Source organism: Phocoena sinus, chromosome 3, assembly GCF_008692025.1.
Source record: "Phocoena sinus isolate mPhoSin1 chromosome 3, mPhoSin1.pri, whole genome shotgun sequence".
Classification (NCBI taxonomy): Eukaryota; Metazoa; Chordata; class Mammalia; order Artiodactyla; family Phocoenidae; genus Phocoena; species Phocoena sinus.
In genome coordinates this window covers 109,066,679-109,330,096 of record NC_045765.1, presented here as the reverse complement: position 1 = coordinate 109,330,096, position 263,418 = coordinate 109,066,679, and the positions used below count along the sequence as shown (strand labels likewise).

The window sequence follows — 263,418 nt, the reverse complement described above, 5'->3', positions numbered from 1 at the left end:
TAACAGTCAGGGCTTGAGGATGAGGACATATTGTGTCTACCTACTTCTGGTCTCATTTTAGTCCAGCAAACACACCTTGAAAGAAACAGGACAGATGTTATTATCTCTACTTTACCTATGAGACCAGCAGGGCTCCAAGAGGCCATCTGATTTACTCGAAGAGCCTCAGGAATGGAACCAAGAACAGAATGAGACTTGCAGCTCTTCCTGTTGTCCTTGGCGCTGCTCCACTCCCTACCGTGTGAGATTCACTGAGACGCAAGGTGACGGGAGCTGAGAGGCAGGACTGACCCAAGGTGTGCAAACCCAATTAAACACATCCTACTTTGTGGGTGATAAAGTGGGATGATCTGGAATATGAAACATGCTGTCCTCATGGTTTTATACCATTAACAATATGTTTTGGTGGGGTTTTAGGAACAAGTAAAAGTTGATGCATGTGTTTGATAAGCATCTTGATCTGAAATCCCTCCATCTACTTTCTGCCTTCCAGAAATAAGTTGAACACTTTGGTTTACTGATGGAACCCCTCCAGCTCTCTTAAAAATTGTGGTTATACTAGAATTCATTTACTATCTATTTAATTCTGATCTCAAGACAGAGAGGAGGGGCTTCGCTGGTGGCACAGTGGTTAAGAATCCACCTGCCAATGCAGGGGACACGGGTTCGAGCCCTGGTCCAAGAGGATCCCACACACCACGGAGCAACGAAGCCTGTGCACCACAACTAATGAGCCTGTGCTCTAGAGCCCGCGAGCCACAACTACTGAAGCCCACGCACCGCAACAAAGAGCAGCCCCGGCTCACTGCAACTAAAGAAAGCCCGTGCGCAGCAATGAAGACCCAACATGGCCAAACATAAATAAATGAATAAATAAATAAATTTATTTTAAAAAATACTTTAACTTGTCTAGGTAGCATCAGGGAAGGCTTCTCAAATGAGGTAACATTTCCAGTGAGACCTGAAGGACAAGTAGGTATATCAGTGAAGAGTAGAGGGGCTTTTACATGGAGAGAAACAAACTTCTCATCTATTTAAGCCATTGTCATTGGAGGATCTCTGTTACATTCATCCATATCTATTTCATGATGAATATATTCTTTGTACCAGAACAAAGGGTGGACCAGTGCAGGGAGGCAATTTGTGTGCCAGGATAAAGGACTCTGGGTTGCTAGCTGCTTCTCTTTAGGGAGGTTTTCTTTGGTTGTCCCCTGAATATCTTAAAAACATAACAAAAATCAAAGGCCTCTTACTCACTGATACCCCTGCAGTTCCTCAGACAAGTTCTCTGAGCTTACTGCATATTCTGGAAGACTGTCTCAGTCCTTAAGCTTGTTGACAAAACTCTCTTCTATTACATTGGCCTTGGGAGGGGTCCCACTTAACGGCAGCAATCCTGTGGGAACCTTCCTGCCTTCTGTTCTTAGGGTGGAAGAACTGTTTCTTAGGCTTAGAGGATTTGTTCTAGAAAGAGGCTGAGAAACTTAGCTCTAGTGTCTCTTCTGACATCTGTCACCTAAACTCCAGATACCTCAGAAATCCCAACTGATCTATAAAACCAGGACAGTGCAACGACGTAAGGAAACTAACATCAGCTCTGTGAAGAACTTTAGACCAGAACGAAATACCAAATAGTATTATTTTTACTTTAAAACTCAGTGACAACCTATGTTCAGAAGGAAGATGTGTTTTTTCTTCCGATGATTCGTTATTCATTCCAAATACTCATTTTGTCATGCAGATGACATGACATCTAAATATGAAAAGCCAGCTCAATAAATTAGTCAGCATACTGATGAATATGTTTTCATTTACTGCACCAACTACTGATTCATGTAAACCAATGAAGAGATGAAGTAATGCTGGAATAATTGATCTGATGTAAACCTCTCGATAACATGATAACCTCTTAGGTACGCCTTCAAGATGTGTTAAGTTTATAATCATAAGTGAGAAAACTGTGTCATTTTGCATTGTCCAGCATCCAAGCACCTTTTCTATTTTGGCAAATCCAAGATGAGTGGAGGCCAGGATCTGACTTCCCACTCTGGAACATGGACCCGAGCAGATAATTCCCCTTTGGACTCCTTAGACCTGTGTGTGGACATTTGAGCAAGTTTCAGCCAATCGGAGGCTCTTTACTGAGACTCTGAGTCTTCAGGGAGTGATAACAAGGCTAGAGACAGCTAGAGATCACTCAGAGTGGCTGGATGGACTTGAGACTTCAGTGGATGGTGACAAGCGTCCAGGGCAGAGATGCCAGGGCCAGAACCCTACACTTACGGAACCTCTGGTGGAATCTTGACTGTGCCATACACCCCTGAGCTGCTGTTTCCAAGGCTGATTCTCCAGTCTTCATGAAATTCTTTGAAATATCAGGTATCTTTCAAATAAATTTCTTTTCTGTATAAGTTAGCCTGTGTTGGTTTTATTATTTGGAGAAACACTGGCTGATATACACTCTATGTGAGAGTAAGATACAGGGTATTATCCTGTACCTGGTCCAATTCTAGATCAGGAAGAATTCATTTTAAAAACTACAGTTACTTTTAGGGTCCAACTGACAGGAAAGCATGTATTTTACAAAAGATGTTGCATTCTAACGTTTGTTCAGTGCATTTAATTGCTACTCACCCTTCTAACAGACAAACGACTAATCAGGGACAGGCCACAGTCTCCAAGAACCTGACAGAAAGGCAGTGGTATTTTAGAATTCAAAAGGATCTTTGAAACTCTCATCCAAACCCCTCATTTTGCAAATAAGAAAACTGAGATTCAGGCTGGCTAGATGATTTACCCAAATTGTATAGCCACTCCGTGAAAGAGCAGGGGTTATAATCAGATACCACTCCTGGAGAAAAGATGGGGCGGGTGGGGAAGGGAGAGGCAAAGACAGGTATCCAGTTTGCAGAACTGAGATCTAAAAGTGTGTGTTTGGTTACGAGGCCAGGGAAGTCACAGAATCAGGTCGCAAGGTCAGAGAATTGCCACACAGAAAAGTTGAGTAGGTGTTCAGTTGCTGCTGGAATGCAGGGTTGGCTAAAACAGGGTAGGCTCAGAGCCAGGGTAATACCTGAATTTTTCCTCTTGTCCCAAACATGTGTGGACAAGGAGCCTAAGTGTTTAAACACTTTTTTTTCAACCCTGTGGGAACTTGTCAACTTTCTAAAACTCTCATGAATCCAGCTGCACTTCTGGAACTTTTGTCCCTTCTTCTTTTGGTCATGATGTTGAAATGCCTAGTAGAATTTCATTGCAATTGGACTTGTCACCAGTCGGTGACAATATCTGGCCGTTAGAGAGAATTATTCCTTCAGTTTGAGGTATTTGCTTTACATGTTGGGCAGATACTAGTTATATGCTCCCCTCGCCAAAAAGAAAAAAAAAAAAAGAAATAATAGATCACTTCAAAGGACAGAATTTGTCTCATTCAGGCTTGAAAATTGGTAATGAGAATAAAACTGCTTTCTCGGGCATTACTACCATGCAGCATGCTATTTTTTTGTGTGTGCTTCACAAATATAATTTTTTATTTGCTATGTGGAATAAAGACAAGGGAAGGGAGACACAAAAGTTAGACACACCAGTTAAGAGGGTATAGTATTACAAGAGAACAAAATAATAGGAAAGGGCAATTACAGAGGTAATTAGGAGAGAAAGCCAGTTCAGGAAATTGTATTTCTTTCTAATTGATAGACTTTCAAGAATTGTTTTTTGTTTTTCTTTTAACATCTTTATTGGAGTATAATTGTTTTACAATGGTGTGTTAGTTTCTGCTGTATAACAAAGTGAATCAGCTATATGTATACCTATATCCCCATAACTCCTCCCTCTTGCACCTCCCTCCCACCCTCCCTATCCACCCCTCTAGGTGGTCACAAAGCACGGGGCTGATCTCCCTGTGCTATGCGGCTGCTTCCCACTAGCTATCTATTTTACATTTGGTAGTGTATATATGTCAATGCTACACTCTCACTTCGTCCCAGCTTACCCTTACCCCTCTCCATGTTTTCAAGTCCATTCTCTACGTCTGCATCTTTATTCCTGTCCTGTCCCTAGGTTCGTCAGAACCTTTTTTTTTTTTTTTTCAGATTTCATATATATGTGTTAGCCTACAGTATTTGTTTTTCTCTTTCTGATTTACCTCACTCTGTATGACAGACTCTAGGTCCATCCACCTCACTACAAATAGTTCAATTTCTTTTCATTTTATAGCTGAGTAATATTCCATTGTATATATGTGCCACATCTTCTTTATCCATTCATCTGTCAATGGACACTTAGGTTGCTTCCGTGTCCTGGCTATTGTAAACAGTGCTGCAGTGAACATTGTGGTACATGTCTCTTTTTGAATTTTGGTTTTCTCAGGGTATATGCCCAGGAGTGAGATTGCTGGGTCATATGGTACTTCTATTTTTAGATTTTTAAGAAACCTCTGTACTGTTCTCCACAGTGGCTGTATCAATTTACATTCCCACCAACTGTGCAATAGGGTTCCCTTTTCTCAACACCCTCTCCAGCATTTATTGTTTGTAGATTTTTTGATGATGGCCATTCTGACTGGCGTGAGGTGATACCTCACTGTAGTTTTGATTTGCATTTCTCTAATGATTAGTGATGTTGAGTAGTTTTGATTTGCATTTCTCTAATGATTAGTGATGTTGAGCATCCTTTCATGTGTTTGTTGGCAATCTGTATATCTTCTTTGGAGAAATGTCTCTTTCGGTCTTCTGCCCATTTTTGGATTGGGTTGTTTGTTTTTTTGATATTGAGCTGCATAGGCTGCTTGTATATTTTGGAGATTAATCCTTTGTCAGTTGCTTCGTTTGCAGATATTTTCTCTGATTCTGAGAGTTGTTTTTTCATTTTGTTTATGGTTTCCTTTGCTGTGCAAAAGATTTTAAGTTTCATTACATACCATTTTTTAATTTTTTGTTTTATTTCCATTTCTCTAGGAGGTGGGTCAAAAAGGATCTTGCTGTGATTTAAGTTATAGAGTGTTCTGCCTGTGTTTTCCTCTAAGAGTTTTATAGTGTCTGGCCTTACATTTAGGTCTTTAATCCATTTTGAGTTTATTTGTGTGTATGGTGTTAGGGAGTGTTCTAATTTCATTCTTTTACATGTCGTTGTCCAGTTTTCCCAGCACCACTTATTGAAGAGGCTGTCTTTTCTCCATTGTATATTCTTGCCTCTTTTATCAAAGATAAGGTGACCATATGTGCGTGGGTTTATCTCTGGGCTTTCTAACCTGTTCCATTGATCTATATTTCTGTTTTGAGCCAGTACCACACTGTCTTGATTACTGTAGCTTTGTAGTATAGTCTGAAGTCAGGGAGCCTGATTCCTCCAGTTCCATTTTTCTTTCTCAAGATTGCTTTGGCTATTTGGGGTCTTTTGTGTTGCCATACAAATTGTAAAAAAAAAATTTCTAGTTCTGTGAAAAATGCCGTTGGTAGTTTGATAGGGATTGCACTGAATCTGTAGATTGCTTTGGGTAGTATAGTCATTTTCACAATGTTGATTCTTCCAATCCAAGAACATGGTATATCTCTCCATCTGTTTGTATAGTCTTTAATTTCTTTCATCAGTGTCTTATAGTTTTTTCTGATACAGGTCATTTGTCTCCTTAGGTGGGTTTATTCCTAGGTATTTTATTCTTTTTGCTGCATGGTAAATGGAAGTGTTTCCGTAATTTCTCTTTCAGACTTTATGTCGTTAGTGTATAGGAATGCAAGAGATTTCTGTGCATTAATTTTGTAACCTGCTACTTTACCAAATTCGTTGATTAGCTCTAGCAGTTTCTGGTAGCATCTTTAGGATTCTCTATGTATAGTATCATGTCATCTGCAAACAGTGACAGTTTTACTTCTTCTTTTCTGATTTGGATTCCTTTTATTTCTTTTTCTTCTCTGATTGCTGTGGCTAAAAATTCCAAACTATGTTGAATAATAGTGGTGAGAGTGGGCAGCCTTGTCTTGTTCCTGATCTTAGAGGAAATGGTTTCAGTTTTTCACCATTGAGAATGATGTTGGCTGTGGGTTTGTCATATATAGCCTTTGTTATGTTGAGGTAGACTCCCTCTATGCCCAATTTCTGGAGAGTTTTTATCAAAAATGGGTTTTGAATTTTGTTGAAAGTTTTTCTGCATCTATTGAGATCATCATATGGTTTTTATCCTTCAACTTGTTAATATGGTTTATCACATTGATTGATTTGTGTATATTGAAGAATCCTTGCATTCTTCAATATACACATAAACCCACTTGATCAGGGTGTATAATCCTTTTAATGTGCTATTGGATTCTGTTTGCAAGTATTTTGTTGAGGATTTTTGCATCTATGTTTATCAGTGGTACTGGCCTGTAGTTTTCTTTTTTTGTGACATCTTTGTCGGTTTTGGTATCAGAGTGATGGTGGCCTCATAGAAAGAGTTTGGGAGTGTTCCTCCCTCTGCTATAATTTGGAAGAGTTTGAGAAGGATAGGTGTTAGCTCTTCTCTAAATGTTTGATAGAATTCACCTGTGAAGACATCTGGTCCTGGGCTTTTGTCTGTTGGAAGATTTTTAATCACAGTTTCAATTTCAGTGCTTGTGATTGGTCTGTTTATACTTTCTGTTCCTTCCTGGTTCAGTCTCAGAAGGTTGTGCTTTTCTAAGAATTTCTCCATTTCTTCCCGGTTGTCCATTTTATTGGCATATTGTTGCTTGTAGTAATCTCTCATGATCCTTTGTATTTCTGCAGTGTCAGTTGTTACTTCTCCTTTTTCATTTCTATTTCTGTTGATTTGAGTCTTCCTCCTTTTTTTCTTGATGAGTCTGGCTAATGGTTTAACAATTTTGTTTATCTTCTCAAAGATCTAGCTTTTAGTTTTATTGACCTTTGCTATTGTTTCCTTCATTTCTTTTTCATTTATTTCTGATCTGATCTTTATGATTTTTCTCCTTCTGCTAACTTTGGGGTTGTTTTTGTTCTTCTTTATCTAATTGCTTTAGGTGTAAGGTTAGGTTTTTTATCTGAGATTTTTCTTGTTTCTTTAGGTGGGATTGTATTGCTATAAACTTCCCTCTTAGGACTGCTTTTGCTGCGTCCCATAAGTTTTGGGTTGTTGTGTTTTGATTGTCACTTGTTCCTTGGTATTTTTTGACTTCCTCTTTGATTTCTTCAGTGATCTCTTGGTTATTTAGTAGTGTATCATTTAGCCTCCATGTGTTTGTATTTTTTACATTTGTTTTCCTGTAATTGATATCTAGTCTCATAGTGTTGTGGTCAGAAAAGATACTTGATATGATTTCAGTTTTCTTAAATTTACCAAGGCTTGATTTGTGACCCAAGATATGATCTATCTTGGAGAATGTTCCATGAGCACTTGGAAAGAAAGTGTATTCTGTTGTTTTTGGATGAAATGTCCTATAAATACCAATTAAGTCCATCTTGTTTAATGTGTCATTTAAAGCTTGTGTTTCCTTTTTTATTTTCATTTTGAATGATCTGACCATTGGTGAAAGTAGGTTGTTAAAGTCCCCTACTATGATTGTGTTACTGTTAATTTCCCCTTTTACGGCTGTTAGCATTTGCCTTAGGTATTGAAGTGTTCCTATGTTGGGTGCATAAATATTTACAATTGTTTTATCTTCTTCTTGGATTGACCCCTTGGTCATTATGTAGTGTCCTTCTTTGTCTCTTGTAATATTCTTTATTTTAAAGTCTATTTTGTCTGATATGAGAACTGCTACTCCAGTTTTTTTTTTTGACTGTCATTTGGATGGAATATCTTTTTCCATCCCCTCACTTTCAGTCTGTTTGTGTCCCTACGTCTGAAGTGGGTCTCTTGTAGACAGCATATGTATGGGTCTTGTTTTTGTATCCGTTCAGCTAGTCTATGTTTTTTGGTTGGAGCTTTTAATCCATTTACATGTGAGGTATATATTGATATGTATGTTCCTATTACTATTTTCTTAATTGTTTTGGGTTTCTTATTGTAGGTCGTTTCCTTCTCTTGTGTTTCCTGCCTAGAGAAGTTCCTTTAGCATTTGTTGTAAAGCTGGTTTGGTGGTGCTGAATTCTCTTTAACTTTTGCTTGTTTGTAAAGGTTTTAATTTTTCCCTCAAATCTGAGTGAGATCCTTGCTGGGTAGAGTAATCTTGGTTGTAGGTTTTCCTTTTCATCACTTTAAATATGTCCTGCCACTCCCTTCTGGTTTGCAGTTTCTGCTGAAAAATCAGCTGTTAACCTTATGGGGATTCCCTTGTATGTTATTTGTTGCTTTTCTCTTGCTGCTTTTAATATTCTTTCTTTGTATTTAACTTTTGATAGTTTGATTAATATGTGACTTGGTGTGTTTCTCCTTGGATTTATCCTGTATGGGACTCTCTGTGCTTCCTGGACTTGATTGACTATTTCTTTCCCATGTTAGAGAAGTTTTCGACTATAATCTCTTCAAATATTTTCTTAGACCCTTTCTTTTTCTCTTCTTCTTCTGGGACCCCTATAATTTGAATGTAGGTGTGTTTAATGTTGTCCCAGAAGTCTCTAAGACTGTCCTCATTTCTTTTCATTTTTTTCTTTATTCTGCTCTGCAGTAGTTATTTCCACTGTTTTATCTTCCAGGTCACTTATCTGTTCTGCTGCCTCAGTTATTCTGCTATTGATTCCTTCTAGAGAATTTTTAATTTCATTTATTGGGTTGTTCATCATTGTTTGTTTGCTCTTTAGTTCTTGTAAGTCCTTGTTAAACATTTCTTGTATTTTTTTCCATTCTATTTCCAAGATTTTGGATCATCTTTACTATCATTACTCTGAATTCTTTTTCAGATAGACTGCCTATTTACTCTTCATTTGTTTGGTTTGGTGGGTTTTTACCTTGCTCCTTCATCTGCTGTGTGTTTCCTTGTCTTCTCATTTTGTTTAACTTACTGTGTTTGGGGTGTGCTTTTCCCAGGCTGCATGTTCATAGTTCCCGTTGTTTTTGGTGTCTGCTCTCAGTAGGTGTGGTTGGTTCAGTGGGTTGTGTAGGCTTCCTGGTGGAGGGGACTGGTGCCTGTGTTCTGGTGGGTGGGGCTGGATTTCTCTTTCTGGTGGGCAAGTCTGTGTCCAGTGGTGTGTTTTGGGGTGTCTGTGAACCTACTATGATTTCAGGGAGCCTCTCTGCTAGTGGGTGGGGTTGTGTTCCTATCTTGCTAGTTGATTGGCATGAGGCGTCCAGCATTGGAGTTTGCTCATCGTTGCATGGAGCTGGGTCTTAGCATTGAGACAGAGATCTCTGGGAAAGCTTTCGCTGATTGATATTACGTGGGGCCAGGAGGTCTCTGGTTGTCCAATGTCCTGAACTCGGCTCTCCCACCTCAGAGGCTCAGGCCTGACACCAGGCCAGAGCACCAAGACCCCTTCAGCCACATGGAAGGTAGGAGACAGCTAAATATGCAAGTATCTCAATGGCTTCTTAAGTGATGGGGAAGATGTGATGCATGAAGGAATCCAACTCAAGTCTCACAGCTTAGTTCTGTGATCTTGGACCAGGTAGTTAACTTCTGTGTGCCTCAGATTTCCTTTCATGCAGCACCTCCTCGCCCCAGAGGCCCAGTGAGGTGCGAGGAAAGGGCTGTCACTCACAGGCTGTGCAGGGAGGAAACCCGGGAGGGTGGCGCAGGACCAAACTCCAGCATGCTTTAATGTTATGTTATTGACAGATGGGATGTGTCAAAATCACTGATGTGCTTCAGGATATCTCATCTCTTCTGCATGCTCTTGTCATTTAGAGTTTCTTTTTGTTTATCATTTGGTTTATGCCCAATATAGATCTTCTTACTATTTTTTAAAGTTACATTGCTGGATGAGCAAACGATCTGCAGTGGGAAAAAAAACCTCTTTCCAAACCAAGTTGGTGACTATGTAGGGGATGGTGGTATCCTCGTACAGAGAAGACTAGAGAATCCTGGCAAAACTAGGACAAACTTTAGTGGGGAAACTCCAGCAATATGTTACTCCGGGAAAAAGCAGTGTTCAAAGAAGAACCGTTCCTGCTGACGCTTTACCTCCTACTTAACAAATATGTAGAAGGAAGAAAGAAAACTAAGAAATGATCACCTGATTAAGATACAATATTTAAAAATATTTTTTAATGTTGAAAATATTTGGTGAGTGTTTTTATATCACAGTGTGATGAAAATAGCTGTTATATTCTGTATTCAAGTAATGTTTAGGTGATAATAATCATTGAGGAATATGATACTTCAATAGTTCATGGATTTAAGTCAAGGATGTGCTATTTCTTAAGCAATGGGGAGTTTAATAACTAGAATATTAAGAATTAATGTTGCTTTCAGTTTTGTTTCTAATTCAAGGAAATCATTTTAAGCATGAAATGTTAAAATGGATTATGAGGCCTTCGTACTAATGTAATATAGTCCATGTCTCTAAGTTCTGTGGAAAAATACACAGAACTTGTCAATGCTTCTTGGAAAAGAAAACCACCTTTTCTGTGATTTTCAGGTGGCTGAATTTTAAGTGTTCCTTGATCCCAGTTAAAACTGATTATGTTTAGGTTTAATATTGATTATGCTTAGGTAAGAGAGTTCACCCAGGATATTCTCTGCAGACAGTTTTCAGGATCTTATGCAAGGTAAGGCAATGACTGAACTGTAGTTTGAAAAGAACAGGAAGATGTTTCCAACATACTAATTGCTTCTGGTTTACCGTCATGAGCAGCAATCAGTAAGGAGTTAGTTAATGAGTATGGATGAGTCACCATCGCCACCAGTCAAGTCATTTCTTGGAAATGGACCGGACACATTCCTTCCTCTGGTCCTTTGCTTGCTCATTTTGTCCTTTCTGCCCCCTCTTTTCCTCTCTACTTTTCTAAATCTTACATCTCTTTGGAAACCTAGCTCACCTCCTCCATGGAGCCTTGGCCAGCCATCCCAACCACCATGGCGTACGTATCCCTTTTTAGAATTCCTATGATACTTACATGGTAAGAGTCATTTGGTCTTTAGTTTGTATGTAGATTATTCTTTATGTGCCTTACCTTCTTAGCAAAATTCTAAGCTCTTTAAGGTCCAGAGTCATATCTTAGGTCTCTGAATCACTGCTGGTGCCACCTCAATACAGGCAATGAGCACTGGATGACTGATCAACAACTCCATTCAGCATGATGGTTCATTTTAAACTCTGCAGAGAGAAGAAACCAGCATGCAGGGAAGAGAGCTGCCTTCATATTTCCAAATCCAGACTCAGCCTAAAAGTCATGTTGGAATTCCTGAGATATCCCCACATAATAACTACCCCCTTAGCTTAAGCTAATATGAGAATGTTTCTGCTATTTGCTTCAAAGACACATGGAACTGACAAAATTAAATTAGGTCCTGGAATGTAATTGTAAAAGGCAATGTACAACTTCTCAGATAATCTTTTTTTAATATATAAATTTATTTATTTATTTTTGGCTGTGTTGGGTCTTCGTTGCTGCGCACAGGCTTTCTCTAGTTGCATCACGTGGGGGCTGCTCTTCCTTCCGGTGCGCGGGCTTCTCACTGCGGTGGCTTCTCTTGCTGTGGAACATGGGCTCTAGGCCCACGGCCTTCAGTAGTTGTGGCTCGCGGGCTCTAGAGCACGGGCTCTAGAACGCAGGCTCAGTAGTTGTGGCGCACGGGCTTAGTTGCTCTGCGGCATGTGAGATCTTCCCGGACCAGGGTTCGAACCTGTGTCCTCTGCGTTGGCAGGCGGATTCTTAACCACTTCGCCAACAGGGAAGCCCCTCAGATAATCTTTGACAATATCACTGTTGGGAGCAGGAAGCTTTGGGGGGTCCTGGAATAGATTAAATGACTTGGAAAGCTTTTACTGAGAGTCTTTTGAGTGTGGGGCAAGATTTTAGGTATGAGTATAGCAGATGCTTTTGGTGCCGCATGTCACATCCCCTTGGATCACCTCTAATTTCAGCCAGGTCTCCATTACCTAATAGTGACCTTAGGAATATGCCCTTTAAATACTTTCTGTCCTTTCTTGCTTTATTCTCTCACTTCTTCTTCCTAGGATCGCATTCCACCTGTTTCCAGACCTTGTCGAGGGGAAATTTGAACTAAGACAAATAAATATATAGGATATGATATTTGCCCATAGACATCTTATAAGTTTAGATGGAGTATTTGGACACACATTGTTGGAAACAGTAAAATGAAAATAAAAGGTAGACTTCAATTCAATGACACACAAGTAGTACAGGGTCTAGTCCTTTATAGTTGATATAGATTTTATTAAATTTTAGTAGTAATTCTTACAGCTCTGATAACTCTAACCAGGAAGATTTGGTTCTTCCAGAACTATTATTTCTTTTGATATTTTATTAATCTCATATATCACTGAAGCACTCTGTTCTTAGCAAAGTATGAAGAGGTGGGATTGGGTACATTTTGTACTGTATCCTTAGTGATCTGTAATTATATCCTGCCATTCAAATGCTATTCTATTCAACTTTACAGAGCTTAAACATCTCTTAACATTTTGCTTTTCCTAATATTAAATGGAACACTTAGGTCTTCATAAAATTATCTTGGAACATGTCATGGGAGTAATCAAAATGAATTGAAGTTATTATTTTGTACTTGGGAGCAATTGTTTTAAAGGAAAAAGAAAAGGAATTTAATTTTTTGTTGCCAAACCAATATAACAATATTAAGAACAATTTGATGAATAAAAACATCATCAATAGAGAAAACATACTAAACTTGTTATTTTAATTTTATAGATTTTTGTGCTTGGCCATGATACAGATATATCTTTTACACAATTGTAGCATTCATAAAATTTTGTATTCAGTCCTTTATCGAGAGAATTTTGGAGCATTAAGAAGTCATCTTGAGGGCTTCCCTGGTGGCGCAGTGATTGGGAGTCCGCCTGCCGTGCAGGGGACGCGGGTTCGTGCCCCGGTCTGGGAGGATCCCACATGCCGCGGAGCGGCTGGGCCCGTGGGCCCGTGGGCCATGGCCGCTGAGCCTGCGCGTCCGGAGCCTGTCCTCCGCAACGCGAGAGGCCACAATAGCGGGAGGCCACAACAGTGAGAGGCCCGCGTACCGCAAAAAAAAAAAAAAAAGAAGTCATCTTGAGAGATTTGCTAGTCACATGTAGTTTCCTGGGATTATATACAGTCAGCAGTCCTTCATCATCAAGGCTATTTTCCTGATAACCTTTCTTGAATCACCTAATCTGTTTTATAGTCTCGTTTAGATCAGGTAATCTTGGTTTTCATATTTATGAAAGAGGTCACTATAGAATGCCTCAAAATAGCAAGCTTTCAAAATGTTTAAATTTTTTTTACCTTTGTTGAAGAGAAATACGTATTACGAAAGCAGGACATTGTTTGGATTTGCATTTCAGAGGCTGGGCAAGACCCTTCTTTACTGCTACACTTTGATTTTTACTTTCTTCCAAATCCTATGATGATAACATCATCAGAGACAATGATGTGCCTTGCTGTGGGTCTTTAAATTTTATTTTTGCTGTGCTTTCAGTGGTAGGATTTTTACTTTCTTCCAAATCCTTTGATGATAACTTATCATCAGAGACGATGATGTACCTTACTGTGGGTTTTTAAAATTTATTTTTGCTGTGCTTTCAGTGGTAGGACCTTTTACCATGAACACTCCCATCCTTCAATTCTAGGAATTTTCTTTCATTACTTTTTTAATAATTTATTTGTTTCCTCTTCTCTGTTCTATTTGTCTGGGTCTCCTATTTTTAGCATGTTAATATTGGATTAATCATATATATAATTTCTCTCCTATTATTCATCCTTTTGTCTTTTTCTACTTTTGGTAGGATTTACTCATATTTATCTCTCAACCTCATAAGTGAGTGTTTTCATTACTAATGTCATATTTTTATTAGTTTGTTTTTTTGTTTGTTTGTTTTGTTTTGTTTTTTCTTTTCTGCGGTACGTGGGCCTCTCACTGTTGTGGCCTCTCCCGTTGCAGAGCACAGGCTCCGGACACGCAGGCTCAGTGGCCATGGCTCACGGGCACAGCTGCTCCGCTGCATGTAGGATCTTCCCAGACCGGGGCATGAACCTGTGTCCCCTGCATCTGCAGGCGGACTCTCAACCACTGCGCTACCAGGGAAGCCCTCTTAGTTTGTTTTTAACAACTGAGGTTTACTGAAAATATCAAACGAAAGTACTTCATACACACAGTTGTCAGCGGAACCCAGGAAGCTCAGCAGTATAATAAAAGGTGGTTTATCCAGAAGTCTGTTGAAGGGGGATGCTGCTAAGGATGCTTGAGCATAGCCATAGTACATTTGTGTTGTGTGTTTGTGTGTGTGTGTGTGTGTGTATGTGAACTATCATCATATCTTTTAATTTCCAATAACTCTTTTTTGGCATCTGAATATTCTTGTTCTATAGCATCATCCTCTAGTTTCACAGATATATTATCTTATTTAATCTCTAAGGCTACCAATAAGATCATTTTGAAATTTTCTTCTCTTCTTTTTGTTATTTCCAAGTTCATATTTTCCACATCACGTTGTCACAATTTTGAATCTAATGGGAGAGAGTCTTCAAAAATGTAAGGAATATTCCCAGAGTTTAATCTCATTACCTCTGACTGGCTCAAGTCAGGTTATTTGCTTATTCTCGAACCAGTCACTGTGTAGGGCAATCACAGTTTTCCATTTGATTGGGAGTGGATCGATATTCTTTCCTAGAGCTAGACAGCGAGTTGGCTCTATCAGAACTGAGAGTAAGATAGAAGTGGGCCTTCAAAGAAAGCTAGGGGGCTGTTACTAGGAAAAGAACAAAGGGATATTGGATGGTCACAAAAATAGCAAATATGCTTAACACAGCACCTGGTACAGGGGTTTCCTCTGTAACAACCTGGCCTAGAGCTCAAAAGTTAGTGTCAGGGCTTTCCCTGGTGGTGCAGTGATTGAGAATCTGCCTGCCAACGCAGTGGGCATGGGATCGAGCCCTGGTCTGGGAAGATCCCACATGCTGCAGAGCAGCTGGGCCTGTGTGCCACAACTACTGGGCCTGTGCTCTGGAGCCCGCAAGCCACAACTGCTGAGCCTGCGTGTCACAACTGCTGAGGCCCGTGCACCTGGAGCCCACGCTCCGCAGCAGGAGAGGCCACCGCAGTGAGAAGCCTGTGCACCACAACGAAGAGTAGCCTCCGCTAGTTGCAACTACAGAAAGCCCCCATGCAACAACGAAGACCCAACACAGCCAAAAATAAATAAATAAAATAAAGTTATTAAAAAAAAAAAAAAAGCTAGTGTCAGAATTCCTGCAGTGACCAGCTACTCACAATTTCAAGGCAACCCAGTCTATTCCCAGATAATATTGCTTTTTTCAGAACTGAGGTATAGTTGATATACAATATTATATAGGTTTCAGGTGTACAACATAGTGATTCACAATTTTTAAAAGTTATATTCCATTTATAGTTATTATAAAATATTGGCTATATTCCCTGTGTTGTACACTATATCCTTGTAGCTTATTCATTTTATACATAGTTGTTAGTACCTCTTTATCCCCTACTCCTATCTTGCCCCTCGCCCCTCCCCCCTCCCTACTGGTAACCACTAGTTTGTTCTCTATATCTGTGAGTCTGTTTCTTTTTTGTTATATTCACTGGTTTGTTTTATTTTTTAGATTCCACATACAAGTGACATCGTACAATAATTGTCTTTCTCTGACTTTTTTCACTTGGCATAATACCCTCCCAAGTCCATTCATGTTGTTAAAAATGGCAAAAATTCATTCTTCTTTATGGCTGAATAGTATTCCATTGTGTGTGTGTGTGTGTGTGTGTGTGTGTGTGTGTGTTTATCTCCATTCCTTAGGTTGCTTAGATGGACACTTAGGTTGCTTCCATATATTGGTAACTGTGAATAATGTTGCTATGAACATTGGGGTGTATGTATCTTTTTGAATTAGTGTTTTCATTTTCTTTGAATATATGCCCAGGAGTGGAATTGCTGGGTCATATGGTAGTTCTATTTTTAGTTTTTTGAGAAACCTCCATACTGTTTTCCACAGTGACTGCACCAATTTATATCCCTACCAACAATGTATGAGGGTTCCCTTTTCTCCACATACTTGCTAACATTTGTTATTTCTGTTCTTTTTCATGATAGCCATTCTGACAGGTGAGAGGTGATATCTCATTGTGGTTTTAATTTTCATTTCTCTAATGATTAATGATGTTGAGCATCTTTTCATGTGCCTGTTGGCCATCTGTATGTCTTTTTTGGAAAAATGTCTATTCAGGTCTTCTGCTCATTTTTTAATCAGGTTGTTTGTTTTTTTGATATTGAGTTGTATGAGCTGTTTATATATTTTGGAGAGTAACCCCTTATTGATCACATCATTTGCAAATATTCTCTCCCATTTATAGGTTGTTTTTTCATTTTGTTGATGGTTTCTTTTGCTGTGCAAAAGCTTTTAAGTTTAATTAGGTGCCATTTGTTTATTTTTGCTTTTATTTCCTTTGCTTTAGGAGACAGATCCAAAAAAAAATTATTGCTATGATTTATGTCAAAGAATGTTCCACAGATACACTGCTTTTTAAGAAAGTCTTATATTACACCAAAATATAGCTTCCTTTAGCTGTCATCTGTGACTCTAGCTCTGCCCTTTGGTGTACCCTTGAATTATGTGAAGGCAGCTCTTGGGTTCCAGGTCTTTCTTTTTGGAATCAACATCACCTGTTGCTATAGCAATTCCTAATCTGACAGCATTTTGAATCCTTTCTCCATCTTAGACCCTTTCTTTCTTCCTCTAGGTTTGTGCATTTTGGTATAGCATGAGTGGCCTAGATTATGAGTATCCACCATTTAGTACAGTTGATTCAAATTAGTTGCTGCATGTAATCTAAGAATATGTAAGGAGTTTACATATATGGTGCTTCTATTACAATAATTCCTAAACCTTTGTTGCATAAAAGAAACTTAAAATTCCTGATACCAGACCAACATTGGACTTTCTGGGATGGGGGATGGAAATTCTTGCACCAGTGTTCTGTTTTTTTTAATAATAAGTTCCAGTTCTCTGCTGAGATTTTCTATCTATCTATCTATCTATCATCTACTTGTTTTGGCTGTGCTGGGTCTTAGTTGTGGCATGAGGGATCTTTGTTGCGGTGTGCAGACTTCTTAGCTGCGGCATGAGGACTCATGTTGGGGCATGCATATGGGATCTAGTTCCCCAACCAGGGATCGAACCCAGGCCCCCTGCATTGGGAGCACGGAGTGTTAGCCACTGGACCACCAGGGAAGGCCCATAGCACCAGTGTTTTGTTAAGATCCCCAGGTGATTCTAATGTGTAGCCCAAGCCAGAAACTGCTTTACTATGTGACGGACCTCCTTAAAAATATGCTCTCAATTGTTAGAGGTTTCTTTAAGGTGTGCTTTTAAGAAAATGAATTTGAGGCATATCTCCATTGTTTGCCTTCATCTAACCTTGTTCACTTTCTGTGAAGGATTATTCATCAAGTCACATCAGAGGAAGCAACCTGGGGCAAAGCAGTGATTTGGCCATATGTAATTATTGAGGTTTCTGGGAAAATTGTTTATATTAATCCTAGGTAAAACCATAATTTTTATGTAATTTTCTCAGTTTGTTTGATAACTCCTGGAGAACACTGCCTGAGTTTATTTAACTGACCTCATGCAGCATCAAAAGTAGCATTATGTTCTGGTGGGAACTTAAGAAGAGCTTTTGAAATTATTTTCAACCAAAAAAATGTAGCCTTGTCTTTTATGAGTGTGGATTAGAGGCCATCTGTGAAGCTGCTGAGTTTTACAGAAAAGCCTTCAGTTAGACTGACATTTATCTTCTAATGTGGCAGTAGAAAAAAATTCTGAAACATTTGCAGAACAAAGGCTAAGGCCAAACTTTCTCAGTATAATGTTTATAGAGGATAAATCTCCACAAAAAAGCATAGATTTATTATTTATGTTTAACTACAGTGGCTATTGTGTGTTTAAAAATCTCATATTATGTGGAATCTAAAATATGACACAAATGAACTTATCTACAAAATACAAACAGACTCACAGACATAGAGAACAGACTTGTGGCTGCTAAGCGGGGTAGGGTGGTAGAAGGATGGATTGGGAGTTTGGGATTAGCAGATACAAGCTATATGGAATGGATAAACAACAAGGTCCTATTGTATATCACAGGGAACTATACTCAGTATCCTGTGATAAACCATAATGTAAAAGAATATGAAAAAGAATGTATATATATGTATAACTGAATCATTTTGCTGCACAGTAGAAATTAACACAATATTGTAAATCAACTATACTTCAATAAAATAAATTTTAAAAAAAATCTCTTATTAAATAAAGTAGATTCACTGAGAAAAAAAGGAAAGGAGAGAGGTTGAGAATAAGAGGGAAAAAATCTAGTGAATCTTCATAGGAGCCTTCTCTGAACTATCTCCTGACACTTCCTGACTTCCAAGCATTTTCCCCCATTTTTATTTTGAGTATTTTCAAACATGTGGAAAAGTTGAAAGAATATTGCAGTGATATCTGTATATCCTTATGTATCCTGAAGTCCTGAAAATCAGGAGAGCTGATGGTGTAGTTCTTCTTCAAAGACCAGCAGCCTTGAGACCCAGGAAGAATGTATGTCTCAGTTTGAGTCTGAAAACAGGAAAAAAAAAAGGTAATGTCCCAGTTCAAAGACAGTCAGGCAGAAAGAATTCTCTTACTTGGGGAAAGGTCAGCTTTTCTGTTCTATTCAAGCCTTCAACTGATTGGATGAGGCCCACCCACATTAGGGAGAGCAATCTGCTTTACTAGGTATACCTATTTAAATGTTAATCTCACCCAAAAACACCCTCACAGAAATATCCAGAATAAAGTTTGACCAAATATCTGGGGACCCTATGGCCCAGTTAAGTTGGCATAATTAACCATCACACCTGTGTTAGTTTTCTATTACTACACAAAAATATCATCACAAATTTAACACCTTAAAACAACATATATCTGTTATCTCACAGTTTTTGTGATTCAGGATCTTAGCATGGCTTAGCTGGGTCCTGTTCTTAGCATTGCTCAAGGCTGCACAAGGTGGTGACCAGGGCTGTGGTCTCATCTGAGGCTCAACTGGGGAAGGATCTGCTTCTAAGCTCACTCAGGTTGTTGGCAGAATTCAGTTCTTTGAGGAGTTCAGTTTCTTTCTGGCTGTCAGCTGGAAGGCATCTTCAGATCCTAGAGGCTACCACAGTTCCTTGCCATGTGGGGCTCCCAACATGGCCAGTTGCTTCCTCAAAGCTAGCAAGGGAGAGAGAGACTCCACTAAGACAGAAACTGGAGTCTTATGTAACTTAATCACATAATCATGTACACATAAATATGTGCACCCTACATCTTTGCCATATTTTATTGTCTACAAGCAAGTCACAGGTCCTGCTCACAGTCAAGGACAAGGCATCACAAAAGAGCATAAACTCCAGGAAGTGGGGATCATGGGAGCCACTCCAACTGTGCACCACAGTTCTCTATTTAGATTCAAGAATTGTTAACATCTTGCCACATCTGCTTGCTCTCTGTCTCTCTCTATATACATACAAACTCATACACATGCATATATTTTTGTTGAACTGTTTAAAAGTACTTGTCATGATTAACATTACTCTCTAAATAAACATTTATCTCCTCAGAGTAGTACATTTTTACATAACTACAACACTATTATCAAGCTGTTTTCAAAAAATTAACAATAATTTCATTTAATCATTTAACGTTCAGATTTGCCAATTGTAAAACAGGTCTTTTGTAAATATTTTAAAACCAAGATTCAATAAGTTTTCATGCATTACATTTGGTTATGTCATTTTAGTCTCTGTTAGTCTAGCTCAGTTATGCCACTAAATTAAAAATTTTTTGAATTATACTGTACGTATAGAAAAGTACAAAAATCATTGGAAGTTGTAGCCTGCATTATAAGCTAGAAAAATAAATAAATAGGTGTAAAGTTTGGAAAGGAAGACAGAAAACTATCTTTACTTACAGATGATATGAATATATACAAAGAAAACCCCAAATAATCTATAAACTATTAGAATAAAGAAATTCATCAAGGTCTCTTGATATAAGGTCAGTATTCAAAAATAATTTCTAGGGACCTTCGTGGTGGTGCAGTGGCTAAGAATCCGCCTGCCAATGCAGGGGACACAGGTTTGATCCCTGGTCCAGGAAGATCCCACATGCTGCGGAGCAACTAAGCCGGTGCACCACAACTACTGAGCCTGCGCTCTAGAGCCCACGAGCCACAACTACTGAGCCCGAGCACCTAGAGCCCGTGCTCCTTAACAAGAGAAGCCACTGCAGTGAGAAGCCTGTGCATTGCAATGAAGAATAGCCCTTGCTCACCACAACTAGAGAAAGCCCGCATGCACAATGAAGACCCAATGCAGCCAAAAATAAATAAATAAAAAAAATTTATATTAAAAAATCATTTCTATATAGCAACAAAAAATGAAAATGAATGTAAAAAATTTAATTATAACACAATCAAAAAACACCAAATTCCCACAAGCAAACCTAACAAAAGATGTAAAAGACCTCTCCTCTACACTAAGAAGTATAAAATGTTGATGAGAGAATTAAAGACCTAAATAAATGGAAGATGTTAAATCTACATAGTTAATCTTTAGATTCATAATAATTCCAATTAAAATGGAAATTGACAAGGTGATTCTAAAATTTATGTGATACTGCAAAGCACCTAGAATAGTCAAGGCAATTTGAATAAGAAACAAATTTGGAGGATGTGTACTATAAGATTTCAAGACTTTCATTAAAGGAAGAATAATCAAGATAGTATGATATTAGCTCAAGGAAAGACAAATAGATCAATGGCATAGAACAGGGAGTCCAGAAATGTATGCAAACACATATTGTCCCTTGATATATGATAAAACACTACTGCAGTCATGTGGGGGAAAGTATTACCTTTTTAATAGATGGCCTTGGAGCAATGAGATATTTATATAGAAAATAAAATAAAATTGACCCCTACCTCACACGACATACAAAAAGTAATTTAAGGTGGATCATAGACCTAGATGTGTCAAGTGAAACAATAAAGTTTCTAAAAGAAAACAAAGAAAAAAGTCTTTCTGTCCTTAGGAAGATAAATATATCTAAAATATTAAACAAAAGCATTAACCTTAAAAGAAAAAGAAAACCTTATAAATTGGACCTTATTAAAATAAAGGCTGTTCATCAGAAGACACAATAAAGAAAGCAAAAAGAAAGCCACAGCTGAGAAGACAGCTTCAGTGCTTGTATTTGACAACTTTCTGAGTTTCAGAATATACAGAACAAGTACAAATAACTAAACAAAACAAAACCCAAGCTTTAGAAAAATGGACAAAAGCATTAACAAGTACCTTACAAAAAAGATATCCAAGTGACTAATAAACATATGTAAAGGTGTTAGACATCATTAGTCATAAGAGAAATGCAAATTAAAACCACAGTGAGATACGATTATCTACTCATCAAAATAGCTAAAATTAAAAAGATGACAAATCCAAGAGTTGAAGAGGTTATGGAAATATTAGAACATCTCAAATATGTCATATATTGCTGGTAAGAGTAAGGCTGGTACAACTACTTCTGAAATTGTTTGGCAGTATCTGCTAAAGCTAAACATAGGTCCACTCGATGACTCGGCAAGTCCACTCTTAGATTTATAACCAAAGAGAAATGAGTGCCTGTGTCCACCAAAGATATGTACAGGAATTATTCATAATTCAGCACTAGAAACAACTCAAATATCCACCAATAGGAGAATCAAGAAACATAATGCACTATATTCAGACAATGGACTATTATACAACTTAAAAAAAACTATTGACACATGCAGCAGTCAGGATGAATTTCACAGGTGTTATGCTGAGCAAAAATAGATCAGACACAGAAGTCGGATGAAGTTCAGCATATGAAAAACTAATCCAATATAATAGGAGACAGAATAGTGTGTGTGTGTGTGTGTGTGTGTGTGTGTGATTTTTAGATGGGAAATGGGCATCACGGAACTTTCTGGGGTGTTGAAAATGTTCTATATCTTGATGTGGGTGGTGGTTACAAGTTGCATATAACTGTAAAAAATCCATCTAAGAGTATGTATTAAGATTATTACTTTATGCCCTTCACTGTATGTGTACACCACAATTTTTTTTAAAAAGTTTTAAAAGAAAGAAAAATAGACAGAAGTTTATGACTGAATTTTCACAAACTGAACAGCCCTGATCTCTTCCCACCACTATCCCCCTCAGTGTAACCAGGATCCTGACTTAAAACACCATAGATTAGTTTTGCCTGTTTATGAACTTTATGTAAACTGAACTGTAGCGTAATGATTCTTCTGTTTCTGTTTCTTTTACTCATCATTATATTTGTGAAATTTATCTATTCTCTTGTGTGCGGTTGAAGTTCATTCATTCTTGCTGTATAGCATTACAATATAGGATTGTACCAAAATTTATCCATGCCACTGTTGATGGGTATTTGGGTCATTTCTAGTTTACGGCATTGACATTTTTCAGAGTCCAATCTAGTTTTCTTAAAAAATATTCAACACTCTGGTTTTATGATGGTGCGATTTGACTTGTTCCTTTATCCTCTGCATTCTAATAAATTAGACTTTGGGTCTGGAGGCTTGATTCAATTCAGATTAAGTTTTTTGGTGAAAGACTACATACGTAGTGCTGTGTACTTGACTCTGCCAAATTTCCCTCCATGGGAGTTGTACCAGAGTATGCTGTCAAGTTTTTCAGATTTATGGTGCAATTTTAATTGGCATTTTTCTTATTTTTGGTGATGTGAGCAGCTTTTCACATATGTAAGGTCCATTTGTTTTTTTCTGTGACCTTTCTGTTCTTACCTTTTGCCATTTTTCTATCAGCCCTTTGTTCCTTTTCTTCTTTATTCTTCAGTACTTTTTATATATTATGGAGACTGAAACTTTTTTAAAAAAAGGCACGTGATTGCCCAAAGCTCATTCAATCCATGTGTTTTCTTTTAGTATTCTCTATGATTTATTCTGGGTTTATTAAAGGAGAAATGATGACTTTCCCTGCATCCTTTTCTATGGAAAAACTGGAATATATGAGATGTCTACTTTCATCCCCAACTATACATGACCTTGACAGATGCTGCATACACTACTGCAAATATAGGCTGGCTTGTTCTTTATATATCTATGACCCCTCATCAGCTCCATGTCACATTGCTGCCTGTTCTGGAGCCCACATGGCATAAGCATGTGCTCTCTCTTCTCAGAGAGGCTTGCTTCATCTCTCCATATTCACAGGGATTTAAGCTCTGCATATGAATTATCTTCAATTACACATATGACTTCCTTTCCTTCACTTACCCTGCAAGCTGGGCCCCCCTCCTGACTCCTTCCTCCTTGCCACCTGCTCTTCAGGACCAGCCCCCTCACCTCTGCTCTGAAGCCCTCAGGGCCGTCCTCCCTCTCCATCACTTCCCTCTCTCACTTTTGTCTACCTTCATTCTAGGCTTCATTGACATCTTTCTTTTCAGCTAATCTATAAATACATGTTCCCCCCACCCCCATCTTAAGTCCTTCTCTAGAACATGTTTGCCAGGACAGTTTCTTGTGTTCACAATGGGGATAGCCAAGTATATTACTAGGTAGAACACTAGGAGTTCTGGACTGGGCTAGAGACTTAGGGAGCATAAGAAAAACAGCACATTACTGAGCCTTTCAGAGAACATCTACCCCGAATGCTACGTAAACACACACACACACACACACCCCTAAAACTTTGAAACTACAGCTTATCCTTATGTTGGTCCAGATCAAATTCTTAGTTAAGGCAAACACCTCTAATCTTTGTCAGAGAATAATGATTTGTTCTGTCTCTGTCCAGAGCATACTCCTGAGTGGCAGGATGGGAGTGAGCAGACAGTCTTAGGGACGGTGGGGTTTTCTTCCAATTAATGAGTCTCCCTCACCCCTGCAGACAGGTGTCTGCCCAAGGTCCCTACCATGGACCGTCCCTCTCACACTCTACCTTCTCTGGACCCATCGTCTCAGATGCTTTCACATTTTGATGTCTCCACATCTAGACGTCCATCACAGCCTCCTATGATGAGCAACAGGCTGGCACATCCAGCTGCAGAGCCCCTCAACATCTCTGCATGTTCCAGAGGCACCTCAAACTCCATCTGTCCCAATGGAGGTAGCGCCTCCCTGCTTTCTTCCTTTCTGAACTCCTTCTCTGGGGCTCAGCCCTCCTCTCCTCCCTAGAGCCTCAAGCTAGAACCCTGGGAGTCATCTTCTCACCTTTTCTCTTCCCTACTTTCAAAACGATCACCATGTTCTGCAAATTCTACCTTCTAAAACTCTCTGGAGATGCTTACGTCCTCTCCTACCCACTCTTCCCTCATCAGATCAGGTCCTCGTTGTCTCTCCTTGAGACTACTGTCTCTGTGTCTTTACCACATCTCTGTCTCTGTTCTTGCCCCTCTCCAGTCCAGTCTTGCTCTGTCCCCCAGCTTGCTCATTGTAAAAAGTAAATCTGAAATGACTCCGATTAATGACTGAGATTGATCTAAATTCTTTCATGACTCCCCAAAGGGCATGGGATAAAACTCAAACAACTTAGCAAGGCATCCAAAATTCTACATGACTATTTGGCCTTTGCTACTCTTCTAGCTTCATGTTGGGCCATATTTCTTAAATTTCAGGTTCCGGCAATCCTAGAGTGTTTCTGTTTTTGGAACTCCCCATAATCTCTACAACCACTGTGCTTTGCATGTTATTTTCTTTGCTTGGAATGTCCACAGTCCTTCCTCACCCTACCCCCCTCCACTGCTTGAACATCTGACAAATGTCTCCTCGTCCTTTATGTCTCAGCTCAGGTGTCACCTTCTCTGAGAAGATGACACCTTGTGCTTCGGCACCATCACTGTTTTCTTGCATGCTTGTTTCTCAAATAGACTGCGAGCTCCTTGAGATCAGAAACCATGTCTTATTTATCTTTGGATCCCTAGTGCTGCTATGACTTCCAGTACATGCTTATGAAAAAGACTGAAGGAAGGCATCTTTAACACTAAGTCTGCAGTGGGGCTGTAGGTGGGACGGTTGGGGCTGCTTTCACAGATACGATCTTGTTTGATCCTGGATGGTCAACTCCATGAGGGCAGATATACATCAGTTTTATTCCCTCTTGTAACCCCACTGCTAAGCACAATGCCTGGAAAGCACTCAATCAAAGTGCTTCATATAGAAGCTCAGTAAATGCTTTTTTTAAAAAATTTTATTGAAGTATGGTTGATTTACAATTTTGTGTTAATTTCTTCTGTACAGCAAAGTGATTCAGTTATACATATATGCAAATATATGTAAATATATACATTCTTTTTCATATTCCTTTCCATTATGATTTGTCACAGGATATATTTTTTTAAGTATTTATTTATTTATTTGGCTGTGCCGGGTCTTAGTTGCGGCACATGGGATCTTTGTCGTGGCATTCAGGATCTTTAGTTGCAACATGTGGGATCTTTAGTTGTAGCATGCGAACTCTTAGTGGTGGCGTGTGGGATCTAGTTCCCCCACTAGGGATTGAACCCAGGCCCCCTGCATTGGGAGCATGGAGTCTTAGCCACTGGACCACCAGGGAAGTTCCTGTCACAGGATATTGAATATAGTTCCCTGTGCTATACAGTAGGACCTTGTTGTTTATCCATCCTATATATGATAGTTTGCCTCTGCTAATCCCAAACTCCCATTCCTTCCCTCCCCTACCTCACCTCCCCCTTGGCAACCACAAGTCTGTTTGCTATATCTGTGAGTCTGTTTTTGTTTCATAGATATGTTGATTTGTATTGTATTTTAGAGTCCACATATAAGTGACATCATATGTTATTTGTCTTTCTCTTTCTGACTTACTTCGCTTAGCATGGTAATCTCTAGGTCCATCTCTAGGCCCATGGTCCATCCATGTTGCTGCAAATGGCGTTATTTCATTCTTTTTTATGGCTGAGTAATATTCCACTGTAATATGTATACCACATCTTCTTTATCCATTCATCTGTCTATGGACATTTAGGTATTTTCCATGTCTTGGCTATAAATAGTGCTGTTATGAACATATGGGTGCATGTATCTTTTCTAATTATAGCTTTGTCTGGATATATGCCCAAGAGTGGGATTGCTGGATCATATGGCAACTATATTTTTAGTTTTTTGAGGAACCTCCATACTGTTTTCCATAATAGCTGCACAAATCTACATTCCCACCGACAGTGTAGGAGGGTTCTGCACATCCTTTCCAGCATTTATTATTTGTAGACTTTAAAAAAAAATTAATTAATTAATTTTATTTATTTCTTTTTGGCTGCATTGGGTCTTCGTTGCTGCACACGGGCTTTCTCTAGTTGCCACGAGCGAGGGCTGCTCTTCGTTGCGGTGCGCTGGCTTCTCATTGCAGTGACTCCTCTTGTTGCGGAGCACGGACTCTAGGTGCTCAGGCTCAGTAGTTGTGGTACATGGGCTTAGTTGCTTCGCGGCATGTGGGATCCTCCCAGACCAGGGACCGAACCTGTGTTCCCTGCATTGTCAGGTGGACTCTTAACCACTGTGCCACCAGGGAAGCCCTGTAGACTTCTTAATGATGGCCATTCTGACTGGTGTGAGGTGATACCTCATTGTAGTTTTGTTTTTCATTAATACATGATTTTGAATGCACGAGTGATAACTGTTGGCTGCGCAGGTGCTAGCATCCTAATACAGTTGAGGAACGGTGGTCTGGGAGAGGTTAAATAACCTGCTTAAGTGTGTTGGACAAGCCAAGCCTCAGAATGCCTGGCCCGCCACATCTCTTTAGAGAAGGAAGGAAGTGGGCTGCTCAAGGCAGCCGATTGACCAGGGGAGGGCCCTTGTCCCAAAGCGGCCAATCCTTACTAGGCTATTGTGAGGCCTGACTTTAAAAGCTGGAATAATCCTATTATTGCTTGGGAATTTGAATTAAGAAATGTGGAAATTGAGGAGTTAGTTAGTAGTGGGATCCCAAAAAAGGCCTTTGGGGATGGTAGGCTGGAGTTACAAGGGGCACACAGAGGAAATCAGACAGCAGGAAAGAAACCACAACTGACAACCAGCACAGCTCCATCCCCCCACCCCCTTCCCTACCCTGCTTCTGCTTCCAGATGGCCTTCACCTTCCTGTTGTAGTTTATCTTATGACAGGGCCGAAAGTAAGCTCATCACACGAGATGAATTTTGCCGAAGCACAGCAGTAGAGGGCTGCCGCTCGCTCAGGCAAAACAGCACCGTCTGTCTTGCTGTGGTAACTTTTATTAAAGCATTATCTAGATTTACACTTTAAGACTTGTTTTCTTAACATTTCAGAAGTGCCAAAGCGGCAGCCTATGTTTTTATTAATTATACAAGCAATAACTGGCTTTCGTGAGCACCTGCCGTGCTTCGTCCTTGAGCGCAAGAACATTATTTTGATTATACTGACGTAGCACAAGGACATTTCCTTGCGTTCCCACCACTCTGATTATACTGAGGACATCTCATGGATCAGTGCCCAAAGCACTCAATGCTTCTTTTGCAGGCCCCCGGTTTGCCGGGGGCTGGGTGGGGGGGGGCGCTCGAAGCATACAGAACTGTTCACAACTCTGGCTTATTCGCATGCCCCCGGTTTGCGGTGGTGGGGGGGGCGGCTCAAAGCAATCAGGACTGTTTGCAGTTCTGGCTTATTCGCCAGCCCCCAGTTTGCTGGGGTGGGGGGGCTCATGGGTCACGTCTCCTTTCCATGTCCTCAGTTATCTCACTACACCTTCCCATGTCAATTTGTGTGTATCTTTACAGTCAATACCCTGTCCCACCCAATCACATGAGGTGATTCCAGTGAGGATCTGTTCCTTGTAACTAAGGTTTTTAATGAACATTCCAGATTGAAACCCAGGCCTTCTTTCCCTGAGTCCAGTGCTCTTTTCACAATTTCAGGGCTAGGGATGTTGGCTTTGTGCAGATTTTAGCAGAGGGCCATGCAGAAATGGTGCATATTAAATGTATTTAATGAAAATGAAAAGAGCTGTAACTGAGTATGAATGGGAGGAAACAGCCCGTGAGGAGCACCAAATCCCCTCTCAATTTAAGCTAGACCAGTAGGACTTCCCTGGTGGCGCAATGGTTAAGAATCCGCCTGCCAATGCAGGAGACACAGGTTCGAGCCCTGGTCCGGGAAGATACCACGTGCAGCAGAGTAACTAAGCCCATGTGCCACAACTATTGAGCCTGTGCTCTAGAGCCTGCGAGCCACAACTACTGAGACCGTGTGCCACAACTACTGAAGCCCACGTGCCTAGAGCCCGTGCTCTGCAACAAGAGAAGCTACCGCAATGAGAAGGCCATGCACCGCAACGAAGAGTAGCCCCACTCACGACAACTAGAGAAAGCCCGTGCACAGCAACAAAGACCCAACGCAGCCAAAAAAAAAAAAAAAATATATATATATATATATATAAGGTAGACCAGTAGGAGGGTCCCAAGAAACCAGAAACAGGCCTTTAACGGAGTGCTTATTTGTACAATGCATCCATCTTCTCTGCTCTCTTTGGACCTAAATCCCTGGGTTTCCAGCTGCCCCCTCCCACCACTTCCACCTGCTACCCGGCTTGCCAGGCAGGCCGGTGGGAGAGGTTGATAGGTGGCCACCAGGGCACGTGGGCTTCTGCCCTTGAAGTCTCAAGGCTGCAGAGTGCAAAGAAATACCAAGATTATGGTTTCTATCCACGTGTGGCCTTTTGACACACAAGCTAATGAATATATTCCAGGTACAGATCATTCTCTCCGATGAGCTATTTCTGCAGGTCTCCAACGAGACAATTACTGGTTCCACTTAACAGAGTGACTCAAGGCTGGATCTGACAGCTGGCTCGTATTGAAGCCTGGTTGTTTTCCTGCCCTCTTCCCCGGCTTTAGAATTTGTGTTGAAAAGTTACAGTACAAAACGCTGAAGCACCCCCACGCACCTGCCTATGGGGGAGCAGGCTCCACGGCTCCTGGCAGGCGCTCAGTGCCACTTTTCAAGGGCTGAATGGGCAGGTTCACGACTCTGGGCAGTGACAACACAGGCCCAGAGGGGTTTGCTCACCCCTGCATTTCTCTGAAAAGATGCTTCTACTTGACGATTACCTACCTGGGGATCATCTTTTGAAACCGACTGAAGAGAGCTTATTTCATAATCAACATTTCCCAGAAATCACTCACAAGCCACAGGCTATGAAAAGAAACAGATTTTGACAAAGTTCATTCAATGTACATTATTGTCAAAAGTTCGCAGAGCTGAAGGCCAGCCCTTTGAATGTTTTCAGATTTGATTTTCCAAAGGAATGTTTTTTGAAGCTACAGATACTTGGAGGCGCTGATAAAAAGCAAGAGTGAGATGTTGTGTTGGAGCTGGATTTTCAGGGGCAAGGGGAGACAATCTGAAAAGTTAGAGTTCACTTTTTATTTTTAATCTAAGCTTGAAGCATCACTGAACTATGGAGGACGTGACAATTAAGACCCAATCATAAATCAAAAACCTCCAATCTGGTTGATATTCCATTTAGACTGAACCACAAACTCTTTAAGAAAAATCATCCTGATAGACCAAGAAGTGTGACATTAGTGCTTAAGAGACTGTTGCCTTTATTTCAAAAAGCCTCCTGAAGTGAAAAGGAAATAACTGCAAGGAGGCATATGGCACAATCACATTTTTGATTACTTTGATGGTAAGTTTTCTGGGTTAACTTGGCCAGGCTGTAGTACTTGGTAAGTTAATCAAACATGAATCTAGGTATTGCCATAAAGGTGTTTTGTAGATATAGTTAACACCCACAATCAGTAGACCTTAAGTAACGGAGATGACCATTAACAACATGGGTGGGCCGGATCTAATCAGTCGGAGGCTTTAGAGCAAAAGCAGGTTTTTTTTCTGCCCTGATAATATTTTAAAATTGAAATATAGTTGATTTACAATGTTTTTTCAGGTGTAAAGCAAAGTGATTCAGATATATACATATTCTTTTTCAGATTCTTTTCCATCTTGGTTATTACAAGCTATTGAATACAGTTCCCTGTGCTGCACAGTAGGTCCTTGATGTTTATCTATTTTATATATAGTAGTGTGTCTGTTAATCCCAAACTCCTAATTTATCCTCCCCAGTCCTTTCCCCTTTGGTAACAATAAGTTTGTTACCAAAGTTTGTTACCATGCCTATGGGGGAGCAGGCAGGATGAACTTTCTTCTTTTTTTTCTATGTCTGTGAGTCTGTTTCTGTTATGTAAATAAGTTCATTTGTATCATTTTTTTTAAGATTCCACATATAAGTGATATATGATATTTGTCTTTCTCTGCCTGACTTACTTCACTTAATGTGATAATCTCTAGGTCCATCCATGTTGATGCAAATGGAATTATTTCATTCCTTTTTTTTTTTTTGCTTTTTTGTTTCTTTAATTTAATTTTTTATTTGTTTTTTTACTTTTGGCTATGTTGGGTCTTCATTGCTGCACGCGGGCTTTCTCTAGTTGCGGTGAGTGGGGGCTGCTCTTTGTTGCAGTACGCAGGCTTCTCATTGCAGTGGCTTCTCTTGTTGCAGAGCATGGGCTCTAGGCACGCAGTCTTCAGTAGTTGTGGCACGTGGGCTTCAGTAGTTGGGGCTCGCGGGCTCTAGAGCGCAGACTCAGTAGTTGTGGCACATAGGCTTAATTGCTCCACAGCATGTGGGATATTCCTGGACCAGGGATTGCACCCGTGTACCCTGCATTGGCAGGCAGATTCTTATCCAGTGCGCCACCAGGGAAGCTCATTTCATTCTTTTTTATGGCTGAGTAATATTGCATTGTATATATGTACCACATCTTCTTTATCCATTTATCTGTTGATGGACACTTAGGTTGCTTTGATGTCTTGGCTATTGTAAATAGTGTTGCTATGAACATTGGGGTGCATGTATCTTTTTGAATTACAGTTTTCATCAAAAGCAGGGTTTTTTGAGAAGAAATTTTGTCTCAAGATTGCAACGTCAACTCCTGGCTGGATTTCCAGCCTGCTGGCCTGCTCTGCAGACTTCAGGCTTGTCAGTGCTCACAATTACATGAGTCAATTACTTAAAATAAATCTCTCTCTCTCTCTCTATATATATATATACTTTTATATATATATACTTATATATATATATATATATATATATGCATGAATTGACATATATATTTCACATTCTATGGAAAACTCAGACCAATTCAATCACATTTGTGTACCTGAGTAATAGCTGTAGTTTTTAAGATGGAAATTCAGAACCATTCAATCTGGATGAACTTTCTTCTTGCCCCTCTGAGTTTGTACTAAATGAATTGACAACACTCTTAATTTCAATTCAGATGCTACAAAGTCCTATCTGAGGGAAGTGAGAAAGATGTTTGGATGTCAGGCTGCCTGGAGATACACACAAGAGAACTCTAGGGAGTGAGAGGACCAGCAGGGAGCATTCACTGAATGAGACCCACAGAGTTCAGACCCGATTTCCACTCACAACCTGAAATCTTACTCCTTCCAGGAGTAAGTTTTGAGGACAGAATATAGAGAAGTCTGTGCTACTAATGGCCTGTTGGGGAAGGACAGGCTTCCTAGTCTAGAGGGAAGAGCCAACAAGAATATATTCCACAACAGAAGAACACTTTTTACCAAATATAATGACACAGGCAATGAGAATATAGGTAATATGGAACTAAATTACAAGCCCAATCTGTAATGTTAAAAAAAGACTCTAAATGACAAAGTTATTTCCATGTGCAAAGACTGGTATTACTCTTTCCATTCTTTACAAGCGAGATCTAGTCTCTGCCTATGAATGAGTCACTTTCCTAAAATATGGAGTTCTTTCCTAAGAAGACCTGAACTCTGCTTATATTTCTCACAACCATTAAAGAACAATTAGCATTAACTCCTTCTAGCCTAATATTTTCAAAAACCTCAAGGACCCTTACTAGAAGCAAGAGGCATTTCCATACTATTTACCCACATCTCTTAACCCCAGAGCAAAGGTGCAAAAATAGAAAAATGGAGAAGCAGAGGTCAAGTTATAATCCTGGTATCTTTCTCTTTTCCTTTCTACCTAGCTGTTCACCAAATCTGTTTCCTTTATCTCCTGCTCCACAGCTAGACTACAGCCTCCCTGCAGTTGGGTGTGGTTATATGACAAAGTTTTGGTCAGTGGAATGTGAGGTAAAGTCCTGTGTGCCACTTTGCAGCCTGCCCTCCCCTTCAGACCTCCCACATGTGACCCTCCGTGCTCTTTCCTTTTTGGCAACAATCTTGGAAATCCCTAGTTGAAGATAGAAGCCACAGGATGGAATGACCCTTGATCCCTGAATCACCACCTGGAGAGCTGCCTGCTGATCAGAAACACCTGTGTTGGACTTCATCTGAGCAAGAAATAAACTTCCATTGTGTTAAAGCACTGTGATTAGGGGTTTATCTGCTAAGGCAGTGAATTCTTTTTTTTTTTGCGGTACGCGGGCCTCTCACTGCTGCAGCCCCTCCCGTTGCAGAGCACAGGCTCCGGACGCACAGGCTGAGAGGCCATGGCTCACGGGCCCAGCCGCTCCGCAGCATGTGGGATCTTCCCGGACTGGGGCACGAACCCGTGTCCCTTGCATCGGCAGGCGGACTCTCAACCACTGCGCCACCAGGGAAGCCCAAGGCAGTGGATTCTTAATCAACACAGTGAGTGAAGAGCATTGCTGTCACCTTTAATGTACTGCAGGGAAAGCCCACAAGTTTATTTTAATCTATTGATTGGGAATGTCATTTATGGCAATGTGGCTGATATAATGAAATGCCAAATCAGCCCCAAATGTGGATGCCACATAGAATTTATTTAAATGAGATTGAATGTATGATAGAAATTAAATATGACTCTTCAGTTCTAGATTGCAATTCCCTCCACCCTCCAAGCGCTGTGTTGGTGTGTTAAGCCTTCATGGCCTGGAAATTTTTTATCAGCTGTGGAGAGTGGAGGCACTGGTAACCAGGGAGGAAAGTAGATGCAAGGTAGCTAGGGGCTGGGGGCAGCCAATTCTTTCCTCTCTAGGTGTTTTGCCTTCCTAGGTTTTCACACACAGCCACCAGACACACAGTGAATAAGAGAGAAATTAGCATGTTTTTCTCTACTCTGTTCTTACAGAATAAAACCAACTAAAGAACACTTCATTAAAAGAGCTGTGTGTTGATTGTCTTGTTGTTGTTGCTATTATTATTATTGCAAATAACTCATTTGTAAATTGATTGTTTAAAACTTGAAGCCCATTTCCCTAAAGAATCAATGTTATATAGGCTATGAGGTTTCAAAGATGATATACAAAATTTTATTTAACCCACTTTGTTATCTATCTATCTGTCTGTTGGGAAAGGCAGTCTCATATGTGCCTTTCAACCCAAACTGCTGTAAGGCACATATTTTGACCCCTGCTTAGGTATATAAATATGGGCCTTGGGCCTAGAACGCTTCCTTACCAAGAGATAAAGAGCCACACAGCCTGTGCTGGGTTTACCACCTTGTGTAGGGTTATCTTTCCCTATTTCAGGCTCAATGTGGGCTCCTTTGTTCTGCTTAGCTATCTGCATCAATGACCTCAGGCACACTCCCAGCATTCAGTATTTCAGACTCCACGGAGTAGAGGTCGGGGTCCTTCTAGGACAGCACAAGATGGGTGCCAGTATGCCATTTGCCCTGCATTGGCTGCCAGGCGGACCTGCTTACCATGGGGAACCATGTACACTATTGGAGCTGCTTTTGCTCTCTTTCTTCTCTATGTGAGTAAAGTGTCGTTCCATCCAGTGCTTGACTGTATTGTGTTTTCCTTGGCAACTCCGATACTTAAGATGCTGTGGGCAGAAGCGTTTGGAGTTCTATTCCTGGTGGCTGGCATTGTGATGATCTGTGCTATCCTCCGTGCAGTTGAATTCCTCCCCAGGCACGGTCCTCCCCAGTGTATAGTCCTCCCCAGTGCATGGCATTCTGTTCATCCATCTGTCTATCGATTGATCGATCAGTCAATCAACCAATATTTTTGAGATGTCAAAAACCAATATTTTTGACATCTTGAGGGCAGACAGAGGTGAATAAGATGTAGTTTCTGCCTTGAAACAGCTGTCAGGCAGAGTTGATGTAGCAAAAACACTGTTAATTATAGTCTCACATCCATCTTCCTGTCTTACTTGACAAGAGACCTCTGATTTTGTTGGGGTGGGGGGCAATATACCAGCCCCAGGTGATAGATCAAGATTAGTTTTAAACCAGCGATCCTAAATTCTGATGTGCATGAATTAGAATTAGGCTCTAGTGCTAGGAGGATTTGGGACAAGTTTTGTTTTCCTGATGAAAGAAATGTGCCTGACATTGCTCCCTTTCTCTCTTCCTGCTGTGACCATGGACTTTGTTTCTGAAGCAGTATAAGCCATTCTGCAACCTTGAGCAAGAAACCAAATTGTTCTAAGTCAGCAAATCCCAATTTGCTTAAGCCAGTGCCAGTTGGGTTTTCTGGTACTTGCAGCTGAAAACATTCCCAGTTGATGAAGGAGAGATGAGAATAACATATAGCTGTGAGGCAAACCGCATTTAAGGGCTGTAACAGACAGGTAGTGTTGGGTGATTCAGAGAATGGTGAGATGGAAAGCTTCATGAAAGAGGTAACATTTTGGATTTGGGCAGGGCTCTGAGGATCAGGTACGGCTTAGACTGGAGGATACGGGGAGGGAGGAATTATAGGCAGAGAGAACTGCACAGGAAGGACATGTGTGTGGCAAAGCTTGGGTCTGTTGGGGGATTTGTGAGGAGCTGAGTGTGGTTTGTGTATAACATGTGGGGAGTGGAAATGGTAGATAAGTTTGGAGAGGTTGATCAATGCCTTATGCAGAGGACCCTAAAGGCCAAGGTGGTACTTGTTCTTAGCTGGGTGAGCTTTAATGAGGTGAGACAGCAACATAATCAGAGGTGCAGTTCAGAAAGCTGGTCTTGGTGGCCATGTTTATGAGAGATTGTTGGGGAAGGAGAGCAGATATGGAAAAACCACCAATTTAGGTTCCTCCAACTGTCTAAGTGAGAGAAAATAAAGACCTGAATTAGATATGGTTTTGAAAAAGAACAGATTGAGAGGCACAGTGAAGGTGGAGTAGGCACTTGGCACTTGGTGGAGGCAGGGCCTATAACACCTACCTTCCTTGGTAAGGCCTTGTCCCGGCTTCTGGAATCTGGTTTATGGTCAGGCCATTTGAGATGGTTGTTCTCTTGCTCTCTGTATATCCCCTGCTCAACCACTCCCCGCTTCACTCACATGACCATCCAGTCTTCTTAATTATAGGGCTTGATTAGTAACTGGGTAACTGATGGGGCCACCTGACGTCAATGCCCCCTATAAGTGGTAGCCTCCTTCTCCCCGGAGTACTGAAAGACTGCTGCCAGGTCCTGCCTGCCCTCTGCTGCACAGGGTGGGATGTCACTGTAGGACTTTGCTTCAGATATGTAAGATCCTCCTATCCAATAAACTGGTGATGTCTCTGTCTCTTTCTTCAGTCTTGAGGCTGGGTAACTACAAGGCTTGTGGGCCTGCAGGGTGCAGCCCAACATCTGGAGATGAGGTTTCTTCATGGCTTTCCCTCTGCCTGGAGCATACCTCTGCCTTCTGCCTGTCACTCATCACCTCTCTAGACCTTTCAATACCAGGCTCAAATCCCACCTTAAAAGAGCCCTCATGGGGACTTCCCTGGTGGCGCAGTGGTTAAGAATACACCCGCCAATGCAGGAGACACGCGTTTGATCCCTGGGCCAGGAAGATCCCACATGCCGTGGAGCAACTAAGCCCATGCACCACAATTACTGAGCCTGCATTCTAGAGCCCGTGTGCCACAACTACTGAAGCCTGCCCGCCTAGAGCCTGTGCTCCACAACAAGAGAAGCCACCACAATGAGAAGCCCATGCACTGCAATGAAGAGCAACCCCGCCCGCCACGACTGGAGAAAGCCCGCACACAGCAACGAAGACCCAACACAGCGCCCCCCCAAAAAAAAGCCCTCATGTCCATCAACAGGAGAATGAACAAACTGTGGTACAGCCATACAATGGAAGACTATTCAGTAATGAAAAGGAACAAACCAGTGATACACGCAACAACGTGGGTGAATCTCAAATAAATTTTGCTGAGTGAAATAAGCCAGACCAAAAGAGTACATACTATGAAGTTCAGGAACAGGAAGAACTAATCTATGAGAAAAAAAGCCCAGAATAGTGGTTGCCTCTGGTGGGTGGGGATTCACTAGGAAGGGATATGAGGGAATTTTCTGGGGTGATGGACAGAGGTTTGTGTCACACAGTCATGCTTTTGTTAAAACTTGTAGATTGCTCCACTTAAGATCTGCATTTTGCTATGTAAATTTTGCCAGAATAGAGTAACAAATATTGAAATATAGTTAGTTAATGATATACAAGCTGAAGAATCTATGAATGAAGCATACTGATACCTACAATTTACTTTTGAGATGCGTCAAAATATAAGATGTATAGATGGATGTTTGGCAAAAAATGTGATAAAGCAGAGACAGCAAAGTGTTAACAATGATAGAATCCAGGTGATGGGTAAATTCTCTCAACTTTTCTGTGTGCTTGAAAGAGTTCATAATAAAATGCTGTTGGTGGGGGTGGGAAATGCCAGGTTTAAGTTATGCTAAATCACCTCTCAGAGAGGACTGGCAGTGCAAAACCAACCTGTGGGCAAACTTCGGCCTTTTGAAGGGGGCTGTGACCAGAGGCTGAAAAAGGGGCAGTCTCATTCAGGGTCCCTTTCCCAAATGATTCTGGCTGGTAGATGGAGTAGAAAATCTCTGCTCTCTACAGTTTTTCCTGAGTCCAGTATCACCATGTCTCCTTGCAGATTAACCCTTTATTCCTTCAAGTGTTTGTGTTCTGTGTGTCCTATGGCCCTGGGGCAAGGAGGTAGAGGACACCTAAAATTTGTCTTCCAATAAACACATTTCACATTTATTTACTTTCACTATTGATTGCAGAGTTATTTGAAATAGCACACAACAACGTGATTTGCTCTTTTTTTGGTCCCTAGGATAAAGAGGTTTAACAGAAATGTCAATGTACAGCAGCACCCCCTTATCCAAGGTTTCTCTTTCTGCAGTTTTAGTTACCCAAGGTCAACCACAGTCCGAAATATTAAATGGAAAATTCCAGAAATAATTAAAGTTTTAAACCTCACACCGTTCTGAGTAGTGTGACGAACTCTCACACGGTGGCCCACTTTGTCCCTCCCAGGACATGAATCATCCCTTTGTCCTGCCTGTTAGGACTTAGTAGCCAACTCATTTATCAGATCAACTGTTCAGGTGTGCATCACCCCTGATTATTTGGCTGAGTATAGATTTATCAGTTGAAAATCTCTCAATTTTGAAGGCATTGTTCTATTATTATTATTTTTTTTATTCCCTCTCTTTCTTTCCTTCCTTCTTTCCTTAAAGGTATCTCAAATTCAGTGGGTCCAAAGCCAAAATCAAACTCCACCAGAAAATCCCGTTACCTCCAACTTTTAAAAAAATTTAATTTTACTTATTTTTGGCTGCATTTGGTCTTTGTTGCTGTGTGCAGGCTTTCTCTAGTTGTGACGAGCAGAGGATACTCTGTTGCAGTGCACGGGCTTCTCATTGTGGTGGCTTCTCTTGTGGCAGAGCATGGGCTCTAGGCACGTGGGCTTCAGTAGTTGCAAGACACGTGTTCAGTTGTGGCTCATGGACCCTGGAGTGCATGGGCTTTAGTAGTTGCTGTGCATGGGCTCAGTAGTTGTGGCACGCAGGATCTAGGGTGCGGACTCAGTAGTTGTGGCACATGGGCTTAGCTGCTCCGTAGCATGTGGGATCTTCCTGGACCAGGGATCGAACCCATGTCCCCTGCATTGGCAGGTGGATTCTTAACCACTGTGTCACCAGGGAAGTCCCTAATTCCAACTTTTAAATCTATCCTAAATCAAATATTTTTACTATGCCCAATCCTCTAGTCTGAATTACCATCATTCCTCTCCTGAACTTCTAATTGATTTTCCTGATTCTGTATATATTAAAATTGTAAAATATTTCAAGCAAACTATGTGTGGCTTTATACTTTTTACTATATTAAAAAGTATGAAAATCTTACATACACAATCTTAAACATATGGAATTGCTTTAAGTGTTTAGCATTGGCTGTTCCTACGCATGCCAGCAGCCTTTTATTGCAAACACCTGGGACTCTAGCAGCTGGAGTGTGTTCAGTACACAGGTCAGAGAGCTGACAAACCTGGGAGCAGCCCCAAATCAACGAGTTAGGGATAAATACTCCGGATTTCCTCCCCTCCATTTCCCAGATATTGCAGCACTATTGAGTTTGTTACCCAATGGGAATCTGCTCACTGACCTTGAACTGGCCTCCTTATCTTCCCGATTTTACTTTTCCACATACCAATTGGTGCTTTCTGGTGTCATCTATCAAATAAACTGCTTCATTCAAATTCTAGTCTCAGGATCTGCTCTGGGGGAGACCCAATATAAGACAGTAACGTACTCATTTTCTTGTCACTGGACTTGCAGGTTGTTTTGTTTTTCACTGTTACAAACAAGGCCGCAACATTCTTCTACATACTTCTCAAGATTTATGTAGGAGGTTTTCTCTTGGTATTGAGTGGAACTGCTGGGTCAAAGGTATGTGCATCTTCATCCTTAATAAATATTTGCCAACATTTTAACAGTCTGACAATGTTAAGTATTGGAGAGAATGTCACATCTGATGTGTATGGATGGTACCTTGCTGTAGTTTCATTTATTTTTTAAAAATTTATTTATTATATCTGTTTTTGGCTGCACTGGGTCTTCGTTGCTGCACATGGGCTTTCTCTAGTTGTGGTGAGCGGGAGCTACTCTTCGTTGCAGTGCATGGGCTTCTCATTGTGGAGCGTGGGCTCTAGGCATGCAGCCTTCAGTAGTTGTGGCACGTGGGCTCAGTAGTTGTGGCGCATGGGCTTAGTTGCTCTGCAGCATGTGGGATATTCCTGGACCAGGGCTTGAACCCATGTCCCCTGCATTGGCAAGCAGATTCTTTTTTTTTTTTTTTTTTTGTGGTACGCGGGCCTCTCACTGTTGTGGCCTCTCCCGTTGTGGAGCACAGGCTCCGGACACACAGGCTCAGCGGCCATGGCTCACAGGCCTATCTGCTCTGCGTCATGTGGGATCTTCCTGGACCAGGGCACAAACCTGTGTCCCCTGCATTGGCAGGTGGACTCTCAACCACTGCGCCACCAGGGGAGCCCCAAGCAGATTCTTAACCACTGCGCCACCAGGGAAGCTATAGTTTTGCTGTAGTTTTAATTTGCATTTCCCCAATTACTAGTGGGAAGGTACAACTTTTTATATGTTTTTGGCCCCTTGAGTTTCCTCTTCTCTAAATGGCTTGTTTCTTTTTCTTATCAGTATCTGATATCTATAAATTCTGGATACTAATAATTTTCTGGTTATGTTCCTTGCAGAGAGTACCACTGTCTTGTGGTTTGTAAGTCTTAGTCCGTATTGATTCCTATTCTTCTGTGTGATCTGTTTTTTTCCCTCTATGGAAGATTTTCGGACATTTCGTTTTATTCCTGATGTTCTGTAACCTAATTTTACTGCTAAGCATAAAGGGCTCAATTTATCATTTTAAGTAATTTTTCATGAAAATAAGTACATAATGCTACAAAAAATCTAATCACAACAGACATACCTAACGCAGAAAATAACATTCCCAACTTTGATACTGTCAACAGTTTGCAGCACGCTTTTTCCCACACATGAACACTTATTAAACATTTTGAGTATTATACACAATTTGCTTCTTTTATTTAGCAATTTTTGGCATTTTCCTGTCAGTACTTCATTCTTTTTAACTGCTGCAGATGTTACATTTTGTAGACATATTGGTTAGTTATTTCTTATTAATCAACATTTGGGCTGTTTCTAAGTTTGAAAAAAAAAGTTGCAACAAATACTCTTGGGTCCATACCTTTGTTCAGGATTAATTTCTAGAAGTGGAAGTTCTGGGTCCAAACCCAGAATATTTTGAATTTTAATTGATATTGCTAACTTACACTCTAAAATATTTGTACCAATTTATAAGGCAGAAAATGCTATTTTTTTTGGATACTTAATCTAAATCTTTGCTAACATGATGGGTAAAACATGTTTTAATTTTCATTTTTTAATTCTGTGAAGTTTAGTTTCTAACTTACTAATTTTGGTTTCTAGCAATATTCATTCTCAATTTATTACCTCTTTGAATTTTTAACTTTAGATATTATGTTTGATATTAGATTATTCTTTTTTGTAAAGAGCAGCCAATTCTTGTTCTATCATTGTAACATCCCATGCACTCTCACTGAAGATCAGGAACAAAGTTTTTTAAGGTCTCAAACCTTCTCCTTTAACCACTGAAAAGGTAGTCTCGTACTTGCCTCTTTACTATCCCTGTGGAATATCCTGGACTTTTCAACTTATTGACTCCTGGTCTGAGTGAAGGGAATTTTTTTCAGAAGTGTGATATAAAGTAATTCACAGTCCCTCTTTTGATCTAATTTAAATAACTGAATGCTAGCTCTTCTGTTTATAATCCATTTCTGACTTTTGGACCCATCTGCCTAGCTCCTAGCGCTATATATAGGCTCTGGTTTCAGCTCATGCTACGAGGGCACTCTCCTACTTTGCGCTGTCTTGGTAGATATTCTACCCTAGGCAGGTGCTGGTTACCTATTCTTGACTCTTGATGGGCATTCAGGAAGTTACAGCAAGATATGTTTCACAGATGGTATCTGATACAGTCTAGTTAAGATTAATGGGGAATAAAAGTACTTTGCTTAGAAATAATTATCCATAGATCTAAAGTCAACAAAAGTCTTTACAACAAAAAATACATAATTTTGCTGGGGGAGGAGGAGGCTTGAAATAGATCAGAAAACACTTTCACATTAATTGTTCTTTTCATATACTTCAAATTTGTACTTAATGCCTTTCTCCTCCTGGACATCAGAAGGAACACCTGGATATCTGTAAAAGAAAAAGATGTATAATTAAATATTATGCAAATACACTACACATGCAAATATTAAGAAAAATTTCAAACTACAGAAAGTTAGAAAATAAAAAGTATAATTCTTCCTTTCCTTCTAACTCCTAGTTTTTCTCCCCCAAACTAACCACTGTTAGCAGTTTCTCTTTTATGCTCCCACTCTTGTCACCCAGCTAATATGAAATTTCTTAAGAACTTTTTGCAAGTCTTACATTTGGTATCAAATCTCTTGTGTGAGCAAAGAAAAAATAAAACACAACCTTTAGCTGTTAGGGTGGAACTGAAGTTGTGTGTGGTGCATGGGGATTCTTGATTTGTTTAATCAGTGGACACCACATTGCTCTAATTCCCCACTGTGTGGCTTATTTCATATCCTTTACTAGAATCACTGTTTATCTGATCTTTTCTACTCCTAACACTCACTTAGGTGTGTGTTTCCTTCAGCTTCTAAGTCAAAACCCAGGCCCTCCTTTGGGTATATACTTAGAAGTGGGATTGCTGGATCACATGGTAGTTCTATTGTTAGTATTTTGAGGAAACATCATACTATTTTTCATAGTGGCTGCATCATTTTACATTCCTACCAACAATGTACAAGAGTGCCAATTTCTCCACATCCTCGCCAACACTTATCTTTTGTAGTGATATTTGCACTTCCATGTTTACTGCAGCGTTATCCACAATAGGCAAGATGTGGAAACTACAGTGACAGATGAATATATAAAGAAAATATGTATACATACAATGGAATATTATTCAGCCTTCAAAAAACAAGGAAGTCCTGCCATATGCAGCAACATGGATGAACCTGGAGGACATCATGCTAAGTGGAATAAGTCAGTCACAGAAGGACAAATACTGCATGATTCTACTTATATGAGAAATCTACAATGGTCAAATTCATAGAAACAGAGAGTAGAAGGGTAGTTCACAGGGGTTGAGGGAAGGAGGAAACAGGGAGTAGCTGTTCAAAGGGTATATAAAGTTTCAGCAAGATGAGCAAGTTCTGGAGATCTTCTGTGTAACGCTGGGCCTACAGTTTAAAATAGTGTATTGTACACTTAGGCATTTGTTGAGAGTAGATCTCATGCTGTGTTCTTATGACAACAAAAAAATTATTTTTCACTGAACACCACTGCCCCCCCCCAACAAAAAAAAACCCCAAACCCGGGTCTTCCACTGAAGGCTGTTCTGACCACTCTTGTCCACAACCCTAATCTTGGTACACTTCTGTAGGCTTGTGCTGGCTGTCTCCACTGTGCTGGAGGTGAGGGGTCAGGAAGACTTGCTTTAGTCAGGCTTGTGTTTGAACCTGGTTCTGCTGTGTGACACTTAGCTATCAATAAAAAGTCTTCATCCTTATAGAGAATTTAGCACTGTGCCTGATATATTAAGTGCTCTACAAATGTTACCCATTAATGATATTAGTTTGTTTTGTCCCAACTATTTTCTAACCTCATCGTAGGCAGAGATAACATAGAAAACAAATTTAAGTCTCTTACGATACCCAACAGAATGCTGAGTAATAATAGGAATTAACCTTTTATTGACCAATTAGAGATTATGCCATTTTGAAAAAATATATAATTAGAAACATGAAATAACAATAGCATAATAATATGTAAGAAAAAAAGGAGAATATATTTCAGAGGAAGAAGGTATGTTTGCATTTACTAACCATTTCTTAAGCTGTTTCTGTTCTACTGTTTTAGTAGCAATATAGTTTTTTCTTTGTTTAAAGAAATGATTTTACTAGGCCAACTTTAAACCACAATTTTACTTTCTTAGATGAGTCACCAAAAGCAACATTTACATTTGTGTGTGTGTTTAAAATTCTCAAGAGTATCAAGATTGTCAGCTAACAAGATAAAAGCAAAGTATCAAATCAAAGCTATTTCTAAAACCATGAATAATAATGATTTAGAAATAACTATGCTATGGGCTAGATATGGTCACTAGTCATGGTAATAATGTTTATTTTCTCTGTGAAATGAAAATTTAATTCTGCTTAAGATTAATTTTACTTTCTACAATATTCACATATTCAGTCTGTTTTAATAATGATAACTACCTCATAATCATAATTCCAAACTTTTCTGAAGAACAAACTGTCTAACAGCAACCTTTGAACTCCAAGTTTAAGTCTAACAGGATTTGGAAATACCACCTATTTATTATGAACCACCCAGATAGATGGTCTTTTCTAGAACCTTCAAGCATTAAAGAAGCAAATGAATCAAATAATCATAAGATCTGAACTGACAAAGGAGCATGAGAATAATGCAGAGATGATTTGATGGAAGGTCTAAAATAGAGGTAAACAGAGTTCCTGGAACAGGTATCTATAAGAACCAAATCATAACTAAAAATGACGACTCTACAGGAAGCACAGGCCCAGGAGGAGAGGAATCTACAAATAATATGGACAAATATGCCAGGATCCTGTTGGACAGTCAAGAAATAATGGGAACGGAAGAGGAAACGTCAAGCCACCTAAATCCTACTTCAAGTGTCTACTGGTGAGGGGCATCTGTCCCAGCTCTGGAGCCAATTACTGCCTCAAAGGCCTCTTCTGGTCTTTAATCCTATTTGACTACATGGTCACATGAAAGGTTATTAACTAGAAGGAGAAGTCTGTTTGGGGCTCATTAAGTGGGAAAACTGCTGCTATAAAATATTTTGCTCTGATGGTTTGGTTGGATCCTGGTGTGAAATAGTCTGAGATAGAAAGACTTCTTCCAGGCAAGATGAATAAGGGCAGAGCCTTAATGGACAGGCTGGCATGGTGCTGTCAAAAAAAACGATTGCATTGACAATGACCCACTGGGAAAAAAAGGGAGACACAAAGTAATACCATCTTACTTCGTTAATATTCTGCTTTTAGACTTCTACCACTTGTGGCTTCATCTACATTTTAATTTATTCTCTTCTTGCTTCACAGTAGTCCTCTTTCATTTTTATTTCATTATACGGGTGCTTTTATTACCAGGAAGTTTGGTGTTAATAAAAGATACTGTGTTTGAACTGAAGCCTATGTAACCACAAGAGGCCTAGGATAGGGATAATGGAAGTCTAAACAAAGTGGGTAGCTGTGGGGAAAGAATGAAGGGGAGTAAAGAGTGATCAGAACTCATTTCTGGACAGTAGGGAGCAATTCTAAGTTGCCCAATGTAGAGAGATTTGGAAAGAAAGCTCCAGAATTGAGCAGTGTTACAGACGTCCAGGGACAAAGCATATTCTCTTTGCTTCAGAGGTTTCCTTTTTCTCTATTTCATGAAAGATTTATACTACTTCATATCTCCCTTATCCCTTAGGGGATTCCCTCCATCCCATGTTAAAGAGGCTGTTACTACGTTGCTACAGGCTTGAAAGTACAGATGACTACGACGTGCTGCAGTGGAAGAAAGGACTTTTTATTTTCTTCCATAGCCTTGTTTAGAATGTCCATTTTGGAGCAATTTCTTTGAATTTTGGCTTTGGATAGCAATTTCCTATCTCAGTCTATTCACCATTAAAAATTTCTCAGACATTTAAAGAAGAATTAACACCAGTCCTTCACAAACTCTTCGAAAATGAAGAAGAGGAGAGAACACTTCCCAACTCATTCTGTGAGGCTAGCACTATCCTGATAGCAAAACTAGATGAAGACGTTACCAAAAAAAACCTACGGACCAATATACCAATATCCTTATGAATATAAATGTAAAAATCCTCAACAAAATATTAGCAAATGGAATTCAGCAACATATAAAAAGGATTATACATTACTACCAAGTAGGATTTATCTCAAAAATGCCAGATGGGTTTAACAGAAAAATCAACTGATGTAATATACCTTATTGATAGCATATTAAGTATTAATTATATATTTTGTCTTATTAATGACAAAAACCACATGATTATCTCAAGAGACTCAAAGAAAAGTATTTGACAAAACCCAATACTCCTTCATGATAAAAACACTCAATGAATTAGAAATAGAAGAGATCTTCCTCAGTGTGATAAAGGGCATGTATGAAAGACCCACAGCTAACATTGTATCTCTAAAATCAGGAACAAGACAAGGATGTCTGCTCTTGCCATTTCTATTGAACATCATACTGGAGGTTCTAGCCAGGACAATTAGGCAAGAAAAAGAAATAAACAACATCCAGATTAGAAAGGAAGAAGTAAAACTATCTCTATTTGCAAATGATATATTCGGTATCTAGAAAATCTGAAGGAATCCATTTACAATCAGAATAAATGAGTTCAGTGAGGTTGCAGGATACAAGCTCGTAAACAAAAATCAATTGTATTTCTATATATTAGCAATGAACAATCTGAAAATAAAATTAAGAAACAATTTGATTTACAATAGTATCAAAAAGAACAAAATATTTAAGAATAAATTTAACAACGAAGCGCAAGGTTTGTACACTGAAAGCTACAAAACATTGCTGAAAGAAATTAAGGAAGATCTAAATAAGTTGAAAAGACATCAAATGTTCATAATACTGATGTGATGGCAATACTCTCCAAAGTAATCTACAGATACAGGGCAATCTCTATCAAAATCCTAGCTTGCTTTTTGGCAGAAATTGACAAGCTGATCATAAAATTCATGTGGAAATGCAAGGAACATAGAGTAGTCAAAACAACAAAGAACAACAAAGTTGGAAGACTAGTACTTCCTGATCGCAAAAGTTATTACACGGCTGCAGTAATCAAGACAGTGTGGTTCTGGCATAAAGATACACATGTAGATCAGTGGAATAGAACCGAGTGTCCAGAAATAAACCCTCACATTTATGGTCAACAGATTTTCCACAGAGGTGCTAAGACAATTCAGTCGGGGAAAAGAACAGTCTTTTCAACAAACAGTGCTAGGACAACTGGTGTGCTACTTACCAAAGGATGAACTTGGACCTCTTCCTTATAGCATACATAAATTAACTCAAACAGATCATAGACTTAAATTAAGAGTTAAAACTATAAAACTCTTAGAAGAAAACACAGGAAAAAATCTCTGTGAGCCTGGATTAGCTAATGGTTTCTTAGGTATGAAACCAAAAGGACGATTGACAAAAGAAAAAAAATAGAAAAATTGGACTACATAAAAATTAAAAACCTTTGTGCTGCAAATGATTAGGAAAAGCGAAAGTCAATTAGGAAAGTGAAAAGACAATTCAGATAATAGGAGAAAATATTTTCAACTCATATATCTGATAAAGGACTTGTATCCAGAATATTCAAAGAACTCTTAAAACTCAGTAATAGAAAGATAAATAACCAAATTTTAAAAATGGGCAAAGGATGTGAATTGATATTTTCCCGAAGAAGATACAGTATATAAATCTCAAATAAGCACCTGAAAAGATGTTCAACATCATTAGTCATTAGGGAAATGCAAATCAAAACTACAATGAGATACCACCTCATCCCTACTGGGATAGCTATAACCACAAAGGCAGACAATAATAAGTGTTGGCAAGGATATAGAGAAACTGGAACCTTCGTATGTTGCTGGTGGGACTGTAAAATGGTACAGTCACATTATCAAAAGTTCAGCAGTTCCTCAAAATGTTATTCTTCTCCCAGATTATACCCAAGAGGAATGAAAATATACACCCCCACAAAAACTTGTACATGAATGTTCAAAACAGCATTACATTAACCAAAAAGTGGAAATAAATCAAATGTCTACTAATTGGTGACTGGATAAATAAAGTGTAGTAAATCTATACAATGGAATTCTTTTTGGCATGAAGTACTGATACATATTACAACATGGATGACCTTGAAAACAGTATGCTAAGTGAAAGAAGCCAATTCCATGAAAGAAGCCAATTCCAAGAAGGACTTCATATTATATGATTCTGTTAACATGAAATATCCAGAATAGGCATATCTATAGAGATAGAAAATAGATTTAGTGGTTCCTAGAGCCAGCAGGGGAAGGGAATGGAGAGCGACTGCTAATGTGTACAGAGGTTCTTTTTGGATGGTGAAAATGTTCTGAACTTAAGATTGTGGTGATGGCTGCACAACTCTGAATATACTAAAACCATTGAATTATATACTTCGAATGGGTGAATATTGAGATGTGTGAATCATTTCTCAAGAGATGTTAACATTTTCTTTTCTAAGAGTCAAAGAGCCAGAATTGTATTTGTTTTAAGTTATCAAGGATCTTGAAGGGTCATAGCTTTGGAAAGAGGTCTAATCGAGAGTGACAGGGTTTACAAAGGTATTTAATATGAAGCTGATTCACACGGTAATCTATTCTTTTTGTTAGTAGCAAAAAGAAAGGAAAGAAATGAGGGATAGCAGAGATCAATATCCACATAATGTGAGAATCAGCCATCTAAGCAGTACAAGAGAAAATAAGGTGGGACAAAGAAACACAGCTGATTTAAAAAATATATATATATATATGAAATCAATGTGATTTTTCTAAATAGTCACCTTTGGAGACTACAAGCAAAAGCTTGTACTTTAGCCGTTTAGAAACTTTTTAGAGTTCTTAGAATTTCCAGTTTTCCTTAGACCTAGTTAAGAGCCCAAGAAAATCAGTCACCAACTTCATTTGATTTGAGACCATTACCTATATTACTCTGTAAAGTAATATACTTTATTCTAAAGCTTGGCCATCCATTTATTCAGACTTGGCTCTGAATGCTGCTTTTAGGAGGTATTTCCAAAATCAAACTTGCACTCAAAGAATGACTGTTTTCAACTGAGAGTGTTTGAAAGAATGTGTTAAGTGCTAGTCTAAAAGTGTTGATATAATTAATCTTCTACTCTGCATAGCCAACAGTTGAAAAGTGCTTTTAAACTAAAATGTTTTCAAAAGCAGACAGTTTCATGCTAAAATCAAAGTAAATTACAGAGTAAAGCAAGTGTAACATCTTCTTCCACCTCCACCACTAAGTTAGTTCCTTCATCTTTCACCTGAACTACTGTAACTGGTCTCCCTGCTTCACTCTTGCCCCCTCCAGCCCACTGCCCATAAACAGAAGAGTATCACTCTCTATTCAGAACCCTCTAAACCTGCCCTGGGTCTGATCCCTCTTGGTCTCCTCCTCGCTCACAATGCCCACCATGGCTTTCAGGTTCAGGGAACACACCAGGCTTCTTTCTGCCCTCAGTTCTCTGCGCTAGCTACTTCTGGTTTCCGGAATGCTCTCTCCTGGAATGCCACTCCCGTCTGACTTGCAGTTTCAGCCCTTTGTGTGGCTGGCTTCTTGCCATTTAGATCTGGTGTAGACATCACTCTTCAGAGAGGACTTCTCAGACTACACAGTATCTACCACATCACAGTATTTCAATTTGCCACACAGCAACTCTTTGGATGTTTATCTATTATTTGCCACCCTCCTCCTCTACTATAAACCATGTAATCTCCTGGAGAATAGTGACATCATCTGTCTTGGTAAACACTGTATCCCCAATGCCTAAGACAAAGTCTGATGCTAAATAAGCACTGATCTTACAGAATGAACTAATGCCTATTCTCTAGATTTCAGTGAAGTCATTGAAACCTGAACATTCCCAAGTCTTCAACATTAAAACATATCCAAAAATTCCTATAGTTTTTGTCCAAAAAACACATTGCTACTTCGAATTCAATCTGAAGAGACATTCTCTTTTCTATAATTCTTAAGCAGGAAAGCCAAAGGTGCTTCAGACCAATGAATAACATTTTACTTACTCTGGGATAAGTTTATATTTTTCCAAATCAATTTCTGGAAAAAATGTGTCACTTTCAAATTCCTGCATGATCCTTGTCACAAATAGTCTAAGATGGCCTGGCTTGTTCATGGCTTCCTTTGAAATAAAACAAAAGGCATCAATTTCCTTATTTATCTGTGTCAAAAGTTATAGAAACTCTAATATTTTTGCTTTAATTACATACTGAAGTTTGTACTAGGTATTAGAGACATGCTACATATCTTGTTACCTCCAAAGCATGCTATTTAATTATCCTATTCTTTAGTTTGGGACCCTGCAAAGTATGACCTAGTTGGCAATGGCCCTAATCATTTATCAATAATTACAAGGGTGAGTTCAAACATACTCTGGGCTCTAGTTTGCTTACATGAACTCTTTTTTTTCATTTTAAGCATTCAATTTTGTCTTTTATCTTTGGTTGTTGTTTAAGAATTAAAAACCCCAAATTATCTAGTTACCCTCCACAGAAAAAATTTACATATGTATATATGGATAGGATAGTAATTTCATGAGACCTTGACTAATGAAAATCCCAAGGGCATGCTTAGTACATATACATAAAATTTAATGCCTCAGTTTCTCAGCAGATAGTTACAATGCTAGTAGGTAATTTATTCTGTCTCTTGTTGCTAATGACTGCATTTGGCATTATATTGTTAATGACTTTTCTATTACTGCCTATAGTACTATTGATAGTTTATACAGAAAAAAAACTGCCCTGGAACAAATATCTTAAAATTCGAATACAAAGTCAGGAGTCCCAACTGCAACTCTAAGAAAGCAATAACTCTTGATTTTGAAATAGCTTTTGAAACAAAACAAAAACACATATACATATAAATTCAACTGTGTGTAATCCTTAAAATTCCATACAAAGGGCATAGAACAAATTTTACTTTTTATTTTCAATCCTATGGCTTACATTAAATCATTTATTCTCTTGCCCCAATCAAATCAGTATTCTACCAATTCTTACTGTACCAAAAATTAGAAAAATTGAAGGGACTAATCACAGCAGCATTTGAAGATCTGTATCAAAGTTAATGATATATGGCCCAACTTTTCTTTTTCTTTTTTTAACATCTTTATAGGAGTATAATTGCTTTACAATGCTGTGTTAGTTTCTGCTGTATAACAAAGTGAATCAGCTATACATATATATATACCCCCATATCTCCTCCTTCTTGCATCTTCCTCTCACCCTCCCTATCCCACTGCTCTAGGTGGACACAATGCACGCAGCTGATCTCCCTGTGCTATTCGGCTGCTTCCCACTAGCTATCTATTTTACATTTGGTAGTGTATATATGTCCATGCCACTCTCTCACTTCGTCCCAGCTTACCCTTCCCCCTCCCCGTGTCCTCAAGTCCATTCTCTACATCTGTGTCTTTATTCCTGTCCTGCCCTATGGTTCTTAAGAACTGTTTTCTGTTTTTTCTTTTTTAGATTCCATATATATGTGTTAGCATATGTATTTCCTTATTTATTTTCATTTTGGATGATCTGTCCATTGGTGGAAGTGGGGTGTTAAAGTCCCCTACTGTTACTGTATTGTGTTGATTTCCCCTTTTATGCCTGTTAGCATTTGCCTTATGTATTGAGGTGTTCCTATGTTGGGTGCATAAATATTTACAATTGTTATAACTTCTTCATTGATTGATCCCTTGATCATTATGTAGTGTCCTTGTCTCTTTAATAGTCTTTATTTTAAAGTCTATTTTATCTGATATAAGAATTGCTACTCCAGTTTTCTTTTGATTTCCATTTGCATGGAATATCTTTTTCCATCCCCTCGCTATCATTCTCTATGTGTCCCTAGGTCTGAAGTGGGTCTCTTGTAGACAGCATATATACAGGTCTTGTTTTTGTTTCTATTCAGCCAGTCTGTCTTTTGGTTGGAGCATTTAATCCATTTACATTTAAGGTAGTTGTTGATATGTATATTCCTATTACCATTTACTTAACTGTTTCGGGTTTGTTTTCGTAGGTCTTTTCCTTCTCTCGTGTTTCCTGCCTAGAGAAGTTCCTTTAGCATTTGTTGTAAAGCTGGTTTGGTGGTGCTGAATTCTCTTAACTTTTGCTTGTCTGTAAAGGTTTTAATTTCTCCATTGAATCTGAATGAGATCGTTGCTGGGTAGAGTAATCTTGGTTGTAGGTTTTTCCCTTTCATCACTTTAAATATGTCCTGCCAGTCCCTTCTGGCTTGCAGCTTCTGCTGAAAGATCAGCTGTTAACTTTATGGGGATTCCCTTGTATGTTATTTGTTGCTTTTCCCTTGCTGCTTTTAATATTTTTTCTTTGTATTTAATTTTTTTTTTTTTTTTTTTTTTTTTGCTGCACGTGGGCCTCTCACTGTTGTGGCCTCTCCTGTTGTGGAGCACAGGCCCCGGACGCACAGGCTCAGAGGCCATGCCTCACGGGCCCAGCCACTCCGTGGCATGTTGGATCTTCCCGGACCAGGTCACGAACCCATGTCCCCTGCATCGGCAGGCGGACTCTCAACCACTGCGCCACCAGGGAAGCCCTTTTTATTTAATTTTTGATAGTTTGATTAATATGTGTCTTGGCGTGTTTCTCCTTGGATTTATCCTGTATGGGACTCTCTGCACTTCCTGGACTTGATTGACTATTTCCTTTCCCATGTTAGGGAAGTTTTCAGCTATAATCTCTTCAGATATTTTCTCAGATGCTTTCTTTTTCTCTTTTTCTTCTGGGACCCCTATAATTTGAATGTTGGTGCATTTAATTTTGTCCCAGAGGTCTGTGAGACTGTCAGTTCTTTTCATTCTTTTTTCTTTATTCTGCTCTGCAGTAGTTATTTCCACTATTTTATCTTCCAGGTCACTCATCTGTTCTTCTGCCTCAGTTATTCTGCTATTGATTCCTTCTAGAGAATTTTAAATTTCAATTATTGTGTTGTTCATCATTATTTGTTTGCTCTTTAATTCTTCTAGGTCCTTGTTAAATGTTTCTTGTATTTTTTCCATTCTATTTCCAAGATTTTGGATCATCTTTACTGTCATTACTCTGAATTCTTTTTCAGGTAGACTACCTATTTCCTCTTCGTTTGTTTGGTCTGGTGGGTTTTTACCTTGCTCCTTCATCTGCTGTGTGTTTCTCTGTCTTCTCATTTTGCTTAACTTACTGTGTTTGCAGTCTCCTTTTCGCAGGCTGCAGGCTTATAGTTCCCATTGTTTTTGGTGTCTGCCCCCAGTGGGTAAGTCTGGTTCAGTGGGTTGTGGAGGCTTCCTGGTGGATGGGACTGGTGCCTGTGTTCTGGTGGACGAGGCTGGATCTTGTCTTTCTAGTGGGCACGACCACGTCCAGTGGTGTGTTTTGCTGTGTCTGTGAACTTATTATGATTTTAGGCAGCCTCTCTGCTAATGGGTGGTGTCGTGTTCCTGTCTTGCTAGTTGTTTGGCATAGGGTGTCCTGCACTATAGCCTGTTGGTTGCTGAGTTGAGCTGAGTCTTAGTGTTGAGATGGAGATCTCTGGGAGAGCTATTGCCATTTGATATTACATGGGGCCGGGAGGTCTCTGGTAGACCAACATCAGTCTCGGCTCTCCCACCTCAGAGGCTCTGGCCTGACTCCCGGCCGGAGCACCAAGACTGTCAGCCACACGGCTACTACTGTTGGAATGCTCCTGCAGAGGCGGGGGGTGGCTGGGGCTCACCACGGGGACAAGGACACTGGCAGCAGAAGTTCTGGGAAGTACTCGTTGGTGTGAGCCCTCCAAGAGTCCACCATTAGGCCCACCAAAGGGCCTGTAGGCTCCATTGCTGGTTTGCCTCAGGCCAAATAATCCTGGTCCACCTTTTCTGTACAGGGTCAGATGGTAAACATTTTAGGCTTTGTGGGCCATATGGTTTCTTACCTTTGTAGGCAAAAGCAGCCATAAACAACACTAAACCAATGGGCATGGTTGTGTTCCATTGAAACCTTATTTACAAAAACAGGCTGGTAGTCCCGAATGTTCTGTAAGTCAATGTGGTGTGAGGCGGATAATGCAAAAACCTACAGATTCTACTTCTTTATTATTTATATAAGTACAGATACATCAAATTATATAAATGTATTTAAGTACTTATATTGTTTAAAGAATACATTTTCAAGTGACTATGGTATTGAATCATTCAAAATGTGATCGGCACTCAGCAAAATAAACAACTTATTTTCTTAGAAATTCATTCTTGGCTGAAAAGATCAAAGGAAAATGTCCATTTTCCCCCTATTACAAATGGAGAATGTTAAAGATTGTAGAAACAGGAACCCAAGAAACAGAGTTTTTATAATGCCACCTAGGATCCTGGTATACTTCTTTCTAAAATAATTTGTGTTCATATATTATGACAAGCCACAAAGGGTAGGGGCTGATTTTTCCTCTCCATAAATGTCATCTTTCCTCAGTGTTATAAAAGAGTTATAAAATTCTATTTATTATCCTCAAAAATTTTTAAAGCTGGAAGTCATCTGGTATCAAGAAAAAGGAATATTTTCTATTTAACACAGTGTCTTCTCTTATGATACGAAATCATGTAACACTTTCCCCCTACCCTCACTTTATATGAAAATTGTTGAGGGAAAGTCTTGTGCTTTGAACACGTTCACATACAGCTAGTCAGTGTATCTCAACGGAGAGCCACAGCCTTTCCTCAGTAAGGGACATAATATTTATCCTTGAGGAAAAGACGATAGCTTAGTGTACTTAGGCACATCCAAGGAGGAGAAGACAATGCAGTGCAAGTACAATTCTCAGGAAGGATTTAGAATGTTTTTAAAATTGGAAACATCAACTATTTTGAATTGAAAATAGACTGGTACAGACCTAAAAACTTACTTTAAAATTTTCATTTAGTTTGTATGATAGTATCAAAAAATGAATAGTGCAAATTGGCAATATGTCTAACTTCCAGGAGAAATAACGTGCTTCCTTTGCTCATGGCTTAATTTTTTAAAGTTGAGATGGCAGGGAAGCTGAAAGAAAGAGGGTAGACTATTTCCTTATAGTCACAGATAACGTTACTTACCTTATAAACAGAACTGCCTCCCACTATCCAGACCATGTCCACTGTATTTGTTAATTCTGGTTGCTCAATAAGTTTTAAGGCACCATCCAGACTTTTGGCAAGAAAATGAGCTCCCTGTGGAGGTTCCCTGAGATTACAAGAAAGAATTACACATAATTTCTATAAACCCCATTCATACTAGTCAAATAATCTGACTAGGAGGCAGTAATTATAAAATTAAAATCATCATAAATATGAAACCTTTCAATAAAAAGCATTTAACTTCAGTATGGCCCATGGCCAATAATGCAACCCACATTTGTGTATGTATGGTCTACAATGAATCAAAAACAGAACCACTTGTGATACTGCATGATATTTGTGGTGGGAAAAAAATCACAACAGTAGTTATTTCCGGAGGGATGGGGTAAAGATTCACTGGGAAGGGGCTTGAGGCAGCTTTCTGGGAGTGACAGTAATGTCCTATATCTTTGATATGGGGTTACATAGGTGCATATATTTGTTAAAATATAGCAAATGTACATGTAAGACTTGTACATTTCATTGTACATAATATTTATTTCAAAAGAAAAAAACAGTAAAGTAATATTAAACTAGTTAATGAGATATATAATGAATTATTTAGGGGAAAATATACTAATGTCTGCAGTTTACTTGGAAAAGCATAAAAATAACAAGACTGATGGATGGTTGGATGGATGATAAAACAAGCATAGTATAAAATAATCTATGTGGTAGAATCTATGTTGTGGGTATACAGGTGTTTACTGTAAGATTCTCAGGGGACAATCTTTTTGTGAAGACTGTGGAACAATGGCTTGAGAATGATTCAAGGGAATAAGGTAAAGACTACTTCTTTGCCCTTTTGCAGTGAGTCTAAAAAGGAAAACAAAGAACAGATTAAGGATTTGTTTCAGATTTTAGATAAAACAAAGACATTGAGTAAATGCTTTAGCACAGTATTGCTACTTAGTGGTATAGAAATGTTTCACAAGAAACACTTGACCCTAGATGGGCAGAAAATTAGCAAAAATTTGAGCCAATGGTTCATCAGCCTCTTCAGAGCACAAATCCTAGAAACTAACACAATAAATACCATATGGCAAGCACTCAATATTGTTACTTATTTCATTGCTAAATTTTCTTTCTATAATTATCTCAATCTGATCCAGATTGGATTCCCTCACAAAGGACAGTTGGTATGTGGTAGCACACACACTCTACATCAAGAAGTGTGTGGCCATGCTTGATATTTTGCTTGTTACCCAGAATCTTGAATTCCCTGAGGGTTGGCATGAAGATCAAGAGATAATGCACATAGCAGGCACTCCAGTGATACTTCCATCCCTTTCCTTAAAAGCCCTATTCAAGGGAGGCTGCTTTTTACCTGATGGATAGCTGTATTACAAAGAAAATATCTAACATTTATTGAGTGCCTACTTGTTCTGACAAGTAGTGGGTCAGGCAGTGCTTTATACTCATCATACCATTTAATGTTGCCAGCAGTCCAATGTAGGTACTATTATCCCTTTTTACAGATGAGGATGTTGAGGTTGAGGGATTAGGTTGCCAATAGTCACACAGCTAGGAAGTGGTGGTCCTAGGATTTGAGTTCCAGCAGCCTGGCTTTGGGGCCTGAGGGGCACTTCTTATTTAGACAATAGGCTTTCAACTGGTGGTCATGGGCTACAAAAGGTGTTAGATTCTGGTTCCCTCAGGCTCAGATGGTGTGGCCTAGTTTAGGCAGAGCCCTCAGACCAGTGTTTTCTGGCCTTGAGCTGCCTCATTTGATTACTCTGGGGTATTATATAAACATTATCCTTTCCATTGTGCCTGATGAAAGAGGATGGCAGATAGAATTCTGCCCCAATTTCCCTGAGGACTGTTGGGAAAACAGTTAAAAACAAAAACCCTAGGCTAGAATCACATCTTAACCAGAATTCAGAAGTATGTTCACTTTAAGACCTTTAATACTCAGTCTTTAAAAATGTGATTTCTAACTATTAAAAATTGATTCAAATATGCTTCATCCTCATAATTGAATACTATGCGGCCACTAAAAATATTTATAGAAATTAATCTTTTAACATATTGAGTGGGGAAAAGGCAGGTTACAAAGTGTTGTTATGTGGGATGATTCTATTTTTATAAACTGACTACAGACCATTTATTCCATGAAAATTCTGGAACCCCTACTTAGTTAGGAGATATGCCAGGTGCTTGAAATAGAGATTTAAAAAAAAAAAGCACTTCCTGTACCAAAAAGATTGTGATGGCAGGCAGAGAAAGAGCTCAGCAGTGCCCATAAAAGTGAAAAGGACATGCACTGGGGATGTATGGAGGATGCTAGATGGGCACAGAGGTTGTGCATCATCTGGCTGGGGTGACAGGAAGAATTCTCTTTGGAGTCTGATCCCTTAGCTGAGTCTTGAAGGAGGTAAAAGCATGAGCAAAACACAGAAGTGACAGGCCACTATAAATATTATTGAGGCTTACATTAAGGTTATTTAACACAAGAAAGCTCCAGGAAAACTGAGAGAAGAAAAGTAATCTGTGGTGAGGTTTAAAATACTAAAGGACAGTATAACAGAGCAAGGTCCTGAGGACAGAAACAAAATGGAGTCTAGAATAAAACAGTGGAGGCGGGGGAAGGAATTGATTTTAAAAGCAGGGGATTTTTCTGTCTCAAGATTGAGGGAAGGAAGAACAAAGTGATACGTTAAGGTGAAAATAAGATCATGAGCCTGTCCATTGTGATCTCATTAATATTAATATTTTCAATAAGCTACAAAATTATGTAATTTTGGTAAAATAGCAAGGACTGGGGGAGTAGGACCTGATATCTGTAGGGTACCTTCTGTGTGCCAGAAAGTTAACATATAAAATATTAATTAACCCTCAAAATCACCCTAAGAAGTTGTCATTAATCCCATTCAGTAGATAAGAAAGTTGAGGTTCAGCAAGGCTCAAAGTTAATAGGTGCCAGAACAGGTATTAGAAGCCAGGTTGCTAAGTCTTTGCTACACCAAGTATGTGAGTGGTGGGGAGAGAACTGAAGCTTTATGAAGAGAAGAAAGTTTTAATCACTGTGGAGAATATGATAGCACGACTGTAAAAAATTATTCTGCTATGAAATGTTAGACAACTTCACGGACTGAAGACAGTTTACAACATCTTATATCATGCAGGCAATTTTGGATTTTCTAAAGATGCTGCCAAAGCTGCAGCATTGCAGTAAAACTTCTTTATTTGATTTTTGGTTCCAAAGACTTTAAAGTTTATTCATGTTGTAGCATATATCAGTACTTCATTCCTTTTATTGTGGAATAATATTGCATTGCATGGATATAGCACATTTTGTTTATCCATTTATCAGCTGATGGACATTTGGGATCTATGAACATTTGTGTACAAGTTTTTATGTAATCATGTTTTCATTTCTCTTGGTTATATACCAAAGAGTGGAATTGCTGGGTCATATGATGATTCTATGTTTAACATTTTGAGAAAATGCCTGTTTTCCAAATGTGGCTGCATAATATTTCTTTTAAAGCCACAACTTGATTGTCTAGAAAGCTTTAGAAATGCATTTTTCCTATACCTTATTAAGGGAACAGTTATGCAAAATGACTAGTATCTGGCAGCAAATTTTTGGATTACTTTGAGGATTCAGTTTCTTTTTACATTGTGGGGTGGTGGTGAAAAATTGAATATCTCTAAAAGCTTGCATGAGCAAGAGATTTACATGTATATATCTCCCCCCTTTTATTTAGGACCTAGCAGTGCCTGGCACATAGCAGGTGCTCAGGATATGTGTGGAACTGACCAGCAAGTAGGGAAGCAGAAGGAAGGACAAAAAATAACTCTAAATTTTTTCTCTAACTGGTATCCCTATTTCCTTGGTGTGCTTGGTGATAAAGATTTTAAATTTTCTCTATGCCTTAAAAAAAAAAAAGTGAAATGCACCAACAAATGTTACATAAAGGTTTAAAATTTTGTCTCTGCCTTAAAAAAAAAGTGAAATGCACCAACAAATGTGACATATAAATACATAAGAAACAACTGACTCCAATTACGTACACCATAGGGGGGTCATAAAGAAGAAATAAGACTCATCATTTGAGGAGATATGCCGGCCCAACTGAACATCTACCCCACTGAGATTTCTTTATGTTTGTTTTAGCTCAAGCTGGCCATAAATAAACTTGAGTAGTATTCAAGAGTATGTTATTAAAGAGTCTCTGGGAATGGCAATACGGTCTGTGAATTTGGATTCTATGAAGTAAAGATATAATCAGAATATCCTAGCAACCAGGAGAAAGAGAACAGCATGAAGATCGGGGCAGATGGCAAGATGCACATCAACATATTCCCCACCACCCAAAGGCAATCAGTGAAATATTCTGGTATACTTTCTTCCAGGTTTTTAACCTATACCATTCTAGGAGGGATTTAGGAGAAAATCTATATAAGCCTGAGTCCCCTTAGGCTACAGCTGTGTAGTGTTTTTCCTTCCGTGGTTGGACAGTCTTCAGGTGTTCACTTGCCTAGGCTATAGTACTGTTATTTAGACACTAATCTAGGTGTTGCTGTGAAGGTATTTTGCAGATGTGATTAAAGTTGATAATTAAATGACTTTTATCTGGGTGGACCTAATTCAAGGGGTTGAAAGGCCTTAAGAACAGATCTGAGGCTTCCTTGAAGAAGAAATTTCACCAGCGGGCAGCAGCTTCAGCCCCTTCTGCAGAGTTCCTCCCTGCCCTTCCTGATGGCCTGCCCTACAGATATCTGGACTTGCCTACCCAGCCCCACAACTGTGGAATTCCTTGCAGTAAAATTCTTTTATCTATCTATCTATCTTCTACTGGTTCTGCTGCTCTGGGTGAACCCTAATAATACACATGGGAAAGGAATACTATGACCACCGTTATTAAGCAAGCAGTGCCCCAGGATGCTGCATTTTTTTGTGTGATTATATTATTAGTTTAAGAGAGAACAATTACCATGCCAGACCTAAACCTTCCCTTATGGTATAATTCAGGTTCCCCTTTCTCCGCCCCCCCCCCCCCCCCCCCCCCCCCGCACAGTAAACTCCTGCAAAACCCCTTGGGGTTCCAGAAGTTATTTTAGTGGGCTGGGACCAATGTAAAAAATAACAAAAAGAAACAAAATAGCAATCAGTTTGCACTACATGTAGAGTAAATGCCATGGAAGCCTTGGTGAAGGTAAAAAGCACTGGAGTTGACTTGATGAAGAGTCTTAATGCTTTTACCTAAACTGCTTCCCCCTCCTCACCCTGCCAAGTCCCCAGGGCATTTCCAGGCATCCAGAACTATGTTACCTAACGTTAAATTGGTAAACAGGAATATTCCTCCCCCAGGCCAACTAGAGACACTCCCTAGAATTCCTAGGAAATGCTTCCATTTCAAAACTTTGAATATTTTAACCTTCAGATGCTGGGTAAAGAACAAAAGCACAAAATATTATTTGGCTGTTGTGGTAAACTAGAAATAACAGGGCACAAGACTAGGACCAGCTTTTAGCCCATCCTAAAATTTACATCTTATTGCATTTAGGGCTAGGTACAGAGACGGGATAACCACTTAAGTTTGTCAGGTTCCATAATATATGTATTTTGATTTTACATGAAACTAGAAAAGTTTATTAAATTACATTATATAACTGATATTTAAGTCTACTGAATAATGGTTCAAGGAAACGTGCAAATCTATTATTACCATAGTTAGATTTAATGTAATTTGTCAAGGTGATGAAATCAGTCACTTGAGTAACAGAATAAGTTACTGTCATACGGCATAAATAACTGCTTATTTTCTGTAATCACCTTTATGATATTAAGTAGCTTCATCCATAGTTACATTCATACTATTTTATTTTGTCCTATACTGACCTCTACCATAAGAAACGGAACATGATTTTCTTGTGGTGAATTTATGGTACAGTACTTACTTGAGTTCTCTACTGAGAACTATATTAATTCTGTCCTTTAATGGTCGATTCTTCTCTGGAATGGAGAACCAGGTTTTCCTACCCATAATCACCAAATTCTGTTTACCTGTAAAATCACACGCAAAAGATAAATATATTTTGGGAGTATACATATATATTTTTATATATTCATACATATACACATAGATCGTCATAGGGACACCTAGTGGATCTGCTTTAAAAAATTAAAATTTAAAACAGCTTTATCAAAATTTACCATTTGTCATCCATTATCGAAGTCTAGTAACTGTTATTTCCTTTGGCTTTAGCCAACTTATAACCAATATATACTTTTCATCAACTGTAGTCATGTATATTATAGTAGTTAAGAGCAAAGATTCTGGGTTGAAGCGCTCAAATTGAATGTATTCTGTCATCTACTAGGCGAGTCATGTTTATCTCCTGTGTCTTATTTTCCTTATCTATAAAACGGAGATAATGGTAGTTCCTACTTGTAGAGTTGTTGTGGCGATTGAAGACTTACAATACTCAGCATCTAATATGTACTGTAATAACTGGTATAACAGTATTATTCATATCTGCATACTTTATACATTTAAATTAGTCATTTTTTTTAAAGACAGCTGCTTAATAGTCCATGCAATTAGCTTAAAACTTTATCAATTGTGCCTCTGTGCATCTAGTTCAAGTATAACGCTTCTATAAAAACTATACACATGTAAAGCTTCCATTTTTGTTTAATTACTTAGGAGAAAAAAACCCTTGGGAGTCAGGTATCTGGATCAAAGGAACATACTCATTTCTATGATTCTTGATATGTTCTGATAGACTATCAAAAGGAGTGCATGTATGTTTTCTTTTTTCAATGTAGTTTTGTTTTATTACTTTTTTAAAAAATTATTTATTTAATTTATTTATTTTTGGCTGCGTTGGGTATTCGTTGCTGTGCGTGGGCTTTCTCTAGTCGCAGTGAGTGGGGGCTACTCTTCGTTGCAGTGCACAGGCTTCTCATTGCGGTGGCTTCTCTTGTTGTGGAGCACGGGCTGCAGGAGCATGGGCTTCAGTAGTTGTGGCTTGTGGGATTCAGTAGTTGTGCTTCACAGGCTCTACAGCGCAGGCTCAGTAGTTGTGGCGCACGGGCTTAGTTGCTCCGTGGCATGTGGGATCTTCCCGGACCAGGGATCGAACCCCTGTCCCCTGCATTGGCAGGCGGATTCTTAACCACTGTGCCACCAGAGAAGTCCCTGTGTCTGTTTTCTTAAAGAAACATCGTTTGATTTTATTTAAACAAAAACACTAAATTTACAAACTGCAAGTTGTAAGACTAAGCATTTTTCAGGTTTTGCTTCACTACTCTTACCAAATATTACCTCCAAATGTTGGAAAAAAATTTTTTCCTCCAAGAACAAACAAAAAACCCCCTGTAATCCAGAGTACCCTTATACAATATGCACTATATTTTCAAAGAGTTTTACGTGTTCAATAAGGAGATATCAACTATTAAAGATAATGGAGCTAACAGGTGAGGAATTCTGATGAGGAATATGGCACAGACCTGACCTAACAACTAAGGTAGAGATGATAACTGAAGGACATAGGGAGGCGTTTAAAAAAAAAAAAAAGCCAAGACGTCCTTGGTACCCTTTCATTCATTTATCCAAGTAATACTACATTTACTGAAAACCAGCAAACAGGTCAGGCATGGGATGCTCTTCCAATTAGCAGGCCATACTTAGGATTCTTGAGAGTGGTTCATGTCAATTTTTTAGCTTCAAGCTTTTGCCATCATGTCTCCAACTAGTGACTCAAGGGCCAAACTGAAGTACCTTTTATCTGTCCTGTTATAGTTATGCTGCATCTGCTCCTTTCTGATTTAGTTTCCCTGTTTACTCTGCTATTCCTCCTCTAATGAATAAACACACATGTCTCTTAGGTTTTTTCTCCCTCATGCCCACATTCTTATCCTTGGTTATCCTCTTCTCTCCAGTGGCTCAATTCATCTAGTTCCCCGTGCTGAAATTGTCCCGGATATACAACAAGCACTTTAAAATCATCATCATTACAGCTGCACGCTATTCCCCACTCCTTTATTTTCCATGTCACCCAGACTCTCAAACTGAAAATCTGAGAGTTCATCTTTGATGCCTTCCTGCATCACCTTTAACTTTCTAATCTCCAAATTGAGTATCTTGTAACCGCTTTTTGGACTTTTGTCCTCTCCATTGCCATTCAGGCACTATCATCTCTTCCAGCAGCTATTTCAAAGGCCTGTTCTGGTTTCCTTTGCCAGTGCTAACCTCCACAGAAGCCTCTACCTAGCTTCCAATTTTGACCAATACCTGAGTTGTACGCGCGCTCACATAAAATTTCAAAGAAATTTTTTCCAAAAAAAAATGTTCAATGAATCTTGGGAACTGCATCCTCATTTATGTTAGGACAAAAGGTCCCAGACTAACATGAAAAACTTTTAATTTAAGTAAAATTCGCACTAGTAAGCTTCCTTAGGCAAGACCCTTCGCAAATTTGAATCACTTAAAAATCCCACATTACCTTCTACTGAAGAGGTTGTGGTCATTCTTTGGAAATACCTGTATTCATTCCTACAAGTTAGAGAAACACATGGAGTTACTCAGAATGGGATCCCGTGGGCTTCAGCTCTAACGCACCCGACAAACTGTGCGCTGGGGGACTGGGGTAGGACGCGGGGGGAAAAAGCCTAGCGGGGCAGCTGGAGCGGGACGGAAATAAGTAACTAGCCGCCAGGCTCCTGACGCGGAAGGAAGTCTAAGCCTACCTCCCGCCAACTCAGGTCACGAGTCCGACCCCTTCTTTTCGCAGCGTCGACCCGGCCCGGCCCAGGTGTCCCGATTAAGCTCCGATCCAACACAATCGACCCACCTCCGGCCCAGCAGGTACCTGAGCGGGGGCCAGGGCAGGTCCCCGTTCTTGCCGATGCCCATGTTCTGGGACACAGCGACAATGCAGTTTAGCGGACGAACCATGATAGCAGCAGAAAACACTTCCAAGCTAGCACGTCACACTGACCACTGGGATTACCCGCCAGTTTGGCGCGAAATTTCGGCCACCCCGCCCCCTCAGTCCTATTTGTGCAGGCGAGACCCCGCCCTCGTCCCGCCCCCCGCCCCGGCGCACTGCAGGGTTGCGACGTGCTCGCGCCCGCAGACGCCCTGGGAACGGCGGCCGCGGGCTCGCGCTCCCAGCTCGTCCTGCTCCCGGGCTGTGGCTGCGTGCTCCGCGATGTCGCGCCGGAAGCCGGTCTCTGGTGGCGCCGCTCCCGCCGGCCCAGGCCCTGCAAGGCAGTCGGTTTTGAGCAGATTCTTCCAGTCTACGGGAAGCCTGAAATCCACCTCCTCCCCAACGGGTGCAGCCGAGAAGGCGGATCCTGACTCTGACTCCGCAGCGCCCCTAGCGGCCACTCTCCCGCCTCAGTTGCCGCCACACGTGGTGGGTTCGGTCCAGGGCGGGGCGGGGCCATCGGGGAGTGGGCGCGACCATAGGGCGGGGGCGGTGCTTGTGGGTGGAGCGGGACGAGGCGGGGACTGTGCGCGAGAATATGCGAGATGACTGGGCCAGGAGGGAAAGGGGCGGGGCTCAGGAAGGAGAAAGAGGGAAGAGGCAGGGCAGCATCCGTCCTAGGTGCAGTTCAGACATTTTAGGGTAATGTTACACTTGGGGTAATAGATTTGAGGCTAAGGTCACACCGGCTCTTAATGGCAGACCTTAGCTCATTCTGATGAGGTTAGAGTCAAAGGATACATATTTTAATCTCCATCCTCTCCCCTACCCCCCCCCCCCCGTTTTTTTTTCTGGATTGAGGGTTGAAGAGGAGCATTATTTATTATTTGTATGTGTTTGGTTAGCTGACTAGACGAAAACTGCCGTTAAATCTCTAGTTTTTAAGGCTGCAACAGCCTTGCTTAGTATTTCAAGCGTTTACGGGTCAAAGTCATGTGCAGTTCCCTGGTGACTGTACCCCTTGTAGTTCAGGTTATAAAGTCTGATACACAATTTGGGTGGACAAAGTTTCTTAAGATGATACAGATATGATGACTAGTTGTATGCTTCCTGTTGCTTCAAAATCTTGTTCCCTTCATTTATGTTTCTTCCATAGATGATTGTTCCTCTCCTGTCTTTGTTTTTTGACCATAGCCTATATTTTCATGAATTCACCAAGATTTTATTTTATGCCTACCATTTAGAGGTTATTTGGTGAAGGACTTAAGTTTTTGACAGGTTTTCTGCCAGCATATAGTCCATAATCTTGTGGCATTTTCAGTGGTGAACATAAATCAAGTTTGAATGCGAAACAGTTAAATGACAATTAACATTTCAAAAATGATACTGTTTTAAATTATCTGTCTAAATTCAACTTTTCTGAATATTAGGTTTTTTTCTTAAAGGTATTCTATTTAACATAGGTAAGTAGGGTGATTCATAATCTGAGATAGGGGAAGACTGATCGAGTGAAGAAAAGTAGCAGCCTTGGTTCTAATTCTAGGAGGGCTTGAGGTGCTGAGGCTCATGACTTGCCAGTCTCCACCTTGTCTTTGAAGATGGTAAAACAGTTCACCCATAACTCTAAACAGATGATTCTATGAAGGGTGGATGGCAAGAACCTTGCTGTCATTCAGAAGTAAGGTTTAAGTTATTTTGCATACATCAAGTTTTGAGATTAGAGATAATATCATTTTCTAACATAGGTTGCAGAAATCGATAGGAGTAAAAAGAGACCACTGGAGAGTGATGGGCCTGTTAAAAAGAAAGCAAAGAAAGTCCAAGAAAAGGAAGAAGGAAGTGATTCAGTAATGCCTGGGAACGCTGGTGAGTTCTGGGGCAATTTTTCTTCATTCTTACAAGTAATGACTCTGATATTCTCACATTCTCCTGAGGGCAGAGGAGACGGTTGGACTATTGGGCCATTTTTTCCATTGTGGAGAAAGGTCTCCATTGTGCTTGAGTAGACTGGCCCCTTCATAAGGGGTGGTGTGGGTAAGAGGTTGGGGGAGTGGAGGTAAGAGATGGAGTTCTGCAATTTGGCTGTAGTTCTCCCAATTTTCTCTCTTATTCCCTCTAGCAAATTTTTGTCTTGATTATGAAAGTAAAACGTTCTTGTTATAAAAATTTCAAACAATACAGAAATGTAGAAGGTGGACAGTAAAAGACCTCATAATCTCTCCCTTTCAGTAAGGGCTACTGCTAATTTTTGGGGGTGCTGTACATTCTTCCAGGTTTTTCTGTTTATACACATCTATATGTACTCAAATAGACCCCAAAATAAGTTAACTAATAATAATATTTTATAAATTATATTATACTATATATACTAATTTGCAACTGTTTTTTTCCACTTAGCAGAACATTTTGAACAATTTTCAATGTCAGGACAGGTAGATCTACCCTGTCCTTTTTAATCATGGAGCTGCTTTTTCTGTATGCTAAAGGGTTTTGGGTAAAACCACTATTCCTGAGCTGTTGGACTTCTAGGGGAGGTATTGGATACAGATGGTTGAGCAGATTTTTCTCGAGTTTTTGGCCTCAGACAATTTGTGATAGGGGAGGACAGAAAATGCTTCTTTCTTCATTATCCCCAGGAATTTAGGCAAAGAAAACGAGACAAAACCAAAAAAAAAAAAAAAAGTTTCTATTTAGTGGATCAAGAGGTAAAGTTTGGATTTAGGGTTAACATGAAAGCCTTAGTATGAAATAACTATAGAAATGGAGACGTATGGTTAAAGAGAAGGATAAATCTGATGATACCCTTTTTCTCCTACCTGAAGGGGCCATGACGAGAGGCATGACTTGACAGAATCTGCATTTTCCAGGGTCATCTACCTTTCTTTGCTTCATTACTCTACATAGATCTGATCTATTCAGTTTTTCAGTAAATTCGTCAAGCTGTTAATGAACCCTCTGTTTGCCTGCCATTGTTGTACAGGTTTTTGTAGTTCTTTTATTCTTCCAAACAACCCTTGCTGTCCTCCGGTGATAGGTGAGGTTGAGGGTTACCACACTTAAGTAACTTTTTCAGGCACCCAGGAGAGCTGAGGTGGACAAGGGGCAACAGACTTGGAATGTTTTGAAATAAGACCTTTGCTACTTGGTAAAGATCACACTCAGGAAGAGGAAAGAGCTTTCCCCAGTCAAACGCTGGGTGATTGCTCCACCTCGGGTTTTTTTTTTTTTAAATAACAGATTATTAAGATATAATCACATGTTATACAATTCACCCATTTACCATGTACAATTCAATGACTTTCAGTATATTCACAGAATTGTGCAGCCCTCATTAAGTCAATTTTAGAGCATTTTCATCACCCTCAAAGGAAACTCAGTACCCAATAGCAGTCACTTCCCATTTTCCCCAAGCAGCGCCCCCCTCACCGACCTAAGCAACCACGAATCTATTTTCTGTCTATAGATTTGTCTATTCCGAACATGTCATATAAATAGAATCATACAGTATGTGGCCTTTTTGTCTGGTTTCTTTCACTTAGCCTAATGTTTCCAAGGTTCATCCATGTTGTAGCATGTATCAGTACCTCCTTCCTTTCAAAAGTTGTTTTGATTTGATTTCTTTTTATTGTGGTAAAATACATGGAACATAAAATTTTCGTCTTAACCATTTTTAAGTGTACAGTTCAATTAAGTGCATTCATAATTTTGTAAAACCATTACCTCCATCCACCTCTAGAATTCTTTTTGTCTTGCAGAATTGAAACAATAAAGCCATTAAATAATAGCTCCACATTCCCTCCTCCCCCAGTCCCTGGCCATCAACATTCTACTTTCCATGATTTTGAGTACTCTAAATTACATCATTCCTTTTTATTGTTGAATAATATGCCATTATATCCACTTCAGTTCTTAATTCTTCAATTTATAAGCTCATTTTTATGTCTAGGATCCACAGGGGAAGGAAGCTTTTATACTCACAAGGAAACTTGATACATTTGAAAAGTGATTTAAATATGTGTTTTGAAAACAAATTGAATAATAATAAAAAGGTAAAACATACATTTGAAAAGAAATTCAAATATATATCTCTAAAAGAAGAGAAGTCACAGGAAACTAGGTAAAGTATATATTAGAAAAGTCCTATATTTAAGAAGAAAAGGAGTCATAGTATTCCTTCAAAGGTTCTTAACCTTTAACATCTGTGACATCAAGGTTTTTGGTGTTTTTGAATTATGGTGTTGACTTCCCTAATATGTCTTTTTTCCTCTGGCTGCTTTTACGATTTTGTATTTATCACTGGTTTGCCCACATTTGATTTTTTTTCTTAACATCTTTATTGGGGTATAATTGCTTTACAATGGTGTGTTAGTTTCTGCTTTATAACAAAATGAATCAGTTATACATATACACATGTTCCCATATCTCTTCCCTCTTGCATCTTCCTTCCTCCCACCCTCCCAATCCCACCCCTCCAGGCGGTCACAAAGCACCGAGCTGATCTCCCTGTGCTATGCGGCTGCTTCCCACTAGCTATCTACCTTATGTTTGGTAGTGTATATATGTCCATGCCTCTCTCTCGCTTTGTCCCAGCATACCCTTCCCCCTCCCCATATCCTCAAGTCCATTCTCCAGTAGGTCTGTGTCTTTATTCCTGTCTTACCCCTAGGTTCTTCATGACATTTTTTTTTTCTTAAATTCCATATATATGTGTTAGTATACAGTATTTGTCTTTCTCTTTCTGACTTACTTCACTCTGTATGATAGACTCTAGGTCTATCCACCTCATTACAAATAGCTCAATTTCGTTTCTTTTTATGGCTGAGTAATATTCCATTGTATATATGTGCCACATCTTCTTTATCCATTCATCCGATGATGGGCACTTAGGTTGTTTTCATCTCCGGGATATTGTAAATAGAGCTGAAATGAACATTTTGGTACATAACTCTTTTTGAATTATGGTTTTCTCAGGGTATATGCCCAGTAGTGGAATTGCTGGGTCGTATGGTAGTTCTATTTGTAGTTTTTTAAGGAACCTCCATCCTGTTCTCCATAGTGGCTGAACCAATTCACATTCCCACCAGCAGTGCAAGAGTGTTCCCTTTTCTCCACACCCTCTCCAGCATTTATTGTTTCTAGATTTTTTGATGATGGCCATTCTGACTGGTGTGAGATGATATCTCATTGTAGTTTTGATTTGCATTTCCCTAATGATTAATGATGTTGAGCATTCTTTCATGTGTTTGTTGGCAGTCTGTATACCTTCTTTGGAGAAATGTCTAGGTCTTCTGCCCATTTTTGGATTGGGTTGTGTGTTTTTTTGTTATTGAGCTGCATGAGCTGCTTGTAAATTTTGGAAATTAATCCTTTGTCAGTTGCTTCATCTGCAAATATTTTCTCCCATTCTGAGGGTTGTCTTTTGGTCTTGTTTATGGTTTCCTTTGCTGTGCTAAAGCTTTGAAGTTTCATGAGGTCCCATTTGCCACATTTGATTTTGATGAGCCTTAGTCTAGTATTTAAAAAAATTCTTATTTCTTCATTAATCTTTATCCTGTTTGGAGTTCATTTAAAGCTTCTTGGGTTCCATCGGTTTATAGTTTTCATCAAATTTGGAAGAATTTTTTGGCCACTTTTTTCTCAAATTATTTTTCTGTCTCTTCCCTTTCTCTTCTTCTGAGAGTTTATTAATAGGGATGCTAGATTACTTAACATTATCCCTCAAATAAGGAAGCTCTTTTCATTTATTTTCCAGTATTATTTCCCCTTCTGCTTCATTTTGGATTGATTCTCCTGCTGTATTTTCAAGTTCAGTGATATTTTTTTCCAGTAGTATCTAATATGATATAAATTTAATTCAGTGAAATGTTCAGTTCAGATATTGTATATTTCATCTCTAGAAGTTCTGTATTGTTCTTTTTAAAAAATATCCCATTTTTCTATGTAAATTGTATTTCAGTAAAGCTGTTACCAAACAAAAACCTTCCATTCTGCTCCTCTTTATTTTTTCCTTTTCATTCTTGATTATATGGAACATGTTTATAATATGTGTTTTCATGTCCTTATATGCTAATTCTGTCATCTCTATCATTTCTGGTTTGGTACACCTTGACTGATTTTTCTACTTTTTGCATGTTTAGTAATTAATTATTTGGATTGTGTTTTGTATTTTTGTTTTTTAAATTTATTTATTTTTGGCTGCGTTGGGTCTTCATTGCTGCATGCGGGCTTTATCTAGTTGCAGTGTGCGGGGGCTACTCTTCCTTGCTGTATGTGTGCTTCTCATTGCGGTGGCTTCTCTTGTTGCAAAGCACGGGCTCTGGGCACGTGGGCTTCAGGAGTTGTGGTGTGTCGGCTCAGTAGTTGTGACTCATGGGCTCTAGAACGCAGTCTCAGTAGTTGTGGTGCACGAGCTTCGTTGCTTCACAGCATGTGGGATCTTCCTGGACCAGGGATGGAACCCCTGTGCCCTGCATCGGCAGGTGGACTCCCAACCACTGCGCCACCAGGGAAGTCCTGATAATAAGTATTTTGAACTTTGTGTTGTTGTGTGCTGGGATTTGTGTTTCTTTAAAGAATGTTGAATTTTGTTCTGGCAAGTAGTTAAATTCCTTGTGGATCAGTTTGATCTTTTTAGGGATTGTTTTTAAGCTTTGGAAGAGAAGGTCTAGAGTAGCCCCGTTCTTAAGCCTTGACTTTTCTAGAGTTGGGAAAGGATGGATAGTTGCAATAGCACACCATTATATAGTATTTACACCATACAGAGACAATACATGTTAATAATCTTTAGATTATAGACAATAGTAAAATGTAATAAAAGTTTTAGGAAGCAATGAGGTCTGAGTATTTATTACCTTTGTTTTTTTTTAAGCAGATAATTGGGGTAGGATTTTTTATTAATTAATTATTATTATTATTTATTTTTGCTGTGTTGGGTCTTCGTTTCTGTGCGAGGGCTTTCTCTAGTTGTGGTGCGCGGGCCTCTCACTATTGCGGCCTCTCTTGTTGCAGAACACAGGCTCCAGACGCGCAGGCTCAGTAGTTGTGGCTCACGGGCCTAGCTGCTCCGCAGCAGCATGTGGGATCCTCCCAGACCAGGGCTCGATCCTCCCAGACCAGGGCTTGAACCAGGGTCCCCAGCATTAGCAAGCAGATTCTCAACCACTGCACCACCAGGGAAGCCCCCTGTTACCTTTGTTTTTAATGTAATTCATTTAATTGTAAGTTTATATACTGTAACATAATAGCTGTGTTTTACAACTGGCTCACAAAGTTCTTGAAGATTTCACTTACCAGTATGAGCTGGCTCCATTGTCTCTCTGTGTGGGCTAATTTGAGCTTCCTCATAGCAGTGGTGGCTGGTTTCCAAGAATGAGTATCGTGAGAGAGAGCCAGACGGAAGCTGTATTGTCTTTCACAGTCTAGCTTTGGAAGTTATATAGTGTCACTTCTGCCATACTCTGTTGGTTGAATTAGTTACAAAGGCCTGTGTGGGTTCAAGAGGAAGGAACATGGATTCCACCTTTCAGTACAGGAGTGTCAGCATCACATAGGAAAAACATATGGGATGGAATATATATATGTCTGGCTACGTTTGGTAAATAAAATCTCCCCAGATTCAGACTTGACTTTTTGTTATTATTCTTATTTTAATTACAGATAAACAGTGTAGAACTCTGTCTCAAATGCATTTTGGTAAATACAAATATCCATTATCTTAATACTATATAAATGTGGACTTTCCAAAATCAATTAAAGATATTATAAAATATAGCCAGAGTATATAAAAATAAGATACAATTTTTTTTTTTTTTTTTTGCGGTACGTGGGCCTCTCACTGTTGTGGCCTCTTTCGTTGCGGAGCACAGGCTGCGGACGCTCAGGCTCAGCGGCCATGGCTCACGGGCCCAGCCGCTCCGCGGCATGCGGGATCTTCCCGGACCGGGGCACAAACCCACGTCCCCTGCATCGGCAGGCGGACTCTCAACCACTGCGCCACTAGGGAAGCCCAAGATACAATTTTTTAAAAAGACCCGGGAAATGTATCAGATATTATACCTTTAAACCATATCCAGGAAGTTCAAATTGAAATCTGACTTAAATTCATTTTTTCCAGTTTACCCTAGACCATTTTATAAAAGACATCGATTAATATTTATAATTATTACACACTGCAATTAATATCCTAACATAAAGCTACTTAGTTATTTAAAATAATTTTTTAATTGTAAAAGTATAGTTGATTTACAATGTTGTGTTAGATTCCGGTGTACAGCAAAGTGATTCAGTCAGACATATATATGTATTTTTTCGGATTTTTTTCCCTTATAGGTTATTACAAAATATTGAGTATAGTTCCCTTGCTATACAGTAGGTCCTCATTGTTTATCTGTTTTATATATAGTAGTTTGTATCTGCTAATCCCAAACTCCTAATTTATCCACACCGTGCCCCCCACCCCACCCCCAGCCTTTCCCCTTTGGTAACCATAAGTTTGTTTTCTAACTCTGTGAGTCTGTTTCTGTTTTTGTAAATAAGTTCATTTGTATCACATTTTAGATTCCACATATAAGTGATATCATATGATAAAAGATTTTGTCTGACTTACTTCACTTAGTATGATAATCTCTAGGTCCATCCATGTTGCTGCTAATGGCATTTTTTTTTTTTTTATGGCTGAGTATAAAGCTACTTAGTTTTAGTGAAAAAAATCAAAATTTTTCATGGAATCAAATATGCCATTCCCCAAATTCCCATTTTTGCATTGCATGACTGCCTATTATACAGGGTAAAAAATTTTATCCAGCAAACTTTCCATTTTCATTTTATGCTCTTAAAAAAAGAATCACCTTTTGACGTTTAAAACAACATGCCCCAATTTGGAATGAATATTTAAAAACAAGGGCACTAAGATTAAAAAATAAGTCTTTTAAAAGAAGAAGTTCTGCCCTTTACCTGGGTTTCTGTTGTTAGACAAGATTTGAAACTGCCTCTTAAATCTATTTATTTTTCTTTTTAAGACTCTCCTCCTTGACTTGTGTCTTATTTTTATCTGCCTAAGCTTAAATATCTTCTTTTGAACTTAAACCCTCAAAAACATTGGGTGTAATTTATTTTCCCAAACAGAGAATTCTTGAGACCCTGAGATCTATGAACATGGACTTGTTGATGTTTTTAATTCATTATAGATGTTTAACACATGTAGAGAATCATAAGCTTGATAAATTTCACAAACTGAAGTCACCTGTATAACCATCACTTAGATCAAGAAACTATATTACGAGGACCCCCGGAAACCTCTCTGTGCTCCCTCCCACTGGCAACCCCTTCCCCCCACCAAGGATAACCACTATCCTGACTTCAGTATAGATTGGTTTTGCCTGAACATTGTGTTTAATTTAACTGATTTAAAATATGTTTGTAATATTCCAGAGGTTTTTCTTTTTTTCCTTTTTTTAAGATGAATTATTTTATCTGTAAAACAGATTCTTAAACAGATTTTTAAAAAATCTGTTTATAGTGGCACATATTTATATTTCAGCATCTACTCTGTGCTTCCTTCTAGATTAAAATTCTTTATTTAAAATATGATAATTCTTCTACCTTCTTGATCCTTCATAACCTAGGCCTAGAGGAGGAAGCCTGAGTAGAGAAAGTAACTATTATGTATTTACATTTTATGGTACACAAAAAATTAAAGCTCAAACAGTGAAGGTGTTAATTCAGTGAAAGATTTTTACTGAAAAGATTTTGGCCTATTTAACATGTTGGGACAGCAACCGATGGCCTTATTTCTAGGGTATATCCTCTTAAGGGCTCAGAGACTTTAGTGATAATGCTGGCAAGTCTTAATCTCATATTGTGGCAATTTGATAGTTCATTTCATGGCATCTTCAGAAAAGGAAATAGTGTAAGTGAGGTTTTAAGTATAGGAGCAGAATATGGAGGTTGTTAAGGTTTGCTTGGGTACTGTTAAACTAAAACAGGAGAACAGCCAATTATTTTATCAGCAAAATGGATTTATCTGGGAGCAGGTAAGAACTGCAATTTAGGACATGCAACTATGGCAAACCACATGCAAATTCAGCAAGGCAAAGGAGAGGAAACTCTTTTATAGAGGAGAAGAGGAATTTGGGAGAGTCATTGGAGGAAACTGGGAGTTCAAAGTATAATGGCTTTTCTTTGGCTGAGTTGTGACAGTCTCTCATTGGTTGTACTGTTGCCAGGCAAGGAGAAAATCTTCCTCCTGGTGGTGGTAGTAAGCTAGTGTCATTTCTATAGGAGATGCAAGGTAAGTCTCTTCCTGTTGGGATCTGTATTGATGCTGGGTAGTATGTCCAAGAGAGCTCTCCCTGCTGGCCTCCCAACTCCATTTTAGGAGGTTTCCCTTTTAATTTTCATAGTACTCAGTTTTCCATGAGCCAGGTTTTTCACAGTAGTTACAGTCTTCCTCAAGGCCTAATTGAGGGACTGGTGCCTATATCTGTGTCCCTTCTCAGACATGAGGGTTTTGTAGCTCTTGGGGGCTTTGCACTTGAGAAGCCTTCCAATTTAGTTTTTTTCATTGAGGGCCTTATGAGGTGTTAGAATCTCTCTTAAGTATCTGTGAGGAAGGCAATGAAAGATTTTGGTTTTCCTGTGTAAGCTTCATTCTTCCCGCAGATAACATGTTCATATTTCCCCCTGGTTTTCTTTCAGATGGCTCAAGATTTGATGGTCCTAGGAGCATTAAGAAAAAAATGTAATTTTGGGTAATTGCTTGTGTACCAGTTCTTTCTCTTATTTTAGAGTTCAGGAATCATAATGGCTTGATATAAATGAACAAGTGTGGGACACTTTCTTTCCTAACTCTTGAGCTGTGGTGCACTCGTAGAAGGTCATTGTAGCCTAAGGATGAAAGATGGCTACACAGAAAAAGGAGAGAAAAAACTTTAAGAGATGTGGAAGGGTAGCAGAGAGGATGTACAGAAGCATGGGCTCAATCCAGGATCTTTCTGAACTGACAAAAACCTTTCTGTATTGAGCATAACTCAAGGATGGAGCTTCAAGGTGGAATCTTCCTTGGTAGTGGTGAGAGTAGGGTAGGGTGGAGAAGGATGGTAAGGAGGAGGGCAAGAAAGTGAGCCATCAAGGGCTCTTACCACATGCACGCTAAGTCCTTGCTGTACATCCAGCTGAGCAAACCCTGAAGTTTGTGGAAATAAGGCCATAGACATGGAATTTTTTGAAATATGAACTTTACTGTTTACTTAAAAAAATAAATAATGGGAAGAAAAGAGCAGAGCATTCACTAGCTAGAAGAGTCCCTGGCTACTTCACCTTAGTTTTTAACACTTCAGTTTTAGATATTCTTTTTTCACATGAGTGCAATTCTAAGACTTATGCCCCACTCCCATCCTGGGAAAGTTTTTTTGTATCGATAGGGGGAAGTCCTTATATAATATAAAAACTTACAGTATATGTTTGAAGAGTGATTCAAGTATACATCCTGAAAAGGGGAGAATAACAGTAAGTAAGATGAATATATACATTTGAAAAGAGATTTCAAATATACATTTTTCTAGCTACAAGGTTAACAGGAGACAGGATAAAGTATAGATCTAAAAAGAGGTTTGAATATTAATATGAAAATATTTAAACTTTTAGAAATGAACAAAACCCAACTCTTGCCCTCAGAGTGTTTTTGCTTTAATGGGAAAGTAAGAGATAATAAATGCAGTCCCAGTTTCTTTATATTAAATAATAATTACCTAATAGTATTGCTCTAAAGGGTGAAAAGATGTATTCTGGCATATAGTAGATACCCAGTACATGATAGTTTCCCTTATTTTATGGGTTGCTTGCTTATTAATAACTGCTAATTGGCAGAGTGTGATAAGTGCTGTAGAGAGATGCGATCTTGTTATAGGAACATAGAGAAAGAAAAGATGACTTTAAACTGGGAGAATTAGCAGAATTTCATGAAAAAGTAGTTTTGAGATGGGTCTGGATGAAGTGAGTACAATTTGCCATGTGGAAATTGGGGTCAAGGGCATTCTGGGGAGAAAGAATAGCATGAGCAAAGCTGTGGAGGCAGGAAGACACATGTCCTGGGGGTGGTTTCCTTGGTGAATTCCTGGTGTCAGTATCTTTAGGTCTTTCCCATGGAGCTGGTCAGTTTCCCCAGTCCAGAGTCTGGTGAGCTCCTGCCTGGAGGGAGAACTCTGGCTGCCTGTGTTCTGAGAGCTGGTGAGAAGAGGCTGGTTTCTCCACATACAGTAAGCCTGTATTCACATCATTCTTATGGCTCAGGCACAGTACTGCGTCTCACCTGTGCCGATTTTGCCTTTTCCAGAGAAATCTCCAGTCTTCTTCTGAGGTAGAAGGAGGACAGTTACCCTTGAGTTTGGAGTAGGGTAGGGGTCTAGGGATTAAATTGTTTTGAACCAGTTCTGTTTATTTTAGAACCTCCCTTTTTTCCATTTCCAGAGCTACTGGTGCCCTGATTCTTGAGCCATTTAATAAACATTTTGTGTTCTAAGTAAGATTGGTTCCTGGTTTTATATATTACTGATTTAGGATTTAGCTTTCAGGTATGCTAAATTGGTTATTGCTTATCCATTTATCCTTCTAGCTTCAGATATTTTATTTGCAGTTGTCACCTCTTCTTTTCTGTCTGCCCTGTTGTAGTTTTTAATGGGGTTTCAGGACCAAGTGAAATTAGATCTATGTTTCAATATGCCATCTTCACCCTGAACCCGAGGTTTCTTTATTTCCTTATCACATTATAGTTAGATTCATTGCTTAGTGAGAAGCTCCCTCTTTAAAAATCCTATGCTAATTATGAATTGACATAATGAGATAAAATACTATTGTTATATTTTCTTCTGACTTGCTAAGAGCCAAAGAAACATCTGAGGACCAGGATCGTTTTAAAGTCTCTGGAAAAATTGAAAGAATTCTGCTGCGATTCTGCCCTTCCTCAAAATAGAGTCCAGACAGAGTCTCTTCAGAAGAGATTTGCAGTTCTGCCAAAATGTACTGATTTTGATGATATCAATCTTCTACGTGCAAAGAATGCAGTTTCTTCTGAAGATTCCAAATCTCAAACTAGTCAAAAGGTATGTAACTCTTATATAGATGAATATCCAGTTACTTAGAACTGTAGGTTCTCAGGTGCCATTAGGTTTGTGGGTTCACTCAGGGCACTGGTTCCCAAACTTGGCTGATCATCCAAATGAGCTGAGGGAGCTTTTGCTTTTTAGGTTTTATTTTTTTTTTTTTAATTCTTGGAGATTGTGATTTACTATGTATGAAGGCAGGATGAATTAGTTTTATTAAAACAACAGAAAAACAAGAAAACCTCCCAGCAGATTCTGATATATACAGCCTGGATTAGGAGCCACTGACTTGGGGGGATTCTTTATTAACAATTAATACAAGTACAGTTTCTTATAGTCCTCCTTATAGTTTCCATGATTAGTCTGGAAAATCACAGTGAATAATTTATAGAGATGTTTTGAGGTTTTTAGTTGAAAGCTTGGCTGATATAATAAATTCAGAGTTTAACCAAACGTATATGGCTTCCTTACTTCTTCCACTGTTCGGTGATTATTAGTATTTTTCACCATTGCAAAATCAGGGAATTTAACTCTTGATCCATCATTGAAATCTATTATAATTCAGAATTAGTGGTTCTCAGCCCAGCTTTAAATTAGAATCACCTTACTGTCATCATTTTGTATGGTGACAGTTCATTACTGGACTTATGATCACTTCATAATGTATTTGATTATCAGGTCACTATGTTGTACACCTGAAATTAACATAATATTGTATGTCAACTATACGTCAATAAAAAAAATACCGATAGTAAGAACCCTTCTTCAGAATCATGTTTAGTTAGTTTTCATGAAAAACTGGGCATGGATATCGTTTAAAAGCTCTCATTTTAATTTGTAGCCATGATCGAAAACCATGGAGTTAGAGAACTAGTTCTTTACTTTTTTTTATGAGTCATTTAAATCTAATGAAAACTATGGGTTCATTACTCAGAAAAATACTCAGACCAACACAATTTTGTATCTAATTTTCAGAAGTTCACACCCTTCCCACAAAGTCCAGATTCATGAACTCCTTCTTCAGCCAGGCCGTAAGATCCATTGACTTATTTTACATCATCAGAAAAAAAGTTGCTTTGTTTTCATTTTTAATCTTTTTTTAGTACTTAGAAGCAGTTCACCTGAGTGTAGTGGTCATAAAGTATAGAGGTCAAAAAGTTTGTCTGTGTATGTTCACTTTATTAATTGGAGAATTTATCCTAGGGTCTCATGAGATTTACTGTTGGTTTATACATAAAATGACCAACTTGGCATTTCTGATTCACAGCACATTAGAAGTAACCAGTTAGAAGGGACACCTAGAAATAGGTCCTGAAATTCCCATTTTATTATTCTGATCATCCTCAATTGTCAAGACAAAGTTAAATTGAGTTCAGAATGCTGTCTCTGGGAATATGAAAAAGAGTATATCTGAGAAATATTTTCACCCAAATGGTGGGGAAAAAAAGTTGCTTAATACTCAAGTATTCAGATTGACTTGTTTATTCGTATCCCATATGCTTAAAACTATTTGCTGGATTCCTACTTTCATTCCCTATATGAATAAGGTATAAAGTAAGAACTTTCTTTTTCCAGGAAATATATTTTTTTAAGTATTCATTAAGTTTTGCAATATGTGGTTTTCTTGAATTTTAGATAACAGTCATGGAAACGAAGTAGAAAATCCATCATAATTAAAAGCAAATGCGTTCTCCAGCCTGGTATATTGACCCACTTTTCTCCTGCCATGCCTGTCCATACCTTACCAGATCTCATTGCTGATCTTTGGAGGTTTGCTTGGCTTCACTTTTCAGATAAACTGTGTCTCTACCTGCTATTCCAGCTAAGCTGAATTTTTTAAACCTTTAGCAACTGCAACTGTAAGGAACGTCTTTCTGGGCTTTCCTTGGACTGTGGTCCCCTCCCTGGGCCATATAAGACATTTCTCTTTCTCTCTTATCTGCCTCTGCTGGTCACTAGTCTTTTACGCCGTATTTTTAATTTCAGGGGGTAGCTGGTAAGTTTTTAGATGTTGGCAGTGACCCAGTGACAGTTAATTAGAAGCCGGATTTATCCTTTTGACAAAAATAATTAATCAATAGTCAATCTAAGAAAGAAGTGAAAAATTTTATTTGAGCCAACCTGAGGATTATAACCCGGGAGATAGTCTCTCAGAGAGCTCTGAGAACTGTTCCAAAGAAGTAAAGGTGGGGGAGGCCAGCATATGTGTGATTTTGGTAAAGGGGGTATGTGCACTCAAGCACACATCTCGGTAGAAGGTTGCTGCCAGTCACAAGGAACAGACATCTTAGTTAATGATTTTAGTGCTTTTCTAAGTATGGGACGATGCAAGAATCCAGGTTTATAAAAAAATTTCACCTGAAAATATCTAACTATCTGAGGGCAAGTTTCACAAAGAGCCTCATCCTGATCTCCCTGAATTCCTTTCAGGGCGTAATATAGGTCAGCAACCACAGTAGCTAATGACTTCATTCTTGTAGAATTGGTTGATGGGCAAGCAGTCTTTATTTTATAATCGGTTCCCTTTCGGTCTTAATTTCAACCAAGGTTTGGGAGGCATTTTGTGATCAGTTTGTCCTATGGCGCTAGGAATACTCATCTCAGGTCAGGCAAGGATTTTGTTGATAGGCCACTCACTGTGCTGTTACTGGACTAGGCCCTGTTAACAGTAGCCGAAAGCCTCTGAACCACCTGTCTTATAGTCTGCTATGGTCTAGAAAAGGATTCCCTCTTGTTGCTTCTTCCCATATCTAGAGTTACACTATTAAAATCACTGATCATATAGGACTGTATATTTTGTCAATTGTTTTAAGTTGCCTAATCATTATTAATTTTATTGGAGGCTCAGTCATACATTTGGTAACGCAAGAAACAATTATAAAATAGGCAGAATACAAGTAATATAGCTAGTAACATTAATACGGCCATAAGTAAGTATTTAAGCTAAGAAGACTTCCATTAGGTGCCCAGTGTCTCCCCAGGTCATCTGACCGGTATGTTATGTACCAATGGCTATCTTTAAGGGAAATGGTATGTTGGCATTGTATATAAAGTTCACCATAGATGTCTGTGTGTACGAGGTGAGTGGTGGGTCATCGTGACCCCTTAAAGGATTGAGAAAGAAATGTTAGCTTCCAAGGAGTTATAAGGCTGGCACCAGAAGGAGGAAAATTGATCTTAATGGTTGAGCAGGTATTTCTGCTAAACCTAAGCATAAGGCAGATAGATGCACAATGCACACTGAAGGGGAGGGAGGGGGCCAAAATGGGGAGAGAAAAATTTTTAGATTTTTCTTGCCTTGCCTTAAAATATGAATTTTTATGTCATCAATTGTACAGATTTGTTTCATTTTACCTTAATAAGTCTCAGAAGCAAGGAATTCGCTCTAAGCTGTGAACTGGATTTAATTATGGTTTTCATATAGACAGGTGGATATCAGGAATACTAATGTTGAAAATGTAACCTTGTGCTTTATGCTTTCCAAAAGCTGTTTCTCATCTCTCTTTACCAAACAAATTGTGATTCTTTCTTGGAATAAAGATTATGGAATATACTATCTTTTAGACTGTACTTAGAAATTTAAACATTAAGTGCAGCTTTAGCTGCTGGCATGCTTGTTGAAAGTGGTTTTGCCTTACCGCTGAGGGAGACAGATGGATGCCTGATGACCTTTTGTGCCTTATATATCTGGGAATAAAGAAAAGAAAATGGTTAATTATAATTGGTTTAATGAAATCCAATTTAAAGAGAAGTATAGAAAGCTTTTTTAGTTTAGGCTTTCAAAATTTGCTCAAATAATTATACAGTAGTTTAGTTTGGCTCACTATTTTAAGTCATTTACTTTGAAAAAATTCCAAACCTGCAAGAAAATATGCCTAATATATGATATACTCTTGTAAACTTTTCACTTGGATTCACCAATTATTAGCTTTGTGCCAAATTTACGTTCTGGAACTATTATTACAGTTAATACTTTTTAAACTATAAAAATCTTTCGGTTGCCAGGACAAGACACTCAGTCATTGTGGATCATCACATAGCAGTTGTGAAAACTTACAGAAAACTTCTGATTCTAAACCATCTAACAAACGGACCAAAAGCATCTACACCCCCTTAGAATTACAATACATAGAAATGAAGCAGCAGCAGAAAGATGCAATTTTGTGTGTGGAATGTGGATATAAGTATAGATTCTTTGGGGAAGATGCAGAGGTAAGTTGTTTTCTCAGACACTGTTTCCTGTTTTTTTGTCCAGCCTTAAATATTTTCCAGTATTTTTATTTCATTTTCTGACCTTATGGAGAAGCTAATGTGATCAATTACCTTCAAAAATACTTTCATTTAAAGTAAAAACTAAAAATAGACACAAGCAAACTTGGTGGATGCTAGATCTGTGGGGAAGGAAGTGAGGGGTCCCTATTGGAATGTTCGTGCTTATTCTCCATGGTGCTGGCCCAGTACCTTTCATCCATCGAAAGTCAATTGTGAATGAACCATAATCATGTGAGTATTCCTAATGAAGACTCAAGCAAGAAAAAGAAAATTGAGATGTACAGATATTCCTCTTTTTACCCTTAACTTATGAATTTTCATAGCCAGGAACATAGTTAGATCTCAGTGGAAGAGCACATTAACTCTGCCAGCCACCAACAAGTGTGTGAAGTCTTACAAGTCTCCGTATATCAGCTGTCTTGCTATCTTAGTCTAAGTTGGGTTTGTATTTAATTTGGGGTGTTTGATATAGGCCTAAGTTAAGAAGGTTAAAAGTAAATTTGAGCATTTAGGGGCAAGCTTAGGCTTGGTATTGCTGGTGGTGCTGTTGAAGTCACGAATGATTGTGATGATCCCTTAGTTTTAGGCCTGGTTGGATAGTACATCTTCAGAGAGTGATGAGGTGGCTCGTCTGCCACCTCATGAATGGGGAGTAGAGACCTGGCCAACTTTTGTTCTTCTAGTGTCCTAAGTCCTGTGGCAGGAAAGTGGTGTTCTCTAGTTCAGATGGCATGGTGCTCTCTTCTGTGTCATGAAATTAGACTTTGAAACGGCATCCGCGTGTTTCCTGAGGACAGGAACCACGTGGTTGGCCTCTTACAGATGAAGGGGTGAAAGGAAGTGCTGTTCTCTGCCTTTCTCTCTAGGTTGAGTGCTAAATTCAGCCTTGACCACAGTAAAGACTGATGTCTTCTTGCCCTGCAGTGATGAACTAATACAGTTCAGAGACGGGTGGTATAGGGGAGTGAGAGTGGAGGAATGACTCCAATTCCGTGGCTCCAGTGGGCAAAATCTAAGCCCTGGGACTTTGTAGAAAAACGTAGGGAATCAGGTGGTGCTGCCTGATTCTGCATTCCTATCATTCATGCATCTTTAAGTAGCTAACCAGACCAGGGGGTTCTCTTCTCATGTCCTCAAAGATGCCCTCTGTCCAAGGAGGTTCATCATGTACATATACTCCGTGGTATCTCCTAATTTTCAGTTATTTGCATGTGCTAAGTAGCAAATTCTTATTCTACTTCAGTCTCATGGTCTCTGTGTTGTGCAGGGAAAGCTCAGCACTTTTAAGGTTTTGATAGATCTAAGGACATAAAAGAAAACCTGTTATTTTTCTGAGTTGTTTATAAATATAGATGTTGGCTTTGAGGTTAGGCCATGGACACTGTTAAAAAAAAGATAAAACCATAGGCTTCTACACAGCGAATGTCTTTTAAATTTTTTATTGACATACCGCACAGAGAAGTGCACAAATCCTAAATGTATACCTTGATGGATTTTTAACAAAGTGAACAAGCACTCACAGGGAATCTAGAAGTAGAAATTTATTGATACTTTCTTCTTAAATTTTTTTAGATTGCAGCCCGGGAGCTCAATATCTATTGCCATTTAGATCACAACTTTATGACAGCAAGCATACCTACTCACCGGCTGTTTGTTCACGTACGCCGCCTTGTGGCCAAGGGATATAAGGTCAGCTTTGGCTTCAACTTGTGGGAAAAGGGGATTAGAGTCTCTTCCAGAGAGGGAAATGTTTTCTAAGATGGTAGGCTATAACTGGTTTTGGAATTTGGTATTTTGGAGAAATTAAAATTTGTCATAATTATTGGATCCATGAGTTTTTAACATACTAGATATTTAGGGTAAAAAGTTTTTTCAACTCTGTGATGGAGTGTTTCATAGTGATTTATCCACACTTGCAAGGTCCTTGTGGTACTTATTACTTAAGCCCTACCTCTGGACATTGTGGACTAATTTGTTTACTTTAAATGTTTCAGAATTAACCTTTCAAAGTCTAGAATTAATGTTTTGTTAACAAATTTTCCATCGTATTTGATATGCAGTATTTCTTACTTTTGTTGAAGGTGGGAGTTGTGAAACAAACTGAAACAGCTGCGTTAAAAGCCATTGGGGACAACAAAAGTTCACTCTTTTCCCGGAAATTGACTGCTCTTTATACAAAATCTACACTTATTGGAGAAGATATCCTTTTCAAATAGGAATTGTTCTTCTTAAATGTTACAAGGGCTTTGTTTTAAACAGCATTTTTTAAAACTGTTCTTTGATTGGGTACCTTTTTGATGAGATGAGGCAGTATGGTTACCTTGACCTGTGATTAGTAAGGTACTGAAGAGAGAAGAGTTGATATTGGCTGGAAAGAAGCATTTTTCAAATGCCACAGTAAAAGGAGAGTTCATTGTATTGTAAGAGCAAGAAAAAAGAGAGCCTGATAAAAGATGATAGCAAGTTAGCAACTGATACGAAATTGCATCTTTCCTAGGCCTTTGTGGGCAGTGGTTAGATGCTGAGGGCTTACAAGCTCCTATAGATCTTCCTAAGATGAGACCTAAAAAATAACTTACTTACTTCAAAATGTGAAAAGAAAGCTACCAAGTTAACACACAGTTAACTGCTTATAAAACATAATAGTAGGTCATCTTCATTAATTGTTAGCATCATAAGAATTTTATTACTTTTGAAAATGGTTTGTAAGCTTTCTCACTTGCAAGAACCCTCAGTATATATAATGATGGCCCCCCAGTTTATGGTCATTGAAAAATTCAATGAGTTACTCGAAGCAAAATGATTTTAACAGCAAAGTCATAAACTTCTATCAACTATTTAAAAACCAAATAATTATATATCAAATATGATAAGGAAGCATTTTGTTTACTGTGGAATGGGGTCAGGTCTCTCAGAATAAAAGAATGTAGGGATAAGGTCTTAAATGATACTGTGTGAAGGTATTGCTGTTATGGTTTATTACAGATGTGCTTATTTAGAGGCCTGCTTAGCTTCTACCCAAATTCTGAAGGCTGTTTTATTCCATTAATTTCCATTTTGCATAAAGCAAAAATGCCCAGGAAAATGAACCATTATTTTAAGGGAGAAAAGCTAATGGGAATGTAGCATTTGTTTTTCTTTAATGATTATTACATGTAAATCCTTTAGTCAAGCTGGATGATGCTGTTAATGTCGATGAGATAATGACTGATACTTCTACCAGCTATCTTCTGTGTATCTGTGAAAATAAGGAAAATGTTAAAGACAAAAAAAAGGGGAACGTTTTCATTGGACTTGTGGTAAGTACTTTGTAGGTGAAGAATGAATGATAGGGACTTCCCTGGTAGCGCAGTGGTTAAGAATCTGCCTGCCAGTGCAGGGGACACAGGTTCAAGCCCTGGTCTGCGAAGGTCCCACATGGTGCGGAGCAACTAAGCCCGTGAGCCACAACTGTTGAGCCTGCGCTCTAGAGCCCGCGAACCACAACTGCTGAGCCTGTGCACCTAGAGCCTGTGCTCTGCAACAAGAGAAGCCACCGCAATGAAAAGCCCGCGCACCGCAATGAAGAGTAGCCCCCGCTCGCCTCCCCTAGAGAAAGCCTGTGCACAGGAACGAAGATCCAACACAGCCAAAAATAAATAAATAAATAAATAAATTAAAAAAAAAAAGAACGAATGATAGATGTTCAAGGAATCTTTAAATATGAGTAATCATGTGTGGTTTATAATGAGGCTATCTGATAGGTTGTGTCCTCAAGTAATTATACTAGAAAAGCATTTTCCTCCTAATTTTATATGTTAAATTACTATTTATAATTTTCTCAGGTGGCTACTTGGCACTCTGTGCTGTGGAGGGATCCAGATAGTTTCTGTCCATGGGCTCTAGCAGTTTAGGGTTGAAGATAGACCCAGTGACAGGCATGCATGTGGACAGTGTACAGATAGCAGAATAAAAGTCAACACATGCATGGATAACAAAGGGTTTTACAAATTTCCTCTAGGGATTTGAAGTTAAACACAAATGATTATGGGATTGTCATATCTAGTCTAGAGGAAAGTTCAAGAGTTAAAGGGAAATGATAGCTGGCTAGTACAAAACTCTCTTTTTTTTTTTTTACATCTTTATTGGAGTATAATTGCTCTGCAATGGTGTGTTAGTTTCTGCTTTATAACAAAGCGAATCAGTTATACATATACATATGTTCCCATATCTCCTCCCTCTTGTGTCTCCCTTCCTCCCACCCTCCCTATCCCACCCCTCTAGGTGGTCACAAAGCACCGAGCTGATCTCCCTGTGCTATGCGGCTGCTTCCCACTAGCTATCTATTTTACGTTTGGTAGTGTATATATGTCTATGCCACTCTCTCACTTTGTCCCAGCATACCCTTCCCCCTCCCCATATCCTCAAGTCCATTCTCTAGTAGGTCTGTGTCTTTATTCCTGTCTTACCCCTAGATTCTTTTTGACATTTTTTTTTCTTAAATTCCATATATGTGTGTTAGCATACGGTATTTGTCTTTCTCTTTCTGACTTACTTCACTCTGTATGACAGACTCTAGGTCCATCCTCCTCATTACAAATAGCTCAATTTTGTTTCTTTTTATGGCTGAGTAATATTCCATTGTATATATGTGCCACATCGTTTTTAGCCATTCATCTGATGATGGACATTTAGGTTGTTTCCATCTCCGGGCTATTGTAAATAGAGCCTCAGAAGCAGTGGATTAAAGCAAAACTCTCTTTTTAATAAGGATTAGGAATACTTATAACCAGTCTTCCAGGTAAGTATAATTTGTGAATCATAGTTTTATTGATCTTGACTTCTGGCAATTTGTGAGCAGATTTGCCCATTTATAGACTTACTTGGACTCTGCTTAAAATCTTAGGTTTAAGGGCTTCCCTGGTGGCACAGTGGTTGAGAGTCCACCTGCCCATGCGGGGGACACAGGTTCGTGCTCCGGTCTGGGAAAAAAAAATCTTAGGTTTAAGGGCCCTTTGGAACTATTAGACTCCCTTGTTCTGTTAAGCACAAGTAGGACCCTTTGCCTAATAATAACTCATTCTCTTTGTTTTTTACAAACTTCTGCAACCAGCTACAATATTAACAAAAATTCTTACAACCCAAATGTCTCCAAAGTACCTTTTAATACCTCATTCTGACTGCATAACTTTGTGCTAACTTGACATTTGCTTAATCAGTAAGTCTTTCTCTCTGGAGTTTGCATTACTGTTGGATGGCTCTAAATGATTTTTTTACCCTTGAGAAGTACTTTTTATCTAGCTGCAGGCAATTGAACCTACCTACAAATAGTAAGGTTACTTGCTTTTAAGCTTTATCAGATGTAATGTGCTATTTTATATTTACCTGGAACTCAATCTAAGGAGCAGAGCTGATAGTATACAACTCCTACTTTGCGCGGTTAGAAATATGCTCTGGCCTACTGCCAAAGTTAACCGTAGTGTATGAACTGGCATGCAAAAAAAAAAAAAACACAAAGAAATGATAGTTTGCATCTCAGGCATTTTCTTGGGACCCATTCTTTACCTCACCAACCACTTTTGGGCTGATGACATCCAGAGGTCTGGTCCAGGCTGCACCTCTCTTGTGAGCTCCAGGCTCTTGCTTCCAACTCTTCATTGGCCAAGGCACTCAAATTCAGTGTGGCTGAAATGGATCTCATCTTCCTTTACCCTGTTCTTGCTGGGTTTTTCCCTGTTGTGGTGAGTGTCACATGTTCCCCAGTCACTACCTAGGAGTCATCCTTTGGATACTGGTAGTTAGTCTGAAATCAAAGGCTTTTGTGTTGTACTGCCACTGCCATCAGGCCCGCTACCGTCAGGCTGGGCAATGCACAGCTTTATACAGACTGACTATGGGTTTATCAATGTTACATATCACACAGAGTAGTACATGTTGCAGGTTTTATGACATAGACCATTTCTCTGATTTAAAAAAGCAGAGGGGAATTTATCTGGCTGATAAATTTATTACTTGAACTTCCGTTAATAGCTTTTGTAAAAATTTGGTTGTAGATTGGGAGATAAACTTATATGTGTATGCTAATGTACTTACAGTCCAGCTATCTGGCCACTAGAGAAGGCCTCTGGACTAGAATTAAGGAACTTCCTTGAGCCAAAAATGAGTGATTTTTTTAAAAAGTTATAAAATAATCGAGGAAAAAATGCATAAAACAGAAATTTACAGTGTAATATGGAGACAACCACCCAGGTTAGGAAATACAGCACTGCTCACAGAAGGGCCCCTTCCCTCTGGAGGTAACCATAATCCAGACTTTAAGATAATAATTCCCTTGCTTTTAGATACAGTTTTACGACCTTAAAAAGTATATAAATGTAAATATATTGTATGTATCCTTTTGGGTCTTGCTTCTTTGTTTACCATTTTGTACATGGGATTTATCAGGTATTACATGTGTTACCTTAGTAGTTTTTTTGTTGTCATTGCTACATTGTATTTCATTTTACAGTTTTTTCATTCTTGTGGATTCTTTCCAGTTTTTGCTTGTACAAAGGATACACTGTCAACCTTTTTGCACATGCCTTATACATGTGCCTGAGTTGCTCGAGTATATAGGTAGGGGAGGAATTGCTGAGTTATAGGATGTGGATGTTTTCAGCTTCCTTAGAAAATGCCAGGCAGTTTTCTGGAGAGGCTCTGTCAGTTGACTTTCCACCAGATGTCCATGAGTGTAGGGACTGGTTGTTTTTCCTCCTGTTAGCTCATGCAGTCTGTAACTAGCCCCATGCCTTTCATGATTGTCAGTAGTGAGTACGAGTGTGGCTTGTGGAGTCAGACTATGTGAATCTTGCCTCCACCACTTTATTGCCCCATGACCTTGAGTAAATTACTAAATCTTTTTCTTCTTTTCCAAACTATGATCTTTTCCAGGTTATCTTGGCTATTATTGGCTTGGGGTGATGGAGATGGCTCTTGGTTATCATAGTTGTTTCCCTGGACAGACTATGTACAAGGTGTTTATCAGAGTTTGTTATATTTGATTTTTTTTTGCAAAAATTATACTTTTTTTTCCTTCAACGTTTTTATTGGAGTATAATTGCTCTACATTGGTGCGTTAGCTTCTGCTGTATAACAAAGTGAATTAGCCATATGTATACATATATCCCCATATCCCCTCCCTCTTGCGTCTCCCTCCCACCCTCCCTATCCCACCCCTCTAGGTGGTCACAAAGCACTGAGCTGATCTTCCTGTGCTATGCGGCTGCTTTCCACTAGCTATCTGTTTTACATTTGGTAATGTATATATGTCCATGCCACTCTCTCACCTTGTCCCAGCCCACCCCTCCCTCTCCCCATGTCCTCAAGTATACTCTCCATGCCTACGTCATTATTCCAGTCCTGCCCTTAGGTTTTTCAGAATCTTTTTTTTTTTTGATTCCATATATATGTGTTAGCATACAGTGTTTATTTTTCTTTTTCTGACTTAGTTTACTCTGTATGACAGACTCTAGGTCCATCCACCTCACTACAAATAACTCAATTTTGTTTCTTTTTATGGCTGAGTAATATTCCATTGTATATATGTGCCACATCTTCTTTATCCATTCATCTATTGATGGACACTTAGGTTGCTTCCATGTCCTGGCTATTGTAAATAGTGCTACAATGAACATTGTGGTACATGACTTTTTGAATTATGGTTTTCTCAGGGTATATGCTCAGTAGTGGTATTGCTGGGTCATATGGTAGTTCTATTTTTAGCTTTTTAAGGAACCTCCATACTGTTCTCCCTAGTGGCTGTGTCAATTTACATTCCCACCAACAGTGCAAGAGGGCATTTTTCCACACCCTCTCCAGCATTTATTGTTTGTAGACTTTTTGATGATGGCCCTTCTGACCAGTGTGAGGTGATACCTCATTGTAGTTTTGATTTGCATTTCTCTAATGATTAATGATGTTGAGCATCCTTTCATGTGTATGTTGGCAACCTGTATATCTTTGGAGAAATGTCTATTTAGGTCTTCTGCCCATTTTTGGATTGGGTTGTTTGCTTTTTTGATATTGAGCTGCATAAGCTGCTTGTATATTTTGGAGATTAATCCTTTGTCAGTTGCTTCATTTGCAAATATTTTCTCCCATTCTGAGGGTTGTCTTTTTGTCTTGTTTATGGTTTCCTTTGCTGTGCAAAAGCTTTTAAGTTTCATTAGGTCCCATTTGTTTATTTTTGGTTTTGTTTCCATTTCTCTAGGGGGTGGGTCAAAAAGGATCTTTCTGTGATTTATGTCATAGAGTGTTCTACTTATGTTTTCCTCTAAGAGTTTTATAGTGTCTGGCCTTACATTTAGGTCTTTAATCCAGTTTGAGTTTATTTTTATGTATGGTGTTAGGGAGTGTTCTAATTTCATTCTTTACACGTAGCTGTCCAGTTTTCCCAGCACCACTTATTGAAAAGGCTGTCTTTTCTCCATTGTATATTCTTGCCTGCTTTATCAAAAATAAGGTGACCATATGTGTGTGGGTTTATCTTTGGGCTTTCTATCTTGTTCCATTGATCTATATTTCTGTTTTTATGCCAGTACCATACTGCCTTGATTACTGTAGCTTTGTAGTATAGTCTGAAGTCAAGGAGCCTGATTTCTCCATCTCCATTTTTCTTACTCAAGATTGCTTTGGCTGTTCGGGGTCATTTTTGTTCTGGTTCTGTGAAAAATGCCATTGGTAGTTTGATAGGGACTGCACTAAATCTGTACATTGCTTTGGGTAGTATAGTCATTTTCACAGTGTTGATTCTTCCAATCCAAGAGTAAATCTCCATCTGTTTGTATCATCTTTAATTTCTTTCATCAGTGTCTTATAGTTTTCTGCATACAGGTTTTTTGTCTCCTTAGATAGGTTTATTCCTAGGTATTTTATTTTTTTGTTGTTGCAATGGTAAATGGGAGTCTTTCCTTAATTTCTCTTTCAGATTTGTCATCATTAGTGTATAAGAATGCAAGAGATTTCTGTGCATTATTTTGTATCCTGCTACTTTACCAGATTAATTGATTAGCTCTAGTAGTTTTCTGGTAGCATCTTTGGGATTCTCTATGTATAGTATCATGTCATCTGAAAACAGTGACAGTTTTACTTCTTTTCCAGTTGGATTCCTTTTTTTGGTTTTCGTCTCTGATTGCTGTGGCTAAAACTTCCAAAACTGTGTTGAATAATAGTGGTGAGAGTGGGCAAACTTGTTTTGTTCCTGATCTTAGAGGAAATGGTTTCAGTTTTTCACCATTGAGAACAAGGTTGGCTGTGGGTTTGTCATATATGGCCTTTATTATGTTGGGGTAAGTTCCCTCTATGCCTACTTTCTGGAGGGTTTTTATCATACGTGGGTGTTGAATTTTGTCGAAAGCTTTTTCTGAATCTGTTGAGATGATCATATGGGTTTTCTCCTTCAGTATGATAATATGGTTTATCACATTGATTGATTTGTGTATATTGAAGAATCCTTGTATTCCTGGGATAAGCTCCACTTGATCAGGGTGTATGATCCTTTTAATGTGCTGTTGGATTCTGTTTGCTAGTATGTTGTTGAGGTTTTTTGCATCTATCTTCGTCAGTGATAGATGGCCTGTAGTTTTCTTTCTTTGTGACATCTTTGTCTGGCTTTGGTATCAAGGTGATGGTGGCCTCGTAGAATGAGTTTGGGAGTGTTCCTCCCTCTGCTTTATTTTGGAAGAGTTTCAGAAGGATAGGTGTTAACTCTTCTCTAAATGTTTGCTAGAATTCGCCTGTGAAGCCATCTGGTCCTGGGCTTTTGTTTGTTGGAAGATTTTTAATCACAGTTTCCAATTTCAGTGCTTGTGATTGGTCTGTTTATATTTTCTGTTTTTTCCTGGTTCAGTGTTGGAAGGTTGTGCTTTTCTAAGAATTTGTCCATTTCTTCCAGGTTGGCCATTTTATTGGCATAGAGTTGCTTGTAGTAATCTCTCATGATCCTTTGTATTTCTGCAGTGTCAGTTGTCACTTCTTTTTCATTTCTAATTCTGTTGATTTGAGTCTTCTCCCTTTTTTTCTTGATGAGTCTGGCTAATGGTTTATCAATTCTGTTTATCTTCTCAAAGAACCAGCTTTTAGTTTTATTGATCGTTGCTATTGTTTCCTTCATTTCTTTTTCATTTATTTCTGATCTGATCTTTATGATTTCTCTCCTTCTGCTAACTGTGGGGTTTTTTTGTTCTTCTTTCTCTAATTACTTTAGGTGTAAGTTTAGGTTGTTTATTCGAGATATTTCTTGTTTCTTGAGGTAGGATTGTATTGCTATAAACTTCCCTCTTAGAACTGCTTTTGCTGCATCCCATAGGTTTTGGGTCGTTGTGTTTTCATTGTCATTTGTTTCTAGGTATTCTTTGATTTCCTCTTTGATTTCTTGAGTGATCTCTTGGTTATTTAGTAGTGTATTGTTTAGTCTCCATGTGTTTGTATTTTTTACAGTCTTTTTCCTGTAATTGATATCTAGTTTTATAGCATTGTGTTTGGAAAAGATAATTGACACAATTTCAATTTTCTTAAATTTATCAAGGCTTGATTTGTGACCCAAGATATGATCTATCCTGGAGAATGTTCTATGAGCACTTGAGAATAAAGTGTATTCTGTTGTTTTTGGATGGAATGTGCTATAAATATCATTTAAATCCGTCTTGTTTAATGTGTCATTTAAAGCTTGTGTTTCCTTATTTATTTTCATTTTGGATGATCTGTCCATTGGTGAAAGTAGGGTGTTAAAGTCCCGTACTATGATTGTGTTACTGTTGATTTCCCCTTTTATGACTGTTAGCATATACAGCACCTTATATATTGAGGTGCTCCTATGTTGGGTGCATAAATATTTACAATTGTTATATCTTCTTGGATTGATCCCTTGATCATTATGTAGTGTCCTTCTTTGTCTCTTGTAATAGTCTTTATTTTTTTATTCATTTATTATTTTTGGTTGTGTTGGGTCTTCGTTTCTGTGCGAGGCCTTTCTCTAGTTGCGGCAAGCGGGGGGCCACTCTTCATCGCGGTGTGTGGGCCTCTCACTGTCGCGGCCTGTCTTGTTGCGGAGCACAAGCTCCAGATGCGCAGGCTCAGTAGTTGTGGCTCACGGGCCTAGTTGCTCCGTGGCATGTGGGATCTTCCCAGACCACGGCTCGAACCCATGTCCCCTGCATTGGCAGGCAGATTCTCAACCACTGCGCCACCAGGGAAACCCAGTAGTCTTTATTTTAAAGTCTATTATGTCTGATATGAGAATTGCTACTCCAGCTTTTTTTTGATTTCCATTTGCATGGAATATCTTTTTCCATCCCCTCACTTTCAGTCTGTATATGTCCCTAGGTCTGAAGTGGGTCTCTTGAAGACAGCATATGTACAGGTCTTGTTTTTGTATCCATTCTGCCTGTCTGTGTATTTTGGTTGGAGCATTTAGTCCATTTACATTTAAGGTAATTATTGATATGTATTTTCCTATTACCATTTTCTTAATTGTTTTGGGTTTGTTATTGTAGGTCTTTTCCTTCTCTTGTGTTTCCTGCCTAGAAAAGTTCCTTTAGCATTTGTTGTAAAGCGGATTTGGTAGTGCTGAATTTTCTTAGCTTTTGCTTGTCTGTAAAGGCTTTAATTTCTCTGTTGAACCTGAATGAGATCCCTGCTGGGTAGAGTAATCTTTTTCCTTTTCATCAGTTTAAATATGTCCTGCCACTCCCTTCTGGCTTGCAGAGTTTCTGATGAAAGATCAACTGTTAACCTTATGGGGATTCCCTTGTATGTTATTTGTTGCTTTTCCCTTGCTGCTTTTAATATTTTTTCTTTGTATTTAATTTTTGATAGTTTGATTAATATGTGTCTTGGAGTGTTTCTCTTTGGATTTCTCCTGTATGGGACTCTCTGCGCTTCCTGGGCTTTATTGACTATTTCCTTTCCCATATTAAGGAAATTTTCAACTATAATCTCTTCAAATATTTTCTTAGTCCCTTTCTTTTTCTCTTCTTCTTGTGGGACCCCTATAATTCAAATTATGGTGCATTTAATGTTGTCCCAGAGGTCTCTGAGACTGTCCTCAGTTCTTTTCATTCTTTTTTGTTCATTCTGCTTTGTGGTAGTTATTTCCACTATTTTGTCTTCCAGGTCACTTATCTGTTCTTCTGCCTGAGTTATTCTGCTATTGATTCCTTCTAGAGAATTTTAAATTTCATTTTTTGTGGTGTTCATCATTGTTTGTTTGCTCTTTAGTTCTTCTAGGTCCTTGTTAAACGTTTCTTGTGTTTTCCTCATTCCTCATTCCTGATCCATTTCCAAGAGTTTGTATTATCTTTTCTATCATTACTCTGAATTCTTTTTCAGGTAGACTCTGTATTTCCTCTTCATTTTTTTGCTCTGGTGGGTTTTTACCTTGCTCCTTCACCTGCTGGGTATTTCTCTGTCTTCTCCTTTTGTTTAACTTACTGTGTTTGGGGTGTCCTTTTCCTAGTCTGCAGGTTTGTAGTTCCCGTTGTTTTTGGTGTCTGCCCCCATTGGGTAAGTATGGTTGAGTGGGTTGTGTAGGCTTCCTGGTGGAGGGTACTGGTGCCTGTGTTCTGGTGGGCAGGACCACATCTGGTGGTGTGTTTTGGGGTGTCTGTGAACTTAGTATGAGTTTAGGCAGCCTCTCTGCTAGTGGGTGGGGTCGTGTTTCTGTCTTGCTAGTTGTTTGGCATGGGGTGCCCAGCATTGGAGCTTGCTGGTCATTGAGTGGAGCTGGGTCTTAGCGTTGAGATGGAGATATCTGGGAGAGCTCTCACAGATTGATTTACATGGCGCTGGGAGGTCTCTGATGGACCAATGTCCTGAATTCGGCTCTCCCATGTCAGAGGCTCAGGCCTGACAGCCTGCTGGAGCACCCTGACCCATCAGCCACACGGTTGGAGAAGATGAGCTGTGAGTTGGGTGTCAGCCACTGCCCTGTTGTAGTTCTGTCACAGCTGTCTCCAAAGGTCACCCAGATACATTGGGTTATTCCACCATTCCTCAGAACTTGCATATGCCAGTCTGGGATTTGTAGATGTCCTCCTGTTACTCTTCATTAAAATACCTTGCATTGGTAGTGAGAGATATGCTAATAGTGTTAGTTCTCTTCAGTTTAGAGACTGGGACAGTCTGAGCCTTCATGTGGCCAAGTCAGGAGCAGCTGGCCAGCGGTCCCAAAGTGATAACATGTCAGATTCCAAGAAGGCTTTTGCAACTAGAGAAAGCCCACGTGCCACAACGGAGACCCAATGCAGCCAAAAAAAAATCTTTTTAATTAAAAAATCCAAAAGAATGTGACTCCAATAAAGAAATTAACATGCCAGAAAGAAAAGCTGTGTAGTGGATGCTGTGGTGAGCCACCCAGACCTCACCTTCAGGACAGACATTCCCATCCCCCCTATATTTTTTTTTTTTTTTTTTTTTTTTTTGCGGTACGCGGGCCTCTCACTGCTGTGGCCTCTTCCGCTGCGGAGCACAGGCTCCGGACGCGCAGGCTCAGCGGCCATGGCTCACGGGGCCAGCCGCTCTGCAGCCTGTGGGATCTTCCCGGACCGGGACACGAACCCACGTCCCCTGCATCGGCAGGCGGACTCTCAACCACTGCGCCACCAGGGAAGCCCCCCCCCCTATATTTTTTATTTATTAATTTTATATATTGAAATAGTACCTTACTCCTACTCTGGTGGCCACGTTTCTAGAAACATGTCACTTCTTACTCTCAGTATTGGCAGCCACTATTTGTACAGTACTTTATAGCTTAGAAGGTGTTCATTTGTTTTCTGATTTGACCCTTACAATAACTCTGTGAGGGAAGTAGGCTGGTTTATCCCCAGTTACAGAGGATGACCTTGAGGCCCAGGAGGGTTTAATGACTTGTCACAGTCACTCAGTCCGGTGTGTTAGATCCAGGACTTAGTTGGACTCAGGGTGTCTCTCTAAAATCCCATGTAGCATAGTTTAGATTGGTGAGTCTGACTTCTTATTTAAGAGTCTTGGAAAGCAGACAGGTTTTCAAACATTTTAGAAATGCAGGTACTTACTTGTGAGTGTCGTCTTTACTATTTCCATGTTTATTGATGCTGTGTCATAGTTATAATGGGGAAAAATATATATTTTCTGTGCCATTATATTTTTGTTTTTAGGGGGTGCAGCCCGTCACAGGTGAGGTTGTGTTCGACAGTTTCCAGGACTCTGCTTCCCGTTCAGAGCTAGAAACTCGGATATTATGCCTGCAGCCAGTGGAGCTTCTGCTTCCATCAGACTTGTCAGAGCAAACAGAGATGCTCATCCACAGGACCACAGCTGTTAGGTGAGTTGGCACATTGCTGGAAAGTCATGTTGATTCTGAAACTTAGATCTGATTCCCAAACTGATAATAATAAAGTTGTTAAAAATGATTTTTCTTTATAAAAATATTTCATCAGTAGTAGTGGAAATTCCGAAAAAGAAAACCAAAATGACCCTTAATGTCACCTTAATGAAGGCTTTTAGAAGTTGCTCTTTTTAAAGGGGGCTATGATATTTAATGAAATTATTTGATATTAAAGGGTTTATGATATTAAATGATATTATTTGGTAATTAATCTTCAGTTTCTGCAGGTAATCATTTCTTAGAAAGTTTATATAATTTTGGAAATGCCTTATTTGTGCTGCAAGTTTCAATTTGTGGCTGAGTCCACTAGTTAAATTTATTAGATCTATGGTCACTCCTCTTATTTATGAGGCAGTGTGCTAGGCACGATGGCGTATGGAGGGAGAAGATGTGCTTTTGATATGTGTCTGGCAGAGTTTATAATCCAGCGGGAGAGGCAGATGTGTAGAGAACTAACTGGATTCCCAAAACATGATGTATTGCATGACAGGCATGAAGGTGCCTAGGTGAGAAGATTCTGTACTGTTACCCAAGGAGTTTGGTGGGAGAAGAGACTGAAAAGGAGGGCTGGGGCTCGGGTGAAGAGGACTTTATATATTGAGGAATTTGGACTTTAGACTAGGCCGGAGAGCCCACGAAGATTTATATTTAATAAAATCAGTTGGAAAATCAAATTAATTGATTCAGTGAAGTTCTGTATGTTTCTTTGTTCTTCGAGTTAAATGTTCCTTTTTCATCTGACTTGAAATTCTTTCAAAGTAGCTTTCAAAATATGTTTTTCTGATTGTAACCCTAATCCATATTCATTTAGGAAAAGTTGAGAGTTAAAAAAAACCCATAAAAATAATAAGGTATAACTCAGAGATAACTACTGTTAAACATCTTGGTGTATTATTTCTGTGTATAATCATTTTTTGTTTATAAACTTTGATTCATGTTACAAAATCAGTTTTGTATTGTTTTATTTTAAATTCCCCATGTATTTTTTTACTTTATTATGGAAAATTTCAAACGTATATGAAATTATACTGAATAGTTTAGTGAACCCCATGAATCCATCAACCAGCTTCAGTATTTCTCAACCAGCCAATCTCATTTCATCTATAACTCTATGCTCTCCCTCCCTGGATTATTCATGTGAAGCAAATTCTAGAGAACATCATTGCATCTGCCAATATTTCAGTCAGTATTTATGAAGACAAGATGACTACATAACATTTAGTCATATAAGTGGATCATACAGTAATTTATCTATTCCCCTTTTGTTAGATTGTTTTCATTTTTTTCAGTATTACAAATATTGCTATGATGAATATCCATGCATAGAAATATTTGTGTGCATTTCTGATTATTTCCTTAAGCTAAATTCCTAAAAGTGGAATTAATTGGTTAGAGAGTATAAACATTTAGAAAACTCTTGATTGCTTGCTAGAATTGGTAATATTAATTTACACTTCTACCACTATAGTATAGGCAGGTTGTTTGAGCCCTTGCTAGTATGGGAAGTGATCACTGAAATAATTTCTGCCAATTGGATAGACAAAAAATTCTGCATGAATTCCCCTTATTTTGTTCTTAATCCTTTTCTGACAGTGTTCAAACTTGGATAATTAAAAGTCAGACAAGTAGACTGATAAGGGATGCTGCCTTTGGAGGGCTAAAAAAGTTAATAAAATCTCTAAAGATTTTAAAGATAGTCTTCTAAAACTATATTTCCCATATTTTATATCTTTTTGTTAATTTTCCTTCATACCTGAGTGTATATTTGATTAAATTAGATGTAATTGAGATTAAAATTGATCAGTTGAATCAACACTCTCATTTTTCTGATTTCCACTTATTTTTTTTAGCTTTCATTTATTTATTGTCATAATTTATGATTTATTTTTAGTAGAATACTATGATTCAAACCAGTACTACTGAACAACAGCTAGAAATGAAGACCACGTTAAGATTTTGAAACAGCACATCATTTAGAAATCTTTCACACAAGATATAATGCCCAACAGACAAATGTATAAATTAATGTAGACAACTGGAAATTCTTCAGTTGGCATAGATTATCTATCCCATTTTGGTGGCAAACACTTTTTTAACTAGACAAAATATTTGAGACTATATTATCATATCTCATACTATGATTATTATTCATTCTCAGAAAATTGGATATATTCAATTCCAGCTACAGTATAATCACAGCATTCTAACTAGAAAGTCTTCTCTTTTTTTTAAACATCTTTATTGGAGTATAATTGCTTTACATTGTTGTGTTAGTTTCTGTTGTATAGCAAAGTGGATCAGCTATATATATATATATACATAGATCCCCATATCTCCTCCCTCTTGCATCTCCCTCCCACCCTCCCTATCCCACCCCTCTAGATGGTCACAAAGCACTTATTTTTATAAAACAATAAAGGCAAAATTCAATAAAACATTCCACAAAGACATTGCCAAAATGGAATTTTTTGGCTGGCAAGCCTGGGGATGTTCCTAAATGTTTACTCATCAAATGAGATTCAAAAGCCATTTGGCATACCAAAGATAGTTTGGGTGTCATATGTGGGTTTTACCAAATTTGATGACTGCCTTTGTCTTGTTTTATTTTGTATTTTTCTGGTTAGCATTGAGAGTATGTAATTTTTTCTGTGTTTACTAACCACATGTAATTTTTTATTTTATTCACATAATGGACTAAACAGTCAACAGTTAATCCACGTTTCTGTGTAGTCTAAAGCTGATCCATATCTAGGTATAGAATGGAGCAGTAGAGATTCAAAAGTCAAACGGTCAAGCAGTGTGGTTCTTGTGACATAGGGTTTGGGTTCGAAAATTGGCTTTCCTCGTAGTGACTTTGGTTGAATTACTCAATTGTGTTGTCCTTCAGCTTCCTTTTCTGTAAAATAGAGAAAGTAAGAGTGTTTACCTCATAGGATTGCTGTGAGGATTAAATAAGTTAAAATAAAGGCAAAGTGCTTGAAACAGCACCCAGCATAGAAAGCTCTCTATAGATGGAAGCTGTTCTTTCTGTTATTCCCATCAGCCATTATCTCTCTGAATACTGCCTCTCCCCTCTGCTCCACTAGACCTCCTACTAGAAGTATGTTGGATATTCTACTCTCTGTGCATGGCCCTTTATGGTGTCATCTCCCATCCACAGCTATGATTTTCATGTGGTTTTTGGCCCTTGGGGATTTCCTTTTTTTTTTTGAATCTCTTGAAAAAACATTTTTGATTATATATTAATTCACTATTTCTCTGTATTTTTAGTGTACTGCCTGGACCAATTAAACCTCCATACTTAATGGTAGCATTCCATTATTTTTATGCTTAGAAATATCTCTCCTTATTCTGAAAACACTTACACAATTACTTATATTTTATTTTAGTCGATTTATTATTTAAAAAAAAATTTTACATTCAACTTCTAATTCACTTTTATTTTGCTTTACTGTGTGAAGTGTGGTCCTACCTTAATTTCTCCCTAAATGCTAGTGGGTCCACTTTAACATCCATAAAATTTAGCCTTTATCAACCTGAGATACAGTTCCTAGCCTTGTTTAAAAAAGAAAAAAAAAGTTAGCAATGGGGATCGGGAATGCTTTTTTTTTTTTTTTTTTTTTGCAGTATGTGGGCCTCTCTGTTGTGGCCTCTCCCGTTGCGGAGCACAGGCTCCGGACGCGCACGCTCCGCGGCCATGGCTCACGGGTCCAGCGCTCCGCGGCATGTGGGATCTTCCCGAACTGGGGCACGAACCCATGTCCCCTGCATCGGCAGGCGGACTCTCAACCACTGTGCCACCAGGGAAGCCCGGGAATGCTTTTAATTAGGGTATGAAGAACAGAGCTTGCCAAAACTCTGTTCCATATTTACTACCAGTAAATAACATAGCATTGAATTTTCAAGGAGAAAAGTTTGTTTTGTGTGTCTGGTGGTATCTTCTTTGTTTTAAATAGTGATGGGTAGGTTCTTGAGTCTCAGATTTAGAATTCCTTTTTTTTTTTCTTACACTATAAACCTGAAGTTAAAGCCATCCATTTTTGTCACTTAGTGGTTGATATTTTATTAATACTGAAGACATAATAAAGCTTTGTGAGAAAAGGCAGAATGTTTTGGAATTACAGAATATCCATTTTAAGTACGTATTAGGTTTTTTGTTTTGTTTTGTATTTTTTAACTTTGACCACAAGAGGTCTCCAAAGCATTTCATATACCATGGATAACAATTGAAAGACTACGAAAAGCTTTACTTTTATTTTTATTTGTCTAGATACAGAATTAATTTGTATTGTATGATTTAGAGTAAATAACTATTAGTCAAAGATAGTACTAAGCTAAAGTTATTCTTTCTCAATAATGATAAACTATCAATTTTTCTTCAGTGAATTATCTTTTATAGATAATTTATGTAAAATTTTATAGATCATTTATGTAAAGTGTGTTTATAGATTTCAGTTTGGTTCTTAGGAAATTAGTCTTACTATATTAATTGTTATCTTTTCCATTTGTTGTAAGAATGTATACATTCTTACATTCTCTATAGAGAGAAACAAAGGGAAAGTAATGATTTTAAGCACTGTATTAACTGCAGTTAAGATCACTTTAGCTTAGAGATGTTATATGTTTATAAAACTGGTCAAGGGCTTCCCTGGTGGCACAGTGGTTGAGAGTCAGCCTGCCGGTGCAGGGGACACGGGCTCGTGCCCCGGTCCGGGAAGATCCCACATGCCGTAGAGCGGCTGGGCCCGTGAGCCATGGCCGCGGAGCGTGCGCGTCCGGAGCCTGTGCTCCGCAACGGGAGAGGCCACAACAGTGAGAGGCCCGCGTACCGCAAAAAAAAAAAACAAAAAACAAAAACTGGTCAAGAGGAAAGGTATAGAAAACAATAAACAAATATTAATGTTTACTAGTTCTCAAAGAAACTGATTTTTGAGGCAAGTCAGATGAACAGAGCAGATGATGGTCAACTTTGAGTACAGAGAGGGAGAGCTTTCTGGGCCCTGACATAACCAAGGAAGGCCTGTTGGAGGAGGTTGGCTGGCATAGGGGCATTTGCAGGACAGGGGGCTTTGAATTGGTAGTGGGGAGGGAGGACAGTATGTTGTGTGTGTGGAAACGACATGAACTCGGGGGCCCACAGGCTGGAAATATTAGAGGAAGCGTGAAAACAGTGGGGAGACTTTTCTGATTGGAGGAGAACTTTCATGTTGAGAGTTGGGGGAAGAGAGAGTCAAGGACCTTAAAATCCAGCCAAGGGGTGTGGACTCCTAATGGAAGGCAGTTGGGTCTCTGGGCAAAGAATGGCATGATAAAAGAGAAGAGGCCTAGTGCGAGTGTTGAGATAAAAGAAATAAATAAACAGTTCCCATAAAAGAAAAAAGTGTACAGAGAAAAGGATAAGATCAAAGAATTTGGAGAATGTCAGTAGTTGGGAGTCGGAGGAAGAAGGATAGAAAGAAACATAAAGGGAGGAGATAAAGAGCCAGGTAGAGAACCAGGACAAAGTAGGGATATGTAGTTGTAGTCCATCTGTTGCAAATGATATGGTCAGTGGTGTGTGTGAATGTTTTACAATATTAACTCTTAAAATTTTCTGAAGCTGCATGACATTTAGAAAATTATACTTGGCTAAAAACTAACCGTGACCAGTTGATACCATTTGTCCGTCTGGTGAGAAAGGATGTCTGGGTTACCCCTTGGCCTTTGCTAGCATGGGTGGAGTTGGACCACATTTTTTTTTACTGTGGTGTTTGGCTGGAGTAGAGTGGTTATTGTCTACGAGTTTTCTGTCTTGCTTGGCTGCACCTTCCTGGGTGTTTGGGGAGAGCAGGATTGTTGGACCTTTTTTGCCTGCTTCTGTTGGCCTTTCCCGATTGTCAGCTTCTTCACCTCCAAGGCTGGGATATATGTGGCAAAAGTAAACTCAGGGGACTCACCTCTAGGTCTCGAGTTCCCTGCTGGTCTGCTTTCTGTCTGCCTTTCAGAGTGTCTTCTGTTTGTTTTATGTATAATGTCCAGGGAATTGTACTCAGCAAGAGAAAGAGGGAAAAGTGTGTTTACTCTTCTTTCCCAGAGCAGAAGTGTTTCTAATCAAGATCTTATTTTAGAGATTGTTCTGAGTATGAATGAACTTTGCTTCCTTGATATTACTTTAATTTAATTAAAATAAAATTTAAAAAGCACTTGGATTATGTTGATAATCCAATGTGCAAATCTTTACTGTAGTTTTGTACGTGGGGTGAGTCTGACTCAGGGAAAAAGAAAACTCCGTTTTCAAATTTTTTATAATTTAACACTTTAAAATTTGTTTTGGTGTCACCTAAAGTTTAAGCATGTTAGAATATTTTTTTTTTTTTTTTTTTTTTGCGGTACACAGGCCTCTCACCGTTGTGGCCTCTCCCGCTGCGGAGCACAGGCTCCAGATGTGCAGGCTCACAGGCCATGGCTCACGGGCCCAGCCGCTCCGCGGCATGTGGGATCCTCCCGGACCGGGGCACGAACCCGTGTCCCCTGCATCAGCAGGCGGACTCTCAACCACTGCACCACCAGGGAAGCCCATGTTAGAATATTTTTAAAAGCACAACCAATGGGGAAAGTCCTTCTTCCATTCTTTGGTGAATTAACAATCTGAGCAGACAAAAAATAACCGTAGTGAAGTTTTACCAGTCCTCCATCAGAGTGCTGTCATGAGGATTAAGTCATATTAGCTTTTTATAAAGTTTCTCCTTTATTGCTTATTACCAAAAAAAAAAAATAAGTATTTAAGTTAAAATTCGAAAAGAATTGAAGGAAACTCAAAACCAAGTGAATTCAGAGAGCCTGGAGAAGGGCATAAATCAGGTGTAGAGTCTTAGATCAAAAGAGGAGTGGCCCTGGAACAGGGAAGGTTGGGAGTGGGTGACTCTGAGCACTGGCCACCACTGGTGGAGCCGAGTCACACTTGGTTTACTTACTTGATAGAATTCCAAGCAGTTCACAAATAAATATTTTTTACTTTCATAGTTAAATATTTAAGGTATATTAAAAATGTATAATTAGTGAATCAAACCTGTGATTTCATAAATTTTTACGGCATAGGAAGATTCTTAAGTTGGTATTTGTGTTGAAAAAGCAGTGGGTTGGTTTACCAACAACTACTGAGTTGTAGTAGTGATGTACTTGCAGATGTGGGAACATTCTTGAAGGTGGAGGGGGAATGCCTGAGGTAGGGGGAACATGCTGGAGCACACTTTAGGGGCAGCATATGTCATGTTTATCTGCTTCTTGTCATTTAGGTTCTGTATGAGTGTTAGAGCTAAATCCAGTATAAATGGGACCATTGCTTGAATGAAAAAAATCCAAACCAGAGTTTAAGAGAAATACAGGTGATGTATTTGAGGTCCAGAAAGGGCATTTAAGCTCCCTGGAGTTGGGCTCGTCTCCATTTTTTATAGTAGTTGACCTTTCTAATTGAGGTATTTTATTACACTTTCAAGTTTATTTTATTAATTTAGATAGCTGGCAGTAAATTCTGATTGATTATTCTTTTCTTATCCCTAAGAAATATTTGTATTGATAGATGTTTGCAGTGGATTCTCGCCTTTTGATCCATCCTCTGATTTGCACATTATCATCCATCCATTCATTCATTCATTCATTCTTAAAAATATTCATTGTGTGCCAAGCTTATTACTAGATGGTGAAGATACAAAAATGAGTAAGGTCGCTACCTTCCAGATTCTTACAGTCTACAGGGCTGGTAGTCCTGGAAACAAACAGTTACAACAAAAGTGCCAAATGTTATGGTCTTAGAGAGTCACTGGTAGCATAAGAACACGAAGCTTTGTCTATGCAGTTAAGCGAGGCTTCCCAGAAGAGTATGCCAGAGTTGAGACTCGAGAATGACAGCCAGGCTGATGGGGGTTTGAGAGAGCATGGCTTTCTCAGGGAAAAGAAACTAGTTTGGTTGGCTGCCCTGCCAGGGTGAGCAGCCTAAGGCAGGACAGATGTGGGGTTTGGAGAGAAAGATTGTATAAAGTGGAACTGAAAGAGAATCAAGGTTGGAACAGTGGAGAGAGAGCAATATTAAGGAGGGGTTGGATTAAGAGTCTCCTCAGAAAAAGACAAAGAAGGGATGGCTCATGGCAGAAACTGTGTCATAATAATCTTTTGTGTCCCCAGGACCTATTATAGTAGCTTGAATATAGTAGGTACTTGATAAATGCTTGATGAGTGAATGACTAAACAAGTAACTTTTGGAATAAGGAGAATAATGAATATTTCCTGTTTGTTTTTCTTAGGAAAAATGAATTGGGTTTTATAAACGTGAAGGGATTGTTGTAGTAGCTGGAAATTCGTACAGGATATATGATGGTAAATGTGTATTTAAATGGTATGAGGATAGCCAACTCATTTTGGGAAGACCATATTAATTTCTTATCACTTGACAGCAAGGTTCCAACCTCATCTCTGGCATTTGAAACTTTTTCTACTGTGATGCTCATAGGAAATCTTTTTTTTGTTTTTTTCTCTTTCTGTTCTGTTTTTCTTATTTTCTTTATTCCTTGTTTCTAGAGTAGAAGATAAAAGGTAAAGTTGGCTCCTTTTTCATTCTGTTTCATTATGTTTATTATGTAATAATTTCCACTTCACTATTTAGAAAATTCAAAATTAGAATATTGATTGTGGTAGTAGATATGGTAGTGGATTAAGTAGCAGAAATAAATCTAATACACAGTAGGAAAATGTGTCTCAAGGCAAACATTTAAAGAGGAAGTCTTAATATATTAAAAATCTGTTTTATATTGATTTCCTTTTAAAAAATTATATTAATTCCTTCTCTGGTAGAAATGCCATTGTATTTTCAGTAGTTTTCTTGGTGCAGATAGTTTTTACATCTCTAGCTAGGACTTTTAATGGGTAGCACTTTTTAAAAAAAATTATTTATATATTTATTTATTTTTGGCTGCGTTGGGTCTTTGTTGCTGCACGCGGGCTTTCTCTAGTTGCAGTGAGTGGAGACTACTCTTCATTGCGGTGCGTGGGCGTCTCACTGCGGTGGCTTCTCTTGTTGCTGAGCACGGGCTCTAGGCACGCGGGCTTCGGTAGTTGTGGCTCTCAGGCTCCAGAGCGCAGGCTCAGTAGTTGGGGCGCAAGGGCTTAGTCGCTCTGCGGCATGTGGGATCTTCCTGGACCAGGGCTCGAACCCGTGTCCCTGCATTGGCAGGTGGATTCTTAACCACTGTGCCACCAGGGAAGCCCTTAATGGGTAGCACTTTTTTTTTTTTTTTTTTTTTGCGGTATGCGGTCCTCTCACTGTTGTGGCCTCTCCCGTTGCGGAGCACAGGCTCCGGACGCACAGGCTCAGCGGCCATGGCTCACGGGCCCAGCCGCTCCACGGCATGTGGGATCTTCCTGGACCGGGGCACGAACCCGCGTCTCCTGCATCGGCAGGCGGACTCTCAACCACTGCGCCACCAGGGAAGCCCGGGTAGCACTTTTAACTCATATATATGAAAATCCAGATTTTAAAACACAATAAATTAATAGATATTCTACAAGAGTGTTTGCTGTGTGGTTTATCTAAATAGTGAGCGTCTTTGTGCATTTTCATTTCATAACTCCTCAGGAATATCTCTATTTTAGAAGAATAATGGGATGTACATGTTATAGGTTTATTGATAGTAGTTGAATAGGAAAAAACAGAATTTGAGGAGTCTGGAGGAATGATTACTACAGAGAATTCCCAAGGTGGGGCCAGTCTACTTGAACAGAAAAGTTGGCAAGCAATTGTGTGAGATGTGCAGAATTGTTCTACTTTTACTTGATTTTTGTAAATCACCTGTTTGTTTGGGGTTGGCGATTTAATTTCATAAAGTCTCCTAATTAACTAAAACATTTTATTCTGAAGTTACATGATCACCAAGGTAATTAGTGGCAAAGCCTACTAGATCTCCAGTCCTATTTGATGTTGATAAGTCCACCTCCTGCCATCATTAAGATATAACCTAACAGCAATATGAAGTACAAAAATCTCCATAATTGAACTCTTTAAAAAGGTAGCCATCTATCCTTAGGATCTCTTCAATTATTTTTCTTCCCTTTCCCTCTTCATAGTTCAAAGATTCATTTCACATTCTTCCCTTCTAACAAAGCTTCCTTTCATTGTCTACCTTAAATCAAAACCTTGGTTCAAAGCGCACCCCGCCTCCCCACCAGGCTTGCTTATGTCAGAGCCTTTGTGGTCGCAGACTTATCCATTAGTCTTTTCAATGACTCCTTCCTGTCAAACCATTCTGCTGAAAGGAGATTTCTTACTAATTTCCATTATTTTTGTTGATTACTCTGAAATTATTCCCTTATCTCTTATTTTCAGGCCAGGAAGTTCTTCTCCCTCCCATCCTCTTTTTGTGAATTCTTTTTAACCACTAACCCAAGTCTTCATCCCTAGAGCAATAAAAGTCTGTGAAGTCCTGGCTTGCCTTTTCCCTCTACCATTTTTCTTCTCTACCTCCCTTTCCCTCTTCCCTTCCTTACCCCTCCTCCCTTCACCTTTTTAAAGAAAATACCTGTCTAGTATTTGATTCAATATATAATTTGATATAATATACATAATGCTGAGGTTGATGGCGTTTCTCCAGGCTTGCTTGGGAGCCCCTTCACACAACAGCAGCTCAGGAAACTCTGACAAGTTCTTAGGACTCTTTCCCTCAGCACCATCATGAGCTCTTTCTGTTACTTTGTACCTTCAGCTCTGATCCATTGGCCATGCTGAGCTGGGCTCTCCATCTCAAGGGAGTGGACATGGGCCCTGAACACACTGTACTAGATTGTGTACTAAATTGCCCCCAGCCCTAACAGGAAGGCTGGTGGAGAAAAGAATTCATGATGAGTGGATCTCTGTGTCTTCCCTGATGGCCATGTTGGACCATGACCACACCACAGGGTTAGTCTTTACCTGGTGGGGCCATTGAGATCAGGAGAGTGCTGAGTATCACATGACATCTTTAAGATGGTTTGTGTCCAGCCAGGGAGGCCTGCACCTGACCCACCCATCAAGGCAGTGCTTTTTGAGCTGTGGTCACAAATCATTAGCGGGCTATGAAAACAATCTTATGGGTTGCAATTACCACTTAAAAAAAAAATACAATAGTGTAGAGTCAAAGATAGATGGGTGCGTTGTATGTAATAAGCTAAGTATTGTTGTATGAAACTTTGTTTTGCCATTTGCTATACATCCTAATCATGATTTAACCCAAGAAAAAGTTGCTTCAAAGACAGATTGACTTCTGGTCATTCCTGTTAACAAATCAGGTAAGGTATACAAAACACGTTAGCTAAATAATGTTTCCCTTTCCATTCAGCTTCATAAACAGTTATTGTACAGTTACCCTGGATCTTCTTGAGATTAGAAGATCCATGACCTTTGCCCATTAAAGGCTACCAGTCTACTTGGAAAGCCAGCACATATACAAACCGCTGCAGTACAAAGTAGATTATATAGTGTGTGTGATAGGAAAGCAAACTAAATACTGAGAGAGTACATGAGAGGGAGAGGATAATTCTGTGTAGAGCAACACTCCTCAGTAGAAATGTAATGTGAATCACATATGTAATTTAAAATTTTTGGTAGCCACATTAAAAAGTAAAAAGAAACAGGTGCAATTTTAATAATATACTTTATTTAATTCAGTATATCCAAAATATCATTTCAACATATAACTGTTACATCCCTTTTTATATATTAAATCTTTACATTCCTTTTGACAAAGTTTTCGAAATCCAATGTGTATTTTACATTTATAGCACACTTCAGTTCCAACCAGCACCACTTCAAGTGTGCAGTAGCTCCGTGTGATTAGTAGCTGCTGTATTAGACAAATGCAGTTTTATGCAATGTAAGGAAGCATCACGCAAGAGAAGGCCTAGAAGGCTAGGCAACACTTAACTAGACAGGTGTTGGGAAAATACATTGCACAACGAGAAAAAGGTTTAAACACAGATGAAATAAGAGTTGGTAGGGACTTCCCTGGGGGCTCAGTGGTTAAGAATCCGCCTGCCAATGCAGGGGACACGGGTTCGAAGATCTGGGAAGATCCCACATGCTGCGGGTCAACTAAGCCCGTGCACCACAACGACTGAGCCTGCTCTCTAGAGCCCGCGAGCCACAACTACTGAGCCCATGTGCTGCAACTACTGAAGTCCACACGCTCTAGGGCCTGTGTGCTGCAACAAGAGAAGCCACTGCAATGAGAAGCCCATGCACTGCAACGAAGAGTAGCCCCCGCTCGCTGCAACTAGAGAAAGCCCACATGCAGCAACGAAGACCCAGTGCAGCCAAAAAAAAAAGAAATTCTAAAGAGTTTGTAAAAAATAGTGAAGCTCTTACTATATACCAGGTATATTCCATGATGATTACTCATATTAACTCAGGTAATCTTCACAACAAACCTTTGAGGTAATTACTATTATTATATAGTAATTACTATGTAATTTATAAATTATAAATTTTTTATAGTGAGGAATCAGGCACAGGTGGTCTAGTAGCATGTATGCATATATGCATGTATCTGTCTTTCTGTCTCCAAAGATTACCTTGTCCCAAACCCAGGACCTGTGAATATATGAGGTTAAATGACAGAGGGGAAATAATGGAGCTACTCAGCTGATTTTAAGGTAGGGAGAGTACCCTGGATTATCCAGGTGGGCTCAATAATCACAAGTCCTTTAAATGTGGAAGGCGGGGGGGGGTGGGGTGGTCAGAAGAGTCAGAGTGATGTGCTGTGAGTGTGTGACTCACCCATTTTGGCTCAGAAGATGGAGGAAGAGGCCACAAGCCAAGAAACGTAGCCTGCCTCTAGAAACTGGAAAGGGCAAGGAACCAGATTCTCTTCCAGAGCCTTCAGAAAGGGAACACAGCCCTGTCAATACCCTGATTTCAGCCCAGTGAGACCAGTGTTAGAATTCTGACCTACAGAACTGTGAGATAATAAATGTGTGTTGTTCCAATAAGCCACTAAGTGACAGGTGTTTAATACTGTTGAGATATAATTTTTGCAAGTAAGAATGTAAAAACTAGTTTGCTTCTGACTAAAATATTGGGAGTTTGGAAGTATTTGATAAAGTGATTACTGCCCTTTTTAAGCAATTCCTGGTTGCCAAGTCAGGCAGTCATTTAGGTATCGGTAAGGATACTTTACGGTCTTTATGTAACTTTTAACTCTCAACCCCCGGATATCACAGAGTTTACTTGTGGGTGATTAAATTGAGCAAGACAAGAGATTGCCCACCCATGGAGAATAAAATCCTATTTCTTCTCCCTTCTGGAGAACAGTGGGAACAGCCTGGCCTGTAGGTTGATTGTCATATTCTACCTCCTTCCCACCTACTTATTGCTACAGAGAGACACAGAACTTAGCCTCTCAACACATTCTGTCATTTTTCTGGGGCTGCAGAAGAAAGGGCTTCCTTAGGTTAGTTCCAAGGCCCTGTGAGCATAAAAGTATTTGCCTGTAAAAGGAGAGAAGCCTCTCTCTCCCTCCTTGTTTGCCTGTTTCCTTTCACTTTATCTTTCCCTCTGTACTGACAATGCAAAGATGTTACTTAAAGGGTATGTGTTTTATTCAGTTTTGCCATTACCCTATATACTAAAATACTACCTTTGTCAAAATGCTGATGTTTTACAGTGCTCTGCAAATACATAGATAAAAAGCATTCTTTTTTTTTTTTTTTTAGAACAATTCCAGAGTTAAATACTGGCTAAATGTTGGAAACAATAGTGGAATTCATTCGTTCCCCCCCCACCCCCACCCCCGGGGCCTCAGTGATGTGAAGTGTTTATAGGTGTCTTTCCTCTAACCTCAGAAGTGGAAAACTTAAGGCTTTTCGTGTGTGGTGCTGTCTTTGCCCCAGGAGCTTAGTGAGTGCAGCCCCATCTTCCAGAATTCTCTTTGTGGCTTAGGGAATGTGTATGATTTTCCTGCATTCCTTGTCGGAGGCTCTAGGCCACGCTAATTGCTCCTGAATGATGACAGGTGCTTGTTGCCTGCTAAACAATCCTTGTGTCTAAATCGTATTTTCGCATATAAATAAAGAGGTGGTGATTTTGTTTTACAGATAGATTTTCACTTCCAGACTTTTCTATTTGATTGGACGTATTTAAACAACAAGTTATGCAAGAAGGTTAAATTGATTGATTTTACGAGTTTGAGTTGAAAACCCATTGCTTAAGTAAGGTAACATGAAACCAGGAATATGGCGCACTTTCTCCTGTCTAGTCCCTTGTCCCTTTCTCTGGGCTCTAGTTGCACTAGACTAATTGCTGTGGTCTAAACATGTCATGTACAATGAGAGATGGCACAGGACAGTGGTCTGAGTACAGAGTCTGGGGCCAGACAGCCTGTGTTTGAATCCTAGCTTCCTTGGTTTTTTGTTTTTGTTTTCGTTTTTTAGCTGTGGATCTTATTAACCTCTCTGTGGTTCTGTTTTCTTATGCAAAACCAGGTATATAATAATGGAACTTTTTCACAGAGTAGTAGTGAGGATTAAGATAGTTAATACATATAATGGGTTTAAAACAGTGCATAGAACATAGTAAGTGCTCAGTAGATATTAGCTCTTTTTTTCATTCTTCACTTGTTATTTTGCCATTCTTAAGCTATTCTTATGTGGTGTGGTGTGTTTTCTCCTCATCTGTCTTCTAAAATAGTCTGTATTTTAACAGTCTTATTGCTTTTATGAAGCTGTCCTGCAATTTTCAGTTGGGATTCTAGCCTTGGCTGTACATTGGCCTGTGTATTAAATACTGATGCCTGCGTTTTTGCTCTGTGCTGGATTTCGCTTGTAGTGGCTTGTGAGAATGGATGGTTATATTTCCATGGAATTTTCTTTCAGGTAAGCTTTGGTAGCTTAAAATCAGCCATGGTGAGAATATTTACACTCTTGAAATTGGCAGATACTACCACAGGCATTCTTTTCAATCTACTTGGTATTTTAGTGATTTGTTTATAAGCACCTCTAAATAGATACTGAGCCCTTTAGTAGGGTTGTGTTAGTTTGCTAGGACTGATGTAATGAAGTACCACAGGCTGGGTGGCTTAAAAAACAGAAATTTATTGTTTTACTCTTCCGGAGGCTAGAAATCCAAAATCAAGGTTCCAGCAGGGTTGGTTCCTTCTCAGGGCTGTGAGGGAAGGCTCTCCCAGGCCTCTCTCCTTGGCTCATAGATGGCCATCTTATTCCTATGTTTCTTTATGTAGTCTTCGTTTTGTGTGTCTGTGTCCAGATTTCCCCTTTTCTTAGGGACACCAGTCATATTGAACTAGAACCCACCCTAATGACCTCACTTCAACTTGATGACCTTTGTAAGCACTCTGTCTTCAAAAAAGGTCACATTCTGAGGTACTGGAGGTTAGGAGTTCCACATAGGGATTTTAGGAGGACATAATTCAGCCCATAACACACAGCAAGGAACTCCTTTTTTCCTTTTTTCCATTTATTCCTGTAGTGAAGATTTGTTGAATTGAAAAGGAAACATCAGTTAGTTATTCATGTACTATGAATTCCAGATCGTCAACTTGATTATTTTTTTTGAAGCAGCTGTTTCTTGGGATAATATCAGAGTTTGTTATTTGTAGAGAAAAATATCAGTTTAGGAAGATTGGTTCTTTTAAGTTGTCTGAGGCAGGCTCGAGCTTGTTAATGAACTCAAAGGCATATGATCCGAGTGAAATGGTCTTGATTTTGTGTCTGTCACTGAGAGAATGCTTTTAATCATGCATGAAAAAAATGTTTGAGATGAATTTCCACTAAGCTGAGAATGTTTTAATGCTGATCATTCTCTTCAGGATTATATAAGACTCTCAGAAAAGTAGGATTTCTTTTGCTTTTCCTCGAGGGCATATAATGTCAGGTAAAGATTTTGTGATTTTTGTGATTAACAAAAATGTCTTTGAACCACAGGAAGCGTAAATTATTTTGTAAAAATTTGCTTCTTGTTGGGATGATTGTGTGTATGTGAAATAGTGGATGACATTTAAACTATGATCATCTCAAAGCATATAAATATGGAATGTACTTTTTGAAGTTAAATGTTTTTATTCAAAATGAGATGCTTCTCTGCACCATTGCTTTTTGCTGAATAAATACTTGAATTAGAATCTTATTCCAAAAATATATTTGAAATACACACTGGCACAGGAATTTGTTGGTCTAAATGTTCAGATTTTTTTAGTTATCCATTTTATACACATCAGTGTACACACATCAATCCCAATCTCCCAATTAATCACACCACCACCACCACCCTGCTGCTTTCCCCCCTTGGTGTCCGTACGTTTGTTCTCTACATCTGTGTCTCAATTTCTGCCCTGCAAACCAGTTCAACTGTACCAAAATGTTCAGAATTTTTAATAGAAAATTTTCAGCTATAAATTATATATGGCAAATATATAAAGCTTTAATTTTTTTGGAATAAAGCTTTAATTTTTAATCAACCTTAAGTATAATTTACATGCAATACAATTTACACATTTTAAGTATATGAGTCAAATCAATTTTGATAAATAATGCATCAATATAACCACCACTCCAATTAAGATATAGAACATTTCCATCTTCCCAGAAAGTTCCCTGTGCCTCTTTGTAGTCATTTTTCTCCCCATGTCCACCTCCTACGCCAAACAAATACTGATCTGAGTCGACTGTTACAGAATTTCACATAGATGGAATCATTACAGTATGTACTCTTTCATGTCCAGCCCCTTTCAGCATAATGCCTGTGAAATCCACCCATGCTTTGAGTGTGTCCATAGTTTGTTCCTTTTTATTGTTCAGTAGAATTGCTACAAACTTGTTTATCCATTCACTTGCTGAACATTTGAGTTTTTGGTACTGTGACTGATTGAACGTGTCAAAAGTGGTTTGTGAAGTTTCGTGCTGGTGATTTCTCGATGGACGATGCTCCACCATTGGGTAGACCAGTTGAAGTTGATAGCGATCAAATTGAGACATTAATTGAGAACAATCAATGTTATACCACACAGCAGATAGCCGACATACTCAAAATATCCAAATCAAGCATTGAAAATCATGTACACCAGCTTGGTTATGTTAATAGCTTTGATGTTTGGATTCCACATAAGTTAAGCGAAAAAAACGTTCTTGACCGTATTTCTACATGCAATTCTCCACTTAAATGTAACGAAAACGTTCTGTTTTTAAAACAAATTGTGATGGGCAATGAAAAGTGGATACTGTACAATAATGTGGAAGAATGGAAGAGATTGTGGGGCAAGCGAAATGAACCACCAACAACCACACCAAAGGCCGGTCTTCATCCAAAGAAGGTGATGTATTTTGTATATCGTGGGATTGGAAGGGAATCCTCTATTATGAGCTCCTTCCGGAAAACCAAACTATTAATTCCAACAAGTACTGCTCCCAGTTAGACCAACTGAAAGCAGCACTCTATGAAAAGTGTCCCAAATTAGTCAACAGAAAACGCGTCATCTTCCATCAGGATTATGCAAGACCACATGTTTCTTTGATGACCAGGCAAAAACTGTTACATATTGGCTGGAGAGTTCTGATTCATCCACCTTATTCACCAGACATTGCACCTTCAGATTTCCGTTTATTTCTGTCTTTACAAAATTCTCTTAGTGGAAAACATTTTCAATTCCCTGGAAGACTATAAAAGGCATCCGGGACAGTTCTTTGCTCAAAAAGATAAAAAGTTTTGGGAAGATGGAATTATGAAGTTGCCTGAAAAACAGCAGAAGTTGGAACAAAACGGTGAATACGTTGTTCAATGAAGTTCTTGGTGAAAATGACTTTTAATTTTACTTAAAAACTGAAGGAACTTTTTGGCCAACCCATAGATTCTTTTCCCATATGGGTCATTACAGAGTATTGAGTAGTATTCCCTGTGCTATACAGTGGGTCCTTATTAGTTATCTATTTTATATATAGTAGTGTGTACATGTCTAGGTAATTGGCTTTAGGGTTTAGCAACTTTTGTTAATTTTTCTAAAGGTAAACTTTAAAATTAACCTGTATCTTTTGTTTTGTCATCTTTGAAGACTGCTATTTAAGTGACCTTTGAGTGGCTTCTTTTGTTTCTACCTGTGAAATGAAAATGCTTTGTGTCTATTTAAAGGCATTTCAAGCATCAGAAGTAGGTGAGGTGCTATTTTGGGGAGGGGTAGTGGTTTCTGAAATCCCACATTAGCTTTTCCTCATCTTCATCCTGTGCTCCCCTGGAGTGAAAAAAGTACCATTAGAGACATCTTGGTAGCTACTGAGAATATTTTTCATTGCTGATGTGTTCTTTCCTTTGTGCCTGTCCTGCCCAATTTCGTCTGTTCTAAAGCACTCTCCCCTTTTTTGCCTTTTCCTTTGAGCACATGACTATTCCTATCTTTCATTCCTAAGTAGCAGTAATAATGTTAATAATAACAACAATAACTAACACTATGTATTAGACACTATTCTAGGGGCTTTATAATATTTATTGACTGATTTAATCTTCACAAACCCACTGTGAGGGAGCTACTATTCTTTTAATACAGATTTCCAGGAAACTGAGGCAGAGAGCTGTTAAGTCTGGTGTTATCCAGCTACTAAGTGGCAGAACTGGAATTTGATCCAGACTTCCTGGCTCTGAAGCATAGGCTCTGAACCACTCCATTATACGGCTTCTCAGTAAAAACACACAAAGAAGCAACCATTCCCTTCTTTCACCTCTGCTTCTGGACTTCAAAATAAGTAATGTTTTATAGCACAGTTGACATTATTTTGGTTAATATTCCATGAACCTTTCATTCCTTTATAATGCATATTACAGTTTGTATTTCTATCTCTGGCAGTAAAGTTCCTGACAAAAAGCATGTGTGCTTCAGACAAAGTAGCTTTATTTCTGAAGGTATTACTTTACAAACTGCAGTCCCACATGTGCAGTAGAAAGCACAGGCCATCCTAGCATGTGGTTATTCTTCTGGGAAAACGTCTTAGAGGAGGTGAGTCTTGGCTGGCTTGTTAAATAAGAATATGTACACAGGGCTGGGGGTGTGGTATGTGGAGATGGGTGGCAAAAAGACCCAGGATTGGGATAGACTGAAAGATTAAGAAAGGATGGAGGTTTTAAAATATTGTTCCAAGGGAGTTCATCCTTAAGAGAAGATTTCCAGGGTCAGGGAAGAAGAGCTGGGAGGTTATGACTGTGGGCAGAAATGATGCCTTCTCTAGGCCCTTGGGCTTTCTGCCTCCATTCCCTCCCCCTTCGTTTTCTCTTCCCCCTGGTTCCTCAAGTTTGAGCACTCTAATCCTCTTAGTTTTCCTGACCTCATTGCAGATAGAAGTACTTCCCTGTCAGGTTAGCAATTTCCAGACAGAGGAGCAATTTTTTGTTGGAGTGTTACCTTTTTTTTTTTTTCTTAAAGTAACTACCATAAAAGAAAAAGTAAAATCAAAAGCTAGAAAAAATGTTAGAAAGACATGAGTTTACCTAGTGTAGACTTCTTACCTTAAGATAAGTTAAGATAAGACCTCCTGTCTTAGTCTTTTGAACAGCAGGCACAGCTGTCATTTGTGCAGGCCTTGGTTACTTCCTGGGCCTTAGGCCTCCTCTGTCTGAGGCCCCATGGAGTTTGCATAGTGAGTGAGGAGATTCTCAGTTCTTCTTCTGGCTCCCCAACAGGCCTGTCCTCTGGGGCTAGGTCCTAGTGTTTCCTTACTTCGGGTCTTTCTAACTCTGCGGGGGCGTGCCCTAAATCTGCTTTTAATTTCTATCCCCCGGTGGTAACTTGTCTAAGGTCCCTTTATCTCTGCTTGGTGGGAAAGTGTGTAGTGGTGGCCGGGGGCTTCCTGGTCTCTACAGTCTCTGACTTGTACCCTGTCTCCCTCTTGGTTTGGTCGGAAGCAGGCTCACCAGCCGAAATCAAACTGGGTCTTTCTCACCTCAGTTCACTATTGCACATCTGGCCAACAGTAGAGGTTGCCATCTTTCTAAGATGCTGTCTGTGTGATTGTGTCCACTTCCTTCTCTGGACAGCAAAGACTCTTTTGCTTTTTGAAAACTGTATACTTTATAGTGAGTTCTTATTGAATTTTTAAAAGTTAAAAATGAACATATTGGCTCATGTAAGTGAAAAGCTTGAAGGTAGGCTGGAATTGGGCATGGATTTATTTAGGGGCTCTTCTCCTTTGTCTCTCCCTCTGGCGTTTGCCCTCTTACGTTCCACAAGGTAGCAGGAAGGTTGCAGCCATTCCGTTTCCTGGACTCCTTAGCCTCCCAGGTTTAAGTCCAGGTAAGTGGACAAACATCTTCTCCTGGGAGCTCCTGTGTAAATCCTGTAATCCACTCTTTCCTTTTTCTTTCTTTTTTTTAATTCCTAAGAAATCTGTGCCTATACCAAGTTCATAGACATATTCCTCCATATTTTTCTGAAAGCTTTATAGTTTTAGCTTTTTGTTTATTTATTTATGGCTGTGTTGGGTCTTCGTTTTCTGTGCGTGGGCTTTTCTCTTGCAGCAAGCGGGGGCCACTCTTCATCACGGTGCGTGGGCCTCTCACTATCACGGCCTCTCTTGTTGCGGAGCACAGGCTGCAGACGCGCAGGCTCAGTAGTTGTGGCTCACGGGCCTAGTTGCTCCGCGGCATGTGGGATCTTCCCAGACCAGGGCTCGAACCCGTGTCCCCTGCATTGGCAGGCAGACTCTCAACCACTGCGCCACCAGGGAAGCCCTCTTTCTCTCTTCTAAAGAAACAATTTTATTTTTTGAATAAGTAGTATATAACAATGGTTCAAAAATCTAAAACTCTTTTAAGGATATGGGATGAAAAGCTTTTCTTCCATCTTGTCCTTTTTATCATTAAGTACCTCTCTTTGTCTTGTTACAATGCTTTTTGTCCTGAATTTTATCTTGCCTGATAAGAATATCTTGTCCCATGCTTTCTTTTTATTTGCACTAGCCTAATATATTGATCTGGGCAATTTTTTTCCAGCCAACCTTTTCTTTCTAAACTTTCTGAATTACTTTAAGTTTTGCTCCTATTGGTAGTGTAGAAAGTTTTTCTTCTTCTTTTTAAAATAAATGAGTTTATTTATGGCTGCGTTGGGTCTTCATTGCTGTGCGGGCTTTCTCTAGTTGCAAGAATGAGGGGCTACTCTTTTTTTTTTTTAAGGTGTAAGTCATATAATCAGTCTCCAAAATTAAATGTTAGCAAACAGAATCCATCAGTATACTAAAAAGGATAAATAGAAGATAGTGTGATGCCTTCGCTGAAGAATATAAAAACAGTTCAACATAAAGAAACCTAATAATATAACCCATCACATTAGTAAGGTAAAGGAGAAAAATGTATGATCATCTAGACAGATGTGAAAAGTATTTTGATAAAATTCAACATCCATTCATCCATTATTAATTACAAGACAACACCAAAAATGACAGCAATGCTTCAGGAAACTTCTATACTGTGTAAGATTATACAACTATAACAATAGCAAGCACTAGTAATAGACCCAAAAAAGTCAGAAGAATAACAAGAATAGTTACTATGACCACTAGTAATCAGCATTAGGGGCTACTCTTCATTGTGGTGCACAGGCTTCTCATTGTGGTGGCTTCTCTTGTTGCAGAGCATGGGCTTTGGGTGTGCGGGCTTCAGTAGTTGTGGCTCGTGGGCTCCAGAGTGCAGGTTCAGTATTTGTGGTGCACGGGCTTAGTTGCTTCGTGGTACGTGGGATCTTCCCGAACCAGGGCTTGAACCTGTGTCCCCTGCATTGGCAGGCAGATTCTTAACCACGGTGCCACCAGGGAAGTCCCAGTTTTTCTTCTTTTGTAATCCAATCCGAGGTTAATTTTCTTTAAATAAGTGAGTTTAGCCCATTTACATTTGTCATTATGGTAGATATATTTGATATTAGTTTGTCCATATTCAGTTTTCTATTTTTATATCTTAAAGAATCTTCCACTATATGGTCTGTTTTCTTTGCTGTTCTTCTGGGGTTATTCTGATATTTTCATTCTAGTGGTTGTCTTTATAATTTGACCTAATGCCCTCAGTCTTCTAAGAAAGTGATGGTTCCCTATTATAAGAAGTAATAAATTAATGAATTTCATCCTAATTCTGATATAGAGGCATTGTAACTATGTTACATAGTCTGTTTTATTCAGTCTCGATCTGTATTGCATTCTGTCCTCAGAGGAAAGAATTAATCACTCAGCAAGCTTGGAACTCAATCCGTATTATTATTATCAATAAGGACACTGTCAGAAGAGGCCTTGGGTTTTCCTAGAGTAGATTGTCAGCCTTTAGCAAGGCTCTTTTTATCTATAAAAATTATAGTTTCAAAAGTCAGCATAGATCATAAATTGGTAAGTTGACATTTGGTCACAATTAAACATTATCAAAATCTTTGTAGGTGGTTTGCTACTCAGCACCAGAGAATCACCAATTTTATGTCCAAGTTGACATTACTGGGTCTAAAGTTCCCCCCTTTTTTAGTGTAGGTTCCACACTTGTTGAGAGTTTTATTGCCACTTAACTTTTCAAAAACAATACATTTGGCAACACAGAGGCATGTAACATATGAAAAGGATTTTTTAAAATTAGAAATCTTGGGACTTCCCTGGTGGTCCAGTGCTAAAGAATCCACCTTACAATGCAGGGGACATGCATTCGATCCCTGGTCAGGGAACTAAGATCCCACTCGCTGCAGGACAGCTAAGCCCGTGTGCTGCAACTACTGAGCTTGTGTGCCTCAACTAGAGAGCCCACGCGCCACAAACTACAGAGGACACGTGCTCTGGAGCCTGCGCGCCACAACTAGAGAAGAGAAAACCCGCTGCCACAGCTAGAGAGAAACCCGCACGCTGCAACGAAAGATCCCACATGCCTCAACAAAGGTCCCACGTGCTGCAACTAAGACCCAATGCTGCCAAAAATAAATAAATAAATAATAAATCTTCAAAAAAATAAAATAAAATTAGAAATTTTAAGACAGTCCAGCTTTGCATACCCCATGTAGTGACTGAGACTCACATGCTGACATTAGTCCTCCCGTCCAGTGCAGAAGGGCAGTTGCCACCCTAGGCCCACGGAGGAGGAGCATAGCCTCTGTTCAGTCTCTTTTCTGTTCAGAAGGCTTCAGCCTCTGGTCACAAAGAGCCTCTGTAGAGGGTGGGAAGGTGTTTTTTAAATAATTTTTTAAGTCCTAGGTCAATTATGGGACCATCGTTGACTTAATTTTTTGGTGAAAAGATATTTACTGCTCACCTCTAATAGAGCAGCTAAAAACATAGACTGTCTTTGGAGACGATTTATATTTCCACTTTGTACTCTAGTCCTACAATGGCTGCCAGTGTTTTTCGTGTAGATGAGTGTTTTCAGTCTGCAGTTTGCCTGCGAGTCACCCCGAAAACCCTGTTGAAAATGAAAATACCCCCTCTCCTCCAGCTTCTTGCTGAATTCAGATGGAACACATTTGGGGTGTGGCATCTGTGCTTTTAATGTGTGTTGCAGGTGATTCTGATGCAGGTATTTCACAGGCTACAGTTTGAGGAAACCAAGATTGACAGTTCTCTGTTGAATATAGAAATTTTACTAAAATCTAGTTTGACAAAATTCTGGTCGGATATTACTCTCTGTGTATACAGTGTTTCAAGTAGACTTTTGTTTCAAAGATACAGTGATTTGATTTTACCATAAAGAAATCTAGGGAAACAGATAAGAGATTTCACATATAACTCCAATCAGTTTGTGGGAAAAAATGTTTGCATAAGGATATTTTATATACAGATCGCAGAATGTCGAATTTAACACTCTTGTGATGCTTCCATGAAAGCCTCAAGGGTAACTGACAAGTCCATTTTTATGAAAATTAATGTGTTTCTAAATTCTTATCTGCTTCTCAAACAAAATATTAGAACAGTAATTGAGTTACCAGCTGCCTCGCGTGTTCACTCTAGGGACTTGTACAAAAGCATTGTGGAACTCACCTAAGGTCATTCATTGCTTTTTGAGTTACTTAAATAGCTTTGCAGTAGGCGTCTAAAAATCCAGGTATTAAGGGTGTCTACAGGAAGATAAAAATTGATAAGAGATTTGCAATAGTTAGTCTGATACTCTCTCCATTGGATTAAGGTGGAAAAATCCTCTTCAGCACTACAGATGGGAGAAAATCCTCCCTCTTAGATTTCTTCCTGAAGCAGCTTATGCCTGTCTAGTCTTGCAGTAGAACAGAAAAAGCCTTTGGAGCTAGGTATGCTGGCACAGATTTTCTGGGGGAAAAGAAAAACACTAAGAAATCAAATTTATAACTATTTAAGCAACGCAGAACATCAGGACAAGTATAGTATATTCCAGGAATGCAAAGATCATTCAGCATCAGAAAATATGAATAATATCTTACCAGATTAAGTGAGAGGAAACAATATGATTATTTTAATACCTATAGAAAGAACATTAGCTAAGATTCAGTAATCCTTTATGACTAATTTTTTTTATTTTTGCAAAAACTGGGAAACTTACCAAACCTTGGGCTAATAAGTCATTTATTCCAAAACCCGTTAGTAAAAATCATATTTAAGAGTCAAAACTTTGGAAGCATTCCCATTAGTACCAGTAAGAAAACAAAGGATGGCTGTTAGCCTTACCTTTGTTCAACGCAGCCCTGAAGGTCTTAGCCAGTTGTGTAGTGAAATAGAAAAAAGAAATGAAAAATAGAAATTTTCTTCTTGAAGATTATATTAATTCATACATAGGCAATACAGGAAAAAAGTGTTTAGCATTGTTGCTACATATAAAAATTTAGATTCATGTACACCAGTGATAAGCTTTTAGTCAATGTAATAGAAGAAAAGATTCCCTTCACAGTAGTATTAATCTATAATATATCTAAGAGTGAGCACAACCAAAGATATATATAACATGGAGAAAATTACAGAACATTATTGTTAGATATGAAAGACATGAATAAAGAGACATTATGCCATCTTTAACAATAGGATATCTTGATTTGTTAAGATATCATTTCTCTCTAAATTAATTCATTGCAAATCCAGTCAAAAGCCCAATAAGGTTTTTGTGAAACTTGACAAAATGAATCTAAAATTTCTAAAAAAATTCAAAAACCCAAGAATAGCCAAGACAATCTTGAAAAGCAAGGTAGGGGCCTTGCCACAGATATTGATACCAAGCCATGGAAATTACAATACTGTGCTCCTGATACAGAGATAGACAAAAAGATCAGTGGAATAGGATAGAAGCCAGAAACAGGGTCACACGTATGTAGAAATGTGGAGGCAGCATTCTAAATTAGTAGGATGGAATGTTTTATAATGGTGCTTGATCCTTAATTGAGAATCATATGGAAAATAAAAGTGTATTTCTACCTTCACACCATCCCCCAAAATAAATTCAGGTGAATTAAATTTGAAAAGCAAATCTTAAAAATTTACTCAAAAATAAGAAATAATTGAAAATTTAAAAACAGATACAAAGAAACAAAATTGAGCTATTTGTAGTCAGGTGGATGGACCTAGACACTGTCATACAGAGTGAAGTAAGTCAGAAAGAGAAAAACAAATACCGTATGCTAACACATATATATGGAATCTAAAAAAAAAAAAAAGGTTCTGAAGAACCTATGGGCAGGACAGGAATAAAGATGCAAACATAGAGAATGGACTTGAGGACGTGGTGAGGGGGAAGGGTTAGCTGGGACGAAGTGAGAGAGTGGCATTGACATACATACACTACGAAATGTAAAATAGATAGCTAGTGGGAAGCAGCCACATAGCACAGGGAGATCAGCTTGGTGCTTTGTGACCACCTAGAAGGGTGGGATAGGGAAGGGTGGGAGGGAGATGCAAGAGGGAAGGGATATGGGGATATATGTATACATATAGCTGATTCACTTTGTTATATAGCAGACACTAACACACTGTTGAAAAGCAATTATACTCCAATAAAGATGTTAAAAAAAATGTCCATCTTCATGTATAAATCTTAGAAATATAATTCTGAGTGCAAAAGCAAGTTGTAGAAGGATAGGTGTAATAAAGTACTGCTTATATGAAATTTAAAACATGAAATGGTACAGTGTATTGTGTAAAGATGCTAAAATATATTGTAAAGTATAAAAACATACATGGTGCTAATATACACCAAATTGAAGGTAGTGTTTACTTCTGAAGATGGTAGATGAATATGACTGAAGAGGGACGTGTGCAGGATACACCTGTATCTATAATTTTTTTTAGATAAAAATATTCTAAAGCAACATGTGGCAAAATGTTAACATCAAGTGAATGTCCAATAGTAAAGAAATGGTGGAATAAATTATGGCTTTTACATACTATCAAATATTTTTCAGACATTAAAAAGAGTGAGTTGTAGCTAGGTCACTTTATATGGAGGGATTTCCAAGAGTTATTATTTAGTGAAGAAAAGAAGATGCAGGGAAGTTTGTATAAGGTCATCCCCATTCTATAAAACAATGCATGTATGAGTAGGTGTATATGACATACGTATGACCATATGAACATGAAAAAGATGAGGAAGGGTTCCTCCTAGGCTGTTAACGGGTTGGGAGTGAGGTGATTAGGAAAGGAGGGGAGGGGAGGGGAATGGGGAGTCAAGCAAACTAGAAAATGGAAGACAATGCACTCCTAGCATGGATGATGATTTGATGATTTTGTTTATGTACTTACGTAATCATTTATGTATATACACACACACACACACATATGCATATTTTTTAAAAGTGTAGAACCACTTATAGAAACAGTGAGAGTTGACTTAAGGGGAATTTACTATATTTGACTGGAGGCTGTGGTAGAAGAAATGGACTTATTAGCATAGTGCCAATCAAAGATGCCACTTCAAAGAAATTAATGATGTATTCTGTTTCTAGTGGATTTAAACAATTGATGCAATTAAATTGATGCTTTTCCATTTTTCTCCCTTTTGTGTTTATTAAAGTAACTGACCTTAATGAGTTCTTAATAACAATATATATAAAATACTCACAGTGCTAGGTGATATAAAATACTAGTAGTAAAAGTAATAATATTTTATGAAATGCAGCCTTTTGACCGGGAAACCTTAGCTCTTTGTCTCTTTTTTTTTCAACTTGGGAGAGAATAAGGAATGAGTCTTATTTATTTTGGTCAGGTCAAGGCCTAAATACAGATAGTGCAAGATTATGGATAATTAATTTTTTAATTTTGCATTATTTTCTTTCAGCGTGCGGGATGACAGAATTCGAGTAGAAAGGATGGATAACATGTGTTTTGAATACAGCCACGCTTTCCAAGAGGTTACAGAATTTTATGCAAAAGACATAGTTGACGGTAAATGTAAATATTTTATACATGTTAGCCATGTGTCCTCAAATTTAACTGAGTTGAGATTTGGATAAAGGTGCAATTTTGACTAAAACTCTAATGGAAACTAGATAGTTATTAATAACTGGAAGTAGAGGGAAGAGTTCACTGTTCTTGCACTCATCAGAAGCACAACTGCAGCTGCTTCTTTGTAATTATGACCATTTAGTAACTTGATGTTTTTGGCATATTCATTGGAGTGTAACAAGTTAGTTTCAGAAGAACCTTCCTTTTTGCTTCCTTTAAAAGATAGTCCATGATTTTCCTGCAATTTTATAAAATGTAAATCTCCTAATGAAGGCTAGCATTTCCAAAAATTGATGGCCAGAATTAAAATACCAGAACATTAGTGACAGGGTCTTAATACGTTGGATTACCATTGTTTACCTAATTCACATTTTCTCAGCCAAGTATCTGTTTGATTTGGTCTGTACCCCTCATTCCTGCCAGTCCAGCTTATGCTAAGATCCAATATTATCCCCTATCACAAGCTGCAGAGCTTTCACTGTTAGACCAGCCTCCCCCAGCTCCCTCTTAGGCATTAGGCATCAATGTCTTGTTGGCATTTCTTTCCCCATCCCTTTTAATCTCATGGTGTCTTGGCCAAATTGAATCAGGCGTCTGAGAGTGTAACCCACTTATAATGGCAGTCTGAGATATCACCAAGGGATCATCATCTTATGTTCAACTAAAGACAAGACTAAGTCAGGAAACTATCATAAGCCACTCTTGGCATCAGATTCGCTTAGAAGGATATAGGAGAGAAAATCCAGTTTGCCGACAGGACGCTGTTCCTCTTAGTGGGAGGCGTCCTCAGCAGTCTGCAGCAGTCCACAGAGTCATTGGGTGCTTAAAATCCCCTCCCTCCTCTAGTGACTGCTCAGTTGCAAAGAAAGCAGACTTTCATCAGGGGGATGCAGGATCTGCCCTGGCTTAGAAGCCCCATGACCTATAGGAAACCTTATCTCTTGCTGGAATTTCTCCAAAGGACATGCCAAGTTTAAAGAGTCAGTGTACTCAAGGAAGGCCAAAATTCTGGAGTCAGGTATTTATAATTTCCCCTAGTTCAGATGCTGCAGTTTACTGATTTCAGGTCATTTTTACCATACGCAATGCTACCTCATAACACAATGGCACTTCATCTTTTGTCAGGTTTCCTGGGGAACAGAGCTAGACAGTTAAAAGATGAAATTCTCAGTAGAAGGGAAGAGTTTTGTTAACTCATCATTTACACCTTGGTTTTATAAAAAACTATACTTGAAAGTAATATATTTTATATTACAGATTTGTAGAGGATATCTTGTAATTTTTTCTAAAGGTTATAAATACCTACTGCAAAAAAAGTTAAAACATAGTTGTGTGTAAGGAAGAAAGTACAAGTCCTTCCCCTCAAATCCTTAAGAATTTTTTGATGTACAGATCTACACATAAACATACATATTTCTATGTATTTGTTTAATATAACTTGTATTTATTCTTTCAACTAATTTTTATTGAATGCCTATTTGAGGTATTTTACATACTGTAAGGAATTAAACAGACAAAAATTCCTGCCCTTTTGGAGTTTACAGTCTAATAGGGGGAGGTGTACAATAAAATAGTGTTTAAAGGTGATGAGTACGATACAGAAAGTCAGGGAAGAGGTGAATTTTTAAGTAGAGTGGTGAGGGAAGCCCACACCGAGAATGTGGCAGTTGAACAAAGATTTGAACAAAGATTAAAGGAGTTAAGGGGGAAAACCACGTGGACCTGTGAAGGAACAGTTTCAGGCAGAGACAACAGTAAGTACAACATATCTTAAGTGCTTGGTGTGTTTAAAGAATATCAAGGAGCCTGGGTGCTGGGACAGAGTAACTAAGGGAGAGAATATTAGGAGGTGTGCTCAGAGATGAAAGGAGATGGAAGGCAGGTTGTGTAGGGACTTGTAGACCCTTTACGAACTTGTGCTGCTTCTCGCAGTGAGTTGGGAAATGTTGGAGGATTTGTAAGCACAGTAATCCAGTTATGTGACGTACATTTTAAAAAGGATTCCTTTGGCTGATCTGTTAAGAATACCCTATAGGGCACAGGGATAGAGGTGGGAGACCAGATGGAAAGCTAATGGGAAAGTCATTCCCATTAGTAGGTGCATAATAATCTGGATGTACTGAAATTTATTTAAGTAATACCTTATCGATGTTCAATTAGGTTGTGTCTGATTTTTTAAGAGGGAAGAGATATGGGGATATATGTATATGTATATCTGATTGACTTTGTTATAAAGCAGAAACTACTAGAAAAGATTTTTCAACTCACTTTCTGGTATACACATCTTTAACGAGCAGTTTGGAGTATTTCTGGGTCAAAGGGGATGAGCATTTTACACTTTGAAAATAGTTGCTCTGTTGCTCTCCAAAAAAGGGTCATCTACCATCAGAAAATGCCCTTTCTTTCGTACCCTAAGTATTTGTAAACTTCTGTATTTTTCCAAAGGGTAATTTTGGGAGATAACGGTCTAAACTATTATTTCAAAAATCATAAACTAAATTTTATTTAACTTAATATTTGTTTTTAATAATGAATAATAACTTTAATGAAGGTGTATATTCTGTTTTTTTAGGTTCTCAAAGTTTTTCTGGCATCATTAACTTGGAAAAGCCTGTGATTTGCTCTTTGGCTGCCATAATAAGATATCTGAAAGAGTTTAACTTGGAAAAGGTGCTTTCCAAACCCAAGTAAGTGATTTTGCAAAAATAAAAGGGTGGTGTTATATTAAAAAACATTTCTTAAATTGAATTTGGTAAGTACTATTGAATTTTTTTAAGTACTAGGCAAGAGGTTTACCTGCTCTGGATAGAATATTCTGGGACAAGAATGAGCTGTGTGGTATTGTTGCTGAAGAATATTAAAAATATTAATTGACATAAATTAAAAGAAAGCTTAAGAATTCTGTCAATTTGTATTCATGATAGCTATTGAATGTATTATAGTGTTGACTACAACACCATAATATAAAACTGTGCTTTATACTAATGCACAGTTAGTTGAGAAGTAGTATTAAGAAGTGGTATTGAAAAGCATTCATAAAACTTCATCACCTTTCTTATTCTTGGTTTCAATTCTTATTTCACAGACCATAAAGTTGAAGATAAAGAGGACAGCTACTAACATAGACAGCTTTTTAAAAAATTTTTTTAACTTTTTTTACTTTTGACTGCACTGGGTCTTTGTTGCTGCACTCGGGCTTTCTCTAGTTGTGGCGAGCGGGGGCTACTCTTTGTTGCAGTGCGCGGGCTTGTTGCGGAGCACGGACTCTAGGCGCACAGGCTTCAGTGGTTGTGGCGCATGGGCTCATTAGTTGTGGCTCGCGAGCTGTAGGCTCAGTAGTTGTGGCGCATGGGCTTAGTTGCTCTGCAGCATGTGGGATCTTCCCGGACCAGGGCTCGAACCCGTGTACCCTGCATTGGCAGGCGGATTCTTAACCACTGCGCCACCAGGGAAGCCCTTTATAGACAGCTTTTTAAAAGAGTGATTAACTTTATAGAGTTGAGAGATTTAAAAGCTGGCAATTGACATTCTAGGAAAATGCTAGTTTAAAAGCCAGTGGAATAAAAAAGGGGTAGCAGAATAATTTTCTTGCCTTTCCATATTCTACCTTCACTAGCCCCTTATCTTTGGCTCTGTGAAGAATTACCCTATATCATATAGATCCTGGATAAGTAAGCTACTTCCTCTTCTGCAGAGGTGGGGTGGACAGATAGGAGCTATCTCAGTAAAATGTCATTTAGTACCAAGATTGGGAAATCCTTGTCTATGTCTATTTTAATCCCACCCTGAAAGCAATACACTTCCAAGAGTTCTACCCAATGCCCTAAGTATTTTGAGGTATTTCTACTCTCTTTAGTCAGAGAGCAAACTATTCTAAGCCCTATGTGAACCCTTGTTCGTCCTACTGTTTCTTGCGGTTCTTTCCCTGATCTCATGTGAGGTCCTCCGCATATTTAAGGATCAGTGCTTAGCCAAAGACTTTGATGGGACCCTTCTGCATCTCTCTGTATGCAGCTCTGTCGTCTCTGACGTTCTCTCTCACAACTTCTACTTTCCTTGGTCTCTCCAAGGAGTTAGTCATAGTGTTTACCTCTTTTGTTTTTCTTCTCTCAGGGATCACAGTTCTATGCTGCCTGATGTCCAACTGCCCGAAAACAGTTTTAAATGTATATATATATGTGTGTGTGTATATATATATATATATATATATATATATATATACACACACACATATATATAGTGTGTATGTGTGTGTATATATATATTTGTATAATTTTCTAGTTGTGGTTAAAGGACAGTACTCGTGCATTTAATCTTTTACGAATGAAAGCAGAAGTGAGGTGCCATGATTGAACACCATAAAAAAAAACAGAAGAGGGAGATGTGTAAAGTAACATCAGCTATCCTAAAAAATGTCTGTGTTCTGAAACTTCTGGAAAACTAATTTTCACTTAAAAATTAGCAATGGGAAAAGAACCAAATTGGAATCCCATATAAAATTATAACAAAAAAGAATAAGGAGCAGGATAATGTCCTTACAGAAAGTGAACGCATACCAGAAAGACATGCCCACAAATTAAATAAAAACTATAACCTATTACTTCAAAATGAGCTAAAAGGAAATGATGCTAAATGTGAAAGGACAAATGAGAATACATGAGAAATAGGAAAGATTTGAAATGAGGTGATAGGATTTGAGAATGAACTATATATTAAAGAAAAAGATCAATTTAGGAATAAAGAGTAAACTAGAAGGAATACAAAAGTAAATAAATACAACAGAGATACTTTTAAGAGAAACAGAATTTGAAAAGAGAGAGATGCAAGAAAAGATTAACATGGCAAACCTGATGAGACAACTATCCTTAGGAAACCCTACATGCAAGCTTGACCCTTGATCGGCATCTGAGACCTTGCCTTTGGGGAGGGTTTCCAGCATTCTCTGGTAAGAATGGCTCACTGTGCCTAAACGGTTTCTGCAGACAGTATGGTTTATGCTGAACACCTACTTGTTTTCTGGGAGCTGGAATTTTGGTACACGGTGGGGAAGAGGTGCCTATGTGAATGCAGCCCCCAGTGAAAACCCTGGGTGCTGAGTCTCTAATGAGCTTCTCTGGTGGATATTTCACACATGTTGCCACAACTCACTGCTGGGGAAATTAAGTACATCTTGTGTGACTTTACCAGGAGAGGACTCTTGGAAGCTTGCCCTTGGTTTCCTCTGGACTTTGCCTTATGTACCTTTTCCCTTTTCTGATTTTGCTTTGTATCCTTTCACGGTAATAAATCATAGCTGTGAGTATGACTATATACTGAGTCCTATGTATTCTCCTAGTGAATTGTTGGGGATCTGTTATACACCCTTCTTCTTATTTTCTTCTTTAATATGCATACTGGCAGCATTTAGGAATGCAAAGATATTTGTTTTAATTGCAAATAAATTAGAAGTGAATCTACAATAAAACTGAATTTTTGTCGTATGATACAATTTATAATTCATAAATTAACCATCAAAAGGTTAGACAAATGGTGAATGTATGAACTCTGAAAACTACATAGAGAACTATTCTCCACTATAAATTTCATATGTAATGTGGTAGGGTGTCTTTTTTTTCTTTGTTTTCATTTTCAAATAATATTAATAGTATTTAAATAGAATCTTTGTAAGGGGTTGATCTTTCACATAAGGTCTACACCTTTGCTGCCTTTGTCTAAATCAGAAAGATTGGTTTTTGTTTTGTTTTTATTTAAGTAGTATAGGAATGATGTAGAATCTTAAATTTCTTTGGCAATTTTCAGCAAGAACATTTTTCTCCCATTATAAAACTTGAGGGGAAAAAAAAGCATCCTTTGTATTATTGTTGTTTGAAATATTAATGAAGTATATTCCCATGTTACTTGGAAGATTTCTATGGAAGTTCACACAGGATGAATGCTAGCCAGGCATTGTTTATAAGGTTTATTTCAAAGCACATAAAATTTGGTTTTTTCCAAAAGGATAAATAATTTAGAATTGCTTGATCAGTGATCACATACTGTCGAATTCCTAAGGATGCTGGCAGATATAACCCTGACTTCAAAAGTATATATATAGTTCCTAATGGAAATAGACACTGACAGAAGGAACTTTCTTTTGTATTTGTAAGGAAGAGTCAGAACTCCAGAGTACATTATCATCCAAACATATGGGAAACCTGAAGCACAGTTAGTTCTTATAGTTGCTTGGTAATTATCATTCCATAGGAATCAGTCTAACTTAATATTGCCCAGTGGTTGATCTCTTTTATTAAGATCAGTGCAGATGTCAATGCTGCTGAATTGTGGGTTCTTGATGCCAACTAAGCATCCTTCGAGAGTCTGTCTTATTAAGGTACTCAAGTGTTCATTAATCACCCCTAGGGTGTAGGTTAAACCTATCAAGAACAGGGGAAGTAAATGACTTTTCTTTAAACACATAGGAACTGGTTAAATAGCAACTCAGAGTCCAGGCTAGCAATACTTCCAACTTGTATCTTTGACCATGAAGGTGTGTGAACATCTGTCAGCTGTACAGCAAATCACTGCCTAATTGTTTCTTCCTAAAAATAATGTTTTACATTTTATTACTGTCTCTGGGTGTTTCACATCCATTTCTGGGCTTTATAACTCAAAGGAAACCAAACAAACCCAAACTGGCCTCCCCACAGAAAGATGGCAGACCTTTGCTGAGCATATACTTTCTGCTAGGCTCTGCAGGTGCTGCAAAATGTATAAGACACAAAGAACCCATGCCTCCAAGGAGCTTAGATCTATTAATGAGGATAGCAGAAGAAGATAAATTGCTATAATGCAAGGCAAATCAAGTTAACAGTTACAAGAAGGAGAGAATGGCCTACACACACCTACTATCAGTGTTGGAGTTGCTTCCCTCTAAAAATCATTAACAAGTCAACCTTTGGAAGCTAGGTCAAACCTGTTGCAGGTAAATTACACTGCCAGGGGACAGTGTTCAGTTACTAGGCAACATTCCTAATATGCAGTAAGTTATTTCTTTTTCAGGGCTCTGGAACCTTAGTTGTGGGAGTCATCTAGAAGTGGAGGTATCTCTCAATGAGGACTAGCTCCTTGGGCTCTGATTTTAGGCTCTAGATTCCTGGATGAAAGCTTGCTTCCATAACTGGCTTAGGAAACTGGATTTTATTTACATCTTATTACGGCCATGATGAGTGGGGTTAGTTTTATGATGCAAACACTCATGCTTTCCTTCCAAATAGTTTAGTGACTTGCCGTTATTTTTCTTGCTTTGAAAAATGAGCCATCAAATCTGTAAGTGCTGTGAACAGAAATGTCAAAGGACTGGCTTATAAAGGAAGTTAATTACTGGATTAGTAATGCATTGATTAATATACTTTTTAACGTGACAGGCTAATAAGGACAAAATTTGAATTGTGCATACATTTATTAATCACATTGAACTCAATAGTCAAGTTTATTTGAAATTTATTGAATTTTTAATCTAGTTTGGGATAGTTACAGGGACATATGGAGAATGTGAATTCTTTGAACTTAAGGAAGTAATTTCTACTTTTTCAGTTTTATACTCTACTAAAACATTAGCCACATTAATTTGTGGTCTTAATTATAGAGTAAATAACATTTGCACATACCGGAATGTTGATTAAAAGCTTTTAAAGTGTTTATCAGGATGATCTCATGCTAAAGAATAAGGAGGACGTTTTTAAGTACACTGACATATTTTTCTAGCAAATCGCATAGCTTTTCCTGAAGAGACCACCACTTGCTCTGCCAATGATAAAAGACTATGTTTGGTTCTATTACTGGAAATATAAAAAAATTTTAAAATTGTTGGTACCATTACTTTCCTTCCTTGTTCTTGGTTTTGGTGTGACAACAGCTGTCCTTTCACATCAGTTTACCTAACAGCGCCCAGTCGATAGAAGATACTCTCATAATGATGAATATTCTTTTTGGCTTTTTTTGGTTCGATTTCCTATCGCAGGAAATCATGTTACTGGAGTATTTCTAATGCCTAAATTAGTTTTTCTATTTCTTTATGCACTTGCATCATGGCTCATATTTCATTCTTTTACAGGAATTTTAAACAGTTGTCAGGTGAAATGGAATTTATGACAATTAATGGAACAACATTAAGGAACCTGGAAATCCTTCAGAATCAGGTCAGGTAAACATAAGGCCTATTAGATTCAAAATGGTTTTGAAAAAAAATGTGGGATAAGGTAGCAGTCTGTGCTTAGGTATGCAGGTGAAAACATTGTTGTCTTCAGCTGACAGCATTGCCTGACATCTACTGGTAACTGCAGTGCTCACTTTTTCTGAGGACCAAATACATGAAATACTTACTTGGGAGTACGTTGGGAGCTATAGAGCTGTGCTTTTTAATGATTGAAGCGACACGTCCATCCTGATAATTTCTTTATCAAATATTTCTTTGGAAAGGCATCATCTTTGGAAATTAATGTAAAGTGGATTTTTTTGGTCTGCTTGGTTATGTTTTTTCTACATACTTTTAACTGATTGTTGAAATGTCTGCAGTCTTACTTCATTATCCAGCATATAAAACAAGTTTCTCTGATACTCAGTTTGACTGTAAGATGCATAATATTTCACTTCGCAAACTTCCATTATTGTTTACTTGCCCTTTATTGATGAATGAGAAGGGTAATGAAGACATTAAAATTATTGCTTTCATGTATTAAACTATCACTTGGAAATGTGAGATATTATATTGTAAAACTAATGTTATTATAACATAAAGTCACAGAAAGAAAAAGCAGTTCCAAGTCATTTGAGTAAGTAGTGGAAAAGCTGAACCATCTGCTGTGAATCACTAGAACTGCTGTGAATTAAAGTAAATGCTGAATTTATTCTCCTGACTCCTGGATTTGTATATTGCTGTCTAGTTTCTCTCACTTGGTTTCTCCCTCTGCCAGGCTGTCCTTGTATACTGGAGTCAGCCTTCCTTTTATGCAATAACATTTTTATCATGTCATTCCGTCATCCGGAAGTTGAGTATATTTCCCGCAAGTCTTTCTCATCAACTCTGTAAACATCCCCGAGGTAGCAAACAAAAGGGCATTTCTGGGGTGAAGAAGAGCCCACAGTCAAAGCCTGCAGACACAGCCCCGGTAGTCCAAGATTTCTTTACTTCTGCCACATCCTCCCTGTTCACATCCTATTACAGTGGAGTCAATTCTGAAATCAAATTCCTAAGGCAAAAATCATCCGTCATCAGAATACCCTCTAAAATCCCTTTCTTTATCAGGACTTGGGCCCTTGTAGAAATAGAAGCTGAGAATTAGCATCTTCTGCTTGTCTTTGTGCTTCAGCTTTGTCCTCCTTTACTATAGAGCAATGGAAAGGGGTCATGAGGAGGGAGGTGGTTGCCAGGGAGAGCAAAGGTGTAACAGGACTCAGGTCTCCCCCAGCTCTCCCTCTCTTATCTGAGCCTGCTTCCCCAATGATGCCAGGTAATTAGAGAATGATTCCCCTCCACCGTACTCTTCCTGGGACCCTTTACTGTGGTCCAGGCAGTCGGGCTCTCGTCTCAGGAAGGGATGGTGCAGTCACTGATGTGGATTTTCCTCATAGGTCTGCTCTGCCTGCCCAGCTCCTCAGGGAGCCTTCCATGACACTGTAGTTTCCGTGTGTGCTCTGCTTTAAACTCCTAAGGCCTGGAGAGGCTATAGCACACTGTGTCCTCATTAGGAGTCTTTTCTCCCACACTTGGATGTAAGTGCCCTGAGGGAGGCACCATGTCCTAATATACCTTTGCCAGTTATTCTACTGAGCACACAGGAGGTATTCTGTAAGTACCTGCTCGTTGATTTGAAGGAAAGAGTAAAAAAAAAAAAAAAAAACAAAATCAGGTGAAAACAACTTTATGTTCCAAATAGAACTTAAACCTATTATTAGATATTTTGTACTACAGTGAAACCTTGGTAAAATTTAATACCATCTCTAGTTAATTGTAAAAATTTTTTAATGGCTTAACATTAAAGTGGCAAAGCATAGATAAATTTTTGCTAAGGATTTAATAAAAGAGACTAAAATCAAACCCTTCAGGGGTACAGTCCTAGAGTGCAGTACAGGTTCACTTCTCTCTGTAAACTTGTTCAGTGTTGTCATGAGAGTATCTGTCTTTAGAATGGCAACTCTTAGGTAGTGGGAGATACTGAACTGCCAAAGGAAAATGAAATTATCTTCACTGTGCTTTCCAAGGCAGGAAAGGATGCAGTTATATTTTTGAGATGTTTAAGACAAACATTTCAAAAGAGACTTCTCAATAATTTATTGTTAGTTAACTAAAAACTATACACAGACTATATCTTGTGTAAAATATAAGTACTTTGTGTGTGTATATAAGGATGTATGTATGTATACATTCATTCATCTGACATTAAATGAACACCTGTTTTGAGCTCTGTTTTATGCTAGGGCGTAACATTTAAAATTGGGGTCTATGGAATAATGAGGACGCATGAACAACTAGCAGTTTTGGTACAAATACAATCATCTAGTTAATAAACCTTGTTTTCTGGTCTTTTTTAGACTGATATGAAAACCAAAGGAAGTTTATTTTGGGTTTTAGACCATACTAAAACTTCATTTGGGAGACGGAAGTTAAAGAAGTGGGTGACCCAGCCACTCCTTAAACTAAGGTAAAAGGAATTGTCTTTTGTGTGTTTAATCTGAACACTGTTTTCAGTCGGGGAAGATTTTATTTTGTATCTGGCAATAATCGGGAAGATTTTTTTCCTTGTCCCTAAGAACGAGCCTACTTTCAGTTGGAAGACATGGGGTCTGCCCGGAGAAAGTGGGTTAACCAGTTCGTTTGGGTCATCAGTAACATAAACGTGTAGGGAGAGAGAGGCTGGGGCAATGGGGCACTGCCTTTTGTTGAGGGCTTTGAAGGCTGGGCTGAGGAGCTGGTAGCCAGAGGAGGTTAATCCAGTGATTCTGCACATGGGAGTGATAGGATCAGAGCTGACTTGTGTTTGGGAGCAGACAAAGTGGTCACGGGTGGGGAACAAGCTGGCAAGTTCACGGAGAGGTTCTGAGGACCTGAGCTAAAGAAGTAACAGTAGGAATCTGAAAGAGGGCTTAGATGTGAGATGTTTAAGAAGGTAGGATGAGTAAACTAGGTGTGCTTTCAGGGAAGGTAGGTGAGTCTGGTGCCTGAAACACAGTGGTTTCCAAGCTTGTCTGCACGTTGGAATCACCTGGGTAGCTTTGAAATACTTAATGCCTGTATCCAGCCCCCAGATATTGTGATTTCAGTGGCCTCCAGTGTGGCCTGGGAGTTGGAATTTTTAAAAGCTCCCAGATGATTCTGACATGCAGATAGATTTGGGAGCTGTGACCTATGCCTGTCACGTTGTAGGAGTCCAAATAATGTTGACTGACGGACTGAATGAATGAATGCTATTATTTATTGTGCTTTTACTATGTACCAGTATTTAATATTCAGAATCATCCTCTGAGGGTGGGTCCTTGAGATGAGTAAACAGATTCAGAGAGCTTCAATAACTTACTTGATGTTTCACAGCTGGTAGAGCCTAGATTTAAAATCAGCATTGAATCCATCTTGAGCAGCTTCCCATATGGACGGACCAGAGAGAGTGTAGTGCTGGTGCTGTTAGTGGGCTCTGTCAACTGAGTCAGTCCCACTAAGGCTGCAGCTCACCACCCCCTAGCCCCCACCGTGTTCTCACCTTTGCCGTGGTACAGTACCTCCTCACAGGGCTGCGGTAAGGAATAGAATGAGGCAGTAATCTTCACTGCCAGTTTTGAGCTCTTTGTCATATAGCAAGCGCTATGCTAGGGGCTTTACGTGCATCGTCTCTTAAACTGCATAGCAGCCTCACTAATGGCTGCATCTTATGCTGTGCTTAGTAAATAGCCATCTTTGGCAAAGGATAGCAGATGCTGTTACTGTTAGTCCTAAGCTTTAAGATACTGTTCTGATGATGATTGGTTACTAAATCACTTCAGCTTTTAGTGGGTCATTACGGTTTCTTTTCTTGACCATAAAGACCTACGGACAGGGGTAACTGACTAGGTAAAGAAGGAATTCTGAAAATGGAAGTTATCTACTTTGGTTCAGTATTCAAATGAGATAAAGATACCTCATGGAGCAAAAGCAGACAAGTTGGCTTTCTGTAGATAGTGTGTGGACAGCAATATAAGGGGTGTTGCCTTCTGGCTGATAGAAAGGCATCTAGAGCATCCACATTATTATTTTTATTTTATTTGGTTCGTTGAAATATTCAGCAGAAACAGACTTGCTAGCAGACTTTTACATGCAAATTAAATTTTTTATTTCTGTTGTTAAATTTGTTTTGTATAAACAGGATTAATTTGAGATAAATTCAGTAGACCGTGTTGTATGCTCTTTGGGGGTTAATCATGTACTCTTCGGGACCCTCCTTTCCCAGAAAGGCTGAGAGAAGGTACTCCATGCATTGAACTCCAGTGCTTTCAAGTATTGAACTTTAGACCAGCCTAAAACATATATAGCTGAAAACAGGCACACAAAACTTCTTCCTTTGCCATTTCTATTTTAAGTCATAGTTTTAAAACTTTAAGTTTCCTAATCCATTAAAATTGAATTCAGGGACTTCCCTGGTGGTCCAGTGGTTAAGAATCTGCCTTCCAGTGCAGGGGATGAGGGTTCGATCCCTGGTCAGGGAACTGAGATCCCACATGCCGTGGGGCTGAACTCGTGTGCCACAGTTAGAGACCCTGCACGCCACAACTACAGAGCCCCTGTGCCACAACTAAGACCTGACACAGCCAAAAATAAATAAATAACTATTAATAAATAAAAATGTGTTTATATGAAAAAAATTGACTTCAAAAGAATTCCAGTTATATCTTTTTTTTTTTTTTTTTCACATTTAAAAAATTTTTTTATTGGAGTATAGTTGAGCTACAATGTTGTGTTAGTTTCAGGTGTACAGCAAAGTGACTCAGTTATACATATATTCATTTTTTATATTATTTTTATATAGGTTATCTAAGAATATTGAGTAGAGTTCTCTATACAGTAGGTCCTTGTAATCTATCTTATATAGAGTAGTGTGTGTATGTTCATCCCAAGCTCCTGATTTATCCCCGCCCCCCCCACCATATTTCCTCTTTGGTAACCATAAGTTTTTTTTTTTTGGAATTTTATTTATTTTTTTAAATACAGCAGGTTCTTATTAGTTATCTATTTTATACATATTAGTGTATATATGTCAATCCCAATCTCCAAATTCACCTCACCACACCCCCGCCCTGCTTTCCCCGCCTTGGTGTCCATACGTTTGTTCTCTACATCTGTGTCTCTATTTCTGCCTTGCAAACTGGTTCATCTGTACCATTTCTCTAGATTCCACATATATGCATTAATATACAATATTTGTTTTTCTCTTTCTGACTTACTTCACTCTGTAAGACAGTCTCTAGGTCCATCCACGTCTCTACAAATGACCCAGTTTCATTATGGCTGAGTAGTATTCCATTGTATATATGTACCACATCTTCTTTATCCATTCATCTGTCCATGGGCCTTTAGGTTGCTTCCATGACCTGGCTATTGTAAATAGTGCTGCAATGAACATTGGGGTGCATATGTCTTTTTTTTTTTTTTTTTTTTTTTTAAACATCTTTATTGGGGTATAATTGCTTTACAATGGTGTGTTAGTTTCTGCTTTATAACAAAGTGAATCAGCTATACATATACATATGTTCCCATATGTCTTCCCTCTTGCGTCTCCCTCCCTCCCACTCTCCCCATCCCACCCTTCCAGGCTGTCACAAAGCACCGAGCTAATATCCCTGTGCCTTGCGGCTGCTTCCCCCCAGCTATCTACCTTACTACGTTTGTTAGTGTGTATATGTCCATGACTCTCTCTCGCCCTATCAAAACTCACCCCTCCCCCTCCCCATACCCTCAAGTCCGTTCTCCAGTAGGTCTGCGTCTTTATTCCTATCTTACCCCTAGGTTCTTCATGACATTTTTTTCCCTTAAATTCCATATATATGTGTTAGCATACGGTATTTGTCTTTTTCTTTCTGACTTACTTCACTCTGTATGACAGACTCTAGGTCTATCCATCTCATTACAAATAGCTCAATTTCATTTCTTTTTAAGGCTGAGTAATATTCCATTGTGTATATGTGCCACATCTTCTTTATCCATTCATCCGATGATGGGCGCTTAGGTTGTTTCCATGTCCTGGCTATTGTAAATAGAGCTGCAATGAACATTTTGGTACATGACTCTTTTTGAATTTTGGTTTTCTCAGGGTATATGCCAAGTAGTGGGATTGCTGGGTCATATGGTAATTCTATCTGTAGTTTTTTAAGGAACCTCCATACTGTTCTCCACAGTGGCTGAACCAATTCACATTCCCACCAGCAGTGCAAGAGTGTCCCCTTTTCTCCACACCCTCTCCAGCATTTATTGTTTCTAGATTTTTTGATGATGGCCATTCTGACTGGTGTGAGATGATATCTCATTGTAGTTTTGATTTGCATTTCTCTAATGATTAATGATGTTGAGCATTCTTTCATGTGTTTGTTGGCATTCTGTATATCTTCTTTGGAGAAATGTCTATTTAGGTCTTCTGCCCATTTTTGGATGGGGTTGTTTGTTTTTTTGTTATTGAGCTGCATGAGCTGCTTGTAAATTTTGGAGATTAATCCTTTGTCAGTTGCTTCATTTGCAAATGTTTTCTCCCATTCTGAGGGTTGTCTTTTGGTCTTGGTTATGGTTTCCTTTGCTGTGCAAAAGCTTTGAAGTTTCATTAGGTCCCATTTGTTTATTTTTGTTTTTATTTCCATTACTCTAGGAGGTGGGTCAGAAAGGATCTTGCTGTGATTTATGTCATAGAGTGTTCTTCCTATGTTTTCTTCTAAGAGTTTGATAGTTTCTGGCCTTACATTTAGGTCTTTAATCCATATTGAGCTTATTTTTGTGTATGGTGTTAGGGAGTGATCTAATCTCATACTTTTACATGTACCTGTCCAGTTTTCCCAGCACCATTTATTGAAGAGGCTGTCCTTTCTCCACTGTACATTCCTGCCTCCTTTATCAAAGATAAGGTGTCCATATGTGCGTGGGTTTATCTCTGGGCTTTCTATCCTGTTCCACTGATCTATCTTTCTGTTTTTGTGCCAGTACCATACTGTCTTGATTACTGTTGCTTTGTAATATAGTCTGAAGTCAGGGAGCCTTATTCCTCCAGCTCCTTTTTTCGTTCTCAAGATTGCTTTGGCTATTCGGGGTCTTTTGTGTTTCCATACAAATTGCGAAATTTTTTGTTCTAGTTCTGTGAAAAATGCCAGTGGTAGTTTGATAGGGATTGCATTGAATCTGTAGATTGCTTTGGGTAGTAGAGTCATTTTCACAATGTTGATTCTTCCCATCCAAGAACATGGTATATCTCTCCATCTATTTGTATCATCTTTAATTTCTTTCATCAGTGTCTTATAATTTTCTGCATACAGGTCTTTCGTATCCTTAGGTAGGTTTATTCCTAGATATTTTATTCTTTTTGTTGCAATGGTAAATGGGAGTGTTTTCTTGATTTCACTTTCAGATTTTTCATCATTAGTATATAGGAATGCCAGAGATTTCTGTGCATTAATTTTGTATCCTGCTACTTTACCAAATTCATTGATTAGCTCTAGTAGTTTTCTGGTAGCATCTTTAGGATTCTCTATGTATAGTATCATGTCATCTGCAAACAGTGACAGCTTTACTTCTTCTTTTCCGATTTGGATTCCTTTTATTTCCTTTTCTTCTCTGATTGCTGTGGCTAAAACTTCCAAAACTATGTTGAATAAGAGTGGTGAGAGTGGGCAACCTTGTCTTGTTCCTGATCTTAGTGGAAATGCTTTCAGTTTTTCACCATTGAGGATGATGTTTGCTGTGGGCTTGTCATATATGGCCTTTATTATGTTGAGGAAAGTTCCCTCTATGCCTACTTTCTGCAGAGTTTTTATCATACATGGGTGTTGAATTTTGTCGAAAGCTTTCTCTGCATCTATTGAGATGATCATATGGTTTTTCTCCTTCAATTTGTTAATATGGTTTATTATCACATTGATAGATTTGCGTATATTGAAGAATCCTTGCATTCTTGGAATAAACCCCACTTGATCATGGTGTATGATCCTTTTAATGTGCTGTTGGATTCTGTTTGCTAGTATTTTGTTGAGGATTTTTGCATGTATGTTCATCAGTGATATTGGCCTGTAGTTTTCTTTCTTTGTGACATCCTTGTCTGGTTTTGGTATCAAGGTGATGGTGGCTTCGTAGAAGGAATTTGGGAGTGTTCCTCCCTCTGCTATATTTTGGAAGAGTTTGAGAAGGATAGGTGTTAGCTCTTCTCTAAACGTTTGATAGAATTCACCTGTGAAGCCATCTGGTCCTGGGCTTTTGTTTGTTGGAAGGTTTTTAATCACAGTTTCAATTTCAGTGCTTGTGATTGGTCTGTTCATATTTTCTATTTCTTCCTGATTCAGTCTTGGCAGGTTGTGCATTTCTAAGAATTTGTCCATTTCTTCCAGATTGTCCATTTTATTGGCATAGAGTTGCTTGTAGTAATCTCTCATGATTTTTTTTATTTCTGCAGTGTCAGTTGTTACTTCTCCTTTTTCATTTCTAATTCTATTGATTTGAGTCTTCTCCCTTTTTTTCTTGATGAGTCTGGCTAGTGGTTTATCTATTTTGTTTATCTTCTCAAAGAACCAGCTTTTAGTTTTATTGATCTTTGCTATTGTTTCCTTCATTTCTTTTTCATTTATTTCTGATCTGATTTTTATGATTTCTTTCCTTCTGCTAGCTTTGGGGTTTTTTTGTTCTTCTTTCTCTTCTTGCTTGAGGTGCAAGGTTAGGTTGTTTATTCGAGATGTTTCCTGCTTCTTAAGGTGGGCTTGTATTGCTATAAACTTCCCCCTTAGAACTGCTTTTGCTGCATCCCATAGGTTTTGGGTCGTTGTGTCTCCATTGTCATTTGTTTCTAGGTATTTTTTTATTTCCTCTTTGATTTCTTCAGTGATCACTTCATTATTAAGTAGTGTATTGTTTAGCCTCCATGTGTTTGTATTTTTTAAAGATCTTTTCCTGTAATTGATATCTAGTCTCATGGCGTTGTGGTCGGAAAAGATACTTGATACAATTTCAGTTTTCTTAAATTTACCAAGGCTTGATTTGTGACCCAAGATATGATCTATCCTGGAGAATGTTCCATGAGCACTTGAGAAAAATGTGTATTCTGTTGTTTTTGGATGGAGTGTCCTATAAATATCAATTAAGTCCATCTTGTTTAATGTATCATTTAAAGCTTGTGTTTCCTTATTTTTTTCATTTTGGATGATCTGTCCATGGGTGAAAGTGGGGTGTTAAAGTCCCCTACTATGAATGTGTTACTGTTGATCTCCCCTTTTATGGTTGTTAGTATTTGCCTTATGTATTGAGGTGCTCCTATGTTGGGTGCATAAATATTTACAATTGTTATATCTTCTTCTTGGATCGATCCCTTGATCATTATGTAGTGTCCTTCTTTGTCCCTTTTAATAGTCCTTATTTTAAAGTCTATTTTGTCTGATATGAGAATTGCTACTCCAGCTTTCTTTTGGTTTCCATTTGCATGGAATATCTTTTTCCATCCCCTTACTTTCAGTCTGTATGTGTCTCTAGTTCTGAAGTGGGTCTCTTGTAGACAGCATATATAAGGGTCTTGTTTTTGTATCCATTCAGCCAATCTGTGTCTTTTGGTGGGAGCATTTAGTCCATTTACATTTAAGGTAATTATCGAAATGTATGTTCCTATTTCCATTTTATATATTGTTTTGGGTTCGCTACTATAGGTCATTTCCTTCTCTTGTGTTTCGTGTCTAGAGAAGTTCCTTTAGCATTTGTTGTAAAGCTGGTTTGGTGGTGCTGAACTCTCTCAGCTTTTGCTTGTCTGTAAAGGTTTTAATTTCTCCATCAAATGTGAATGAGATCCTTGCTGGGTAGAGTAGTCTTGGTTGCAGGCTATTCTCCTTCAGCACTTTCAGTATGTCCTGCCACTCCCTTCTGGCTTGTAGGGTTTCTGCTGAGAGATCAGCTGTTAACCTTATGGGGATTCCCTTGTGTGTTATTTGTTGTTTTTCCCTTGCTGCTTTTAATATGCTGTCTTTGTATTTAATTTTTGACAGTTTGATTAATATGTGTCTTGGCGTGTTTCTCCTTGTATTTATCCTGTATGGGACCCTCTGTGCTTCCTGGACTTGATTAACTATTTCCTTTCCCATATTAGGGAAGTTTTCAACTATAATCTCTTCAAATATTTTCTCAGTCCCTTTCTTTCTTTCTTCTTCTTCTGGAACCCCTATAATTCGAATGTTGGTGCGTTTCATGTTGTCCCAGAGGTCTCTGAGACTGTCCTCAGTTCTTTTCATTCTTTTTTCTTTATTCTGCTCTGCAGTAGTTATTTCCACTACTTTATCTTCCAGGTCACTTATCCGTTCTTCTGCCTCAGTTATTCTGCTATTGATCCTATCTAGAGTGATTTTAATTTCATTTATTGCATTGTTCATCGTTGCTTGTTTCATCTTTAGTTCTTGTAGGTCCTTGTTAACTGTTTCTTGCATTTTGTCCATTCTACTTCCAAGATTTCGGATCATCCTTACTATCATTATTCTGAATTCTTTTTCAGGTAGATTGCCTATTTCCTCTTCATTTGTTAGGTCTGGTGGGTTTTTATCTTGCTCCTTCATCTGCTGTGTGTTTTTCTGTCTTCTCATTTTGCTTATCTTACTGTGTTTGGGGTCTCCTTTTTGCAGGCTGCACTTTCGTAGTTCCCGTTGTTTTTGATGTCTGTCTCCAGTGGCTAAGGTTGTTTCAGTGGGTTGTGTAGGCTTCCTGGTGGAGGGGACTAGTGCCTGTGTTGTGCTGGATGAGGCTGGATCTTGTCTCTCTAGTGGGCAGGTTCACGTCTGGTGGTGTGTTTTGGGGTGTCTGTGGCCTTATTATGATTTTAGGCAGCCTCTCTGCTAATGGGTGGGGTTGTGTTCCTGTTTTGCTAGTTGTTTGGCATAGGTTGTCCAGCACTGTGGCTTGCTGGTCGTTGAGTGAAGCTGGGTGCTGGTGTTAAGATGGAGGTCTCTGGGATATTTCCACCGTTTAATATTATGTGGAGCTGGGAGGTCTCTTGTTGACCAGTGTCCTGAAGTTGGCTCTCCTACCTCAGAGGCAGAGCCCTGACTCCTGGCTGGAGCACCAAGAGCCTTTCATCCACACAGCTCAGAATAAAAGGGAGAAAAAGTAGGGAGAATTAGTAGAAGTATGAGTAAAGAAAGAAGGAAAGGAGGAAAGGAAGGAAGGAAGAAAGAAGCAAAGAAGGAAAGAAAGGAGGGAGGGAGGGAGGGAGGAAGGAAGGAGGGAAAGAAGGAAAAAAGACAGAAAGAAAGATGATACAGTAAAAATAAAATAAAGTATAATATAGTTATTGAATTAAAAAATATTTAGAGGGCTTCCCTGGTGGCGCAGTGGTTGAGAGTCCGCCTGCCGATGCAGGGGACGTGGGTTCGTGCCCCGGTCCGGGAAGATCCCACATGCTGCGGAGCGGCTGGGCCCGTGAGCCATGGCCGCTGGGCCTGCGCATCCGGAGCCTGTGCTCCGCAGTGGGAGAGGCCACAGAAGTGAGAGGCCCGCATAATGCAAAAAAAAAAAAAAAAAAATATTTAGAAAAAAAAAAAAAAAGGGACAGATAGAACCTTAGGACAAATGTTGGAAGCAAAGCTATACAGAGAAAATCTTACACAGAAGCATACACATACACCTTCACAAAAAGAGGTAAAGGGGGATAAATCATAAATCCTGCTCCCTGAGACCACCTCCTCAATTTGGGGTGATTCGTTGTCTAAAGGAGGGAAGGAAGGAAGGAAAGAAAGAAAGAACGAAGGTAAAGTATAATAAAGTTATTACAATTAAACTTAATTATTAAGAAAAAGAATTTTTAAAAAAAAGTCATGGACGGATAGAGCCCTAGGACAAATGGTGGAAGCAAGAGTATACAGACAGGATCTCACACAGAAGCATACACGTACACATTCACAAAAAGAGGAAACGGGAAAAAAATCATAGATCTCGCTCCTAAATTCCACCTCTTCAATTTGGGATCATTCCTTGTCTATTCAGGTATTCCACAGATGCAGGGTATATCAAGTTGATTGTGGAGCTTTAATCCGCTGCTTCTGTGGCTGCTGGGAGAGATTTCCCTTTCTCTTCTTTGTTCTCACAGCTCACAGGAGCTCAGCTTTGGATTTGGCCCTGCCTCTGCGTGTAGGTCGCTGGAGGGCGTCTGTTTTTTCGCTCAGACAGGACGGGGTTAAAGGAGCCGCTGATTCGGGGCCTCCGGCTCACTCAGGCCGGGGGTTGGGGGATGGGGGTAGGAGGGGCACTACGTGCGGGGCGGGCCTGCGGCTGCAGAGGCAGCGTGACGTTGCGGCAGAGGCCGGCGTGATGTTGCACCAGCCTGAGGCCCGCCGTGCGTACTCCCGGGGAAGTTGTCCCTGGATCCCGGGAACCTGGCAGTGGCGGGCTGCACAGGCTCCGCGGAAGAGGGGTGTGGAGAGTGACCTGTGCTCGCACACAGGCCCCTTGGTGGCGGCAGCAGCAGCCTTAGCGTCTCCCGCCCGTCTCTGGGGTTTGCGCTTTCAGCCGCGGCTCGCGCCCGTCTCGGGGGCTCGCGCCCTCAGCCGCGGCTCGCGCCCGTCTCTGGGGTTCGCGCTTTTAGCCGCGGTTCGCGCCCGTCTCTGGAGTTCCTTTAAGCAGCGCTCTTAAACCCCTCTCCTCGCGCACCAGGAAACAAAGAGGGAAGAAAAAGTCTCTTGCCTCTTCGGCCGGTGCAGGCTTTTCCCCGAACTCCCTCCCGGCTAGTCGTGGTGCACTAACCCCTTCAGGCTATGTTCAAGCCGCCAACCCCAGTCCTCTCCCTGAGCTCCGTCCAAAACCAAAACCCGAGCCTCAGCTCGCAGCCCCGCCCGCCCCGGCGGGTGAGCAGACAAGCCACTCGGGCTGGTGAGTGCCGGTCGGCACCGATCGTCTGTGCAGGAATCTACCCGCTTTGCCCTCCGCCCCCGTCGCTGTGCACTACTCCGCGGTCCCGAAACTCCCCCCTCTGCCTCCCGCAGTCTCCGCCCGCGGAGGGGCTTCCTAGTGTGTGGAAACTTTTCCTCCTTCACAGCTCCCTCCCACTGGTGCAGGTGCCGTCCTTATTCTTTTGTCTCTGTTTTTTCTTTTGCCCTACCCAGTTACGTGGGGAGTTTCTTGCCTTTTGGGAGCTCTGAGGTCTTCTGCCAGCCTTCAGTAGGAGTTCTGTAGGAGTTGTTCCACGTGTGGATGTATTTCTGGTGTATCCGTGGGGAGGAAGGCGATCTCCGCGTCTTACTCTTCCGCCATCTTCAAGGTCCCCCCCCCCAGTTATATCTTAATTGCACTTGCCATGTCTTCCAAATAAATACCTAGAGAAAATCTTCAGCTGATTAGTTAGTAGTTCAGCTATATATTTATTGTTGTTGTTGTTTTAGTACTAACATTAGGTGCCATGCATCCAGGCTAATATTCTGTCTCTGACATAGGCAGCCAAAGGTTAGTTTAGAGCCTAGTTTTCGTCTATAGTGAGATCATACAGCAAATAATTGGTGACAAGGGAACTTAGCAAGATATAAGGTGGATCTCCCAAAGTTCTTCAAGAGCCATTATTTGTCAGTCATCCATGAATTCTCTTAAATCCTTTAGGATCTTTTTTATATTTTCAACCTATTTTAGCTTCCAGGGCAATCACACAGTTCATAAATTCAGGACCAAGTGTCTCAAGTTTCAGAGGATTTTCCACTCCCACTACTTTTTATTCTGTAAAATGGCCTCTTTTTTTTTTTTTTTTTTTTGAGGTATGCGGGCCTCTCACTGTTGTAGCCTCTCCCGTTGCGGAGCACAGGCTCTGGACGCGCAGGCTCAGCAGCCATGGCTCACGGGCCCAGCCGCTCTGCGGCATGTGGGATCTTCCCGGACTGGGGCACGAACCCGCATCCCCTGCATCGGCAGGCGGACTCTCAACCACTGCGCCACCAGGGAAGCCCAAAATGGCCTCTTTGGTGCAAATTTTTCTAGTGACTTTCTAGAAAGTATAAATGGCTTTTACCCTATACTTACTGATTCAAAGAATTCACTTGGGTTATTGAGGTCAGATGTTACTCTACTGAAACCACATTGGCTTTTATAAATAGGTTATGCTTTCTTATGTGTTGTGCCCCATACGTTTTATCAGTTGTGTAATTTTAGGCAAGAAGATTCTTCAGTGTAGGTCTCTGGCTTCTTATAGCTGAATGCCATGTTGGCAAGCCATTAGTCCTAAGACCTTTTAAAATTAAATTATATTGAATTCATTTTTTTTCGAGATTCCATCTTTGAATTTCTTCTTCTTTTAGTTGATATGGTCTTGTCAATCTTTTATACATATACCATAGGTACTTTACTGGTTTTCTCCACAAGCCCCAAAATGCAAATTCTGCTTGTAAATAGTGACTGGTTGGGAGGGGGGAGGGGCAGAAAACTTTGAAAAGTGTGGGATGAGTATCTAAAACGGTATTTTAGGCAAAATATTAATTTACAAGGCAGGTTTGGTCATCTCAGAAGAGTATTCAAGATTCAGTAACTTACCCTATGTTTTGAAATATTAAGCAAAGGTAAGTTCTGAGTTTTCTTCGTGAGTACCTCTTCTTCTGACTGCACCTTAAGTGTTGATATTACCCGTGGTTCTTTCCTGGGGCATCTTCTTACTTTCAACACTACTTAGGATCTTATCTGTGGCCATGGCTTCTCCTGTAACTCATGTGCAGATGACTTTGTCTCCATTATCTCCCGCAGCTCCAGAACCACACATCCACTAGCATGTCTCTGCCTCAGGAAATGTTCGACATGAGTGTGCAGAACAGATTGGAAATAAGACATTTTCTTCAGTGAGATAGTGTTTTCTTGAAAATGCAGCTGTGTGTGTGTGTACATGCGTGTGCAGGTGTGCATACCACTTATAGAACAGCAGATTATTAACCACAAAGGGAACCTGAGAAATCAGTTCCTCCCCTTCTAGTGGATGAACTATTTTGATCAATGATGAAAACATTGTCTCTCTGCAAGAAGTAGTATTATATCATCTTGCCTTTTTGTAAAATCACTTTTTATGAAAGGCACTCAGGTGAAAGCCCTTTCATGAAAGACTTTTTATTAAGGAAACTAAGCATCTCCATGCCTCTGGTATTGCCCTTCTCTGTTTCTATCTGCATTACCCAAAGATGATTTTTTTTAAAATGTATATCTGATTATGTTTTGCTCCCTACCATTTACAGTTCTCACAGCACGCTAAGGTGTGATTTATTTCTGGACCTTTGTACAGTCTGTTCCCTTTTTCTAAAGTGGAAACTACTCATTTTTGTCTCCCTAACTTGCTGGCTGCTTCTTCAAAGTTTCCTTTGCTCACTGTTCATCTTCTCTGTATCTTTTAAATGTTGGAGTTCCTGAGGCCTGAACCTTAGGAGCTCAGCTTTCTTCCTTCCCTTATCCTTCCTTCCCCTTCTCTTCTCTCCAATGAACTTACCTATGCCCATGACCATAAATATCAAAATGTCAGTGATTCTCAAATTTGATTCTCAAATACTCTCCTCTATTCTCCAGGCTTATATATTCAACTCAGGCTCCTAAACACATAGGTGTATCACAGGCATCTCAAACTTAACGTATTCAACCCTATTCCTCCTCCTGGTTCCCTGTCCCCTCCACCTAATGCGTTGCTTGGGCCAGAAACCTGGGAGTTACTCTGGACATTTCCTTTTGACAACCACATCCAATCTAATACTAAGTCCTATTGCTTTTACCCCTAAAATATATCCAGAGACTGTGCATGTCTTGCCATCTTGACTGCAGTCAGTCCCACATGGACTGCTGCAGTATCCTCCTAACTGATCTCTTTTTTGAAAATAAAAGCTGAATCATGTTACTCCCCTGCCTCAAACTCTTCATTGGCTTTCCATTGTGCTTCAAATAAAATTAAAATTCTTAAACATGGCTGTTCTGTCTGACTCTCCTCTGCATTCATGCATTCATTGTCATCTGTTCACTCTGGCCTTCCTTTAGTTCCTGAGCATCCCAGAGCTTTTTCTCTTCTCATGGTCTCTGCATTTACTCGTCTCTCTACCTAGAATATTCTTTTCTTTCTCTTCAGTTTTTACACAGCTAACTGCTTTATTCTTTAGGTTTTACCTTAAAGTGTTAGTTCTTCAGAGAGCTTTTCTCTGACCTCCTGATCTAAATTATGTTCTTCGTATTTGGATAGTGTATAGGACTTACTATGATTGGTGTTTGTTTATCAGTGTTTGTTTAATATCTGCCTGTCTCACTCAACTGTGTGTTTCATTTATAACAAGCAATGGATAAGTATTTTTCCCCTGTGCTCATTTTTCTACATTTGCACTTTCTAAACAAAATATGTATTATTAGTGTCAAATACACATAATATAAAATGTATCTTAATCATTTTTATGTGTACATGTCATTAAATACATTTTAAGTGTATTAAATACATTAGTATTATGCAACCATCACCACAGTCCATTCAGAGCTCTTTTCATCTTGCAAAACTGAAACTCAGTACACATTCATGAATAACTTCTCATTACTCATTTTTCCTAAACTCTGGCAAGCACCATATTACTTTCTGTCTCTATGAAGTTGACTATTATAGGTACCTCATATAAGTGGAATAACACGAGGTTTGTATTTTTGTGACTATCTTACCACTTAGCATAATATCTTCAAGGTTCATTCATGTTGTAGCATATATCAGTATTCCTTTTTTAAGTTGAGGTATAGTTGTATAGTTGATTCACAACATTATCACTGTGTTGTATACCTGAAACATATAATATTGTAAAACATAGTGATTGAATATTTTTATAGATTATATTCAATTTAAAGTTATTACAAAATAATGGCTATAATTCCATTTGTACAATATATCCTTGTTTATTCTATACATAATAGTTTGTATCTCTTAATCTCATAGCCCTATCTTGCCCCTCCACCTTTCCCTCTCCCCCTTGGTAACCACTAGTTTGTTCTCAATGTCTGTGGAATCTATTTCTGTTTTGTTATATAAATTTGCTTGTTTTATTTTTTAATTTTCACATATAAGTTATAGAGTAGAATATTTGTCTTTCTCTTTCTGACTTATTTCACAAGCATAATACTCTCTAGGTCCATCCACATTCTTGCAAATGGCAGAATTTTATTCTTTTTTATGGCTGAAGAATATTCCATTGTATAAATATACTAGATCTTCTTTATCGATTCATCTATTGATGGACATTTAGGTTACTTCCATTTCTTGGCTATTGTAAATAATTCTGCAATGAACATTGGGGTGTATGTATCTTTGTGAATTAGTGTTTTTGTTTTCTTTAGATATATACCCAGCAGGAGAATCGCTGGATCATATGGTAGTTCTATTTTTAGTTTTTTGAGAAACCTCCATGCTCTTTTCCATAGTGGCTGCACCAATTTACAGTCTCGCCAACAGTGTATTAGGGTTCCCTTTTTCCATATCCTCTCCAGCATTTGTTATTTGTAGACCTTTTGATGATAACGATTTTGACAGGTGTGAGGTGATATCCCTTTGTACTTTTGATTTGCGTTTCTCTGGTGATGAGGGACGTTGTTCATCTTTTCATGCACCTGTTGGCCATCTGTATATCTTCTTTGGAAAAATGTCTGTTCAGGTCTTCTGCCCACTTTGGAATCCGGTTGTTTTTTATTTTTTTTTGATATTGAGCTGTATGAGCTGTTCTTATATTTTGGATATTAGCTCCTTATTGTTCATATCATTTGCAAATATTTTCTCCCGTTCAGTAGGTTGTCTTCTAATTTTGTTGATGGTTTCCTTTGCTGTGCGAAAGCTTTTAGGTTTAATTAGGCAACATTTGTTTATTTTTGCTTTTATTTCTTTTGCCTTAGGAGACAGATCCAAAACAATATTGCTACAATTTATGTCAAAGAGTGTTCTGCCTATGTCCTCTTTTAGGGGTTTTACAGTTTCAGGCCTTTCATTTAAGTCTTTAATCCATTTTGAGTTTATTTTTGCGTATGGTGTGAGGAATGCTGTCATTTCATTGATTTACATATAACTGTTCAGTTTTCCCAGTACCACTTACTGAAGAAACTGTCTTTTGTCCACTGTACATTCTTGCCTTCTTTGTCATAGATTAATTGACCATACGTACATTAATTGACCGTGGGCTCTCTATTCTGTTCCATGGATCTATGTGTCTACTTTCTGTGCCAATATCATACTGTTTTGATTACTGTGCCTTTGTAGTATAGTCTGGTAAGTATTTTATTGAATGGATAATGAAAAGAAAGTCCTTAAAGTCATTAAAGTCCTAACTCAGACTCCTCCTTTGAGAAGTCCTCCTTCTTCTCCTTCCTCCCGCTATAGAAAGTTATCTCCTCTCAATTATGTCCTGTTTCTTACTACTCTGCCCCAAACACACACATAGAATACACTGGCAGCTCATAGTACTTTGAATATAACAGATGATTAAGAAATTATGAACAAATGAATCCATTTGAAAATCTTAGGGTTCTCAGTAGGCTTTGAAAATAAAGACAAACCTATATAAGGGAAGTTTACTTTTCTGAGAAAATCTTCTTGATTTTAAAAGAACCTTAGAAGCAGTTTTCTTTCATGTGATTCCTTGTTTTAGTGCCACAGACTTGGTTCTGAGAAATCATTTCTTCTCATTTAGTGGAATAATTGCTTGTTCAGGTGTGAAAACATTGTACTTAACAGTGGAAGAAATGGTGTGGCGACATCTTGCATTCTTGTCAAACCCCTAGTGGAATTAAGATAGATAGAAGTTGATCAGAGAAAGTCATGTGACTTAGTAAGGAAGCCAGGCTGGGTGACAGGAAGGGGCTATCATCCACCTCAGGCATAGCTAGTTTTAAGTATCATGTAAAAAGGTCTAGCTCATAACTCTAAACCCATCTGAATCAGAATTTATTTGCTTAGAAATATTTGGGGTCAACGTGATTTTCATGTGGCTCTTAAAGACCATACCTGTAGAATCTGAATTACATAATTGGTGATTTAGACAGTGTATTAGTTTACTATGGCCGCCGAAACAAAAGTACCACAAACTGGGTGGTTTAAATGGCATAAATTTGTCTCACAGTTCTGGAGGCTAGAAGTCCAAGATCAAAATGTCAGTGGGCCTGTGAGGGAGAATCTATTCAGTGTCTCTCTCCTAGCTTCTGGTGGTTTGCTGGCATTCTTTGGTGTTACTTGGCTTGGAGATGTGTTGTCTTTTATCTCTGCCTTTATGTTCACATAGTATTCTCCCTGTGTGCATTTCTCTTCATGTGGCATTCTTTTAATAAGAATATAGTCAAATTGGATTAGGGGCCTACCCTATTCTAGTATGACCTCATCTTAACTACTTACATCTACAATAACCCTATTTCCAAGTAAGGTCACATTCTGAGGTACGGAGGTCTTCAACATATATTTTTTGGGGGACACAGTTCAATCCATAACAGATAGGCTCAGTTATTTCATATCTTTCCTCCTCTTGGCATGGGCAGATCAAATGTACACATCTCTGGAATGGAAACGAGTGTTTTGATGATTATTTAAATGTATCACACATTTATTCAATATCTGTAGTGAAGTTGTAAAGAACACTGAATTTTGTAAATTGCAAACATTATGCAATTTTGCTCCTATAGTACAGTATTCTGAAAAATCTTTAATCTCCCTTACCTTTGAAAAACATTCTGGATTGTATCTGTCCAGGTGAAGGTATTTATGCAAAATGTTAGATTGATTTTAGGGATGAAAAGGAAACATATTTTTTTAAAAAAAGAAAAGGAAATGTTTTGGTAGAAAGGAGCAGACGTCCAAATCTAAGAGTTAAGGAAAGAAGAGTAGCCAAGGTGCGAAGAGGGAAGTGCTTAGGCTTGAGAGGTGAGGTCTGTTCCTCTGTAAATTAGTCTCTGTGTGGGGGGAAGTAGAAGATGAAAACTCAAGAGGATCATATGAGTGGAAAGAAAATGGCAGAAAGGGAAACCAGTGTCTAACTGGTTTTTCATCTGGTTTTTCAGCTGCATTTTTCATCTGTGTTATCTCTGTTCTTTCAACTACCCTCAGAGATGGTTACTGCTTCTATTTTATAGATGAGAAAAACTGACACTCAGGTTCATTAATCGAGATCATCCAGCAAAGCACATAGGGCCACTCCAAAAGCACAGTTTTGGAGTCAATGAGACACTTGAGCTTGAGTTCTGATTCCCTCATTCAGTTGTGTCACTTGGGTCAAGTTATGAACTTTTGTACACCTCAGTTTCTTTACCTATAAAATGGGAATTGCATTACCTACCCCACAGTGGTGTTGTGAGGACCAAATAAGATGGTACATATAAAGGATTACTGTGGTTCCTGGCATCAGTTGTGCAGTCAAGAAGATAGCTGTGAGCTTTGTGATACCCCAAAATTGTAAGCAACCTAGTTATTAGTAGGGGAATGGAAAAATAGTTACCTGGTCATACATTAGAATATTACATGGCAGTTAAAATGAATGACTCAAGTCTACATGTTTCAATGTGGATAAATCTCATAAAAACAATGTTATAAAAGAATACATAGAGCACAATAACCATTTATCTGAACTTTGTAACACATTTGTGTTGTTTAGGGATTCAGACATAAGTGGTAGAAATATAAAAATAGGAAGTAGAAAGGATATTTACTAACATCAGGAAAATGGTCACTTCTGGGAAGGGAGGAAAGGGAAAGAAATACAGCTGGGGTAGTGATTTGTGTGTGTTTGCGATGTTTTATTCTTAAAAAGTAAATAATATAGAGAATATAATACACACACACACACACACACACACACACACACAAACATATATGAAATTTTTAAATGGTACTGCTACCACCCCTTCACCACCATCTTAATCAGGTGAAAGTGAGATTCAAACCCAAGCCCATCTCTCTGGAAAGCCCATGTTAGACTTGAGAGCATCTGTTTTCTACCACATCTTGTTTTAGAAAGATGGGCAGACAGTCATAAGATGACCTGGCTGGGGGGGCTTCCAGTCGTGACAGGAAGGAGGCTGTGTGCCCACGATGTCAGTTGTCCAGTATCTGTCCTGGTCAGTTCTCCTGAATCTGGTACTTCCCTGTATTTTATCTTTTGCCTGTAGCTATAGTCAGAATCGTGAGGAGAAATTTCAAAGACCACTGGTAAGGAGGTAGAGCCTTTGTGTGAGTCCCTTCTCAGAATGACGCAACCATTAGCATTTGAGGACTGTCATTGTATGTGGTTGGGCTTGGATCACAGCCTTTCTCTTTTATTTAATACTTTAACTTGTCTGAGTCCTGGGAATTTAGGAAGCTCAGCTTTCTGTTCTGATTGACCAAGTGCACATTAACACTTAGTAGTATAAGATAGTTATTTTAAACTTATTTATTTATTTTTGGCTGTGTTGGGTCATCGTTGCTGCTTGCGGGCTTTCTCTAGTTGCGGTGAGCGGGGGCTACTCTTTGTTGTGGTGTACGAGCTTCTCACTGCGTTGGCTTCTTTTGCTGCGGAGCACGGACTCTGGGCTCACGGGCTTCAGTAGTTGTGGCACGCAGGCTCAGTAGTTGTGGCTCGCAGGTTCTAGAGCGCAGGCTCAGTAGTTGTGGCGTATGGGCTTAGTTGCTCCGTGGCATGTGGGATCTTCCCGGACCAGGGATCGAACCCATGTCCCTTGCATTGGCAGGCCGATTCTTAGCCACTATGCCACCAGGGAAGTCCCAGATAGTTATTATTAATTTTGTGTTGTTTAGTGTCAATGACAGTGTTCCTACTCTCAAGGAGTTTCTAATCTAATTTGGTCAAGGTGTAATCTAGTGAGGAGGAGGAGATGCAAGTGACGGAAACTTCTATACCTAAAATAAAATGCTTGTGACTCACTGTATAACTCAATAACATAATTAGAACAAATGAAGAATACTTTTATAATTCAAGTTAGATTTTTATAAAACTGCTTGAGAGAATTAAGCATGCTAAGTTTATTCTTGGTATTTAAATCACACCAATATTTAAGAAAATTGAAAATTGTTGGTTTTAGGAAATAGGTCCTTGACTAGATTTTTGTGTAATTTTCTAAAGTACATTTTAGTGATAGTTAATTTTCTTGAATAATTAAATGACTTTTATTTTGGTAAACCCATATGTTTAGAGTATTAATATTTGTATGTCTAATTTATAGCCCTGGCCTAAATGACAAAGTAATAGAATATTATATATTTGCTCCACTTAACATTTAGTTTATATTAGCAAAACTAAATGCCATTTTAACTCTCTGGAACTTCCTGAAATTAACTACACGAGGCGGTCCTGTTTATTCTTTGTGGTTTCCCATGTTCCATGAGCCTGCCAACAAATGTTCACCTGTGGTGACTTTGCTCTTACTTAGCCCAGTGAGACACACTACTTCTCATAAATGGGAAGGAAGAGTGGTGGGTGAAGCATAACTGGGAGCTGTGACTGATTGGTGTTGACCCCATGCCTCTTTTCCTTTGCTGTGTGGATGCGAGTGAGAGCAGAGAAGGGGACTGCTGCCACCAAGAAAAAAGTGACCCTAAATGCCTGTTACCCAAACGTCTGCCCTGTTATTGCATATGGATTAACCAGCATCTTTTGGGATGCAGTCTATTCAGGAACATTTAGCTGGTCTCTGCTTTGTACTATAGTTGCCAAGTTTCCAAGAATTCTTAACCATAGGCCCACCTTCACTCAGGTTTGTTATTTTAATTTGTTTTATCTCTGTGGTCTGGCAGTTTCTAAGTTATGAAATTTATTTAAAATTGTCCCATTGTGCATTATGGTTCCTAGCGAAAGCAAATACAGGTCCTCCCTGAAGGGATACAGTCTCATCTAGGCCTCCTAGGAATTTCAAAGAGCAAGTTCTGCTGTAAGCTCATAAACTGTAATTACAAAAGATGTGGAGAAACAAGTAATCATGAGTTGAGTCAGCAGAAATTATAAACAGTAGACTCAGAATCCCAAGACCTTCAGATAAGGGGATTAGAAAGATAAATATTGAACCACCAAGTTAAAAAAAACACAAAAGAGAATAAAAACATGAGCACAGAACAAGAATACCATCAAAAGACATCAGGTTGATTTTTTAAGAAGAACTACATACAACTTTTAGAAATGGTGGGTGGGTTAGACCAGAATAGATGCAATATCTGAAATCCAAGATGATATCTGAAGAAATTACCTAGAGTGTAGCACAGAGAGACAGTGTGGTCAGAGATAGAAGAGATTGAAAGACAAATCAAGTCTAACGTAATCCTCATCAAATTTCCGGTAGAAGAAAATGAGAACAGGAAAAGAGAGACAATATTCAAAGAGATAGAAGATGAGAGTTTCTCATATTTCATGAAAGATGTGACTCCTTAGGTTTAGAAAGCACAATTGAATCAAAGTGCAATTGAAAACAAACAAGAAATCCACGTTTTGCTAAATCATGATGAAACTACACATGACACTGAATCCGAGATAAAAATCCTGTAGAGAGCAAGAGAGCAAAGAAAGATCACCTGTAAAGTAATGGAAATTATATAACTGATTTGATTTCTAATTTCTCTACCTGTTCTGTAATTCATCTGCTTTCTTTTGACAGTGTCTTTTGAATTTATTATTTTTTATCATTCAGCCCCACACCCCACAAAGCTCGGTAGTTTTTATGTCTCTTCCTGTTGTCTGTTGTTTCTATTGATTCTTACTCATCTCGTTTCTTTTTATGCTTGAATGCTGGTTATATTATTTAGAAATTTTATTTTTAAAAATAAAGTGAGAGAGCAGCACTATTTACAATAGACAAGACATGGAAACAACCCAAGTGCCCATCATCAGACAATTGGCTTAAGAAGATGTGGTGTATATATATGCAATGGAATATTACTCAGCCGTTAAAAATGAGTGAAATAATGCCATTTGCAGCAATATGATTGGACCTAGAGAATATTATACTTAGTGAAAGTCAGAGAAAGGCAAATACTATATGGTATCACTTATATGTGGAATCTAAAGATAATACAAATAAATCTATATATAAAACAGAAACAGACTCACAGACACAGAAAACAAACTTACGGTTAATGAAGGGGAAGGGGAGGGAGGGAGGGAGGGACAAATTAGGAGTATGAGATTAACAGACACAGACTCCTATACATAAAAATAGATAAACTGTATAGCAAAGGGAATTATATTCAGTATCTTATAATAACTTATAATGGAATATAATCTGAAAAAAATGAAACACTTTGCTCTACATCTGAAACTAACACAATATGGTAAATCGACTATACTCTAATAAAAATAAATAAATAAATAACATGAGAGCTAAGATGAAGATGTCTTTTCCCAAAGAAGATTTTCATTTGTTCCTACCAGATTCTCAGTGATACTTCCAGTCTGGGACATCTTAATCCAGGTTCAATGTTTGACATGTTTCAGTTCATCCAAATGATGCTCACCTACTCTACAAGTTTACCCTTACTATGAGGCCAGCTTATTTTTACAGCAGATCCTTCTGGCATATCTTTTTAGTGCAAAAGTGGTTTTTACTGCTGGATTATTTCTTTGGGTTCTTGCTTTCTTTTAGATTTTAGTATAGTTTTTCCTTACCATTTTGTTAGTCCTTTGATGCTTTCATGAACGTGTTTTATGTTTTGTTTGGCTTTTTGAATTGTCCGCAGTGGGAGGGGTGGTCTGAAAATACCCATTTCCATTATCATCAAAAACACAAATCATATTCATGCTCTTTTCAAAGACTCAGATTTGTGGCCTGAACCAATAATGGAAGGTAGCTGTCAGAAAATTGTTCTGTTTAATATTCTGAAAAGGGTGAATTGTCTCTTGGTAAAATGATGCCTCATTTGAACATGAGTAATAAAAATCCTTAAAAACTTGGGTGATATACAATTTGCAACAAAGTAAATATTGAGAATAGCTCTTTAGAATGTAATTTCATAAATAAAATAAACTCATGATCTATAAGATTTTGAGCGTGATATTTGCACTCTCCATCTTCTATTTTTGCAATTGGTGCTTTATAAGCACTCAGTAACTGTTCATTGAATGAATGAGTGTATAGTGTATGTGAAAGGCAAAGCTAGGTGGATTCAAATAATGATGGTTAGGTCCTAGGAGAAGGCCTGTGATTCATGTTTCTACCAGAAAGTTGTTTAGGTAGTTGGTTTAGCCATATTGCATGAGTAATGTGTTAATGTCTGAATTTAATTTACTCATTTTGTATCATCTGTCTTTAGAGCTAACCTTTCAGTAAAAAATCAGAACAAACAGCAACAACAAAAAACCTCTCCCCAGTAGTTTATTTCTTTCCTCCCCAAATAACCTGATGTTAGAATTATAGAGGCATCTCCACAAATAGCAACCAGCAGGTACAGACTGATCACATGTCCTTACTATGGCAGTAGCTATAGGTGATACACTGTGTTTCTGAGTGACAGCCACATACAACAGATATTAACGTCATCACTCAGTTCATTTTCAAATGTGAAGGACTCCAGCAACACTCACATTTACTCGTTGGATCTTTGGTGGTAAAGAAGAATATTTGTCATCCCCAGGACCTCAGATTCATTGTTTTTTTGTCATATGGAATGAAATGAATGACTCAGGTGTCCTCTTTTCATTTGTTTAGAATGTATCATGTGATAAGATCAGTTGTAGAATACCATAGGGCATCTTGGAATAATATCTTTATCCTCATTTAATTGACAGTGCTATTTCCTGTTTTGTTGATCTCTCTCATTGACTGCACCAAAATAATTGTTTTCTGTTCTGGTGGTCTGACCTATTACTTTATTATGGTTATTTAGAAAGTCTTATACCTGCTAATTAAAGAACAGTTCTAAGATATACCATTTTATTTAAAAAACTTGATTAGAAGTCATTTTTTATTGATTTGCATTCTGCTTATAGGAGATAAAAGTGGAAGTATAGCTGCCCCAGTGATGAGAAATTCGTGGTGGTAGACAGTGCCTCACACCCTCTCCCCATCTCCCCCTCTCCCTGCCCGTGTTAGACATCTGTAGTTGGTTATGGCATTCTTTCTCAATGTACCTACTAACCAATCTTAGTACAGTACTTCAGGCCACTACTACCAGTCAGATGTAGCACTTGAGATGCCAGAACTAGCTTTCCTTGTGTAATCCTTTCCTGTTCACTTTGCACAAAACACCTTTTTGCATATCTATGCCTAAAGGCTTGTTTTCACATAGTTATTTCCAAGCTTATGTTTTGGGTGCTGTTTCTCCCTCCCCTGAGCTGTTCTCTGTGTTGCCTACCAAACAAATTTCATAACCAAATAAAGATCTCTGTAATAATAATGGTGGTAACAGCTAACAGGTATTGAGTAGTTACTATGTACCAGGCACTGTGCTAAGTGCTTAATGTGTATTATTTCACTGAATTCTTGTAACAACTCTATGAGTTAGGGACCATTATTATTTCCATTTTATAGATGGAGAAAATAGGGCAAGTCTAAATTACTGGTAAATGGAAGAGCCTGGATTTGAACTGAGGTCATTTACGTTTTCAGCCCAAATTCTTAACCTCTGAGCTGTTACCTCCCTAACAAGTAAAGGCTGGGTTAATGTGAAAGTGATTCATAGTGAACAGGCTTTTGTCTGGGCTGTCACAAGGCTAAAAAAAGCTACTACCTTTCTATTTTCCAAGAAAGTATTTTTTTAAAAGTCTTTTGGAAGACTTCATAAATGTGATTTAGGTTTTTATTAACCTCTTTTGCTTTTATCTTTCCATATTTCAGACAACCTGTATAATTTTTGAGGGAGTAGCTATCTGGCTGTCTTTTATACATTCACAGATGGCATTATTTTATCTGTCCTCATACCATCTGCAGCATCAACTTAGTCTATTTCAATTGGTGTCATCTTTCATTTGTGCAGGAGTGAGTTATTAAAATAAAACTTTATATTTGTATAGCATTTGGGGTAAACGTTGTGATAAAATAAATCAATGTTTTACCCTAACAATCTTATGCAAAGAAAATTTAATTTTTTATTTTTTCACCTCATCTTGATTTATTTTATATGTAGTCTTTGAAATTCAATTGAATCAAGTTCAACAGCTACTTATTGAGCACGTATCGTGATCTCAGAACTATGGGACTGAAGAAATGATCTCCATTCTCACCAAGCTTACTGTCTAGCGGTAAAGATAGTAGAGAAGTAAATACAGTTGTAAGTTCCACTATGGAAAGAAAACAGAGGGTTGTATGGAAAAGGATGGCAAAGGATGAAATACAGTCTAATGAGTCTAGAAAGCCCTTTCAGAGGAAGGGTGAGAAGGAGTTTGCCAAAGTGGAAGCTGGTAGGCAGTAGGAAAGGGGAAAGGAGTCTTCAAGGCAGAGTGAGGAGCAGATGATAAAGCCCTGATGTCAGAGAACTTGGAGTGACCGAGATGTTGGGAGAAGTTCAGTCCAGCTGGAACTTAGAGTGAAAGGAAGAGAGTGACAGGTGATCTGAGACGAGACTTGCGAGGTAAGCAGGGATCAGTTGTCCTATAGGTCAGTTAAGGATTCTGGATTTGAATCTAAGATTAATGGCAGGTCATTGATGAGCTTAAGGCAGAGGTATGGCATGAACAGGTTTGGGTTCTAGGAAGACCACTCGGGCTACAGTGTGGAGAATGAATTGGAAAAAGGGACAGAAGTGTGCATGGGGTGGAAAGTTAGGAGGCTTATTTGGTAGAACATTTCTTTTTGTGAGAAATGACTTTTACTTAGACTAGGGTAGTGGCAATAGACATGGAAAGAACTGAATAGATTTAAGAGGCCATCCCATTGAGAATGGAAGAATCAGCCTGTGTGTCTACAAAGCTCTGGCCTGTTCTACTTTGTCATGCTAAACCAAATGCCTGTTCTACACAGCGGAGGATGAGCCAGAGAAAAAAATGGAACAAAAATGAGACTTGGGGACTTCCCTGGTGGTCCAGTGGTTAAGACTCTGGGCTCCCAATGCAGTGGGCCCGGGTTTGATCCCTAGTCAGGGAACTAAAGATCCCGCATGCCACAACTAAGACCCAGTGCAGCCAAATAAATAAATATTTTTTTAAAAAATGAGACCTGAAGTTAGTATCTGTTTTGTGAATTCACAGGATAGTTAAAAGGATAACAAAGATAAAAGCACTCAATTAATTGTGAAATACTCAATTTAATAGTTATCTAGGCAGGATTCTGATATAGGTTTGCCCTTCACATCAGTGTATATGATACCAACAGAACTTTGATAGATGTGTATTCAACAGCTGATGGCCCCATTTCCCCCCAAATGTCAGTTCATTCTTTCATTTGCTTGCTTGTTTGTTCATTCATTGATCCAAAAAGCATTTACTAAAGACCCGTTTTCTACTAGATATGTTTACTTATTTCAGTCTTTTCACATATGGCCATCATATCCAGTGTAGGCCTTTGATGTGTATAGGTGCTGGATGGGCCTTATCTCATTTAGGACACATTTAGTCAGGTTTCCACGTTGAGTTGACAGAGTCTCACCATTACTCCCCAAGTGGCCCATCACTTTGGGTGTAGCCATTCATAAAATCCTACAGCCCTGGCCTCCCACGTCTCCTGATGTTTTTCCTCTGCACTTTCCTTTTTGTTTTTTTGGCTGTGCTGTACGACATACGGGATCTTAGTTCCCTGACTAGGGATCGAAACCCATGCCCCCTGCAGTGGAAGCGTGGAGTCTTAACCACTGGACCGCCAGGGAAGTCCCATCCTCTGCACTTTCTATTGCTGCTCCCAGTCTTTGCCCAGGCTCAGTGTGCCTAGTCCCATTTCAGTCAAACACTTGATCAATTCAACCACCACCACCAAGTATTCTCTCAAAAAAGTTGGTTATCTGAAAGAATTGCTTTTTGATTGAGATGGTCCGTCCTTTCAGTCAGAGTAGAAAATTCATTTGCCCACTCTAGACCCATTTTATTAGCCAGGTAATACAAGCAATGGTAGCAAGTAAATTTTCAATCTCAGTGGTTTAAATACAATACAAGTTTAATTTTTGCTAATGAAACGTTCATTTGGTAGCAGATGTGGGAGTGGAGGGTTTTCTGCTCTACTCACACACCCATGCTGATGGAGTCAGCAGGTGAGGGGCTCACAGAATTGCCCTGGACTCAACATCCAGTTGGCAAAGGGGAAAGAGTGAATGTGGAAGATCACAGGAGGTTTTATGGGCCAAGGCTAAAAGTGGTGTAATCATTCCTACCCACATTTCACTGGCTAGAACTTGGGTACACGGCCATACCTCACTGCAGGGGAGGCTGGGAAGTGTAGTCTGTGTGTTTGCTCTGTAGGAAGGAAAATTAAGGAGCCAGTCTCTGCTGGCTAGTTAATGACTAGCCATCTAGTTAATGACTTTCCTTGTGTGGTACCTGCTCTTCGATTTCGATGATAAGGGGCAGAGAAGGGCCAGAGGTATGGAGGAAGAGTCTCCTTTTTTCTTTTCTAAGTGGCTACTCTCACAGTGCTGGGCATTAGAGTGGGAAATGTCTGCAGTCTGAGTTCCTAACATATCTGATAATTGCCATTACTCTGTTCTCACAGGGAGATAAATGCTCGACTTGATGCTGTATCTGAAGTTCTCCATTCAGAATCCAGTGTGTTTGGCCAGATAGAAAATCATCTACGTAAATTGCCTGACATCGAAAGAGGACTCTGTAGCATTTATCACAAAAAAGTAAGTGTGATAGAAATCGAATCTTTTAAAACTGATAATGTTCTTCAGCTTGAGGACACCAGGTGCTAATGGGAAACATCTCAGAGCTTTATTTTTATTTTATTTTGTAAAATCTTGCAGATAACATGAGAGAATCCTTAGAAATTTTAATTGCACAAACTGAGATTATTCCAATTTTTGCATTGTAAATAGTCAAGTTTGCCCACTTTTGTTAACTATAGCAATACATAGAGGCCCTTCTGTTATAATACAGGATGTTCTCCTGTTTCAACCTCAAAGTATGTACCATCATCAAAATAGGAAATTTACTTAGACCATCTACTTCTAGAAAGAGATGCCTTATTTCTTTTGACCTCAGAACAACTTCTTATTTGACTTAACTGAAGGAGAAATCTGCTAGTAAAATATTTGTGGTGGTATTAATATGCAGACAAGTTTGGATATTGAGTGTAAGTAAAAAGCATTCCTTTGATTTTCATCACTTAAGCTTTACAGTTTAAGTCATAACAGTAACAAGTGAGGTTTGTTAGAGAAATAATTTGCTTTATCTTCAAAATGTGCCTAAAATTTTAAAAAATTATCAGTTATATTTATAGTTGTTAATAAACTTTTTATAGTGTCTTACCTACTGCAGAAGTCACTCACATACATTAGACTCTTTGTTCCTTGTAAAAAAAAACTTGGTGAGGTTGAGAAGGTTTAGCACCTTCTTACTGGTGGGAAATTATGTATATTGCTGTCTTTATATAATGCTACAACAGCTTGCATTACCTTGACTAAATGATGATGCTAAGAAGAAGGTTAGTAACTTGTTACTAAGTGACAGAATTCATATTTAAATGAGGGTCCTTGATGGGGTTTTAGTGGCTTACATTTTTGGACATTACCATTTTTGATGTAGTAGCAGTTTTGAATACCATTGTATTTTTTTCCCTGGTTGTCCCTACATAAGCAAATTTTATTTTTTGCCCAAATGTAAACCCTTGCCAATTTAATACTTTTATTGTAGAACTTTTTTTATGTGCCCAAACTTTAGTTGTGACCAATTTTTCATGAGTCTTTACTTTTTTTAGGCCTTTTCCCCCACAAAGTTTTACTAGAATAATAACTACTGCTTCCAAGAATACTTGCAGTGCCCAAGAGGACTTACGTAACTGTTCCATATGCTTCGGCTACATTTGAAAAGAAAGAACAAGTTGAAATTGGGAAATACTAATCCCTAGGGAAGAAATGTGTGCATTGGTTAAGGGGTTTGCGGCATCTGTTGTACCATTGCTTGGTGCACTGTGTTGTTTTTTTGCTGCCAATACTTAGAGGCTGCCCTGGTAGTTGAAAGTCTTATGGTTGACTCTTTTGAGGTTACAGAATGGATGTCAAACCATTTGTTATTTTGTTTTCGACCTTGACCCAGTGGCTGACAATCAGTGCTTATAACCGTTCATCAAGCAACAGATCTCCAAACACATTACCTTCACTACTTGAAAGGATTCACTGACAGATGTTAGAGGTTTTTGTTTTTCTCAAAAGAAAATAGGAGCAAAGCTGAAAAAATTATCAATTGCTAATCAGAAGAGCTGAATCAAACTATCCATGGCATCAAAATGGATGCTGTGATTTCTATTATGCCTTCCTGCCTCTCTTTAAACTGTACTTTAATATTTGCATTTCATAAAGTTTGTGAACTTATAAAAGTTTTAAAACTCTGTAAATGTCAGAATCTAGTTCTTTTTTAAATTGAGGTATAATTGATAAACAACATTATTTTAGTTTCAGGTATCAATATATAACATAAGGATTCAATGTATATATACATATATATATATATATATATATATATATATATATATATATATATAGCAGAATGATCACAACAGTAAGTCTGGTTAACATCCTTTACCATTGCATACTTGCAAAGTTTTTTTTGTTTTCTCTTGATGAGAACTTTTAAGATCTACTCTTTTAGCAACTTACAAATACTTTTCGACCATCTCCACTCATTTTGCCCACACAACCACCCCCTGCAACCACTAATGTGTGCTCTATATCTATGAATTTGGGTTTTCTGTTTTTGTTTTTGTTTTTAGATTCCACATATGATGGAATATGATCCTTTTAAAGGTAACCAACAGGCAGAGTAGGAATGACTTTTTAGAGTTTCAAACTATACTAAAAGAACTTGTGACTCACTCAGAAGCTGTTCCTTGTTGCTGTTTCAGTGTTTACACAAGAATGTGCCTAAAGATTTGAAAAGCGAAGATTAGAAATGATTTGGTAACAGACCAACTTTAGGAAGTCTGAATGCTTTAAAGCAAATTTTTATAGATTAGTTGGCTGGCTCTTGGAACATACCATCAAACACATGTCTGTTCTTTATCATTAGATTACTCTAAATAAGCTTCTGCTGTATGCACCAAATGGTGAGTGATATCCTGGGTACAGATTGTGCCAGTTATGTGAAATTCAGAAAATGGTAAGGAACACGGTTTGGATGTTGTGGAAGTGGTAGGCCTAGGCCATCTGGCTGTGTGGAAAGTGTCGTGGAATAGGCACAAATAGGTATTTTTATGTTGATAATAATAGAGGATACCAAGTGGGCCGACTCTTAAATAAAATAAGCATTTCTTTTGATAGTAAGACTTCAAATTTAAATCTTAGAAAATAGTGGTAGTCATAGGAATTCATATTAACGGCTCAATAACTATTTTGTAAAAAAATGATACATAAGTGCTAAGGGTGGTGAATACATTTAAAGGATTATAGCACTTAGTAAATGTTGAAAGGAGAGTGTTTCCAGAATTTTGTAGGCGAGAATAGTTTCATAGCTAGACTGGTAGAAGCCCAAAGCCGTGTGTTCAGTATGGAGCTTAGGCTGGGGTTCTTCCAGTCCTGTGATGACCTGCCTCTGCACTTGGACATGTGTTCTCAAGCTCTTCCACAGAGAAGGTTGCTGCCAGAAATGGGGTTGAACATGAGAGACTCCAGGAGCAATTGTTTTACCCTTATCCTCAGCTTTCTTACAGCTCCATTGAGTCATTTTGCTTAAGAAGTTTGGGAGCAACCTGCCATGGGCACTCAGGACTTGATTGCAAGCACTTCTGGTTTTCACCTTGCTTCTGTTGCTGACTTAAACTTTATATCATACCTGAACGTGAACCATCAATCCCCTTTTTTGCTTATCAAATTACAATAATTACAAGACATTATTATTCAGAAATTCTATTGAAAATGTTAATTTTTGCTCTTTTATTAGAATGTACTATTAAATGACTCTAGGTCAATTCTAGGCTGTAAATTAATTCTAGGCTGCACATTTATACAAACAGTGCAGCTTCCTGTATGTATCTTTCCCAGCAAGCCATGGCCTTTCTGGAGAAAAGGTGCTTTATGATGCATTTTGAACTCAGCTTTTGTTCAGGTGGACCTAACTTCCTTCTTTTTCTTTTTGCGTAATTTACTTCATTCCTTGTAGTTAATTATTATCTTTCTAAATGTGTTCTTAGCATTCATCCATTTATACATATATGTGTATATATATGTGTGTGTGTGTATATATATATATATATTATTTATGTTGTGTACTTATCATTAACTCAAACTTATATTGTCCTCTCATCTCCAGATATTTATTTTCATCAAATATTCTGTTAATTTCATTTTTTGGAGCCTTCCTACCTGATCCAACCTGGACTGATTGCCCTGCTATACCTGTTGAATAGCTATCTTCTTAGATTCCCTTTATTTCCCTTGAACTGAATCTTTTGTTTTCTGTATTCCATAACTTCCTCTTGGTTTATTCCATCATTTTGGTAGAGTACGTTCTCTAGAAGCATCCTGAGAAAGGGCACTGGAAGTAAGTTTTGAAACATAGATGTCTGGAAATGTCTTTTTTCTTTTACTCTCACATTTGATTGGTAGTTTGGTTGGGTATAAAAATTCTAAGCTATAAATTATTTTCCTTCAGAATTTTGTGTTACTTCATTGTCTTCTTCAATAGCTTCTACTATTGTTGTTAAACAGTCTGAAGTCATACTGGTTCCTGATTCTTTGTGTGACTTTTTGTTGTTGTTGTTCTTTTTTTCTCTCCTTCTGGAAACGGAAGATTCTCTCTGTCTCCAGTGTTTTAAAATTTCATGATGATTTGCCATGATTTGGTTCTGTTTTAATTCATTGTATTGGGCCCTTTCAAGCTGGCAACCAAGTTCTGGGAAATTTTTCTGAATTATTATTATTATTTAAAGTTTGGAAGTACAATTATAAATACAAAATTTTTTTTTTATTGAAGTATAGTTGATTTACAATTTGTTAATTTCTGCTGTACAACAAGGTGATTCAGATATGTGTGTGTATGTATATATATATATGTATATATATACATATACACACATTCTTTTTTTAATGTATTCTTTTCCATTATGGTTTATCACAGGATATTGAATATAGTTCTCTGTGCTATACAGTAGGACCTTGTTGTTTATCCGTTCCATATATAATAGCTTACATGTGTTAACCCCAACCTCCCACTCCACCCCTCCCCCAACCCCCTCCCTCTTGGCAACCACAAGTCTATTCTCTATGTCCATGAGTCTGTTTCTATTTCATAGATAGGTTCATTTGTGTCATATTTTAGATTCCACATATAAGTGATAATCATATGGTATTTGTCTTTCTCTTTCTGACTTCCTTCACTTAGTATGATAATCTCTAAGTCCATCCATGTTGCTGCAAATGGCATTATTTCATTCTTTTTTTATGGCTGAGTAGTAGTCCACTGTATATATGTAACACATCTCTGAATTATTTTTTGATGATTTCTTTCTTTCTGCAGCTCTATTATTTGAGTTGATTGAATCTTCTGGACTGATTATCGAACTTTCTTCTGTATTTCCATCTCTTTACACTTTTGCTTTACCTTCTTGGAAATTTTATCACGTTGATCTTCTGCCTCTTTTGTTGCATTTTTCATTTCTACTCTGATAGTTCAAGTTCTAAAAATTTTTGGTTGTTTTCTTATTCTCTGAATGTTTCTTTTTTAAAAAAATAACATGCCATTCTTACTTCATGATTCTCTGTTTATTTCAGTACTCTTATTTCAATAGTCTCTGTTTAACTGAGGATATTGTTAACTTTTTTTTTAGAAGATTTCTTCTACCTGTATAGGCTCTATTTCTTCTAGTATTTGTTGGTCCATTAATTGATTGTTTTAATTTTTACATTTCATGTTAGAATTTTTAATCTGGCTGATCATTTTGAAAGAGTGGGGAACTAAAATGCTGATAGCAAGGTCTGTGTAGTTGAATGTGGCTTGCAAATTATGAGGTGAACTGTAGTGTGAACTCAATGGTCCACTTATTGGGGGAACTCCTGGTATATGCTATCTTTAGAATTTTCCTCTTGGGCTTGTGAGATTCCCCAGGGACTCTTTCAGTTTTCTGACTGCTAATGTTCTGGGAGCTCAATGGGGACAGCTGGGAATCTCAGCATTCAGTTTGTACTCATTCCTTTAATCCCTTGCTTTTGGTGGTACTCTCATCCTTCACTGTGCCTGAAGCTGGTACACACACCCTATGTTTTACCTTCTCCAGAGAAGAAAACTACAGTTGACCCTTGAACAGCATGGGTTTGAACTGTGTGTGTCCTCTTATAGCAGATTTGTTTCAATAAATATGTACTACAGTACTACATGATCCATGGTTGGTTGAATCCATGGATGTAGAAACACAAATATGCAGGGCTGACTGTAAAGTTATATTCAGATTTTTGACTGTGTGAAGGATTGGCACCCCTAACCTCCACATTGTTCAAGGGTCAACTGTAGTCTTCTGTAGGGTAGGAAAATGGTGGTAGTTTAGGAGCATATAGAGGAATAGGGGATTGAGGGATTTAATTGCTGCTTAATTCACTTTCAACCAGTTGTTTTCTCCCCTCCCAACTCCCCTACTCCCAGCTTCCACTTCCACTTTGTGCCACCAGTTCCTGAGTCTTAGGATTCTGGGTATAACTCAAGTGGGGTCCTACTTTTTCCTCATAGCTGCTTAAGATTCAAATACCTTGAGGCTTCTAAGTCAATTACTGTTAGTCCATATTCTTTGTAGCTTCTAAGGGATTGTTGCTGTTGTTTTTTCTCCTAATCTTGAGGTTTCATGACTTTTAAAACAATCTTGGTCTGTAGTTTCAAGACAGAGTGAAATTAGATGCACTTGTTTAGCACATACTCTTTATCCCAAGCTCCAAAAGCAAAAATTATTCACGTTCGAAGATGGAGTAGAAGGACGTGTGCTCACTCCCTCTTGCGAGAGCACCAGAATTACAACTAACTGCTGAACGGTCATCGACAAAAAGGCACTGGAACTCACCAAAAAAGATACCCTACGTTCCAAAGACAAAGGAGAAACCGCAGTGAGACAGTAGGAGGGGTGCAGTCACAGTAAAATCAAATCCCATAACTGCTGGGTGGACGATTCACAAACTGGAGAACAATTATACCACAGAAGTCCACCCACTGCAGTGAAGGTTCTGAGCCCCATGTCAGGCTTCCCAACCTGGGGTCTGGCAATGGGAGGAGGAATCCCCAGAGAATTGGACTTTGAAGGCCAGTGGGATTTGATTGCAGGACTTCGACAGGACTGGGGGGAAACAGAGACTCCATTCTTGGAGGGCACACACAAAGTAGTGTGCGCACCAGGACCCAGGGGGAAGGAGCAGTGACCCCATAGGAGACTGAACCAGACCTACCTGCTAGTGTTGGAGGGTCTTCTGCAGAGGCGGGGGGGTGGCTCACCGCCGGGAGAGGACACTGGTAGCAGAAGTTCTGGGAAGTACTCATTGGTGTGTACCCTCCTGGAGTCCGCCATTAGCCCCACCAAAGAGCCTGTAGCCTCCAGTGCTGGGTCCCCTCAGGCCAAACAATCAACAGGGAGGGAACACAGGCCCACCCATCAGCAGGCAGGCGGATTAAAGTTTTACTGAGCTCTGCACACCAGAGCAACACTTAGCTCTACCCACTAGTCACTCCCATCAGGAAGCTTGCACAGGCCTCTTAGATAGCCTCATCCACCAGAAGGAAGACAGCAGAAGCAAAAAGAGCTACAGTCCTGCAGCCCGCAGAACAAAAACTACAATCACAGAAAGATAGACAAGTGAAAAGGCAGAGGACTACGTACCAAATGAAAGAACAAGATAAAACCCCAGAAAAACAACTAAATGCAGTGGAGATAGGCAACTTTCCTGAAAAAGAATTCAGAATAATGATAGTGAAGATGATCCAGGACCTCAGAAAAAGAATGGAGGCAAAGATCGAGAAGACACAAGAAATGATTAACAAAGACCTAGAAGAATGAAAGAACAAACACCTAGAAGAATTAAAGAACAAACAGAGATGAACAATACAGTAACTGAAATGAAAAATACACTAGAAGGAATCAGTAGCAGAATAACTGAGGCAGCAGAACGGATAAGTGACCTGGAAGACAGAATGGTGGAATTCACTGCTGCAGAACAGAATAAAGCAAAAAGAATGAAAAGAAATGAAGACAGCCTAAGAGACCTCTGCGACAACATTAAATACACCAACATCTGCATCATAGGGGTCCCAGAAGGAGAAGAGAGAGAGAAAGGACCCAAGAAAATGTTTGAAGAGATTATAGTCGAAAACTTCCCTAACGTGGGAAAGGAAATAGCCACTCAAGTCCAGGAAGCACAGAGAGTCCCAGGTAGGATAAAACCAAGGAGAAACACGCCGAGACACATAGTTATCAAATTGACAAAAATTAAAGAAAAAGAGAAATTATTAAAAGCAACAAAGGAAAAATAACACACAAGGGAACTCCCATAAGGTTAACAGCTGATTTCTCAGCAGAAACTCTGCAAGCCAGAAAGGAGTGGTATGATATATTTAAAATGATGAAAGTGAAGAACCTACAACCAAGATTATTGTACCCAGCAAGGAGCTCATTCAGATTTGATGGAGAAATCAAAAGCTTTACAGACAAGCAAAAGCTAAGAGAATTCAGCACCAACCACCAAACCAGCTCTACAACAAATGCTAAAGGAACGTCTCTAAGCGGGAAACACAAGAGAAGAAAAGGACCTAAAAAACAAACCCAAAATAATTAAGAAAATGATAATAGGAACATACATGTCAATAATTACCTTAAATGTGAATGGATTAAATGCCCCAACCAAAAGACACAGATGGGCTAAATGGATTCAAAAACAAGACCCATATATATGCTGTCTACAAGAGACCCACTTCAGACCTAGGGACACATACAGACTGAAAGTGGGGATGGAAAAAGATATTCCATGCAAATGACAATCAAAGGAAACCTGAAGTAGGAGTACTCAGATAAAATAGACTTTAAAATCAACAGTGTTACAAGACAAGGAAGAACACTACGTAATGATCAAGGGATCAATCTAAGAAAACATAACAATTGTAAATATATATGCACCCAACAAAGGAGCACCTCAATACATAAGGCAAATGCTAACAGCTATAAAAGAGGAAATCGACAGTAACACAGTAATAGTGGGGGAATTTAACACCTCACTTACACCAATGGACAGATCATCCAGGCAGAAAATTAATAAGGAAATATAAGCTTTAAATGACACAAAAGAACAAATAGATTTAATTGATATTTATAGGATGTTCCATCCGAAAACAGCAGATTACACTTTCTTCTCAAGTGCACACAGAACATTCTCCAGGATAGATCACATCATGGGTCACAAATCAAGCCTCAGTGAATTTAAGAAAATTGAAATCATATCAAGCATCTTTTCTGACCACAACACAGTGAGATTACAGGTAAAAAACTGTGCAAAATGCAAACACATAGAGGCTAAACAATATGCTACTAAATAACCAAGATATCACTGAAGAAATCTAAGAGGAAATCAAAAAATACCTAGAGGCAAATGACAGTGAAAACATGACAATCCAAAACCTATGGGATGCAGCAAAAGCAGTTCTAATGGGGAAGTTTATAGCAATACAATCCTTCCTCAAGAAAAATTTCAAATAAAAAATCTAGGGCTTCCCTGGTGGCACAGTGGTGGAGTCCGCCTGCCGAGGCAGGGGACGTGGGTTCGTGCCCTGGTCCAGGAGGATCCCGCGGGCCGTGAGGCCGCTGGGCCTGCGCATCTGGAGCCTGTGCTCCGTGACGGGAGAGGCCACAGCGGTGAGAGGGCCACATACCACCAAAAAAAAAAAAAAAAAAATCTAACTTTACACCTAAAGGAACTGGAGAAAGAAGAACAAAAAAACCTCAAGTTAGTAGAAGGAAAGAAATCACAAAGATCAGAGCAGGAATAAATGAAATAGAGACAAAGAAAACAATAGCAAAGATCAATAAAACTAAAAGTTGGTTCTTTGAGAAGATAAACAAAATTGATAAACCATTAGCCATACTCATCAAGAAAAAGAGGGAGAGGACTAAATCAGTAAAATTAGAAATGAAAAAGAAGTCAAAACAGACACCGCAGAAATACAAAGCATCCTAAGAGACTACTACAAGAAACTCTATGCCAATAAAATGGACAACCTGGAAGAAATGGACAAATTCTTAGAAAAGTATAATCTTCCAAGAGTGAACCAGGAAGAAATAGAAAATATAAACAGACCAATCACAAGTAATGCAATTGAAATTGTGATTAAAAATCTTCCAGCAAACAGAAGTCCAGGACCAGATGGCTTCACAGGTGAATTCTATCAAAGATGTAGAGAAGAGCTAACACCCATCCTTCTCAAACTCTTGCAAAAAATTACAGAGGAAGGAACACTCCCAAACTCTTTCTATGAGGCCACCATCATCCTGACACCAAAATCAGACAAAGATATGACCAAAAAAAGAAAATTACACACCAATATCATTGATGAATATAGATGCAAAAATCCTCAATAAAATACTAGCAGACAGAATCCAACAACACTTTAAAAGGACCTACACCATGATCAAGTGGGATTTATCCCAGGAATGCAAGGCTTCTTCAATATATGCAAATTAATTAATGTCATACACCATATTAACAAATTGAAGAATAAAAACCATATGATCATCTCACTAGATGCAGAAAAAGCTTTTGACAAAATTCAACACCTATTTACGATAAAAACTCTCCAGAAAGTGGGCATAGAGTGAGCCTACCTCAACATAATAAAGGCCATATATGACAAACCCACAGCAAACATCATTCTCAATGGTGAAAAACTGAAAGCATTTCCTCTAGGATCAGGAACAATACAAGGATGTCCACTCTCGCCACTATTACTCACCATAGTTTTGGAAGTCCTACCCATGGCAATCAGAGAAGAAAAAGAAATAAAAGGAATACAAATTAGAAAAGAGGAAGTAAAACTGTCACTGTTTTCAGATGACATGATACTATACATAGAAAATCCTAAAGATCCCACTGGAAAACTACTAGAGCTAATCAATGAATTTGGTAAAGTTGCATGATATAAAATTAATGCACAGAAATCTCTTGCATTCCTATATATTAACAATGAAAAATTTAAAAGAGAATTTAAGAAAATCCCATTCACCATTACAACAAAAAGAATAAAATACCTAGGAATAAACCTATCTAAGGAGGTAAAAGGCCTGTATTCAGAAAACTGTAACACTGATGAAAGAAATGAAAGATGACACAAACAGATGGAGAGATACAGCATGTTCTTGGATTGGAAGAATCAATATTGTGAAAATTTGACTGTACTACTAAAAGCAATCCACAGATTCAGTGCAATCCCTGTCAAAATACCAATGGTATTTTTCACAGAAGTAGAACAAAAAATCTTACAATATGTATGGAAACACAAAAGACCCCGAATAGCCAAAGTGATCTTGAGAAAAAAACTGGAGCTGGAGGAATCAAACTCCCTGACTTCAGACTATACTACAAAGCTACAGTAATCAAGACAATATGGTACTGGCACAAAAACAGAAATATAGATCAATGGAACTGCATAGAAATCCCAGAGATAAACCCACGCACCTATGGTCAACTTATCTCTGACAAAGGAGGCAAGAATATACAATGGAGAAAAGGACAGTCTCTTCAATAAGTGGCACTGGGAAAACTGGACAGCTACATGTAAAACAATGAAATTAGAACACTCCACTAACACCATACACAAAAATAAACTCAAAATGGATTAAAACTTAAATGTAAGACCAGACACTATATAAAACTCTTAGAGGAAAACGTGGGAAGAACACTCTGACATAAATCACAGCAAGATCTTTTTTGACCCACCTCACAGAGTAATGGAAATAAAAACAAAAATAAACAAATGGGATATAATGAAACTTAAATTTTTTGCACTGCGAATGAAACTATAAACAAGACGAAAAGACAGCGCTCAGAATGGGAGAAAATATTTGCAAACAAATCAACAGACAAAGGATTAATCTCCAAAATATATAAACAGTTCATGCAGCTCAACATGAAAAAAATAAACAACCGAATCCAAAAATGGGTGGAAGACCTAAATAGACGTTTCTCCAAATAAGACATACAGATGGCCAAGAGGCAATGAAAAGCTGCTCAACATCACTAATTATTAGAGAAATGCAAATTAAAGCTACAATGAGGTAACGCCTCACACTAGTTAGAATGGACATCATCACAAAAATCTACAAACAGTAAATGCTGGAGAGGGTGTGGGGAAAAGGGAACCCTCTTGCACTGTTGGTGGGAATGTAAATTGATACAGCCACTATGGAGAACAGTGTGGAGGTTCCTTTAAAAACTAAAAATAGAATTACTATATGACCCAGCAATCCTACTACTGGGCATATACCCAGAGAAAACCATAATTCAAAAAGACACATGCACCCCAGTGTTCACTGCAGCACTATTTGTAATGGCCAGGTCATGGACGCACCTAAATGCCCATCGATAGACAAATGGATAAAGAAGATATGGTACGTATATACAATGGAATATTACTCAGCCATAAAAAGGAATGAAATTGGGTAATTTGTAGAGATGTGGATGGACCTGCACACTGTCATGCAGAGTGAAGTAAGTCAGAAAGAGAAAAGCAAATATTGTATATTAACGAATATATGTGGAATCTAGAAAAATGGTACAGATAAAGAGTTTGCAATGCAGAAATAGAGACACAGATATAGAGAACAAATGTATGGACACCAAACGGGGAAAGTGGTGGGGGCGGTGGTGGGGTGAATTGGAAGATTGAGTTTGACATACATACACTAATATGTATAAAATAGGTAACTAATAAGAGCCTGATATATAGCACAGGGAACTCCACTTCACTGTACAGTAGAAAGTAACACAACATTGTAAAACAGCTGTACGCCCCTGAAAAAATTATTCACGTTCATGTTACAAAATTACAGCAGTATACAGGAGTGTAAAATAAAGAGTAAAACGTCTCCCTTTACCACCCTCCTGCATATCCACTACCCAGAGGTAACTAGAGAAAGTTACATGTGTACTTTCCAGAAAATTTCAATTTATACTTTCATTTCTGTAGAATAATATATATAGTTCAGAGAATCACAAATGATATTTTATTGTGTAAATACATATATGGTATATAGTGTAAACATATACTATGTATATTTAATATATGTTGAAACTACAGAGTTCCATATCAACCTGCACATCAGTATTTACAGATGTCTAAGTTTTTTAACTGTTTTATAGTATCACATTGAATGAGTTTTTCCTAATATCTCAATTGCTGGATACTTGTTTCTTATTCATCTTTTTAATATAATTACCAACAGGGCTACTGTAAAGATTTTCACTACTTGTGAAAAATAATTTTAGTTAAATCCTTTAAAATGGAATTGTTTAGTCAAAGGGTATATACTCTTTTTATTATAAATATATGCCAAATTGCTCTTCAAGACAGTTATGCCTCTACTAGTAGTATATAAAAGTGTCATTTTTCACACTCTATGTGACTTAACTATTATCATACTTTAAAATCTTTGACATTCTGATGAGTGAAAAATGCTATCTTGTCATTTTAATTTGCTTATCCTAATTATATGTGACATTAATCATGTGCTTATTGGACATTTTTTTCTATGAGCTTCATAGTCAGTTCGTTTAGCCACTATTCTTTGGATTATTCATCTTTTCCATGTCAATTTGTAAAACCTCATTATACTTGAGAGAATTTTGCCCTTTATCTCTTAAATGTTTTGCAGATATTTTCTCAGAATTATTCTTTTTATATGCGACATTGTTTACTGTATTTTTGTTATATGGTCAACATATTTTAAAATGAAAAAATACTGAACAAGTATTGGCTTTCCTATCCTTGACTCAAATTATTTTCTTTATAGCTTGAAAATATTATAAAGTGCTTAAACTATTAACATTTAGGACATATCAACAAAAACTTTATTTCAATTAACTAATTTATACAGTAAATTAAAATTTTCTTTTATTCTGATTCTACCTTTAAAACGACCACTAACTATATTTCATTTTCACATGTTATGCTATTTAGGAAAAATATTTCTATTTTCAGTGTTCTACGCAAGAGTTCTTCCTGATTGTCAAAACCCTGTATCACCTGAAGTCAGAATTTCAAGCACTAATACCTGCTGTTAATTCCCATGTTCAGTCAGAGTTGCTCCAGACATTTATTTCAGAAATTCCTGAACTCCTCAGTCCAGTGGAGCATTACTTAAAGATTCTCAATGAACAAGCTGCCAAGTAAGTAGCAGACCCTTAGTTCTTCCTTTCTAGCAGTGAAAGTAATGTATTTGCCATTTGATGTGTGGATACTTAAGCTTCTATAGAAGTAATGATAGAAGTTGTGTGTAAAACTAGAAATGTGATCGGATACTAAAGGCTCTATATTACAGCTGGAAATAACACTTAGTGTTTAGGCAGTTCCGTCATATAGAACAAATGTGGTACTTCTCCAGGTATCAGGTGATGAAAAGGTAAAGTCCAGGCCGAGCAAGTAGTAGCAGTTTTATTAATCCAGAAATAGATGGCAGATGGCATCTTGTGCTTATTTGCTAGATATCCAGAGATCCTCTGCTTTATATTCAGAAACTGTGGAAGGAAAGTTATCCTCTAAGGAGTAGTCGTTTTACAATTTATCCCACAAAGAACTCTATGTATAAGAAAAAAGATTTGACAGTATTTACATTAGTGTTTATTTTCTGAATATACAACATGAAATGTTGAATTTCATCTCTTGGTTTCACCATGGCAATCATGAACTTGCAAAATGAAAATAATGTTAGGGTAATTTTGTCTGTCTTCAAAGAAATTAAGAAACTCACCCATAAGTATTTAGTGGAAGAGCTGGAATTAAAATCTTGTTCTCCTGACTTCCTACCCTTTGGTCTTTCATTATGTTTTGAAAAATAATTGTTAATTGGTATAAGTAATATGCTTTAATATATGTATTTGCATTTTCTCATTTTTTTAGGATTGGGGATAAAACCGAATTATTCAAAGACCTTTCTCACTTCCCTTTAATAAAAAAGAGTAAGGACGAAATTCAGGAAGTTACTGACAAGATCCAAACACATTTGCAAGAAATACGAAAAATACTAAAAAATCCTTCTGCACAATATGTGACAGTATCAGGACAGGAGGTAGTATCAAACATACTTTTCTTTTACATTAGTTTTCCTCAATTGGAAAGGATATTTTAAAATGTAAATAAAAATCTGGGGATAGATGAAAGTATTATTGTTTTCTTTTTTTTTCAGATTTTCTGTTTTGTTTCTTGGAAATATATTGTAATAGCTTGTTTTGATAAGAATTTTCTTTTAATAACAGTATTTGGTTTGCTTATTTACTTAGTCTCGGTAAAACCATGGAACTTAATGTTACATGTGTTTTAATATTATCTATTGAAATTGTAGAGAACCTTGACTGTTGTAAATAATAACTTTCAAGACTTCATTTGCCCTAAATCCAGGAGAGAGAAGTTAGTCTTTGACTCCCGGCCTGTAGATGATGAAATGATACAAACCACCTAATGTAGTGAATAACCTACACTAATTGGATGACAAAGTGATTAAATGGCAGAGGTTCCTTTTGAAGCAGTATAGCTGCTAAAAGAACTGAAAATAACTATAGCAAAAACCTACATTTAGTGGATCTTCCATAAGATTATGGTGCTGTCTAGAATGTGTTTTTTGGTATGTGTATTTCTGTTTAAAGTTTGATAGTATCTTAAAGAGAACCAGGAATAAGTACGCTTTTTAAAGTGTACTTATATCTGTCGGTCCTATTCTGAGTCTTGACGTGTTGCTACTTCTACATCTTATGTTTAATAAAATATAAAGATTCCAACTGAGGGAATCTGAAAAATTCTACTTTGTTAAAATAGCAAATTAGGGAATTTGTGAATAATTTCTATAGGATGAACATTTTATTCAGAATTTTTAAAAATAGATATTTTTCTAGTGGGGAAAAGTGTAATTTCAAATGTTTTTAAAATATTTGCACTGCTTTATCTATTTAGCCAAAAGTGTTGATTTGTTTGATTACTTGAAATAAGAAATTCTACAGTAAATTATAATCTTGATTAAAATGTTTATTAATGTAACAGACCAGTGATTGAGTCAGCCTGTCTTCTAGACAAAATTATTATACTAAGGCAGACATTTCATAATGCATTCCACATAGAGCTCTATATAACAGAAAAATGACTTCACCCTACGTATACTTACTTCTCACTCTTCCCCTGAACAGGCAAATACCAAATACTTAATTGTATCTCTTGGTTTCACTATATAATTATGACCTTGCGAACTAACAAGTGATCTCAGTGCCACTGTTCTGTTCTATTTGTTGAAAATGAGATGATCAAAATTGCTTGATACATTAATAAAAGATGTTTAGTAGAAAAGTGGTTACCTGGTATTACAGTGGGGAAAGCTGACATTTCTACCACTTACATGCTACATGACCATGGAGGAGTCACCTCTGTAGTGAGACTACTGTGAAGACCAATTGAGTTAAAATACATGAAAGTATTTTCTAATCGGAAAGCACTATGCACATATTATTCATATAATAATAATAATGATAGTAATATAGTTACCATTTGTCAAGCACTTGTTAATGTTTAGAGTGGTGCTAAGTGCTTTGCATATGTTATTAATCCTTGTAACAACACAAAAAGGGATTATTCCAGTTTTGCAGGAAAGAAAACTGAGACTTGGCATAGTATAGTGAGATAAGTTACCCAAGTTAGAAGCTCATTTCCAGCCCAGGTCTGCCTCCAATCTTTATACCATGTCATTATTTCACTCAACTCACAAATATTAATACAAGGGATTATCAACATCATAGATTTTATTTGATAAAATCCAGACATTTGAGAGCTCATACTATTCAGACTTAAATAAAGCTCAAGGCTTTGGAAGACAGCCATGGATTCACTTGGCAGTTTTAAAGTAAAAATGGGGAACACTGATTAGGAATTCATAAGGGATAGTAGATTAGTTATTTTGTATCAGTATAGCATTGACATTTAAGAAAAAGCACAGAGTGGAGATTAAGTAATTGGATTACAAAGGATTAACAAGGAAGGTAAATTATCTTATTATTTTTAACCTTTACTAAGTTAAGGTGATAAGTTTGAGACAAGAAATTTCTTAGTTTTTAACAATAGGATGGATTCTTGTTGTTGTTTTTTTTAAACCTGTAGAATCTTAATAATACATCAATACAGAATCACTTTTATAACATTTTTTGGGAATTAGTGATTCTGTTCATTCGAACACCAAATGATAGTCAGCATTGTTATAATCAAATTCTGTTTAAATATTTGTACTGAAGTTATAAGCAAATTTAGAGATACTCAAAGGAATAAGAACAGACTCCATCAAATATGATTACCTCTGAGAAGTGAAGGAGGAAAGAAGGAAAACCCTTGTTTTATATATATGTGCTTCTTATTTTATACCCTTCAGTTCTGTCTGAAATTTTATTTCCATACATATAACTTTGTAATATATTTTTAAAAACCTGTTATAGCAGCCCTATGTGGTACATGGATCTTGTTAATATTAGTAAAAATAGACTGTCAAGTCAGTGTTACTTTTGGCACCATTCATTTTTTTCACCTTTGTTCCCAGTTTTTACGCATTAGAATACTAAGCCTTATTGACTGTGGTGAATTACTATGTCTGACTCTGAGAGTATTGGTTTAGAAAATAGTGAAAGAAAGAAAATCCTGGAAAGAAAATAATGAAAGCAGAAATTTACATAGCTTTACATAGTTAGTTCATTGCTTCTGTGGCAGTCTCTTTCATGTTTTATGTGTGGAGAGAATTGTTTCTTAACCTTGAATCAGATATGGAATAGGCATGGGGTGATATTTAGACTTGAGGCAGTGTTGATTAGTAGTTTTCTTAAGGAAAAGGAAAGAAATATTAGTGGAAAATCTGTAGAAACAATTTTATTAATTCACAGCATGCAGCATATCCAAATATCTGCTTAGCATGTTTAAGATGTGGGAAGCAATCTGTTATATTTTACATCTAAATAAAAAATATTTGCAAATTCCTAAGACATAGTGGGAAAGAAAGTGGGGAGAATAGGAATGGGTGAAGTGTGGCCTTGGAGAAAACAAAGAGCAGTTTCTGGAGTGTGATAAGAGTTTCAGCAAACTTAACAATGATGCCAGTCCAGTGATTCCACGGGCTGTAGATTGAGTAACAATATCTGACATTTAACCAGGACAGAACTGGATCCCAGCAGAAGAATATGAGGGTTTGTTACCATGAATCTGGACAGATTTCTAGCATCCACAACTGAGAAACACAGTCACGAACTATAGAGTGAGGGAAGTTGCTATGAGAACTCTCTAAGATTTCTGAAATATATGTTAATTTCCGATTTTTGTTAGTTTCCTTTTCTTTAGCAATAAAGTCTCTAAACAAAAGGCCTGTCTTCTCATTCTTAGAATGTTCATGAAATAGAAAATTTCCTATTCCATAGCTAGTGTAGAACAGAAAAAAATTTGCTAGTTGAAGACAATTCTGAGGAGAAACACAGGCTGAAAAGATGACACACAGGACCAGCACCTGAGGAAGTGACCCCAGGGGTTTAACAAGCAGGAGGTCCACATAGCTTTCCTGATTCTTACTCTGTTTTCCATCCTGTATTGGCTCTATAAATGGCTTGCTTGAGGAGCTGTGGTCCTTAGAATAGACCCTGGATACTTACAGATTGAACAGTTATGGTCCAAACTATTCCCAAGGTGCTCCAAAGGGCTGTGACCAGTGGCAGTTGGTAATGAGTATAAGGCATGGACCTGAATCCAGAGCTGCCATGCTGCAGAGTTATGATGAATAACTTAAGTACACTATCCTAGCTGGCTGCCCAGAGACCTCACTGAGGCAGTTGTAACTTCTTTTCAAATTTCCACCATCCTTAGGCAGTAATTCCTATGGAGCTCTGTGTTACACATGTCCTTCCCAAATATTAGTGAACTAACGTGGTCCTGAATTTTGCTGTTTGCCTTTGACATAACTCCTCCCACAATTATTTTTTAAAAAGACCAATGTTTTCTCATAGAACATTTCAAAATAATATTTAAGCAGAATTTTTTAGCCTACTCTTAACGTGATTTCTCATCAGTGATATTTATTTTGTGAATTTTTTTCCTTAGTCACTTTTTTTTTTTAGCCAAGGGGACTTTTAAAGACTTTTCACTCTTAACTCTTTAACGGGATATATCAGATTTGAAATTGTATTAATTCCCTGTATAAAAGAGGACATCATTAGTTACAAAATCTTTGCTAAGGATGAAAATTCTTAAAATTAACCATTAATTCCTATTATAATTAATGTAAAAGCTACAATGTTTCTATTAATAGAAAAGTAAACTGAAAAGCCAGGCTGATACTTTTTTTTTTTTTGGCTGTGTCGGGTTTTAGTTGCAGTTGCAGCATGCGGGCTCTTTGTTGTGGTGCATGGGTTTCTCTCTAGTTTTAGAGCGTGGGTTTTCTCTCTCTAGTTGTGGCATGCGGACTCCAGAGTGCATGAGCTCTGTAGTTTGCAGTGCGTGGGCTCTAGTTGAAGCACACGAGCTCAGTAGTTGTCGCGCACGGGCTTAGTTGCCCTGTGGCATGTGGGATCTTAGTTCCCTGAGCAGGGATCGAACCTGCATCCCCTGCATTAGAAGGCAAACTCTCTACCACTGGACCACCAGGGAAGTCCCAGGCTGATACTATTAATAATATGCCTATTATAAATACCTGAAATGTTGTAAAACATGTGACAAAGTTCCTGTAGCCATCTCAAAATTAGTGGCCGCCACAGAGCTTCTGGGTCCCATCCCATACAAAATAAGTGTATTTTTTATTTGTTTATTTATTTAAATAAAACATTAAATTTCATTGCAATAATACGGGAAAGTGAACAGGAAGAAGAGATGATATATAACTAGTGCTAAAAATGGAAGGTGTGATTGAAGTAGTGGTTTCATTTACTTCCTGGATGATTTCAGAAAAGCTTGTAGAGTACAGTTGGATCTATAAAGATATGGTTCATATAAGTGAAAATTTAAAGAAGACACTCGTGAAGAAATCCCTTCCTCCCTTAATTGCTGAGGAAGTTAAGTGCTTTGTCTGAGTATACTTTTAGAGGACTTAGGTTTCTTGGATAAAAACTATTACGATGAATCCTCTTCTGTTCAGAATTAGGGACTGACCATATCTCAAACTGATATAACATCTAATAATCAAATATTTTAAAATTTTATGCACTTAGAAATTCAGTCTTATTACTGAGTAATAGAATTCTTAAGATAAGTGGGTAGTAATAAATGAAAAAGGTCATTAAAGAAAAATCACTATTCGTAGTATGAACACAACAGTGTTACAAACATTAAAGCGCCAAGTTATATCCTTTATCACAAACTTTTTGCTGAATACAAATTGTACTTTATCCCAAGTATTGAAACCCTAATTAATAATATTTGTTTGTACAGACATATATGAACTCTCCCAATAACAATACTGGATTTATTTTGAATGTTTAGATTAATATTTGCTAGACTATTATAGCACAGGTTTTTTTTTTTTGAATTACAATCATTACATTTATTTTCGGCTATTATAGAACAATTTTGAGGAAGATTTAAAAGATTTAAAAATATAATCGTTAATCATTTAAATATCTAACCTTTATTTGTATTTATTTTAGTTTATGATTGAGGTAAAGAATTCTGCTGTATCTTGTATACCAACTGATTGGGTTAAGGTTGGAAGGTAAGTTTAAAAATACATGTTTTTTCTTATTAACGTGAATTATGACATGTGTTTACCTGCCTGCTTCTGGTATGTTAATAACCACATCCTTGACATTAAAAGCAATTTTGGGGCTTCCCTGGTGGCGCGGTGGTTGGGAGTCCGCCTGCCAGTGCAGGGGTCACGGGTTCGTGCCCCGGTCCGGGAGGATCCCGCATGCCGCGGAGCGGCTGGGCCCGTGGGCCATGGCCGCTGGGCCTGCGCGTCCGGAGACTGTGCTCCGCGACGGGAGAGGCCGCGACAGTGAGAGGCCCACGTAACGCAAAAAAAAAAAAAAAAAGCAATTTTGGCCCTTCAGTTTCTTTATGGAACTTTAACTAGATAAATAATTATCTTAAACTCTTTTTATCTTGGATTTTAAAACATTTTTTCCAAAGGGTATCTTATTTGTGTACACTTTTCTTGTTTTGTGAACTACTGTTTTATTCTTATACCTCAGAGAACACTTTAAACGCATGGAAAAAGAAAGTTGCAGAACCTTCAGTTATAAGATTAATTTGGTTGCTTGGACTTCTTGATGAATGTATACCTGACATTTCTTTTAAGAAGCTGACATTTCATTTTGTGCCTCACTGAGCTTGCTTTCCATGGCACAGTTATAATAGTTCTTTACATGTTCTTTTTTTTTTTAAGTTATATCATGAATTGATGAAAATAATCAGAAACAAAATTAGAGAACCACGTTGAGACCCTGCCTTTTCTCCTTGGTTAGGCATTAATCCCCAAGAGGGGACTCTTTTAAAGAAGTGACTTTAGAGAAGTGTATTTCCTCTTGTGAGTAGCATTGTTTGTGAAATATTTATTACTGCTGTTAATATGTTTGCATGAACTTGAGATGAAAATACTACATTCGCCTAAGATAGTAGAAGAGGCACTAGTAGCTGGTGATGGTATGAAGGAACTCTATGTTAAGAATGGAAGGAAATTTTAACATTATTTTGACATGTGTGAATGATTATGAATTTTAATTATTATTTTAATTAAAAAAGAAAACTATTTATTATCCATGGCCACTATCAAATGATCCTGAAGGCATAGTCATGGGTTTCTTTACCCCTGATACCATCCTTTTTTTTTCCTATGTTACCAGAAGCTATAATTGAATTTTGGGTATTATTGATTTTAGGGAATGTTTCCTCATTTTGCAGGCATTCTTTATCTATTTTTGTCCTGTGCTACAGCTAATGAATGGCAATATGCTTTGTGAAGAGAAATTACTAGAAATCATGTTAGTGTATCTAGAACAATCACTAAAATGTCTCACTAAATGAGTTTTGTCAGAAGAGAACTATGATAAATATGTTTGCATAGAAATCTAGATGACATACTTTAAAAGCAATAAGCAAGGCATAAATCAGTGCCAGCGTCTTTTGAACATTTCAATGATGTAAATTGAATGAATAAATAAGACGGTATGGGGGAAGTTTCACTGTTATTTTTTATCTGTTGTTTAGCTATCAGAACCTTGACAGGAATAGGTTAGAATATCAAGTCAGATTTCTAATGTGAAAGGCTCACTTATAATCCAGTAGCTTGCCAAATTAAAGGTAATTGTGACAGCATGTTACAGGAGTGAGGGTGCAAACAAAGAACAGGATACACTCTGTCATCACCTGCCTATCACTCAATCTTGACCTTTTCTTCTTAAAGTTCCCATCATAGTAATAGCATCAATAGCAGTAATCCCCAGCACCATGGGACAACTCCTAACATTGAGTACTAACGACATAGGTACTCTGCCTAGCACTATCTGATCCTCTCAGCTGTACCTATAAGGTAGATATTATTATTATCCCTATTTGATAGATGAGGAAGGTTTTTAGTTTAGAGAAAGCCAGTTTTATTGGCCCAAAGTCACATAGCTAGCAAGTAAGTGGCAGAGTTGAAGCCTTGGTCTGGATTCTCTGACTGGGGACCCATAGCATCCCCCATTGTGTTCTGCAGCTTCTTGAGGAAGAAGCAGAGATTATATGCAAGCCCAAAAGAGGAGTACATGATATTTCTTCCCATCCAGGGTCACTGTGAATCTATAGTTAGATCATGAAGAACTCTTCTTTGACTGCTTCCTGAATTAATACATTGCTATTCTTTGTAATGCTTTTTTTTTTTTACTGAAATACTTTAATCATACAAAAAAGTATAAAATATAAAAAATAATACCACCCTCACCAATATGTCCAACTCCCCGCTTTGTTAGGACTTCCTTTGTTATATTTGCGTCTGATCTTTTTTTAAAAAAGCAAGCATTTTCATTTAGTATAATTTAAATAAAAAAGCTCTTTACTTATGAAACAGAAATTCTAAACTTTGACTTTGCCATATGGATATAACTTGAAATGAATTTTAAAAGCTTCCTGAGCAAAGTCCTGTGAACTTCAAGTATTTTATTTACAACAAAGATCTTTGGAGTCAGTAAAGTTCAGGATCATAATTGAAGAATGTTCTGTATTTACAGCTATTTACTTTCAACGCTCATCAGAGAATAATAACTACTTTAGTTTTCTGAAGTGATGGCATTACTGATTTCTTAGTAACCTTGATTTCCTATTTATGTTTTTTCTTCTCTTCCAGTACAAAAGCTGTGAGCCGCTTTCACTCTCCTTTTATTGTAGAAAATTACAGACATCTGAATCAGCTCCGGGAGCAGCTAGTCCTTGACTGCAGTGCTGAATGGCTTGATTTTCTAGAGTGAGTTTACAATGAAAAATATAATCTGACTTTTTGCTATGAGAAATAGACTGGAAAATCTTTCCATCAAAAAGGAAAGTAGAGATTACTGCTTGTGACCTGCCATAAAATAGTTGAGTACATGTGTTCTCTGATTTTATTTTTAATCCTTTGAAATGTAAGCTCAGTTTAGTCTTTAGTAAGAAACCAAATATACTTTATTGTTACTGTACTAACATTTTGTTGCTAAGAATGTTTAGTAGTGTCACTTTGAAATTCTACCTTGAACTTTGTTTACTTTTCTTATATAAAGGCTTAACATTTTCAGAGTTGGACAAGTATGGGTTAGTTATTTTGTTTTTATCATTGCCATTTAAATTTTTTCTTATATTTTTACATCCTTTACATTTTCCCCCTAACTTTGTAATTTGAAAAATTTTACATCTGTGGGAAAATTGAAATGAAGATCTATATACCCTTCACCTAGGTTTATCAAGTGTTAACATTTTGCTACATTTGTTTTACATCTCTCTCATACACTTTTTTTTCTGAAACGTTTTAAAGTAAGTTTTAGACAGTGTAATACTTCACACCTAAATACTTAAGCATACATCTTCTAAAAATAAGGACATTTTGCTTTGTAATCTTACATCATACCTAAGAAAAATTAATATTAATTTAAGAAATATTGAATTGCCTCAATTCCCCCTCCCCCCATATTTAATTTTTCTTATTGAAGTAGAGTTGATTTACAATGCTGTGCCAATCTCTGCTTTACAGCAAAGTGACTCAGTTATAGACATTTTTTTTTCATATTCTTTTCCATTGTGGTTTATCACAGGATATTGAATATAGGTCCCTGTGCTATACAGTAGAACGTTGTTGTTTATCCATGCTGTATATAATAGTTTACATCTGCTAATCCCACACTCCTAGTCCTTTCCTCCCCCACCTCCCTCCACCTTGGCAACAAGTCTGTTCTCTATGTCTGAGTCCTCCTCCCCCCATATTTAAAAAAACTTTCACATGTTGCATTTGGTTATTACGTTTCTTTAGTGTATTTGAATCTAGAATAGGCCCCTACCTTTTTGGATTTTTATGAGATTTTTTTTTTTTTTTGAAGAGTCCTGCCTTTGTCTTAAAGAATGTCTCATTCTGGATTTATTAATAGTCACGTGCTCATATTTAATTTAATTTGCTCGTGTGCTGGTAAATGGTTAACAGCCAACTCTCTGGAAGAGTAGTAGTGTGTGTTTGATTTCTGTTGTGTCACTACTCCCACCTGGACTGATTGCAATCTCCTGCTGGACTGGACTGGGAAGAGATGTGCACAGCTGAGTTTCAAGAGTCAATGGGAGCTGGCTCCAGACCACCACGCATCTAAGCACTTTATATATGTTAGCTCATTATTCCTCACAAGAACCGTATTAGTGAAATATTATTATCATCCCCAATTTACAAATGAATAAAGTGAGATGCAGAAATGAAAAATAAGTTGCTCACAACAAGGGTAAGGATTGGAGCCCAGATGCAACCCAGGGTATCTGGTGGTAGGATGTGTGCCCCTTACCATCAGGCTGTAGAGCCCGCCCATGGTGAATCAATCCATGGGCATCAGTCTAAACAGAAATCTTTCTCTTTAAAAACTTGAACAGTATTCAGTGAAATCTTCAGGGAGCTTTATTCCATTTAAATTAACCAATCTGACAAGTGGAAAAAAAGGAACAAAAAAGATAATATGTGAGTTTTTAAAAGGTAATAAATTGGTACCATCTCTTTTTGCCCAGCAAAGTTTTGAATTATAGCATCAGAAAGAGATTTTGTTACCGACCAGGGTTTTTGGCCTCCTTAATCAATAGAAATTGATCAGAGCCAGACAAGAAGTTCAGGCAAGGCTTTATTGGGGCCCCTGCTGCAGCAGGGGGGAATGAGAACAAGCAGCAGGTTCCCTTGCTCGCTCAGGGGGGCCAAGCTCGTTCCTTATACGGGGTGAGGGTAGGGGTGTGGCCAGGGGTCAGGCCGGAGGGGTGGCTTAGGTGGCTTGCCCACCCCTTAGGTGATGTTGTAAGCTGGGGGCATGTGCAGCGCCCTGCTTTTGCTCCTGACCCCGTGCTTTTGCTTGGGGCTTTTCAAAAGTGACAGTTGGGTTTTTTGTTCTCTTTGTATCTTTTGTCCAGAATTTGCCCTAACTGGGCATGTGAGCAGTTAGTTTTAGTCCCATATAGTTCCTTTGTATTTTGTTGCTCGGGGAGAGGTTTGTCCAGGTGTGTATCTTTGGAGAAGTGTGTGTGTGTGGGGGGGGGGGGGGGGGGGGTGTATCGTCTCAAATATTAAGTGATTAATTCTGGATGATGAGGTTACTGGAAATTTAATGTACTTTGCAGATACATGATATCAAAAGTTTCTATAATATACATATATTACTTTCAAAATGAGAAAAATAGTTAAATTTTTTATCTTAAAAAAGAGTATTGACTGAAATTTAGCTACAGCATTTGCAACTAGAGCCCCAACTTGAGAATAGCATTGATTGTTATGGCATACTGTTTACTGAGGTGCCAGATGGTGTGAATATAATGTCATTTCAGAAATGATTAACCTCATTGAACGTGACACCAGAGGATTGAATACCAGCTATACAAAGTGTTTTTGTCTCTTACTGAGATACTAACAGTTGTCCATTAGTCACATTACTTTTTATCAAAATATCGTAAGAAATCAAGGCTGTAAGAAAGTCTGTGAATAGAACCCTCTCTCAAAAAACTGTCTCTTCTTTTGTGTTCTAGAAGATGGGCTGTGGATATTGAATAATCTCAACTGCAAATTCTTTAAAAATTGAATTATAATACCTCTCACACAGTCATTTGATTATTTTAGAAATTCATTTGCAAATAAAAATAAAATATCCTCCTTTTTTATTAACTTCAGATATCATTGAGCAACATTTGATAGTAAACATATGATGGTAAACTGTCATAACAGCTTTAGAACACAAGTGTCTTAATCTTCTTCCCATGGACCCAGCAATATCTTTTGACCAGAAATTAAATCACAGTGTTTAGGTGAAGTTGTTTGGTGGCCTAGTGATAAGGTTGCACGTTGTTATGACATAAACACAGTCTATCAGATTGTTATCTGAACTGCCCATTTTTCAGCTTGTCATTTTTCTAAGTATGAATGATCTCTTTGAAATTTGGCGAAGTGTAGCAAATAGACAAAGACCGAGAAGTCAAACAAGGCTTCTTAAGAATTATGAAGTTATGATTGTGATGTTTAAGGTTTATGATAGTTTTAAAATTTTTTTCACATGCCTTATTTATATAATTGACGTGAAAAAGAACATTGTCATCCATATCAAAATAATTACCTTCTCTCTCCTGCCTTTTCTGTTGTTAAACTGAAATGGTACTGGCTGAGAGTTATGTTACTCATTTCAATCCCGGAAGTTAGAAGATCATCAGGGACAGTTACCCTCAACCTAAGGCTGTTGGGTAGTGGCAAATTAGGGTTTTAGTAGCCTGGACAGGACTTGAGAAGAATGGAGTGAGAGTAGGAAAAAATTGGCTGCTTTTTTTTTTTTTTTTTTAAGTGCCACAGGTACTTTGACACTCAGATCCAGAGAGGCAAGAGCAGAAACATCAAATGTGGCTGCTCTCTGGCAAAAGAGAGAGTGCCAGGATAGGAAGACCAGATGGGTCAGTAATTAGAATTAGGGACAGAATCAGCCACAGTCCGAGGGATAGATGAGTGGTCAGATCTAAAATTGAAGCCAGACCAGAAATGACAAGGCCTGATCACTGGGCAACCACTCAGGGGTGTTACATCTGTGCATCACGTGGCATCTTCAAAACTGAGGTTTTTTTGTTTGTTTTTTGCGGTACGCGGGCCTCTCACTGCTGTGGCCTCTCCCGTTGTGGAGCAGAGGCTCTGGACGTGCAGGCTCAGCGGCCATGACTTACGGGCCCAGCTGCTCTGCAGCATGTGGGATCTTCCCAGACCGGGGCACGAACCCATGTCCCCTGCTTTGGCAGGCGGACTCTCAACCACTGCGCCACCAGGGAAGCCCAAGAGTCATTTTTAAGGTGACAACTTGGTGCTCCTGTCTGATGGCAGGGGCCAGTCTCCTTTGTGTTCGGGATTTTGCACAGACTCTTAATACTGTTAGTGGGATTCATGTTGTTTGTTTTGATTAACTTTAATTCAGGGAGAAATAGATAAATTGTATTCATTGTGCTCCATCTACTCAAAGAAGTTTAAAATACACTGTAATGTAAAAATATATTTTTCAGTTCACAAATTTTTCAATTCACAAAGTTAATGCAGAAATAAAATGATATTTAACGTGTTGTTTCTAGTATCTGAAAAAGTCATTTACATAGAATAGATTAGTCTAATATTAATAAAAAATCAGAAACTACAGATTCTAAAAAATCAATACAGTATTATAGTAATAACTAATCACATAGTAGCTTAATCTGGATGTCATTTTCAAGCTAGGAAGCACTCTAAAAACCTTCGGATTTAAGAAGCAAACAGACTAAATCTCTAAGTTTCTGAAACCCACAGTACAATACAGAAATATTTTTTAGGAGAAGCATTCAGCATAACAGTCATCACTTTTGTGGGGATCTTCTTTAAAAGGGTATAAGGAACTCCTGTGACAAGAGATAATGGGATAATCTAAGCAAAAAAAAAAAAAAAGAGAAGGAAACCCCCTGGATACATTCCTATATTTTTTCTTGAATAAGTCTTTCAGTAAAGTCTTTTAAGCTTTTAGATCACCAGCTACTTAACTGGCCAAAGATTTGAGTCAGTGGCAGACCTATCGAAAAACAAGTCTAAGGTTTAATTTCTATATGAATTATTAATAAGACAACTGATGGTTACTGAAAAAAAGTACCTTTCTTCTTGCTTGCCTTCAATGAAATTTATTACAGTGTCAACTCTATGGGCTAGGTGTTAAATAAGTAAATCAGATGGATTTGGGCTCTACCATCGAGAAGTTTCCAGTCATTGTGAGAGAAAGATAATAAGACTGTTATTCCTAGCGTGGATGATGCTGTGAAGGAGAAGCACAAAGGGAGGCTGACCCATTTGGCTGGTTCATGACATTGTTTAAACTAAATGAAAATGATCACTACATTAGTGTTCATTAGGTCTGAGTTGAAGTGTCATGGTCAGATGAAATGTGCAATAAGGTATTCATAGTAGACATCTTTTGTATAGAAACTTTTAAATATATATATTTCTTTCCAAGTGAAAGAAAAAGAAGCCTCAGTCAAGTTATTAAACAGAAAAGTAGTTCACTGTAATCTCCACCTTTCTTAACTGCTAGGTATGCCAGGTTATTTTGTTTATGCTCATCTTAGCTAACGAAGTGCTTACTTATTGTGCAGCTTTTACAGGCCTAAGAAATCAATTTGCTCACCTTTTTGTTGTTGTTTCTGTAGGAACTTCAGTGAACATTATCACTCCTTGTGTAAAGCAGTACATCACCTAGCAACTGTTGACTGCATTTTCTCCCTGGCCAAGGTCGCTAAGCAAGGAGATTACTGCAGGTGATGTGTTTTTTCATTTCTCCCCTTTTCCAGTGCTTTAGAACAGATAGAATTATTCAATTAATTTCAGTGTTTTTATTGTAAGGTATTAAAATTACTCATATATGTTGAACTCTTGGTAAAGCTGAATGTCATACACATATAGCTTGATTTAAAATTAAGAAATTCCTTTCTTGCTGTACCATTGAGTGCAGTGAAAGCAGATATTCACTATAACTAGAGGGGAATGTTACATATTTCAATTTTTAGGTTTATGTGGGTGACATTTTCATAAAGGAGCAATCCTTTCATTTGTTAGCGTTCACTGGAACACTTTATGTTTAACTTTATAATTATAAAAGTCTCATTTAAATATCATCTAAATCAGATATGGGGGAGAGTTAAGGTATGATTCATTTTGAGGCAAATTGCACTCAGTTGCTCTTCCTGAAGTCCAAATCTTAAGCTTCAGCTAAATCTTTGACCCAGTGCTCTATCCTCTAGGCCCACTGGGGCACAAGGGTCCTGCTTTCCCGACCCACGGGGGTGGCAATCCTGTTCCTGTAGATTTGCTTGGCAAAGGTTGGGCCCCTAGGGCTCCAGGCCACCCAGCTCCCACAGTGGCTCTGTGCCTGGGCCCTACCCATGAGGTAGGTCTCTTTGGTGGCCCCACTTCTGCTGGTGCTCTGTGCCTGAGCTCACTCTGGCAGCTGCCCCAGACCGGAAATTTGCACTGGTGGCTCTCTGTGACTCCTGTGGGCATTGCCGTATTGGGGGCTCTCTGGGGTCTCTTTTATAAGAATACTAGCCCATTCTTGAGGGTTCTGCCCTTATGACCTAATCATCTCTTAGGGGCATAGTTTTGAATACCAGCCTGGTTTTTGACAACTGACTTTAAACAAGTTTCGTAACCTGTCTGATCCTCAGTTTCTGCATTGACAAAATAATACCTGCCTCTTAGAAATGTTGTGCAAATTAAATGTGATAAGGACATTATGAAACTTCTAAGCAGGACCAGGTAGATGATAAACACTTAATAAACTGCAATTGTTACTCACAGATGTTTATTCAAAAATCAGAAAGAATTAAGTATTGTAAAAGTTTTTTGTCTTTAATAAAAAATATCTGAGCCTAAGGGTTTTTAGTATGTTTCATACCTATAATAATTTATTTTTTAAAAATCATTTTTCGTTTTCTATCAATTCGCAATCTTGTCTGTCTCTTTGAACATGATAAGCATAGTTATCTTAAAGTCTGTGTCTGATGATTCGAATATCTGTAGTCCTTGTGGGCCTGTTTCTATTGTCTGTTGTTTCTGTTCATTTTCATTCATGTATCTCCTTGAATGCCTGGTTGTTTTGATTATCTTGTAGGCATTGTATTTGCAAAATCATTTGTAGAAATAATTTGATGTTGTATTTCTTCTGAAAGAGTCACATCTCAATACACTAACGTTCTGGCATCACTTAGTCCTTATCAGGGCTTGAGGTGATTCAGAGATTCAAAGGCTCAAATATTCAAAGGTTCAAAGATTCAGAATCTGCATTTCTCACTTCATATGCACTCTTATGCCTGGTGCGCAGCCTTTGGTATCTCAATCCAGATTAAAGCTGTCCATAGTGCTCAGTGTCAGCCGTTCCCTCAGTAATTGGCAAACAGTCTCCCTGACCCTCAGTTCTACCCCAGATCCTGCCCTGGTAATTCCTTGCTGTCCTGTTAGTTGTCAGGAGCCTTCAAGTAGCTGTTTTCTGTACTTTATCCAACCTCTTACTTGTCCTCAGTAGGATTGTTCCAAACCACCTCTTCTATCAGTAAGACAATTTCAGGAAATGTTGCACACTAAAATACTATTCTAATTGGATACTATATATTTTATATTAAGAAAAATCCACCTGAAAAATTTAAATGAAAAATCATGCCATAACCTTTAAGTAATATACTCAGTTTCTTTTTTAGCAGCCATAAAATTGAGTGTAAATAGCCATGAAATAGGAAACGTTTATCTAAAATACCTTTTAAACTAGTACTTAAGTATCTGAAGTTTATACTTTTTTTCCTTAGATTTCCAACTTGTTTAAAGATTTCAGTGCGTCTGAGTTATTGCAGTTAAAATTGATTATTTGGCTTCATAATTACAGTCTCTTCTTTCTAAATGCTATTAGGACACTTTATTCACTAGAGTCTAAATCTTTATGCAGAAGTTCTTATTCTAGGTCTTTCTATCCAATTGGTATTCTGGACATTATACTGTTTTATTAATATGGATTATGTCTTGTTTCTCTGGGGCATTTAAAGGAGAATGATGCAATTTTAAAAATATAAAATAAGTAAATTTGTTCAAGTTCAATGTTTCATTCTTTTCAGGCAGAATCCAGATTTTCTCAGTTCTTTCTCTTCAGTGCCACAAAATGCCCTCAACAGGATTTTCATATCTTTCTTGCTGTAACTGTCCTGTCCTAGTATATCATCTCAGCTCTCTGAATAATCATTTGCTTCTTACTATACCAGGAAGTGTTTTGTCATTATGTAATTTTGATAGTAACAGAATAAGTCAGTGTAGATTTTAGAGCAGAAAAAATCAAATTTTTATTTTAAAGTGAAAACCTTCCTGGGAAATCATATCAATGTCATGAATATATGTTGATTTCACTTGGCAGAGCACTTAGAATTTTATTTTAAAACTGGTATCGCTTACAGTTGGTTTTATCTTTTTTCTTTTACAGTAGATTCATAACCCATTTAGGTAAAAATTGTATTTTAAAATTATACCCTAAAATTCAAAAACTGTCCTTTTCTTGTAATTTTAAATGTCCTTTTCCAAAGGATGATTTCGAATTGTTTACTCAGAAGATACTTTAGTGACTTTCTTTGAGACATGTGAGTGTACATTCTTGGGGTTTTGTTAGCCAGATATATTTAAGAAGAATTTAAGTATTTATTTAGGAAAGTAGTATTTCTTGGTGTTTTGAGTAAGTTCAGAAATGTGCTTATATGTGAAAGTTCTGAGTCTAAGCACTTGAGGAGGTCGTTGATAGGATATTAAGATGAAAAAGACCAGCAAGTGGCCAAGAAATTGATGAAAAGACGTTCAACCTTAGGAATCAGTGATTGCAAATTAAAGCAATGAGGTCACACTGTTAAAAATTAGAAAGTTTGATAATACCAACTTTAGATAAGGGTATGAAAAGTCACCTTTCATATCCTGCTGGTAGGAGGGTAAATTGATACAGGTATCTCATCTGTTAACAAATATGCATACCCTATGATTTGGAAATTCTGCTTCAGGAATTTCCTCTGGCTTAGAGAAACACTTGGAAATATGCACATGCACACGTATATATGGGTGTTCATTGGAGCATTGTTTATAACAGTGAAAATCTAGGCAGTCTAAATGTTCAACAGTGGAGAACAGCTAACTTATTATTCAGCACCTTCCAAAGAATGCTGAAGTTCTGACAAGAAATGATCTGTAACCTTCTGTATTCCATGCCATCAGGGTTCACTGGACCTAATTTCAGCTTAGAGTTCTTTAAAGGTTTTCCAAAGAACAAAGAGACAATTTACCTTTTTTTTTTTTTTTAAAGGAGAATAAAATTTATTCTGTCTTGGATTTACCAGATGGGTCCATTGGACCCTTTTATAAATCAAAGATGCATTTTGGGATCTTTAATGATTTTTATCTTGCTTATGTCTGGAATGCTTTACTATTTCATCATCCTAGGAATGATTTCATCACTGTTTATCAGTTTTTCCCAGTATGTTGTAAAGGTCTAAAATAAGAAGGAAACTGGAGAATGATGATACAAAATTAAGATAGAAATCACTGTCACATCATTCTTCATTTTTCTCATTGTATTTTCCGAAGAGTTACATCATCTTTCAAGAAGGTATATAAGAAGACTGGAGATGCCACTCGTGTAGTTTGCTTCTAACTTTGAGTGAACACAGTTGAGAACTCAGAATTTTTCATTTCTCACCCATAATAGCAAAGAAAAAAAAACTGATGGGAGACATTTCATTGTTACTGGGTTATTCAAAAGATGAATGTGAAGAGAAAGATAGCAGTGCTCTAGATACTAATGATGGTGGTGAAATTTCTGGTGTAAACAAAATCTCAGATTATGAGTGTGTGGATAATAATATCCTAGGTGCACTCTCTCCAACTCAAGAATTAGTGTGTGAGTAATTTATTTGTGAGGGCAAAATGAAATGTAGTATTCTTATCCAGTTTGTTATTCCAAAGGAAACACACAGCATGCAATACTTAGTGACAAGAAAGAGGACCATCCTGTTTTGCTATAAGGACGTCTGGGAGTATTCTTTTATGATATTTGTGTGCTAAAATTTACTTGATGCTGTTTGCTGGTGGATAGGTGCTGAAGGCAGGAGATTGAAAGAAAATCGATGATATAAAATAAAAATACTCATTTGATTGATAATTCTAATTGTATTTATAAACGTAAGTGCAAAAATGTTTTGCAGTTATGGAACAAAGAAGATGGCTTGTCTTCTCTTTTACAAAATTAGGAGCTTTAAAAGATTTCAAAAAATTCTTCAAACATTGCATTTTTGTTGCAAGTGGTAAAAGAATCAGAAATAATGATAAGCTAAAACCTATTAGAAATGTATTGAAATCTAGAATTAGTATTTATAAATGAATATGGTCCAGGTGCATGCATGACAGCTTATGAACAGTTATTTACATTCACAGTGTGTTGCCCATTCCAGGTATATATGCCTTCAAAACCAGGAAAATATAGAATAAAAATTTGAGATTTGCTGTATTTGAATTTTTACTAAAATTTGTCATGATTTTTTTCACTATTCTTTTATTTGCAGTTCTACAAATTACTTGTAAAATGACTTACAAATATTTAAAAAAGAAATGAAAGAGTCCATTGGACCCATATGGTAAATGGTGAAATCTGCCTTTTATATGTATTGAGGAATATTAAGGGGGAAAAAAAGTAGTTGTGGAATGATATCTTACAGTATGATTCTTTTTTTTTTTTTAAGAAGAAATCACAAAGCAATACAATGAGTGTATATAAATTTAAATGCAGAGAAGAAGGTTGGAAAGAGTAGACTCCAAACTGCTCTCAGTGGTAACCTCTGGGGAGGAGACTGAGAGAAGGACAGTGCTCACAAGAGCTTGGATAGATAAAGCTATAGATAAAAAGAGAAAGATAAAACCTTAAAAAACAAAACCAGCAAAGCAAACAAACATTTTTTTATATCAAAAAAAGTGAAAGATACTAAAGACCATATAAAGATGTTTTAATTAAACAGAATATGAAAATTTTAGGTCCTTCTGTTCCCAAGTCCAACACACAATTTTTATTAATGTAATAATTAAATCTAGAAATAATTTTGCCTGATTTTCTTTATTTTGCTTATTACTAAAAATGATTTAAGTAGTAATAATCTGAACTGTAAATTTTATTAATGAAAATATTTTAGAGAATAGTAGAAAAATAAAAAGGATCTTATAAAGGTAGTTACGGAGCCATCATAAGACTCTGCTAAACTTTGTGCTTCAGAGCACTATAATTATAATAATTGTCTTTCCAATTCTGATTCTACAGTTGAAATTTAACTTTTATACTCAAAGACTTATTCTGAACATATGTTCTTAAAGTCCATGTTTAAGGTTTTGTTGTGTGTCTGACAGACTGGCCACAAAAATTTTCATGCTCTTAGAGATTTTTTTAAAGCCTGTTTCGTTGCCTTGTAAATTGAAACATGCTTCTTTTCGCAGACCAACTCTACAAGAAGAAAGGAAAATCATAATAAAAAATGGCCGGCACCCTGTGATTGACGTGCTGCTGGGAGAACAGGACCAGTATGTTCCCAATAGTACAAATTTGTTGGTAAGTACGACATCATGGCCAAAAATAAGTGAAAGATGGTAACACTAATCTCAAACTTTTAAATACCAAATAATGTTTTAAAAATTTACACAAGTTTTACCTTAGGCTTTAAATCAACTAATCCTTGGCTGTAGTTTTATATTCACCACCAACTATGGAATCAGTGCTATTTCCAATGAAAGACTATCTATAGAGGGAACAATTTAGCAACTAGAGGATTAGCCTTAATTAGTTATCCTTGGTAATCCAGGGAAAATATTTTATATGTATAAATGCTCGCAGATGCTAATGGGGTAGAATCATACCATGGTTTTGCAGATTCCTGTTGGTGTATAGTATAGGCTTTGTCTTGTGCTCTACTGTTTTCAAACATTCTGTTAAAGAATCACAGATGCTTCAGCTGATTTCAATAAGAATTTTTGTTATATGGGCTAGAGTTCTCTTATACTACATTAATGATTTAAAATACCTATTCATTTAACACATACTTACTGAGTTCCTATTTAGCCCCAGGTAGTGAAGCAGAGTATTAGGACAGAGAGTGGGAAGCAAGACAGAAATATCCCTGCCCTTAGAGAGCTGGTGGTCTAGCAGAGAAGATAGTTTATTACAATACAGCTTGGTCAGGCTAGGGTATGGAAGACCAGGTGTCATGGAGCACGTAGCAGGTTGACCTAACCCGATGTAGGGGGAGCATTTGCGAAGTTTCCCAGGGATGAAATATTGACTGAAGAGAGTGAGTCACTGCAGGCCAGGGAAATGGAGAGGAGTATTCCAGGTCAGAAACCAGCATGGTAGAGTCTGGGAGTGAGACAGGGTGGGTTCAGGGAACTGAAAGATGTTGAGGAAGGTTGGGACATAGAGTGTAAAGAAAAAAGTGTCAGAAATAAGGAAGAGGCCAATTTGTTTAAAGCCATGTTAAGGAATTTAGATTTTTTTTTTCCCTAAAGGATTGAGAATACTAGCAAGAGAATGATTAAAGCTGGGGAAAAAAGTGAACTCTGTGTGTGTGTGTGTGTGTGTGTGTGTGTTAGTGTGTTACATAGAATTACATTGTCAAAGATAAACAGAGCTGTATACTACCACACACTAATTAAAGTGGCAAGGGTGGTTTTATTCAGTAATATTATTGCATAGGGAAAAGAGTCCAGCTTGAACTGAATTCAACTTCAGTTTGTACAGAGGTGACTGGGTGTCTTAAAGGGAGAATGAGGGAGTAGGGAGGAGTGGTGGGCGTGGGCAGGTTCAAGGAAGTGGGAACAGAAAAATTGAGAAAGGGGTTTGGTTAGTGTGAGACCCTTCTGGGTTTATTAACTGGCAACTGTTGCTAATACCCTCCCACAGGGACTGAGAAGGACAGTGAGAGTTATCTCCATGAATGTTTGCATTTCAATGAATGGTTGCATTTCAATGTTTGCATTTCACACAGCTCTAGGTGGTAGAAGATTTACCTCTTAGAGGGGCAGAGAAAGGATTTATAATTGCAAGCTCTCTGAAGTAACTGCTCTAAGAGAAGGTTCGGGGTCTATCTGCCTATCACCACGTTTTGGCTGGAACAAGTATAAATTCTCTCTTGGCAGTGTTGTGCTTTTGTAGGCAGGCACTTTAAGGGGGACTGGGGTCATCCCAAGAATGCAGCCTTGAGCAGTTAGAAGCTCTGCTGGCTTTTGTTCTGGTCTCTTAGTGGGGAGGGTGAATGAAGTCATTTGTGCTGAGAGGGTTGCAGTTGTTATAGGCCAAGGTTGTGGCCTAGTCAAGAAGAGGGCTCAGAAGAGCCTGACTAGAGTTTAGTCAAGGAGGGAGTCTTTGTCAACACAGAGGAAAATTATCTGGTGATGAGATGAAAGAATTAATATGTAGGGAATAGTTAAGTGAGAGAGATTGTATCAGAGAATGAGATGCGTGACTTCAAGATTTCAGAGGTAGTGTTCTGGGTGAGGGCAAGATCCTAGGTATGGCCATGGAAGGTGAGTAGCGGAAGTGGAGAAGGTCTTCGGAGACGAGGAGATCAGGGAACAGCATTTGAGAAAAAGGCAACCATATGCACATTGAAATCATCTAAAACAAAAGGATTTGTAGTGGAAGGTGAAGGTGGTCCAGGTGTCAGAGATTGTGAGGGATGGAGACTGGTGACCTGGAGGTAGATGTAGATGCCTGTGGTGAAGACAAGTAGAGATGGTAAAGCCCTGAGGAAGCAGATATGGGAGAACGTTTGAACCCTGAGATACATGTGACAGGATGTGGCAAAAAACTCATCCTTAAAATGAGAGGACTGCAGGGGAATAACAGCCAGCTCTCAGTCTAAGTCAACATATGAAGGAAATGTTAAGCAAGGAAGTTAGAAACATAGAAGTATTGGGGAATTTTTCAGAGGATAGTGAGAAAATTGAAATGTAGGGGAGCAGTTGGAAATTAGGTCAGAGAAAGGAAGCCCAGGAGAGCAAGGGAGTTGGGAATATCACAGAGTGTTCCATCTTGGGCTGTGAGCAAGGGTGACAGAGATGTGAGCCTGGTGAATTTGGTTGACCACAAGGGTGGTGAGTGAAAGGAAATGCTTTGAATTACATCAAGTTTAACGATACATTCTGATATTGCCGACTAAAAAAATGCATGCACAGTGTGAGAGTTGTGAGTTGAGTTTTATGTGGGACAAAATGAGGGCTTTAGCCTGGGAGACAGCATTTCAGATAGCTGTGAGAAACTGCTCCAAAGAGGTGGGGGGGAAAGGTCAGTGTTACATATGACTTCAGTGAAGGGGGTGCGTGCAGTCAAGTGCACGTTTTGGCGGAGGCTTGCTGCTAGTCACGAGGAGCAGATGTCACTATTAATGATTTTAGTGCTTTTCTAGATATGAGGAGATGCAAGAATTGGGCTCAGAATGTCCTCCTGAAAACATCTAACTATGTGAAGGCCTGTTCTGCCAGTTTTTCCCAGAGCACAGAGTGCCTTATTCCTGATCTCCACCCTGAGATCCTTCCAGGGTGTGTTGAAGGTCAGTGGTTTGTGACTTAGTCCTTGTAGAGGCAGATGGCGAGTGGCAATTTTTCGTTGGCAGTATCATCCAAAGACTTGTAGGAGTACATAACCAGATCCCCAGTGTCTGTAAACATGTTTATTCTCATTAGGGAATTTGTAAGTTACTTAATTTATCAAACCAAGTTAATAAGTACCTGGAAGTACTTATTACAGGAAGTCTCTGTGAACATAAGAATTTCTTTTTCAGTTTCCATAATACCAGTAGGGTGTAACTTTTCTTGAGAAAGTAATAGAGTTGTACCATATAGTACCTTGGTTTACTTATAAATCACTTGAAGCATCATTTCCTATCCCCCAAAACACCAATCAAGTATGTTATTCTTGACATTGAATTTGTTTTTTCCTTTTTTATTCTTTTTTCCCCTATCTTTTAAGTAATGTATTACACTATTTAAAAAAGCAAGATTTGAGAAACTAAATTAGCCTAATCACAGGAATGTTTCAAAGAAACGTTGAACTCTTACTTTTAAAATTTTACAAAATAAGTGGAGTGATTTATTCCAGCAAGCACCTCAGAATATTCCAGAATATTCATTTATTTTACATATGCTTTTTCTAACTTGAGTAGGAGTTGATACAGAACTGTTGCTATGGTGAAGTGCATTCTTTTTTGCAGGGTATAAATTTCTATATAGGGATACTGTTGAAAAAGAACTTACTATGTAAAACTCAATTTTAAATATTTTATAGGTGTTAATTATAAAATACACTCTGAAAATAATTTCCTGAAAGTCAAGTGGCATCGTTGCTTTTGATAGTCATGTAATTTTAAGAAATGGTCTTTTGCACATGTAATTATACTTTTCTGGATTCTGTATTATATGAACTCATTGTAATGCTTCTAAACAAGCCAACTTACTGCCCGCTTTTCCTCAACCGGTTTTAAGAATACTCATTTTTTTTCACATCTCACAATCTTGCATTGATTTATGAATTTTTTACTAGCATTGTTTTATGAATATTTTATTCTTACAGATTTTGACACAGTTACTTTGTGTCAATATTATGCTTGATTTCAGGCTTACAAAGAAGAGACACAATACCTCTCTAATTTGGTGGGAGATAGATCCAATTAAATTAACACTGATGGAGTACTTATAAAGGCTATGAGGGAACTAACGGATTATCCAGTAGAAAAATTGGCAACAGATTTCAACAGGCATTTCACAGTAGAGGATATCCGAATGGTCAATAAACAAACTAACATTTTTTTTTTAACCTGCTACATTGGGTTTTCTGGCAGGAAGGTAACAAAGAATCAAATAGAAAGGAACTGTGACTTTGAGGTGCTTGTGGGACATTTGGTGGAGATCCCAATGTGAAGGTGGATATAAAAGCCAGGTGAGAGGGCTGAGCTGGATTTAGGGATTTAAGAATCATCACGATGCATGTACAGGGAGTTTAGATTCTGGGTCTGTCACTCAGAGAGATTGTATAAAAATGTAAAGAAGGCTGAAGAAAAAGCCCTCTCAGGCATGACATAGAAGAGTCATTTCACTGAAAGTGGGTTTAGCTGAAGAGAATTTTTCAAGTATCTTTTAAATATATCCCTACCTAATTTTTAGCATTCAGTTATTGTTTCATCTGAACATCAAAAAAAATAGAAATACAAAAAATTAAAAAAAACAAGGTGCTATTGTATATTCCTTTTTATCCTTTAAGACCTGGCTCTGCCTCCTCTTCTAGGAAACCTTGTTTGGCTTCTGCAAGCATAATTGAAAGGAATACGCTTTTAAACCCTCCCTTTTTGGTTCCCATCCCTGACTCATTACATAATCTGAGTATTTGTAGACTTAGCAGCCACTGAATCTGCCCACCTCCAGTTTATTCTCCACTCTGCAGCCACAGGGCTTTTCCTAACCTGTCATATCACTCCCTTATTTGAATTAATGCTTAAAATTCCAGTCGTATAGTTCCCAACGTACTGCGCCACTAAGGGACTTGGCAGATGGTCTTCCCTCTGCCTAGAATGTCATCTTCCCCTCTTCCCCCACACCGTCCGCACCCACCTCCCACACACCCACCTCCCACCCCACATGCCCTCCAGCTCCTGCTTTTCTTTAAGTCTGGTCCTGGTGTCACATCCCGCACTAAAGCTTCCCTACCAAAGCTGGGATGGGTACCCCTGTCACATACCCACAACACTCTGTATTTCTCCCCAGTTTAGTCTTTATGCCACTAAATTGTAATTGCCTTTTTTTGGTTTGTGTTTCCCAGTGGATTATAAGCTTGAAGAGAACGGGGACTTTGCTTCTCTGCTTTAATTATAATCCTACTGTCAATCACGGCTCTCTGGCACCTAGCAGGCATCTAATCAGATTTGTTAAATAAGGATTAACTTGAAGTCTTGAGCAGTCTCCAAGTCTTACTCCAAATCTGTGCTTTTTTCTTCTTCACAAAATGTTATTTTTCAGGATGTTATATGGGAAGTTCACAACTTACGCAGTAATTATACTGTAGAACTAGAAAGGGACATTAGGGATCATTTAGTGTAACCACCTCTTCATGCTTGTGAGTAAACCAAGGCCCAGAAAGGGGAGTTGACTGCCAGGGGTTAAGTTGAATAGTCTTGAACTATTTCCCAAAACATGAAAGTATGCTAAGGCAAGCCAGTGCTTTCCAACCTTTTTCCCTTCGCAGCACACCAACAAAATGATGCTAGTGCTGGTACACTGGCATAAAAGGAGAAGGAAAAGGTTACTCGGAGAAAAAGGAGGTTGTCCTGGGAGCTCTGACTGCCCCAGTTCCACCTGCCACTTTGAGGGTCAGCATCTTGGAACACCTGTAACCTGTGAAGCAGACCAAGGCAGTTTGCCAAGACATACTGTTACCAACCAGGGTTCTTAGCCTCCTTAATCAATAGAAATTGATAAGAGGCCAAACAAGAAATTCAGGCAAGGCTTTACTGGGGCCCCTGCCTCAGCAAGGAGGAGCGAGAACAAGCAACAGGTTCTCTGGCTCACTCAGGGAGGCCAAGCTGGTTCCTTATATGGGGTGAGGGTAGGGGTGTGTCCAAGGGATGGGCTGGAGAGTGGCTTAGGGGGTTTGCCCACCCCTTTGGTGGTGCTGTATGCAGGGGGCATGCTCAGTACCCTGCTTTTGCTCCCGGCTCTTCAGAAGTGGCAGTTCGGTTTTTGGTCTCTTTGTATGTTGTTATCCAAAATTTACCCCAACTGCTCATTCATGCAGTTGTTTTTAGTCTCATATAGTTTCTTTGTATTTTGTTTCTCGAGGAGACGTTTGTCCAGGCGCAAGCACTGCAGCAAAGGGTCCCAGGTCCCAGCCTGTCTCAGTACTGCTTGGGAAATGCCACCATAACCCACAGCAGTCTCAGGATTGCTTACTTTTTAAACCAAATGACTTCGTAATGGATGGATTTTTTTTTATAGCAATCCAAGGTGGAGTTTTTAGTTCGTTCGTGGTTTTTGTTTTTGTTTTTTTAAATATAAATAATATAAATTTGCCTTTTTGGGAGGGAGAAAGGGAAAAGTGTGGTTGGTGGCTTCTAAATTTGTAAGAGGGAGGAAAATGAGTCAAATACGCACAGCAGGAAGATTCCCAGGAAGTGCTCGAACCTTGTGGATCTCTGTAACCCAAGGGAAATGCACAGCCCAAGTATTCTAGAGTGGGGCATGATGGACACTAGAATCCTGGTCACAGTTTCTTACCCTGAGATCAAGAAGGTGCCTTAGAACCTACTACCATGTGGGCACATAGTAGGAGCTCACATATTTGTTACAAGAATGATACTTGAAACTAGTCAAGTTGAGGTAGTGTGGGAGGAGAGCAAAGACCACAAACTTTCCATTTCCTCTCTTCTCCCAGAACAAATACTCCCAGAAATGCTTGTTTTGCCTATATAAATGTTAAAAGTAAGAGTGATTACAATAATGTGCATACCCTGTTGACTTTGTACCTAATGACAAAGCAGAGCAACAATAATGCATACCATAAAATATGTTTGAGTTGTAAGCTTAATTTAATTCTATGGCCAGATTATTCTCATGATTCTGCTATAAATGTGTTTTCTTTTTAATTGAAGTATAGTTGACTTACAGTATTATATTAATTTCAGGTGTACAATATATTGATTCAATATTTTTATAGATTATTCTCCGTTTAAAGTTGTTACAAAATAATAGCTATATTTCCCTGTGCTATACAATATAGCCTTGTAGTTTATTTATTTTACACATAGTAATTTGTATCTCTTAATTCCCTACACCTATCTTGCCATTCCCCTGTTCCCTCTCCCCACTGGTAACCACTAGTTTGTTCTCTATATCTGTGAGTCAATTTCTATTCTATTATATTCCTTCGTTTGCTTTACTTTTTAGATTCCACATGTAAGTGGTAACATAAAATATTTGTCTTTCTCTGTCTGACTTATTTTACTAAGTGTAATACTCTCTAGGTCCATCCACATTGTTACAAATGGCAGAATTTCATTCTTTTTTATGGCTTAGTGTTATTCCATTTTATATATATATATATATATATATATATATATATATATATATATACCACATCTTCTTTATCCATTCGTCTGTTGATGGACACTTAGGTCTCTTCCATATCTTGGCTATTGTAAATAATGCTGCTGTGAACATTGTGGTGCATGAATCTTTTCAAACTAGTGTTTTTTTGTTTTCTTCAGATGCATACCCAGCAGTGGAATTGCTGGATCATATGGTAGTTTTATTTTTAGTTTTTTGAGGAACCTCCATACTATTTTCCATAGTGGCTACACCAATTTACACTCCCACCAACAGTGTAAATGGGTTGCCTTTTTCAGCATCCTCACCAATATTTTTTATTTGTAGACTTTTTGATGATAGCCATTCTGACAGCTGTGAGGTGATATCTCATTGTGGTTTTGATTTGCATTTCTCTAATGATTAGTGATGTTGAGCATCTTTTCATGTGCCTGTTGGCCATCTGTATATCTTCTTTGGAAAACTGTCTATTCAGGTCTTCTGCCCAATTTTTAATGCGGTTGTTTGTGTTTTTGATGCTGAGTTGTTTATATATTTTGTATATTAATTCCTTATTGGTCATATCATTTGTAAATATTTTCTCCCATTCAGTAGGTTGTCTTTTTGTTTTGTTGATGGTTTTCTGTGCTGTGCAAAAGCTTTTAGGTTTAATTAGGTCCCATTTGTTTCTTTTGGCTTCTGTTTCTTTTGCTTTAGGAAACTGATCCCCCAAAATACTGCTATGATTTATGGAGTTTTATGGTTTCAGATCTTTAATCCATTTTGACTTTATTTTTATATATGTTGTCATAAAGTGTTACAATTTCATTCTTTTAAATGTAGTTGTTCGGTTTTCCCAGCACCACCTATTGAAGAGATTGTCTTTTCTCCATTGTATATTCTTGTCTCCTTTGTTGTAAATTAATTGATCATTAGTGTGTGGGTTTATTTCAGTGCTCTCCACTCTGTTCCATTGATCTTTGTGTCTGTTTTTGTGCCAGTACCATGCTGTGTTGATTACTGTAGCTTTGTAGTATTGTCTGAAGTCTGGGAGGGTGATACCTCCAGCTTTGTTCTCTTTTGTCAAGATTGCTTTGGCAACTAGGGGTCTTTTATGGTTCCATATAAATTTTAACATTATTTGTTCTAGTTCTGTGAAAAATGTCATGGGTATTTTGATAGGAATTGCATTAAATCTGCAGATTGCTTTGGGTATTATGGACATTTTAACAATATTTTTTCCAGTCCATGAACACAGGATATCTTTCCATTTCTTTGTATCACCTTCATTTTCCTTCATTAATGTTTTATAGATTTCAGAGTATAGCTAGGTCTTTCAGTTCCTTGGTTAGGTTTATTCCTAGGTATTTTTTTCTTTTTGATGCGATGTTAAATGGATTGTTTTCTTGCATTTCTCTTTCTGATAGTTCACTATTGGTGTATAGAAAAGCAACTGATTTTTTATATTAGTCTTGTATCTTGCAACTTTACTGAATTCATTTATTAGTTTTAATAGTTTTTTGGTGGAGACTTTAGGGTTTCCTATATATAGTATTATGTCATCTGCAAATTGTGACAGTTTTACTTATTTTCTTCCAATTTGGATGCCTTTTATTTGTTTTTCTTGTGTGATTGCTGTGGCTTGGTCTTCCAATATTATGTTAAATAGAAGTGGTGAGAGTTGGCATCCTTGTCTTGTTCCTGATTTTAGAGGGAAAGCTTTTAGCTTTTCACTGTTGAGTATAATGTTAGCTGTGGGTTTATCATATATGGCCTTTATTATGTTGAGGTATGTTCCCTATATACCTACTTTGTTTTTATCATGAATGGATTTTGTCAAATGCTTTTTCTGTGTCTATTGAGATGATCATGTGATTTTTATCCTTCCTTTTGTTAATGTGGTATATCACATGGATTTTGTGAATATTGAGTCATCCTTAATCCCCTGAAATAAATCCAACTTGATCGTGGTATATGACCCTTTTTATATATTGTTGGATTTGGTTTGCTAATATTTTATTGAGGATTTTGGCATCTATATTCATCTTAGATATTGGCCTATAATTTTCTTTTCTTTTTTTGTAGTGTCTTTGATTTTGGTATCAGGGTAATGGTGGCCTCATAGAATGAATTTGGGAGTGTCTGTCATCTTCAGTTTTTTTTGGAATAGTTTGAGAAAGATAGGTATTTGCTCTTCAGTGTATGTTTGGTAGAATTCCCCTTTGAAGCCATCTGGTCTGGACTTTTGTTCACTGAGAGGTTTTTTAAATTACAAATTCAATTTCACTACCAGTAATTATATGTTCAATTTCACTCCTAGTGATCATTTGTTCAGATTTCTTCTTGATTCAGTTTGGAAGGTTGTCTCTTTCTAGAAATTTGTCCATTTCTTCTAGGTTGTCCATTTTGTTGGCATATAACTGTTCATAGTATTCTCCTATGATTTTTTGTATCTCTGTGATAGCAATTATTATTTCTCTTCTTATTTATTTGGGCCTTCTCTCTTTTTTTTCCTTAATGAGGTTTATCAATTTTCTTTATCTTTTCCAAAAATCAGCTCTTGGTTTCATTGATCTTTTCTATTTTGGGGAGGGTGGTTGTCTCTATTTTATTCATTTCCTCTCTGATCTGTATTATTTCCTTCCTTCTTCTGACTTTGACCTTTGTTCTTCTTTTTCTAATTCCTTTAGATGGTAGGTTAGCTTGTTTATGTAACATTTTTCTTGTTTCTTGAGGTAGGTGTGTATTGCCATAAACATACCTCTTGTAGCTGCTCTTGCTACATCCTATAGATTTTGGAGTGTTGCATTTCCATTTTCATTTGTCTCAAGGTATTTTCTGATTACCTCTGATTCCTTCATTGATCCATTGGTGTCTTAGTAGCATGTTGTTTAGTCTCTGTGTGTTTGTGCTTCTCCCATTTTTCTTCCTATAATTGATTTTTAGTTTCATATGGTTGTGATTGAGAAATGCTTGATATAATTTCTACCCTCTTAAGTTTGTTGAGGCTTATTTTATGGCCTAGCATGAGGACATTCCATGTGCAGTTGAAAAGAATGTGTATTCTACTGCTTTTGCATAGAATGTCCTGTAGATATTAAGCCCAGCTGGTCTAATGTGTCATTGGAGACCACTGTTTCCTAATTGATTTTCTGTCTGAATGATCTGTGCATCGATGTAAGTGGGTGTTAAAGTTCCCTACTATTATTATATTATTGTCAATTTCTCCTTTTATGTCTGTTAGTATTTGCTTTATATACTTAGGTGCTCCTCTATTAGGTTTATATATATGTTAGTGAGTATTACAGCCTCTTCTTGTATTGATTCCTTTATCACTATATAATGCCCTTTTTTTTGTGTTTTGTTATAGACATTGTTTTAGAGTCTATTTTGTCTGATATAAATATTGCTACCTCCACTTTCTTGTTGTTTTATTAGCATGAAATACCTTCTTCCCACCCTGACTTTCAGTCTGTGTTTCTTTAGCTCTGAAGTAAGTCTCCTGTATATAGATGGGTCCTTTTAAAAAAAATCTCAGTAGCCACACTATGTCTTTTGACTGGAGCATTTAGTTCATTGACATTTAAAGTGATTATTGATAGGTATGTACTTATTGGCATTGCCATTTTGTTACTTGTTTTCCGGTTGTTTTTGTAGTTCTTCTCTGTTCTTTTATTATTATTTTAGTTGCTTCCCTTTTGGCTTGATGATTTTTCTTTAGTGGTATGCTTGTGTTCTTTTCTCTCTAGTTTTTGTTTATTTATTGTAGGTTTTTGATTTGTGGTTACCTTGGGATTTATTTATGTTGACCTATAACTATATCTACTTGTTTTAAATTGGTAGTCGTTTAAGTTCAAACACATTCTAAAAGATGTGTTTGAACAATTTTTACTCCCCCGTTAGAGGACAGTGGGAATGAAAAGTCCCACCCAACTGAGAAGGCATCTTGAGACCAAACGATGAGGGAGGCAGCCCCATATAATCAATGGGTCAGTTTATTATAGGGTAACTTACTCACAGGGTGCAATTGGGATTGAGGAGACAGTGATACGGAGGCATTCGTAGGTGCAGTCTGCACTGCCGAGGGGCCATTGGGACAACTTTATAATTGACCTAGGGTGTGGGGGATAGGTGCTTGGAAACAGAATGTGCATTCCTAAATTAAATTTATGAATGGGTAACTAGTCTTGTGGGCACTAGGAATACATCAGTGAAGGTTTTCATCATTGTTTGGGGACTAACAGAGCATAGAGGCCACCTGATCCTAATTATTATTAAACAATATCTGTTAACTCAAAGCCCTTAATGACAGAGAAGTGATTTACTCCATAGTACAGTCCTGGCTAGTGTCAGTGGAAGGACAGGAGGGACTCTAAGGGCCCAAGATGGCATCAGTTAGCCTAACAGCTATATATCCCCTCTCCCACATTTTGTGTTTTTGATGTCATATTTTACATTTTCATGTTTATCCCTTTATGGTTGTTCATTGTAGTTATAGTTCCTTCTACAATTTTTTGTCTTTTAATCTCATACTAACTTATTTAAGTGGTTGATCCTCAGCTTTTACCATATATTTGCCTTTACTAGTGGGATTTTCCTTCTCTATAGATACTTACTTCATGTTATAGTCTCTTCCACTTAGAGAAGACCTTTTAACAGTTCTTTTAGGGTAGCTTTAGTATTGATAAACTCTTAGTTTTTGCTTGTCTGAGAAGTTCTTTATCTCTCCTTCAGTTCTAAATGATAATCTTGCTAGGTAGGTTATCCTAGTTGGCAGGTTTTTCTTTTTCAGCACTTTAAAAATATCATACCACTCCCTACTGGCCTGCAAACTTTCTGCAGAAAAATCAGCTGATAACGTTATGGGAGTTCCTGACTTTAGAATTCTCTCTTTAACTTTTGCCATTTTAATTATGGTATATCTTAGGGTGGGTCTATTTGGATTCATCTTTTTTGGGAGTCTCTGTGCTTCCTATACCTGATTATCTGTTTCATTCTTCAGGTTCAGGAAGTTTTCAGCCATAATTTGATCAAATATATTTTTGACCCCTTTTTCTCTCTCTTCTCCTTCTGGGACCCCTATAATGCAAATGTTGGTTCGCTTGATGATGTCTTAGAAGTCCCTTAAACAGTTCTCATTTTTTAAATTTGTTTTTCTTTTTGTTCTTCTGATTGGGTGATTTCCATTATTCTATCTTCCAAATCACTTGTGCATTCTTCTGTATCACCTAGTCTGCTATTAATTCCTTCTAGTATGTTTTTCATTTCAGTTATTCTTAAGTTCTGACTGGTTCTTTTTTATACTTTCTTGGTTCTTGTTACAATTCACACTGTGTTCCTCTATTCTTTTCCCTAATTCAGTTAGCATGCTTATTACTAATGCTTTAAACTCTTTATCTGGCAAATTACTTATTTCTGTTTCCTTAGTTGTTTTCTCAGAGGTTTTCTCTTGTTCTTTTGATTGAAACAAATTCCTTTGTCTTATTATTTTACTTAACTTTCTCTGTCTGTGTGAAATTAGGTGAAACAGTTACCTGTTGTGGTCTTGAAGGGGTATTCCTTGTGTGGGAGCGACTTATATAATCTGAATGTGCCCAGTGCCTTTGGTGGGAGAGCTAGATCTCACGTGAGCATGAGTCACATCTTTCCCCAGGGTGTGCTAGAAGCCATCACCTTGGTAGGCAATGGGATTGGAGGTGGAAGGCCCAGGGCCAGAGCCAGGTGAGAGCTGGAGCTTCTCCTCTGCTCTGTGGCCAACACCACCCTATTGGGGGCAGGGGCAGGTCCCAAGGTGCAGGAGCAGAAGCCCTGAGAGTTGGGTCCAAGCTGGCTCCATTCCCTCAAAGTGTGTGCTCTTGTTCTCCCTGCTCCCGGCACCAGTACCCTCGCCCCAGAAGGGAGCGGTGCTGGAGCAAGAGGATCTGGGTGTTGCCTCAGCCACTGTCGGATCCTGAGACTGCTTCTGATGTGCTGCCTCTGTAAGTGCCAGTAACGGCTGCCCCTGCCCTGTTCAGATGCTGTTCCCAGTCTGAGCCGCCTTTTTGCTTTACAACTGAGCACTCCCCTCGGCTGCTGCAGCTCTCACCCTAGTGTGGAACTGCGCCGTAGAGCAGGCGGGGCCACTGTGGGCACTTGGCCTAGATCTGGGCACGGGCTGCGGTGGTCCTGGCCACAGTCAAAGCCCAGGACCACTTCTGATGCGCTGTTTCTGTCAGCACCAGTAATGGCTGCTCTTACCCCATTCAGATGCCATTCTGGGTCTGGGCTGGCAGTCCCTTGCAAGTGAGCATTCTCCTCAGCTGCAGCAGCACTCACCCTCGCATGGAGCTGTGTCACAAAGCAGGTGGGGCCTGAGCGGGTGCTTGGTTCAGACTAGGGCATGTGCTGGAGTGGTCGCAGGAAACCTTCCAGAGTCCAGTGTAGTTTCAATTTGCTTTCTGCACCTTGTTTCAAGAGTAAGGAAGTTTGTGTGCACTCTTCGTGAACGTTGTCTAGGTTTCTTTCAGCCTTCCTGTTGGTCCCACTGGCTTTCTAACCAGCTAAGGGGACTCTTCTTCCCTGTGTTGGACCCCAGGCCTGGGGCGCCCAATATGTGGCCTGAACCGCTCACTCCCCAGGGAGGATCCCCCTTCTCTTCTATGTCCTTTCCCAGGGTCATATGTCCTGACCTGATTGCTTCTCTTCCCTTCCTACCTGATTCTTTGTGGATCTTTCTTTTTGTTTATTTATTTTTGTTTAAAAAAATATTTTTTATTGAAATGTAGTTGATTTACAGTGTTTCAGGTATACAGCAAAGTGATTCAGTTATATATATATACATATATGTATATATATTCTTTTTTGGATAATTTTTTGTAATAGGTTATTAGAAGATACTGAAAATAGTTCCCTGTGCTATACAGTAGGTCCCTGTTTTTTATGTATTTTATATATAGTAATGTGTATCTGTTAATCCCAAATTCCCAATTTATCCCCACCACCCCTTCCCCTTTGGAACCATAAGTTTGTTTTCTGCGTCTGTGAGTCTATTTCTGTTTTGTAAATAAGTTCATTTGTATCCTTTTTTTTGATTCTCTCTGTGGATCTTTCTTACACCTTTGGTTGTACAAGAGTCTTTCTGCCAGTTTCCAGTTTATCCTCAGTGAGAACCACTATAAATGTGTTTTTCACATAGCATGATCATCATATATTGTTAATGATTGGAGGAAATATTAATGGCATTTGAATGTTATTTTCTATCACTTCTGTCTTCTCGTGCTCCTTTCTTCCTGGATAAACTGCTTTTTTTTTTTTTTTCTTTTTCTAAATCAACAGTTTTTTTGAAAACTCTTTTTTTAATTAATTTTTTTTTATTGGTGTATAGTGGATTAACTAATGTTGTGTTAGTTTCTGCTGTACAGCAAAGTGAGTCAGTTATACATACACATATATCCACTCTTCTAGATTCTATTTCCATACAGGTCCTTTCAGAGAATTGAATAGAGTTCCCTTGCTAGGTTCTTCTTCTTATTATTATTATTATTTATCTGTTCTATATATAGTAGTGTGTATATGTAGGTTCTTTTTTTTTTAACATCTTTATTGGAGTATAATTGCTTTACAATGGTGTGTTAGTTTCTGCTTTATAACAAAGTGAATCAGTTATACATATACATATGTTCCCGTATCTCTTCCCTCTTGTGTGTAGGTTCTTATTATTTATCTATTCTATATATAGTAGTGTGTATATGTCAATCCCAGTCTCCCAATTTATCGCCCCCCTTCCCCCCCGCCGGGAACCACAAGTTTATTTTCTACATCTGTGACTCAACTTCTGTTTTGAAAATAGGTTCATTTATACCATTTCTTTAGATTCCACATATAAGTGATATCATGATATTTGTTTCTCTCTTTCTGACTTACTTCACTCTGACAGTCTCTAGGTCCATCCACATCTCTACAAATGACCCAATTTCTTTCCTTTTTATGGCTGAGTAATATTCCATTGTATGTATATACCACATCTTCTTTATCCATTCCTCCGTTGATGGACATTTAGGTTGCTTCCATGTCCTGCCTATTGTAAATAGAGCTGCAGTGAACACTGGGGTGCATGCATCCTTTTCAGTTATGTTTTCCTCTAGATGTATGCCCAGGAATGGGATTGCTGGATCATATGGTAGCTCTATTTTTAGTTTTTTAAGGAACCTCCATACTGTTCTCCATAGTGGCTGTATCAATTTACATTCCCACCAACAGTGCAAGAGGGTTCCCTTTTCTCCACACCCTCTCCAGCATTTATTGTTTCTAGATTTTTTGATGATGGTCATTCTGACCAGTGTGAAGTGATACCTCATTGTATCACTGTACAGAAAATTAGGTGATACTCAAGTCTTGGAAATTAACATTGAACATTAACATTGAACAATTTTAGCTTTTTTTTTTTTTTTTTTTTCTGCTATGCATCTCCTGACTTCAGGGATATTCTGACTGATCATCGCTGTAGTTTACCCAGTGAGAAATCCAATGAGGTATGAGGTATACCTCATTGTAGTTTTGATTTGCATTTCTCTAATAATTAGTGATGTTGAGCATCTTTTCATGTGCCTCTTGGCCATCTGTATGTCTTCTTTGGAGAAATGTCTGTTTAGATCTTCCACCCACTTTTTGATTGGGTTGTGTTTTTTTTGATATTGAGCTGCATGAGCTCTTTGTATATTTTGGAGATAAATCCCTTGTCAGTCGCTTCATCTGCAAATATTTTCTCCCATTCTCTTTCGTTCACTCAGAGGTGGATCAAAAAAGATCTTGCTGCAATTTATGTCAGAGAGTGTTCTGCCTATGTTTTCCTCTAAGAGTTTTATAGTATCCTGTCTTACATTTAGGTCTTTAATCCATTTTGAGTTTATTTTGTGTATGGTGTTAGAGAATGTTCTAATTTCTTTTTTTTCTTTTAACACGTAGCTGTTCAGTTTTCTCAGTGCCATTTATTGAAGAGACTGTCTTTTCTCCATTGTATATTCTTGCTTCCTTCACCATAGATTAAAAATATGGAACACTTCATGAATTTTCTTGTCAAGGATAACTGCTTTTTAAAGTGTTCTGACCTGTGCAGAATGTTCCTCTTCTCTTTTCCTATCTCTTACTCATCTCCAGTGATTGAACTACTCAGCCTTCAAGACCCAAAATATGCTACTGCCTCCTTAGAGCCTTCCCCATCACTGTGGCCAGAAATAATGTCTTTCTATTCTAGCACTTTCTCTATTCCTTTTTTAAAAAATTCTTATCGTGTACTACTTTTTGGTACATGAGTGTAGTGGGAAAGTGCCTGACTGATGGGAGATGTAAATTCAAATCCTGCTCTGCTGTTAGTTTACTGTCATCTCAGATAGGCCACCATACTCGCTGGGTCTTGATTTCTTCATCTATAAAATGAAAGGGTTGGGCAGAGTAATAACTAGCTCTCAGTGGAACGTAAATTGGAAAGCATGTAGATGTTGGAAGGATTTGGACTTTTATCTTGGTATCTCACCGTACAGCCTGTACTTCTCTCCAGCCTCATTCTCCCCCTTTCTGTTTGGAGTTTGCCTTGGGTTAAAAGTGCAGGGATTTGGCTGAGAGCTTGTCTGGACGAAGCTTTCACTGAGGAGTCTCTTACTGTAACGTGCCACTGATTGACGTTTTCAGGGAATAAAACACTTTGATACCATTGAACTTTTTCAGCAGTCTGCAGCTATTATAAAAGTAGTTCTACCATGATTCCTTTTTTTTTTTTTTTTCTCGGTACGCGGGCCTCTCACTGCCGCGGCCTCTCCCACTGCGGAGCACAGGCTCCGGACGCGCAGGCCCAGCGGCCATGGCTCACAGGCCCAGCCGCTCTGCGGCATGTGCGATCTTCCTGGACCGGGGCACGAACCCGTGTCCCCTGCATCGGCAGGCGGACTCTCAATCACTGCGCCACCAGGGAAGCCCTACCATGATTCTTTTAAAAGGATAGATGTCAACATCTGTACTTGTCAAGGAAGAAAGCAGTTTTTGCAGAAAATTAGGTGATACTCAAGTCTTGGAAATTAACATTGAACAATTTTAGCTTTTTTTTTTTTTTTTTTTCTGCTATGCATCTCCTGACTTCAGGGATATTCTGACTGATCATCGCTGTAGTTTACCCAGTGAGAAATCCAAGGATGCTGGCTCTGAGCTAGAGCAGCACTCTCATTTAGTGGTGACTGTGATTTCTTGTCATTGAGTAGGGATTTCCTTGAGACATCTGTCAGGGTGGTCTTCACTTAGCATCCCAGTTCTACTACTTAGTAGTTCTGCATTACTGGGCAAGGTAATAGTTAGCTTCTCCAAGCCTTTCTTTCCTCACCTGTAACATGAAAATACAGTGATACTAGTATTATCCCATGAGACTGTTCTGAGAACTGGATGAGATGACGAATATAAAATCTTGAGCACAGTGCCTATGATTTTCTTATGATACCTTGAAGTTTACCTTTTATTTTTTTTTTTATCTTTACCTCTTTTTTCTCCCAAAGAATATGGCATTAAATGTGGAACTTGATTAGCTATCTTAAAACGTACTGATTTAAATTCAGTGTTTTGACTCTTAGTACACAATACTAAGATCTTATGACATGCTATCCAGACATTGCCAATACTAAGGTAAAAACTTTAAAGAATGAAATTCTAGCCTCTCCAAAGGTTCATCAGAGTAATAGATGCTATCCAGAAACAGTCCCCTTGGTGCAGTACTTCAGCTTTTGTTCCCTGTCATTCATCCATCCATCCACCCATCCATGTGTGGTTTCTTGAGAACTTGCTCTGTGCATGGCATCTTGCTTGATGCTACCACAGGTTTGGGCACTGTCTAAGCCAGTCCTGTTGGGTGCATTACTAGTGACTTTAGTAGGCTCCAGAGTGGGTAGTGGTTTTTTGCCAACTTTTGGCTTCTGGCTATTCTGTTAGAATGCTTACTCATCCAGACTGGTCTTCCAGATAGATTTAATGTATCTTTCATATCTGACACCCTTTGATCTGTGGTGCCTCAAATACATATTATCCTCACTAAAAGATAGATAAACACATTAGATAGGTGAAATTCCTTGATCATGTATGTACTTGCTATGTCATCTTGGGAACTAGAGAGGAAAGGTAGTCACATATCCCTGACTAGTTTTACAGAGAGTACAAATGACTTTTTGAAATGTGAGTTCTATATACTTTATAAACTTGGGTTATATATTAATCTTTTTGACCAATCTTTATGAAGTATTCACCTATAATTTCTTTTTTTTTTTTTGCGGTACGCGGGCCTCTCACTGTTATGGCCTCTCCCGTTGCGGAGCACAGGCTCCAGACGCGCTGGCTCAGTGGCCATGGCTTACGGGCCCAGCCGCTCCGTGGCATGTGGGATCCTCCCGGACCGGGGCACGAACCCGCGTCTCCTGCATCGGCAGGCCGACTCTCAACCACTGTGCCACCAGGGAAGCCCACACCTATAATTTCTTAAGTTTTACTTTTCAGGTTTAGGTCCTTAATGAATCAACCTAAAATCTATTTTTATATCTTGTGTGAGGTGGGATTCCAATCTCATATCTTTCTATATAATCAGTTGTCCTACATCAATTTTCAAATAATCCATTCTTTCCCATCAATCTGCAGAATTATTTCTGTCATATATTAACTTTTCATATTTTCATGGAACTGTTTTGGACTCTTATTATTTTCCACTGGTCAGTTTTATTTTTTTTTGGTGGTTGTTGTTTTGTTTTTGGTTCCTAAGCCAAAATCACAGTTTTATTTACTATAGCATTTAAATGATGTTTTACATCTCCCCAGCTATTCTTCTAATAGAACATCTTGAGTTTTCCTTAGCATTTGCTTCTCCATTTCATTTTAGAGTCAACTTAATTAGTTCTCTGTGGGGGAAAAATTGAGATTTTTATTGGAATTGCATTGACCCTAGGGATCACTTTGGGAGAAAGTTGGCATTTTTATGATATAGATGTGGCATATAAATTTGTTCCTCTATGAATGTAGTATATACTTATTTTGGTTTTCTTTAAGTCCTCTCAAGAAAAGTAAAAAATGATTTTCATAAAGGTTTTTTTACATCTTTATCATATTTATTACTAAGTATTCCTTTGTTGCTATATATAGATCATAACTTTTTTTTGAATTTTTTTTTATACAGCAGGTTCTTATTAGTTATCCATTTTATACATACTAGTGTATATACATCAATCCCAATCTCCCAATTCATCACACCACTTTTTTACAATTATTTCCTAATTATTTGTTGCTCTTACAGAAAAATGAAGTTTATTTTGCATTTTGATCTTAAATCTAGCCACCTTGTTAGACTCTCTCATTAGTTATAATAATTCGTCTAGCCATTCTTCTTGGTTATCTTTGTAAACCATCATGCGTCTGTGAATGACAATTTTGTTTTGTTCTTTTTAGTCCATAATTATACCTTTTATTTTTTTCAGTGTCATGTTATGCTACCTGGGGCCCCCAGCATAAGGATGAATAAAAGCAGTAATAGTGGACATCTTGTCTTGATTGATCTAAAGGAAATGCTTTTAATATTTGATCATTAAGTCTGATGTTTGTGATAAGGCTTTGGTGGATACCCTCTTCCTGGTTAAAGAAGATCTCTAAGGGTCATTTTGCTTTATCAGTCATTCATCACTTACTGGTGTATAGTGTCAGGGAAAGAGACTTGTTTTCCAGCTAAATAAACATTATTTAAATATTAGAACTCTGAAGTCTAAGTTTTTATGTGATATTTTTCTCTATATATACAAAGAATTGATTTTTGTGTATCAATTGGCTCTGAAATCAAATAAATTGAAAACTTTGTTTTCCTGTATTGAATGCTGGAGAGATGAAGTATTCAAGGAACATGTATGTGATCATGTGGTTCTAAACACCAGCAGTTTCTGTGTAGTTCACTGTAAAAGGAAAATGTCATTCCTTTTGAAAATAATGGGAAGTACCAGATTTGCTTATTAATTTTTCGCTAACTTATATGCAATTTAAATCCAAAAGAGAGTAACATTTTTATTTGTGTAAATGCCATTCACATACTTATTTTACTAATCAAACTCTTCCAATAAGTTTCACATTTGACTTTTACATTAAGCCTAACAAACTTACTTTCATTTCCCTTTATCCATTTCCTTTAATTCATTTTTTCTGTTTCAATTAGAGTGTGTTGTGACTTTTTCTTCATGTGGCTTAGTTTTAAGAAACATGATTTACAAAAACTGTTACAGCATTTATAATTTTGAAGGAGTTTCATATTTTGTTTTCTTATTTACTTTAAATTTCACAAAATTCATGTAAGGCCAAGATTTCTGTTATTCATTCTTACAGATGAGGAAATGAGATGTACCTACCTAGTTAATGGCAAAGCCAGAAACTGATATCATCTTCTAACTACACATACTATTATATATTGCTTTATCACTGTAGATCTTATTTACTAAAATATTTAGTTATTAAATTAAGATTTTTTTAAGATACCCTGTCAAATTTATTGATTTTCACTGGATGAAAAAATGGAATCGAACAATAATTACTTTTATTTTTCAAGGCATTGGGAGGAGTAAGGTTGTCTACAAGATAAAGGGTGTATGTTTTTCTTACAGCTTTCCTTAATTACTGATTTAAAAAAAATTTCTGCTCCTGCATTCCCATTGGCCACCCTCACGTGCTCATTGAATTTGGTAGTTCCGCTTCAGGCAGCTCCATAAACAATGCCTTCTCAGTTCAGGGGGTCTTAGCATGGCACGTGTAACCCTTCTGTGGGTTATCTCCTTTGTGTTATATTCTTTCACTTTCCATTATGTGCTTTTCTATAGTACTTTGTTTTTGTATAATATGCCGGAAATCCAAGTAACAAAATGTCGTTTGGAACTTATGTGAATTTTTCTGAAATTATATGTGTTTTTGCAAAGAGTTACTTGATTGTTCGTGATTATCCATGAAATAATTAAATCTTAAAGTAATTCACTTAAATAACTTTCAACTACCTGATATTTCAAACAAGTGGAAAGGTACAGAAAACAGTATAACATTCATTTACCCCTCAGATATCATAGAGACTGATATTTTGTAATAATTTAGGGTTTTTTTAAGTGAATAAAATAGTATACATAGAGCTAAGGTCATATGTAATTAACTGCCATCCCTTTTCCTCCCTCTTTACCTCCTGCCGTCATTGGCAACCATTATCCTGATGTTATTTATTATCCTTATGTATGGCTTTTATTCTTTGATATAGATGTATCTTAATACTATGTAAATATTTTCGTATATACTTAAAGTTTACATAAATATGTGCCACTGAACCTATCTTATTGTATTCTACCTTGTAAATAATTGTTTTAATAATTGTACAAAGTAGATCTTTTCATTTTCCTAGTGATAGACAGTTTCTATGTTTTGTCTATGACGAATACAAACAGTATTAGAGTGAACAGCTTTATAAATGTCTTTTTGAGCGCTTGTGTATTTTCCTAGATTTCTAAAAGAGGAATTGCTGTGTCATATGTACCAGTATATGGACTCTTTAACATCAGTAAACATTTCCAAATTGCTGTCCACATTCTTGCCAACATGCTATGTAAACAGACTTTTAAACTTTTTGATGGTATGATGAAAGTAAAAAGTTATTTCTTAAAATTATTCCTTCAAAAGTTTTCACTATGGATATTTCTTTATTTTTTCATATGAATGTAAGGAATAGGTCCCTTGAAAATACTGCTGATTTCATTTTCCTTTCCCTGATTAACATGTTTTTGGCCTTTCATGTTTCTTTTTTTTATAAATATCATATTCATGTCCTTTGCCCATTTTTCCATTGTTTTGGTATTATTAATAAGTAGGAGTACTACTTCTTTGTTATATGCCTTTTCATTTTGTGTTTGATGACTGCTTTTAACAGTGGTTTTAAAAATTTAATCAAATGTTTTAGTCTTTTCCTGTATGATTTATATTTTTGTGTTGCTTTTCCTATCTTGTTCAGTAAATCATTCTCTACCTTCATGTCATTAAGTCGTTCTCCCATGTTTTCTTCTAAAAGTTTAAGATTTGCTTTTCACATTTCTTTCTTTCATCCATCTAGATTCGATTTAGGGACTCTGTGAGATTCAAGCCTAACTCAATTATCATATGGATACCCAATTGTCCCACCATTGTTTATTGAACCATGGTATCTTTTTTGCTTATGTATAAAATAAGCAAAATACCAAGTGCCATGTATACGTTTGTGTCCGGGCTTTCTGTTACTGCTATGTTTACCTGTGCCTAAAGCAATATTGCACTTTTAATTACTATAGCTTTATTACAAAGTCTCCTCTCACAATTGTGGTTCTTCAAAATTGTATTGACTTTCCTTTGTTTTTTGTTTGTTTGTTTTTAATCTATCAAAGAAATTTCAAAATTAACTTCTAGAATTGTATTGCTTGGTATATTAATTTGTGAGAATATATTCATTTCCTTTTTAAAATAACCTTTATTGAAATATACAGAATTATGCACAAATCATAAGTGTACAGCTTAGTGAATTTTCACAAAGTGTACCCATTTGAGTATCCCAAAACCAGGTTGAGAAGTAGAACAATAGAATGGAAATGAACACATTCGAAAAGCTCCACTTGTAGAGTATGAGAAGGCCTCCCAGTAGCTACTTCCCCCCCTGAAAGTTAATCACTGTCCTAATATCTTTTACCAAAGAATAATAATTTTGGTTATTTTTGCTTGTTTTTGAGCCTTATATTAATAGAGACATACAATATATACTCTTTGTGTCTGGCTTCTTTGATTCAACATTGGTTTTATACAGTTCATCCGTATTTTTTGCATATTATTTATTTCCATTGTCATAGAGAATTTCATTGTATAAATACATAACTTTTCTGTTCTATTGATAAACATTTGAGTTACTTCCAGTTTAGTACTATTATGAAAAGTATTACTGTGAACATTCTTTTACATTTTTTTTAATATACATCGTATACATTTCTGTTAGACATGTACCTAAGAGCAGAATTGTTCAGATATGTTTACTTTCAGCTTTAATAGATTCTGCCAAACAGTTTCCCAAAATAGTGTACAATTTACTTCCCCAGTAGCAGTATATAAAAATTCCAGTTGTTTTGCATCTTTGCCAAAGCTTAATACTGGCAGTTTTTGGTTTTAACTTTAGCCATTTAGTGAAGTGATGTGGTCTCTCTGATTTGGTTTACATTTTCTTAATGATTTCAATGATGTCATCTTACTGGCCATTTGTGTTTTTTCTCTTGTCATTCATTCATTCATTCATTTAGGCTGCATTGGGTCTTTAGTTGTGGCACTGCGAGGTCTTTGTTGTGGCCTGTGGGATCTTGCACTGCAGCACATGGGCTTCTGTCTAGTTGTGGCTTGCAGGTTTTCTCTCTGTAGTTGTGGCACATGGGCTCCAGAGCATGTGGGCTCTGTAGTTTGTGGCATGCAGGGCTCTCTAGTTGAGGCGCTCAACAAGCTCAGCAGTTGTGGCACATGAGCTTAGTTGCCCCATGGCATGTGGGACCTTAGTTCTCCAACCAGGGATCGAACCCACGTCCCCTGCATTGCAGGATGGATTCTTTACCACTGGACCACCAGGGAAGTCCCTCTCTTGTCATTTAAAAATTTTTTTTTCAGCCATATTTCTTGACGTTGTCTTTCTTTTGATTTGTGGGAGTTCATTTTGTATACTGTATTCGGGTCTTTGGGAAATACTTAGTACATATATCTTCTATTCCATAATTTTTCATTCTCTTAATTACATCTTTTAATGAATAAAAGTTCTTAATTTTAATGTACTCTAATTTTCAGCGTTTTTCTTTACAATTAATTGTGATTCATGATCAGCTTATGAAATCTTCATCTACCCCAAGGTCATATGTTATTGTCTAATAACCTTATAGTTTTTCCCTGTCTTTCAAATCTGTAATCCACCTGGAATTGATTTTTATGATGTAACTTAAGAAATCAAGATTTAAAATTTTTCTATATGGATATCTTTTTGACTCAGCACTAGTTATTAAAAGGAACATCCTTTGTCCACTGTGCTACAGTGTCACTTTTATTGTAAGTCAGGAAACTGTATACATGTCAGTCTGTTCTGGACTGTATTCTGTTCCACTGGTCTATTTGTGTCTGTGCCGGAATCACACCAGTTTAATTATTGTAGCATTACAATATTGAGCCTTCTAGTCTATGAACATGGTGCTTCCTTTAATTTACTTAGGCCTTCTTTAATTTCTTTCAATAATGTTTTGTAGTTTTCTCTTTAGAAGTCTTGGTCATTTTGTTAGGTTTGTTCCTAGGTATTTGATTTCTTTTGATACTATGGTAAATTATATCATTAAATTTTTAAAATTTGTAATTGTTGCTAAAATGTAGAAATAAAGTTGGCATTTGCATACTGAACTTACGCCCAGAGCTCTTGCTCAATTCATTTGTCAATTCTAATAATTTTCATAGATTACTTTAGATTTTTCTGGAAACACAGTTTTTCCTGTATGTCATTATTCCTTTATGTAGGAATAATGACAGTTTCGTAATTTCATCATTTTCTTTCCAATTCTTATACCTTTTATTTCCTTTTCTTGCAATTTTTTAAATGAATGGATATTGAATTTTATCAGATGCTTTCTTTGTGTCATTGGAGAGCATCATGATTTCTGTATTCTGTTAATGTGGTGAATTACGTTGATTGGCTTTTGAATATTAAACCAACCTTACATTCCTCAAAAATTCTAAATGGTTTGTATATCCTTGGATTGTCTTATTAATATTTTATTAAGGAGTCTTGCATATATTATATATTTATGGATGAAACTGACCTGTATTTTTTTTCTTATAATGCTCTTGTCAGGTTTTGATGTCAAGATTATGTTGGCTTTCGGAAGTGATTTGGGAAGAGTTCCCTCTTGTTCTCTTCTCTAGAAGAGTTTTTGTAAGATTGGTGCTATTTGTTTCTTATATGTTTACAAGAATTCAGTGGGGAAGTTATCTGGGTTTGGGGTTTTTCTTTTGGAAGGGCTTTTAATTACAGATTTAATTCTTCAATAGGTATAGGATTATTCAGATTTTCTATTTCTTATGTAATTTCTGACAATTTTAAAAAAGAAATCTGTTCATTTAATTTGAATTTTCAAAACATTTCATATGCCAAATGTTCATCTGTTTATAATAGGCTTATTATTTTTTAACATCTGTAGGAGAATTTTAATCATAAGTTTTATCATTCTACTTGTACCAAGTTTGTTTCCTTTGCTCTTACTGTGCTAGGCTCTTTCTGTTCCAAGAAACACAGATTCACTCAAGTTCCTTCAAGTAATGGAGATTCATGAGGCTCATTATAAAGCCATATGTAATCCTAAGAGAAAGGAATCACACAGGAAGAGCAAGATCTCTAGTATACCTTGGCTTTAGGGAGACTGGAAATGTATGGTTAATAAGGATATGGGATATCTTTAGAGATGGGAACAGGTTTACTTTTTAATACCTTTAATAGTAAGACTTTCTAATGCTTTACTCTAATGCCCCCATTATTTGCATGAAGTTTCTTAATTCCTCTTGCCTCTTCTGTATTTTTTCTTTCCCTGCCCTACCTTTTGGTTACTCATAACTTCTTACTCATGGTCCCCAGTGCCTCGTAGCCTCATTTTGTGTTTCTTTTCAACCTCTCCCCCAGTTTGACTGAACCTCTCCATGGTTCTCGATTTCAGCTCCCAAGAGATTAGTTGAGTAGTTTCAGAAGACCGGTATGTGAAGCCACCTCTTAGGCTGTTGGTCAGTTACCGGTTGGTTACTCTTGACCAGGCAGGTATTGCCAAGAGTGGTGGGTCCACATAGCCTAGCACATGGATGCCTTAGGCTAACTCCTCTGTTGGGGGCTGCAGCTGGACAGTTTCTCTTAGGATGAGTCTATACATGGCAAGTACTAGAATTAGCTAATACAGGTAAGTTCTAGAAATTAAATCATAGCAAGTGTTGCAGCTTTTCTCCCATTTTCACTTATTCTGGTGAAATACCAGTAAGTAATTAAATCCTGATAAAACCAATATCTAGAATTTGGTATTATCCATCCCTTTAGCAGTTATCCCTCTTTAACTGAAAATATTCATGTGCTACCAACCCAGATTAGGGCTTTCTGCAATTAGATGTGTAATACCTATAATTTTAGTATGGACAAATGGAAATTGATAGATTTTAAATGTAAGTAATATAAAAAACAGACATAGGCAGATTAATGATTATTTAAAGAGAAAGCCATAGTATTTATCTCGTTTGGGTTGCTTCTTGTTATTTCCTTTTTTAAGTCCAGAAAGAACCATGTGTGCTGCTAAGACTTCACTGTTCTGTAATAGCACAGGTCAAGTTGAAAACAAAGAGGTCCTCTTTCCTTTTGTGATACTTAATGGGTGACATATTTAAACACGACACCTTAATCTTTTGCCTAATGCATTCTCATTTATGGAATAAATTGTAGCTATTACATAGAAGCCCCTCTAGTACAATAAGTGAAATTGCTTTTTAATTTTCTAGGGGGACTCAGAGAGAGTAATGATAATTACTGGACCAAACATGGGTGGAAAGAGCTCCTACATAAAGCAAGTTGCATTGATTACTATCATGGCTCAGATTGGCTCCTATGTTCCGGCAGAGGAAGCAACAATTGGAATTGTGGATGGCATTTTCACAAGGTAAAAACATTAGTTCTGTTTGAATATATTTCTGACAATAAGTCAAGCCCACGTCGTCACATGAATTTTCTTCTTACGTACATAGTTAGGTGAACAGATTTGCTATATAGGATTTTGCTATTTAAAATTTCGGAACTTAAAGAAATCATTTCATCATGAAATTAATATCAGAAGAGACCTAGGAGATCATTTTTTCTGGTCATTTTCAACTTGTTGTTAGTAACCGAGTTCTTTCTTAAAGGAAATTATTTGTAGAAGTTGAAAATTAAACAGATAAAAGCAGATCTGCTCTGCCTTAATCAGAGGTAGAAGGCTTGAACCTAAATGTCCATCGACAGATGAATGGATAAAGAAGGTGTGGTACATATATACAATGGAATATTACTCAGCCATAAAACAGAATGAAGTAATGCCATTTGCAGCAACATGGATGGACCTAGAAATTATATTAAGTGAAGTAAGTCAGACAAAGACAAATATCATATATCACTTATATGTGGAATCTAAACAATGATACAAATGAACTTATTTACAAAACAGAAACAGACTCACAGACTTAGAAAACAAACTTATGGTTACTAAAGGGGAAAGGTGGAGGGAGGGATAAATTAGGAGGTTAGAATTAACATATACACATTACTATATATAAAATAGATAAACAACAAGGACCTACTGTACAGCACAGGGAACTCTACTCAATACTCTGTAATAACCTATATGGGAAAAGAATCTGAAAAAGAATAGATATATGTATATGTATAACTAAATCACTTTGCTATACACCTACAACTAACACAACATTGTAAATCAACTATACTGCAATATAAAATAAAATTTTTCTTAATTTAAAAAAAAAGAGGTAGAAGGCTTGGAGACTTGGCTTCTAGGCTCTATAAAGCAGTCTGCAACCTAGTCTACCCTCCTTATTTTATAGGTCGGGAACTGACAACAGACTGGAAAAGGCACTGGCCCAAGATAATTTAATTCATATTCTTTTTTGCTCTAAGGACATAACATGCAACTGGCTAAGATTTACCCTCAACCTATAAACCTAAATTGCATGCCATATTAGGAATATAGGTGAAATATCGTGGTCTCACCAATTAGGATTCATAGTTTAATCTATTTACTCAGATTTATCAGTTCTTAAAATATTATTTATACTTCTTATACTTACATTTTTAGAAAAAGGTAAATATAGTCTATAGTGTATAGTCAAAGTATATGTGTAGAGTGTCTGATTTATTTTCCTGCTTATTTAATATTTGACCCTTGAACACATCAGAATATATCACATGCTAAGGTTCATGCAGTTGAGTAGACATTAAAACACTTTAAGGCTTGGGTTTTAATCAGAGAATGAACAAAGCAAAACAACCTAAATTCTGTTGGGTTGGCTAAAAGGTTTGTTCCTTTTTTACCGTAAGATGGCTCTAGTAGTTCTTAGCTGTCTTTAACTTCATTTGAAACAATTTTGTTAGATTGTATTGTGACAGCTGTCACATCAGCGTGCATTTAAAAAAAACATCAAAATTGGTGAATTTTTATGTGGCCATTTTAATATTGAAGATGGAAGAAGAAAGCAACATTTTCAGTGTTTTATGCTTTATTATTTCAAGGAAGGTAAAAAGGCAACTGAAACGCAAAAAAAGATTTTGCATGTATGGAGAGGGTGCTGTGACTGATCAAATGTGTCAAAAGTGGTTTGTGAAGTTTTGTTGTGGAGATTTCTTGCTGGACGATGCTCCACGGTCAGGTAGACCAGTAGAAGTTGATAGCGATCAAATCGAGACATTCAATGAGAACAATCAATGTTATACCACGTTGAGATACCCAGGAGATACCAGGAGATACCGACATACTCAAAATATCCAAATCAAGCATTGAAAATCATTTGCACCAGCTTGGTTATGTTAATCGCTTTGATGTTTGGGTTCCTCGTAAGTTAAGTGAAAAAAACCTTCTTGACTGTATTTCCACGTCCGATTCTCTACTGAAACGTAATGAAAATGTTCTGTTTTTAAAACAAGTTGTGACGGGCAATGAAAAGTGGATATTGTACAATCATGTGGAATGCAAGAGATCGTGGGGCAGGCGAAATGAACCGCTACCAACCACACCAAAGGCTGGTCTTCATCCAAAGAAGGTGATGTATTGTGTGTATCGTGGGATTGGAAGGGAGTCCTCTGTTACGAGCTCCTTCCGGAAAACCAAACGATTAATTCCAACAAGTACGGCTCCCATTTAGACCAACTGAAAGCAGCACTCTATGAAAAGTGTCCATAATTAGTCAACAGAAAATGCATTGTCTTCCATCAGGATAACACAAGACCACATGTTTCTTTGATGACCAGGCAAAAACTGTCACAGCTTGGCCAGGAAGTTCTAATTCATCCACCGTATTCATGAGACATTGCACCTTCAGATTTACATTTATTTCGGTCTTTACAAAATTCTCTTAAAGGAAAAAATTTCAATTCCCTGGAAGACTGTAAACAGTTCTTTGCTCAAAAAGATAAAAATTTTTGGGAAGATGGAATTATGAAGTTGCCTGAAAAATGGCAGAAGGTAGTGGAACAAAACAGTAAATATGTTGTTCAATAAAGTTCTTGGTGAGGGCTTCCCTGGTGGCGCAGTGGTTGGGAGTCCGCCTGCCAGTGCAGGGGACACGGGTTCAGGCCCTGGTCCAGGAGGATCCCACATGCTGCAGAGCGGCTGGGCCCGTGCACCACAGCTGCTGGGCCTGCGCTCTAGAGCCCGTGCTCCGCAACAAAAGAAGCCACCGCAGTGAGAGGGCCGCGCACTGCAATGAAGAGTAGCTTGCACCCACGTACAGCAATGGAGACCCAGTGCAGCCAAAAATAAGTAAAAAAAAAAAAAAAAAAAAAAAGTTCTTGGTGAAAATGAAAAATGTGTCTTTTCTTTTTTTTTTTTTTTCTTTTTTTTTTTTTTTTGTGCTGTACGCGGGCCTCTCACTGCCGTGGCCTCTCCTATTGCGGAGCACAGGCTCCGGACGTGCAGGCCCAGCGGCCATGGCCCACGGGCCCAGCCGCTCCGCGGCATGTGGGATCCTCCCGGACCGGGGCACAAACCTGCGTGCCCTGCATCGGCAGGCGAACTCTCAACCCCTGCGCCACCAGGGAAGCCCTGATTATTATTTTTTTTTTTTTTTTGCGGTACGCGGGCCTCTTACTGTTGTAGCCTCCCCCGTTGCGGAGCACAGGCTCTGGACACGCAGGATGTGCAGGCTCAGCAGCCATGGTTCATGGGCCCAGCTGCTCTGCGACATGTGGGATCTTCCCGGGCCCGGGTATGAACTCGTGTCCCCTGCATTGGCAGGCAGACACTCAACCACTGCGCCACCAGGGAAGCCCTGTCTTTTCTTTTGACTTAAAAACCGAAGACACTTTTTGGCCAACCCAATATTTGATGCCGTATCACCAAACAGATGTTATTTTGATCTCCATATATTTGTAAATGAACTCAATATAATAAATTTTAAAAATATTTCTTTAGTTTTTAACATTATAATTAATTTTCTATTTCCTAAGAAAAACTACTAGGTATTTTATTTTGGTTACATTATTAGGAGGAGTGACAAGAGAAATTTCATCAATAGAAAAAAGATAAAAGGAAGAGAAAAATAAAAAGAAAGAGAAAAAATATCTTGGGCAATGTAAGGTAATTTGTCTGGAAGAGAATCTTGTTAGCAGAATATCAGGAATGTTTTTAGATACAAGTAATAGAAAAGAAAATAAGGCTTAACTTTTCTCATTTAACAAGGAAGCTTGAAGTAGGTGACCACTTCTGATGTTTCAGTGGCTCTGCAGTTTTGTTGTCTTCTCCTCATAGTTGCAAGATAGTTGCTGTGACTCCAGACATCACATTGATATTCATATGAGGAAAAAGGGAAAAGGAATGCAAAAGCTTCTCCTTTTTTTCAGGAAATCAGTACCTTTTCAGAAGCCTCCCAGAAAACTTTCACTTACATTTCGCTAACCAGCGCTGTGTCTCATGGCCATAATTACAAGCAAAACAAAGTATGAATTTGATTTTATCCAGCTTTTGTAACGGAGTTAGGCAAGGGACAGGTGTTTAGGAATGGATTTAGAGGTAACCAGAAAATAGTTTCTGCCACAAGGAATGAATTCAATGATAATAACAATAACTAACCTTTGTGATTATAACATATTTATAATATTAGTATAATAAAATTCTTACTAATGTATAGAACCTGTTCTATATATGTAAAATATTTATATAAAGTATATTCGATGAGAGCAAATATAAACCTTCTGGAAAAGGACGAAGTGCATTAATTCAACAAATTTGGATCTTTATCCATTCATTTTCATTTGTTCATTCATCCAACATATACTAACTTGGCATCTAACATATGACAAGCACTCAGAATACAAAGCAATCATAGTTTCTGTTCCCATGAAGTTTACCTGATGGAGAAGATCAGCATAAGCCAAAAACTTGTATAAAGAAATGTAAAATTGCAGCTGTGACAAGTCTACAAAGGCTAGGTATATGAGGCTGTGGCAGCCTGTGGTGCTGGGACCTGATCTGGTCAGGAGCGTCAGGAGGAGGCTTCCTTTAGCAAGTGATGTGTAATCTGAAGGAGGCGTTAACTAACCAAAGGAAAGAAGAGCATTTCAGACCAAGAAAGCAGCATGTGCAAATGTTCTTTCACATTAAAAAAAACTATAGTGAGACAGCAGCTGAAGGGTGGCCCTCTAGGGGAGCAAGATTCTCCATGAAGCTGAAGACAATAGGTAAGGGCAAGTTACACAAAGTGTAGGCCGTGTTAGGAGTCTGTGTAAGAGCCATGGGAAACCATTGAAGGGTTTTAAGCAGGGCTTGGTATGATCACATCTACATTGGCTGAAATGCAGAGAATGTTTGGAGGAAGGACACAGTTGATCAGTGCAGTCTTATCAGTAGGCCCTTGCGGTGGCCTTGGTGAGAGGTATCAGTAGTTTGGACTGGGTTGTAGTGTTAGTTTAAATGGAAAGGAGTCGTATTTGAAAGGTAATAAATAACAGGAAATAAATCAACAGGATTTGGTGATAGATGGGATGTGAGGCTGAGATAAATGGAGTTTTCAGCGACGACAGTGGTTTGTGCATCTGGGTGGAGAATGCCGGCATTTACTGGAAGAGAGTGATTTTTTTTCCTTGGATCCTGACTTTATTTTTGGTTTTTTGATTTACAATGTTGTGTTAGTTTCAGGCATACAGCAAAGTGATTCAGTTATACATATATTCATTCTTTTTCAGATTCTTTACCCATGTAGGTTATTACAGAATATTCAATAGGACCTATACAGTAGGTCCTTGTTGGTTATCTATTTTATATACAGTAGTGTGTATATGTTAATCACAAGCTCCTAATTTATCCCTCCCCCACTCATTTCCCCTTTGGTAACCATAAATTTGTTTTGGAAATCTGTGAGTCTGTTTCTGTTTTGTAAATAAGTTATTTGTATCATTTTTAAAAATTAGATTCCACATATGAGTGATATCATATACTTGTCTTTGACTTATTTTACTTAGTATGCTAATCTCTAGGTCCATCTGTGTTGCTGCAAATGGCATTATTTTGTTCTTTTTTATGGCTGAGTATTGACTTGGTTTTTGTATGCAGTAGGTAGCAATACTCTGAGACCATAGGGAAGCTGTCATGTAGTCAGTTGGATATAAAGTTTGAGTTCAGAGAGAGAGATGAAAGGTAACAATATAGATTTGTTGTGAGACATCTTTGTATAAGTGGGAAGTGAGATCCTGGGTGTGGATGAGATCATGTTGGCAGAGAGTAAATATAGTGAAGAAGATAATGTTCCAAGGCTGAGCCTTAGAACTGCCAACATGTCATTGCTGAGTAAGAAGATAAGCTTGAAAAACCAACAAAGAAGGAGTACCCAGAGAGGTAGGGGAAAACCAGGACATCCCAGTGTCATGGGGGCACGGGGAAAAGTGCCTCAAGGAGGAAGGAAGTGGTCCACAGCACTGAAAGACTGAAAGAGATGAAGCCTGAAAAGTCCACCTTGGTTTTAGCAAAATGGATATGACTAGTGACCTTTGCAAGAGCTGTTATGGTGGAGTGGTGGGGCCTCACTCCAGTTAAAGAGGGTTAGAGAGTAAGTGAGAGGTTAGGATATAGAGTTTGTAGGTGACCCTGGAGCAGATTGGCTGGGAAGACAGGGTGAGAGATCCAATAAGGGACTTGTTTTATTTTTGAGTGGTAGACTTGAACATGTTTAAGAGGGGTATCCAGTGGAATATGTTATGTCCATGAATTTATGATTCTAAAAAAATGCATCAGTCACCTTAGAGGATATTAGAATGAATTCATGATACTTAAAACAAAAAATCATTAGTCACTTTGGAGAATAAAAATTGAAAAATAAAGGGGAAGAATCATGCAGCTACCATGCCTTTCCAAAAATATTATGAGAAGAATTTTCTCTTTATGGAAGTGTTCCAGCTAACAGAGAAGGAATAGTAGTATTAGACTATCACCCCCTCTCTTTTTTTGCAATCCCTAATGTAGTTATAGATCTAGGCAATAATTAGAAATGGCTGCTAATGTCATGAAAAGAGAGACGACCAGACATTTGGCCAAAGTTTGTAACACAAGCTATGAAGTCTGGGCAAACAAATCAAACCTTAATCTATTTGAATATCTAGATCTATCTGAAACACAGGGAGATATTGACCTTTTATACTTCAGGATTTTTTTGTGGGGGAAGGGCTGCACTGGGTCTTAGCTGCGGCACACGGGATCTTTGTTGCGGCATGCAGGATCTTTTTAGTTGCGGCATGCGGACTTCTTAGTTGTGGCATGCATGCGGGATCTAGTTCCCTGACCAGGGATCGAACCTGGGCCCCCTGCATTGGGAGCGCAGTCTTACCCACTGGACCACCAGGGAAGTCCCTATACTGCAAGATTGGTCACAACCTTAAAACATTAATTAGCAAAGAATCATTTCAGTCAGTTAAAGGATATAAAGATATAAACACTGAAATATGGGACACTCTCTTATGCTTTACCATTTAAGTAGCTGTTGTTTCATGGACCTTAAGGTCATGTTTATAAAAGCAGTCTGCCATAGGCCCTGAGTGTCCCTGCATGTCCCTACTGAGTACACCAAGAAAGCCCCTGATTGCTCCCTACCTGGGCATTTGTCAGGGTTGGGCTTGCAGCAAGCAGTCTTGAGGGAAGAGGTAATAACATCTCCCCACAAAGAGGAAGCTTGCTTCTTTTTGTTGTACACGTAGTGAATCCTCAAGTTCAGTTTTCTGCCTTGTAATACAACCCACTGCATGCACAGCATCCACGGTGAGCCCTTTGCCTTGCCCTTACGGAACTTGACAGCTGATGCAAACCAATATGGGTAAAAGTCCGTTGTTTCTGATTCAGGATTTTCATGTCTTTTGCTAGCATCTGTGAAACCATATTGGCTTAACTTGATATAAATAGGGTAAAATCCCAGACTTTGCCCAGTTCTGGATGGGTCAGTAGGATTCTCTTATCCCTTGCTAATAATAAGTGCTCCTAAAATGTGAGTAGATAGGTTATGTGTGGGAAAGGATGAAAGCTTTAGAGCCAGAAAGCTCAGGTCTCAATACAAGTTCACCAATTCCCTGACTGTGTGCTAGTTACTTCATTCATCTAGAGCCTTGAAAGAAGTATGGTATCATGGAATTTAAAAAAAAAAAAAAAAAAAGTGTTATAGTTGGGTACAAAGCCCACTTTTGCTACTTAACAACTATCTGACCTTTGGCGAATTACTTGACTTCTCAATGTCTCAGTTTTTTCATCTATAAAATGGAGATAATACTGCTTAATCACAGATTATTGTGGGAATTAAGTACCTGAAGTGCCTGGTATGTAATAGGTACTCAATAAATTTGAGTTTTGTTCTTTCTTCTAGAGTCTGTGTCATTAGTATTTTGGATTTAAAAGTCTGTCTTCACATATATGTTAGTATAGTACTCCTTTTCTAAACTTAGCCTCAGGTCTCACATCTATAAAACAAAAAGTTTGATAATACCAGGTTTTGAGAATAATTTTTAAAGGGTGTGAAATCACTACGAATTGCTGGTCTTAGCTGTCATCCTTGAAAGAAGTTAACCAAATATTCCGCACTCTAAACCTTGCCAACACCAAATTCATTGTTTCAGTATAGTAGCATTCATTCTGAGTTAACTCCTGCAAACACATTAGTTTATTCATCTACTTGGGGATACATTTTACAGTTACCTAGTCCTGATGGGCCAATCCAGAAGTAGTATCACATGAAAGAATATTCTTATTACAATACATGAAAAAGAGCTGGTTATGAAGCTTGGCATTCAGTGTGATTCCACTTTTGTATGACAAATTGTATATGTAAATATATGCAGAGAAAACCATCTAGATAGAAGGCTGCATTCCAAAATATTGTAAAAGATATAGGATTATGGTGACTTTTCTTTAGTTTGGCTTATGAATATTTTCAAAATTCTGAAATAAACAGGTAACAAAAGTACTCCCCTGCCCAAAAAATGTTAAGGGTTATATCAGTCAAAATGAGATGTTTCATAGGCGTCTAATGAAATGCATATATGGTCATTGTCTGGGAATACTTTTTTCCTGGACAGACTTCTCTTCCCTACTCAATAGCATGAAATTTGGGGTTCTAAGCTTTAAACCTTCCCAAGAGCATATCAGACTTTATTTTTCCGAAGTTGTAACCCAGCCTGTAAGTAGCCCTAGTTCTTCCTCCTTTAGGAATTGATGGCTTTCTGTCAGATCAGTATGCAAGACTGGTGTCTTTAATTTTCATAACAGAAACATTGCCCTTTGCACATTTAATATCTTTGATTTTTTTAACCCTTAATGTACATTGGATTTTTTTTTAATGGAGCTTTTAAAGTATATTGAAACCTGGACCCTGCCCTCAGAGGTTCTAAGTTGGCCTGGGGCAGGGTTTGGGAATTTGAATTTTACATGTGTCCAGGTGGTTTTGAAATGTGGGCAAGGCTGAGAAGCATTTCCCCAAGCCCTTGCTGGAGAGCTCAGTTATTTAATTCTAAAAGTAAGAGAAGCTTATTATGAAAACTGTTTACAGTGTAGTAGGGTATTAAGTGAAATGTTTACTTCTCTACAGGTCAGCATCTATTTATGGTTTTTCATGTAACTTTCCACAAGTTTAGAGGTATACATAAGTCTTCTCTCTTAAGTGGTCTTATACTAAGCATTATTATTATGTAGCTTGCTTTTATTTCCTAACCTGGGGGAAACTGAATTTCCCTGTCAGTTCTTACAGATTAGTCTCACACTTTTATTGGCTGTGGTGTGTCTGCTATGCAGAGGTTCCCTGAACTCTTTAACCTCTGAGACCTCCATCTGGGATGCACTGCTCTAGTAGAAGAACCCTGTTCCTTGTCCATTCCCCCGTCCTTGCCTTCTCTTCCTATTACCATTGGAAAGGAGTCTATATGGACCACATTCAGTTATATCCCTAGGATTTTAAATTTTTACTAGGATATGGTTTAATATTATAACCTCATATTTTTCATTTATTATGAAATTATTCAGACATATTACAGTCCCCTTGTAGCTTCCAACCTACTAAAGAAATAAAGCATTGCAAATCCAACTGAACCCATAACCCTCCCTGGTCCTGTTCCCCTCCACCCCATCCAGAGTAACCCTTTTTGACTCTGGTTTTTATCTCATGAGTTTCTCTATATTTTTACTACATAGGTATGTTTTGAAATAATATATGGAATTATTTGGTATGCTTTTAAACTTTATGTTTTGTATGCTTTTAAGCGTCATTCTTCTGCAAGTGGCTTTTTCCCCCTCAATGCTATATTTATGAACTTCATCCATATGGATGCATATAATTCTAGTTCACTCATTTTTCTCTAATTATGATAGTCCATTGTATGCATGTACCATAGTTTATCCATTTTTCTTGATTAATATCTAATATGATTCAAATTTGTTGCAAATATCAACAGTGCTGATACCTGTCTTACACACATCTAGTACACGTGTGAGTTTTCTGATTCTGGGCTTTACCTAGGAGTGGGACTGTAGAGTGTAAGGAATGTGCATCTTTCTTGTTCTTCAAGGAACATGGACCAGTTTAGAATCCTACCAGCAGTGTGTAAAAGTTTGTCCCTACGATTTAAATTAATTAGAACAAGAAATACCCATTTGATATGTTTCTATATAGTCTCAAAAATTGGTCATAAGGGCATTTTCATTTCTATTAATATGTTTTACATGAAGTACCATCTGATAAATGACATTTTATTAATGCTAAGGAATTTTTTTCTCTCCATGTGCGTGCTGTGCCTGTTTATAAAGAGATTTGAAGCACTTTATTGGCCTTCCCTGACAAACTGCCAGGCCTCATGTTTTCAGCCAATGGCTGCTCCCCCTTTAATTCCTTTTTGTCTTGACTGCCAAGAGGTTAAGAGCTAAATTTAAGGCGCAAGTGTAGAAACAAATTTGGTTTAGTTTTCCCCATCTCTTCTTATATGGGAGTATTTCTCCATGAGTATTTCTCTAGCATGATTCTTAGACCAGCTGCATCAGAATCAGAGATGCTTGTTAAAAATGCTGCTTTCTAAGGCCTGTCACAGACCTATTATATTGGAATCTTCAGCGTGAGACCCTAAAATTAGCATTTTAAAAGCTCATGCTAAACTTGCTGTCTCAAATTTGAGCATCTACTATATGGCTTGTAATCTTACTTTCATATTCATTGTAACTCTTCTGTTATAAATATTTTGTTATTCTAAATCACTTCAGATCCTTTTTTGCGCTCAATGGAAAAAATATTAAAATCTAGCAGATGTGTGCATAAAATTTGGCTCCAAACTTTGTCTTTTTTTTTTTTGTTCATGCCGTGTGGCATGCGCGATCTTAGTTCCCCAGCCAGGGATCGAATCCGTGCCCCGTGCAGTGGAAGCATGGAGTCCTAACCACTGGACTGCCAGGGAATTCCCAAACTTTATCTTTAAATTGGTTATTTTTGCATTATTAATTGGACATTTACAACACTAGGTTTAAATTCATGTTTTCCATAAATATTCATTGAGTGCCTACTATGTGGTGTGTGCTGTGCCGTAAGAAGAATAAATAAATGCGTGAAAAGCTATAAACAGGAGGCTTTGGGAGTCTTTTCCTGGATGTTGTAACCTCATGAACCTTTCTCTGAATAAGAAGGATTTTTTAAAAGTAGAATTTTGGCAAACATATACATTTGGCCCTAATTGGTGATATATGTACTCATTGGTGAAATATTATATTTCTAGACACATATTTCCAAGGATTATTAACATCTTTGAGTGCATCACTCAATTAAGATCTGTTTCTTATTATCCTGATAAGTGCAAACTTAAACCTCATTCAACTTTTTGGACTCAGTATTTAAGTTTTAGAAAAGCGATGAATTATTAAGTCTGGTTGAAAAAAAACAAAACAACTGGCTTCTCTCAGCATAATTTATTTCTATTTATGTCAATTAAATGTTGGTAGAAAGGAGTATTTACATTAAGTGGCCTCTGGTTAATAATTTTCATGCCACCCTCCCCACGTAAACTCTTTCTTATGGTCCCCAGCTTCAGGAATGCTTTGTACTCAGAATCGCACCATTGTGTTTACTTTGAGAGAGAATTGGAAGGTAATAGGTCTTCAAATGCTTAAATTAAATTATCTTAAATGTTTGCTTTTGGCTGTGTGGATGATAACTGGTTTGTTTGCTGAATTTAGTTTAATTCAGCACATATTGATTGAGTACCTACTGTGGAGTATTTTTACTCTGTTAAAATATATGTATACTTCTTGGACAGAAGGAAAATATCTTGACTGAGTACATGTCTTCTAGTTGGTAGTAAATACCAGCACTAAAAACCACATTATATTTTACGAAATGAGTGGGCTGTTGAGAATTTTATTGGCAACAGAAATGTTGCCTTGTGAGTGCCTCTCTGGTTTATTTAGCTCCTGTAGCTGTGTCTGCCAAACAGGAGATATCTCACTTCATCTTTTTGATGGGAAGTGGTCGTATGAATTTAATGCTTCAAAGTCACCTGAGGGTTCGGTTTCGTTTAGTTTTAAGTGCAGATTCCAGGCATGTCCCTGGAATGTAGATTCCCTGGAGGTACAGTTGTTATCGGTATGATGAAGGAGACTCCTGGACTTTGTAATTAAGAACTCGTGCTTAGGTCTTCCCATTTTTGATTGGGCTGTTTGCTGTTTTTATATTTTGGAAATTAATCCCTTTTCAGTTGCATCATTTGCAAATATTTTCTCCCATTCTGTAGGTTGTCTTTTCATTTTGTTTACAGTTTCCTTTGGTGTGCAAAATCTTTTAAGTTTAATTAGGTCTCATTTGTTTATTTTTGTTTTTATTACTCTAGGAGACAGATACAAAAAAATTACTCTAGGAGACAGATACAAAAAAATATTGCTATAATATACATCAAAGAGCTTTTTGCCTATATTTTCCTCTAGGAGTTTTATAGTATCTGGTCCTACATTTAGGTCTTTAATCCAGTTTGAGTTTGTTTTTGTTTATGGTGTTAGAGAATGTTCTAATTTCATTCTTTTAAATGTAACTGTCCAGTTTTTGGAGCACCACTTATTGAAGAGACTGTCTTTTCTCCATTGTATATTCTTACCTCCTTTGTTGTAGATTAATTGACCATAGGTACATGGGTTTACTTCTGGGCTTTCTATCCTGTTCCACTGATTTGTGTGTCTGTTTTCGTGCCAGTACCATACTGTTTTGATTACTATAGCTTTGCAGTATAGTCTGAGGTCAGGGAGCCTGATTCTTTCAGCTGCATTTTTCTTTCTCAAGATTGTTTTGGCTGTTCAGGGTCTTTTGTGTTTCCATACAAATTTTTAAATTTTTGTTCTAGTTTTGTGGAAAATGCCCTTGGTAATTTGATAGGGATTGCATTGAATCTGTAGACATTTCTCCAAGGAAGACATCCAGATGGCCAACAAGCACATGCAAAAATGCTCAACATTGCTAATTATTAGAGAAATGGATATCAAAACTACAGTGAGGTATCATCTCACTCCAGTCAGAAGGGCCATCATCAAAAAGTCTACAAATAATAAATGCTAGAAAGGGTGTGGAGAAAAAGAAACCCTCCTACACTGTTGGTGGGAATGTAAATTGGTACAGCTACTATGGAGAACAGTTTGGATGTTCTTTAAAAAACTAAAAATAGGGTTGCCATATGATCCAGCAGTCCCACTCCTGGGCATATATCTGGAGAAAACTATAATTCAAAAAGATACATGCACCCCAGTGTTCATTGCAGCACTGTTTACAGTATCCAAGACATGGAAGCAACCTAAATGTCCTTTGACAGATGACTGAATAAAGAGGATGTGGTGTGTGTGTGTGTGTGTGTGTGTGTGTATGTATGTGTATACATACACAATGGAATATTACTCAGCCATAGAAAAGAATGATATAATGCCATTTGCAGCAACATGGATGGACCTAGAGATTATCATGATAAGTGAAGTAAGTCAGACAGAGAAAGACAAATATCATATGATATCCTTTATATGTGGAATCTTAAAAAAAAAAAAAGGTTCAATTGAACTTACTTACAAAGCAGAAATAGCCCCACAGACATAGAAAGCAAACTTATGGCTATCAAAGGGGAAGGGGGGGGGGTGATAAATTAGGAGGTTGGGATTAATATATACACAGTACTGTTTATAAAATAGATAACCAACAGGTACCTACCGTATAGTACAGGGAATTGCATGCAATATTTTGTAATAACCTATAAGTGAAAAGAATCTGAAAAAGAATATATACACACACACACATATATTTACATATATATAACTGAATCACTGTGCTGTACACCTGAAACTAATATGACATTGAAAATCAACTATACTTCAACTGAAAAAAATATTTTTAAAAAAAGAACCTCTGCAAGTGACTCAGAAACATATCCAGGTTTAGGAGCTATTATTTAGTTTCAACACTTGACATTTTACAGAAGGAAAAGCAGAAACAGAGATTGTGATTTGCTCAAGCTCATAGTGTGAGTTCAGTTATAAGAATGCCTCCTCTGGTTGTGTCGCGTTTCCCTGTATTGAACTTATTAATTAATCTAGTTAGTCTTTTCCCTCATGACTGATTTATCCTTGCTTTGATGGCCTTAATTATTTGTGTTGTTTCACAGAAAATAGTTAAGAAATTCTTAACTATTTTCCTTTGAATTTCTTGGGACTATCCCACTGAATAGACAAGTAGATGTGTTGGGGAGTAATTTGCCCAGTCAGCACACTGTGGGTTTCCTTTGATAGGAAAACACCTATGTCCTTATGTGGCCTGCATGTGCTTTGTAGGTGGTTCTAGTGAACATGGTGTCATGTGAGCCAATACAAGTTTGGCATTTTCCTGGATTGCTGCCTTGATTTTCAGCTATGTTTCCATTGACACTGAAAGACTGTTGTAGTGTTTTTTTGCTTGGTTATATTTGCAGTTCACTGTAATAGCTGTTATAAATTGACTTTAAATACCATAGTGTGATCTGATTGCAGCTGTTAGTAGAAACAATTACCCTAGATAAAGAAACCTTTTTCATTATCTATTATAATAATTTCATTGCTGCTAATGAGGTGTTTTTGATATTGGTAGAAGAAAGCTGGTTATTTATCTTGCTAATTGCAGTCATTTTGCCTTGTCTTAACACAATGGTACAGTCGAGTATAAAGTGTTTTAAATGTATCAGTAGAGTATAAAGTGTTTTAAATGTACTGTGATTTTTAAAATAACATTTGTTTTTCTAATGATACTGTAAAGCTTATTCATTGTGCAAAATTTAAAACTATAGAAAAGCTCAAAAAGGAAAAAAATTTAAATCACCTGTAATTCCACTACCTGGAAATCGTCCTTTAGGTGTATGGCCTTCCAGCCTTTTAAAAAATGCACATGTGTAGTGGTAAATTATTTGTGATTTCATTCCATTGCTGGGTTAATGTTTATGTGTAAATGTGATACAGATCTACTACTTCACATTTTTTTATACCTTTTAAATACCATGCTGTATCCACACATCTTTCAATATTTGGTATTCTTTTGAAGCCTTTTTTCTCTTCTTAGACTTTAACTTTTTTTTTCTTCCTTACACCATCCTTCTTAAGTTAGAGTACTTTGCTATTCAGGAGATTATTTCCTTTTGTAAAAATTACATAATATGCAAAAAAAAACCAAGCTAAAACACCCATACTGTACAGAATTCTGCAAAGTTTTTAGCGAAATGAAGTGAGTAGAACATCTTCAATTCCAAAAAGAAGGCAAAATTAGCTAATATAAAAGCCCTCCTATACAAAACACTTAGAGGACAAATAGAGTATGATTTCACTTATCTGAGGAACTAGAAGAGGCAGATTCATAGAGGCAGAGGCTGAGGGGAGAGAAGAACAGGGAGTTATTTTTTGATGGGTTATTTTGAGATGATGAAAAAGTTCTGCTAATGGAAAGTAGTGATGACTGCACAACGTTGTGGATGTGCTTCATACCACTGAATTATACACCTAAACAGTGTTAAAATGGTCAATTTTACGTGTGCCACAACTACTGAGCCTGCGTGCCACAACTACTGAAGCCTGCGTGCCTCGAGCCCGTGCTCCACAACAAGAGAAGCCACCACGAGGAGAAGCCCGCACACTGCAACGAAGAGTAGCCCCAGCTCGCCACAACTAGAGAAAGCACAGCAGCGAAGACCCAACACAGCCAAAAACAAATAAATAAATAATTTTTTAAAATGGTAAATTTTAGTTATATATATGTAAAATATATGTATTTATATATTATTTTAAAAGCACTTAAAGTATGTCCAAAAAAATCCTGATGCAGTACAATAATCATTTCCTCTAGTTAACAGTTTTCATAGTTAAGCTGCAGTGACTTATCATTCAATATAAAGAATCCTTTTTTCCACCTGTTAATTTCAGAATTTCTCCCTCGTGCTAGCATTTTCCTTTAATAAGGCCCAAAGATTGTGGTTTGAAGGGACAGAGCCCCACCTTATTTGCTATAATTTAGAAACATCTAGAATGTTATCTCAAAATATCAAGACCTCATAAAAACAAACTTGTTCAAATTTTCATGAAAGTGTTCTTGATTTTAGAAACTGATTCAAAAAAGTAGTAATTTCTTTTCTCCATTAATGCTTTATTAAGCTTTGTTGACCTATATAAGGGTTAGACGAGGAGGGAGTAGGGGATTAGAAAGATTAGTCAGCCGCCACTCCTAAAAATATCAGAGTGATTTTTTTTTTCTTAATCACATATCTGTAACCTGTCAGAGCAAACTTACTCTGAGATGAAACCTAAAGAATGCATTTTCCATTTTTCCCTGCATTTGAATACAAATACAGGCAGAATGATAATAATGACATATGTTCTGAATTCCTTAAATCTCTAACATATTTTAACATTTGAAAAATTTCAGAATCATTGTCCAGTAGGATGTGTTGTAAATGCTTGTTGGATTAATAGAAAATTACAGACCTTTTGTTAATGGTGTTATACCCTGCCTTATTTCCAAAACTTATTTTAGACAGTTTACTGGGATATATACAATAGAGCAGGACAACAAGAAAGTAAAATGGTATTCAAATATCAAGGACAAGTAAGGATAGAAACCTAAGATAAAGTCAGTGTTGCTATTTGTCATTATAAGGTGCTATCCAGTTGTTTCCTAGTAACCAAGACCAAAAGGAAAATGGATTTATTGATAAAATTCTGTGTCCATCAGAATCATATAAAATCTTTATATTGCTGAAATTTATTGGAAAAATAAATTTAAGAAGAGGAATTCCTTAAAGGAAATTTCTTAAGAGAAGTTAACAGAAAAAAAAAAAAAAATATATATATATATATATATATATATATATATATATTTTTTTTTTTTTTTTTTTTTTTTTTTTTTTGGCGGTATGTGGGCCTCTCACTGCTGTGGCCTCTCCCGTTGCAGAGCACAGGCTCCGGACGCGCAGGCTCAGCGGCCATGGCTCACGGGCCCAGTCGCTCCGCAGCACGTGGGATCCTCCCAGACCGGGGCACGAACCCGTGTCCCCTGCATCGGCAGGCGGACTCTCAACCACTGCGCCACCAGGGGAGCCCCAGAAAATATTTTTATCAATAAACAGTTCCCACAGTTACAACACATACTTCCCCAGTGGCCTCAGTGACTGGTTAAGGCGCCACCATTTCTTTAGTGTCTGCTGGGCAGCATTGCTACTTTATCATCAGGTGCTATGGAAAAATAGAATTGTGAAAAAATGTTTTGGCTCCTATAATGGAGTGGCTTTCAAACTGTTCTACAGGGTGTTAGGAATCCCACAGCGCCCCCTCTAGAAGGGAAGCGAGGCCTCAGTGCTGGGTTCTTGACCAAATCAGTGTTCCTTTGATATCATTGGCAGAGTGAGTTTCTTTGTAAAATTTCATGTGAACAAAGGATTTAACAGGTAAAAGGTATTTAAAAACTACTGGTCTAATAGTAGAGTTGGGACCATTGTTTAATAAAAATACACCCAAGTCCCCTGAAATCTAGCCTGACCTCCTTAAGGACAGAAACCCTGTAATACCGTAGGACACATTGGTACCGTGGCGTTTTGCTACACACATGTTTTGATGCCATGTATATAAAGCCATCCACCCACCTGTCTAGAGATTAAATTTCATCTAGACTGCTTGGTATGTGTATGGTTTCTATTTTTACATTCAACTTTTAAATTCATATACATTGATTTTGGAATATGGTGTAAGTAGGGACACATCTTTGTTTGTTGTCGTTTTTTTTTTTTTCCTGAAAGAACCAATTAGCTCCCATCTTTTTTTATTGATTGATCATTCAGCCTTCCCTCCTGTTTTGAAATCTCACCTTAGAATGTCTTTTCCCAAAGCATTCTACAATTCCTGCAGTTCCCAGTGAGACCACTCTGTTACCGTAGTATTTCTAGAAAGCACTTAAGTATACATAAACTGTTTCATTAAAATCTTAGCCAGTGCTTGCTTGGTTTTCTAACTCTTGAATCAAAGATACCCCCCCCCCCCAGATATTTGCCTTCTCAGAGCTATTTTATTATCAGCGAAAGATACGTTCTTTTTGTCAGTTCACAACCTGTCAGGAATAAAATCAAACATTGTTAAGTGAGAATCAAACATTATGGTTCTGAAGAATTCAGAGTGGTTGCAGGGATAGGAAAGTTTAATATTCTTGCTTTGTGGTAGGGAACATATTAGTAAAGTAAACATTGAAAATGGAGGTAAATAACAGGATTTAAACTTTGAAAAAGTAACCAGAATGCTCCTGAGTTAGCAGCATTTCAGAAATTATGTTTTGTAGTTATCGATTTTAAAGGAGACAGAATCGACAGCACTATCACCTCCATCATAGATGTAGTTAATTACAGTTTCTAAATGCCACTGATCAGTGGAGCAGTTCTCCTAAGGTGCCACCAGTCTTTGGAAGTGAGGAGGTGGGGATTATACTCCATTGCTCCTGCCCAGTACGTGGCTCCAGCCACAGGATAGTTAAGGCTCGGTTCTACCATGAGTTTTTCCAGAAGTAAGAGACATATTATGCTACTGTAGGTCACACGTGAACTGTTGTAGAAAAACTAAATTGATGAAGGTATTTTGCTGAGAAAATAGTCACCAGCGTCCACAAAGCTGGCTAGTGGGTCAGAGTCTGAATTCTAGGTTTTGCTGCAAACTCCATGACCTGGAGTTCAAATACCTAATTTTTCCCCCCAGATTTTTTTTTACATTCTCCCAAAATGTGTTCTGTAAACCATTATTGTCAGAAGGTGCTCCAGAAGTTTCAAGGGTCCATGGTTAAATGAGTTAGAAATGCTGTGTACTAGATCAGGTATAAGAAATGCACAATATGTAGTAGAATATTAAAGGCTCTAAGAAGTCTTACAGGAAAGAGCCCTTACAACTTTTGAACCTGTTTCTTGACATCTCTAAGAACATTGTTCCATGAAGTCCACTTTAGGAACCTGTATTAGGTGTCTGAGGTTATTTAAACCTCCATAATTCTAGTTCTAGTAAAAAAAAAAAGAAAAGTTTTATTTCAACATGGTACTTTAATTTGTAATATCGGTGTGGAATCTTCTTCAGGAAACACTGGAAAAAGCCTTTGATTGTACAGCATCCTAGTACTCAAGGATTTTGCACACAGTGATACAGAGAAGCGTTGTTTTCCCCTGTGAGTACTAAAATCTTGATTTGAAATGATTGGTCAGAAAGAGGCTGAGTCAGAGGTTTCCCTGCTTTTCAAGAGCTCTGTCCAGTACCTCAGGTTCTACCCGGAATGTTTCTATAAGGTGCCATTTGATGTTAGACACTCTTTATGTCCAACATATTTTCTTTTGTTTAATACAATTTCAGCTGTTATTGGCTCAAAGTACATAGACCCCTGTAGGGATCTTTTATAGTTATTGCTCAGAAAATAATGTCTGGCTTCCTAATAATGAAGTTCAGAGGAAAATCAGGATTTTGTCATCTTGTTTGTAGGATGGGGGCTGCAGATAACATATATAAAGGACAGAGTACATTTATGGAAGAACTGGCTGACACAGCAGAAATAATAAGAAAAGCAACATCACAGTCTTTGGTTATCTTGGATGAATTGGGAAGAGGGACAAGCACCCATGATGGAATCGCCATTGCTTATGCTACACTTGAGCATTTTATTAGAGATGTAAGTATCTTGCATACCTTTTTGTACAGGAATGGTGCATACTATACAGATTGTTTTCCTGACCTCAGTTTCAAAATATTCAATATTATCCTGCAGTTGATCCTGTTCCTGCAATTGATCATTCAAATGCTATATATGGAACTCAGATAGATTGGCCCTAAGTAACGTTTGTAGTTCTTTGATGTGTCTTGCTTTCTTTTGCTGAGGCAGAATAAACCTGGTCAGTAGGAGAAAGGCCTCCTTGGCAATATTTCCACCTAGAACTGTATCTTACTCTCCTTAGCAAACTAAATCAAGAGCAGGGCCCATCACCTGCAACCCAATCCTTGAGAAAAGAACCAAATAAGAGATAGTGCCATTTTTGCCTTTTTTCAACAATATCCTAGAAGATCTCCTTATAAGACCTTTGATCTGATCTTTCGGTGTCTCTATCTTAGTAACACCTTCAGTGCATGTGTCTTTTTTTTTTTTTAGAGTTCATTTCTTTTTTTTTTGGCTGCATTGGGTCTTTGTTGCTGTGCGTGGGCTTTCTCTAGTTGTGGCGAGCGGGGTCTACTCTCTTCCAGCGCATGGGCTTCTCATTGCGGTGGCTTCTCTTGTTGCGGAGCACAGGCTTTAGGCGCGCGGGCTTCAGTAGTTGTGGCTCGCGGACTCTGGAGCGCAGGCTCAGTAGTTGAGGTGCACGGGCTTGGTTGCTCCACAGCACGTGGGATCTTCCCAACCAGGGATCGAACCCATGTCCCCTGCATTGGCAGGTGGATTCTTAACCACTGCGCCACCAGGGAAATCCCAGAGTTCGTTTCTAAGCATCTGAATGTGAACTTTTGTTTGTGTCAAACTTTGCACCCCCGTCATCTCCATCAAACTGTCCCCGTTATTAACTGTCTCTGGTTTTGTTCATTTTGATCTCTCCTTTTTTTCTCTCACCTTAGCACCTGCCCCTGAACCTTGTCTCTTCTTTGGTTTTTCTTTTTCTATTTTGTTCTCTACTTTTTAACTTTTCTTTGTCTCTGTCTTCCTTCCATTTTCATTTCTTTCTTTCTTCCTTAAATAGCCAATAAAAGCACATTTTTGCTCGTATTTCTTTGCAAAAATAAAATCCCCTTTTCTTTAAAGTTTTGTGGCCCTCAGTTTTTTGTTTAAACATTTAGTTAGATTACATAGTTAATGATGACATATTTTCTGTTTTAAAATAAATACTTTTTACTTTTAAAGAAATTCTGTATTTTCAAAAAGATATAGCTTAGGAACTTTTCTTTAATCATTGTAGAAACTACAGATTCAGTATAGTTCTATATCTGCCTCCAAAACACACTTTTTAAACATTCATTTAAGAATACTACTCATGCAAGTGGGAGGAGATATGGGAATATATGTATATGTATAGCTGATTCACTTTGTTATAAAGCAGAAACTAACACACCATTGTAAAGCAATTATACTCCAATAAAGATGTTAAAAAAAAAAAGATACTACTCAGCTGTAAAAAAAAAATGGAATTTTGCCATTTGCAGCAACACGGATGGGCATTATGCTAAGTGAAATAGGTCAGACAGAGAAAGACAAATACTGTATGATATCACTTATGTGGAATCAAAAAATACAACAAAGTAGTGAATATAACAAAAAAAGAAGCAGACTCACATATACAGAGAGCAAACTAGTGGGGAGAAGGAAGCAGGGAGGGGCTTTTTATGGGTAAGGGGAGAAAGGGTTATTATGGGGATATATGAAATCATGTGCGTGACACTTCGGAAAATTGTAAAGCACTACAGAATTTAAAGAATCTTTCATTTAATAAAAACTAGATTAATTAAGACATTCCTTTGTTTTGAGCCTTCAGGAACAAATTATGACAGAGCTGAATTTGTCAACTTCGAGTTTCCTTTAATTGTATCTACTCTATAGCAGTGTATCAGTTACTATGACTGCATAACAAAATACCCTGAAACTCGGTGGCTTAAAACAACAATAATCATTTATTGTCTCTCAGAGTATCTGGAGGTGAGAAATTTGGGAGCAGCCTGCCTGGGTGGTTTTGGCCCAGGGCCTCTTCTGAGGTTGCAGTCAAGTTGTCACCCAGGGCTACAGGATCCTCTTCCAACGTGGCTCACGCACGTGGCTGGCAAGTTGGTGCTGGCGATTGGCCAGGGCCCTCACTTTCTTTCGCTGTGGGCCTCTCCACGGGCTGCTTGAGAATCCTTACAGAGTGGCATCTGGCTTCCCCCAGAGGAGGCATTCCAAGAGGCCAAGGTAGAAGCAGCAGTGCATTTTATTTTGCCATCATGTTGTTGAGTACACAGGGCCAGCCCTGATCTGCGTGGAAGAGGCCACTGAAGAGCATGAGCATTGGGAAGCGAAGATCTCTGGGGCCACGTTGGAGGCTGGCTGCCAAAAGCAGTTTGTCACAATTTCAGAGTCATTTAAGAACCTTCAGGAACAAATTAGGACAGAATTGAATTTGTCACTTATGTTTTCATTGCTTCTGTAGCAGTTTTTGGATATTTTAAATGTTGATGAAGAAAGTGTTAGTTTTAGATAAAGTTTACCTTGGAGTTAAGTCATTGAAGAGGATTCTTCAGGAACAAGAGTCCCTAACTTTTTTATGGATGAAAATCTTTATTCTTCATGATGTCTTTTGATTGCTGGGATGGGGAAGAGAGGAAAAGGAGAAGTCAGGGAGGCTACGTGTTGCTGCTGCAGGGTGAAAATGGCCTTGAGGGGGGCAGGGGTGTAACCCAAACCCTTAGGTCTTCCAGCTAGAAATGCCCGTCAGCTCAGGGAAGGGACACTGGGGAGACAGCTGGTCCTAAGATATTTCAGGGCAGATTTTAAGAGCAACTTGTCAAAGAAATTCTGCCTTAATAGGTTTATTGGTAATTGTTTTTAGAGAAAAGGCATATGTTCTGACTTTTAATAAGGTGAATAGCAGATGAATCAAAACTGGAGTTCTTCAATTTGATTACCCTCTTCTGCTAATGTTTAGACCAAGATTTGGTGTTAACTTCCCTTAAGATAGGGATTTCTAGAACACATATAACTGTGCTTTAAAACATTGCTAATTAAGTAATCCACCAGTTTGTACTGATACTAACAACACAAAAATAAATTTTAAAATGGTGAGGGTAGGGAGGAAGAAGGGAAAGCTCTACTTTACAAAATTCCAGCTAATAGAGAAAGCTTTGTTTTGTTTTGTTTTGTTTTGTTTTGTTTTGTTTAACATCTTTATTGAGGTATAATTGCTTTACAATGGTGTGTTAGTTTCTGCTTTATAACAAAGTGAATCAGTTATACATATACATATGTTCCCATATCTCTTCCCTCTTGCGTCTCCCTCCCTCCCACCCTCCCTATCCCACCCCTCCAGGCGGTCACAAAGCACGGGGCTGATGTCCCTGTGCCATGCGGCTGCTTCCCACTAGCTATCTACCTTATGTTTGTTAATGTGTATATGTCCATGACTCTCTCTCGCCCTGTCACAGCTCACCCTTCCCCCTCCCCATATCCTCAAGTCCGTTCTCCAGTAGGTCTGTGTCTTTATATCTGTCTTACCCCTAGGTTCTTCATGACATTTTTTTCTCTTCTTAAATTCCATATATATGTGTTAGCATACGGTATTTGTCTTTTTCTTTCTGACTTACTTCACTCTGTATGACAGACTCTAGGTCTATCCACCTCATTACAAATAGCTCAATTTCGTTTCTTTTTATGGCTGAGTAATATTCCATTGTATATATGTGCCACATCTTCTTTATCCATTCATCCGATGATGGGCACTTAGGTTGTTTCCATCTCCGGGCTATTGTAAATAGAGCTGCAATGAACATTTTGGTACATGACTCTTTTTGAATTTTGGTTTTCTCAGGGTATATGCCCAGTAATCGGCATTTATTAACTACCAGAATAATAACTGATTCAGGCAATGATGATCAACAGATAGTAAAACCTTTGGATGAAAGATTGTTGGAGAAAATGATATTCACACAGTTTCAAAGTATCACCCCCCAAGTTATTTATTAATTACAAAGGAGAGAGGTGTCAGTACAGTGAAGGAATCTTCAGGGCACACACTTAAACCAAATAATCAGCTTTAGCATCTCCAATAATAGATCAGACTGACATCATGTACCTCCTGATGTGATATGCTGAAAAGGGTATGTCACCTACGTATATATGTAATATTGCTGGTAATAAGTTTTAATCTGAATTGAATGAGGCAAATCCAAGTTGAGGGAGATTATGCAAAACAGCCCTCCTGGATGCTTCAAAAATTTTAAAGACATAGAAGTGAAAAAAGAGAAGTCTGGGAACTGTTCTAGATTAATGGGAACTAAAGAGGCATGACTAAGTGCACCACATGAGTCTTGATTTTTTTTTTTAATATAAAGAAATTTCTGAAGAACATTATTGGGACAGTAAGGGAAATTCATGGACTATATATTAGTAAATAGTGCTATATCACTGTTAAACTTCTTGAGTGGAATAATTTTATTCTGGTTATATAGGAGAATGTTTTTGTTCTCAGAAGATAGAATCTTAAGTATTTAGGGACCAAGTGTCATGATGTCTACAATTCTCAAATGGTTCAGGAAAAAAGGTGTGTGTGTATGTGTGTGTGTGTGTAGAGGGGGAGAGAGGAAGAAAGGGGAAATATGGCAAAATACTAACAAATGGTTGTTTAGATAAAGAATACATGAGTGTTCATTGTACTTGTCTTGAAGCTTTTATGAAGGTTTGAAATTTTTCAAAATAAAGTTGGAGAAAAGTTTAAATTAAAATTTAAAAATAAAATAACTTTCATTGTGTCTCACTGCTTTAGGTGAAATCCTTAACCCTCTTTGTTACCCATTATCCACCAGTCTGTGAATTAGAAAAAAGTTACTCACAACAGGTGGGGAATTATCACATGGGATTCTTGGTCAACGAGGATGAAAGCAAACAGCACCCAGGTATGAATTGTTCCTGCAGTAAGTACAACTAGAATTCTGTTGGTTTTCATAATTTATAACTTGAAGTTCATAGGAGCATGAACTTATTGCTTATTAATCATGAAAGCTGTGAATGTTGATTGTAATTGACATTTGTCCAAATTCATTTTCTCTAAGCTTAGGGTCAGATAGAATTTGCATTTATCCTCACCATGTCTGAATCCTTCTCTGGCCCTCCTTATCTCATTTTTCTGCAAGAAGAAGGTGGGGTGAGGGGGTCATTTAGGTTTTATTCTTAGATCCATCTCAGAAAAGATGCCCTAACAGTCAAGTGTATTAGTTATCTTTAAAAATACTCAGTACATTTCCCAAAATATCATTTAGCATTAATAACTTACTAAGAGCAATACTCTATACTGGCCATACATGTTATCTTAATTTGACAAGGAAAGTGAATCTCAGGTAAAGTGGGTTCCCCATGTCAGCCACCTGGGTGGGGGTTGAACTGAGCCTAGAATCCATGTCCTCTGCCTGCAGGTTCTCTTCTGCTCTGCTAGAAATGGTATATGGGAGCTACAGTATTTTTCCTAGCCTTCTGCTTACTACTCATGTCACAGAAATGAAACATTTCATGAAAAAGAACATCATTAGCCAATAGAAAAAATTCAAGTGCTGTAAGTAATATAGTAGATTTTAGCTTTTATTTTCCCCCTGTTCAATAATTTTTTTTTTTTTTTTTTTTTTTTTTTTTGCGGTACACGGGCCTCTCACTGTTGTGGCCTCTCCCGTTGCGGAGCACAGGCTCCGGACGTGCAGGCTCAGCGGCCATGGCTCACAGGCCCAGCCGCTCTGCGGCATGTGCGATCTTCCTGGACCGGGGCACGAACCCGTGTCCCCTGCATTGGCAGGCGGACTCTCAACCACTGTGCCACCAGGGAAGCCCAATAATATTTTTTTTTAAGCTGTGGGCCAGTGATGGCTTATGCAGTTGGTGCACTACAATGGAAAATCCATTATCAAAGATACTCCAGAGTCCAAATTTTATTTTGGAAAAGTAATAAGTAAGGATGGACCTGAAAAAGATATCAGGCAACTGGCCCAAATAAAACAAAGCACTGGACCAAAGATAAATGTAATGTTAGGCAGTCCTGGCCTTTCACCACCATGCGGTCTTGAAAAACACATCATAAATTCTCTCATGGAAGCAGTTTTGTATCTATTCATCTGCATCCAAAGTGACAGGAGGAGCTTATAAGCTAAAATCCAATGGGATAAACAAAACAGAGTTCACTAGCAGGGAAGGGTCAGTGGTAAGTGTTTGATGTGAACTGACTACTAACCCAGACCCTTACATCTTAAGTGTTTTGGCATTTTATTTTATTGATTTAGATTTTTATTCGTGAACATAATTTTTAAAAACTAGATAAAGCTAAAGACTCATGCTAACAGGCAGTGGTCCCCTGCTTCCATCCTTTTATTACTCCACGGCCCCTCCCCATTCCAGTCCCAAGGCAACTGCTTTTGACTCTTTCATCCATTTCTTCCATAGTTCTAAATACTGTGCTTATTTTCCTATCTCCTGGTTCATCAACCTGACACAATATTTACTGACTTCTGTTAAATGAGAGTCTTCCGCCCTCCCTTGCCCTTCCTCCTGGTATAATAGTTTCACATTTTTTCCGTTTCATTCACATTCATTGTTTTCACTATTACTGCCAGTAGGTATTGCTTACTCATGAGCCAAGTATGTTTTCTTTCTTGTACAACATTTTTCTTGAAGGTAATAATTGTTTTCATTCTTTCATTGTTTTATTTGAGTCTATTGTTGAAAATTCCTGTATCCTCCAATAGCTTTGCAAAACACCTCTCTAGACAGTTTTCCACATGACTGAACCTGTTGGTTCCAGTTTTCCCCACTGGTGTCATTCTTCCTGGAGCCCTTTGTCCTCCTGCTTGTCTGAACTGGTTGTTTCCTAGGCCTGCTGCCCAGATGTTGCTGTCATCCTAGGAAGTCTCTTAACCTCTCCTCTGTGCATTGGATTGCACGTAACAGAACACTTGGGCCCACACCAGCTCAGACGATGAGGATACATATAATCTCGTATTACAGGAACCTCAGGAAGGGTGGGCTTCAGCTCGTCTTCTATGCAGTTCTCCAGGCTTTGTCTTCCTGCCCTGCTGGTTTCATCATCAGACTAGCAGCAAGATGGCTGCAGCTCTTTTGGGCATCGCATCCAGAATTGATGATGTCGGAAGGAAGAAAAGGGACCAGCTTTTCCTGTGACTCTTTCTTAGGAGCAAGGGAACTTTTCTTAGATACCCACTAGCTTCTCCTCAGTGTCCTATCTTATTTTCAGGATTGAATCACATGATCATTCTTAAACCAATTCCTAGAAGTAAGAACGGAAGGGATAACTTTGATCAGCCTAGACTAATTGGGGTCAACATTTGGAGCTGGATATGAGGACACTGCTCCCTGAGATAAATGGTCAGGGAGTTAATTCCTTTATAAATCAGGGTTTTCTTAGAGGTGGAATAGATTTTGGATAGGCTACTAATAATATCAACTAAAGAAGGTAAAATTTTTAAGATTTTGCGTGAATGAAAATGTCTCCATACCTTCACACTTGATTTATAATTTAGCTAGGGCTAGAATTTTAGGTTGAAAATAATTTTCACTCAGAAACTTGAAGCATTCCTCCATTGCCTGCTTACTTCCAATATTATCCCTGACTGTATCTATGCTTCATCCTTTACCTCTGACCTAATTCCTCTTCTGTCTAGATTAGAGGCCATTGGTCATCAGTAAAATGCCCCAGTGACCTTCTGGGTGACTTCCAAGATACTATGCTTATCTATTTCCTTTGGTGTGGTAGATAAAGCAATGGACCAGCAGTAAGAAACCTGCGTTTTAGTCTCTTCCAGTCCATAAGATGTTGGAAAAGTCTCCTAACCTCATCCATCTCTAAATTTTTATGAATCTATCCTAAAAGTGACTTCAGAAACTGATCAGCACACATCTCTTTAATATCTGTCTAGAGGAGTTTTGCTTTAAAACAGTTTTGCTAAGTTTCCCTGTAACAAACAGAAACTTGAATGATTACTTTCAATGATTACTTTCAGCAGTGTCAGGTAAGCTTTTCAGTAATACCTGTTTAAGAAATTGGTCATAGCTTACAAGTAGGGTCCTCACTAAGAACTTTTATTTGAAGCTGTAAAGAAATGAGTCATTTTACCAACTGCTCTGCGACCTGGCTCTCTCCACCTCCATGTTTCCTTTGTACATGCACACACGCCTCCCTCTCTCTATCTCTCTCTCTTCTCCCTCTTCTTCCCTCTCTCTCCCATGGAAGAGTGGTGAAAGATAGTCTTGAAGTAGAACGTAACTATAAAAATATTTCCTTCAGGTGATTATGGAAGAGTGGTTACATTATTTACCTTGATGCTGTAAGAACTACCATAATTAGTACTAAAGTAGAGACCAGCATATGATGACAAATTCAGCAGTTGTTTGTACTGAGTTATGTTAATGAGTTTTTGGGAGCAATATCATATTTTATATAATTTAACTATATTTTATAGCTATATTTAAGAAACATTTTTTAGCTAGCTATATTATATATACTACATCTTATATGTATATAAAGCAAAAAAAAGGAAAAAGCCGTCAGCAAAGCAGTGTTTAAATGAGGGGGTTTTGTGGCATTTAGTAGGCTTTCAGAAAAGGATGGATGGATGGATGGATGGATGGATGGATGGATGGATGGGTGGATGGATGGGTAGATGGATGGGTGGATAATGAATGGATAGATGGACTGATGAATTAATCTCTTTTTTAGAAAGGTCAGTGTGGAGGCTAGATTATAGAAGAGAGGCTGGAGGTGGAGAAATCAGTTAGGACTAACCCAGTTGAAGTGATAAAGGCAATACTTGTCTTTGAGATGAAAAGAATTGGCTTTTTTGATACCCCACTGCTGTTCACTTCAGTTTGGGTCTTGTGAGCATTGAAGGGTAACAAAAAACTATCCAGGTTAGCCGGTACTGGTTTCTACATGCTTCTTTCCTAGTCTTTTCCCACCCACTTTGTCACCTGTTCTTTGTGTTCCTTAAGTTTTATTTGGAGGCAAAAGGTATTCTTAGTGCTTTGTAATGTGAGTTTTAGTCTATGTATTCCTGAGAGTGTCAGCATTCTTTTCACCTCCCACCTCTAGCACCCACTCTTAGAAAGGTATTATTTGTCTGTTGCTGAATTCTTAGAGGAGATTAAAGAAAATTCCATTATCCTTTTTCTCTGTTGTGTTCAGTCTTGGCTTTTTAGCTTTTAGCTGGATAAAAGAATAAAGCATACACATTTATCCAATGAAATAATATATGAGAAAAGCTCCTGATAAACTTATAATAAGTATACTAGGGTCTCAGAAGTCATTGTGAATCTGGTTCATCTTGGACATTTTTGCAATACCGTGCAATTATATTGAATTTTGTAATAAAAGCTGCGTAATCCCGAGCTGCTTTAGGTTTATCAAAGATTAAACTGTATGCAGCCGTTGGGGAAGAATTTGTTCTCTACCCTTCTTGGTTCTTTGGCTGGTCTAATAATCAAATTAACATAAGACAGATTAACAGGAGAAAACCAAATTTAATTATGTATCTACGGGGGCCTCATAAGAATATGGGGGCAAGTCAGCAGTTGAGGCTTCTGTGCCATCGTGAGCTAAGGAATGGGATAGGAGACTGGGCATCAAAGGGGAGGACGGTGATTCACAGGGAAATAAGAAAAACAGATATTTGGCAATTAGATGTTTGTCTTGCCCTATACATAGGTCATTCAGATAAACGTTATCTGTGGTAACAGTCTGTCTTTGAGCCAGGGCCCCCCCTACCTCCATCTAAATTCTTTCAGGCCGTTGAAGGGGGAGCTAAAAAGCCTTTCCTGAGCTTGCGGGGCCTCCCCTGTCTTCAGCCTCAGACACTCTGCATGCCAGAGTGACACATCTTGGGGAGGCTTGTTCTGAATCCCTTCACAGTCTTGTCTTTGTATTATTGTACTTCATTATATCCCAATTCTTTAGAAGTTTTAACTTCATGTATATGTACTGTGTGGTAGACTGGTTCCCCAGGAAGCAGATTCTGAGGTTTACATGCCAGAGTTTATTGGGGAGTGCTCTCACGATCAACGCTGGGTTACAGTTATAAGGCTTCAGCCCACCCTGCAGAGAGCTCTGACGAGGGTTGGTCCTTCAGAGTTACCTCAACTTCGGGTGAGAGAGCCAGGCCTTATACCTTTTATTAGTTATCTACTGTTGCATAATAAATTACCCCCCAAAACATAGCAGCTTAGCACAGCAAATATTTATTATCTCATAATTTCTGTGGAGCAGGAATCCAGGGGCAGCTCAGCTGAACACCTCTGCCTCACAGTCTCTCACAGGCTACATCATGGTATCGGCCAGGGCAGCAGTCGCTTCAGGATTTGACTGGGGCAATCCACTTCCCAGCCCACTCACATGCTGTTGGCAGACCTCAGAATAGCCACTTCCAAGTTCACTCACGTGGCTGTTGGTAGGCTTCCAGGCCCTCACTGACTTGTTGGCCAGAGACATCAGTTTCTTTCCATGGGACCTCCATAGGGCAGCCCACAATATGACCACTGGCTTCCCTCAGCGCAAACAAGCCAGAAAGAAAGTGAGAGTGCCCAAGACAGGCCACAGTCTTTCATGATGTAATCTCAAAAGTGACATGCCATAATTTTTGTCATATTCTATTCATTAGAAGCAAGTCCTTTGAACCGGCCCACACTCAAGGAGAGGGAGTGACACAAGGGCTTGAACACTAGGAGGCAGGGAACTTTGGTGGCCATCTTAGAGGCTGCCTACAAACCCCCATAGCAACCAGTCACTGGACGCAGGTTTCCCAAGATGGGACGCGACCTTGGGTGAAGCAGTTCTCTTCAGCTGAGGACGTTCCCAAAGAGAGCACACAGCTGAGCGTTGCAGGCTTAACAGCCTTCCTGACAGTTGGGGCAGTAAACCCTTCAGTCCTGAGTGGGATTTGGGTGGTACCAGACAGCATCCACTTCAATATGTATAGCTCTTAGTTAACTAGGATGTTTAATAAGCCAGAATTTCTCGGTCTTGTTATTTAAACTGTACAACATGTAATATTTCCTTATCTGTTTTTGTGGTTTTGTTTCTAGCACTCTTAGAAACATCTTTTATATATGTTACTTTACAGAGTGTATTACAAGACTGGTGCATATATTCTTCCACTGGAAAACACTTTTTTTTTTAAATCTATTTTTAAAGGAGAAATTGTATTGTACCATGTATCAGAATCACTCTTTTTTTGATATAGAAGGTCAGTGGAAATTTTTCAGCAAACAGCCTAAAACTAAATACTTCTTAGCTTACAATGAGTAATTGTTAAAAACCATTTTAACTGAGCTAAAAGATAGATTCTAAATGCAAAAGCATTTTCAAAGCAGTATTTACCCTTTTCTAGATATGTAGTATTGATAAAAGGAGCTAACAAGGGATTAGGAACAGTGGATTTCTTTTTCAGATTATAAATTTTAATTGAATAAAGTTATAAGAATTTGTATGTTGTCTTTAATCCTCTAATTTCTTTCAACTTTCAAGCATGGTTTTCTTTCTCTCTCTCTCTTTTTTAACTCTATTTTTTAGGTGAAGAAGACCAGGTTCCTGATTTTGTCACTTTTCTTTATCAAATAACCAGAGGAGTTGCAGCAAGGAGTTATGGACTCAATGTGGCTAAACTAGCAGATGTTCCTGGAGAAATTTTAAAGAAAGCAGCTAGCAAATCAAAAGAGCTGGAAGGATTAGTAAATATGAAAAGGTCAGAATGATTGTGCTGCATTTTTTGATTTATAATGAAATCTTCCAGGTTGTCCCAGGAAGAGGATTGTCCTGTAAATGAACATCAGAACTTCCTTCAAGTGTCTCTTCAAGTATTGTGAAACATTTAATTACGATAAAATGAAAACAGCTCTTACCAAAGCTCACGTGAATTCACTCATGCCTCTCTAGTCAGGTCTTTATTAAGTTGATAAATTGGTTCTTTTAATCATTTTTCTAAAGAATTAACTCCTTAATATGTACCAACACATTCGTTGCCTAAAATATTCGTTTATGCAAAAAATTACTAATGGAAACCTCAATGTATAAAATGTTTAGAGTACTTCTTTTATTCATATATTGCATTCAGATATGCAGTAGTTGCCTTCAGAGATGAAGAATTCTGTCAGGACAGGAATGAAAATAATAATATCACATAACTAGGTGATTAGAGTCAGTATCCACACGTCACTTACTTTGTGGATTTGTTTGTGACAAAGTTTTCATTCTAACCGACTTCTCCATCATCTAGGAACGCTTTTGTGAATGCACTCACTTTTTACCCTGGATAGCCAGCAAGTATATAGTCAGTATATATACTAATCTTCATATAAACTTGAGACATACTTTGGAAGGAAGATATTCCTAGGAAAATATCATACTAATAAATAATAAATTATAGCCTTTTTTCCCCAAATATAAGATTATATTATAAAACAACGTAAGCTCCTCACCTACCTCCTACCCCACTCCTCTGCTTGGAGAGTCTGATCGGCCTGGGGCAGGACATGATTGCCCTGGTCCATAACCATATGGCCAGGAGTGAACAGGCTGTTGGTCCAATAGAACATCTTGGCTGACCACTATACCGTAAGAATATGTTTTAGTTCTGGAAATCATCCCCTATTTAAATATTGAGATATTAACACCTAATGTTAGTTAAGCACTTGCCAACTTGTATACTGACGTACAGTCGTGCAACCAGCTTCTCTTTCTCCTCTTCCTGCCTCTGTGGTTCTGCCTTGCACTCCACACTTTGCAGTGGTAAATGGTGGTGAACCAGGTCCAAAGTGCTGGAATACTATAAAAGACATGTCGTTTCCTCTGTTGACTTTCTCTTCTGCATCCTTTCCTCAATGCCAAGTTAGAAACAAATGTTGTAATCAGTGACCGCTTATTTCTAGTTATTTGTAACATAATAGATTAACATAAAATTTTTCTAGAGAGAAAAGTAATCATTTGTGAGAGTTTTAAAATAAGCTTAGCCCGTAGTTCTTTGGGCTGATTTAAATCCTCTCTTGTTGTCTTCTTATTTTTCTTTTTCCCTAAAGAAACTAGAATAAAACTTTACTACAAAAGATACATAAGCACGATGGTGATAAAATATGAGAGTTTATACATGTTGCTGCTATATAGCCTATAAAGCAAGAGCAGTGAAATTCACAGGTTATTTATAAATATTTTAACCCTTCCGACTAGTATCTGACATTTTGAAATCTAGAAAGTTATCTTAAAAAGACAGAATTATAGAAAGAGGTTGCATTGGGATGGAATCTGATGATTTATCAGGATACACTGCATTTATTGTTTTTCCTTTTCACTAAAAGTGCCTGTCACATCGATTCCATTGGTGAGATCAAAGAAAGCAAACTGAATCCAGTGCATTCATGTGGGTTTGGTAATAGCTAATATTTATTGAATGCTTGCTGTGTGCACCAGCAAGTCTGGGCAGTCAGTCCTTTGCAGCAGCCTAGACACTGTGCCAGTTACTGTTCTTATTGCTTACGACAGCCTTGTGAGATAGGTACTGCTGTCATCCCCATGTTATAGTCGGGGAAAATGAGGCCAGGTGGGGGTAGGAAGCTGACCAGGAAACCAGGGTCACGCAGCTAGTTGGTGCTGGAGCAGTGATTGGAACTCATATACTCCCTCTTCAGACCCTAAGTAGGTCTCTGTTATGTTGGCATTTTACTCTTTCCATAGCCTGCATTATATTATTAAATCAATTTTACTTTTCATCCTGTGAGCACACATAGCCTCTGGCTGAGTTAGAAGAGGGAGGAAGCTGGGCTCTCCCCTCCCCGGAGTCAGAGAGCTGATCAACAACTTTGGTCTCTTGATTATAATAGCAGCACTGAAAAACTTGTTTCTCAGGAAGGCTGATGCTTCCTGACATAGCTTCCCAACCACAGCTTCCCAGTCACCTTGCCTGTGAGTCTAATGTTACAGGCTTTTCATAGCTTTCCATGAGATGTACTGGCCTCTAACAATTTCATTTATAAAAGAAATAGTATTTTATTTTCTCTCCAGGAAAAGGCTGAAGTGTTTTGCGAAGTTATGGACGATAAATGATGCAAATGATTTGCAAAAGTGGATGGATGAGTTCAAACTGGAAGAAATAACAGACTTCTCTTCCTGATGAAAATGAAGACTACGTTTTGGAACCAAAAAATAGAGAATTAAAAATACCAACTGTATAAAACAACTCTCTAGTAACAGCCCATCTTTGTGTGACCTGAGCATAAAACCTGACCGTGGTATATTCCTGTTAGAAACAGGGAGGCCTTTTGTGTAGAAAGTCTGTTTCAGGTTCCTGCCATCCTTTTAAAAGTATAAACACTTTTGAATATTAAGATTTCTATCATGTCATTAGAAAATCTCATGGACGGTAAGATTCAAATAAAATCAGAAACTTCTAAGTAAAACCTGGAGTGGTAGAATATATAGTTCATGAACTTTTAGAGTGATATAAAAATTTAATGCATAATTTTATTTGTTTCAGTTCAGATAATTTGCAACTGGTTGAAATGTCTTGCAGGAATATACATTTTCATTCGAACTAAAATAATTTTATAATGCCGCCAGTTTATTCACTGTAGGCATAAGAATTTTGGAAGAGAAATAGAAGGAGTTATCAGGCTTTTAGAAACTAGAGCACAGAAAGAGTAAGGTCATATGAAATTTGAAAAGCTAAATATTGTCATAGTTTTAAGTAATTTGAAGATTGTTGGATTAAATTATTTGTCATTCATTCAAGTAATAAACATTTGATGAATACTTGCTATAATATATGATTTTTTTCATGTTGAATTTGGGGGTTCTCAACTATTTGGGACATTTGTTACTTTTTAGGTTTAATTGTGGAACCAAGGTTGCCGCTCCTTCCAAGTACACAGAACTGAGCTTTCCCATTTTTGACCTTTCTACTAATTGATATAGCAAATGTATGGTCTTCCCGGTATTGAACCTTATAGCTGTGTTGATTCATAACAATGCTCCCTCCCTGCATGTTTAGGGTGACAGCGCTCAGCTTTGTCCCTGAGCTTTTTATAGCACTTACAACCTGGCTTCTCATATCTATTCTTTTTGTTTCTAAATATATGATCTTGCACAAAGGCTTTCCATCCTGTTTCTCACTCGGTTTTCATTCCTACTCAGTGAAATGCCTTCACTTGATGGCCACATTTCTAATTTCTTCTTTAGATTCTTTCATTTTTTTTTTTTTAGCTGCACTGTGCAGCTTGCGGGATCTTAGTTCCCCGACCAGGGATGGAACCTGCGCCCCTTGCAGTGGAAGTGTGGAGTCTTAACCACTGGACCGCCAGGGAAGGTCCCTTTAGATCATTTCTTACAATGGCCCTAACAGTGAGCCCTGGACACAGTCAATTAAGTCTCCCCAAGTTGATGACGAGCGGTTGGTTGCTATACTTTTGGGTCACTCACGCTGTAGCCCTGTGATTCCCCACCTTTATGGAGTTAGAATATGATGTAGTCTGATTCCTCCATCCTTCCAGAAATATTAACATACAGTGAAATTCTCAAACGTATCTCCAAATAGAATTAGTTGGGATTTACTCTTTAAATTTTAAAAATAACACTTTTTAAGCAATGTTTCAATACTCCATAAGACCATAAATGTTTTATATTAACAGAGGTAGTGCTGTAACCTTACTGGCAGGCCAGCAGAAAAAGGAGATGAATCCGGGAATGTCACGCTCATGCCTGAGGGAGCTGCAGGGACCAGCAATCACAGGTCATATCCAAGTGGATAGTTGGGGCTATCTCTGGCTTGCCCAGGCCAGTGTCAACCTTCAAGCAGGTAAGAGTTTCAGGAGCAGTGTGTCCAGGCAGTGACGGTCCACAGTGTCTGGCAAGTGACAATGTGGAATATTGCAAGGTAGATTCTCTAACATAAAGCAGATATCAGCCAACCAGCCAATTTGCAGGAGGTCAGGCCTGCTCCAAGTTTGGAAGAAGATCAGCATTGCCAAACTGCAATTCTAAGTGAGGCTCCTTCCCAGCCAGGGTGCTGAGGTGTTGAAGGGAAAGTTGTGTCAGAGTCCTAGACATGAAGATTGCACACGTGCCATGGAGATTGGCAGGAAAGATGCCATTGATTGGGTATGTACTCGAGGTATCACACTTAAGGAGTGCTGCAATTCTAACATTGGATATAATGTCTTTGAGATCCTGATTTGATTTCTTTTAGTTATATACCTGGAAGTGGGATTGCTGGATGATATGGTAGTTCTATTTTTTATTTCTTGAGCAACCTCCATACTGTTTTCCATAATGGCTGTACCAATTTACAGTCTCACCAACAGGGTACAAGGGTTTCCTTTTCTCCACACATTCACCAACACTTGTTACTGCTTGTCTTTTTGATAATAGCCATCCAAAGGGGTGTGAGCTGATATCTCATTGTGGTTTTATTTGCATTTCTCTGATGATTGTAGTCAGTTTTATAACGTTTTTATCACCCTAAAATCTGTTCTTATTAGCAGTTACTCTCCATTCCTCCCCCAAATCCCCAGTCCTAGACAGTCACTAACCTGCTTTCTGTCTCTATTAGATTTGGTATTTTGGACATTTCATATGAATGGAATTATACAATATGTGGTCTTTGGTGTCTGGCTTCTTTCATTTAGCTTACTGTTTTCAAGGTTCATCCGTGTTGTAGCAGGTAGCAGTACTTCATTCTTTTTCATTACTGAAAACTATTCCGTTATATGTATATACCACATTTTGTTTATCTGTTCATCAGCTGATACACATTTGGTCTCTTTCCATTTTTTGGCTATTATGAATAGTTCTGTGAACATTTATGTACAGATTTTTATGTGGCAAGCCACAAGATTTTTTGTTTTAATTTTATTTATTTATTTATGGCTGTGTTGGGTCTTCATTTCTGTGCGAGGGCTTTCTCTAGTTGCGGCAAGTGGGGACCACTCTTCATCGCGGTGCACGGGGCCTCTCACTATTGCGGCCTCTCTTGTTGCGGAGGAGCACAGACTCCAGACGCGCAGGCTCAGTAATTGTGGCTCACGGGCCTAGTTGCTCAGCGGCATGTGGGATCTTCCCAGACCAAGGCTCGAACCAGTGTCCCCTGCATTGGCAGGCAGATTCTCAACCACTGCGCCACCAGGGAAGCCCCCACAAGATTTTTTTTAGAGCTCCCCCCCAATAATTCTAAAGTGCAGACTGGTTTGTGAACCACTAGTCTCATAGATTACAAGTGACTAAACAATATTTTTCATTGGATTGACAGTCATTTGGTCTCTCTCCTCTGCTTAATCTATCATTTAGACAAAGCATGGCATACTGTAGAACCCCAATAAATATTTGTTGAAATAGAAAAGAAAAACCAAACCCTTTCATATTAGAAATCCAACGAAATGACTCTTCGTTTCATAATCAAGATACTATTTCACTAGGGATTCAAGATCCATATAGAAGTATACTATATCTTAAAACAAAAAAATTAAAATTTCTTCTGCCAATTTGTCCAGGTTAGAGCCTGTTGTCTTGGTGGTAGTGGTAAGGTAGCTGGTGAAATAGAGCTCACTGCATGAATTCCAGAGTAAAGACTAGATTGAATCCAATGTGGTCTACAAATTATTGTAGAGCTTTACTAAGTTCCAAGATCAGTATTAATTACTGCTGTGCCAAGTAATTATAAAAGTGTCATTTGATGGTTCACACTAAGAACATGGGTGGAGAGAAAAAGGAACTTGGATTAATACCATCTGCGGTTTCTAACTTTGTAATTACCATCAGTTCCTCTTTGGAGCATTGTGGTTAGTATAGATGATTATCGTTAGGTTTATTAATGTTCAAAGAGGTATTACCATTAGGGAGATATCCATTCTGGTTTGCCTGGGATGAATCTGGGACGTTCTGGTCTACACCTGTTTTCCTGGTGTACTTGTTAAGAGCCTCTTTCACTCAAAAGTGTCCTGTTCTGAATAATAAATTACGTGGTTACCCTAGTTTTAGGTGCTAATTCATGGACACACCGACTTGACGGATTTTGAATGTCGTCTTTAAAAATTGATTTTCTTAACCCACTGTATGAACTGATTTTTATCTGAACGATCTGCCAGTTGTTTTTTGCTTGTTTATAATAAATGCTTTACATTGTGGCATTAAGAAACTACCACTCTGGGAATTGGCATGTTAGGGCTTTACTACCTAATCTGTTTTTGAGACTAAATCCCCAGAGATAACTTTGTCATCGGCCTCGTCTCCATGAAGATGGTGAAGAGTGTGCGCCTATATGATCACGAGACACATAGCAGGGCTGTCGTCTGGCAGAAATAATTATTGATCTCAGGACGAAGAACCCTTTTCTCTAGCTGTTTTGTCCTTTGCTCAAATCATCTTTTCATTGCCTTTGACTGTATCCTTTTTCTTTTTAACATTCAGAACAGTCATTTTATTTTCTACATCAGAAATATTATGTGCCATTTTAACCTCCTTTTCAGCCCCACGCTCCTTTTTTCTAAAACCTTACTTCCATGAAGCTCCTTCATTGGATGTAGGGATGTCCCGCCCTCTATCAGAATCACCTAAGGAGGTTTTATTCTATTTTATTTTTTAAAATTTTATTGAAGTATAGTTGATTTACAATGTTATGTTAATTTCTGCTGTACAGCAAAACGATTCAGTTATACATATTTATATTCTTTTTCATATTCTTTTCCATTATGGTTTATCACAGGATATTGAATATAGTTCCCTGTGCTACACAGTAGGACCTTGTTGTTTACCCATCCTACATATAATAGTTTGCATCTGCTAATCCCAAACTCCCATCCTTCCCTCCCCTATCCCTCCCTCCCCCTTGGCAACCTCAAGTCTTTTCTCTTTATCTGTGAGTCTATTTCTGTTTCATAGATATGTTCATTTGTATTGTATTTTAGTTTCCACATATAAGTGATATCATATGGTATTTGTCTGTCTCTTTCTGACTTAACTTCGCTTGGTATGATAATCTCTAGGTCCATCCATGTTGCTGCAAATGGCATTGTTTCATTCTTTTTTAAGGCTGAGTAATATTCCATTGTGTATATATACAAATATATATATATACAGACACATATATATACACAATTATACACACACACACACACACACACACACACACACCACATCTTCTTTGTCCATTCGTCGATGGACATTCAGGTTGTTTCCATGTCTTGGCTATTTTAAATAGTACTGTTGTGAACATAGGGGTGTATGTATCTTTTTAAATTATAGTTTTGTCTGGATATATGCCCAGGAGTGGGATTGCTGGATCATATGGCAACTCTATTTTTAGTTTTTTGAGGAACCTCGATACTGTTTTCCAATAGTGCCTGTACCAGTTTACACTCCCACCAACAGTGTAGGAGGGCTCCCATTTCTCCACACTTCCTCCAGCATTTATTATTTGTAGACATTTTGATGATGGCCATTCTGACTGATGTGAGGTGGTACCTCATTGTAGTTTCAGAATCACCTAAGAAGGTTTTAAATACAGATTTCTAGGCCTCACTTGAGCTCTGCTGAATCTGAATCTTTGAGGTTGGTACACAAGAATATCAGTCAATGTTACTTTTGGTCCTCATCTCTTCTTTCCCATTTTCTCTCTCCTTTCCTTTTCTCACTTCTCCCTACATGATTAGTGGTCTTATCTCCAAAGAGATTTGCTAAAACTCATATTCCTCAGATCATAACACTTCTCCAGGATTCTGTCTGATTCAGTAACTCTGGTATGGAACCCAGGGAACTTTTTTTTTTTTGGATAGACTTTATTTTTTAGAGCAGTTTTAGGTTCGCAGCAGAATTGAGGAGAAACTACAGAGACTTCCCGTGTACCCTCTGCCCACACAAGCACAGCCTCCACCACTGTCAGCATCGCCCACTAGAGCAGTACATTTGTCACAATCGATGACCCTTCATTGTCACATCATTATCGCTCAAAGCCCATGGTATATATACTAGGGTTCATTCTTGGCATTGTACATTATATGGATTTGGACAAGTGTTTAGTGGCATGTATCCACCATTATAGTATCATATAAAATAGTTTCACTGCCCTAAAAATCCTCTATACTCTGCTTATTCATCCCTTTTTCTTCTCTAACCCCTGGTAACCACTGCTCTTTTTACAACCTTTGTTTTACAGTTTTGTCTTTTCCATTGCCTCTGTCATTTAGTTGGGATCATGCAGTATGTAGCCTTTTCAGATTGGCTCCTTTCACTTAGTAATATGTGTTTGTTTCCTCCGTGTCTTTTCATGGCTTGATAGCTCATATTTTTAGCACTGAATAATATTTCATTGTCTGTTTTTATTACAGTTTATCCATTCAACTTACAAAGGACCTTGTAATTGCTTCCAAGTTTTGGTAATTACGAATAAAGCTGCTATAAATATCTGTGTGCAAGTTTTTGTGCGGACACAGTTTTGGGTAAATACCAAGGAGTGTGATTGCTGGGTTGTATGGTAAGAGTAAGTTTAGTTTTATAAAAAGTTGCCAAACTCTCTTCCAAAATGACCGTGCCGTTTTGCATTCCCACCAGCAATGAATGAGAGTTCCTGGTGCTCCACATCCTTGCCAGCATTTGGTGTTCTCGGTATTTTGGATTTGGGCCATTCTAATAGGTGTGTAGGTTTATTGTGGTTTTAATTTGCAATTCCCTAGTGACATACGATGCTAAGCATCTTTTCATATGCTTATTTGCCATATGTATCAATATATCTTTGGTAAGCTGTCTGTATAGACCTTCTCCCTGTTTTTTTAATTGCAAGGTTCATTTTCTTATTGTTGCATTTTAAGAATTCTTTGTATTTTTTTAATAACAGTCCTTTATCAGATGTGTCTTTTGCAGGTATTTTCTCCCAGTCTATGGCTTGTTTTCTCATTCTCTTGACAGTGTCTTTTGCAGAGAGAAGTTTTTTTAATTTTGATGAAATCCAGCTTATCAACTATTTCTTTCATGGATCGTGCCTTTGGTGTTATATCTAAACAGTCATTGCCATACCCAAGGTCATCTAGATCTTCTCTGTTATCGTTTAAGAGATTTATAGTTTTGCATTTTACATATAGGTCTGTGATCCATTCTGAGTTAATTTTTGTGACAAGTGTAAGGTCTGTATCCAGATTCATTTTTTAAAATAGACTTTATTTTTAGAGGAGTTTTTGGTTCACAGCAAAATTGAGTGGAAAGTACCAAGAGGAAAGTTTATTTTTGAAATGAGTCTCATAAGTGATCTTGATGCAGATAGTTAAAGAATTGAGTTATGAGAAGCATGGTCATAATGCCTTCAAATTCTTATTCATAAGAAGTCAGTTCTAAAAAAAAAAAGAAGTCAGTTCTGCAAATAATGGTGGGCCTTTAATTTCTCCAAACTCCTTGCATTTCTTTGTAACAGAATATTAGGCAAAAGAAACACATAAAGTTGCATTTTTGTGTTATGAAACTTAAAGGAGTGTCCATAAAGAGCATGCATGATGCCTCAAACTGTGCGTAAGCGCTCTGATATAACGGTACTTTATATTCTAAGTAACATTCCAGCCAATGTAGAGCATAATCAGGAAAGGAGATAATGAAAATCTTTCCAAGCATCAGCTCTGCTTCATGACCTTGAGCACTATAATTTTCTAGTGACCAGTAGCTTTGATATTATTAGTACACAAGCTAAATTCTAAAATATTCTTTCACTGTAGGCACAAAAACAAGATGACCTTAGAAAAGAGTTGTTGATGGAACCAAAAATAAACTCTCACTTTGTAAGCAACAGGCTTACAGGTCCCTGTGTAAATTAATGCTGGTCAGCAGTGGTTTAACAAACCTGCAGTATTAGAAGCTCCAGAACAATCACTCCTATGTCAGATAGAAACCTTGAGTGAGGTCTGAATAAAAAAGTTATTGAGTTAGTGTTCTCTTGCAGTGAGAAAATGCAATTCCTTATTTACAGGAAGGAGCAAATTGAAAATATAACTTTTCTACAGAGGAAAGTACCAGAGACTTCAAGGCATCTTATTTAAATGTAAAAACTACATTTATTAGTAGCAGGTGAGTATA

The 263,418-nt window shown here is 38.1% G+C and overlaps 2 protein-coding genes across 11 annotated transcripts; one reads left to right on the top strand and one right to left on the bottom strand.

Moving 5' to 3' along the window:
• Positions 1-39,894: 39,894 nt before the first annotated feature.
• On the bottom strand, positions 39,895-62,965 carry DHFR (dihydrofolate reductase). Of its 5 annotated transcripts, none has more exons than XM_032629242.1 (6): positions 62,810-62,965; positions 62,444-62,493; positions 59,894-59,999; positions 53,924-54,050; positions 48,873-48,988; positions 39,895-41,157 (listed from the first exon to the last, which is right to left on the bottom strand). In XM_032629242.1, exons 1-6 carry the CDS (start codon positions 62,893-62,895, stop codon positions 41,079-41,081), a joined length of 564 nt encoding a protein of 187 aa, XP_032485133.1. In that variant the 5' UTR covers positions 62,896-62,965; the 3' UTR covers positions 39,895-41,078. The 5 variants fall into 5 exon arrangements, with proteins under 5 accessions (XP_032485133.1, XP_032485132.1, XP_032485134.1 ...); XM_032629241.1 differs by having other exon boundaries at positions 62,792-62,957; XM_032629243.1 differs by lacking the exon at positions 62,810-62,965 and adding an exon at positions 62,688-62,763.
• An 81-nt stretch (positions 62,966-63,046) lies between these two features.
• MSH3 (mutS homolog 3) lies at positions 63,047-256,129 on the top strand. 6 transcript variants are annotated; one of them, XM_032628629.1, is made up of 24 exons: positions 63,047-63,355; positions 64,615-64,735; positions 75,746-75,966; positions 79,972-80,178; positions 81,811-81,927; positions 82,320-82,437; positions 83,392-83,537; positions 94,389-94,555; positions 121,851-121,957; positions 124,590-124,704; positions 130,110-130,194; positions 132,587-132,696; positions 159,786-159,918; positions 173,438-173,625; positions 174,356-174,524; positions 180,100-180,164; positions 182,775-182,891; positions 188,321-188,428; positions 194,166-194,277; positions 221,358-221,515; positions 241,100-241,286; positions 246,106-246,235; positions 252,898-253,069; positions 255,379-256,129. In XM_032628629.1, exons 1-24 carry the CDS (start codon positions 63,152-63,154, stop codon positions 255,485-255,487), a joined length of 3,366 nt encoding a protein of 1,121 aa, XP_032484520.1. In that variant the 5' UTR covers positions 63,047-63,151; the 3' UTR covers positions 255,488-256,129. The 6 variants fall into 6 exon arrangements, with proteins under 6 accessions (XP_032484520.1, XP_032484516.1, XP_032484517.1 ...); XM_032628625.1 differs by having other exon boundaries at positions 173,417-173,625; XM_032628626.1 differs by having other exon boundaries at positions 63,047-63,358.
• The last annotated feature ends 7,289 nt before the right edge of the window (positions 256,130-263,418 follow it).

Excerpts from the sequence above, each read along its gene's own strand:
- DHFR (XM_032629241.1), bottom strand. The coding sequence starts at position 62,895 with ATGGTTCGTCCGCTAAACTGCATTGTCGCTGTGTCCCAGAACATGGGC. Across the intron at positions 60,000-62,443 it reads CACAACCTCTTCAGTAGAAG|GTAAACAGAATTTGGTGATT; the intron begins GTAATGTGGGAT and ends GTGATTTTACAG. Across the intron at positions 41,158-48,872 it reads AAATATAAACTTATCCCAGA|ATATCCAGGTGTTCCTTCTG; the intron begins GTAAGTAAAATG and ends TTTCTTTTACAG.
- MSH3 (XM_032628623.1), top strand. The coding sequence starts at position 63,152 with ATGTCGCGCCGGAAGCCGGTCTCTGGTGGCGCCGCTCCCGCCGGCCCA. Across the intron at positions 130,195-132,586 it reads TGGAAATCCTTCAGAATCAG|ACTGATATGAAAACCAAAGG; the intron begins GTCAGGTAAACA and ends GGTCTTTTTTAG. Across the intron at positions 180,165-182,774 it reads GATTGGGTTAAGGTTGGAAG|TACAAAAGCTGTGAGCCGCT; the intron begins GTAAGTTTAAAA and ends CTTCTCTTCCAG.